Genomic DNA, 288,358 nt, shown 5'->3' with positions numbered 1-288,358 from the left:
CAATCAGGTGCTCCACTCCTCCCTCTCGGCACACAGTGGAGTTTTCGACCTTAGTTGGTCCCCTCTGGAGCTGCCACGGTGGCCATCCTATTCAGGGGGGCCTGGTCTACAAGTCACCCCATGTTAATGTGGATGCTGGGGGTCAGTTGCTGGTCAGAAGCTCCCTTTGTGCACCTGAGCTACTAAAGGAACCTTCCTCCCAGAGGACTGGAGACACTTACAGCCACAATTCCTAGCTTTACATCAACATCAACGGACCCTGTCAAAGTTAGTCCCATGAATCTTTTTCTCTTGGCACAGTTTCCAACTAGCTCCCTTGCTTCTGTTTATTTTCTACAAATCAACTAGCACCCTTTGCTTTTTCTTGTCTACTTTGGAAGTAGTTTAAAGAGAGACTCTAAAGTAATTTTAGAGACCACCTGTGACCTTGCCTGCATTTCACTGCTCATTGCTAGCTACTACCGAACCCTGGGAGAGTGGTTGGTAGGAAGAGTTTAAAAAGAACATACAGACGAAGGGGAGTGCTTCAGAAAGGAGACACTGGATGAGCGGAGTTTCAGAGGAATTGCCGCAGGGAGAGAGGAAGTAGGTGTGGGCTGAGCAGGGACCACCTAGGGATGTGAGCGGGTCATGGGTGAGATGGATCCAGAGAAGGCAAACATCCAGGGTAGCTGGAATGGGCCCCAGGATACCAAGGCCGGGCAGAGCCTCTGAGCAGGTTGCCGACTCAAGTTCAGACTTGTCCCCAGCTCTGGTAATGAAGAAGGTGTCACAAATTTTGAATAGGACTCTGACAAGTTCGGTTACAAGTGTTTGCTGCGGGGATGTGGCTCCCACTACACAGGAAGGCCACCGAGGAAGAACACGAACCACCATTATTAAGAGATTCCTTGAAGTCCAGGTGGGGCGTCCACAGGAGGTGGAGGGCAGGAGCGGACAGCGTGGAGGGAGAGGATGTCAGGGACAGCAAGAATGCCACAGCAGGTACACTGAGTACTTCAGCCACCGGCAGCCTGGGGGGGGGGGTGTTTTGCTTTTAATAAATCTTCTGGACCTTTGCAAAAGTTGCTAGAGGTGATTTTCACTTCCAACGGATTCTCTGTGTCAGCTTTCTCCCACGTGGGGCGGGAGAAGGCGTCATCCAGCCAGACTGATGTGACCACTGCATGACACCGAAGTGAAATTAGCCCTGAAATGGAACAGGAGAGGCGGCAGAGTCATTTCTCGTTTGCTCACCTAAGGAAGCATGATCACGTGGGAAGGCACAGCACTTCTTGGGGTGCACTGATCCGCAGGGGAGTTGGAGACATCAGGCCACGCTAGAAACTCCTTTCCTATGGGGATGCTATTGTTAGCGTTGTTGTTTTAAATCAGCAAATGTACAAAAGTAAAAAGTGTGTAACTAAAAGAAATGCATTGAATAGGGTGATATTTTCCTTTAATTATCTACACATTATAGAAGAGCCATTTTTTTTTTTTTAAATGGGAGCGTTGTTAAAACATGGAGGCAATCCTCTCTCTCCATGGGCTTAGATTCTGTGCACAGAATTCAGGTACAGCAGGAGGATGGCGGAACCCTCAGGCCTCAGAAATTTAGACTCGGCAGAGACACCAAGAAAGCCTGGGCTAAAGAGTCGGGGCTTCAGCAGACAGCCCCCCGTGCAGTCTGTCTGTCTTCTCTCCAGCTAGAGGTTCGTAGCGGGTGCCCGTAAGAACTTCGAAGGCCCCTTTGTACCCTGGGTCTGGGTTCTTTCAATTGCAGGGGTTCATCTACTCATCCAGCTGGATGGTCATTCTGACGGACATCTCCTGGGGCAGTCACAGAAGAGGCCAACGCCTGAGTGTGGGGGGGGTGACAGCCTGTGCTCACCGCCCCCTTTTCTTTCTCTACAGGCAGAAGTTCCACTTCAGGACCCCTGGGCGGGGAGACTGAGGAGAGCTGTATTTGGAACAATCCAGAGTGTTATAACCTTCGTTCTTGATCCCCCAGGGGAAATCTCGTAGGCTGGCCCCCTCTTGCTGCCCTTCCATTGGGGAGGACAAGGTGGTGTCTCAGAATAAAGGGCCACCCACACTGTTGGTCCCGAGTTCTGTGCCCAGGGACAGGTGAGGTGACAGGTGACTTTTGGCCTTTGATTTCCCACCTGTCAAAGCAGCCCTGAACGATCACCTGTCCCTCCCACAGCAGCATGAAATCACCATGTGCCGAGAAGCTCGAAGCACCCACAAACCCTCCATCACGGGGGCTGGCACAGGGGCCCATCTTGGCATCTTTCTTCTTTGAGTTAGGGAACCATGGTTTTGAAACTAAAGTAGTCTTTATTGCTTATGTAATTGTCTCGAAATATTTGCACGTTGAAATAAAATCTAGCAGGAGTTCCCTTATTTATACATTCATTCAGTTCCTCCCGTTATAACCCTGCCAGAAGGATGGCATGCTTTGGACGGCTGAGAGCAGGGGTCCGAACACTTCTTTTCTGTAGAGGGCCTGACAATCGATATTTTAAGGTGGTGGTCTCTGCAGTGTGCTTCTGAGCTGTGCTGTGGGAGCGTGAAAGCAGCTGTAGACAATACCGTCATCCCTCCGTGTTATGGTTTGGATCTGAAATGTTCCCCCCAAAAACCCACGTGTTAAAGACCTGGTCCCCAGCTGGTGGCGGACACCATAGGAGGTGATACCTGTTGGGAGGAAGCAGGTTCCTGGGGGCCTGACTTTGCATGGTGTATCCTGTCCCTGGTCCCTTCCTCCCCACCCCCACCCCTGCATCCTGGTGCGAAGAGGTGAGCAGCATTCCTTGGCCACTTACTGTGCCATTATGGGCCACCTCACTCACTGAGGCCCAAACGCTAACTGAGCCAGGAGACCACAGACTGAAGGAAGCTCTGAAATTGTGAGCCAAGATGGATCTTTCCTCCCTTTAGGTCCCTTTAGGTATCTGTTCTCAGCCGTGGAAAACTGACTAGTGCACTCAGTGTCCAGGAGGAACTGGTACCTGGACACCCCTGGTTACCAACATCTGTGAATGCTCAAGCCCACTGTATAAAACTCTGGAGCGTTTACATAGGACCTATGCACGTTCTGCCTCCCACCTCCCCTAAATCACCTCTAGGTTACTTACAATCCCTTAATACAATGTGAATGCCATGCAGGTAGAATCATACTGTGTTTTTAAGGAATTATGACAGGAAAATGAACTGTTCATGTTGAGCATAGACACAGCCATCGTGGGCCTGACTGCAGTTTTGATCCCAGGTTGGTGGAATCAGAGGATGCTGACCTCAGGGCACAGATTTGTACAAGAGCAGGTGTGACCATGTCACAACGAACTTCATTCCTCAACACAGAAATTTGAATATCATAGGATGTTCATGTGCCCCTAAGTGTTCTTTCTGTTGATTCCCCTGCAACTCTTTAGAAATGTCAATGCTCTCCTTGCAGGACGACATGCCGGATTTGGCCCACAGGACACAGTTTGCCACCTCTGGTTTAGAGTTTTGGTGCCGGGAGTTAAATATAACTTCTTCACGGCTTCAACGTCCCTGTGGCCTAAGACTTCCAAACTTGTATCAGGACCCAGTCTTAGAGACACCTTCATAGCACAGGGTTCATAGTGTATCCTGGTTGCATGGTGTATCCTGTCCCTGCAAGAAAAGACCACTGACTCCAATTAAAATCAAATTAAAGCAAGCTTATTATTTCGACCAGCCGGGCTGCCTCTCCCACCCAAAACCACGGGAACAAGACAGCACTGCAGCTTTCTTGCAGCCCAGCTTTATAGCCCAGAAAGTTATGAAAAACCAGCCTCTACCTCAGAGCCAAGCCTTTCCAAGGAAGAGGGTGTGACCCTTGTCCTTGGAAAGACCCACAGAGCACTCCTAGGCACATTCCCACCCTGCTAAGTTGTTTATCTACAAATAATAGGAGAGATCTGCTGCGCCAGGTGTCCCTGACTCAGTCAGGCTAGGTGGGGACCCATAGCAACCCCCTAGCAGCCACCAATCAGCATGAGACAGGGAAATACCTGGGATGCCAGATGACCCCCCAGTAGTTTATGGTGGTTGATAACATGTTGGGAAACCATGTAGTTCAGCACGTACACCCCTCTTGGCCTAAACCAATCAGTTCAAATGAATCCCCCTCTTGTAGTAACCAATCACCCCTACCCAAATTGTTCCCGCCAGTGAATGTGCTAATCATGTTTTAGAGTTGTTATTGATTTTCCCACGGTGTGTGATGATTTGCTAAAAGATACTATGATGTTTGTGAGGTCCCTGCCTTCCCCAAAGAGTGTATAAAACTGCTGCAAACCCTGGGCTCGGGGCCTCTGAGCATTACCAGTTGCTGTGTGAGTGCACGGAGGACTGAGCTAGCTCGCAATCAACACCTCTTTGCTGCTTACATCGATCTTGGGTCTCTAGTGGTCTTTTGGGGATCCCGAATTTGAACATAACAGTTACACAAGGGGGGGGGTGGGTTACAGAAAACAAAACTTTGACGAGCCTAACATTTTTGCTGGCCCTGGCATCAGAATTTATGAAGGTCACTAGAGCCCCAGAGAGGGTCATTGTCTGTCCAGGGAAGGCCAAGATCGATAAGGCATCACTAAAGTTTCAGAGAGGGCTGCTATGTGGTCAGAGAGCCAGGCATGGGTGAGTTCAAGGCACGGGCAGGCATTCCAAGCAGGTTCAGAATCTGCAGTCATTTATAGTAAAGCCGGAAGTCGCTTTTCATGGCTTTGTGGCGAGATGGCTCCCAATTTTAAGAGAAAGTCAGGTTGGGTCTATCAATAGCTCAGCTGTCTAAAGATTCATGCTCAATGACTAGCTCTGTGCCTTCCTCTGTCCTCTGAGGTCTGTGCTGGGGTCCCCGGGCTCACTGGGGTCACTGTGTCCTACAAGGACCCCAGAGCCTGGCAGGGTGACCACTCTGAGCGTGTTGAGTCACTAACTGCCCAGTTCTGTCCTTGTGGGATGGCATGTCTGCTTGACCTCTGTAGGCTCTCCAGGAGACACTGGGAAGTAATCTTCAGGTTCCTCTAGATTTAACCACCCTGGGGGTTTTAAAGACAAAGTTGCTTCTGTTACTAAAAATGGCTGCCTCATTGTCCCCTGGGTGTGACCACCCACACATCAAGGAATTGGCTGATATAACAGTGGGGATTGGCAATTCTGAAACCTGTAGGGTAGGTTGGCAGGCTGGAAATTCAGGCAGGATTTTTTTTTTCAGTCTAGAGTGGAATTCCTTCTTCTGCAGAAGACCTCAGTTTTTACTCTCAAGACCTTCAACTGGTTGGACAAGGCCACATTATATTGCTTCACTCAAAGTCCACTGACTGTAGACATTAGCCACGTTCCCCCCATGCATTCATAGCAACATTTATATGGGGGTTTGACCCAACAACTGGGCCATAGCTTGGTCAAGTGACACATAAAATTGATGATTGTGCCCAAACCCAAAGCACTGAGCAAAACAGGGACATAGTGGCAGTGTCCCTGGGATGAGAACCAAGTGCCTTTATTTCTGTCAGGAGTTTCTCCTCTCTTTTGACCTGAGGTGAAGGGAAGGAATTTATTTAATAAGTGTGTTTGGAATGAGCACATGCACCATTGCCGCAGTCTGGCTGGGCACAAAATCACGAGCCACTCAAGCAGGAACAAACTTTATTTCCAAAACTCACGCGAACGCCATGCACGCAGCCTTCTCCCGGGACACACTACACCAACAGGAAATCCCTCCTCCAAATTCCCTCCTACCGCACTTCCCCAACCAATGGGAACTCAGAGCTCCAAAGTAGCATGCCGTGGCCGAGGACAGCAGGGGTCTAATCTCCAATTGAATGCGCATCTTAACATAATCATTATCATCTCAATGGCTTGTTGGTGTCACCTTTCAACCAAAAATGCCATGCGTCATTCCTACTTGGCTATGGCTCTCAGCACACCATCAGTGGATTTTCCAGCTCATTTGTCCTGCCAACCCTGAGCAGCAAGTTGGCTTCCCAGAGGTCCAGTCATGCTCCTGAGGAACGCACCTATATTAGTCACTTTAATGATGCAAATGAGTTGTCACCCCCCCCCCACTCCCCTTAAGTAGCATCCACACACCAGTGAGGAACACGGGCTCGACAGGGTTTCGATGCAGGGTACGACGTTCTGGGTATAATAGATGGCCACCAAAGCCCTCACAGCCTCATCACTGACCACACAGGCAGCCATCAGAACCAGGGAGAGATGCCTCTTCCTCCTGCACAGTCCCTCCAGAATCCCTCCCCCCCCCCAAAGAAAGAGAGCACATCAGCATGCAGGCTGCAGGAAGTGCATAGCATTCTCTCCATTGCTGTAGAGCAGGAACTGAATTTGCATCTGAGAAGCCACCCAGGGATAACTGGCCCAGGGGGATGAAGGAGAGGTGAGGAGAGACGGGAAGCCAGCAGTTTCCACCATACCACTGCCACCTGGCGGCAGCATGCGCAAAGTGCAGATCCTTTTCTTTTCGTGCATTTTTAGTTAACCAGCCAAAACCTCCTGAGTTCCAGCAAATGCTGGTCTCAAAAAGTCCAGGGGAGAAAGCAGCAGCATCGAACTCGGAGGTCACAGAGCCACAGGTGCCCCCCACGACCCTTTCTTTGTTGCCTGTGCATGCCCTGGTATGCTCTCAAGGCTACTGCCACTGTGTCTGAAGGAGGCCAGTGGAACCGGTGATTTCTTCAGAGTTCCTTGGATTGTCCCTCCCTTCCAAGAAGGGACACTGTACCCCAAACTGAGAAGTCAGTAGCAGACGTTCATTGTCTCCTTTCTGGAGGCTGGAAATCAGATCCAGGTGATGGCAGGGTTGGTCCCTGGTTGGGGGGAATCTGATCCTGCCTCACTCTTACCTCCTGGCGGTCACTGGCAATCTTTAGCAGTCCTCTACTTGTAACACATCACCCTGGTTGGTCTCCACTTTCATGTTCATAGGATGGTGTGTGTGTGTGTGTGTGTGTGTACAAATGTCCTCCTTTTTTGGAGGTGGTATCCAGGAACCCAGGATTAAACCCAGGGGCACTCAACCACTGAGCCACATCCCCCCCCCCACATTTTGTATGTTTATCTGGAGACAGGGTCTCCCTGAGTTGCTTAGTGTCTCACTTTTGCTGAGACTGACTTTGATCTCGTGATCCTCCTGTCTCAGCCTCCCGAGCCACTGTGACTATAGGCATGCACCACTATGCTGGCCAAATGTCCTCCTTTTATAAGAATGCCAGTCATATTGGATTAGGGGACCACAACTTAACTAATCACACCTGCGACTACCTTATTTCCAAATAAGGTGGCATTCTGAGGTACTGGGGGTGGTGACAACACACACTCATTCCACCATCCTCTTGTCATTGCAGGCTGTTTATCAGCAGGTGTTCATCAAACGCTGAGCTCCTGTGACAGCAGGGGCACATCAAGCAGGGACCATGTGTCAGCACCATGCTGGAAGACGCACACAGCATGCCATGGTCTCCGTGCTCATAGTGCCTTGTGGGAAACACAAGCAAATATTCAGTTATTTTGTGTACACGTAGTACACAGATTATGTTGTGTACTATGAGGGCCTGAGCATAAGGTGGCATGTGAGGGGTACTAGGAGGGGTGTCTCACATGGGTTTGGAGATGATTAGGGGAAAAACATTCCAGAAAGAAGAGCAGGTGCAGAGCCTGAAGCTTTGGAGGGAAATAGTGTGTCCAAGGTGAGCCATGAGCTCGGAAAGTTGGGAGGGATAGTCAAGAGGCCTAGAGAAATTCAGGCAGAGTCTCCTGAGGCAAATTGAGGAGTTGGACTCCATTCTGCAGACAGAAGGACCCAGAGAGACTCAACGGAGAAGTGGATTCAGAAACAAGCTGGATACTCATGGGTTCAACGAAGAATGGATTAGAGTCACGACTGAAGTAGGACAGTGCAGGAAGCCAGACTGAGCTAAGAGTGACCAGATTATGAACAGGGTAGAGGGGATGGAGGGAAGCAGCTAAGTTTGAGAAGGAGAATATGAGAAAACAGGGTCGATTGGATGCCCCAGTCTAGGGAAGAGAGAGAGCATCACAGAACCTTCCAGAGACCCTGCTTGAACTGGAGGTGCCAGATGGAGGTTGTCAATGCAAACTACAGTTCCTGCTCCTAAAGAAATGAGACAAGTATAAGTGGTCCAGACCTACGAACATGGATTCAGGTGACCTTGAACAAAGTGCTCCAGCACTGAAGAGATTACATGATCTTTTTTAGTGACAGAAAAGGAAGTTGTAAATCAATGCAGTTACCAAGTACATTCGTGGGGGCATCAGGCAGGTGGTACGGCATCGTGGGGAAATCTCTAGATAGGTCTCAGGTGTTGTCTTATAAACTTCATAGCTGTAGGGTTGGTGGGATAGACATGTGCTGAGCTTAATGATACATTCTGAAGCTTTTATCTAATAGTCATGAGAATGGTAGTTCAGTGATACAGTTTGGATATAGCATTTCTCATGTCAATGCAGAAGTGTTTGGAGGGGGAATGATTAAATTATGAGAGAGAGAGAGAGAGAGAGAGAGAGAGAGAGAGAGAGAGAGAGAGATAGATTATGAGAACCCAGTCAGTCCATCCTTGTTGGAATGGACCAGCCGGGTGGTGACCGTAGGCAGGTGGGGCATAGCTGGAAGAGGCGATTCCCTGGGGGTATGCCCTGGAAGAATACGTCTTCCCTGTGGTGGCTTTCTGTTTATCTCTGCTTCCTGACCACCACAGACTGAGCAGCACTCCTCCACCACACCATTCCACCATGAGTTCTTCCTCACTCAGGGACAGAGCTATAGAGTTGGCCAACCATGGGCTGACCCTCTAAAACCGTGAGCCAAAATAAACTCTCCCTCTTCTAAGTTGTTCTTGCTGGGTGTTTTGGTCACAGCATCACAAAACTGACTAAAACAGACAAAGGTGGAAAGTAAATGGCTCTAAGGTTGCTAAGGTGGCCCAAAATGCTTTGGGTGCTTGACCTGTAGCATTTTGTCTCTCTACAAGGTCATGGTCAGCCAAGTTCAGTCTGCAGGACCTTCAATGTAGATGTGGCTTCTGTAGAGAACTTCCATTCACAAGGTAATGCTGTTTGTTGACATAAAATAGAGCAGGAGGGTCAGGCTGGGATGGGTAAAGAACACATCCTTCTAACTCCAACTTAGACAATAGACTGATAATTTATCGTATGTTTGGCTTCCTGTCTCTGGCACAAAAAGTTTACAGTGTTTTATTTTCTTGTGAGACTTCTTTAAGAATAAACACTTCCTTGGGCTGGGGATGTGGCTCAGCGGTAGCGCGCTCGCCTGGCATGCGTGCGGCCCGGGTTCGATCCTCAGCACCACATACCAACAAGCATGTTGTGTCCGCCGAGAACTAAAAAATAAATATTAAAAAGTCTCTCTCTCTCTCTCTCTCACTCTCTCTCCTCTCTCACTCTCTCTTTAAAAAAAAAAAAAAAGAATAAACACTTCCATAGCTTATGATTGTAATATGGCCTTAATTTAGCCTTAATAAATTATTAGAAAACATGTCATTTAAAAGCAATAATGTGAGTATATTAAGAGATCTTGAGGTCTGTATATATTATGGTAAGAAGCACACACTTGAAATAATGATATTAGTAAAGTAATTTAGTCCCTCTTGAGATAACCAATCATTTGGTTGTTAGATTTTAACTTTTTTATTAGCAAATAAAATTATATATGTTCATGGTGTTTGCATTGTGGAATGACTAATTAACATATCCCTTAAACAGCATATTTACCATTTTGTGTGTGTGGTGAAAACACTTAAAATATTCTCTCTTTATAATTTTCAAGTATACAGTGCTTTGTTATTAACTATAATCACCATGTTGCACAATAGATCTCTGGAACTGAAATTGGAATCATTCAGTGACCATCTCCCCATCCCAAGCCCCTATCTTCTGGTAACCACTTCCACTCTGCGCTTCTATTAGTTCAACTTTTTTGAACTCCGTATATAAGTGAGATCATGCAGTATTTGTCCCTCCGTGCCTAGATTATTTCACTTAGCATAATATCCTCCAGGTTCATCCATGTTGTCCCAAATGGCAGGAATTCCCTTGCATGTATATACCACATTTTCTTTATTAATTCATCCACTGATGGACGCTTGGGTTGATTTCACATCCTGGCTACTGTGAACAGTGCTGCGATAGGGATTGCAAAGTCTTTTCAACACGACTTCATTTTCTTTGCATGGGTACCCAGTATTGAAACGGCTGGATCATTTAGTAGTTCTATTCTAATTTTTGAAGCACCTCCAAAAGATATTCCCCAATGACAACATACATTCCCACCAACAGCATGAAAGGGTTCCCTTTTCTCCACATTATTCTCCTACAGCAATTATTTTTCCATTTTATTATAAATTCATTATCGCCAGTCCAGATAAGTGCGTTGATATTTCATGGTGGCTGATTTGCATTCCTCTAGAGGTTAGTGATGTTGTGTATATATTTTTTCCCACCCTCTACATTTGATTTATTTTTGCATCTCTCATGCAACCCTTGCCCAAGACTTGCTGGCAGTGAGGGCTCTATGGATCCAACAAGTGAATACAAAGAGAGGTGCTACATGGTGAGGGCAAAGGAATAAGTCAAACCTCTGTTCTCAAAAAGAATGGTGTTCTAAGGGGGCGGTGTGCGTCAAAAAATAAGACCATCAAACGGACAAAACAACTCACTAGGGCTGAAACCTGAGGATGTCAGTGTCAGTGTGTGTGGTAAAGACCACGGCACAGCAGGGAGCATTGTGGGCTCGAGTCCTCAGGACACTTCACACCAGAGGAGCAATTTAGGGGAGGGATTGGATTCGGGTGGGTGGGAAGGTATGGTGGACGCAGGAAGCGAGCCTAGGAAGGGAGGGCAGAAGAAGACGGCTTCTCTGTGTTACCACTGTTATAGTTAAAGCTTCGTCCCTGGGATTCATAAACTGACTTCCAGACCACTCACGTATCATCAGATCAAGCCTTTATTGAAGCACACTGGTGGCGGCTGACCAGAACATAAAGCTGTTCCCCTGATCAGCCCCCAACAATTGCAAGGGCACTCCTTATAAGCCTGAAAACCGCAAAAGGGATGTTCGGGGGTCCAGCCAATGCAAGCCAGCCAGGTTACAGAAGCGGGACAGTGCAGTCAAGCGGAGGGAAGCCTAACCATCACAGTGAGCCCAGTCACCCCAGTTACAGAAACAGAGCCCCGTGACCCTAGTTACAGAAACAATACCCCATTAGGTAGTCCCGTGTTCTTAAAGGTTTCTATAGCAAAAGGAAAAGAACATCTTGCCCCAGTCATGACTCTTCTGCTTGGCCTGGTTGTTTACAGGATGGAGTCACAAAACAAAATGGAGCCACATTTGCTCCTACTACCACACCACTGCTTCTTCCAGACACTCCTTCATTGCAACCTTTCCAGTGGGACCTCTCCACAGGGTATCACCCTATTTTCCTGGCATGGCACAGGAGGCCTAATGTGTGGTGGCAAGGTGCGTGGGGACAGAGAGCATTCTGTGGCCCCCTGATGAACTCTGAGCCTGTCACTCAGCCTCCGGGTTCACAAGTGCCTCTCAACTTTTCCCATTAGGTGAGACAGGAAGGTCACGGGGGGCCGGGGTTGGGTGGGTTCTGGGAAACAGCAGGCCTTGAATCACAACGGGTTTTTGCTCCCATCTTCAGTGTGAGAACCTAGTGGAGCTCGCTGAACCCAAACTCTCAAAAGTGCAGGGACCTTCTTGAAGACGGACTCCCCTGGGAGTTCTCGTCTCTCAAATGTGTCCACAGTGAGCCTCCAGAAGTTTCCACTCCAGAGAAACGTGAGTCCCTCTATCCACCTGACTTCTTCCAATTTGGGGAGCGGTATTAGCCTGCGACTGCAGTTCTCTGGTGCACTTAAGATGTGTTGATCCATGGTTGGTTTGGCTCTGCTGTTGGGGCTGCTAAGTAGAGAAGTGGCCATTCTCAAGCTCCCTGTCTGCTGGATTGGACCTCATAGTTTAAAATCAGCACCGTGTTCTGCAAAACATGAGTTCTGTAGATGTCACTAGCATTCAGCGACATAACCGTCCTGTGCTCAATTAGCTCTGAGAAATTCCAGGTTGATTAACAGCAGGTGATTTCTGTGCCTCTATGGTACTGACTCGCTTTTACTTTCTAGGACTACAGGTTGTCGTGTTGTCCTAGTTTATTTTGCCATGAAATTCTTTTAGGAAAAAAAAATATTCCATAAAACTATCTTCCTCAAAACAAAAGGGGGGGGGAATGCTGTCTCATCTTCTTTTTTATTCTGATACTTTTGATATTTTTTTATTAGAGCATTATATTTATATATAGATTTGGGTTAATTTTGACAAAATAATACACAAAAGAAATTTTATTTCAATCCCCAAGCCCTCTTTTCCTCCCCTCTCCCCTACCCCTATTGATCTTCCTTTCAGTCTTTATTTATTTTCAGTTTTCTACATACACATAAAGGGGACATTCTTTTTGGTACATTTCTGCATGGACATAACAAGGTTTTGTTTAATTCATTCCATATTCCCCCCTTTCCCTCCCTTTCTGCCCCCACTCTTGTTCTCCTCCTTCTACTCCGTTGATCCTCCCTCACTCCTTATGATATTTGATCCCTCCCTACTGCCTCCTTTCCCTTGGTTTGCTCTCGCATCCACCTATGAGAGAACACATCCAATCCTTGGTTTTTCTGAGTCTGGATTTCTCACTTAGCATGATTTTCTTCATTTCCATCCCTTCACTGGCAAATGCCATTGTTTAATTCTTCTTTATGACTGAGTGAAACTCCCGTGTGTGTGTGTGTGTGTGTGTGTGTGTGTGTGTGTCATTTCCTTGATCCATTCATCTATTGATGGGCATCTGGGTGGATTCCATAATTTGGTTATTGTGAATCGTGCTGATATAAACCTTGAAGTGGCCCAGGCACCGTGGCGTATGCCTGTAATCCCAGCAACTCAGAAGGCTAAAGCAGGAGGATCTCAAGTGCAAAGCCAGTCCCAGCGACTTATCAAGGGCCTAAGCAACTTAGAGAGATCATATCGCAAAATGAAAAAGGAACACAAAAAGCCTGGGGATGTGGCTTAGAGGTTAAGTGCCCCTGGGCTCAATCCCTGGTACAAAACAAACAAACAAAACATTGTAATGACTATCACTATAGGATGCTGATAAATACCGGTGAGTGGGACAGTTGGGTCATGTGGTGGTTTTTTCAAGTATCTCCGCACTCTTTTCCATGGTGGTTGTACACTCATACATTGTCCTACCAGCAATGTCTGAGTGCACATTTTTCCCCACATCCTCACCAGCATTTACTAGTGTTCATGCTCTTGATAATTGCCATTCTGATTAGTGTGAGATGATAATCTCAGACTAGTTTTGATTGGCATTTCCCTAATTGCTAATGAGGTCGAACACTTTTTTAAATATATTTGTTAGCCATTTGTATTTCTTCCTTTAAGAAATATCTATCTAGTTTATTTGCCCATTTATTGAGTTATTTGGGTTTTTTGGTGTTATGTTTTTCAAGTTCTTTATATATTTTGGATATAAATCCTCTGTCAGAAGTCATACAGCGTCCATATATGTTTGGATCTGTGTCTGGATTTTTTTCTTCTCTTCTAGTGTTCTATTTGTTGATCTTTACATCGTATCACATTGTCTTGATTAATTAATTATAGGTCTTCATATCCGGTAGTGTGTATCATTCAACTTTCTAAACATTTATTTCCTATTTATTTACATAAACTTTAAATTTTCACACACACACACACACACACACACACACACTGCTGAAATTGAGTGCATTGAATCTATAAATATGGGCAGAATTGATGTCTTTAGAAAATGAGATTCCTATCCATGAATATGGTATGTACTGCCATTTAACTAGGTCTTCTTTAACTTCTGTTATAGGTGTATATGTGAATGTGTGTATGTGTGTGTGTGTGTGTTTATTGGTATAGTTTTGGAAATATGTTTTTTATGCAGTTGTAAATATAGTTGTTTTGAAATATCTGTCTTCTAATTGTTTAGTGCTGGTACACATAAGTAAATTAATTCCTTTTATTGACCTTATATTGAGCAGTTCTCCCAAACTCACTTATAAATTTGCTAGTTTGTCTACAGAATTTTTAGAACTTATTCACAAACTGTATTCTCTGAATAAAATAGATTTTATATCTTTGCTTGCAGTGCTTATACTTTTTTCCCTTCAATCAGCAATGATTAGGAAATTCACAACAATTAAGAGTAATTTTCTTTTCTGGACTGGAGATTGAACCCAGGGACACTTTACCACTGAGCTACATTCTCAATCCTTTTTAATTTTTATTTTGAGAAAGGGCCATATTGAGTTGCTGAGGCTGGCTTCAAACTTGGAATTCTCTTGCTTCAGCCTCCCTAGTTGCTGGGATTACAGACTTGCACCACTGCACCCAGTTTGAATAGGATTTTTGATAGCAGGAAGCTTGTCATTTCTCAATATTAAATCAATAATATTTTACTCTTAAAAATAATGATTGTTCTTTAATTAATTGAATGCATGTTATACATTTTATTTGGGTTAAGGTAATTTAATTCCAAATTTTTTAAGAATTTTTAAAAGATAATAAATGGGCATCTATTTTATTAAAAACTTGTTAGGTTTTTTTTTTATTTGTTTCTAAACAAACCTACATTTTGAAAATAAAACCAAAGAAAACTCTGAGGTGAATACTTAAGTTATTCTTAGCCTTTCTTCTTTTCCAAAATATTCCTTTAAATCTGTGTTATTTCCCTCTAACTTAGGTATTAGCTAAATCTTGCAAGTGTTGATATATTTTCATTTCTTATTAACTTCAAAATACTTCGTTTTCACTGTGATTTTGCATTTACCTGTGGTTTATATAGAGTTGCATTGCTTAATTCCCAAACAGGGAGAATTTTCCAATTATTTTGATTTTGAGTTATACTGATTTTGGATAATGTATTTATTTGTGTGTGTGTGTGTATATATATATATATATATATATATATATATATATATACATACATATACACTTTTTATCAATAAGTACATACAATTGATTAGAATATATATACTAATAAGTATATATACATATATATGTTCAATTGATTAATCTTTAGGCAATTTACTAGTAAAAAATGTTTTAGTTTGGATTTTTATTCTGTCTTCCTTTGAAGGGAAATTCCCCTAGATAAAAGAGCTCTGTTCTGGAAGTTACTTTCTTTCAGCATTTTGAAGTCATTGTCTTCTGGCTTCCATTATTTCTGTTAAGAAGTCACCTCCCATCCTTGCTGCTCCTTTGAAGAAATTATGCAAATTTTCTCTTGGATACTTTGATTTTTCAACTTTTCTTATAGCATTTTTATATGATAGTCCATGCATGCCTTTTAAAAAAATATTTTTTATCTGCTTTAATTAGTTATCCTTAATAGTAGAATGCATTTGTGCACTTTGATATATCATACATAGATGGGATATAATTTCTCATTATTCTGAGTGTGTATGTTGCAGAATCATATTGGTCATGAAGTCACATATATACATACAGTAATAATGTCTGTTTCATTCTACTATCTTTTCTATCCCCACATTCCCTCCCCTTCACTCCCATCAATTCTCTCTACCTAATCTAAGGTAACGCTATTCTTCCCTAGTGCCCTCCCACCTTATTGTGAGTTAGCATCAGCATATTAGAGAAAACATTTGGCCTTTGGTTTTGTGTGATTGGCTTATTTCACTTGGCATGATATTCTCCAACTCCAACCATTTATTGGCAAATGCCCTAATTTTACTCTTCTTTAAAACTGAGTAATATTCCACTGAGTATATATACCACATTTTTTTTATCCATTCATCTATTGAGGGACACCTAGGTTGATTTCATAGTCTAGCTATTGTGAATTGAGCTGCTGTAAACATTGATGTTGTTGCGTCACTATAGTATGCTAATTTTAAGTCCTTTGGGTATAAACCAAGTAGTGGAATAGCTGGGTCAAATGGTGGTTCCATTCCCAATTTTCTGAGGAATCTCCATACTGCTTTCCATAGTGGTTGCACCAATTTGCAGTCCCACCAGCAATGTATGAGTGTGCCTTTTTCACCACATCCTCACCAACATTTGTTGTTGCCTGTACTCTTGATGATTGCCATTCTGACAGAAGTGAGATGAAATCTTAGCGTAGTTTTAATTTGCATTTCTCTAATTGCTAGAGATGTTGAACAGTTTTTCATATACTTGTTGATCAATTGTATTTCTTCTTTCATGAAGTGTCTCTGTTCAGTTCCTTAGCCCATTTATTGATTGGGTTATTTGTCTTTTTTGGTGTTAAATTTTTTAGTTCTTTATATATCCTAGAGATTAGTACTTTATCAGAAGTGCATGTGGTGAAGATTTTCTTCCAATCTGTAGGCTCCCTCCTCACTTTATTGTTTCCTTTGCTGAGAAAAAGCTTTTCAATTTGAATCCATCCCATTTATTAATTCTTGATTTTATTTCTTTGCTTTAGGAGTCTTGTTAAGGAAGTCAGACCCTGGGCTGACATGGTGAAGATTTGGGCCCATTTTTCCTTCTATTAGGCGCAGGGTCTCTGTTCTAGTGCCTAAGTCTTTGATCCACTTTGAGTTGATTTATGTGCAGGGTGAGAGATAGTGGTTTAATTTCATTTTGCTACATATGGATTTCCAGTTTTGCCAGCACCATTTGTTGAATAGGTTATCTTTTCTCCAGTGAATGTTTTTTTCACCTTTGTCTAGTATGACATAACCACATTTAACCATGTTTTTGTTACTATAGCTCTGTAGTAGAGTTTAAGGTCTGGTTATTGTGATGCCTCCTGCTTCACTTTTCTTGCTAAAGATTGCTTTGGCTTTTCTGGGTCTCTTATTTTTTCAAATAAATTTCATGATTGCTTCTTCTATTTTTATAAAGATTGTCATTGGGATTTTAATAGCAATTGCATTAAATCTGTATAACACTTTTGGTAGTATGGCTATTTTGACAATATTAATTCTGCCTATCCAGGAGCATGGGTGATCTTTCCATCTTCTGCGGTTTTCTTCAATTTCTTTCTTTAGTGTTCTGTAGTTTTCATTGTAGATGTCTTTCACCTCTTTTGTTAGATTGATTCCCAGGTATTTTTTTTTTTTGAGGCTATTGTGAACAGAGTAATTTTCCTAATTTCTCTTTCAGTGGATTCATTGCTGATATATAGGAATGCATTTGACTTATGGGTGTTGATTTTATATCCTGCCAGTTTGCAGAATTCATTTATTAGTTCTAGAAGTTTTCTGGTTGAGTTTTTTGATCTTATAGATATAGAATCATGTCATCAGCAAATAGTGACAGTTTGAGTTATTCTTTACCCATTTGTATCCCTTTAATTTCTTTCTTTTGTCTACTTTCTCTGGCTAGAGTTTTGAGGATGGTGTTGAATAGAAGTGATGAAAGAGAACATTCTTGTCTTGTTCCAGTTTTAGCAGGAATGCTTTCAATTTTCCTCCATTTAGAATGATGCTGGCCTTGAGTTTAGCATATATAGCTTTTACAACATTGAGTATGTTCCTACTATTCCTAGATTTCTAGTGTTTTGAACATGAAGGTGAGCTGTAATTTTTCAAGTGCTTTTTCTGCATCTATTGAGATGATCATATGATTCTTGCTTTTAAGAATACTAATATGATGTGTTACATTTATTGATTTTTGTTTGTTGAACCAACCCTGCATCCCTTGGATGAATCCCACTTGATCGTGGTGCACTATCTTTTTAATATGTTTTTGTATGTGATTTGCCAGAACTTTATGGAGAATTTTTGCATCCATGTTCATCAGGGATATTGGTCTGAAGTTTTCTTTCATCGATGTGTCTTTGTCTGGTTTTGGTATCAGGGTGATATTAGCCTCATAGAATGAGTTTGGGAGGGTTCCCTCCTTTTCTATTTCATGGAATACTTTGAGGAATATTGATGTTAATTATTCTTTGAAAGTCTTGTAGAATTTGGCTGAGAATCCATCTGGTCCTGGTTTTTCTTGGATCATAGGTTTTGATAGCATTTTCTATTTCATTACTTGAAATTGATCTGTTTCAATCATATATGACCTCCTCATTCAGTTTGGGTAGGTCATATGTCTCTAGAAATTTGACCATGTCTTCAACATTTTCTATTTTATTAGAGTAAAAATTTTCAAAATAGTTTCTAATTATCTTCTGAATTTCAGACGTGTCCGTTGTGATATTTCCTTCTTCATCTTGTATTATAGTAATTTGGGTTTCCTCTCTTTTTCTCTTCATTAGCATGGCCAGGGTTTAATCTATTTTTTTTTCAAAGAACAACTTTTTGTTTTGTCAATTTTTTCAAGTGTTTCTTTCATTTTAATTTTATTAATTTCAGCTCTGATTTTAATTATTTCCTGTCTTCTTCTGATTTTGGTGTTGATTTTTTCTAATTTTTCTAGGGCTTTGAGATGTAGTATTAGGTCACTTATTTGTTGACTTTTTATTCTTTTAATGAATGCATTCAATGCAATAAACTTTCCTTTTACTATTGCCTTCATAGTTTCTCAGAGATTTTGAAATGTTATATCAGTGTTCTCATTTACCCCTAAGAATTCTTTATTTTATCCCTGATTTCTTCTACTATCTATTCATCATTCAATTGTGTATTATTTAGTCTCTATTTGTTACAGTAACTTCTATTTTTTATTTTATCATTGATTTCTAATTTCATTCCATTGTGGTCTGATAGAATGCAGAGTATTACCTCTGTTTTTGTTTGTTTGTCTGTTTGTTTGTTTGTTTGTATTTACTAAGAGTTGCTTTGTGGCATAAGATATGGTCTATTTTAGACTAGGAGCCATGTACTTCTGAGAAGAAAGAATATTCGCTCATTAATGGATGAAATATTCTATATTTGTCTGTTAAGTCTAAATTATTGATTGTATTATTTAGTTCTACAGTTTTCTTGTTTAGTTTTTCTTTGGAGGATCTGTTCAGTAGATAGAGAGGTGTGTTAAAGTCACCCAGTATTATTGTGTTTTGGTCTATTTGACTCTTGAAATCGAGAAGGGTTTGTTTGATGTACATAGATGCTCCATTGTTTGAGGCATAAATATTTATAATTGTTATGTCCTGCTTATATATACTTCCCTTAAGAAGTATGAAATGTCCTTCTTTGTCTCTTCTGATTAACTTTGGTTTGAAGTCTACTTTGAAACAATAATGGAAACACAATCCATGTGAGTGATAAGTTATTTCCCATCCTTTCACCTCAGCCTGTGGATGTTTTTGCCCATGAGGTGAGTCTCTTGAAGACAGCATATTGTTGGGTCTTTCTTTTAATTCAATCTGCCAGTCTGTGTCTTTTGATTGATGAGTTTAGGCCATTAACATTCAAAGTTATTATTGAGATATGATTTGTATTTCCTGTCATATTGATTCATTTCTGGTTTTTGATCTGTCTTGGTTTCTCATTTGGTTGAATGTCCCTTTAGTGTAGATCCTCCCTTTGCTGGTTTTCACTTCATCCTCATGGAATATTTGTTGAGAATGCTCTGTAGTGTAGGCTTTCTAGTTGTGAATTCTTTTAATTTTAGTTTATCATGGAATGTTTTAATTTCATCTTCAAATCTGAAACTTAATTTTGGTGGGTATAAAATTCTTGGTTGACAATTTTTTTTTCTTTCAGAGCTTGAAATATATTATTCCAGGACCTCCTAGCTTTGAAGGTCTGGGCTGAGATATCATTTGAAATCTGAACTGTTTTCCCCCTATACATAATTTGATTTTTTTTCCTCTCACAGACTTTAAGATTTTATCTTTATTCTGTGTTAGTCATTCTCACTTTAATGTGTCTTGTTGTGGGTCTTCTGTAATTTTGTACTTTTGGGGTCCTATAAGCCTCTTGTATTTGATTTTCCATTCCATTCTTTAGGTTTGGGAAACTTTCTGCTATTATGTCATTGAAAAGATTTTCTATTCCTCTGGTTTGTATCTCTGCTCCTTTATGTATTCTGATAACGCTTAAGTTTGATGTTTTCATGTTATCCCATATTTCTTGGATGTTCTGTTCAGGGTTTCTTATCATCTTCTCCACACATTTAACTCTGCTTTTAAGGTTATATATTTTGTCTTCATTGTCTGAGGCTCTGTCTTCCAAGTGGTCTAATCTGTTGGTGTTGCATTCTATTGAATTTATAATTTGGTTTACTGCTTCCTTCATTTTGAGGATTTCTGCTTTTTTTTAATGATCTCTAACTCTTTATTGAAGTGGTCTTTCACTTCCTGTATTTTTTCTTTGATTCCACTCCTTACACTATCCTTTACTTCACATATCAGCTGAACTATATACCATCTGAACTCCTCCTTGGACATTTCTTCTACTGTGTTATCAGTGGCTTCTGTTGGTGAAGCAATTGGTTTGTTTTACCCCCTTGATTGGTATTTTGTCTTTTTTAAAAAAAGATCCCCATCAGCTCTCTCTAGATTGCTTCAGCTTCATTCTCCCTTCTTTTTGGGATTCCAATATGTCACATGTTTAGAGCTTTTCACCTTGTGCTATATACGTCTTAGACTACTTTCTATATATTCAGCTCATTTACCTTGAGAAAGAACTGAGGTGCTTCAATCTCACCATATTCAAATCATGTATACTTTACTTTCTTCTTCTAAGCACTTATATTCTGGTCTTACTTTCATTATTTTTATTTTCAGCTCTAAAATATCAATTTGACTCACTTTTAACTTCTGATAACTTTCTCCCACTCTTTGTTAAACTTATTGAACTTATTAATCACATTTTGTTTAAGTTTTCATTTGGAGCTGGGGTGTAGCTCTGTGGTGGACTGCCTGCCTAGCATGTATGAGGCCATAAGTTTCATCCCCAACTCTGCAAAAATATTTTTTAAGGTGAAGCTCATATGTAATGATTCCAATATCTGGATCTGAAGAGGATCTATTTCTATTGTCTTTATGTTTTCTTGATTATTTTGCTTATTGACTTCATTTTGCATGCCCGATTATTTTTGATTGAATACTAGACACTGTGTAAGAAAACCCACAGAGGTAATTTGTGGCTCTAGATGTTATTGTCTTCTACTAAAGAGAATTTGCGTTGCTTTTGGTAGAAAAAATATTACTTTATCTCTTAGAGATTAAGGTGATTCAAGTCCGGGCTTGTAAAAAGTGGTTTCTCAAGCTTTTGTTGCCTGATAGTTTGGTACTGTCTTAAAACTCCTCTTTTTGCTAAACCCAGCCCTTCTGGCTTCCTGGAACTACAAAGTTCTAGTGGTTGGGTTGACTGTAAGAGCAACCAAAGCTAGAACTTTTCCAAAAATTTGCATTTTAGAATACTATCTCTAAAATTTTATGGAAAGAAGCATCTATTTTCTTTTTCTAAAAATGTGTTTGAGCTGATGCATTTAAAAAAAAGAGTAGCATTTTTTACAAGAAAAGTGAAGGTTTTATAGAATCTGAAGAACTAGTAGTATTTACTTGTGAGTTGATACTATTTACCCAATATTAGGGTAAACATATTATTCACCATCCAGATGAAGATATCTTTGGACCGAAAGGGGCATTAAGTCCACAGGACACACCAGCACAACAGACATAAGCTGGTGTTTCCCTTGGAAAAATAGAATATGTCATTACTGTACCTGTGGCCACAAATAATTAGAGCAGAACTTCACTTTAACAAAAGCAGTAAATTTAGTCTACTTGAAGATCTAGTCCTATCAACGATTCACATGCAATTACTAAGGGAAAAACAGCTAATGATTTCCTTGTTACATGGAGGATATATTTTAATGGAAAAAAATATTTGAAAAAAAAAGGATTCTTCATTGTTATTTGAAGATTTCAGACAATTATAAAAAGAATTTTAAAGAAACTTCAAGGCTGTCAAATGAAATTCAATGTTGAGGCTGGGGTGAGGCCAGATGAACAAAAACATGTTAGTTTTATAGATCTAGAAAAAAAATTTTAAGTAGAAACTTCTAAAACCCTAAAACTGAATTCTTGGTTTAATGCCTGAATTGATTCCAGTCCTCTGGCTTCACAAACTTACCCCCAGGCTCTGAGTACTTAGTAATAATATTTCACATTATGTTGTTTTATTGGGGAAAAACTCCAAGGTTTACCTAATTTACTTTTTCCCCCCCCTCTGATGTATGGAATCTAATTTACTTTTAAAGAAACGTTTCAAGTAACTGTATTCTAAACATTGCTATTGGAACCTTCTGTATGAATCGGGTTCACAAGAAAAAAAGCAGCAGATAAAGAGATGCCTTAGTGGTGAACCCTTTATAATTTACATGCTATAGATCTGTCATTTGTTCAGCTCAGTCACTTAGTGAAACTTTGGACCATAGGTTTTTTTTTTTGGGGGGGATGGGGTATCCGGCATTGAACTCAGGGACACTCCACCACTGAGCCACATCCCCAGCCCTATTTTGGATTTATTTAGAGACAGGGTCTCCCTGAGTTGCTTAGCACCTCACTTTTGCTGAGGTTGGCTTTGAACCCGACCCTCCTGCCTCAGCCTCCCGTTGCGGGGATCACAGGTGTGCACCACAGCCCCCAACTGGGTCACAGGGTTCTAAGAACTGATTTCCCATAGAGGGACTTTGTACCACCAGAATCCAGGGCCTCTGTGGGTTTTAGTTTTTAAAGTTGCAGAGGCCCATCTTAGCCCTTTCAGTGACCTGCTCTCTTGCTGATGTTTGAGGACAGTTGTGACAGTGAGGAAGGAGGCGCCAAGATTTGGAGATGAGATCCACGACCCCTGCACGGCAGCACCCGGGGCTCTGCCACACTCCTGCCTGGCTTCCAACTTCCCTCCGTTTTTATTCTTCTGCTTGGGTCTTGCTTCTGCTCTGTGAGCTGCGGGCGTTCCTCATCCATTTGACCCCCTGCTTTCTGCTCCGCGTTTCTGGGTGGCGGCTGCACGTGGAAGTCACCCATTTCTGCCTCGTGGCTCCAGGTTCTGCAGCCGGGTGGGGTTCCTGGCTCCCTCCGCCCCCCGGTGCCTGTGCAGGTTCCTCAGCTGAGCAGCGACGTCCTGCAGAGCCGGGAGTCCAGCACCTTGGGTTGCCAGCCAGAACCTGAGGTCGAAGCTCTGCAGCAGACACAAACGTCCAAGGGGAAAGGAGCAGGGGACAATCGTGTCCAACCTCGAGGTTCCCTCACCTTTTACAGAGAAAGTGTGGTCGTTAGTGAGCATCCTGGGTCTGAGGAAAGATGTGATTAGGTTTGCCTAATTAAATGAGTAATCACTTTAGCAACATTCCCACCAAGAACTTCAAAAAAAAAATATGCAACAAGATTCAGTTACCTGAAAGGTGGAAGGGTCACATACCCCAAATTTCACCATGTCACGATGACTTGACCACCCTCCATAAATGAGGAATAAAGGATTAGGTGTTATTTTGGGTTTAAAGGGGAAGGAAGGAAGGAAGGAAGGAAGGAAGGAAGGAAGGAAGGAAGGAAGGAAGGAAATTGTAATACCCCATTCTCACACCAGGTGGCAGAATTGGCTTCCCTTCTGCTTTCTTTTTCTTTTTTAAAATTTTCCAAAGTTTCAGTCCATTTTATTTTACCTATCCAGCCTTTTACTAGTTGGTTTAAATCAGGCCAGTATAATTTAATAATAATGTTTCACACAAGGGCATAACACAATAAAAGACTTAGTTCACCCTCAGCTTTTCCCAGAGAAGAAGCATCTCAGGCAATCTAAAGAGTTGGCTAACACATCCTTATTCTGTCAAAGGAACAGTGTGTATATTTAATATTAATGATTTATTTCAAACAAATGAAAATGATCATTTTTTTTAAAAGAAATTGTATGTAATTATGCAACCTACTGGCCTATCACTACAAGAGTTTCTAAATTATTAACTAAACAGTGCCCCAACTATGCACAATTATTAACTATACAGTACATTTTTTGAAATAGTATATCAACTACTATTAAGAAGTACAAGAAGCTAGTATGTACTCTTCTCTTATGTACTACTTATCTTGTATTCATTTTATTTTTTCCTTATTAAACTTGAAGAGCAAAAGTAAAAACACTGAAAAATTATTTTTTCAACAACCAGTATAATAAATATTCAATATTCCTGCTATAATAAGATAGATCTTCTCTTGTTTCAGCAACCAGTGGATATTCAGCAGACACAAACATCCATGTAGTTTATACTATTACATAAATGTAGGATCTAGCCCAAGATTTCACAAGTAGAATTGTGACTAAATTTGGGGACTATGAAATGTTCACATGTCACATGTTGCACACATCACTTATTCTATTGGCAACCTGCCCCCCCTTAGCTTTACTTTCCAATATAAACTTCTTGGACAAAGATTAATTTCACCATCTGCATTCCCTGAAGTGCCAACCAGTTGGTGACAAAAGCTACTTGACACACCACGGCATGAATGAGCACCGAAACGGGTGGAGTAGGAGAACAGGGGCTTTGTGTTTGTCACATTGTGGATTCCTGAGCTACATGAATTTCATCACACATACCTGGCACTTCTTCATACTCATTCCATCTCCTAGAGGAGATTATCTAAACCCAGAGCACATGGTCAGAGCTCAGTCAATGTGCATGCCCTTCTGGTCTCTTCCTTCCCTTCATCTCTGACTGGAGTTCTTGAGAATGCTTAAACTCAGAGGATATAAAATAAATGATGTGGTCAGGTGTTTCCACATACCAGAAAAGCAATTGAAAATATGATCTCATCAAAACTGGAAACGGATTTGGTTAAAACAAGCTCTCAAAATATGGTCAAGGGACAGCACTGTCTGTCTGCCTCAGCATCATCCTGCTAATTGTTCCCATGCAAGATCTGGGTTGTCCGTCAAGAAATAAAGATTGTATTTAACTGAAGTTATGCCGCAGTCTGGCTGGGCACAATTCAGGAGCCACTTGTCAAAAGAAACAAACTGCTAATTGTTAGAAATAAAGATTGTATTTTGTATTTTATTGTCAAGAAATAAAGATTGTATTTAACTGAAGTTAGATGATGGCATCTGATTGGAGGACTCCACATCATTCAGTAATAGATGTCCTGGGGCTTAGCATGCTATTTTTCCCTCTGTTATCTAAACTCATTCATTTTTTGTGTTCAATAAACTTGAAACAACTCCTTTGGATCAAAGACTAAATTGAGCTCCTGATTTTATTTTTCCTGTGTTAATTTTACGTTTACTGAGAGCGTAGTGTACAAATTGGTTCTTACTGTGCACCAGACATTATTCTAAGCACTTGATCTATTTTTAGCCCCAAATGAGGGTACTACACAGCTTGTCCAGCCAGCCAGGCTGCAGGTAGTTGAATGAGCCTGCCTTTCAGGAGCAGAGTACGTGAAATCCCCTGGCTGAGAGAAGTCTGATAAATACTGATAGGGCTGAATCAGTCTGTCTTGTCCTGCCTTGCCTTTCCCTTTCTTTCTTTACTGAGATTGAATTGAGGTGTGCTCCACCACTACCACTGAGCCACATCCTCAACTCCTTTTTTATTTTTTTTATTTTTATTTTTATCTTGATATAGGACCTTGCTAAGTTGCTGAGGCTGGCCTCAAACTTGTGGTTCTCCTGCCTCAACCTCCCAAGCCGCTGGGATGACAAGAGTGCACTACATATGGATTACAAGCCACTGGGATGACAAGAGTGCACTACCTATACCTGGCCCCTTTTTGTTTTCATTTTGAGATGGGGGTCTCATTAAGTTGCCCAGGCTGGCCTTGAACTAGCAGTCTTCTTGCCTCCGCTTCTGCCAGTAAGCCTGGCTGAATTTTCTTTAAGAGCTCCTATTGTAAGCATGCAAACTGATCAATTAGAATGCCCTTCAGTGTGAGCTCCAGCAAGAATGAGCACAGTGCTATGGAGCTCTGGACCAGAGAGCAATTTCTTCTCTCTGGGAGTGAGGCAGAGCTTTCCCAGAGGTGGTTTGTGGAGTCCCAGTGGCACAAGGGATCAGACCCAAGAGAGGGCTGCCTGGGGCCTTGGTACTAGGGATTGAACTCAGAGGCACTCAACCACTGAGCCACATCCCCAGCCCTATTTTGTATTTTATTTAGAGACAGGGTCTCACTGAGTGGCTTAGTGCCTTGCTTTGGCTGAGGCTGGCTTTGAACTTGTTAAGGTCTGTAAACAAGTCAAAATAACACCTGGTATTTTGCCAGGGGAATGTTAGAGTTCGTAAACAAGTCTGGATGGTGCCTGGCAAAATGCCAGAGGGAGTGGTTTGAAAAGTAACAAAAGTGAGCCATTAAATGTGGAGATTCCTTATTGGTTGATCTATGTATCTAGTTTATACTAATTAAGATAAGCTGTGCAAAATGTATAAATAGCTCTGTTGTCCTACAATAAACGGCTCCCATTCCTGCTGTATCAACCTACACAAGTTATTCGTCACCCCCCTGGTTATTTTGCTGCAGCCGGCCTGCGGCATGAACTCAAGATCCTCCTCCCTCAGCCTCCCAGCTGCTGGATGACAGGCATGGGCCACTGTGCCTGGCTCAGCATTAATCTTACAGAGCAAATGGTGGTCCGACTTTGGATCGGCTTTGGATGTGGGTGGCAACACCCTGCAGTGTGGGAAATGAGCTGACACGAAGGGCAGAAGAGCCCTGGGCACTTGTGGAGAAGCCGACGAGGGAGGACAGATGTAGGCTTGGGCAATTTTATTTCCTTGGGTGTGACCGAGGAATGAACAAACTAACCTTCTAAGTTTGTGGAGGCTGGAGCGAGAAGAGCACATGTGCAGCACCAGGTATCAAGGACACAGCCATCAGTGTGAGGACCTGTCCTACCCACGGACCTGCTGCCCGCCACAGGCCATCTGACCCAGGGTCATGGCAGTACTGAGAGCAGCATCACCGAACCTGAGACGTGCCGAGCTCTGTGCTGAGGTTCTCTCCGTGCAGCACAGCACCCCGAGAGGTTGGTACAGTGGTTGTCACAGTTACCACGCACAGGGACTCTGGCTCACCTCACACAGGATCCACCCAGGAAGCTGACTCCAAACCCAGATCAGCTGTCAAGTCCACATTCAAACTTGTGATCTCCAGGCACACGCGGGTGATGCTTCTTGAGAGCCCACCCTCGGGGAAGGAATTCTGATTCTTTTTGCCCTTTGAGGCATCTGGACATGGCAGGTCAAGGAGACCCTGTCTAGAGCTAAAACTGCAGTCTCCAGTGCCATTCTGGTTTGGCTGGTGTGCCCGGCACGCTGGCCTGTGGAGAGGCCACTGCTGGGCCTGTCAACACCACTGGCAGCCACTAGCAGCAAGTCCCCTGGGACAGTCTCAGGCACACATGGCATTCTGTAGAGGGCAGGGGGTCAGTTATAGAAGGCAGCATGGCAAGAGCCCAGAGCCCGCTACAAGTCCCGGGCACCCATCCCACACGCTCCTGGTCATGGGGTCAGCAAGTCCCTTGGCGCCTGACCGTAGTAGAAACAGCAAGAACCCAGGGCCGTGCCACCAAAGGAGACATTAGGTCTGCAGAAAAGGAAAAAGAATATGTTAATGCAGAGCTGGATCTTCGACGAGCCCTGAAAATAGAAAACATCCCCATTAAAACTGCATTGCCACATGATTATCTGGAAATCAAGTTAATAAACCACGGGAACTTTCAGTCTGACAGAAGAAAACAGGAGTATGTGTGTTTTGCAGGGAGACAGAAACAAACCTGGGTCCTTTGCCAGGACAGGAAGCATCAAGCCAGGGTTGGTTAGACTGTCCCTTCCTTTCATAGATAGCCTGGGGGACCTCTGTTCATTTAAAAAAAAAATGGCTTGTTTGCAGAGGGCTTTCTCCCTAATTTCTCTCTGGGTATTTCTCCTGCAGGATAATTGAACCAGGTTCTCATTGGCCCCTGGATTCATCCAAAGCAGGCCCTTTGCAGCTCCTGGTGGGCACTGCCCCCAAGAGGGACCCTTGTTCCTATGTTGTCCCCTCCAAATGTATGCACCTGTGCCTGCTCTCCCCCAGCCTGTGTTCTGCTGACTCCATTAACACAGCAACTCATGCTAAGGTAGCCTTTCACTGGCTGAGGCCGAGTGAGTCCCCTCCAGACGTTTTAATCCTACGTTCTCCACCAGATTTTCATCATGGCAGCCTTCATGCCTACAGCGTGGGAGGTGGGCTGCAGGGCACCTTGGACTAGAAATTGGTTGCTAGAAATGCTTTCATGAGGAACGTATTTATCCATGTCAGCACCCTGATCTGGGTTCCCAGAGAGGTCGGGGCAGATGGCCACTTACTTCTCACCCCTCGGGGTGCTGCTGCTCTCTGATGCTTATTAATCCTGGTCTTGCTCCTTCATTTAAACCAAGTCAGCCCCTAACACTCCCCCAACACATGTACCCACACATACATGCCCATGAGGTTTTGCTCCAAATTCTGTGTCAAGCCGAGATGCTGTCTCCTAATAAGGAAACGATAGTTACTAGTAAACGATAGTTACTAGGCAAAAAAGTGAGGAATAAATGACCCCACATCTCAGTAGCTTGTAAATGCAACAAGCATTCATTCCTGCTGGGTCCATGGGTCAGCTGGGGTTTTGCTAAGCTCATCTGGTCTGGGTTCTAGGCTGTGGACTAGATTCAGCCAAGTTCCTCATGTCTCCAAACTCTGGGACCAGTACGTACCTGCGGTATGCTCAGGTGGAAGAAGCACAAGAGCAAGGAGCAGAAACCTCCAGTGCATCCCGAGGGCTTGGCTCAGGATGGGCACACTGTCCCTTCTGTCACCATTCCCTTGGCCAGAGTTAAGTCATATGGCCAGGTTGACATCAATACAGGAGGTCCACTTCACCCACAGTGACCATGGTCAGGGAGGGAAGGATCATGAACAAGAAATGAATAGTTCTGCAACAGAGAAACTCACTCCGTAGCAGAAGGTCTGAAGGAGCATGTCAGGTGCACAGAAGTGGGTTTAGAAGCAGGGAAATGAGGTAGATGGGTGGGTGGCAGGTGGTAGGTTGGGAGAAAGAGGCGGGGGACTAGCTCTTGGAGGGCATGGCCTCCTTATCCTCTATACGGTGACATGACACTCAGGAGTAAGGACTGGCTTGGCCCGTGGCTTCCCCTGCCACTGCTGCTGTTCAGCTCCAGGGCACGGAGGAACATGTGGTAGCTGAATGGAAACTGCTGCCTGCTGCCAGGGACAAGCAGAAGCCTTTGGGGACAGGTCCAGGCTCATTGCCAATGTCACCCTGAGTATGCATGTGTCAACACATACACTTAGCTTTGACTGACCAGGCTTGTGAGCACTCTGAAAACATCTGAGTAACTACGGGGAGACAGCTTGGAGGCTCCCGACTCTTGCTGCCAAAATAAGTGGTCAGCCAGAAAGAAACTGCAGAAAGAAACTAAAATACTGAGATTTAAATCCAGCACTGCTAATCCATAGTAGAGTGCTTAATTGAAGGCTCAGTTTCCATATCTATTAAAGGTTTTATTGAATTCCCATGCTTCACAGAGTTTGTAAGACTCAAATGAAGTAATGCAAGTCAACACTTCAAATCATTCAATAAACATCAGTGACATTTTATGTAAGCTGTTTGCTTATTATTCTGTGTTTATATAAACTGCTTATATTAAAATCCGATGTGGCTGAAGCAAAAAGAATAACTGCTCATCGGATAAACTGAGCACGGTGCAGGCTGTCCCCCAACTTGCAGTGGCTTGACTCATGATTTTTTTCGACTTAACGATGGTGCAGAAGCGATACACATTTACTCAAAACCAGGCTTTGAATGATCAATTTGGATCGTTTCCCCGGGCTGGCACCAATCAGTCCTCTCTTGATGCTGGGGAGCCGCCTCGAGTCATAGCTCCCAATCAGTCCCACGGATCAAGGGGAGCAAAGCTCTACCTTCGCTGCCTTGCTGAGCTGGGATGTAAGGGAGGGCAGGTGTAGCAGGTGTCCTCGATTCATTCTCCATTTACCATAGTTCATCTCACAATGGGTTTTTCAGGACCTGACCTCATGGTGAGTCCAGGATCATCTCTTTTGGGGTGGACCCTGGTACCCACAAGGGTGGGGGTGCAGCCACACAAAGCACATGGCTCTTAAATGACTACTGGAGATAAAGGGAGGAACTTGGATGCTTAACAGATCCTGTGCCCGGGCAAATGGCCCCAAGAGACAGCATCAGAGACCAGGCACCCAGGGGACCGAACAGCTTTTGCTCTGTGACATCATTCCCGCAGACAGGGAGTGTCCCGGGGACTCACCCTGAACGCTCCCTTTGGAGCCAGATGAAACTCAATATTTACTCTTCCATGCACTTGAGAAATGGGTGATGGGGGAAGGAGTGCATCTGCTTTGACAGTCAACCCAGACAAAGGAAAAGGCTTCAAGGGAGAAAAGAGTGACAAGAGATCAATTAGTGCCCGAGAAGTGCTAAAACTCAGGGAGGTGCTTATTTCAAGTAAAAATAACCTTGGGAAACAAGACACCGTGGAGTGGGGTGTGTCTGTGTGTTTGGTATCTGACAACAGACAGAGCCCGGGGCAGGCGCCAGGGGCCGACTGAGCGGGGAGGCGATTCTGGGCTTAGTGGGAGAGGTCCCCGGGCGCTTCTTTCTGAGGCCAGACATGGGCCGGAAGCCAACTTTGTAAAAACCCAATAAAAATCGGCTGGGTTTTGCTGGCAGACTTTGTGCGCTCTTGGTGAGGCCCGACGGGTCCACGGGGGTGGCAGATACAGAGGGCTGTCTCCGAGGGCTGTCTGGCAAGGTGGATCCATCATCTCGGGGAGGCAGCCTTGAAAAGATCCCATCAGCTACTGGCCAGCTGCACTTGTAAGGTGCCCGTGACTGGGATCATGTTCGCTGAAGTGGGAGAATGGGTTTCAGCGTCTGCATTTTGATGTCATCATGGACTTCACTAAGTGGACCAATACACCTGAGAGCCGTCCAAAGGCCAATTTCCAGCAAATGGTGAATTTTCAGCAAAAAGCCGAAAGAGTGCTGAGCATTAAGGGCCTTTCTATTTAGCAGAGTCTAGACTGCACAAAATTACCATGATAAATAGGCTGGCTTTTTATAGGCCCAAAGGAATAGATATTTATCTTTCTGACTAATTTCCACAAAGGGCTACTTGGCCTGAGAAGTCAAGGTATGCGTTCACATTGGAGAAAGTGAGATGTGGCTTAAAAGTCAGGGACCGGGTGAAGACTGCAAAGGTCTGGGTTGAGTTCTGGCTCCATCTCATCAGATCCACATTCTCTAACATTTAGGTCAAATCTGACATGTGGGCCGCACAGGCAGCCAGATGCCACACAATGAGGTTTTAGTCCAGGAGATGCGTTTGTGAGTTTTGAGCCTGTAAGGTTCCCTCACCTAATGATGCCACCTCCCTCCGACCTGGCGGAAGTGCACTCTGATGTCCCCGCGACCACAAGCTTGCCTGACAACACATTTCTCAGAACGTAGCCCATCATTAAGCGACATGTGACCTCCATCCAACAAGACCCAACGATTCAGTAAAGGATGACTGAGTCTGACCTGCCTTGGCTTTGGGGGGGATTCTGGAATATGTCAGGAGAATCACAGTCTTGATTTCCCCACAGGGGAATAAAATAAACCAAGTAATTATGTTCTTCTCATGCCTACACTAGGAGGCTGGAAAAACTTTCTCCCTGCCTCAGAAGTGTTTCTTTTTCCATAGGCGACTAAATGCCTACCTGCCAAGCCTTATAATACATAGAAACACCTCCCCAATTCAAAAAGGGGTGTGACTTTCCCCCTTTCTATTAACTTTCCAGATACGTTCACTTAATTGTTGGATGAGATGGTCTCACACAATGCCTTTCAGGGTCACTCTCGCCACTGTCATCCATCCCAAAGCCTTGGCTGTCGTCAGCGGCAAAGGAGCTCATGGATTCTACTTCCAGGGAGTTAGGCTGACTGAGGATTTGCACCATGGTGGCTTCTTTGGTCAAGGGGAAACATTTGGGCCCAGGATGACTTGAGAAAGAAAGTGAACAGAGGACTACGGGTCATGGATAATGACAGGAGGGAGTTCCATTTTACACCATTTCAAACTTTGTGAATTACAGATGATTCAGCAGAAAGAGAGTTGGAAAATAATAACGTTGTGAATGGAAACACGAGCCACGGATTCAAAGTAATGAAATCATGCAGAAACTATGCGATGAAGAAGTAGGAAACAGAGACCAGAGGACTTCAGAAGAAGACTGCAGGTGTTAACGGGCATGAGAGGCAGACTGTCTTCCTTTCATTCTGTTGTTAGCTTCCAGGTAACCTCAGAGGTGGGAGGGGTTATTGTTATTATTACTAGCAGAGGTGGTAGTGGTGGTGGTGGTGGTGCTGTGGCAACTTTGCATAGATATTTTCAGTCTGGAATTTCTGCTTCCAATAATGCCAAAAATGTTGGGCAAATCCTCCTCCTGAAGACAGCTAGAACAATTCCACAAAGTCTCAACCACCATCTGTTGGAAGGCATTTGGAGAGTAACACGCTAGCACGGGAATCGAGAGAGGGTAAGACCAGGGCAGGGAGTTGCTTTTTTTCTAATGCAATAAGCCCGTCCGTCAACGAGCAGCTGAGAGGTTGGTTGGGAACGTCATGTCGGCACACTCGGGTTAGGGGGACAGACCCGGGAGTCCAGGGCTTACCAGGGCAGGTGGGTAGGGTGCTGCTGCAGGAAAATCCCCCTCCCTTTAGGTTAAATGCTAAGAAAAAGTGAAACAAGAGCAGACGGGCCCTTATGGGTTCTCAAATAGCTTCAGATTATCTCAAACTCTGAAGTTAGATAAGGCTTTCAGACCTTTGTGGACCAAGGTAGCATCCTAATGTGCTTCAAGTTTATTTCTGCAAACAATTATACCAATAAAATGCTGGTGTACAAGCAAAAAAAATAACAAGATACACAAGAAACAAGACAATAGGGAAATAGACCTATTACCAGATGTGAACCTTGAAATCACGTTTACTATGCCTGTGAGTTAAAAACAAGACTGAGAATTTCAGCAGAAAATGGAAATTATAAAAAAGCAAATTCTAGAATACATTTATTAAAAGAGTTAAGCTTAGCAACCAAAACTTTGTGAAATAATAATGATGCTAGAATAACTAGAATTTAATAGCAAAATGGGCACAAATGAGGACAGAATGAAAATACAGAGGATATAAGAGCCATACAGAATCAAGTAGGAAAGTCTTATATACGTGGAATTGAGGGTCCGAAAAGAAGAGGAGAGAGAAAATAAGGCAGAAGGAAAACTTAAAGTGGTAACGACACAGACTTTTCAAAAGTGGCAAAAGCCACAAATTCAAGAAATCCTATGATGCACAAGCTATAAATAAACAGTAACTCATATCAAAGTCTAAAATAACTGCTGAAGATAAAGAGAAAATTTTAAAAGAAACCAGAGAAGAAAAGATGAGAACCCTCTTTAGACTACCTTTAAAAAAAAAAAAAAAGCAAAAACAGAACCCCCAAACAATGGAATAACATAGTTAACATGATTTTTAAAAATCAACACTTGAAGTTTATACCAAATGAAAATATCCTTGAAGAAGGAAGCTATATTCTTAGGCAAACTAAGCTGAAATTATTTGTGACCAGTGGTCCTGTATTAAATGACCATTAACTGTGTCCTACAAGTCCAAAGTAAGGACTCCCAGTGAAAGTTTAAAAATACAAGAAGGAATAAAGAGCAATAAAGTGTTGGTAATTGGATAAATATTGACTGCATAAAGCAATATTTTGGTGATAAAAGAATAGAAAGCCTTAGATGATAGCAATGTGTAATTTATATATAGAGAGAGGACCACCAAATCAATGTACTGTCTGGGCAGAGACAGTGTTAATATTAGGTTGATAAGAATGTAAGCTGTGATGTCTAAACTAACCACTAAATTAAAAGTAAAGCGGTTTGAACTGGGTACGGTGGTGTACACCTATAATCCAGGCAGGAGGATGGCAAGATCAAAGCCAGCCTCAGCAAGTAAGCAAAACCCTGACTCCAAATAAAAAGGGCTGTGGATGTGGCTCAGCAGTTAAACGCTCCTGGGTTCAAACCTTGGTACAAAAAGTTAAAATAAAGAATGTAAAGGAGTTTAAGAGAAACAGCCTAGAGACATAATTTAAAAATTGAGGGTCAAGTTAATAAAATTTTATCGTATTAGAGATTTTTGTTACATAAGTAGCTTTTAGCTCTTGTCACACATCGAAAAATAACTATATGAGACGATAGCTATGTCATATTGTAAACCTCAAATATACACAACTAAATTTATTTTTTATTTAATTTAATTTATTTTTTATTTCTTTGGCGCCAGAGGTGGAACCCAGGAGTGCTTAGCCACTGAGTCACATCTCATCCCTTTTTTAAATAATTTTTTTAGAGACAGAGTTGTTCAGTAAGTAGTTCAGGGCCTCCCTAAATTGCTGAGCCTGGCCTTGAACTTTCAATCCTCCTGCCTCAGCCTCCCCAGCTGCTGGAATTGCAAGCATGATCCATGGTACGTGGCTACATTTATTTTTCTAATGAGGAAAGAAGCATACTGTCTAAGTACATAGAGGGGAGAAAAGAATCATAAATAGTAGCCATTCCACAAGAAGACAAGAAATAAAGAGAAAGAGGACCGGTAAAGAGACCTGCAAATTGAGAGCTCTTCCAGAGATGGAGATTTAAACGGAGCCTATCCCAACACCCACTGCCCTTGGGAGAAGTCCTGTGGGCATTTTTTCCTCTCGTGGTGGCTTCGATGGTGCCCTGGAGCACTTGGACCCAAGGGCTTATTCAAAAGTGACCTTCACAAAGAATCTAAGGATGGTTTGATCAGGAATGGTCCTACTTGCCTAAGACCACCCCCTCATCATTTCTTTATTTTTAATCAACTTTAAGTAGATGTGTCTGCTTTCTAAACTTCAGTGTGTGAATGTTAACTGTAAAGGTCATCTCTGAATTGCAGCAGCACCTTTGCCACTGATCTTTTGTCTCTGGCCAATACCAGCACAGTGTCACGTGGCCAGGAGTCTCTGTGCCGTGGAGGGAGGGGAACACAGTTTGAGGACACTAGTATTTGTGGGTTGTAAGTAAGAGCCAGGGGCATGGGTGAGATGCCTTCAGTGCACCCTTGGGTCAGACTTTCAAGGGCAAACCCACAGACCTCTTTTACCCCTGATACCCCTTCTTTTCGGGAACAAATGGATTTCAGTTGGGGAAAGATCTGCCCTCCTGCTTTCCTGGGGCAATGGCCTCTGATGGAGCAGTGATGTATTGACAGGAGGAGCACGTGGTGGAGAAGATGAATCCCTGTGGCAGGTCTAACTTTACTCTCTCCTGTGGGAGGGTGTGAGGAATATGCTGAGAAGCCACTTGGGGTGATGACAGGAGTTAGAAGGTGGGAAGATGTTAAGGTCTGTAAACAAGTCAGGATGGCACCTGGCATTTTGCCAGAGAAATGTTAGAGTTCCTAAACAAGTCTAGATGGTGTCTGGCAAAATGCCAGAGGGAGTGGTTTGAGAAATAACAAAAGCAAGCCATTACGTGTGGAGATTCCTTATTGGTTGACTGCTGTATCTAGTTTATGCTAATTAAGATAAGCTGTGTGAAATGTATAAATATTGCTCTGGTCCTACAATAAACGGCTCCTACTCCTGCTGTATCAACATACACAAGTTATTCGTCACCCCACCCCCAGTTATTTTGCTGCAGCCGGACTGCGGCAGGCAGGAAGACACATCTCAGAGGGCGTGTCAAGAAGCATGGCTTTTGCCACTTTCTAAGGTGGTGGGCTTGGGCCAATTCAACTCAGGATTTCGTTTTGCTACAAAGAATTTGCTATTTTGGAACCAGAGCTGAATTATTCTGAGCAATAAAAGAGAGGCAAGGGTTCTTCTTCACCTTCTCTCTCTGATTCTATCTCAAATAAAACTCATTCTGCCTTCTAAATGCACATTCAATTCATCTTCAAAGAATATTGGTTTGAAGCAATTAGTGATCTTCCATGGTGGGATCAGGATTAGTATGTCTGTGCACCCTCTCTTAGTTTTCTGTTGCAATAGCAGAATACCAAAGGCTAGGTGATTTATAAAGAAAAGAGTTTTATCTGGCTCACAGTTCTGGAGGCTGAAATGTCTAAGAGCATAGCGACACTTAGTGAGGGCTTTCATACTGCATTATAACGTGGCCGAGGGCATCACGTGACCAGACAGAGCCAGCATGCCCCATCAGGTCTCTGAGTCTTTCTGTACCTTTCAAGAGCCCCACCTTTCACATCAGGGATGTGTGACTTGGGGAGTTAAGACTCCAACACGGGGATTTGGGGGGCATACATGCAAACCATAGCACATCTAAACACTGCATTCAGTTTTAGTTCAGTTAACTTAATAAAGATCATCTTATAAATAGGTATTTTCAAAAAAGCCATGGAGGTCATCATTTGTGATAAAATGGATTCGCTGGCTCAATTGACTTTTCTCCTATTTTCCAGCTGATTGTAAGTGTGTCTCAGAAGAGGGAACGAGGTGGTCTGTAAAGCATGCAAATCGAGTAAGAAGTTCAGGATGCCCAGGATCAGTGCCTGAGATGAGCGGGCTAGGAGGGATTTGTCGGGGGACAGCTCTCCAGTGAGTCCTGTAAGGGACCTTGAGAAGCAGGGGAGGTTAGGGGACCACCGTTGGTACAGGTGTGGGCTTAGCTGACCTCTACCCTCAGCCACCTCCTGTAGGAGGGAGGAGTGTGAATGGCAACCACCGAGTGGTCTTCCCTTGGGACGTGGAACCCAGAGTTCGTACCCGTATCTGTCAGTCTCTAGCTGAGGGCCACCTCTAACTGAAGGGCAAAATCTCCCAGGTGTTTCAGGACGAGGCAGGTCCCACTGCCCATGAGCAATTGTCAGGGGAAGACGCACCTGTGAGCCATTCCCAGCCAGTGCCCGTAGCAGCCGCAGGTGGGTGCACCTGGCAGTAGATCTGGCCCCGGCACCCGCAGGCTCTCCTTCAGATGGCAAGAACCTACCTCAAACAGCCCCAGCCTCTAGAAATGACTTAGAGTCCCTCTTGCACAGAGCGAGAAACAAAAACTTCTCTCTTATCTCCACCCTTCCTGACACCATGACTCAGTACCTCATTTGTGGGCCTCAGTTTCTTACTTGAAACAAATACAACACCAAAGACACCATAATACCATTGAGACTCATAACTAAGAGGAAGCCGGTGTCTGCAGGGGAAACCCTCTGGTGAGACTATATTTAAAATATCAAGTAAGTGAGGACGAATAGGAAATAAACGGGAAACCGTAAGAGTTGGTAAGCTAAAGGATGGCATGAAGTGACCTTGAAAGAATGTTGAAGCCTGGCATGGTGGCTCATGCCTGTAGTCCCAGTGGCTTGGGAGGCTGAGGCAGGAGGATCACTGAGTTCAAAGCCAGCCTCAGTGAGGCCCTAAGCAACTTAGTGGGACCCTCTTTCTAAATAAGATATAAAAAGGGATGCGATGCCAGGTGCAGTAGCACACGCCTATAATCCCAGAGACTTGGAAGGCTGAGACAGGAAGATCACAAGTTCAAAGCCAGCCTCAGCAACAGGGAGGAACTAAGCAACTCAGGAGACCCTGTCTATAATAAAAATACAAAATTGGGCTGGAGATGTGCCTCAGTGGTCGAGTGCTCCTGAATTCAATCCTAGGTACCAAAAAAAAAAGAAAAGAAAAAGGGTTGCAAATGGGTTCAATCCCTAATACAAAAAAAAAAAAAAAAAGAAAAGGAGAAGGTAAGTAGAAAGCTATGACCACCGAAGTAATTTATTAAAAATAACTACCACCTGGGCCAAGAAAAATTTTTCATGAGGGTGGCAGTAGTGCTTTACATAAATTATACCATTCAATCATCTAACAAATTCCAGGGTTAAATATAACTCTCCCCATTCGTCAATTAATAAAATTGGAGCTCACACAGGTGAGGCAATTTGTCCAAACGCTCACAGCGGGTGTGAAATGAGAAGTGAGTTCTATTTGATGATAAGCCCCTGTTTTCGCTCAGTGGAAACTCTATCAATTTATAGGCGGATAGGTGGTCTCCAATAAAAAGGAATTGGAGTCACAGGAAGATCAGAGTTATTTTATGTTAGGAAAAATTAAACTGATGCCTGAGAGTTCTGGTGTCTCCTTTCCGGCTGCTAATGCACTCGGGGACGAGGTAGGTTGTCTCGCACATTGTGGCCAGGCCTGGACACCGTCAGACCCGGAGCTTGTGGTCTCTGGCTGAGGTCAGTAGGGGCTAGGGGATCCCAGCTGTGGCACTGCCACTTCAGAGGTTCTGAATGGGCTGTGAAAAGATGAGCCACCAATCAGAAAGGGTCTCGTTCGTGGGACAATGTTACTGTGCAACATCAGTAAAGAACACACGAGGCCACCAACTCAACAGCACACGGTGTGTTGTGTGCGGTGTGCCTGTAGGAAGAGAAAAAATTCAAAGAGAGCAGGACTCTCTGGTTTTCACAGACTTCGCCATTCATGCCTCACTGACTGCTAATTCTTTTCTTGTCCTGGGCCCCCAGCTACAAACACAGGCTCTCTTCAGTGACTTCGTGTCACTCCACTGAGCATATAGACACTCCTCATCTGCTTCCCAGTGGTTTGACTCTGACGTGGAAGAAGAGCTCAGACCCTTCCTTTGACATCGTGCACTAGTTAGAGCTTTGGGCTCTCTGCTGAGCGGCAGGGGCAATTCCGTGGAAAGTCCTAAGGACTGAAGGGTCACGTCCCAGACTGAGCACTTCCCAGATGGTCTCATCTCAGTACCCCGAACTGTGTCATCCACCCACATGTCAGGGGAGGAAACCTGGAAGTGAATGGTGTGCTTAGGCCTCCCGGTCAGTGGGTGGCAGTGCTGGGCACCTGGCAGGCCCAGGTCTCTCCTTCCCACCAGTGTTCTTTGGACAATTCAGAAAGGACTTTTGCTGTCTTCCCAGATACTTGGTTTGCTCTTCTGTTTCCAGTTCTGAACTCTCAGAACTGGAAATTGAGAATTGACAAGAAAAGTGCCTCCCAGGACGGGAGCCAGCGGCTATTCTCAGTGCTCTTCTGTCGGCCAGGCTGACATTGGCAAGAGCATCCACAGGCTTCATCTGGCTGGGGCCACAGTGAAGGACACAGCTCCTCTGGGACCCTCACGAACCTGCCTAAATCAATTATAAATGAATCATTTTACATGTGTTTTCCATGTGATACTTCCTTTTATGCATGCAAAACAATTTTCTATGAAAAAAAAAATTCTCCTAAACATTCTTTTTTAAAATTTTTAAAATTTCTTTTTAATTATACATGACAGTAGGGTGTGTGTGTTGACATATCGTGTGTTCAGAGTAAAGTTATGTCCAATTCATTCTACCATCTTTCCTATTCCCATCTCCCTCCCCTTTCCCCCACTGCACTCTGTCCAATCCGGTGAACTTCCCCTTCTTCTCTTGCCCTGGTCTATTGTGAGTCAGCATCTGCCTAACAGAGAGGACATTTGGTCTTTGGTTTTGGGGGGATTGGTTTATTTCACTTAGCATGATAGTCTCCACTTCCATCCATTTACCAGGAAATGCCAGAATGTCATTCTTCTTTATGGCTAATATTCCATTGTGTATATGTACCACATTTTCTTCATCTGTTGACAGGCATCTAGGCTGGTTCCTTAGCTTAGCTATTGTGAATTGAGCTGCTATAAACATTGATGTGGTGGCATCACAATAGTACGCATAAACATTCTTAATATAAGAATTATTTTGTTTCACAATCTCATCACTGTGTGCCAATGCATCAGGCCTTTTCCTTGCAAAGGTGTCTAGACCTCTAAGTGGAGCCACAGGATCATTCGCTCTGTGATCTTGCTGTGAGTCATGAAAAGACACTGTTTGTATTTGAGGATGTTTATCTCTTGGCTGGGAAGGGGTGTGCAGGAGTGAACCATTATTATGAGGTGACTAAGCTTCAAAAAAATATTGATGTTTAATTGAGACATTCCTCAGGAAGAGGGTCTTGGGGTGGGGTTGATGTGTGCATGTGTGATATATAAAATGCGAGGTTGGAAGGAAACTCCAGAGACAGCGCAAGCAGTTGACAAAATGGTTACGCTGGGCCACCTGATAGTTCCAATAGTCTACCATGTTGCCCTCCAGATAAGGTGGTTCTGGGGTTCAACTGAATGACATCAAAAGGGAAATGGGTGGGAAGGAGGTGTAGAGGGACAAGGAAGAAGTGGAGTTGGAAGACTGGGCTCCCATGTTGCACGTTTGGATGGCCACTCCTGTCCAAAAGCCCCTCCTTCCAAAAGCTCTTGGCTGGGCAGGGGATTAGGTATCATAATGGCGGCAAGAGCAGTTCATGAATATTCTGGAGACTTCTTCCAGGATACACCAGAGGAATAAAGAGGCAAGTAATTTCCAGGAGATTCATTTACCTCTGAAATTGAAGTGCAGGTCTGAGACCCACTCGGAAACACTCGGAAAATGTTCCTGTGGATCCAGGGATTTCCGGGGATTCAAGGATGGAAGCATGAGAAAGACACTGTCCCCAAGCAGACATAAAGATAAGCAGGGCCTTGGAGAGCTGTGTGTGTGTGTGTGTGTGTGTGTGTGTGTGTGTGTGTGTGAGTGATGGAGCTGTGATGTTTTCTCAGCTCATCAACTGTGGGTCAAGATTTCCTCACTCCAGAGAAAGGTCTGACTGTGTGCTGGATAATTGAGACAAATGGACAAGTGAGAGGAGATGGAGACTAAGGGCTGTGGGCTCAGACAGAGCCTCCTTACCCCTTCTTCTCACATCCCTGTAGCCAAGATGGTAGCAGAAAAATCTCATGCCTGAGAAGAGACCCTGAAAACTTCCAGGTCCTGGGATCCAGCCCCATGCCCGACTCCCAAGAAGACGGTTGACAGATATTGATCAAAACTGCCAGTCGGATCCGAACTCACCATTTCTGACAATTAAACTGGAGAGTACTTGAAACTCTGAGCACAGAGAGTGCAGACAGACGGCCTCGGACTTGCTCAAAATATCTTCCCCAGGGTCCCTCACTAGGTAGCAGGCTGCCCTTTCCAAGAATGTGTTTATCAAAAAGGCGACTGGAAACTTTGCTTTCCCGAGAACTCTGTTAACGTGCAACTTGAGATAGCCACACAGGCTTCTATTTGGAGAAGGGAGCTAACTATTTATAATAACAATGGCTGGGACCGTCACCTCCCCTCTGGGGCCTGCCCTGCCCAAAGGGTTAGGACACGTTCCTTTGCCCTTCCACTCCGGATGAGGGTTCTTTCCAGCACTCTCTGAACATGAAGAGATGAAGATCTTACCCCAAATGCTTCCTTGCACGTGTGAGCCGAGCAGCTCAAACTCAGAGGCCTCCGTCTAATGAATCCCAGAGAGGCAACTAGTCTACCCCTCCCCTCCTGGGGAATCCAGCCCTGCAAATTCCTGATGCTTTCAAGATCTTTCTACCCCTAGAGGGGAGCAAAGAACTTGGCTGACTTCTCTTGGCAGAACACAAGAGAACCACAAAGACGATTCTGCACTGGAATCTTAAAACTTCCAAATGAGGATTCCCTGGGGTATTTATATTTCCTAGTACAAGAAATGGGGTCTCACGTGTATGAAAACAAAGGGAGCGAGGAGAGATACTGTTCTCCCCTCTTCTAGTGGACTGTCCACCATTTTTGATCTGGAAGCCTTAGTCTCCGCTGAGCGTCTAATTTTTCATTATCAAGCTTGAGTCTCTGAAACAGTACCAGAGAAAAATAAAATAACTTTTTAATCCAAAAACATAAAGCGATTTAAAAACCATGCCAGTTGCTTCTTGTGCTCCTGGGACTGCCAAATGTATAACCTCAAAGTGCCTAGGGGTTTTATTTGTGTCTTTCACTTCCTGGCATAGACGGTCGATCCTTGAAAAGTTAATGATCTCTGTACATATGGCCTGGTGCACAATGTCCTCCCTGGACCTGGATCTGAAGGGGCTTCACATACAGCTCATCACCTCTGAAGGACCGTCAGCAAAGCTGCCCGGTGAGATCTCCCAGGAGCCAGCTGCCTGTGGAGAGCTGAAGGAGTGAGGATTTGTGAAAGCCACACCTCAGATAGCAGTCGACAGAAAGCCACGGCCCATCTCGGGGGTGAGGTCAGCTCATGATAATCACCATTGCCTCTTAAAATAGGAAGGGTGTGGTGTTTCCACAGAGTCTAGGAAGAGCTGGTCTCGCCACGGGGGACCAGAAATCCCAATGTTTATGAGTGTGAAAACTCGCTTTTCTGAGTAAGGAATCACGTTTAAAACCTTAGCTCTGTTTCTTGTTTCTGAAGTCACCGGTTTAGAAGGTCATGTTCTCATCCTTGGATGATGTTTTAGCAGCCAGGCTGAAGACTAAGTGTTGCTGGGGAACATGGGTTTGACAGTCAGGTCAAACTAGGTTTGAATTCCAATCCCAGCACTTGATGGATTTCAACATTTTGCTTCACCTTCCTGAACATGGTTTTCTCACCTGCAAAACAAGGAAACCTACATCACAAAATTGAAAAGGTCCAACAAGACAATCCAATAGGAAAAATGCAAAGATATCACATGGTGCTCAACACACAGTGAGCACCACTGTATTACCCTGTCCTACCTGGGTAATAGGTAAGCCTTCCCAATCCAGGTCAGCATTTCTCTCTCTTCATGTCCAGAATTAATTTTTAATACTTCTCCCCACCCTACTGTCCACTCTATACTTCTTTTCCACAGTAGCAAACATGGTTTCTTTCAAGATGACCTCTGGAAATATTGATTAAAATGTTCTACAAGGGACTGGGGAAATAGCTCAGCGATAGGGTGCTTACTATCATCCTGGCCCTGGGTTTGGTCTCCAGCATTGGAAAATAAAAAATAGTAAAGAAATAAAAGGTTGCACAAAGTTTAACCAGGAATATTTATTTTTTTAGAGTATTGTCTTAGAAATGTGTGCTTCAAATATTATAAAGCAGAAGTTTTGACTCTTAAAATACTTTTCCAATGTAGAGTAAGACACTTGTTTAACTCAAATTTGAATTAAATAAATAAAAAATGGGAAATGATTTCCTTTTAAAACACAATTTGGGCTTATTTAAAATGAGTATCAGGTTGCCTGTTCTATAGGGAATAAAGGCGGTTTACCTAAGTCTTCTGAGTCTTTAAAGTTTATGAATGTACAGCTGAGCACCATAAGGATGGAAGAAAAATCTCTAATGTGAAAGGCAACAAGCTAAACCAAAGCAAAAGGAGAAGGCGCTCATAAGAAGCAGAAAATGTGGAAGTAGAAGTACACTAAAATATGTAAAGGAAGACATTGTATTTATGAAACAATTCAATTTTAAAAGAAAGCCTTCAAAGACCACCATAGAACTCTAAAAATATATAAAATTATGACAGTGGAAATGAAAATTCAGTTAGATAGGTGATCAGTTAGAAATTAAATCTAAAACACAGACTATAATACCAAAGGAGGATCCATTCGAGATAATAGAAGTTTCAGAAAGAGAGGTGGGGAAATAATCAATAAGATAATACAAGAAAAACTTCCAGAACTGAAGGAGGCACACTTGGAGACTAAAGGCTGGAAACCAAGATTCGGTACGGCGAACTTTCAGAACACTACAGAAGAGCAAAAAGAAAGAAAATAACAGTTGTAGAAAAAAAAATATGACTCGGTATATTTTTACAATCATAATGATAATCCCCATAAACCGAATTAACAAAAATATCCGTAAGTGTATGTGCACGCACTGGCCTCCCACAATGATTTAACAAAAAGTTTTGATAAAACTATCAAAAGAATGGAAGGCAAAGTAAGAGGGTGAATGTGAGGTCCATCCGTGGTGAGTTGACATTAACAGGAATGATGTTATAATATATATATAGGTGTGTGTTTCTGTGTATATCTATGATGATATAATCCACAGGAATAAGACAGACAAGACCTGAACCAAGTGTAAAAATCAGGAAATATTTGAAAATATTTAAAAGGAGTATTAAATTTTTAATAGCAGTATAAGTGAACCCTTTGATCAAGTACTGGAGAAACCAGGTAAAAGAGTGAAGAAATTTTTGTCTCTGGGAAGTGGATTGGTTGCAGGGGAGGGAAGCCTGAGATCCTAAGTTTTCATCATAAGCCATGAAAATTATGTGATTTCAAATGTGTACATGACCTGGTGAGAAAGAAAAAGTGATGCAATTTTACACACGAAGAACATAACTACAATTCCAGTGATGTATGTTTAAGCCGATAGATATTTTTTAAGCGACTTGAGGACAAACCTATATCTCTTCCCAACAGCTTTACTGAGTTCGATCAGGGCCGTGATACTTACTGGATGTGTCACTTCCAGGGAGACATGAGGCCCAGGGCACAGATGCAAAGTCCCCACCATGACACAGCAGCGTCCAGGTTCTAGGCCCTCTGGGATCTCTTAGCCCCTTCCGGGGGAAGTGCTGACGTCAGCAAGGTGGGCAGCAGGTGGCTTTCAAGCAGCACAGAACGCTGAGCAGAGTGGAGGGAAATGGGTCACTCTAGGCTGTTTGGTGTAAAAAGTGAGTAGAGTCCCAAAGGTGGCAGGTATAATCTAGAGGAGATTTGGGCAGGAAGAAGTTGGGTTTTGATCATCAAATGATGACCTATAAAATACAAGAAGGTACTCATTGGTCACATCATTGGAACACCCAGGTCACAGAGGACCAAGGTTTTCATGATGCTCTGTGCACCGTGCATGGGATGTGATAACTGCACAGTGACCCAGGTGGAGCGCCGGGCGAACACTGGGCTCCGTCTGGGGTGTAATATTTCCAAAGAAGCATTAGATGGGGAAACTCTGATGATTAAAAGAAAATCCGTGTGCTACTGTGAATGGAAGGAGTCAACGAGGATGGTAAACATAGAGCCAAGGAGGTGAAGGGGTGATGTGATCACTATATTAAAAAAATCACAGAGATCTATACAAGCACAGAATAACTTGAAATGAGTGCTTCCAAACATACACACACACACACACACACACACACACACACACACACAAATTCAAAACCCAGTTGAGGTACTGGTTGATTTAGGGCCAAGTTGGGGAGCTCCCCTGGCAAGGATCTGCACCATCTATTGCAATTATTCCACTGTGTTAACTGTCACTGAGAGTAGGTGACATCCTGTGGGTCTCACCTTCATGTCCCCAGCTGTCAGCGCCCTCCCTGACACACAGTGGGTGATTGCAGTCAGGGCACAGGTGGATTTGGGCTCAGTATAACTTTGGCTCAAAGAACATCAAATAACCAGACAGAGTCAATAATGATCAGGGCCATCTGGTGAGATGCCATGCAGTCACTAGAGGAAGAAGAGAAACTGGATTCCCGTTCGTTACTGGATGAAGGCTTGTCATAGATGACCTCTCCCGTCCCTCCAACTTTCAGTTGATGCTGATCTCAGCTCCAGGGTTGTGAGGGTCGTGAGGCCTGTCCCCCTTGACAGCGATGACCTCTGCAACCTTATCTGTCTCAGGTGGATGGACAGAAGGGGATGAACCCAGGAAGAGGGTGTGGCCGACAGTGGGAACTTACTTAACCAGCAGCCCTCGGTGAGTTCTAGAACTTTCTAGAACAAGATCGATTATCTCTGAGTTCGATGGATTTTTTAGAATTTTTTTAATTAAAAAGAAATAGTAGCTGGGCACAGTGGTGCAGGCATATAATCCCAGCAACTTGGAAGCTGAGGCAGGAGGATCTCAGGTTCAAAGCCAGCCTCAGCAACTTAGCAAGGCTGTGTCTAGAAATTAAAAAAAAAAAAATTACAAGGGTTTGGAATGTGGCTCAGTGGTAAAGTACTCCTATGTTCAATCCCTGGTACCAAAAAAAAAAAAAAAAAAAAAAAACTTAAGGAGTTAGCAGACAATGAGTGACAACACAATTTGAAATCAGGCAGAAGGAAGGGGCAAGGAAACTTCTTTTAATTCAAACACCCCATTTCTTGAAGTCTTCCCCATTCCTCCTACCAAACCACCACATCAGGATCTATAGGACAGAAGGAAGGAAGTTATGGTGGTAGGACTTCATGGGGATGGTACCCTCTGGCCTGGTGCAAGGCACCATCTGCCCAGCAGGATATGGTGACCCTGGTGAGCTAGAAACGCTAGCTGAATAAGGGTCCTCTTTCTACTTGCTCAGAGATGGATGAAGAGATTCCTATGAAATGTCCAGAAAAGCAAACAACTCTAGCCACATCCTGCTGCCTCCAATCTCCATCGACTTTAAGGTCTCCCTACTTCCTGGGCTGTTCTGAGTGACGCGTGCTCACTCTCTTAATTTGGGGGGTGAATGTACATGGAGATCCGTCCTAAATGTACATAGCATATTTCCAAGAGAACGAACTTGATGTGCCACGCTCTCCCAAAGGCACAAGTGCTAGGGACCCAATGGCCAAGTTTCTGTGTCCCTTGGCCTGGAATCCTTCGGTGGTTCTGCTGTGAGAAGGAGAGCAAGTGGGCCTTAAGGGGGAGACAGATAGTAGGGGCAGGAAGGACAGCGGAGGAGGAGGTGCTGACAGCCACGAGGGCGTAGTGAGCGTGCGTCAGGAGCACGGGTGACCGCTGACACCTGTCTATTTTTGTGAGCTCTCCTAGCTGCTTGTGTCACTGAGCTTTGAGGGCATCGGTGCTCAGAGTCCCTAAAGCCTATTTTGAGACACTCCTCTTCAAGGACCGATACTGACAACGTGCAAATCCTGCCAAGTGACTTACTGGAAAAGGGATCCGCCGCGGCTTTCGTAATCGGAAGAGCAGCAGAATCCCCTTCTCTTCAAGGGCACAGACCTCAAAGGGGTCTCGGGACAGCATCATGGGAGGGACAGAGAGACCCCGGGGAGCTGGCTGGCCTTGCGCTGTGAAATATTTGACATCTCTGCACCTTCCCCAGCGTGGGTTGAGCATCTGTTGTTTGGGTTTCCTTCTGGGGGAAAAAAAATATGATGTTTACAAGAAAAAATAGAGGTGGAAGCAAAAGCCTTGCCTGCCCTCCCCGTGCTCTCTCAGAGGGTGACAGAAAGTCACAGCGGATAAGACCCCAAGTGGCAGGAGGCTTGGGGCTCAGTCAGCTTCACTAAGTGGACAGTGGGGTCCCCCTCGGCAGGAGGCACACACCATGTGGTTCCTCGGCTCTTGACCAGGTTCTCCTGATTCAGAATTTCTGATGGCAAGACGGAGTTTGCTAGGAGCACCTGCTGGACTTGGAATCTGGATGCATTTCTTGTCGAACCCCAGATGGGAAACAGGGCACCCCCTCACCACCCTGCTGGCAGGAGTCGACTCAAGCATTCTGCCCACGCAATGTCTTTTAAATATTGATGACTTCGTTGTCCCAGGTGACATCGAGGGTGTCAGGAGGGGTTGGCAGTCAACACTGGAGAAGAACCAACTTCACTGAGTGACCAGTCAGGAGATGGAACAGACTGGGATTCTCTCTCCATTCCTTCGTGCCTTGTCATTCCTGGGGATAAGAAGAGGGACCAGGTGCCTCCAGCAGGTGACCTTGTCGTTGTGACGATTTGAGCACCGAGTGACCTCTTATCCCAGCTGTTGCCTGTCAGACCACAACCAAAGACATAACCCCTGACCCCCAAAAGGCTTTGCTGCACCCCCCAAACCTAAGTGACTCCAGCTGAACACTTGGAAAGCAAAGGGGAAAGAAAACAGGATTTGGAGAATGGTGGTTAGAAAAATAACTCGAGGATCATTTGGCTCAAGAAGACTTGGAGGGCCTGAAAAATGCAGTGGAGTCACAGGAAGAGGAAAACAAACACACATTCCTTCAGGAGGTCCAATCGTCGAGTTTTTGTTTGTTTTCCTGGAACCAGTAACGTCTGAAGAGGGGTCGCCCTGTGTGAGGCAGGACATTGGAGAAATACTCTGAGATCACAAGACAAACAAAGGATTGGAAGAACATCGAATGCCCATGGGACTGTCATTTCTAACAGAGCATAATTCTAAGTCAAAGCCAGCAAGAGGCAGCCATGAAGGATCCTCACGGGGACTTGACAGGGACCCAGCCTGAGTGGGTACTGGGTTGCACTTGCTAGGCATCTGACAGGTGGTGCTGGAGTTTGGATGAGTGTTGATTGAAGTCTGTGGCCATATTGGAAGGTGGCATCTTTAAGAGGTAGGGCCTAGTGGGAGAAGGTAGGGTTGCCCTAGAAGGGGATACTGGGTCCTTAGCCTCTTCCTCTCTCTCTTTATCTCCAAACGGCCACAAGTTCCCACTACAATGTGTTGGCTTGCCAGAGACCCCAAAGCAACAGCCAATCAACCACAGATTGGAATCTCCAGAACCACGAACCAAAACAGACCTTTCCTCTTTTGATGTGGATTATCTCAGGCATTTTGTCACAAGGATGGGAAGCTGATGAACACAGTGAGTCAATAAAGTCAACTAAGATAAAATAGAGAGTGGGGGGTAAGCAGGTAAGTGTCCCTGTCCAAAAGCACTGCGTCTCTCCTTGGCACCAGTGTCAGCAGGAATGCTGAAGAAAAACCCAGTGTGGTCAAATTTCCTGGTTTTTTTTTTCTTCAGAGAGATATAAATACACATCTTTAGCATATTGCCAACACATTTTTAAATAAATAGAATTATTCAGGCACACACACACACACAAATATATATATATATTGGCTGGATTCTGTCCATGGACTTTCCTCTGATTTTCAACTTCAGACCTATAAAAATGATCCAGAATCTACTTTATAAGACAAGAAAGGAATCCAGGAAATAAGGCAGGTGTTGTAGACTTGATGCAATGGGATCTGGCATTGGGGAATCTCTTTGAAACTGAGACCCAGAGAATTGGGGAAGCACCTTGGAAGCTAGCCAGCGGGGGAATGGAAACCGAAAGCCTGTCATGAAATCCGTTCCAGCACCCCTTCCTCTTGATAGCTACCTCGGGGGGCACGCCTACCCTGAAACCTCGGAGGCCTTCACTTCTTAAAACCGGCTGGTCTCTCATTTTCTCCTTCATGCTCTACGTCTTCATTAGAAGGGGCATGACGTGCTCACCGACTAGTGAGAGACCAGACACCTGGCTGAGGAAGGAGAAGGCTGTGTATTTGTGGACAGGAATGTGCACTCTCATTGTTAAACTTGCCTGTGTTTTAAACACAGAACTCAATATTCTTAATTTTCATTGCCTTTTCAGTGGCCCTTAAGTGTTTTATACTCCTTCCTACACGTATGTACTTTCTTCTGAATTCTTTTTTTTCCTGCCCCCCCCCACAAATTTTTTTTAGTGTATTTTAGAATGTTTGAAAATATTTAGTTGACATGTTTTTTGTTGTTGTTGTTGTTCGACACCATAAAGACGACATTCCATTGTTGTCCGTCCAGTTTACTGGCCAGAATCTTGTTTAAAAATCAGTCAGCAGCCTTTCTGTTGCTGCTTTGAAGATGATGAAAGTCTCTTTCCATTTTCCTTTCCTGTGAAGAAGCTGGGTGTGGCTATTTTCACATTCCTTTACAGGCATTCCCCAGGATTCTTGGATGTATGTTATGTTGACTTTTATTAATTTTGTAGACAATATTTTTTAAGCAATATTTTTACAAAGAATATGGTTTCCTTCCACTTTCTTTTCTTTCTTTCCTCCTCTTGGAATCCACTTGGAATCCAATTGGAATCCAACTGTCCATACATTAGCCCTTTTGTGATTTTCACCTTTGCTCCTTGGCTTGCATCTTGGATATTTTCTTTTACCTTTCTTTAGTTCACAAATCCTTTTTTAGGTTTGGGTCTAGTCTTATGTCAAGACCACTTAATTATAGCATATTTATCATAGCTGTATTAAAATCTCTGTCTGATACCTCAATCTATACATTGCTAGTGAAATTTTTTATTTCTATTTTTTTCTCTTAGTTTTTAGTCACTTGTACTTGATTTTAGTAGGGTTTGTGATTTATTTTGAATTCTGGAATCGCATATTAAAAACATCATAAAGACTGTGAAAGTTGTTTTCTTCCTGCAAGCTGGGTTAATTTTCCATCTCGCAGGCAGAGAGCATGCCCGCTGATTGCCATAACCCTGTCCTGGTGAATTTTATACTTCTGGCCTAGGTCGTTTTCAGTTTTGTCTTTTCTTACAGGTGTCGCATTTATTCCTAAGACAGGACCTTTCAGACACCACTGCACCAAACTCTGATCATGTGGCCTGGCATCTAGATTTGAAATCAAATATCAGACCTGAACTCACATAAGGATGGGCAGAGAGAATGTGACTGAAGAATGGGGACTCGGATGACAACACTTAGAACCAGCCCTTAATGGTGAGTCACCTGCATAAAACATAGTAGGTGTGCAAATAGAAAGAGAGAGAGAGAGAGATGGGGACACACACACACACACACACACACACACACACACAGAAGGAGAGAGAGAAAGAAAGGAAGTTCATTATCTCAAAAGCTTCCAAGAGTTGAAGAAGTTGAAAGGCAAATGACTTAATTTAAATCATGTAAAAACTTAATGAATGGCAACACAGGAATACCAGAGAAGACTGTCACAGCTAGTGGCTCCTGATCAGGCATGTGGTGTAAACTGGATGCAAATGACTTGGTTTTGGAGATCTATTTGAAATGAAACTAACAGCGTTCATCCTTTAACCCCCCGGGGGCATCCTATGCAGAGTTTGGGACAGTCACATAGGCTTGGTGGGACAAAGGCCCTGTGTCATCTCCTGACTTAGGGCCATTGCTCTCGTGTTCAGGGACAACACTGGAGCCCAGATCTTCCAGATGGAGGCCAGGGACAGAGTTGGTTTGGTTCCAAGATGGGTCAGGTACTCCCTCCAACTTCTTCCGTCATTCAAGGCCAACCATGTGGAACAAAAGTCCCCTCCATGATGTCGTCCTGGGAACGGTGGGAGATCCCCCAGTGGAAAATGCTCCTTATGTTGAGGAAGCTGGGAGGAACAAGGGCCAGTCGGGATGGCAGTCAGCTGTTGGTGCCCTGGCCCTGCAAACGCCTCTCCTTTCAGAATCCGTGTCCTGCGATCCCTCCCAGGGTAGGCAAGAACACGTTTGCCCTCAAATTGGCAGACGGAGTGTGATGCTGTTAACGGTTCTCCCTGGAAGAGTGCCCTGAAGAGGAGGAGAGTGGAATCGCTTTCCAAGGCCACTACTGAGAGAGAGAGAGAGAGAGAGAGAGAGAGAGAGAGAGAGAGAGAGAGAGAACTCAATCTTCTTGGGAAATAGAGACCCATAAACCAGACTCCACCACGGCGCGTTGGGTCTTGGGCTGACTTGGGAGGTTTCTCACAGGCCAAGTCCAACCAGGCAGAGAAGCTGCTAACTAAGCTACTACGCAGTCAGTGTTTTACATTTAATTCTTTTTGTCTTCGTGATTGTAGAGGAGTGGTAAGTGATGTTGGTGAAGAATCTCTCAGGCATTTCACGGGTGTGGTAGAGAGAGATCATCACAAACATAACTGACAGAAAAAAATGTATTGGTGGCGTGTACCTGTCATCCCAACAGCTCTGGAGGCTGAGGGAGGAGGAGGATTACAAGTTCAAAGCCAGCTTCAGCAACTTAGTGAGAATAAAAATAAAAAGGACCAGGGCTGTGGCTCAGTGGTTAAGTGCCCCTGTGTTCAATTCCTGGTTTAAAAAAAAAAAAATAAGAAGATTGTTTAGAAAATGAGTATTTCTCTAAAAATGTTCTTTAGATTAATCAAGTAAAGGAAACAAGACTGTATATATATATATATATATATTTTTTTTTTTTCTAGTTGGCTAAAAAGCGGTAACATGAACCCAGGCCAATGTTCTGATAGCTCTGTTTTCTTTCCATCTCTAAGAATCCCTTCCTGTTCTAGAGGAAACGAAGGAACATTTTTGCGTGCAGTTCTGTGTTTTCTGAGCCTGAGGAATGTGATTGATGATGGCTGGAACTTGAATTGCCAACAAGGTCTTAGAAAAGGTATGTTACTAGGCTGCACACCACAACCCAAATCTCTTTTCCTCAGACCTTACAATAGCCAAGTTTAAATAGAAGGAGGACATCGTATGTTTATCTTTGTGGTTCTTCCCATCCCTCCCCAGCTCATGATTCTAAGCTCACACTCTTCAAGGACGGAGACCATCAAGAATAGATCAACCTCAGCATGTTCGTCCCAAAAATTAAAATCTCAGGACCACCTCCATGAACTTGAAGTTCGACTGTCTATCCTGGAGCCCTGGAAAAAGTCTTTCCCGACCAAGTATTTTACATGGTTTGTGGTCCAAATTTTCCTGGCCCATCTTCAGAGCTATTTTCATCTCATTTTATCGATCCAAATGTGAGCTTCGGACGGTCAAAGGGAAGCAAGTGCAGAGTGCAGTGTGGGGCCCAGCGAAGTGGTGCACAGCTGTAATCCCAACGGCTTGGGAGGCTGAGGCAGGAGGATCGGGAGTTCTCAGCCAGCGTCTGCAAAAGCAAGACCCTGTCTCTAAACAAAATACAGAATAGGACTGGAGATGTGGCTCAGTGGTTGAGTGCCCCTGAGTTCAATCCCCGGTACTCTAAATTAATTAATTAATTAATTGTTAAAATAAAATAGAACGATTAGAACTGGGTGTATCTCCGTGGTAGAGCACTTGCCTATCATGTATGAGGCTCTGAGTTTATTCTCCAGCTCCACACACACACACACAAAATAAATAAATAAATAAAATAACAGAGCAACTCTAAGAATATACTGTAATGAAAGTTAAGTGAATATGATCTCTTTCTTGAAAAAGTCAAGACAAATATTAATACTTCAGGACTGTAGTCAATTGTGGGTAACCAACTATGGAAAGCAGGACCACAGATGTGGAGCACGACTCTGTTAGCCAATCACTGAAATTTTCTGAGCAGTTCCATGATTCATAAAATGGGAATAGGGATGCTACCCGGCTGATGGGATGTCAATGCAAACACAGCACAGTGGCTGGTGTAGTGTCAAGAGTATGAATATCCCGGGGTCTATGCAGCATCTGCTTGCACCCGACACCTTGAGTAGTGCTAAGAGGGGCATCCTAGTAAGGTGGGGCATCTTGGAATTTGCAGGCGAATTGAGGAAAGAAGACTGATTTTTTAAAAATCGAGTCCTGATGAATGACATCAGAGTTTAGAGAATCGCTGGGTCTTCAAAGGAGCTGTGGACTCTGCTCTCTACTTTCAACAGCACACTGACTCTGGGGCAGAGCTTCTGAGCCAGTGTGCTAAGGCATGCCGGTCCACCCCAGCCTGCTCACCTGACCTCGTGCTCACATCCCTCCCGTGGATCTGTCACAGCAGCTTTCACATGAGGACAAGTGGGGTCATCTTCAGGGTAAAGACCTCAGAAGAGGCGGTGAGGACTGCCTGGGCTGCAGAAAAATGTGTTCTTGGCTTCCTGTTGGTCCCCTGGGGCATGAACAGCAGAAGGGAGATAGTCTGGTGGCTGGTTATCGGTTTTTGAATTTGTTTCCCAAGAAATGGTGCGTGCTCGGGCAGCAGGGGGTGTGAATTCAGTGTGTGGTCAGCGTGCGCAATGCCTGGGTTCAATCCTCAGCACAAAGAAAAAACAAAGCAGTGAGCCTGGAAGCCTATTTCTTCTGTTCTTGTCTTTTGAATGCTCAGCATGTCTTCGAATTCAGGTCGAATACAGATCTTCACCCGAAGAAGGTGGCTTTCTTGTGATGCCTCTCTGTGCAATTCCAGTTTCACATTGGTTCAAATTGCTTTTCCCCCAGTGGAAAGACTAGAAGCTGAGACCAGGACAGTGTGACATCAGGGTCCAGGCACGTTGAATAAGAGGACCTTTTTTTTTTTTTTCTTCAGTGGGGATTGAACTCTGGGGCACTCAACCACGGAGCCACATCCCCAGCCCTTTTCCATATTTTATGTAGAGACAGGGCCTTGCTGAGTTGCTCAGGGCCTCACTAAGTTGCTGAGGCTGGCTTTGAACTCACGATCCTCCTGCCTCAGCCTCCAAAGCCGCTGGGATTATAGCCATGCGCCACCCTGCCGGGCTAAGAGGACCATTTTTCACAAGGGATATTCACTCTCCCTGCCTGACTCTTTGAGGCCAGCAAGAAGGGAGATCATGTATCACTCTAAGACTTGGAGATGTAAGAGAATAAATGACCCCCACAAGCTGGGGAGCAAGGTGACGGTGTAAGGAGCGCCACCTGGCAGCGCTGTGGCTTTCCATGAGGAGGGACAGAATGGGAGGGAGGGAAATGAAAAACACCCTAACTCTCCTCTCTCCTATCTCCTGCCAGGGTGCCCCAGAGGCCACACCCAGTGGCGGCCAGGTTAGGGCCCCATGGATGAAGCCCACACAGGCCTGTCAGTCCTCTGGACTTGGAGCAGGCTGGAGAACAGGACAGGGGGTGATGTAGGGGAAAGGTGAGATGCTCGGCACAGTGAGCTTTCATATTTCCTTTATCCCATGACCAAGGCACAGGGTCTCACTTTTTTATCCACACTAAAAATTTGCACCAGGCACTATTTATTATAAAGCAGAACTTAGTCTGTCACGGGCCCATCTTTTACTTCTGGTGAGTAAACATATACCAAGACCTTGCACTGTACCCCATAACTATAAAACGCTATTGTCTATATAAGATACAAATTTTAAACAAAGGGAAAACACACACCAAAAAAGAAACTCAAAAAAGAACAAATTAAGAGATGTTCTTTGGAAGGGAGACTAGAGTCAGTTACTAGGAAAAAAAAAAAGAAATTGTCCTCAATCTTATCATCCAAAGATGATATTCTTAGTATTTCAGGGTATATTCATTTGGTCTTTTTTCTGTGCACAGGTGTAGGTCTTTTTATTTGACTAAAGTGGGATGATGGCCTGGTGCCTTGGCACCTATAATTCCGGCAACTCAGGGGGTTGAGGCAGGAGGATCACAAGTTCAAGGCCAGCCTCAGCAACTTACGGAGGCCCTAAGCAACTTAGTGAGACCCTGTCTTAACATAAAAATTAAAAAATAAAAAGACTGGGGACATGGCTCAGTAGTAAATCACCCCTGGGCCATGTAGGCCATGAAGGAAGGCTGTCATGCAAGATTTACCTGAAAGCAGGAACTAGAATGAGAAAATTTTAGAACCACAGCATGTTCTATGTTCACTCTCAGTTCAAAAATGAAAAAAAAAATGAGATTGTGCTTCTCATCTATATTTATATCCATCTCTCAGCTCATGTGACAGGTGAGCATATTCTTGCGTGGCTAGCCACATGGTCTCTTATGGGTACATCATAAGTTATCAGATACCTCCTATTGTTGAACATTTAAACTGCTTCCAGTTATTTTTATTATAATGATTATTCCACAGTAAGAGTATGTGTAACTGAAAAAGATGTATCTGATTTCTTGTGCTTGCTGCCTAAACTCTCTGAAGTAGTGGGTTGATCTGTTTTGTTGTTGTTGTTGTTGTTGCTGCTGCTGCTGCTGCGGTAACAGAGTACCTGAGGCTGGGTAACTTACAACAAACAGAAGTCTATTTGGCTCACACCTTGCATTAGATCCTACCTCCCAACACTGTTGCATTTGGATTGCATTTCCAGCACATATTTTGCGGAGGGACACATTCAAGTGATAGCAGAGTAAAAGGAAGCAGAATTTTAAATGCATCTTTTAAGATATACACAGCATACAGAAGTTTGCCACGACTCATGGATTAGGCCCCAGTATTTTCACCTACTGGTAATGAGTGTCTTAACCAACTCTCCTAGCGTCATCTGTTCCCAGTGGTCTCCCAGCGTTCAACATGAAGAGAGGTCACACTGGAAGGCAGGAGACCCTGCAGCCCCTTTGGGCAGGATGTTACAGGGGTGTTCTTGGCTCCTGACTGCTTCATAGGAACAAACCATCAGACACCAACAGGGCCCTGGACACAGCCCACACACAGGGGTTGTTGGGCCTGGAAGGCTTTGGACCTATCACACACCAGGTTCCCATCTCCTGTTGGTGTCAGGTCTCACTTGATTTTGAAAGCAGAACTGCTCACACAGGACCAGCTTCCATGTGTGATTTCCACGTGCACCACTCCAAACCCAACGTGGCAGCCACCTTTGGAACGACGGACATCTTCCTCCACCCTGGGGATTTCTCCACCCAGCCGGTGCTTTCTGTCTCTGCTTCTGTTTAGTGAAGGTTGTCTTCCCGGCCAACATTTAGATGAAATTGCTTGCAGAAGTGGGAGGGAGCAAGAAGTTCCAAAACCAAAATAGAACAATTAGCACAGAAATGTTTTCCTGCTGACTGTTATCTGGCATAGGGTTATCTGGGAGCCATCTGCTCCCAATAGAATTATAGACATGTTAGGACATTGAAAAAAAAAAGAGTTCTGTTGGGAAACTCTTGCACTCTTGCAAGCCCAACCTGGAGGAGGAGAATCTGTCCACGGGTCCTTTATGGAGGGACTGTAGAGAGTAATAATAGCAATGGGGGAAAAAAAATACTGGTTCATCTGCAGAGCGCAGAAAGTCAGACACACCAGGCCTGCACGTCCATTCAGTGGCCCCTGCAAGTGAGTAGAGGCTGTCTACTCTGCGGGCCTCCTCCCCTGCCTCCTAGCAGGCCTGGGCTGGTCCTCCTTTCCCTGACACCTTGTCTTGAGTAACTGTGGGTACATATCTGACCCGAGTGGGGAAGGAGGGCCAGCGATGTCTGACTCCACAGGCAGCCCGTTCAGCAAGACAAGAGGAAGTGCGGGGAGTCTTCAGGGATGATGGTGGGGCTCCCAGTGCAAGCCAAGGAACTTAGACCTGCTCTTTGAACATGAACAATTTGAGGGTCATGAACAAAGGAGTGACAAACTCCGACGGCAGCCCTGTGGGACTGGCAGGGGTGACTTGCCCGCCCCGCTTTGCTGATCCAACCATGAAAGTTGTATTCAAGATGGGGTCGCTCGCACCCAACCTCTGGCCAAGAGGATCCTGGGCAGGCCATGAAGGAAGGCGGTCATGCAAGATTTACCTGAAAGCAGGAACGAGGATGAGGAATTTTTCTAAACCACAGCATGTTCTATGAGTCACACCTGGCAGCTAGCGGCACAGGGGCATCTGGCGGAGGAGAACTTTGGCCTTAGGTACTGCCTTGCAAGCCCCACTCTGACTTCCAGATAAGCTTTACCCAGCCACAGCCACCAGTCCCTGATCAGAGCTCACCAGCTCCTCAAGGGCACTTCAGGTACCAGTGGATGCTCTTCCAAAACATCTCACCTAACTCCTCTTTCCCAAGAGAACCCTGGCTTTTCCTTTGATCTCTGGACAGACCAGAGGCCACTTGGTCTGTGTGTGTCCCAGATGGCAACTCTGACCTTTATATCACTCCCAAATAAAATCCTTCTGCTTGGAGATTCCTCTCTATTTAATAAGGAAATAACCTGGATCCCTCCGACTGCTGCATCCCAGGCGGCTCCCAGGGGTCTCTGGCAGAGGGCACAGGGACCTGGGAAGGGGGCAAAACTCTAGGACCCCAGCACATTCTCCTCCTCATTCCCAGAGGATCACCTTGAGTCTTGTTTTATGGAGACGAGAAAAGCCATCAGGGAGACAAGCCCCTCCTCTCCCGACCCCCAAATCTCCCCGTCTCCCTGGTCCGGGAAAGGCCCTGCTGTATCCAAGGCCAGATCCTCCCTGGCCCCCTCCTGGCCGGGCCTTAGCCCCTTCCTCATCTCCCTCCTACTTGAAGACTTCCCCTGCGTCCCCTCCCTTCCTCCTCCCCCTCCTCTCTCCCCATCTTTCCTTCCTCCTGCTTCTTCTCATCCGCCTATATACTACACTCTCTTCAGTCTGAAGTATAAAGCAAACTCATGAAAAAGCCCCCCCCACCCCCCACCCCCCATTTTGCTTCTGCCTTTCTGCTCCTCTGTGCAGCAGAAGGCCTGACCCGGCCAGATTCTTTTCACTTCCGCACTCAGGAGCCCCAGCGCAGGACTCCTGGGCCAGGCTCACCAATGGCCCTGTTCTGCTGCACTGAGTTTTTCTGGCCTGATTCCATTCCACGGCAGCAAGGGACGTGGCCCCTGGAACTCTTCCTCTAGAAATACTTCCCCGGTTTGCTTTGGGGGCATCATGCTTCTCCCCTACCCCCAGACTCTGTCCCCACATGCATGCCACTCTTTCAGGCACAGTCCTGCCCCTCGGGATCTAAGGGAGTTTGGTTCCACCCCACCCCCCACCCCCACCCACAAGACCTCACGATTCCCAGGTGCATTTCCCTGGTACCTGGGCACATCCTTCTGGGAACTTTAAATCATCTCTTCGATGACTTATAAAATGGAATACCAGGTAAATGTGACCTATTGTTTAGGGAATCACTACAGCAAAAGAAGTCTGCACATGCTCAGTACAGATGCAATTTTTTTAAAAAAAAAAATATTTTCCATGGACAGTTATGGAGCCCTTGGACAGAAGGCCCAACTATCGAGGATTTGGTTCCTTGGGGTCTTGTTCTCCCTCATTAAGTTTGAGGCTCCATGCAGACAGAAGGCCTGGGCCTGACCATTTTCTTCTGTGTCCTCTGCCTAAACTTAGGCCTGGCACTCAAGAAACAAAGGTGCACTTAAAAGGGGGAGGTAGTGGCCGTGGGCTCCTAGGCACTCCTCCCGGCACAGCGGTACAGCAAGCTCCTAAGAGAGAGGCTACTCTCCAGGGGCTGCTTTAACAGACTTGACTAAGACCACAGACATTGATTCTCCCTCAGTCGTTTCCAGGGCCACACTCCCTCCCCAGGCATCCGGGGAGGCTCTGTCCCTATCTCTCCCAGCGTGGGGTAGCTCCTGGTGGGCCTCGACTCAGGAGAACAGCTCCGTCACCTGCCTCTTCACCTCCTCCTGTCCTCCTGGTCCACAGCTTCCTCTCCTTCCTCTTCTAAAGAGCACCCGTCACTGGATTTAGTACCCAATGGAAATCCAGGATCTCGAAATTCAGCACTAATTACCCGTGCAAAGACCCTATTTCCAAACCAGGAGAACATGAGTGAGGGGCCACACCAGTCTGCTCAGCTGGCCAGCCCGTGTTGAGCTGCTGTAACAAAACCCACTACTGGGTGAGTTATAAAGAACAGAGGTTTCTTTCTGACAGCTCTCAGGGTAGGAGGTGGGAAGTTCAAGATCAAGGTGAGGACCTTATCGTAGTGTCAAACCAGGACAGAGGTCTCTCAATCGCTCACCCACTCCCATGATAACCAACCTCGTCCTTTCCTCCCAGCGTGGTTACGTGGGGGATGAAGTTTCTAGTGCGTGAACTGGGGGGACACATGCAAACCCCGGTGCTGCCACCAAAAGTTTATATCTCCTCTTGATATTTGGATTTTCTATATACCCAAGAGCCACTAGAGACTCATTCTACTTTGGTCATTCATCTTCCTTCCCAAAGATCATTTCAGTTCTTCAAGTCATTTCTTGAACATTCAAAAAATATTCAGAAATCCATGTAGCAGATGATGGGTCTTCCTTATGTGGGGATGGGACCCTCACACGGAATCCTGCATCCACCACTGGGCTCCCCTCCCGGCACCAACTGGGGGACATTTTTTTTAATCTGTAAACTCAAATATGTAAATATGTCTCTTCTTCTGTTTGCCTGTAAGTGATTTTTAAATTTTCACCTTGCAATCCCCTTCTGCTTCACGGGGGAAAAAAAAACAAGCTGGTCATCTCCATGTCTTTTTGGACTTTTGCTCGGTCATTTTGGGGTGAAATACATTAATTCCTGTTCCAACCATCATCTCTCCCATTTCTATCCAGGGCCTGGGCTGGTGCTGTGCACAGGGTCTCTGGGGTCCCTTTGGTGCTCCGGGGGCATCCTTGGGATTGAACCCAGGACCGACTGACCTCCTGGCTGCCTTGACCCTACCGTGGACTCCAAGGAATCCACACGAGCCTCTAGCCTCCCGTGTCGTCCTACCTGTCCCCTCTTTCACTTTATCTGGTCTTGGGAGTGGAGTGGGGACAGGGCACATGAAGAGGAGATGAGTTGGTTCTGCGTAACTGTGTCATGTACAAATTTTGAAAAACTGGGGGGGGGGAAGTGTTTTTTACTTGTTTTTATTTTATAACTCAACCACCAAGGACTGTCCTTCTGTACTCTCAGTTTCCACCATGCCCGCTTCCCCTGAGACAGTGACTCACGTTTGGCAGCCTGGGTAGGGCAAAGGCCCTGAGGCATAGATGAGGAAGTTCAGTGAAGCAAGGGTAGGGACACAAACCTCGGCTCAGGAACCTACCTTGCAGCATGTACGCCACAGCACTGAAAAAGCAAAAAAGAAGAGACCCCAGGGTTGTGCACTCACAGAGAAAAGGCCATGCGAGGACACAGAGAAAAGAAGGTGTGCAGGTGGAAAACATCTTTCCTCTTCCCTCTTAGGTTCAGTTCCCGGGGCCTGCAAACTCAACTAACAAAATACAGATTAACAGGGGGAAAGTGCATGATTTTTTTACTAATATTTACACTCACAGGCAATTCACAGAAAAGAAACAGAACTCAGAGAAGGGGTTAGTCTCAGGATCCTGTAAACCATTTTAATGAGGAAGGGGGTGTGAGTTTCAAGGAACGATGAATCAAGTACAAGGGGCGGAGAAATTTTGGAGGAACTAATGGAAGATAAAGGTCAATTGAGTAAGAACAGTTCATGCAAACTCAGGTGGACTCTCCATCTCCGTGGATAGGAGTGCGCTTCTCTTCCTGACATAGAGGTAAGGGAGGTGCCTTCACCCAGGGAAATTTATTCCCTCCTTTGGGCAGAAACAGAGTGAAACCAGTGGGTTGTTACAAAGCTACTTTCCACGTAGGGTGAAAACAGAGGGAACTTCCTCCTAGTGTGGCTGGGGTACACTGGGCCCCTTCTCGTGGAATGTCTGGCTTTTTTAAAAAAACTGGCTCATTTTCAGTTTAATCGCATGGCTCCTGGCACGGATTGATACCACTGGTTCCCAGTTACCTTCCCGAGTCCCGCTTCCTCAGCTGTTGAAGATAACACCAGAAAAGCAGGCTGAGGCCAGCGCAGAGGGAAAGTGAGAAGATTTATTAAAGGACAGTAAAACAGACTTCTCCCCGTGGAAGAAGGGGACCCAAAGGCGGAACCGTGGGAGGAGGAAGTCCTGTCCCTTTTCTACCTCTGAGGTGTCCCTAGTTCTCCTGCATTCTTCTCCCTTATCTCGTTCACTTCCCCACGTCCTGCGGGATGGCCAGCCGGTGAGCAGGTGGGCTGGCAGCCCCGGGGCGTGGATGAGCAGCTCTTGGGCTGCTCAGGAGCTGCTTCAATTACAACCTTTTGGGGAGGAGTAGCATCCAAGGGCTCTGGAGACAAGAACGTTCCAATCTCCCAGAGGCAGGTTCCAACTTCCTGGACCCAGGTTGGCCTTGATTCTCTAGATCCCACCCAGATCACCTGCCTATATCAAGGGCTGGTCTTTAATTCTGGCTTCAGAATGACTTTGTTCTGGTTTGGTCTGGTGTGGTCCATAACAGCCTAGCCCAGGAGCTCGGTCTACAACTAGGATCTCCTAAGATTTTTATTTAAAACAAAGAAACCACACTGGTAACCATAGCTAGTTATGGATTGTGAGAACACTGGCAGTTTTCATTTCTGAAACTAGTGGATCAAACACTTATGATCAGAAATAAATATATATACACACACACCAGAGACCAGATATATATTATCAGGCTTCTCCTTAAGGGGAAAACTGAATTTTTAGTATATGAGATTTTAGGACATTCCTTTGTAACCCTGAAGGAGTGGGTGATGGCCACGGGCGTGGGTGTCTGTCAACACTCAGCAGAGGGAAAAGCCCCCTCCTTTCCATTAGCAGAGCCAGCTCTTGCTTGACCTCATCGAGGTGGCCAAAGCTGTGACTGCTCCTCTGTAAACTGCTCTCCTACCCGATTCTTAGGCATCCTGCTCTCCACCCTGGTCTGCAGATTGCTGCCAGAATCCCAAAGAGCCACAGGCTGAAGGGATGGCTTGGTGACAAGTCCCTGGTGCACACTGATGACACAACTGTCCTCGGCCTGTACACCATGGAACTCCCTGGTGGATGGGCAAAAGGGTTTGGTTCTGGCCTGAGTCACAGTGAAAGCTCTAGCTCCAGGCTGGACTGTGCTTTTGTCCAAGGACTCTGATAAGTGTCCCGCGGCTGATGCTAGAGCAGACTGAGGGCCCCATGGGTTGCAGTACCAGCATGGCTCCTTCAACCTGGAATTGCAACAGGCTACAGAGTCAAGGCCATGTGCATAAGACTTTCAGGTGGGTAAAAGTGGGAGGTCTTGGGGGAAGGTACTTCCCTGTCCCAATTTTAGTGTCCCTTGGGAACCTGCTTAGAGCGAACGCACTACTGAGTTACAAGTTTTAAGAGGGGTCTAAGGGTCGTCAACTCCAGGCAGGTGCACGCGTGCATGGTGCAGGCTGCTAATGCAGACAGGGGAAGGTCAGGAAGGACACTGAGCAGTTCAGAGTAAACCTTAGCAACAGCCGGACTCGGCCCCAGGTGCAGATGGGCAGTCCTGGAGGACAATCCAAAGCCAGCCTGGACAGTTCAGATTCTAACGCCAATGCAAGATCATTCCGGGGTCCGAGCCGCCCCCCACCCCCATGCCCAGCAGGTGCTGCCACGGTTTCCAGCCAAAACCTAAAGCTGAGCCTCAGCTGTTCCCAGTCTGGTTCCACTCATCAGCCTCTGCACGGCTGTTGCTTCCCCTTTTCCCCCCTCCCTCCTACATTTTTTCTTTTCAGTTTAAACAAAACAGACCTCGAGTTTCTTGCTTTTGGAATGTTACTGAAAACAGCTTACTCAGAGAATCGGACTTTCCATAAATATCCCGAAGTATGAAGGCGGGAAGGCGATAAGCGGGAAGCGGCAGACATTCCCGATTGGTTTTTGTTTGTTTAGCTTTTCCAGGGACCCGGGCGGGCGACTGGAGGCACGCATTCTTTTCAGATCTGCACATTTGTTCTAGAGTCTGGAGCAGAATTCCTTAAGTCAAGGGAGACCACAGTCAATGAACACTGACCAAAGTAAGAGGACAAGGTTATCATCACAAAGGACAAGGAGTTATGACCTTCAGGGTTACAGTTCCCACTTTGGGGCATACCTCGCTGAGTCAAAATAAAGAGATTAAAGCAGGACAAATTACATAATACCTTTTCCTACCCATTCATGATGGGCTACCAGAGTAGGAAAGTAGAGTGACCCTAGAAGTTTCTAGAACAGTGAACTAAGGTACCTAACACCTCCCTCTTCTAATCAGCTAACTGCATTTCATGCTGGGTTCCAGAGCCCTTGGACATGACCACTGGCCAACTCACCCTTTTCTGGAGAGGTGGACTTTTGAAAAAAACGAGGTGTTTGGATTTTACTTTATCATCTGACTTCCTTCTGACACTTCCTGCCTACTTTATGGTTTTTGAAATCAATAATATCTTCACAATAGAAAAAAAGATTTTACCTTCTTGCTCAAAGCCTCTCCATTTGATGCCTGTCGCAAATAGAATATTAATCTGAGACTTTTTCCCCTTATTATGTTTTAGTGGCAGAAACAGCTGATGATAAAAAGCAGGGCAAATATTTCACGTCATAAAAATAGTACATGTCAAGAGGAGATTGAAAGTGTTCACATTAAGAACTGGTAAATGTTGGAGGAGATAAATAGGTTTAACCTGATTTAAACATTTGGCAATGGACACCTGATACATCAGGCATGGTACCCCCATAATATGTGCAACTTCTTGCTTTTGCATATCAATTAAAAAGTAATAAATATTCCCATACCTGAAGACAAAAAGAAAGAATGTATATGGCACAGTAGCAATTATTCCCTATTAGATAGCTGACCTTTTTTTTTTTTTCATAAGATAACACAAAACCTGCGATATGGTCTCAATGTTTACATCCCACCAAAATCCAGACACTGAAATCCTAACCCCCAAGGCGCTGGTTAGAGTTGGAGGCTTTATGAACTGATTAGGTCATGAGGGTGGACCCCTCGTGAATGGGATTAGTGCCCTTACAAAAAAGGCCTCCCTTATCCCTTCTACTCTGTGAGGTCAAAGCCCAGTAGTATCCTCAATGAACCAGGAAGTGGGCTCTCACCAGACACCCAGTCTGCTGGTGCATTGATTGTGGACTTCCTGGCCCCCAGAACTGTGGGAAAGAAGTTCCTGTGTGTATAAGCCACCCAGCCAATGGTAGTTTGTTACAGTAGCTGAAATGGACTGAGACAACCTATATGTGAGGAAATAAGTATACAGATAGGAAAAGGAACACCTTCAATTAGTTCCCCATGGAGTGCTTAGGAAGGCTTGTCAGCTACTTCACCCTTCTGACTTTTTCTTTGAGAGCAGCTGCATCTCCATGCCAAGTTCATTGTCGGAGGGTTAGACCCAGTTTGCAAGGGACATTTTATTTTCTGGAAAGTTTCTGAGTCATAAGGTGAGATCCAGTTCCACTTGCTCCTGGTAGTGAATTTTCCATTCTTTTTTTTTCTTATTCTTTCCCATCTCTTCTCATTGCTTTCTCCCCCATCCTCCTCCGAAGCATTCCCACATTCTTCCTCAATTCCTCCCCTGACAGCCCTACTCACCCTCTTTTTAGAACTGAATCCCACAGCTTGTAGCCTGACAGTGGGAATCCAACCTGGAATGATGGGTTATGGCTCCCTCGTCTCTACCACCCTAACCCTCCGCTGGGTAAGTGCCAGTTGTGCTAAAATGCCTACATGGTAGTACCAATGAAACATCAAAGAGTTAACAAACGCCACAGTCACTACCCGTATGCATGGGGAGATTTACTGGTCAATCTGTGTTGCTTTAAAAACCTTCCATAAATTATAATGACCCGATAGCATGGAGTGAGTTGGAGAACAAGTCTTCTTGTGAGTAGCAGATAAGAGTTCATTTCAAGGGGAGGTTGACAAATCAGGTGACATCTTGACTTTGTCAAATGTCACCATTTATTATTCAATGATTTTAGTTCAGCAAAACCAAATCTCTCCCTTCCTGGACTTTTTCTAGTTTTCCTGTGGCTGTTGAACTTCATGAGTACTTGAGGTGACATATAATCCCTGTTTCTCCTACATTTGCACTTAATACAGCCAACTGTTGTTTTTTTCATGTCCAAGAATACTTTTAAGTGATTTGAGTAAGTCTCTTTTAAGAAGGCTCTCTTCCTCCCAGGCCGCCGACAGGAAATTGTATTTTACTAAGGGTAAACAAATTTTTATCATTTCTGAAGTTCAAGTATAGCTTCGTGCCAGACACTCAACGTGATTAAGGAGCCTCCTGGATTTGACAGAATGTGTTCTGTCCCCTGTAGTTCAGAAATGTGTACATGTGAAAATCCCAAACAAGTTCAGAACCACGAAATACGTAAATAGATGTGCAGAAGTCTATTACAATATAAGTATGTTACGTATCTCTCTATCTGTCTTCAACAAATGCTTTCACTCGAGTTCTAATGTTAAGGGCTGGGTGGCCATTCAATCTGTATATGGGTACAGTCAGTAAAGAGCTTTATATTTAACTCAGGCTATGCCTAGCTCGAAATAACAGAAGCCTCCCCGTACCTTGCCCATACCTGGCCTCCAGGCCTCCTTCTTTCTAACTCTGAGGCTCTCTTCTCTGCTGTCCTCCCTCTGAGAGCCATACTGGACTTTCACAGCTAATTAATTCGTTGTGCTATCTAAATTGGTTTGCAAGCTCTAAATGTGTTTGCAAAAGCTCATTTGCAATATACAGCCACCCACTTAACCCTGGTGAATACCACCATCACTTTCTTCCAGTGAGGCTGGTCTGGCAGTAAAGCCTAAGTGATGTATGTGGGTTGTTTGATGGAATCTTGAATCTCTGCCTAATGATTCAAGAGTCCACTAAACAAGCTGAAATGATGCAGGATGGCTGTACCTCAGAGATCAGCTTCACTCACAGGAAGTAGCTCCCTGGTGGAGTGTCTGTTAGCATGGTTTACTCCTCCAAGGTGGATGTCTGCACGAGGGCCGGAGAGGGGAGTCGTTGGTGAAGCCAGTTGGAAGATTCTGGCCAAGTGCGTGGAAAGTGATTCCGGCCCAAATGTTCCCTTTCTGTGTGATATGATAGGTAACTCACTTTGGAAAGGATTTACACTTTCTTTCCCAAGCATCCCTTGGCACCCTGCAGGAAGACACGTGCACACACACACACACACACACACACACACACAGGCATTCCGAGCCTTCTCTGTTCCTACACATCCCGGACCCAGCACATCTTCCCCTCTATCTCAAGAAAGACTCAGAGCTGACTTTCAAAATGCAGCTCTTTTTGTACGATTGTTCCCATGTTAAGAATGAGGAGTTTCACAGCGTGACCAGGTAGTTTGACTTAGTATCACACGGAGCATAGAGTTGAGTGGGTTTTTTTTTTTTTTCTCGAAAATTCAAGAAATGAGATTCACAGACAGCAGAAGGTGAAAGCAAAGTATAAGAATTTATTGAAGCACAGGAAAGGAAGGCTCCTACGACTGGGGGCTACGTGAGGGGGTTTCTAGTGAATGGCTGTTGTCTAGGTTTCATCTGGGTCTATAGGTTCCTGCCATCTTTAGTCCAATCAAAGTACTGATAAGGTGATTTCCTTCTTTGGAGAGGCCGTGGGCTCCAGGTCATATGTGTCCCCATTTCCTACAGATGACAGGTCCCATAGGCCCCTCCTACTTCAAAATAACCTTTTAATAAGTTTCTCAGCAAAACCTTGCAGCTGCTATTTATATCTGCTGCCCAGGAAGTTTCCTGGGGGCCCATTTCTCTACCTGTCTAGTCTTCTCTCTTCCTCCTGACTTCATTAGTAAACCTGGAAGGATTCTTGACCTCTATTTCGCTGGCCTGGATGGTGGATTGCCATCCTCGGAGGCAAGCATCAGAAAAAATGGGAGGGCAAAAGCTGGAAGGGGTGACGTGGGTTCACTGGTTCAAGGGCAAGTCACTCCCACGAGTGTTTCATTATTGGTATTTGTTTCTTAAGTCTTGATAGCTGGCTCTTCTGCCTCTGAGACCTCATGCCTGCTCTGAACACAAACACCCCCGCTGGAAATAAGAAATGAAAACAGAAAGAAGAGGTCCTATGATAGTTGGCCCCGATGACAGTCGCCTAAGAGATGGAGAATCAAAATGAAGTGCAGATTTACGATTTCAAGAGGAAGTGAGGGCTGAGGGCGGGGCTCGGTGGTTGATCCCGCGTCTAGAAAGTCTGAGGTCCTGAGTTCCATCTTCAGTACTGCCCACGCACAAAGGAGGAAACCAACATGCAGATTAGCCAAGTAAGGCAATTTTTAATAAAGATTTCTTTCATGCAACCCATAATGCTTGGGATTGTTGATCAGATGACACATAATTCAAGGCTGTGGATCATGGACTCGGTTTTTTAAAAAGACTTGTGTGCCAATTGCCTGAGATCTTTTAGTCCCAGCCTCGTATCATTCAACTCCCAGGCCGTAGGGTGTTGGCACTTGGAGCATCTGTGTTGTGTGTTTAGGTCAATGACTATAATTAGAGGAAGTGGTTCAAAGTCTGGGATTCATGATTCACATGGCTGGGTGCCATTTGACCCACACTCTCTGATATCCCCAAACCCTGGTCCTCTGATGGAAATTGGCATCTCCTCCAAGTGCTCTGCAAGAAATCAGTTCTCATCTTGGAAATGCAAAACAGAGGACCAGATGGTGATGAAAAGAAGACAGAAAACATTATCTAAGCTCCAAAGCAAGACTTTCTATCTGTTGTTAAAATATTAAAATACTTCCTTGTCCATGGGTAATAGTGGCTTCTCAAGCTCTCTGTGGCTCTGAGACACCCAGGGTCCCCCACGGTGTCCTGGACTGCCATGTCCTCCGGCCACCTGAGTTTTAACACCTGGCAGCTGGTGTAATAGGTGACCTGGGCACCTCCTTCCATTCTGCTGGGGCAAGCATTCTATATCAGTGCCACTTTTAAAACACCATCCCTACAAAAATCATGGTGCCTTTTCTCTTTGGAGAGTTCTGGTTGCCACAGTTTTTTAAAAAAGACTCAAAGGAACTGGAGACCGGCAACATGAAAGTAATGCTTAGGTTGTCACATGGGACCGAATACAGCTGAGAATTTGGGTCAAAAGAGTTAAAAGCCCTGTGAAGACCATGGATGAACAGCATGTTCCAGGTGAACCAGGACTTGAGATCCACCCTGAAGAGCTTCCTCCACCTAAAGTCTCAAATAGGTAAGGTTGGGACAAATACGAGAAACCACACAGGTGGACTCTTCCTTTTCTGAAGTGCTGGAGATCAGAAGTGCTTTCTGCATTCAGAATTTTTCTGATTTTGCTATATTTGCATATATGATGAGGAATTTGAGAATAGGATTCAAGTCTGAACTTGAAATTCATAGACACCTGACACCCACAGCCTGACGGGAATTTCACACCATATTTTTTTGTGTGCCTGCATTTTGACTGCGACCCAACACATGAAGTGAAGTGTAGGATTTTCCACTTATCATGTTGTCATTCAAAAATTTTGGAGCATTTTAGATTTTGGATTTTTGGATTAGGAATGCTCAACGTGTACCATTTTGTATAAACTGTTGTAAACTTAGGGAAGCAGCATAGCACTGAAGGATGCTGGAGGATGAGAATATAAATATCATTTATCAAAATAGATGATTAGTTTTTAAATTGTGAACATTTGCCAGGCACGGTGATGCCCGCCTATAATCCTAGTGGCTTGGGAGGCTGAGGCAGGAGGGTTGCAAGTTCAAAGCCAGCCTCAGCAAAAGCGAGGTGCTAAGCAACTCAGTGAGACCCTGCCTCTAAATAACATACAGAATAGGGCTAAGGACTTGGCTCAGTGGTTAAGTGCCCCCTGGGATTAATCCCCAGTACCAATAGATAGATAGACAGACAGATAGGTAAAGTTGTGAGCATTTGGCAGCTTGAATATGGACTATTGAGAGACATTGGAAATCTTTGTCAAATGATTGAAACTTGTGAGGCCATCAAGAAAAATGGCCATGCCTCCGATCATTATCCTGGTGCTTCTATTAAAACAGATGTCAACTGGGAATGATGTGTCCACTTGGACGGTCATCTCACTTTGGTCACTGTTGTCACTGGTCACACGGTGGTGTTCAGAAGAGGTCGTGGAGACAAGCGGATAGAGGGAGGCCCCCAAAACTTCCTATTTCTCACCCCTGCTCCCCACCACACCAACCCCCATAGCCATACCCTGAGGTCTTGTGTGGCTGGGGGGAGGTAAAGATGCAGCAAAGCAGGAAAAGATTGACCAGAGACTCGAGGAGGTCAAGTTCTAGTTCTCACCCAGCCATTAAACCTTGGTGGGGATTTATTTTGAAAAGAACTTTCACATTGTTTTGATTAAAAATATACATAAATATTATAAAACACAATAATTCAGAAAAGTATAAAGCATTAAATAAAAAGTACCAGTCTCCCAGCATGCCCAGATGACCCCTGAATTTATATACTGCTTTTTGTGTATGTGTGGTGGTAGGGATTGAACCCAGGGCCTCACACATACTAAGTGTAAGCTCTACCACTGAGCTACCTCCTCAGTTCTAACCCCCTGAACCCACTAAACATATTTCTGAACAACACTCTCCAATCATAGTGCATGTATAGGTACACAACAAATAACATGCCACTCACATCGGTGAAGTCCAGCTATACATGCTAATTCATTATATATGTGTGTGTATAACACATAACATAACATATTATATATATTTTAACTGAGTTAATAAATACCACCTGGTTTTATCTTAGTGAATGGTATTGCATTGTATTGATGAATCATAATTTATTTAAGCAAAACTCTAGGTGAACATTTAGTTTGTCCCCCTACCTCTTTTTTTTTTTTTTTGCAAGAAGTAAAAAAAAAACTTTGGCATTCTTTTTGTGATATTAGAGATTGAACGTAGGGCCTTGTTGAGCTACACCCCAGGCCCTTTTAATTTTATTTACAGACAGGTTCTTTTTTTTTTTTTTATTGTTGGTCGTTCAAAACATTACATAGTTCTTAATACATCATATTTCACAGTTTGATTCAAGTGGGTTATGAACTCCCATACAGGTTCTTATTAAGGTGTCGAGACTGGTCTTGAACTTGTGATCCTCCTACCTCAGCCTCTCAAGTAGCTGGAATTACAGGTATATACCACCATGTGCCCAGCCTGTATCTGTATATTCATATAATTATAAAATGTCTTCCTAGAACACAGTTCTAGGTTTGGAATTTCTGCTTCAACTTGTGTGCTAATTTTAAATTTTATCAAGTATTGTTAAAAGGTTGTATTAGTTAAGGATAGGCAGGGTCCTCCACAGACGTAGAATGGATAGGAAACAGAGGGAGAAAGAGAAGGAGAGACATTAATTTATTATGAGAATTGGCTCACTTGATTATTAGGGATGTCAAGTCTGATATCCGCAGAACTGATATCCAGTTCCAGTTTGAAGAACAGTCAAGAAGAACAAATATTCATGTCTGAAGATCAGCAGGCAAAAGAATTCTCTTGTGCTTGAGGTAGGTCTGTCTTTGTTCTATTCAAGCCTGAAACTGATTGGATGAGGCCCACGCAGATTATTGGAGGCCACCAGCTTAATGTAGTTTACCATTTCAGATGCTTATCTCATTTGAACACACCCTCATAGAAGCATCCAGAATAATGTTTGAACAAATATCTGGACACTCCATGGCCCAGTCAAGTTGACACATAAAATTAACCCTCACAATGTCCATCAGAAATGTGACCCCATTCACATTCACATCACAGTCGACAGGGCTGCTGTTTGCCTCTAGTGTGCTGGGGATTGAACCCAGGGTCTCATGCATGCTGGTACATGCTCACCACTGTGTTACTCCTCAGCCCAGACATATTTTAATAGGTTATTGATATTTTTGTTTTATTTTTGCTTAGTAAATTTCCAGCTTTATGTACCTGACCTCATTTTCTATTGGATTACTTACCTTTGTTATGCTAAAATAAAATACTCTATTAGTGAAATTAATACTTGATTGTATGTATTTTATGTATGTTCCCCAGGTTGTATTTGCCTTTGAACCCTTGTGTGGGCCCTGACTTCCGATGGTTCAGCTCCTGACATTGCACTTTGCGGATGCTAAGCAATATGTACACTGTGAAAACATGCATATTGAAATTGAAAAGCATGCACACTTGAAATTTTGGATTTGTCCAGGTGATCCATCCGAGGTACAGTACTCTCTTACGGTGTTGGAAAGTGGTAGCCAGCCACAGCTCCCAGTTGGCCAGACAATCATGAGGGTGCACAACTGTCTTGAGTTCATTTTCTGCTGTGCAACAGAATCTGACAGACTGGAGGTGATTTCTGAACAAAACAAGTTTATTAATCTCATGGTGCTAGAGGTTGGGATGTCCAAGATTGAAGGGCCCCATCTGAGGCAGCCCTTCTTTGTGCATCATAACATGGCAGAAGGGCAAGTGGACACTTGCAAGATAGAGTGGGCAAGAAGAGAGCTCCTGACCCAATCCCTCTTCAAGGCCCCACCTCCCAACCCTGCTGCTCTGGACATTAAGTTTCCAACACACTGACTTTGGAATCAATCACAGACCAACACTCCACAGCATACCATGTAACACTCAACAGCATACCATGTAACACTCCACAGTGTACCATGTAACACTCCCCAGCATACCATGTAACACTCCACAGCATACCATGTAACACTCCCCAGCATACCATGTAACACTCCACAGCATACCATGCAACACTCCACAGCATACCATGTAACACTCAACAGCATACCATGCAACACTCCACAGCATACCATGTAACACTCCACAGCATACCATGTGACTAAGGTTCAATACTCAGTAGCTGAGGTGTATTGAAGGCATTTTTTAAAAGAAAAAAAACTTTATGTGATATAAAATGCACTTATAAAATGTCTACAGAAGGCATGTTATTTTTCATCGCTACATAAATTTACTGGGAATATGTTATTCACCATCTAGTGTCACCTACAATGTACTGTAAACCATGAGTTATACTCTGAAACAAATGCATAACTGATTCTCAGCAATCATTGATTTAATAATAATTAAAGATTATATAATCATATCTGTATTCTGGAACTTCTATTTACTTTCATGTAGTGTAGCAGAATTTAGAGTATAATTGCAGATGGGTGGCAAAAAAATACTCACTACTAAATTATTTTATATCTTCATGATATAAAATAGACAGATAATATTCTTCCTGATTGAAAAATGACAGCATCAGCCATGGTCTGAAACATAGCTCCCAGATTCTTAATGCAATAATTTGTGTACCTATGGGTGCACCCATAGAACAACTTAAAAGTTTATCTTTAGTAAACAAGTGCAACATTACTAGTTGAGTTTTGAGCATGGTGAGAGATAGGGGTTTAATTTTATTTTGTTGCATATGGATTTCCAGTTTTCCCAGCACAATTTGTTGAAGAGGCTGTCTTTTCTCCAATGTATGTTTTGTCTAATATAAGATAACTGTAATTATATGGGTTTGTCTCTGTGTCCTCTGTTCTGTACCATTGGTCTACCAGTCTATTTTGGTGCCAATACCATGCCATTTTTGTTACTATTGCTCCATAGTATAGTTTGAGGTCTGGTAGAGTGATACCACCTGCTTCATTCTTCTTGCTAAGGATTGCTTTAGCTATTCTGGGCCTCTTATTTTTCCAGAGGCATTTCATGACTACTTTTTCTATTTCTACAAGGAATGTCAGTGGGATTTTGATTGGAATTGTATTAAATCTGCATAGTGCTTCTGGTAGTATGGTCATTTTGATAATATTAATTCTGCCTATGCAAGAACAAGGGAGATCGTTCCATCTTCTAAGGTCTTCTTTGATTTCTTTCTTTAGCATTCTGTAGTTTTCATAGTAGAGGTCTTTCAACTCTTTTGTTAGGTTGATTCCCAAGTATTTTTTTTTTTTTGAGGCTATTGGAAATGGGGTAGTTTTCCTCGTTTCCCTTTCAGAGGATTTGTCACTGGTATACAGAAATGTTGAAGGCATTTTTGACCTAACGGTATTTTCAATTTACAAGGGGTATACCGTGTATCAGGACATGGCTCCTTCGTAAGTGGAGGAACATGGGCATGTAATGTTGTTATGCCATTTAATGTTTGGGTGGTTCAACATTTCCCTATGTAATTTTGATTTTCCGTATCTTCCCTTCGTTTGAGATTATTAAAAAAATATTCCGCTGGGGAGTTTCAGCTTCTGACATAGGGGGAATATCCGGCTTCCAAATTCAGAAAATCTGTTTGACCTGTTCACTTACCACTCCCCTGCTCTCTGCCTGCAGAGCCAGTTTCCACCTCCATTGCTGAATTCTCTTCATAGTGCTAAAGGGGTAGAAATGAACCCGTCCCTCTCACTGTAATTATAGAAGCTCTCCCTCAGCACTTGGCAGGGCCAGTACTAGGCTTAGGTTACCACTTAGGTGCCAGGAGTAACTTTGACATGATCACAGAAAAGAAACATTAGTTATCACAGCGGCAGCTGGGTGGCTGCCTCCCAGGGCCCCTCTGCCACTTAGGTTCACAGATCTCCAGTTGTGCACGAGCACTGAACACAGGCTAACGTGAGTAACTGGAGTCTGACAAGCTAACCTGTCTGGGAACTGAAAGCTCCTAATGGTTTTTGGTTGTTTTGTAACAGTTTCATCTTCAGGAGACAAAAGTTTCTAAACCGGTACTGAACCCAAACTTTGAATTGTACTCAAAAAAAAAAAAAAAAAGCTAAAGAGTAGCTGAAGCTAAAACAGTGTTTGAAAGTCAAATAGGAGGTCAGGATGAATCACCAAACAGGGACTTCATCTGAAATTCTCTGCTCAACAGGGCAGAAGGTGGTGCTGAGTCACTATAGACCTAAGGGTTTGTACAATAACTCTTTCACTTAACAGCCATCTGAGCTGGGCGCGATGGTGCACACCTGTAATCCCACTGGCTCAGGAGACTGAGGCAGGAGGATCACAAGTTCAAAGCCAGCCTCAACAAAAGTGAGGTACTAAGCAACTCAGGGAGACCCTGTCTCTAAAGAAAATGCAAAATAGGACTGGGGATGTGGCTCAGTGGTTAAGTGCCCCTGAGCTCAATCCCCAGTAGGAAAAAAAAAAAAAAAAAAAGAGGCATCTGTAAGGGTTTATTGAATGAAGGAAGAAAGAAAACTCTTGAAGCGCGTTGTTGTTGGACAGAGGAAGGATTCAGCCATACACTTGTGGCAGGTCATGATGAAGGAACAGACTCGAGGGACTCTGATCTCCAGCTTCTTCATACACCATGAAGAGAAAACGGTGGTAGAGGCCTGGAGAGTAGTTCTCAGATGGAGAGGGGGGGAGTGGAGGCTGGAGGAACCTCTTGGAACCGCCTGAGCAGCTTTTCTAAATTAAATACACCCCTGCTTCCTGCTTCCCCATTCTCCTGCTCACTTGGAGCATCTGATCCTCAAAGGAGCAATTGCTGCTTTGATGACATCACTCCTGTTTAGAGCCTGGGGCAATCCCAGGAGTGCTCACCTTCTGTCCCTGAAAGTTCTGCAGAGAATTTCCTGATCCAGCTGCCCAGCTGCCTCAGCGCCCATCATCCTCCACCTTAGTTGCTGGTTGGTTTGCTCACAGTGATGCTGCAGACGGTGCGGCCACAGAAAATGCCCTGGTCACGTGCTGGGGTAGACCTAGGTTCTCAATACCTGTTATCTCTCCAGCCCCTGTGACTCACGATGCTGTAAATCAACAGGTGTTCTTGAGGACAGCTTGTCGCATAGACCTGTGGCCCTGGGAACTGGCCTGGGTGCTACCATCCAGGCCCCTCCCTGCTGAACTTACCTGGAAAGGGCTTAGTCACACCTTCAACTGCCCAGCCCTGCTCTCAGCTTCCCTGATAACTGACACAAAGTCTTCGATTCACCATGAACCATTTTATTACCCCTAATTAAATTCGATGCACTTTTTCTTTCAACACAATATATTTTTCTTCTAATTAGTCTACCCATCAAAGGGCTTAATTAAATGAACAGCTAGCATATGGATACTCCAATTTCTATGGCCTCTTCACCACTATCCCTTTGGGACACATTGAACTAATTCCCTCCACAACATTTTATTTACTGTTTGAGGCTAAGTACAGTTTTCCTTCCGAATCTGTGGGACCTCAATGTGGATATCAAAATCCAAGGACGCTCCAATCCACCAGGACTTCTCTGTTGATGTTGCCCAAGCCTTCTACCCTGTCATCTCTGATTTCTCTGTCCTTGTTCCAGGCCTCTGTAGCACTGGGTACCCCTAATCAACCCCTCTTTCTGGAAATACTTCCTTGGCTTTGGGGATGCTGTCCTGCTCTGGTTCCCCACCCCCTCCATCTCCCCAGGACTCTATTCTCACATGCGTGTCACTCTTTCAAGAAATCATCTTTGGCCAGGCACAGAGGCACACGCCCATAATCCCAGCAGTATGGGAGGCTGAGGGGGGAGGATAGCGAGTTCAAAGCCAGCCTCAGCAAAAGTGAGGCACTAAGCAACTCAGTGAGACCCTGTCTCTAAATAAAAGAAATACAAAACAGGGCTGGAGATGTGGCTCAGTGACCGAGTGCCCCCGAGTCCGATCCCCAGTACCCGCCTCCAACAAAGAAAAGAAATCATCTTTGATATCTGAGGGGAATGAGTTCTAGGACCCACCCAGGACACCGACATCCATGGGTTCTCAAGTTCCTTATATAAAAAGCCAGACATGGTGGCACATACCTGTAATCCCAGAGGCTCAGGAGGCTGAAGCAGAAGGATCTCAAGTTCAAGGCCGGCCTCAGCAATGTAGCAAGGCCCTAAGCAACTTAGAAAGACCCTGTGGCAAAATAAAAAATACAAAAGAGTTGGGGATGTGGCTCGGTCATAAAGCACCCTTGGGCTCAACTCCCAGTTCCAAAAATAAAGCAGGGGGGAATTCTGATATGCAGTGCAGCATGGATGGAACTTGAGGACATTCCACTAGGAGAAAAAAGCTACTCACAAAAGGACAAATACTCCATGATGTCACTTATAGGCAGTATCTAAGACAGTCAAATTCATAGACAGAAACTCCAGTGGTGGCTGCCGGGGCTAGTTGGAGGGTAGACAGAGTTTCAGTTCGGTGAGTTGGAAAAGTTCTGGAAATGGCTGGGGCCAAGGGCTGCACACCAACATGAATATAGTTACTGCCACCAAACTCTTCACATAAAGTAGATACCAGAGTCTGGTTTTTGCTCAAAAAATATTTTTACCTTGTGATTTTCCTCTGGAAGCCTGGGCATTGAAGACATGTAAAAGTTAACTTCTGCCCAAGCGTAGTGTGAGTCAGAAAGTCGTTCTTTGCACGACTCATAAACCATTCAGTGAGCTCTGGAACAAGGTGAGGCTGCTCCTGATTCCGAGGGAGGCCAGCTGGGGGTCAGGGGTGGTCTCCGCAGGGAGGTCTGGGGGAGGACTGGGGGAGGGCGAACGGCTGCTGGCCCTCAGGGCACTGAGCAGGATCCATCAGCACCTCAGCCGTCCAGAAAGGAAACGAGGATCCTCCTCATCTGATAAAGTGCAAAATGGAAAACACGCGACTCGCTTCCTCTTTCTTTAGCTTCTGTGTTCATGAGTAGAAGAGTGAGCAGAAGCCAACCACAGGCTTGTGGAGTGGATTTGCCATCAGACCCCCACTTGCAGGTCCCCCATCCTCCCCACCTCCGCCTCTGCAGGGAACAACATCCAAGGGGAAGAGGAGTGACTATATAATAACAGGCATTTTCTGATGCTTCCCAAAGCCAATTCTACCATCAAAATCGTCCCAAATCAACCTGGGGTACACAATCCAATCCTAGCAGGGTTCCAGGTATGAAAGAGAAGCCATACCCAAGAGAATGGCATCGAGAACATGATTGTGCATGGCTTTTGAGTCCTGACCTTCCACATCCTGGCTGCGCCCCCTTGGATAGCCTCACAGTCATAGGAAACTCAATAAATGGCAGGTATTGTTGTTATTAAGGCAGGCGTGACTCAGCGTAGAAACACGGGTCTGCAGGAAATATTGATTGCTTCATTTCCTTTAAAATCACTTAATGAGGACTCTGGGCAGCTACTCCATCAGCATGGTAGGGAATTCTCTCCCTGGGATTGCTGGGCTCCCCCCGACTCCTACCAGAACCTGCACTGTACCCGGATCTGGAAGCTTATGTGATACTCGCATTGGTGGCCAACAACTGCATGTGGAAGGCAGTCTCCCATCCACAGCAGCAGCAAGGGGCCCACCTGCAGAGATCTCACCCTTCCTTTCACTCAGCCTGCAGTAGAGAAGGGGTAGGAGCTTGGTTCTCTGGAGCTGCTTCTGAAGACACCTCAATTTCCCTTCTGCATCTATCAGGGTCTCTTTGTCCATTTTCTGCGGCTGTAACAGAATGCCACAGACCAGGTCATTTATAGACCACTGTAGTTCATTTGGCTCGTGGTTCTGGAGGCTGAATCGTCTATGATCACAGGCCACAGGTGGGGAAGACCTTCTTGCATCTTACCACGGTGGGAGACACGGCAGGTGAAGGGGCATGTGAGAGAGCCAAGGGGGGCTGGCCGTCCTTTTATAACAAACCCACTCTCCTCAGGAAGATGTTAGTCCACTCTGCCATGGGGGCAGAGCCCTCGTGACCGGATCGCCTCTTGAAGGTTCCACCCCTTAACACTGTCGTCTTGGGGATCCGGTTTCCAACCCATGAACTCGGGGAGCACAATCCACTCCTAGCAGGGCCCCAGGTGGGGAAAGAGAAGCCGTACCCAACCGAGGTACTTGGAGGAGTGTTCAAACCAAGAAACAAAGGTGTGGGTGGGCTGCATTGAGGAAAGTTCAAGGGACAGTACAAGACTCAGATAACCACTGTGGGAGTCATCACACCCCCCGGCTGAGGGACAAGAGGACGGCCCCTGGAGGGAGCAGCAGCCTTCCTGGAGGTAGAGTACAGCCATCCAGCAGGGAGGTCCTGGGCTCCCGAGGACCCGGGCCCACCCTCCTCCTGTGTTCTGGCCTCCCGCTCACCCCTCCATGGGCTAAACCAACCCTAAGACGGACAGCTGATCTTTGGCCATCGTCTCATCAGTCAGCGGGCCGATGGGACATGTAGGACACAATGACTGAGGGGCATATCTGGGAGTGGCTTCATGTATCAACTCAGAAGCTAGCAGAGCACTCAGTCCTCTCCAAACCCTCTCTCCTCTCCTTGGGGAAGCCTGACATATCTCATTTAAAATGTTGCCCACCACTGGAGTACAGATAACTTTGGCAAGCTATCACGGAGCCGTTCAGTCACGTGCACTGGTGTGGATGAGACTCTGGGAGTAGACGGGCTGGGGATTTAAGGGAGGGAAAATAAGAAGACACCCTATTGGCCGTGCAGTGGGTGATGCTGATCTGCCGGCATCTACTGCATGACACCGTTTGTGTATTTGTATTTGATAGGACTTGATACAAAATAAGGTACCGAGTCCACTGCAGGAAGCTCAGCCCTCCTGAAAGTATCACAGGGGTGAAAATAGGATGATCCCTGTTCCACCCAGCACCAAGGGTCCTGGTGGACAGCCGGTAATAAAAGGTAAGTTAACAGTGGTATGATCTGGATGTTAAATACCCCCCAAAAGGCTCATGTACTGGCCCCCGACTGATGGCACTGTTGGGAGACTTTTGGGAGGCAGGATGTAGGGAAAGCAAGTTAGGTCGTTGAGGGTGTTTTTCTCTCTCTCCTTTTCTCTCTCTTCGATTCCTGTTCATCCTGAGAGGAGCAGCGTTGCTCCACCACGCACTCCCTGCCATGATGTTCTGCCTTGCCACAGGCCCAGAATGATGGGGCCAACCTCGGAAACCATGAAACAAAATAAAGGTTTCTTCCTTCTAAAGTTGTTGATCTCAGGTATTTTGTCACAGTGACGGGGAAGCTTGTTAAGGTCTGTAAATAAGTCAAAAATAACACCTGGTATTTTGCCAGGCACCATCCAGACTTGTTTACGAACTCTTAACATTTCCCTGATTGTTAAGGTCTGTAAATAAGTCAAAAATAACACCTGGTATTTTGCCAGGGAAATGTTAAGAGTTCGTAAACAAGTCTGGATGGTGCCTGGCAAAATGTCAGAGGGAGTAGTTTGAAAAGTAACAAAAGCGAGCCATTAAGTGTGGAGATTCCTTATTGGTTGATTGATGTATCTAGTTTATGCTAATTAAGCTAAGCTGTGCAAAATGTATAAATAGCTCTGTTGCCCTACAATAAAGGGCTCCCATTCCTGCTGTATCAACGTGCACAAGTTATTCGTCACCCCCCGGTTATTTTGCTGCAGCTGGACTGCGGCAGAAGCCGACTAACAGAACAAGAACTAACACAACTATTCACAACTTTATTTGCCAATAGTTTCGTAACACGGGGGGCCTTCAGATTGCAGACCCAAAGGGAACTACCCATTTTTTATGCTTAGGTTTAATGAAGCATGGTCATTCCTGTAGAAATATGATTGGATAAAGGAAGTGGCCTAACAGACTGAGTGGGGGAAGCCTACTAGGCTGGTCTGTTCTGATTCTTCTTGGTTTCTCTGTGCAGATTTCCATTCTTCCATGTGAGAGGCAGGACACTTTCTGGAAAGGGGTTTTTAAGATCTGCATTGGTTTTGGCGTGAGGCATCCCCCAAAAGCTCATGTGTGAGACAACACAAGAAGGTTTAGAAGTGAAATGACTGGGTTATGAGAGTCTTAACTTAATCAGTGCATTAATTCCCTAGAGGTTAACTGGTTAGTAACTATAGGCAGGTAGGCTATGGCCAAATGAGGGGGTCCTCTGGGATCCTGCCTTTGGGATATATATATTTTATCCTTGCTGAGTGGAGCGCTCTCTCTCTCTCTCTCTCTCTCTCTCTCTCTCTCTCTCTCTCTGATTCCTGATCATGACCTGAGCTGCTTCTCTCCACCACACTCTTCTGCCGTGATGTCCTGCCTCACCCTGAGCCCCGAGGATGGAGCCGGCCTTCTATGGACTGAGACCTCTGAAACTGTGAGCCCCCAAATAATTTTTTCCTCCTCTATAATTGTTCTTATCAGGTCTTTTGGTCACAGTAGCAAAAAAGCTGACTAAAACAAGACCTATTTGCATGCAAGATAGCTCAGAGAATTTCTTCATGGCCACCTCTTACACAGAGAGGACAGGTTCCTATTTTTGACTTTGAGTTGAATTTGGAGAGAGGGGATGATCCTGGTCTTCATGACTCGCCTTGAAAGAGAAACCCTAGTTTCTATGGCTTTCCTGGGGTCAGAGTGAGGGGAGAGACAGGAGGAAGGTCAGGGAGAATTTCATCTCAGGGCCTTAACTTTGGGATATTGCTATCTTAACTCAAACAGCATGATTATTTAATAAGATACCAAAATTCCGGTCATTATTGAGTTAGTTCTCCAACCGGGTGACTTAGTTCATTTCCACACCCAGATGATTTCAACCTCAGCCACATTCAAAAGACAGAGGTGCCTGGATTCTGTCACACCAACAAATGGCGGTGCTGTTTTCTTCAGGGTGAAACTTTCCAGAGCTGCTCGTAGATGTATTTACCCTCTCGGACATTCACGCAGCCCTCCCTGCCTGTTTCTCGTTCTGGAAAGCGCGGAAGGAATGTTTATGCAGAGCTTTCCGTAAGAGCGAACCGAGTGGCTTGGCAGTAAAAGGCATTCCCTGGGAAACGAGGTGGGGTTTGTCCTCCAGTTTCTGCAGATAGACACTTGGTGGGTGACACATTTCATAAGCCCACTCACCCTCTGCACCCCACACACACTGGTCCTGCATCTGAGCACCTCTTGGTTCACAAAAGCACATCTGGGCTTTGCCCTCTTTTTTCTACTGACAAGTAGTGGTGTCTCTCCTTCCCCGAACCCAGCGTCCAGTCCCTGCACTCTGTTTCTCCTCCGCCTCTTCCCTTGTTCTCCTCTGGCTTCCTGGAAAGCTCATCTTCTTCTCTCGTGACATCGACGGATCCAGTCTGCCAAGGGAACATCTGCCCAGGCTGGAAGTGCAGGGACAGAGGGGTGACCTCTTTCTCCACCTCCACCGGGGTCACAGCCCACACTCCTCTAACAGAAGGCCACAGAGGGTGACCTCACCTGGTGGACAGGGGTGAATTGTGGGGGCTCATGGCCTACTGACTCTTATCTCTCTGTTCTTGTGCCTGCAGGATCTGGTTCCTGCAGGGGCTCAATACTATTAAATGAAAATTATAGGAGGCCACTGATTCGGACCAAGTTCCTACATAGACTATGAATCAAAATGGAATCACTCACGCTAAAGGTCCCTGTCACCCAGTTGAAAATCAGCTTTCTCACCTTCCAAAAAAGCAGCATTAGAGGGCTAATCACCACATTTCCCAAACAAGACACTTTCAATTGGCATGATGATGAAGTCCCCTTGGCATTCGTTTTTACACAAAAAAGGTAACCTGAATCAGCCCGATATTAACAAATCAATTATTTTTCTATTGTTCTCTTTACTCCTGTCTGAAATAACCCACCTGCTCCATGTTCCTGTGTTCTGCTTTCTTCAGTTCTGCTCTGCCTATAAAAACAACCTCTTCCGCCCCAGCCCCATCGAGAACACTTACTCTATTTTAGGACGTAAACTGTGAGTTTGATGCTAGAATTGCAAATAAATCCAACTGAAATCTTTAAAAAAAAAAAAACATTCATTATTGTAATTTTGTTCTTTAATGGTACACGTTTCCCAAGTCGAATCAAAATGCTTGTTCTAGACCCATCTGTCTTTTGGTTTTGGTCTCAGAGCTTTGGAAAAACACAACCCAGAAATAGCCGTCAGTCTTTCCTCTATGATACTGTGAAAGACAGAAAAGTGCCACATTTGTGACCAGTTCTCCCTGACTCTCCTGGTCCTGCCCTCAGTCCAGAACACTGGGCCTCACCCCGCTCTGATGCTGTTCCCTCCAGTCTGCTGCAGGGGGTGGGTGTGAACACCAACCAGGCGCCCTCCACAGTCACCTCCCACCCACTCCCATGCTGTGTGACAGAGTCAGTGTGGAATAGGGAGAGCGTCACACAGGGATGGCACCACTGGAGACCAGAATGCGCCATGCCCCAGGGTGAGGGAGAGTGATCCTTCTGTAAGAGAAGTGCTCATCTCTAAAGGAAATCCCTCTCTGGCCCCGGAGGAGAAGGATGAACTACATCACCAGGAGCGTTTCAGTGGGAAGGCACCGTGGAGACTCAGAAAAGGACACCCCAGACGATGGCACTTCAAGGCTCAGAAAGATCCTCAGAAAGCAGTCTCTCCCTGACCTTCCCTGCCCCGCCTCCAGCTCCCTCCTCCACGTGGTCACAGAAGCCAGAATTCCTGTTCTCTAAGGCAGGTCGTAGAAATCACCACCTTTCTCCAAAGCCAGCCACCATAAAGCAAAAATACACGACTCCAATCTCCCTTCTTTCTGTCCTGGACATGCCAGGAAGAAAGTGCCTGACTGTATAATTGTCTGATAGGAGACACTGAGACCCCATTCCAGAGGGGTCTGGCCCACACCCGGGAGGAAGGAATGCGCCCAGAGGGGCCAGGAAGGGCCTGGACACCAGCCTTGCCGGGTGCCCCCTTCAGATTCTCTGCAGGGGATCGGTTTCTACATGGCGGGCCTGTGCGGACAACAGTTTTCCCTGGATCTTCGGGTCTTCCTTTCTGAAGACTCCAGAGCAGGTAAAACCTTGGTGAAATAAATCTGTTGACCCTTTCTCTTGTTAATCTGCCTTTTATCACAGAGCGTCCGCCGTGATGAGGAGGGACAGGATCTGCCCTCCCTTTGCGTCGACTTCAGTGGGTGGAACCAGCTTCACCCTGTTTTGTACACTTTTCCTGGGCGGCACCCCACCAGGAGCTTTCCCCACACTCTGTTGTTATTTCAGAAAACATGGAGGTCAAGGTTCCACTTCAGGAAACCCTGCCTCACCCCGGGGCTGGCCTGGAGTAGAGTTCCCCTTGGGTCCCACACTTGTGGGACACAGGGGGATGCCATGGGGCGAGGGGAATCCCTTTCCTGCCCCTCATCAGGTCAGGGCAGACACCACTGTAACAAAAGACAAGTTATCCGACGGTGGTTTTACACTGAAGACGCCAAGACCCGGGGCGAACCACCCAGGTTTATGCCCAGGCTGGAGGGACCCCCCGGGGGGGCCTCGTGAAGATGGGGACTGGAGAGAATGGCGTGAGCTGATGGAAACAGATTGAGACGGCAAGGCCTGCCTGTCCAGGTTCCTCCTCAGGCCTCTGGGCAGCATTCTGTCCTTCTGGGGATGGGGCAGAACCACGTATGGAGCGGGGGGTCTTATGACCTGCTCTCAGACTCAGGGGGTGAGAGAAGTTCTTCATGGTCGCCTCTCACCCAGGAAGGCCGCGGAAGGTGAGGATACTGCTTTTAGCCTTCACGGGTTTGGGGAAAGGGGTTCTGGTTTCTAGACCCACTTGAGAAGAGGAACTCGAGTTCCTGTGGCTTCCCCTCTGGGGAAAGAACAGGAGGGCAGCAAAAGGTCAGAGAGGGACTGCTTCTGAGGCCTCTTCCTTGGGCACGACACTCTGAGCCCCAACAGTCCCATGCGCCCGCTGACGGAAAGCAGAGACCACACCAGGAGGCAGTCCGGGCAACCCAGGAAGGGCTTTGGCACCCCAAACTCAAAAGAATCCTCTAGAAGGTTGAGGCCTTGTTCTGCGGGCTCTGCCCCTGGGCTGAGTCTGTTAGAGAGCCTCCTCCAGAACAGCCACCCGACAGGAAAGCGTGGAAAACTGACCCGATTCTCTGCCTCAGTCCAGCTGCTGGTCATAGGGGAAGTGACCCCCATGTGGCGTCCGTATCCAGAAGGCAGGCCGTGGACGGACTCAGAGGCCTCTGTACCCACCACACCAGGACAAGCTCCGACAGGGAGACCCCTCTCCCCGTCAGAGGTAGCAACGACAAGGAGTTTTACGTAAAAGGAGAACGGCTCTGTGTCACCCAGGCAGCGACCCCACTTTAATCTGTGATAAGAATAACCGTGGCCAGGGGCAGTCATGGGCCCACACCTGGAATCCCAGGGGCTCAGGAGGCTGCGGCAAGAGGATCACAAGTTCTAACCAGCCTCAGCAACTTAGCAAGACCCTGTCTCAAAACATAAAAGAATTGGGGATGTTGTTATTATAGATATTATAAAAAGCCTCCTATGTTCTTCCTCCTCTTCCTCTCAGTGCTGCTTCTTCCTCTCCGGCTTCTTTTCTCTCTTCCTGTCTTTTCTTCTTCCTTTTCCTTTCCTCTCTTTCCCTCCCTCCCTTCCTTCCTTCTCTCCTTACCTTTGCCTTGACAGGGGTGCTTGGGGGCTTCTGTAGACACAGCTACATCCTATCACTGGTACTGACATTAAAAATATATATATATATACTTTCTGCCCTTTCTTGGGTTTTTCCAAAGACTAGGGAGACCTCAAGGAATTCTGGAATCAAAAAAAAAAAAAATGTTGAGTTCCTTAATGAACAAACACAGAAAGCTGCCTTCTGAGTCACAGAAACGTAGACATTTAATGAAATTGATTTTGCTTATAAAAATAACAAAAGGTTTTTATAAATGATTTGGAAACTGCACACCAGTCAAAAACATCAGGTCACGCAGATCCAAGCGATCACCACCTCTTCCCATTTGGAACATACCCCTCAGGGCGTGGGGGCCAGGTTCCTGTGTGTGCTGAGTTCCCTTCCTTTACAGTGATCTGCTTTTTCAATACCAGTAGGTCGTGCATATTCTTTACATATCATTTAATATCGTTCTGTGTTTCTAAAGCTTGCAGAATAGTTCATTTTATGAAACACTTATTCCTCTTTCTCGGTGCTCAGGACATACCAAATCAATTTGAGCAGATTGTTCTGAGAAAAGACAGGTACCAGAGTAGCTCTTAAAAACTGTCCTTTTGTTTAAAAAAAATTATATCTATAAAGGAAATCTGTAGTAAAGTGAAGTTAGTATCTCTGAGGATACCAGAATCTGCCTATGCTTGGATTCCTTACATAATTCCTTATATAATCTGGCATCAAATTTGCATAAAACCTGTGCACATCCTCCTGTGTACTTTAAATTATCTCTAGATTTCTTATGTTCCCTAACACAACGTACATGTTACATAAAGAGCTGTGATACCAAATTGCTTAAAGAATAATGACAAGAAAAAAGTCTAGCTAGGCCTGGTGGCGCACACCTGTAATCCCTGTAGTGAGGCTGAGGCAGGAAGATCGTGAGTTTAAAGCCAGACTCATCAGTTTAGCAAGGCCCTGAGTAACTCAGAGAGACCCTCCCTGAAAGGAAACTACAAAAACAGGCTGGAGATGTGGCTCGTGGTTAAGCCTCCCTGGGTTCAATCCCCAGGACCAAAAAATTAAAAAAAAAAAACAAAGTCTATATATGTTTACTGGAAATGCAATTATTTTGTAATATGTTCAGTCTGCAGTGTTGAATCTGCAGATGTGAACCCACAGATAGAGGGTTTCCCTTTGGGAGATTTGTTACCTGAGAGATTTATTGGCATGATAAAGCCTTTATTCCCCATACCTTTCCTTCCCTCACCCTTCTTAACTTGTCAGGCCTCCACCTTCCCAACCCCTATCCTTCTTTTCTTTCTGGGGCTGAGGATGCTCTATAGGCTCGAGCCACGTGATCCTCTTTCGTCTCTATTTTGTGGAACCCTAGTGCATACGCACATAATTAAGAGGACTTTCCTCCTGTTAATCTGTTTTATGTCACTTTAATCTGCAACCCAAGGGACCTAGAAAGAAGGAGGGAAGCCCTTTACCCCTCCCCTACCTCATTTTGCTGGTCTGCTCTTGCTGGGCCTTGAGGTTACCTCCTAATTAAAACAAGATTTGCAAGAATTGTCCTTGTAGCGAGGCGGCCGCCCACATCCACAGTTCTTTCCTTGGGATGATTTCCCAGACCTGGAGCCTCTGCAGTAACTCAGACATCTGCTGCCGACCCAGCTGGGGAGGGGCTGTGCCTGAGATGTCTTTTCAGCACACTCATAGGCAGGAAATTTAAGGAGGAATTGGGGGCTGCTGCTCCCTCCAGCTAGTCTTCTCTTTCCTCTTATAGCATGTGGCTTTTAAAAAAGGCTCCAGTAAGTTTTCTCTGTTTCAATTCCATAGAGAAAATGATCCGTGGCTCAAGAACCCTACAATCATGCAAGAATGGGGAGGATGAGGAGAACTTTCTGGAAGTGTGTTCCACTCTACAGCTGCCCATGTGCCTGGCAGGCATTGAGCAGATCTTTCAGTATCCTCTAGAATCCTTCTCACCCAAGCAAATGCCCTCCTAAGCCAGGAAGAGCAGGTGGGTAAGCTCTACCCAGAGGCAGCTCCTGAGACCCACACTTCCACAACCACAGAGGTGCTGTGTGACTCAGGGGAAGTGCCTTCCGGCTCCTGTGCTTCAATGACAGTGGACTCATTCAAGGGACATGCAGCCACGGAGCTGCCAGGCTCCAGTCTTGCAGGCTCTGCCAGTTGTTTGACATGGCGAGATCCATTTCTGGCGTGGATGGCCTTCCCCTTTCAGCTGCTCTTTAGATTGCTGGGATAGGTGTCAGGTCTGAGATGTCCTTGAAGCAGGTCGGCCACATGGGGACATGACAGCCCCTTCCCATCTGGGCCCTGAGTCTCCTTGCCTCTGAAGACCTTAAAAGGCTTTCGGGAGCCAGGGACTGGGTTCTTATCTCCTGGGCTGGGCCAGCGCTCTGGATCTGCCTTATTTATAGCATGCTGACAAGTGCCCACACGGTGGGGGCATCCAGCAGAGCAGGCTGCCTCTGTGGCTGCGTCTCTGCTGGCCGGGCAGCAGGGTGGAAGACAGGACTCTGACACTGCAGGTAAGAGCCACAGTTTCCTGTCCCCTTCTCTCCCATGCCATCTTCCCACCCGGTGTCTGCAGCCAGGACTGGACACGGGGCAACGTTGGCATCTCTGCAGAGGGAGTGCCCCATCCCTGGAAGGGAAGGCTTGGGCACTGTGCATGGGCAAATCCCAGCAGAGACCCAGGTAGCACGGGCCGCTGTCTCCCACCACCAGCAAAGCCCTCTCCCCCAGGCTGCAGGGACAGAACAGAATCCACCCTGCCCAGAGTTGCCCAGGTGTCCACCTGGAAATAGACAATGAGAGAGAACCCCGCGTGCATCTTGCCCTCTCTCCATGGGAATCAGTTTTGAACACTGGAAAACTGATTTTTTTTTTAACGGAAAGGAAAAGGAGAAGAAAAATCATAAAATAAACATCCAAAGCAGGGGGGGGGAAATCACAGTGCAATTGAGATTTTTCTCTTTGACAGTATTTCCGGATGGACTGGGGTGAAAAGGCAAATTACCAATGAGTCTGGTTACGCTGGGAAAGTATGTTTATACAAGATGACTTGTTACAGCTGATGGTTTGAAAGTCCAAAAAGCTGTTGCATGCTTTGAAAAGGAAAAGCATGGATAGTTCACTAATCGAGAGCTGAGCATACACTTAGATGCATAGTACTGAGCAATGCTCTGACCAGTTGCATAAGATCTCACTACTGATAGTGTCATTTGTGACAGGAGGTTCCTGTATGTAAACATACCCCAGACAGCTCGACTCAGCTCAAGGCTAAGGAAAGAAGGAGGGAGGCAGGCAGAGGTGTGTGGAGGGGGGGTGGATTGTCAGGTCAGTTTTTTTCTTTTTTAAATAATTTTGAAGTCTAAATATGATATTAATGTTCCTGGCTGATGATATTTTATCTCATATTTATAGAGATTTGCTGTTGCTGTTTTATGGTTGTTTTCAAGGAATGCTATTTTAAGTTTGTCTCATTGTTAGGCTTTTGACAAGATGTACTGTAATAAGGTCTCTGTAATAAATTTTGCATAGAAGTTTTTAAATAAGGTCTTATTAGAGTACATCTTTTGACAAGATGTACTGTAATAAGATTCTTCCTATTTTACAAAAGTTTTCTTTGTTTTTAAGTGAATGGCCAGATAAACAATTCAAATAATTTTATTTTGGAGGTTTCTTTAATGTTAAGAAAATAATTTTTTTTTTAGTACTGGGGATCAAACTCAGGACCTTGTACATGCTAAGCAAATGCTCTCCCACTGTGCTGTATCCCTGGCCGTGAAAGAATATCATAAAGTCGAATGTCCATGAAAAGTTGCCGATTTTCCCACCCAGGGTGCCCTGACTGCCCACTCACCACCTTGCCTGACTTGAAGCATCTTTTGCACTTGGAAATCTCATCATTACATTTAGTGTTTCCAGAGCATACTCTTTAGTGCTTCCAGAGCTCTCTGTTGATTCCAGATGCCTGAGTCTGGGCCACATCATATGGCCCTGTATTCCCACAGCATGAAATATAAGTCCCTTCGCCTTTCTACCCATCTCCCAAATATCCAACATTTACAACATATGGTCCAGAGACACTGATTTTAATTTGTCTTCTCCCCACTGGAAAAAGAGATGACATTATATTCATAGTACTTATATTTTTTTCTTACCATACAAATAATATATGTTCTCCTTAGAAATCACACAGAAGTGGAGAGCAGAACATGAAAAGCTATGTGTCGTGTAGTTCTATTAGCCCTGGATAACCTTAGCTTTTTATGGCTTATCTTAACTCTTCTTGATTCTAAGACATCCATGATGGGAAGATCAACCATTACTACAATAGGAGTTTTAAAAGAGAAGAAGTGATACAGAAAGACTTTAATAATTTGTAGGTCTCCCCACATACAAATTAATGTTTGGGGATTAATCTCAAAATCTATCAATCTGTACAACATAGTGAGATTTCTTTTTCTCTTTTAAAAATAATATATATATATATATATATATATATAATCAGGTTATTTAGTAACCTACTTTTTGTCCAATTTATGGTCAACCTACTTTTACAATCTATTCAAAGTCCAGTTCCTTGAAAATTGGTTATCTCCATATGACATGATGACTCCTTTCCCTTAGACAGAATATTAAAGGATTCATAATAGTTACATAAAAAGGAAGTAAAAAAGCATAAATGGAGATTTAGGTAAAACATTTTTATTCTACTATAACAACTTACTTCAATTTCTGATCAGTGTGATGATTTCTACACTATTATCACCCCCTTTGAGTCCCCAAAAAAACCCTCATCTACCTTGTGTCTTGAAAGTGTGACATGCTGATTGTTTTCTTCATTACTATTGCTTTGCCAGAAATTTGTCACTTACTGTGACAAATTATTTTAAAATATGGGTGAAAACCAGAAAGGAACAAACTTAAGTTTTGAGCAGTTTGATCCATAACAGGATATATTTCATAAATATTATAATTTTAAAGTGTCAACTAGGAAATTGAGATTGAACCCAGGGCTTTGCCCGTGCTAAACACATGCTTTCCCATTTAAGTTTTTTAAGTCAGATTTAACTTTGAGGAAGTTTTTACAACGTGAGGCCTCAAATGAATTTAAAAGATACATTTTTTAGATAGAAGGGGAATTAAATTCCATTTTAACATTGAAATTTTGCTATAGTTAAAAAGCAATATGGAACCAAGCACGGTAATATACTCCTGTAATTTCAACAAGTCAGGTGGCAAGAGGATCTCAAGTTCAAGGTCAGCCTGGGCAACATAGGGAGACCCTGTCTGAAAGTGAAAAATAAAAAGGACTGAGGATGTACCTCACGGTTAGAGTTTAAAAAAAATCCCATCCCCAGTATCACAAAATAATAATACTGAAAAGAAACCAAGTTGAAAGAAACCAGCACCAAGCTAGTAACATGTCATAAAATTTTGATGTTTATTAAGGAGAAGTCCTTAATTTGATATTAAGGGGAAAGTGCAAGAACCTTACTTTGATCTTCAAGATGTAAGTGTTCTTTCGGCACCTGGGACCCAGCTAAATGGTATAACTGGGAGTATTCGATAACTGAAGGGGCTGTGGGGACCGGTATTGCTATATGGAAAAACCACCATAGTATTTTCTGCCTGTGCTGAATACCGTCCACATCAATCTAGACTAATTCCAAAATGTCAGTTCATGGTTTAATAGAAAAAGAAGGAGTAGAAAAAGATGATGTCAATTATCTGGTTCCAAGTCATATTATTTGTAAGACAATAAGGTGGGTAAGGAACAGACACAAAGGGTTATATGAACGATCATATTTAAGAATTTGCAAACTAAAACTGTAAAGAATGCAATTTTCTAAATTCAGCCTGTTGTGCAACTTATAACCAGGATGGTGCTAGCTAGTCTGGTGTTATTTTATTATTTGGATACATTTGACAATAAGGAACATAATTATCTCTGATTGCAAAATAGCCACAGTATGGGATTAAAAATCAAATTTTGCATAGAAGTTTTTAAAGAGAAAAAAAAAATCTGGCTATGTTTCCCAGGCTGGTCCTGAACTCTCCAGCTCAAGAGATTCTCCTGCCTCAGCCTCCTGAGGATCTAGGACTATACACACATGCCTTCATGCCCAACTGCATAAAATTTTTAATTTTTAAAAATTAGCAACAAAGCATACAATGAAATATTCAAAATATGTTATCTTAGCTTAAAAACTAAAAAAAAAACTTAGCTTAAAAACACTGAAATATATAATATTAGTATACGTGAGAGATAAGATTAGAAGTCATTTTGTATTTATCTCTACATTTTAAATAGTTTTCTAAATTTTCTACTCTATAACTGTGAAAGTTTTGAATTGAGACATTCTCTGCAACTAAAAAGCATTCCAGTTATTACCACCAATTATAAAAAATAGTAAATAAGCAACCAGAATGATTAGCTTCTTAAAATAATAGCTCAACTTTATTGAATGATAACTGTACCCAGGATTCAGTATGAATCAATTACTCAGTATTGACTCATTTAATAAATCAGCCCAATAGGTAGGTATTATTGTTATTATTATTCGCTATTATTATTCCTACTTCCAGATCAGGAAAATGAGGTTTCTAATCCTGTGATGCATTCTAAGAGGCGCAACCAAGTTAAAGACATGATCTTTTTCTTCAAGGACTTTGTGATCCAGTTGGCATTAGATTTAAATAGCAAAAGAGCAATTCTAAGGCCTTGTGCCATGGACAGTGGGCTTCAGTGTCACTTAGGAGCACTACAGGAACTGAGTGTAAAGGAAGGAAGGACTTGGGATGAAGTTTGCCTAGATGGAGGTATGGCGCCTGCAGGAAGGCCGAGAACTTTACAGGTGGAGAAGAATGCGAACGACATGGAGATGGAATACAGCTCACCCTAAGGTTCTAGGATATAGGCTAAATGTGTTTTTGGAAGAAAGGCAATTACTGAGGGCCAGGGCCGCCTCACTTATTTTTGTTCTCTGTGAGACACTTCTAAAACCCAACATTTTATAGTTGGAAATCAAGATTTCTCTTGAATCCCCAAGGTAAAAGGGGGGGGGGGAATCTATGTAAAGTATCTGAATTGGGACTAATCTGAATTCCACAGTGAAAATAAAATGAACACCTGGGGCGGGGAGAGCATTGTACGCATGCGCACACTGGCCACACTCGCCATCCACCTGGCAATTCTGAGAGGCTCGCTGTGATTCCTGGTCTAGGGTCCAGAGGCAGTGTGTCGGGGCAAGCTGGGCCGGAGCCCAGAGGTGCAGTGACAGCACGTGTCCAATCAGAAACTGCTGGAAAAGCAGTGGAGAAAGGACCTCATCTTTAAAATGAGTGCTTGCCTTCCATTGATCTTTCATTTTCCTTTTAAGCTCTCCCTTTAGTTCCAGCACCCGGGAGGGGTGCTCATCTTCTGGGTTAGACGCCTGGTTGCTGGCTCAAGGGACAATAAATAATAATATTTGACGATGATATTTGCATAAGGAGTAGATCCTCTGTGTGTGCGTGTGTGTGTGTGTATGTGTGTGCACGTGCACATGGGTGTGTAGGGAGAGGAATAAGTAGATGAAGATGTAGGATAAATTCTAAACTCTGTAAACTTCCTTTCTGAACAGCTGCACATTTTACCCAGGATCTTTTAAGTAATTTATTAGGAAACAACATCTATTTATCTCTGGAAACATAATTTAGGAAACAAAAGGCAGGTGGGAGAGAATATAATAGTCTCCTTATTTCAAAAAGCCCAATTTTAATTCCATTGAAATGGGGCCCAATGGCCAAATGTTATGCTCTTCCAATCCCTAAATCAAATGACAGAGTTCAACCAGTTACAGTTGGTGAAAAATGACAAAACTTACATGCAACATACAAAACTAAAACATCCAGAATGGATATGAGACAGGCTTCTTTCTCTATTCCTGCAAATTGAAAATACAAAATTCACATAAGCAGGTGCAAATTTGTTGGCATTCAAATTAACCAGCCTAGGCAATCATTCAAGTGGGAAAGAAATATTCACAGCTATAACACCATTCTTACTGGTACTCTCAGATGGAAAAACGTCTGCAGGCAGCAGGGAAGGGTGGGGTAGGGACCTTGTAGTTAAAACAGGGTTCTCAACAAGTCAGAGGCTTGGAAATTCATAGCAGCAAGTTCAACATCATTTAAATAATTAAATTTGGATAGAAGAATTGATAAAACTTCAGCTCCATTATTAAGCAGCGGCAGCAGCAGATCCTCCAGTCTGGCTATTGATTAACCCGGGGCAGGATCCTGGCTCCCTGCCCTGAACTGTTGCTACTTTTGTGTGTAACGCCTCACTCTTTCCTGGGGAGTGCCAGCAAGCTGCCAACTCAGGCAGGAGCAGCCAGGCAGCTCCACAGAGTCCAATGCAAGCTCCATTTAACCACAAAGGCTCTTTTTTGAAATTTTTAGATTTGTAACTTAAAATGCAACTCTCCCCTGCTCAAAATTCTCCAGCAGCTTTTCAAATCAACAAAATCCAAACTCCTCAGCATAACCTACGAATGTAGGGTAAGTGTGTATGTGCATGAGTGTGTGAGTGTATGTGTGTGAGCAAGTGAGTGTATGTGCATGAGTGTGTGTAAGTGTATGTGTGAGTTTGTGTGTATGTGTGTGAACGTGAGTAAGTGTGCTTGTGTGAGTGTACAAGTGTGAGTGTTTGTATATGTGAGTTTGTGTTTGTGCATAAGTGTGAGTGTATATGTGAATATGTATATGTCTGTGAGTGTGTATATGTGTATGTGTGAGGATATGAGTGTGAGTTGCATATGTGTGAGTGTGTGTGAGTATGTGTGAGTGTATGTGTGAGTGAGAGCATGTGTTTATGAGTTTGTACATGAGTGTGTATGTGTGAATGTGTCTGTGTGTGAAGTATGTGTGTGTGTAACTGTGAGTGTATGCACAAGTGTGAGTGTGTGAGAGTTGTATATATGTGTGTGTGAGTGTGCATGAGTGCGTGTGTGTGTGCATGAGTGTGTGTATGTGTGTGTGTGAGTGTGTGTGAGCCCTACATAATCTAAACGCCAGGAATCTGACCTCATCTCTTCCCTCTCTCCCTCTCTACCTAGGGCTTCCAGTCACACTGCCCTTCACCAGGGCCTTTACACTTGCTGGTTCCTATATTGATCACACTCTTGCTGAAGATAAGCACACAACTTACTCCTTGTTTCAAGCACACAATGTCTCAAACCCATCTAAAATCATACTGCCACTTTCTACCTTCTCACCTGGACTTATCTATTTACTATCCCAATTTATTTTTATTTAAGGTGCTTATTATGTCATATACATACATACCTACAAAATACATACATTTACATACATGTATGAATATTCATATATGTGTCTGTGTATACATATATAGACACATACATATATAGACATAAATATATGCATACATATATGCACAGAGTCATCCCTCAATATCTGCAGAGAATTGGTTCCAGGACTCCCCATGGATACTAAAATTTCCAGATGCTCAAGTCCCTTTTATAAAATAGCACAGTATTTGCATATGCACATTCTCCCATATCCTTTCAATCATCTCTAGAGCTGTAATACCAAATACATTGTAAGATAAATGCTGCGTAGATAGTTATCCCACTTCACAACAACCGTATGGTGTGTGTGTTATGATGATTCCTAGTTTGAGGACACACACTGAAAGAGAGAAGTAACTTAACTAAAGAGACACAGCTGCTGTATTCGTTTCCCATTGCTGCTGCAACAAATTTCTGCAGTTATTCTCTTAAAGTAACATGAATGTATTATCTGGTAGTTGTGGAAGTTAGACATCTGTGGTGGGTCTTGCTCTGATAAAATCAAAGTCAGCAAGGCCCGAGAGGAGAATCTGTTTCCTTGACTTCTCCAGCTTCCATAGGCTGCCTGTGTCTGTGGCTCATGGTCCTTACCTCCACCTTCCAGGCAGCAGAATAGCATCTGCAAATCTCTCCCTGATTCTGACTTTCCTGCCTCCATCTATCACATGTAAGGACTCCTGTGATTACACAGTGGGCCACCCAGAGAATGCAGGATAATCTCCTTGTGTCAGGATCCTTAACCACATCTGTGAAGTCTGCTTTGCCATGTAAGGTGACACATCCACAGGTCCTGGGGATTGGGAAGTGCACATTTGGTGGTGATTGGGACATCCTTCTACAGTCCCTGGGAGGCAGAACTGTGATTTGGACCCAGATGGACTCTTATGCTGTTCAGAGCCTTTGGTGTTTAGTTTATCCTCTTCCCCATTGTTGTAATGAGAGGAGGATGGAGAGCTCTGGATTCCAGACTCGGGACTCATATGTGACATTTAACAGGACAGTTCATGCCCTTCTTCCCTCTACAGTTTAGAATGCCAAAGAGTCACAGCTAGCTTTAAAAGTCATTTCATCTCATCAAAGTAAATTTTAAAATGACCAATGTCACTGCATCCCCAAACCTACTGTTGACTTCCAGAAAACCACAGATATGCAATAAAAGCAGGTTTCAAGAGGGAAATGACAGCCTTGCCTGGAGACAGGCTGTGCCATGCCTCCCATCAGGAGGGCGGTGCCCACACGGAATGCAGAGTCGCAGCCAGCCTGGGGCCCACCCAGAACCTGGAACCCACAAGGTAAATGGAGCAGGCGAAGACGAGCCTGTTGGCACCTGAGGAGCCAGGACAGGACAGGGTGACCTGGCTCAGGATGTTCCAGGGCATACAGGGCCTGCAGAAGCAGAGAATGGAGGTGGGCCAGGTTAGCAGGGACAGGACTCTAAGAGCCAGCCCAGCAGGGTGGCAGAGGAAGCTGATGCAGGGGGACAAAGGAAAGGCAGGCACAGCCGTGCATCAGCAGTATGGCCCTGTCCGCAGCTAGTGTGATGGTCTGGGTGGGCCTTAAAATCAGGCTGGGGGGTCTATGATAACCCCAATCTCCCAGGGCTGGAACGAGCCCAAAGGCTGTTTCAAGTCTCAATAAACAAGATACATAAAACAGAGATCTTATCCAGGAGGAAGAGATGAACATGGAAAAAAAAAAAAAAAGACAGAAGCCTTATTTGGTCACAAAAGAAATTAGTTTCAGGGGGAGAGAGGAAGTCAGAGACAAGCTGTAGTCTGGGGAACATGAGATATGGAGAAATTCAAACTTTCCCTCCATTGGTTCAATATTAAATAAATACCTGAAATAAACACCCTCTCTGTTAACGAGGGAAACACATTAACATTTGATAGTAGTTTTACTGACTCAGGAGGCTTCAGATTGAAGACTGGTGACCCCAGCATAATCCAAACCATGTTTATGCTTAGGTTCAAGGAAACATAGGCAGCCATGTAGAACTGTGATTGGCCAAAAAGGTGTGAGCTGATACTAATTGAGTGGGGAGCCCAGCAAGGCCTGCCTGTTTGGGTTCTTCCTGGCTCCTCTGTGAGCATTCCTCGCTCCCTGGTATGGGTCAGGACTTTTTCTAGAGCGGGGTGTGATGACCTACTCTCAGCCAGAGTAGGCCAGAGAATGTCTTCATGTCCCCCTCTTCCACACAAAGGTGGGGATGAGCTAGAAGATGATGTATATAGCTTTTCTGGCTTTGGGGCAAACCGGTTCTGGTGTCTTTTGTGAGCCTTGGAGAAGAGGATTCTAGTTTCTATGCCTTGCCTCAGTGGAGACAATGAAGGGTGAGAGCTAGGAGGGCCAGGAAGGGCAGGGAGAGATTTCACCTTCAGTTTGGGGTATCATTTTCTGAACCCCCAAATTAGCTCAGCAAGGCCCCCTGGCTCCCAAATCTCCATCAGTTGAGCTCTGTCCAGAACTTACCTTCCAGCAACACGGGGCTGCCCCTACATATAAGTAGACTCCTTTCTCCCATTTGGAGACACGAAGGAGCCTCCAGCGCTTCAAGTATCTGAAGAGGCCTCTATTCTTCCAAGCAGGGAGGACAGGGGGACACCCTCAGCAAGCTCCAGGACAGCAGGGAGGTGTGATGAGCATGAATTCCAGGGAGGAGAATACTTACCTGGCGTGGCATTGCATTATTTCAAACGTTTCCTTAACGTGTGCATCAGTGTTAGAAATTAGAGGTAAATATAACATACAGGCTGTTTGTGTTTCTAGCAGAGCAATAATTACAGACTGAGCTATAGGTACACTTTGCTCAGTTGTCCTCCCACATGGTGACTGTAGGATTTGAAAAGTTTATGGTCCAAACAGGCAATTGTGAGAGCACTTTGATCAATACAATTGGGTGTCACATGCCATTTTATATGATGGTGGTTCTATGAGATTATAACACAGCTAAAATATTCCTCGTCGCCCAGTTGTTTTTCTTTGGTTTTTGTTCTCTGTAATGCCGTGCATTTGCTAGGTAGGAACTCTCCCACGGAACCACACCTCCAGCCCCTGTTTATTGCACTTTTCCAATGTTTTGATGTCTTAGATAACAAGTGGCCTTCACCTACAGAATTCACTACAGTAAGATTTGGGTCAGCTTGTTTTCTGTTGTGACTAAGGACCCGACCAAAACAACTGTAGAGGAGGAAAAGTTTATTTGAGGGATCGTGGTTTCAGAGGTCTCGATCCATAGGCATCTGACTCCTTTCCTGGGGCTTGAAGTGAGACTGAACATCATGGAGGAAGAGTGCGGCAGAGGGAAGCAGCTCACATGGGAAGCAGGAAGCAGAGAGAGATGCCACTCTCCAGAAATAGCCAAGCCCCCAGTGAACCACTTCCTCCAGCCACATCCCACCTGCCTTTAGTCACCACTCAATTAATCTCATCAGGGGATTGATTCACTGATTGGGTTAAGGCTCTTGTAACCCAGCCAAGGAGCAACAGACTGTACCATGCAGCATGAGTGTGTAGCAGGCCAGTCCATCTAGATCTGGTTAAATACATGCTACGTTGTTTACACAAAGATAAAGCTGCCTAATGACATAGTTCATAGAACATGTCCCCAATATTAAGTTATGTGTGACTGTCAGTTCCATAGATGTAACCAAGAAAGTCCTTGGTGCCTCTGCTGGAGGTAGATCCCATCTCTGCATGCAAGGTCTCATAACTTAGGCAACAAGACACCCAGTAGAGCTGTCTTAGCTGCAAGCCTAAGAGTTCAGAGAGAGAATTCAACCTCCATAAGCTTGGCTGCAACCTCAGAAAAGCTTCCATTTCTATCAAGTGGAAGATCAGTGGAAGTCCATTCTTACAAGGTGACTCTGTGATGTGTCCCACCTTCCACAGTCCTCTGTTGGGAAGCCAGAGCTGTGCCTCCCCAATAGACTATTGATATTGGAGAACTGCAGTCCCCACTGCTAGCCTGCTCTGCATTTGTGACATTCTGAACTCGGACTGCTTTTCTTCTCTGCTATCCACCACTCAAGTTATAAGGAACCCTTCCACATCTGAGTTTCAACCTACGTGTGACGACTTTCCCCAGGCAGTGGCGCGTGCCTGTAATCCCAACCGCTCGAGAGGTTGAGCCAGGAGGATCGCGAGTTCAAAGCCAGCCTCAGCAACTTAGCGAGACCCTAAGCAACTCAGTGAGACCCTGTCTCTAAATAAAATATTAAAAAGGGCTGGGCATGTGGCTCAGTGGTTAAGCACGCCTGGGTTCAATCTCCAGTACCAAAAAAAAAAAAAAAAAAAAGATTTGACAACTTTCACGGTCTCATGGTGTGTAGTAAGCTATGAAATCAGTTTGGCATATGGAGGCCAGAATATTCCTAGTAACAAAATTAGACCACCTAAAATAGGGGGGAAAAATACCATAGCAGTGCTTCTCACATAGCCAGGATATTTCATTGCAGTGCGTTATTCTAGCGCTGCCTGGGAGGGGTGCATTGAAGTGGCTGTGATGTAAAATTGTACTTTCTAGTACAGGTTGCCTGTCAGAGAGTTGGCGACACCCTCTGTCAACTGCGTTTGCAGGTTTCCTCTTTCCTTTGTCCTGGATCTGTATAATGCGCCTCTCAGGCATCCTCCCTCTGCAGATGGCAGAAATGGGTCCCTTAAGCAAGAGCTGATAAAACGCCTCCCTGTTTGACCCATTCTATCAACCCGACTCTTTATCAAAAAGGAAAAATACAGAACACCCAAACCATACACCTGTCACCAGAAATTGCAGGGCCATGGCAGTAGAGATGTCTGAGAAGCTTAAATGCAGCAATATTAATTATTAGCAACACCAGCTTCTTCTGCAGCTTCTGTGGCCTGGCACAATTTGTGCCTAAATGTGGGAGTGCCAGGTGGTGGTAGTGGTGGTCGTGTGTGTGTGTGTGTGTGTTCTGATGCACCACCTCCCTTTGTGCCACAAAATAAGTGGGAAATAACCCAGTCCGAGGTTTGGCCTCTCTTCTTCATTGTTTCAGGGTCTTTGCGGGGGGGGGGGGGGGGTGTCAGGGCTTCCAGTTTTTTTCCTGTGATTGGGCAGGAGGGAGATGCGGGAAGGGCAGATCCCACATCAAAGGTGGGCTTTCCCGACTGCTGTTGAGTGGGGAGGAGAGAAGGAGACCCTAATGCAGAGCAGAAAGGAGGACTTTCAGGAGGATGTCTGGAAGCAGAGAGAGAGCACACTGCAAAGGGACTTGGGTAGACATGTGGTTTCCAGTCCTTACCATGTGTTTTTCATTCTCTTTTTGGTTACTTTTGGCCTGAATTATGGAGCTTGGTTGAGGTAACTTGGATGCAATTTCTTGGAGACATCTAAAATGAATACTGACTTGTTTGGGGTGAGACAAGGCATGACAGTAAGTGACGAAGACAGAACACACATTGCCTTTCCAGAAAGCTGGAAAATTCTTCTCTTCCCTGTTCCTTATGGGAGTGGAGAGCCTATTTTTCTAAAAGCCCAGAGCACTTTGACTAATGCAATTGGTAAAACATTGCCTCCAGCAGGAAAGATATTCCCAGCTGATGAAACAGCTTGGAAGCAAATACCTTTTAACCGGGAGGCAAGATAGAAAGATAAAGAAGAATAAGCCTTCTTCCTATAGAAACATGGTGTCTTGATTAATGGCTGTGGCCTTAAATTTAAAATAATAATAATAATAATAATAATAATAATAATAAAATAATAATAAAAAGGGCCAGTGTTGTCCATTGATTAGCTAAAAATACTGCAATACTGCTACTAGTAAAAATCTCTTCCTGGTATTGTCACCAGTTTCATTGAGGTCTCAAGCAAGTATTTCCTCTCTTTGTACTTTGGTCTCTACCATTCGACAATGCAGATATTTATACTTATAAAGGGCCTTTGATAGAGTTTATGAAGTATGTTTTGAAATCTTTAAGTGGCTTTCCAATAACAGAAAGTTGGGCTGTGACTCCCGATCATTCAGAATATTGAGTCTTGCATTTGTGGGAGATGCCATTGTTTTGTTGGGTTCTTCTAACATCTGACTATCACTGGTGGCCTCCCTCCTGTGGAAAAATCCATAATCCCCCCCCCCACATTCCTATGGGAGCAAAGATCAGGGAGTAAAAGGGAAGAGTTTCCCCAGCGTCCGGGCCCCTGATAGCTGCCCAGGTCAGGCCCCGTGCAAACACCTTCCACTTGCTCCCATGTTTCCAGAGGACTTTGCTTAATTCCCAGGTGATCAGAGGTACAAGGAAGGGATAGAAGGGAGAGAGAAAATCCGAGTTCTGACATTGTTGACTGCAGCCTTACTCTGGATTCCGGTTAGCTGTGTGACACCGTGTCTGATGAGTGAAAATATCAGCATGAAAAACAGTCATCCTGCCATGATTCTGGTATCTTGGCCAAAGCAATCCAGACCATAACTGATCTAGACCATCATTTTCTCATTCATCCAGTCAATCAGAGAGAACTCAAAAAGTTGACCTAAAGACACACAGTTAAACTTCAGACATTATTTAATTGAGATTATTTTCATCTGGAGTGATCTGTGGTTAAAGCTAGGTCACATCTGTCAGGACAAAAACGTTATCACAAAATTAATTTTAATTGTCCCTTGTCTCTTTGTGGCCCACAGTTGGGTTTATAGATCCCATGTCATCTAGGGCTATAATTCTGTAATTAAAATGTAAATCAAAGCAGGAGGAAACTATAAATCAAGAAGAAAATCTTCGTCTTCTGTGTGACCCCTTGTTCCCACCAGGAGCCGACTTCCTCGGTGGCTTGGCTTTATCTGGGAAGGACCAACAAATCCTATCTCATGGGGCCCTGTGTCCACAGGCACTAGATGCTCATCTCCACACCCAGCTGGCTGCCGATCTGGGAAAGACAGCAGCACATAGGTCCTGGGGGACTGCTCCTGTCCTCACCCATGACGTCGGCATACTGAAAACCCAGAACAGAAATGCACACGCGTTACAGACCTGAGCTGACCAACACATCTTTAAACCAAGCAGCTGTTTCACTCTGACTTTTCCACCCCGATGCCAGGTCACTGCCAAGCCAGCATCCGGTGGGTAGACCCACAGGAGGGCCAGGGAGACCCACCCTCACTGTCATTCTACCCTGGGGCAACGCCTCTGGGCTCTGTTTCCAGTGCACACACTCCGGGACCCCAAAGGGGACAAAAAACTGAGGGAACAAAAGGACTTCATGCTGAATGCTCATGTAAATGTAAAAATAGCACAGTGAGGAAATAGAGGCATGTTTTCTATTAAATCAAAGAAACAAATGTAGAAGACTCAATTCTAGGATGTTGAGCCCCTGGTGGCAAGGATTGTGCTTTGTGAGCCTAGCACAGAACCATGCCTTCCCCCAGAAATATGCTTTGATGTAACAGTTATGACATCAAGGGATGAGGTAGGATAATTTTGTTTTGTTGATCAGAAGAACTGAGTTCATTTTCTTTACCTGAGGTATCGGGCTTTCTGTGGAGTATAATTGTCTCTTGGTATACACAGGAAATGGGTTCCAGGACCCCATATACCAAAATACCAAAATCCATGGATGCTCAAGTTCCTTATATAAAACTGGCATAGTATTTGCCTATAACTTATGTATATCGTCTCACAAACGTAGATCATCTCTAGATGACTTATAATGCCTAATGCAATGCCTAAAAAGTCCTTCATTCTCATGTAGTACTCAGCACATGGCCCATTCAGCATGGCTTTTTGGAAGTTTTTTGAAATCATTTTTTATATATTTTTTTATCTGCAGAAGGTTGGATCATTGGATGTGGAACCCACAGACACAGAGGGCCAATCATAGTTAGGAAGACTGTACCAACACCCACCATCCAATGATGAGGCCTTTAAACTACGGCTTTGGAACCCGATCCATAACCTCTAGCGGAGCAGAATGCCACCACAAAGCTCCAGGTCACTAGCACCAAAACAAATTTGACAGACCCTCCCAAGTACTCCACGTGAATCTGCCCATCCCTCCAAACTAGTGAAAAGTTGTGGATGATGGACTGCAACTCTCTGCACTCTATTCCCCCTGGATGACCTTGTTTTTCAAGGGACGTCTGGACCACATGGGACCTGACTGTGACCTACCTCTCTTCCATGAATCTGGCCTGTGTAGTACTGGAACACAGGGACACTGGGTTGCCACTCGCTCCGTAAAACTCCAGGGATCCCATGCTCAGGGTAGAGATGGAGCCCCTGGAGCTGGAGGGCTCAGTGGCTGTGGGAGAGACATACTTTCCCTCTTCTCCAAACCCTGGCCTCTCCGGTCCCTTCCTGAGTCCTCTCTCTGACCCATTTCTATTAGATCCTTCCTCATGCTACCATTAGTTACGAATAATCTGCTCCTATTATTAGTTAAGATGCCATAGATTGAATATTTTTCCTCTTAGGTTCGTATGCTCAAGGCCTGACCTTATCAATAACTCAGAGTGAAACCCGACTTGGGACTAGGATTGTTACAGGTGTACTTAGTAAAGATGAAGTCATTAAAGTATACCCCAACCCAATATTACTAGTGTCCTTATAAAAAAAAAAATGGATATTTGAACAGACACGCAAGGGGCGTACACAGGTCAACATAAAGATGGAGATCAATGAGTCTCTGAACCAAGGAATGCTAAGAGATGCACAGGTCTTTGAATTGGGCCAGTTCTAACCTATTATAGATCTGTATTTCCTTCATATATATGTTTGGTTTCATTTTTGGAGGGGCTGGGGGTCAGACCCAGGGCCTGGCACTTGCCCGGCGAGGGCTCTACCTCTGCGCTCTGACCACAGATTCAAGCCGCGCCACATACCTGGACAGGCTGAATGCAGAAGCAGGCAGGCGGGTCTGGCTCTCCAGGTGTCTTCTATGGAGCTAAATATTAAGGAGAACTGCAGAGGTGTAAAGCCAAGCCACCCTTTTCACTAGTTGTTTGGTTTTAGAAAACATAGTTATTTTTCTTGAAAATAATTTATGATAACATATAATGGCCCTCATATTGGTATATTTAAATGATTTTGTTTTTTAGCTTCTCAGGTTTTTTTTTTTTTTTATACTGGGGATTGAACTTGGGGTACTGGATCACTGAGCCACATCCCCAGCCCTATTTTGTATTTTATCTGGAGGCAGAGTCTTACTGAGTTGCTTGGTGCCTTGCCGTTGCTGAGACTGGCTATGAACTTGAGATCCTCCTGCCTCAGCCTCCCGAGCCGCAGGGATTACAAGCATGAGCCATTGTGCCCAGCTTCTCAGTTTTTATTTTCACTACAGTAAATATCAATTAGGTGTAACCCACATTAACAAAAGCCCTTCATGATCTTTAATAACATTAAAGCATTCAAAGGGATGTGGAGGGGAAGAAAAGGTTGGGAAATGCTCGTTTAGTTGACTTGAAATTGATTGCATTATGATTCTAAACATAGTTCTGATTCTACTTAATAATCCCCATCCATCCACACTGTAAAAACTAAGTCTAAGACAGATAGATAGATAGACTGATTGATTTTTGCAGTGCTGGTGATGAAGCTCAGGGCCTCAGGCTTACTGGGCAAGTGCTCTATACCACTGAGTTATACTCCCAGCAAAGATACATTTTTTTGGCTTAAATAATCTAGATAATTATACCATATGTGTGGGGCTCGTACCATGAAGAATGGCTCTATTCAAAGGAGATCCCATTGCCTAACTTCTCTGTGGTTAGAGCAGAAGAGAGTGAATTAGGGGTGCATGAAATCTCTGTGCTTTGAAGGTATTTGCTTTGATTTTTTCCTTCCCCCACCCTGCCCTTTTGGTTCTATTTTAAGAACAGCTGTTCACAAGGCTCCTTTTCCCAGCACATTTTAATGTGATTTTTCACACTCATTGTTTTCTGTTCTTGCAAATTCTGTCATGGATGAAGATTCCACTGCCTATTGTGAAGCTACCTACAGTCCCTGCTTACAAGCATTATCAAATTTTATTACAAGAAGACATTATTTAAACTGCCTTTGCTGTGACGAAACATGCCAGATGTTTATTTTATTTATTAGCTGGATAATCAACACACATGGTATACAATTCAAAATGGAAAAAAGGAGACATGAAAATGAGTCTTCTCCCAGCTTCAGTGCTCCATCCAGTCCTCCCAGAACAGTTCTGCAGGCAAGGGCCTGCCTGGCCTTCCCAAGAGGTTCTAGACTTCCAGCCCCATGAGGAAGGGTTCTGAGAAGCGCATTGCAAGGTGATTCCATCCCTGTGCACTTGCACAAATCTAGAGGGCTCCGCTGGCCACACACTTGGGCTTTGTGGGAAAGCGTCATATATGGTATAGCCTGGTGCTCTCAAGCCCTGTGACCAACACAGCAAGAGATTAAACCCAGCACCAGAGATAATGGCACAAGCAAGCAGGAAATGGCGGAGGCTGCTCCGGTGTATTGTGGTGTATTTATTGTTCTACGGGAAACTTTCATGTAAGGAGGACACTCCACAATAATGATAAAAAGCCTATTATAGAAAAGGCATAAACCAGTTACAGTCATGTATTATCATTATCGAGAATTAGGCACTGTATACAAGTGCATATGCTGGGCTTTTATACGACGTTAGAATGGTTACCCTATCACCAAGAGACAGGAGTTTTTGAGCTTCATTTTAATCTTATGGGACCACCATTTTGTATATGTGATCCATCATTAAACACTGTTGGGTGGTATGTGACTCTATAATGGACATGAGCTCTTTTATCAGAAACGGTGATAACAATTTTCATGTTATTCCTTTCACTTCACACTTGTCCTGGAGACTGGTCCCTATAAAGAGATGCTGCCCTACTGTTTACAAGCTGCATAGAATTCCCATGTATGGATGAATGATTCATTCGACTCTTTCCCATCTAAAGACATTGAGTTATCTCTCATCTTTTACTTCTGAAAACAATGCTTTAATATCTGTGTACCTTTGTGTATGACAAATACATATAACCATAACTTTCTGAATCAAAGGGTATGGAAGACAACGTCTCTTAGACTACAATTGTATCAGATAAATTCCTAAGTCACAGGTTACCAAGGAATCATGAGGAAGCTGGTGATACTGTGAAATAAATATTGGGTCTTCGTTGAGTTTCTTGGTAGACAGCTCCTAAAATCCTTGGAATCTCCAAGAATTGCTGGATGTTTTTTTATATGTGAATGGGTTAACCGCTGGCTTTGGGGGGTCCCTGGATGGCTTCAGGTTGAAGGCTGGTTACAGGAAAGACTAGACTAAGGCAAAATTAGAAGCAAAGAACCAGGATACATGAGCAGATTCTTAAGTAAATGTATTGTGATTTAGGGCTGGTGATATGGCTCAGTTGGTAGAGTGCTTGCTTTGCATGCACAAGGCCCTGGGTTCAAACCCCAGCACCACAATCCTATCTACAGCCATTATTCTGGTCTTGGGCACATTGTTCAACCTCTCTGGGCCTTGGTTTCCTTATCTATGCAACTTGGTTATATTCTTCCCTTTTTCCCCATGAGGGTTCTTGTAGTACCATCTTCGTGTCCTCAATTGACATTAACCTCCAACCCACTGAAACTTGGCTTCTGGCCCCTCACTCCTCTGTGACATATTTCAGAAGTGACCGCAACCATAAGGTACAGAATGGACTCTCAGCAGCCACTGGCCACTCCCCTAGAAATACACTAGCCATGGTCTCCCCCCCCCCTCTCTCCTGGCTCTTTTTACCTTTCACTGAGAGCCCCCTTCTCAGCCAGCCGAATGGACACTCCCTCCCCTCCTGCCCCATGAACCTCCTGGAACTGACCTTTGACCCACGGCTGGCAGTCCTCACTCTCTGGCAAGCCCTCGCTTACTCTACAGGTTCCTTTCATCATTTAACTCAAATGACCCCTACAGCCACAGCACCACCCTCCCTACCCCTCCCCTAAGGAAACTTGTCTATTTGGATGGCTGGTCCCCAGGCACTTCCCTTTCAAACAGGATTCATCCCCATCACACACACTTGCTTTCTATTTTATTTTTTTATTTTTAATCTCTCTCTCCTCCTGGTAATAACACCTTCAGATGACCCGACCAGAAGGCTAGGTCATCAGTACCCAATCATGGATCAAAATTTCTATTGATTGCACAACTTTTAAAAATCTCACCTGTAGTCCTGGCTATGCAAAAGGCTAAGGCAGGGGGTGGGAGGGGTGTCACTTGAGAGCAGGAGCTGAAGGCCAGCCTGGGAACTTAGTGAGACCCCTGCTCAAAACGGAAAAAGAAGAAAAAAGAAAGGAAGGAAGAAAAAACAACAACAAACGAACAACTCCTGTTAGTGGCTGGCAGCTGAATTTCGAGCAATTTGAGCGTCGTCTCCAATAGGAAGGTGGGCGCTCATCAAGGGCACCTCTTAGGACTCCAGTCATGCCCCAGCCTGGTGGTCCCGAAGGCATCCCAGGAGAAGGAGGCGTGCAGCCCCAGGGGCCGAGGACCCTCCACAGGCACTCAAGGGGCTCTGGACACACACCCACAGCAGCCCCGGCTCCCACCTGAGCCCCAGGTGTGTTTCTATACTCCATCTAGATTCGTCCATCAGAAACAAAGGACAGGCCGTGTCCATCCCACATCCTTTAAATGACTTCCAAACTCTGGACACTGGCTTCCTTCCTTGGCCTAACTGGTGTTCATTAGCCAGAGGGGAGATTTCTGTGAAAATACTCTACCCCTCCTGAAACTCACGGTGCACGCTGGATCCTTAAAGGCTCTGAGAAGTCCTTCGGTAAAGAGAACTGTTGACTTTGTTTCACCTGCGAAGTACCAGCCCACCTGCCCTTGACCATGAGGGTCTGCTCCTGCGTATCTTGGGCAGCACCTTGTACACACTGCAGTCTGCTGCCCTGATTGGAAATGCTGGCCTGTGGGACAAAGTGCCCTGGAGTGGTACATACGGTTCCCCGTGTCCTGACCATCCTGCTCCTCCTTGCCTCATCCCGGGCCCTTGCAGTACTGAACACATGCCAGGTCCCGAATAGACCCAGAGGTGTCACAGGGCCTCTGTGTTCCTTTTGTGCCACCCAGCTGGCGACCTCTTGCCCATCTGCCAAGGCTCAGGTCAGATAGCATTCCTTTCAGGGTTCTGTTGGGGGTGGGGTGTTGATGACCCTCGTATCTTTGGGTTCCTCCAACCGTGGGTTTGACCAACCATGATTGAAAATATTTTTTAAAATTGCTTCCATACTGAATACATATAAACTTCTATTTCCTTGTTATTTAGTCCCTAAACACTGAAGTTTAACAATTACACAATTAAACTGTACTTCATACAATAGCATTTCTTATGTATTAGGTATTGTAAGTAATCAAGAGATGAAGCCTGCGGGTGAGGGGGTGTAGATAATACACAATTACTATACCGCTGTACATAAGAGACTTGCATATCAGCAAATGTTGGAATTTATGGGGTCCTGGAACCAGTCCCCTACAGAGACTGGGGGACACTGTATACACACACACACACACACACACACACACACACACACATTTATGAAAAATGACAAGTCCTAAGATCTGCAGAGTAAGTAAGCAAGCTGGAGACCCGTGAGAACTGATGTTTAGTTCAAGTGCAAGTTCAAAAGCCTGAAACCAGCAGAACTGATGAGGTAGCTCCCATCTAAAGACTGGCAGGCTCAGGACTCAGGATGAGCTGATGCTTCACTTTGAGTCTGAAGGCAGGAAAAGTCCAATGTCCCAGCTTGAAGGCAGTCAGGCAGAAGAATTCTTGTTCACTCAGGGCAGGTCAGCCTTAGCTCCTTTTGGCCTTCAACTGAGTGAGGCCCATCCACACTATGAAGAGCCACTTGCTTTATGCAATCTACCAATTCCAAAGTGAATCTCATCCCAACACACCCTCACAGAAGCACCAGAATCATATTTAACCACATATCTGGGCAGCCTGTGGCCCAGTCAAGTTAACACATAAAACTAACCATCTCAGACCCTCAAGTTGGGTTAAGAGCTTTCCTGGGTCTTCAGACTTCCTACACATACACTTACCACATCTTCCCCGACCCCATCATCTTAATCATCTTTATGTGTCTAATCAGTAGCATTTCTGTGCAATAAACTAATGAGTAATCAATCTCCAGAACTTATTCATCTCACAAGAATGGAACTCTCTACCCATTAAAAAACTATTTCCCATTTCCTCCTCCTTCTAGCTCCAGTAAACTACCATTCTACTTTCTGTCAATAAGAGTTTGACTACTTTCTGACTTTTGTGACTGGCTTATAGAGCTTGGCATAGTGTCCTCAAGTTTCATCTGTGCTATAGCATGTGTCAGAATTTCCTTCTTTTACAGGCTGTATACTATTTCGTGGTATGTATATACAACACTTGGTTTATCCAATCATCTATCTGTGGGTACTTGAATTGCATTCACCTTTTGGCTATTGTGAACCAAGCTGCTGTGAACATGGGGGAATGTTTTTTTTTTTTTTTTTGAGAACTTGTTTTCAGTTCTTTCAGATACATGTTTACAAATGAGATATACTTTCTTATCTTAACCCTGATCAGCACTGTTTGGGATTCCATCTTCTCCCACTTGGCTCCCTCCCTCTGGCCATGCTAGACCTTAAGTTCTGTAAGGATCACACCGAGACTTACTCATCTTGGTGGCACTGTGAGGATGAATCACTTAGCAAATAACAAGGTCCTTCTTAATAGCTTCCTCTTGGCTGCCCTATACCATCTAATCACTAGGAACAGGACTCTATACAGAGAGTGTTTGATCTCAAAATAGCCCTAAATTCCAGAATTGGGCACATATTCTTCATTTCAAAGTTCAGAATTCTGGGTACACCAGGGGGGAAACCAGATTCTAACTAAAACCAGGAATAAGGCAGATGGTTTATTAAACTGTGCTGGGAAAGAATTAATGAGAAACATTATACATTCATTTTTACTCTCTTTAAAAATTAGCTCTAAATGTGATGGCATTGAGCATTGACAATACTCTTTCTAGAGTTATAATTTGAGGGAGGAGTTGGTCAGGCTGGGAATCAAACCCAGGCCTCACATATATAATTTGTTTTTATTTTTAAAAGTTGGATTTTAAAACTAACTCAAAGACTGTACTAGAAAATCATGCTAATAGTCTTTTAATTTTGTGTACACTTTGGGATACAGCGGGTGTCAGTCCGCCTTAATTTTAGGATCCGTTTTAGAACTGAAATTAGAACGAATGGACCTAAACATCTAAAGCAAAGGGGCATTGTGAGACTGAATTGAAATTCTTTTACAGTGGTGCATATGATTTTTCACCTCCCCCTCTAGATCTCATGAGGATTAAATAACCAAGCTATAGGTTCAGGGTCCAAATGGCAGAGGTGTTGGAAATGATGAGATGTACCTTGGTAGTCCATTCAGCCACCAATGAACTAATCCACCAAGTGGATTAATCCAGTGCATTGTGGATTAATCCACTGATGAGGTCAGAGTTCCCCCTCTGCACCCTGCTGCATTGGGGAACATGCTTACAATCTGCAGGTGGGACACATTCCAGATCCACACCATACCAAGAATCTTAAATGCCTTGTCTGTAATCTGTCCCGTGGAGTCTCACTGAGGTTGGTTGGACATACAGTATTTGGCTTCCAGGAAGAACTAAAGCCTATTTCTTTCTCAAGGGTTTTCTGAACACTGGTGGCTGGAACAGCCGCTGCCCGTGCTTGGCTTTGTGGCACTGTGAACGGGCTTTAATCGGATTACTCATTTTGCCACTCCTTGCCTTAAATCATGTAGCATTTTTGCCCACCTATGTGGGCCCCTCTGGTTGCCAGCACAATAGGAAAGCAAGCTGGTACAAGAAGCCGGGCATCCCACATACTTTCCTCTGGTTGCCTGCGCCAGGAATCCTTGCCTGAGCAACACAAGCTAAAGCGTTGGTTTTGGACACTGCCACCAATTCGCAGCCTATGTGACATGTTTCCCAGAGATTAGAAGTCAAAGTAGACTTCAAAAGGCATTGCCCTAATAAATCTAGCAGGTAGAGTTCCAACATTCCCAGTAAGACCTACTGAGGGACAGGTGCTAGAGGAGACGTTTGATTAAAATAAGACACTTGATTCAACTGGACTCAATTTCAGTTTAACCCTCTCCTCCCCGCCTGCCTGGGCATCACTCACGGAGGCACAGAAGAGAGAACAATTCATTCTGTGGCTCTCCGGGGCTGTCTGCGGTGCCAGACAACATGTCCTGGTTATTGTCAAGACTGTGAAAGGGAACGTCTGTTTCCAGTAGAAAGTCACCCAGTTCTCTGACTTTCTAGGGTTTCTGCTAGGTGGCAGACCTTCCTCTCTGGCCTCACCCGAATTCCATTTGGGAGAAAAGCCTCTCTCGCTCCCGCCTCCTGCTCTGAATCTGATTCTGATCTGAGCTGAGGTCAGCAAACTGCTTTCCTGTGCCCCGACCTTGGTGTGACCCCGAAGTCTGGGTCCTGCGTCCTTCTGGATGGCCAGCTTTGCTTCCAACTCTGGCTGAGTGCACCCAGGAACCAAACTGGGGCCCCCGGTGTTCCTGATCCTCTGCCAGGTCCCTTCGTTCCCGTGCACTTGGCACAAGCCCCTGGTGGAGGAACGGGGCATGAGTCGGCTGGCTCTCCTGGCACAGACCCTGGGGCGCGCTCCCAGGCACCCACCGTGGGGGTAACAAAGCGTGGAGAAGTGCAGCCCCGTGCTTTTCCAGTCTGATTCACACAGGGAGTCAGCCTCGGCCCTGAGAGGCCCCAGGATGGGTTTCCTATCGCCGTCTCTCACACCTCTTTGTGGAGCAAAGAGACTCGTGTCAGGCCCTTGGAACAGCCATGTCGCATTATTCACTCTTCATCAGAAATAGGACTCTCTACAGCCATACATAGATTCCAACAGGCGCCAAATCACCTTCACGATCCTATTGAACAGAAGTTTTAAATTAACCACCAAAGTGTGTGTGGGGGGGGGCTTGGCTGGAAGCCAGCACACCCCCGCCCTTTCCCTATCTGGCTATCTTTCTGGGCTCGGGGTGCCAGCCTCGGCCTCACCTGGAATGGCTGGAGCCAAGCAGCGGTAAGCGCTTAGGGGTGTCGGCATCTTCCTCCTGAAGCCATTCCTGACGTCCGGGAACTGGCAGGTGAATCATCCACTGCTTTGTCTGAGCACAGACCTTAACTCAGCAAATGCAGACTCCTGGCAGGACTCCCAAACGCGAGCTTCCTGGGACACGCTCTCACCAGGGTCCTTCTTTCTCTGGCTTTGCTTTTCCCCTGAACAGTCTTCCTTTGTACCTGTAGGAGCTGTTCCCACCCAGCAGGCCACGGAGGCACCTTCTCAATGTCTGAAAACCTATGGCACACCTCAGCCCTTCCTACCACCCACCCCCCTACCTTTCTTGCCCCACAGAGAGAGCCCTGGGCTCCTGGTAGCTGCCTTCATTCTGTCTTGCCTCCTCCACCTGATGGCACCATGTTGGATGTGAAACCGTCTGACACTGCTTCTGCTCCCGGAGTTATCAGATGGAAAGGGAAGGAAATTAATCTTCCAGGACCCTGAGTCTAAATCCATTCTGGTCTCACTTTCTCATACCCCAAATGCTACCCTATCAGCAGTCAAAAAATAAAAAAGAAATAGAAGAAAAAATTGTGGAATGGTAATAATGAAAGATTGGTCCTCTAAACTCTACATGCCAGAATGAGGAACAGATGTGTGTTAGTCAGCTTTCCATGACTGTAACAAAATACGTGAGCAAATAAACTTATAAAGAGAGAGGGTTTATTTTGGCTCAGAGTTTTGGAGGTTTCAGTCCATGACTGATGTGCCCTTTGGCTTTGGGCCTGTGGCAAGCCAGCTGATCATGGCAGGAAGCATGTAGTGGAGCAGAGTTGCTCACCCTGTGGCCTAGATAAAAGAAAGAGGAAGAGGAGGGGGTTGAGTTCCCCAAATGCCCTTTTATGCTTATTTACAATGACATAAGGGCCTCCCACTCTTAAAGTTCCCAATAGTGCCAAGCTACAGGCCAAGCCTTAAACACAAGGGTTTTGGGGAGACATTCCAGATCCAAATCATTGCAGGTGAGTTTCCATTCACTGACTAACAGCCTGATTAGTTCCACCCCAGCCAGGACCTGCTGCTGCCTTCTCCCCTGTACATGTCATATGCAAATGACCAAAATAAAGCGACTGCCCTCTGCAAACTCGCCTGGTGGGTAAATGTACCTCTCATAAAACAAAGGCCGTGTTTCTGCAAATGCCAAAGTGCTGGTTCCAGTCTGGATTGGAAATGCTATAAGACAGCCTGCAGATGATTAAGTCACGGGATCAAGAGACTTGGAAATCCCCACGGTTGTCTCCTTGGGCGTGGATGGTGACAGCTAAGCAAAGTGTAAATCTGTTAGCCTGGTCTACTTTGGGGAATGATTGTACCTCGACAAGATGAGTGAATGAAGGAGCTACACTCATTTCCCAAACCAAGTAAGCCCACCTTACTTAGCACAGGTGTGGTGAAGGGAGACAGGAATGGGCTCCATCGGATGCTCCCTCCTTGGAGTTTCCTCTGCAAAAGCAGAGCTGTAGAATTGAAAGACACAAATTCATGTCCCCAAAATAAAGACTAGGGTCCATTTGCAGGTGGGGGTCATCAAAGAAGACCCTCAATGTGTCTGAGGTGGGATAAGGCACAGGTTGGGGTTGCCAGGAGTGAGTCAGGAGAAGCAGCCCTGCCCTAACAAGGCGAGTCTAGACTCTTGGAGGCAGATGCTTGATCCCATTCTCTGCTCCTCACAGCACCTGCAGGTGCTACAACCTGGGGGTCCCTTCTCTTATTGCAGGGACAGCAATTCCTAAGTCCACATCTGCTGCCTTCTCGAAGCTCAAGCCCTCCACCTTTCCTTTTATTTATTTATTATTGTGGTTCCGGAGATCCAACTCAGGGATGCTAGGCAAGAGTTCTATCACTGAGACAACACCCCCAGTCTTTAACTTTGCTTTCATCCAAATTGTTTGCAAAGTAATTGACAGTACAGAGCCCAGAGAGCTGAACTGCCCGAGTGGGAAATGGATCTGATTGATTTGATGCAAGTAAGGTCACATGCCTTTGTATGGCAGCCTTAGGTTGGTTTGGCCATTTTCAGGAAATCTAAATTAAATCTGGTAAATAGTCACCAAATTGCAAAGTGCTGCCAATACAGAAACAAACCTCTCAATCCTTGCCCATAAAGAGCCCACATTCATCCCTCGGTTGTTGTAAATCAGGGAGAGAGAGAGCACAAAATAGCCAAAAACAAGGATGGATGGCTACCCCACATGGCCTCTGTGGTGGAGGTAGTTTATCTGGTCTAAAGGAAAAGAGTTTTCCAGACAGGACAGAGAAAGGAAAGACTCCAAATGTTCCAGGATAAAGGGCTGAGGCTGTGGCTCAGTGGCAGAATGCATGCTTAGCATGCTCCAAGCCCCGGGTTCAATCCCCAGCAAAAAAAAAAAAAACTCAACAATGAAAGGCATCTTCCTTCATTGTCATTGGCCACAGGCAGAACAGGTGGGAGCAAAGAGAATGAGCAGAAAGGAGCGGGACTCTGTCCTTGCTCAGGATTTCAAGCTGTGCTCCTCTGACTTGGTCACTTTCCAAACATATTCTTATAAAAAAAAAGAAAAAAGAAAATATCTCAAGTACTTTCTTCATCTGCCTTTAGCAAGACCTAGAAATGCAAGGAACCAAGAGCAATACAGCATCAAAGGAGACAGAAATTCGGATCCAATAGGGTGGGAGAAGGATCTGAGTCCCTGTTCACAAGGCCAGGGAATTAGGCTACCTTAAGGCCAAGTGCAAAATGGAAACAAATTTCACACTGTGAAGAAGAAGGCAAAAGAGAAAAGAAAAGGAAAAAAATTAGAAGGTCCTTTTGAGTTTAAAGATAACTAAACAAATGTTTCAGATATCTGACAGTTCTTTGCTCTGGGGCCCCCTCTATCCCTCTAGGGAAGTGGGTGACTAATTTGAGACAATTCTAGAGTAACCGCTCAGTATTCTCAAATGATGCAGAAAATTCCAGAAATATTTGTGCAGTTAGGATGGCCTAGAATTTTTAAATTAAAAAAAAAAACAATTGGCAAATAATACTTGCAGGAGTTGCTGAAGGTTAGACATTTTAGAAAATCTTACCCTGGTATTTCAATAGTCATCTACTATTGCGGTGATGTAGAAAGAAGCTTGATGGTTCCAGAAATCTCTCTCATGACTCTTAGTTCTAATTTTAAAGCACATTCTGAAATAGGCAAAAAAAAAAAAAAAAAAAAAAAAAAAAGTCTTAAATGTGCTCTCTGGAAGAACTTAAAGCATAGCTTTACATCACACACAAATCTGCATCACAGTGCAGAGGAACACATTCTAGAAGATGAGCAATTGCCAATAGGCCATGAAAATGGCTTGGGAGGGCCGGGATTATAACTCAGTGGTAGAGTGCTTGCCTAGCCTGTGTGGGTCACTGAGTTCGATTGTCAGCACTGCACATAAATAAATAAAATAAAGGTCCATGGACAACTAAAACGTATTTTAAAAAAAAAATGGCTTGGGAAAAACCAGCTAATTTGAAATAAATCTTGAAAGAAGGAAGAGAGGTAGTAAGACCTTTATATCACAGGTGAGGGTAGGAAGATATAAAAAGGTGAAGAGATTTACCTGTGGCTACACACACATTAAAATTTCATTTTAAATGTCCTTTAAAGCCCATGTGTTCAAATTTGGGCCCCAGCTTGGTGCTGTGGGGAGATTGTGGAACTTTTAGGAGGTGAGCTCTAGTGGGAGGTCTTTGGGGTCACAGGGAGAAGGCATTTGAGGGTGATAGTGGGTCCTCAGACCCCTACTCTAATTCTGTGTGTCTTTTGTTCCCTGACCATAAGATGCTGCTTCACCATAGACTCCAAACAATAGGGCCACCAGTCATGGACTGGGACCTCCAAAAGTGTGAGCCAAAGTCAGCTTTTCTCTTTAAAAGTGGATCATCTCGGGCATTTTTTAGAGTGATAGAAAGCTGACACCACTCTGGAGGAGTTCCTGGTCTTGAATTCGGCCCCCTGTCCCCTCCAGCCAGCCTGGCCCAAGCCTTTACCTAGCTAGACATTCGGTTTTCTGTTAATGACCTTGATCAAAGCAGACATAGTACCAAAAGCCTCGGCAGTAGAGAAAGAGTCGGAGATTTTAACACTTAAGACTCCTATAGTTAATCCGCAAAGAGTAACAGAATTCAGGGCGGTTCAGACAAACATTCTGAGGAACCAGTGAGGCATAAAACTCTATTTCAGGGACGCCAGAAGAAGCATCAGAAGGAACAGGTAAAAAGGGTTTTCAGATATCTCAGAGAAGCAAAAGCAGGATTTAGCCAGGTGGGCAGTGACCTAAGACAGTCGCACTTCTTTTAAGTGGATTTTGAAATTGTTGACAAAGGGTAAAAGGGTGTAGAACTGACAAGTCAGGCAAGCAGAGAAATGAATGGATCATCATCCAAAAGGACTGAAATCAGCATAGGGATCTCAATATGTACAATCATTTGGGTCAATTAAAAAAAAAAAGTCTCAAACAAGATACAAGAAGCAGATTCAGGGTCTACGTTAGAAAAAGTTTTCATCTGAAAGAGCCGGGGCACATTTAGTGACTGAAATGAACTGTGGGTGTCAACTGGCTCCATTTCATTGGTCCTTCAGCCACTCAACAGAGGCTTTCTAAATGAGGTATCAAAGCCACAGTGGAAACTCGCGTCCAATGCTCCAAGTCGGCTCTAACCACCCAGGGGAAACTCAGAATCATAGAGTTGTTTGTGGATTTGGCTCCAAGTCAGACATGTTTTGAAGCTTTCAACACTGACTATTTGCATCCATTAAATCAACTCGTGAAAAAGAGAGAGCAAACAAATGGGATATGGAAACTTTGCGTCTCAGCAGAGAGCCAAGTCTCCCCCCCCCCACCCCTAACCAGAGACCAGCAGAAGGGAAAGGGAAAGAGTTTGCTTTTCCCGGAGACCTGAATTTTTCCTGAAAGTCGGGCAGGCCAAGGGGAAAAGCTTGGATTCTATAGGATCTCAGCTACAAGGAGGTGAGCTTCCTCCCATTTGCGGGAGGAGGACCTAGGGTCTCCTGGTTTGCACAAGCTCTGGGGCAGGCAGTGGGCACCCTGCCTAGAGAGTCCTGTGGCATTTTTCCTGCTTGATTCAAGCAAAAACTGTTCTTTTAGAAAGAGTGGGTCCAGCCTACTGCACACCACCCTCCGGTGCCATGTTGCGCCAGGGCACGCAGAGACCTGCCTCCTGACCCACCTGTGCCTTGACGACTTACTGTCCCTTCCTCCCAGCTTTTATGATCTGAAGACCTTACCTTCCAACCGTGTGAGGTAATTAAAAACGATTAGCTCTGAATCAGGGGCGAATCATCCACCAGTGTCCTGCCTGGGGGTTGAGTGGGAGGAAACGCTGGGCTGAAACCTCTGAGACCAACATCTTCATGGCAGTGGTCAGTGAGGGTAGGCCCGGGAAGGGAGATCCGGTCCTGTTTCATTTCTTCCCAGTGATGACGGGGTCGTCCCAGTTGCCTGGGGTGACCAACACCCTGTGCAAGGACACCCTGGCCCTAATCTCTGGAGAAGGCGGGCCAGGCCGCCAGCCTCCCTCAGGCAGCGACCCCGCCACAAGGTGGCAGCCGCGAGCAGCGCGGACGGTAGCTCCGCCTTCGCTCTGGGTTCTAGGAACCCATTGAACTGCCGCGTTTGGATCTCTTAGACCGTGCGCGGAAACGGTTCCATGCTATGAAGTAATGGACAGAATAAGTAATCCATGAATTGGAGTTCAGAGCCCCTGAGTTCCAGGAACTTTTCATCTTGACTCCTTCCCTTGCTTCTGCAACTGACACCTTCCAGGTTTAGGGTAACTTACCGGGTCCCGAGTTGGAATCCCCAAAGGGTGTTTGACCTCAGAGCCCTCCCCATCATCAGAATCACCTGGCGGGCAGGTGAAGGCAGGTGCGCCTGGGAATGCGCACTTCTGACAAGCTTCCAGGGTATCCTGGGGCTGCGGGTGGAAGCGGGCTTTCGGAGCCGCAGGCTACATGTCGTTCCCTCCCTCTTTCCCAGCTACGTGACAACCTCCACAAGCCACAGGCTAGCGAGAAGTTCCAAGGCGTGTTTGTTGGTGAAAGAATTAGAGGAGAATTGAAATAAATGTTGGGGGAGTGATACTGCCTAAATAACATTGTTGGATTGTGTGCATGTGTGAATATGTAACAATAAATCCCATCAATATGTACAACTCTAACGCACCAATTTTTAAATGGGGGGGGGGGGGTTGAATAACCTATTGCAATCACGGCTGGGGCCAGGAAACTAGTTTGTTTTGTTTTGTTTTATTCCCCTTCCATGAACTAACCTTTAACCTAGAACAGATTCCCCCCGCCCCCCCACCACCACCAAACAAGTCAAAGTTTTATCTTTAGAAGGGGACCTAAGCTGTAATCCTTCCTTCCTATGAGAATGAAGTCCATTTCCTTCTTTTCTGGAATCATTTTCCCTTTATCCTGAACTAGAGTAAATATTTACTGAGACCTACTGTGTGCCAAATATCAAGCTGTTGGTGCTAAGAGGTTTATATACATGAATTCAAAAGATCATCACGACCATTTTACAAAGTATATGTCAGGAAGCTAATTTACAAATGAGCAACCCCTAGGGTTAGGGAAGTTTGGGGGGTACCCAAGGTCACAGAGCTGGTCAGAAGTAATTACTTCAAGACCTGACTTCAAGGGATCAACATTTAAAGAGTATCACACTTTCTGGAATACTCCTTCTGCTACGATACGAAATAATCACAAAAATGGAAGACCTGTCACAAGCAATTCTTCTAATGATCTGTCCATTCATACACACATTTTATTAAGCACATACGATGCGCTGTGCATTATAATTAAGTCCTGGGAATAGTGTGGTGCACATATAAAACTTTTCAAAACACATTTTCTCGGGTTGTCTCATGAAAATATCTTCTTAATGGTTTGTCCTTTGAATTGTTCACATGAGCACATGTTACTAAACCAAGACACTGTATACCCTCTTCCTGTTTCTGGAACACTTCCATTGATATTTTTTAACCTAAGTCTAACAAATCTGTTTTCTATTTTAATTAAAGAAGAATGTGTTGCTTTTTATTTTATTTTATTTTTGGAACAGATAATGCATTTTCATAACTCAAAAGTCACAAGAAACAAAAGTGTAAGAGAATCAGTATTAGTCTCCTTCCCCCATCCCAGCCCCCAAGCCCCAGGGGAAACTACTCCCTATGTTGTTTTTCCTTTCTTCTCTTTGTTCAAACACAAATGGTAGTTACAATCTATGAATTGTTCTCTACTTTTTCTTAGTTGGTACATCTTGGAGATGATGCCAAATCACTAAATGCAGTTACCTCCTCGTTTTTAACATCTACATGCTTAAATAATCCTAAAATGTGCCATACTGTGTTTAAACGAGTCCCTTGTTGATGAACATATCATATGGCCCAATATTTTGCTATTACAAACAATTCTACAGTGACTACTCTTGTATGTATATCATTTTACACATGAGCAAGTATACCCACAAAATAATTTCCTGTAAGGGGAAATGCTGGGAATTGAAAATAGTATGTGCATTTGTAACAGAAAAACTTTTTTCATTATGGAATTTTTCAAGCATTACAAAGGAAAGAATAGTACAATGAACCCTCCCATCCCTCATCAAGCTTCAATGATTGCCAGTAATCCATGGCTGATACTATTTCACATGCATATATTGGCCCCATCCATTTCCCCCATCTCAATTTATTTTGAATCAATCCCAGACATAATGTTATTCCACTGGTAAATATTTTGGCACTGTTCCTGAAAAATAAGGCCTTAAAAAAAAAGAAAAAAAAAGTGTGTATATAATTTCTTTGTGACACTTAAAGTAAACTAATAATTTAGTAGTACCTTCAAATATCCTGTTAATGTCACATTTTCCCAGATTGTCTCATAAAAGTTTCCTTTTTTAGTGGTTCGTTCTTTTGATCAGAATCCAAATGAGTTCCATATATTGTAGATGGTTAGTCCTTTTTTTTTTTTCAAATCTATTGGCTTCTCCCTCTATTGCTTTTTCTTTTTCTTTTTGCAGCATGTTGTAGAAACTCGATAAGTTTGTTTCCAGAGACTAGATTTTGCAGACTATATCCCTATAGAGTCATTTAAAATATTTCTAGGAGCAACAGAGAAACACAAAATTAAATTGTAGAATTTCTTAATAGTAAAGAGAATATAACACAGCAAAAATCTGTCTGGTAGTCAAAGCAGTTACTAGAAGAAAAATTGTAGAAGTAATTAACTATGCAATAAAAATAAGATCAAAATAAATAAACACAACTCAGAAAGATGTAAAAAGTAAGACAAAAGAAAGCAGAAGAAAAATGCAGAAATCATGTTTCATCACTTTGTAAACCTGTTTTTACAAACTGGACCTTAAGACTCATCATTTGATAACTAGAGGATCCTTTTGTCTTTGCAGCTATAGAAACAGACAATAAATAAATCTAAATAGTTGTCAACAACACACTTCATTCTGAATTCCAAGATATTGATCTGCTTTGACTATCAGTGAGAATTCAGGTGGAGTGCTGGTTACTTGGATTTCTGGTTAGATACCTCCTAGTTCAGGGAATAGGAGGTGGGGTTGCAGAGAGGGCTAGACTCTTCCACATTCAAGGCTGGTTGGCTCCTGTCTGTGTGGCAAGCCTCAGCCCTCTGGGAGTCACCTGAGTGACTGAAGGGAGGTGGGGGATTTCTCATCCTGTCAAGTGCCTGCAAGGTTTTGCCATGTGACAGACTCCAAATCTCAGCAGGTATAAAAACTGAATAGTGCCCATCCGCCTTGCCTTGAACAAATCTTTGTAAGCTGAAACTTCCTCACCATAAAACTGGAGTAATAATCCTTACCTAAAAGGTCTCTGGCAGAGACGAGGAAGAGCTCAGTAAGTGGCAGCTATACCAGGACGCCCTTGACTCTCATAGGTAGCACAGGATGGAGTATCAACCCAAAGAAAGCCAACAAAGAGCTCTTCCTGGCTTTTCTGAAAAATGTCTGACCCTGAGCTTCCCTCAAGGGTAAAATACTATTCTCGCCCACCAAACTACCACGCTTTTGCTGCTTCTTGTTTATCTTCACGTGTCTGCTTGGGGAAGGACCCCTGCCCAAGAGCAAACATTCTGATCGCGATGTCCCCTTTCCCAGGCATGGGACTCTGTCCCTGCAGTCTCTGGGGCATTATTGAACAGTGCCACCTCTCCCCCACCGAGGATGGGCTTCTTGCAGAGGACTAGGATTTTTAGTGTGGAAGGACCTTCCCTCTTCAATTTTGTTTCCCGGTCTTGGAGGGGGAGGCAAATAGCTAAAAAGCCTTCGACTTGGAGTGTTGGGGTAGGAGCTTCCCTTAATACTTTCCCTAATGGAACAAAGAACCATCATCCATTCTTCTTCGTCATCTCGAGTCCCTTTTGTGACGGACGGAGGCAGGCGTCATCAGAAGAGGGCAGAGAAAAGCCCACCCTGCAGATGCGTGCCAGGCGCGCGCGCTCACTGCTTTTCTAAAAACTAAGAAGTGGCCCATCCGTTCCCTAAGGCCGCAGCCAGCCTCGGGTTCCCGAGAAGCTGGGACAGTCGTGGGTGACCTGCCTCGGGACCCTCACCCTAAACTCTCCCCTGGAGCCCAGGAATGGGGCGAAGCTCGGTAAACACCGTGCGCCAAAGAACCGGGGAGAGCGAAGGTGGGATCAAGCAAAACAAAGGATCGGGGCGTTGAGCGCTGAATCCCGGCGCCGCGACCAGGAGGCCGAGGGGCGCCCGCCCCCCGCGCCCCGCGCCGGGTGCCAGCGCGCCGAGCCCGCGCCGCCCGCGCTCCGAGGCGCGCGTCTCCTTATATGGTCAAATGACACAGCGGGGGTTCTCGAGGGCGGAGCGGCTCCGCTCCACTCTGCAGGCTGAAAGCTGCCGCCACCGACCGCCGCTCGGTCGCCTGCCCGCCCGCCGCGTCCGGGAGCCCCTCGCCGGTGCCGCGCCGTGAGTACCTCCGCCCGGAGCCGCCCGCGACCCAGACCCGAGCGCCTGGCCCGCGGAGGCTCCGGCAGAGTCCCGCTGAACCCGGGGGAGGTGGGGAGCGACCACGGGGCAGGGCAGAGGAAACGTGGAGGGGACACCCCGGGACCAGGATCCGAACCTTAAGGGAGGGACCCTGGGGAGAGGGGCGACGATCTGCGGGGGAGAGACCCCAGAGAGAAGGGAGGCGAACTGTGGAGGGGAGACCAGGATTGGGGACCCGAAACGTGGGGGAGGGACCCTGGTGAAAGCAGACCCCGGGGAGAGGGGAGACGAATAGTGGGGGCGAAGGGTGAGAATTACTGGGCGAGGGGACCCGAGCGGTAGGGCAGAGACCCCGGATACAAGGGAGCTGAACCTTGGGGAGGAGAGCCGCGGGACGGGGGGCGGGAGAGACCCCTGGGGAAGGGGAGCAGAACCGTGGAGGGGACCCCGAGTCCTGGGACCCGGCCTGGGGCGGGGGTGACCTCAGGGACCTGGATACCTGAAACACTCACCCATCCCCAGAGGGAGGGCAAAAGCTCGCGTCCTCAAGAGGTGGGTCACCACCAGGTGGCACGGAAGGGCTGAATCACCCAAGGGTGAGCCCGGGGCAGACTCTGGCGGCGGGTCCAGCCGCTGACCCCCGGAGGGAAAGCAGCAACTGTCCAAGCTCTCTGCACTCAGGCCGGACGCCGGAGGGGATTGCCTGGGCAGGCAGGTCTGCGAGCCAGTGACCAGGCATTTCCCTTCTATAGACAGAGGTGGAGTTTGTGGTGTGACTTATCTCCTTGACTAGGGCAGAAATTTAAAAACGGAACCATCAGGTTAAAGAACATGGGTTTCTTTTAAATGAAAAAGATTCTCATGTTTAAGTTGTGATATCTTCACATACCTGAAATTGTGGGAAGAAAAATGTTAAATGTTATTTTCGGATTGTAAAGGAGGAATCAGTCATATTTTCTTTCAAATCTCAGTTGGGTTGGTTGGAACCTAGTCTAACCCAATTTGATGAAATGTTACGGCTGCCTTCCTTTGGCCCAATTTATGGCATGCTAGCTCTTGCACATATTTTGGGAAGTAATAAATCACAATAGGGGCTTATAATCAGGAAGAACTGTCTTCAGAGCGCTACTTTAAATACATTTCACATTTTTGGTGCTAACTCTGCTTATGTGTGTTCTATAATAATACATGAAGGAGTAGGCTTTGTGGTATCCTAAAGATAATTTAGATTTTTAAAAAAATTTGCAGCAAGTATTAGAAGTGCAGGAATTCCTGGTCCAGGAATTAAACATCAATAAAACCCAACAAAGGAAAAGTTTTTTATGTATTAATAAAAAATTTCACAAGCTTTTCAAATTTAGCTGACTCCAATATGTAAGACTTTCCTATGTAGAAGTGCATTCCCGCAGTGTTTATCATTCTGTGGTGCTTTCAGATGTGTTTATACAGCAGCACATAAATAAGAGATCAAGTGTCTTTTTACTTTCCACCTAGGTTTTTATATTCAGCCTCATTTCAGTTCAGCCACACTATATACCACCAGCAAGTGTGGTAGACTCCAGGATGCACCTGGACTGGACCTATGCTTTCTCAGTGCACATCTGGATCCCTCCCTCAGTCTGCATGGCTTGGTCAGGTCACCTAATCTCTTGGTGCCTCACTTTCCCCAGCTGGGAAATAGGGTCACACTGTCATTTTTATGGCAGGGTTATTATGAAAATTTTGAATATTTATTTTACAGAGAAACTAGTTCAGGGCTGGGAATATAACTCAGTTGGTAGAGTGCTTGCCTCGCATGCACAAGGCCCTGGGTTCAATCCCCAGTACCATCAAAAAAAAAAAAAAAAGACTGAAACTAGTTCACAGCAAGATCAAAGTTTTCCCAGCCTGTAAAGGGTAACTCTGAGAACTATCCCACCTTAAACAAACTTCATGTGCTTTCTTTAGTGACAGAATGCTGGTCTTTCAGGACACTAGGCTTGCATTTTGACTTTGGTGTGAGCAAGTGAATTTCCTCTGTCATCCTGAATTGTGGATTTCAACTTTAGTGTCAACTTGGCTGGGCTATGAGGTGCCCAGACATTTCAAACATTATTCGGATCATGTCTTTAAGGGAGTTTCTGGATGAGATTAACATCTGTCTGAGCAAAACCAACTGCTTTTCCTACTGAATGTGGCCCTTATCCAATGGCAGAAGACCTCAGTAGAATAGAAAGGCTGAGTAAGAAGGACTTTCTCCCACGGGACTTTGGTCCTTTCTAGCTTATGGACTGGAACTGACGCATCTGCTCTTTTTGCATGTGCTGAATTTCACACTGAAACTTGCTGGCGTTCCTGGGTCTCCACCCTGTCAACTGCAGATCTTGAGACTTTTCAGCTTCCCATAATTGTGTGAGCCAAATCCCTGGATAGATCCCTTGACTTACAATGGGATGAATCTTAATAAACCCCTAGCAAGTTTAAAATACTGCAAGTTGAAAAAGGCAGTGACTCTGTTGTGTACCCTGCAAACGTCCCAGCTCAGCAACAGAGCACATGTAGATTATTTTCCCCTCATGATTCCAGGGCTCATGGGGAGCTCTGTTTGCTGCCAGTGCCCAGCTATTAAAAGTGTCTACCATTGTGGGGGTCCAAAGATCACAAGTCTAACCTCGGTGTATATCCTTGTATCTCTTCTTGGTTCGTCTTCTTTGTAGAATCCTAATACGGCCCCTTGTAAAATTTATTTGCTTAAAAACTCTCCCATCAGCTCTCATTCTTCCTGCTGTGTTAAACAGTGGTCTAGATTTTCCTTTTGCTGCAAAATATGGCTCTCTACGTGGCAATGTACCAAGAGGCCTGGGCCCCATCTGGCCCTCATCCCCAGCCCAGTTCTCATGAATGGTTCTCGTGCTTCATCTAAGCCTCCACACACATACGTGTCGTCACACTCATCCTTGGCTGTACCTTTACTGTTCTGATTTTGTCTGGGCCTTCAAGAAGCCCTCTAGGCTTATGGTCACAAGCAGCAAGGCATGTGACATCTGTGGCAATAAAAGAAGTGGCTTTCTTGTTTTGATGGGTAAATAGAATAATATCAGAAAGTGTCCTTGGAGCCCACAAATATTGAGGTCGTCAGTCAAAAAGAAAATAGACCTCTGTTTGTTGATGCACCTTTTAGACCCAGTAGAAATAGGCAGTGAGTGAAGTGGAAGGAAGTGTTCAAGGTCATCTCGACAGTCCAGTTCAGTTCAAGGAGCAGAACTGAAAGGATTGAAGAGGCCAGATGTTCATGGAAGTTGGGGGACACCAAAATAAAAGGGCAGTCCGGAGGGGTCATAGGAAATGGAAGGCCAGGCAGCAAGAGAGTAAGCAGCGAACTGACCCTTGGAGATAGAACGAGACGGATGAATGACAGCGGGTGATGTTTGTTCCAAAGGTGCAGAAACACACCAATAACTTGCTTATGCTTTCTTAGCAAGGCAGTGCTGGAGCTGTAGGCTGGGACTCCTCCAGTCCCCACGCTGGTGTGATTTATGAATTGAGGCAGCCTGTCATTCTAGCCTGTATAACTGGGGTTGTCATGCATCAACTGACCTGGCAGGTTTGGAGATCAAGTGACAAGATAGGACCTTAGGAGTGGTTTACATTTGTTGGAGCTAGAGCTAGACTGGAACTCCTTCGGAGACTGTGTTTGATCTCAGGTTCCCAGTGCCTGATACTATACGTGGGAAATAGTGGTTACTCAATACCTTCTCCTTGGCTGGATTAAGAAGCGGGAGCACAAGTGTAGCTATTCTTGTATTCAATAGACTTCAGATCATTTGACATTGACATTTACTGTTTTCCCATGCCTTTCCTTATTCAGCATTCAAAGGAAAATTCTGAGGACTGCAATCTATCTGTACTAGCACCATCTTACATAAAGCATGTCTTAAAAATATCACAGACAAGATAATTTTGTAATTCTTGAAAGTTACCAGGGTGGGTAGCACATTATAATACATCCCTCAACCCTGACCATAGATACCCTCAATAAAGGTTCACTAAAAGAATCCATTATGCAGAGCGGTAAACATAGTCAGTGTTAAGTCTCACAATCCAAAATGGTTTGCAGTCCTAAAATCTAAAAGTTGATTTCGAGTAGATTCAAGATACATGATTCTCTTTTTAGACACAGCAACATCCTTTTCACCAGAATTTCTATTAAAGGAAGCAGTTTGGCTTGGCAAATGAGAACAGTGTTGGGGTGAGCCGAGTTTGTGTGTCAATACTTCCATCCAGAGGACACAAACTGGGGTAGCTATTCTCCGAGCTTGTTTCTGGGTGTGGGAGTCCCTCCCTGCCCTTGAGTGAGGGTAGAGAATGTTTGATGACAGACGGCAGTGGTCTGTATGGAACACCTGGTGCCTACCCCTGGAGTCCAATGTGTGTGTGTGTGTGTGTGTGTGTGTGTGTGTGTGTGTAGGAGGGAATCTGTACATTTTTCCCAGAGCTTGGGAGTGTCTCCTGGCTGGCTTTTTGCTTCTTTATCTGGCCGGGCCACGTCCTGGCCAGTGTAATGGTGTGTTCATGTGGGTTCAGAGTCCAAACACAATAAGAAAAATTCTCGCTGTGGGAGCAGCAGTTTATCTGGAAGGAGGGATGAAGGTATGGTGTTGGAAGAGTGAGGGGGAAGCTCCGGAATGTGACAGTAGAAATTTTAACACCAGATGCCAAAGCACATTGCTTTTTGGGGTTTGCCATACAGAGGGGATTGTACACATGAAACATTCCCCATTTTCAGTCTTGACTTTTGCCCATGTGTCTGTGCTCTCTGGGAGGCTTGTGTTTACCCCCCCCCCATCCATTGGTTCACTCATTCTGCCAGTACTTACAAAGACCTGGGCTGCTGGGAGGTGTCTCAGCAGCATGTACTGCCCACCTGATCGGTGCCTAGGGCCAGTAGGGAACACAGGCATCACAGTGTGGAGTGGTATCACGAAAGCATCGCGTTTTTACGGTATATTCTTAAGAAGGGCCCACAGACAATAGACCTAATTTTCTCTAATGAATTCTGGTTGATGGTCAATTAGCAATGGAATTTCTCCCGTGGGTCCCTGGTGGCATTTAAAGATGGACACAGCTTGGTCCAAGGATAGACTCCCTGGAGATGCTGTTGCAGGTCTTGTGGGAAGTGCCTGGAGACATTCGTAGATAGCTCTTTAGGAAATGGCTGTATTAGAAGAGTCTCATAAAGCAGTGCCTTTGGAGTTTGAAAGGGGAGGAGAAAATGGGCCCTTGGGGATCGGATTAAAGTAAGTAGTTGAATAAAAGGAGCATTGAAAAGGAGACTCTGGCAAAGCTGGCCTGTGTGGGGGCCACCAGGTTTGCTGTTTGGGAAGGAGGGACCTAAAACTCAAAGACCTCAGCCAGCAAGCCAAGGAGAGGCTGTGCACCACGCCAGTCCCTCTCCTGATGCTCCACACACCTTATAAAACAAAAGCAAAATCAAACAGATGAACAACCACCACCAAAGAAACGAGCTTCATGCCCTGAATGTCTTGGCAGTTCTTCTCCGCATTGGCCCTCCTCCTCCCTCTCTACCACCTCCCTCTACTTACCTTTACTCACTTTTTATTTTCCTTCTCCCTTTGATCTCATGCTTTTTTTTCTCTCTCTTTGTACCTCCAACACTTCCCTTACTCAAACTTTGTTTGACAGCTTTTAAATTGCAAGTTTAAAAATAGAGCACATGCCTAAGCCAGTGGTGTTCCATGGGTTTTACGGTGTTGAGTAGTTGTTAAGCCCGGGCATCCCTGCTCCGTGGCTCTCTGAATCTTATTCTTGTAACTGGCTTGAAGTTTGGCTGACAAGGGATGTGGAGATCAAAGCCCTCCCTTGCCAGGTCAGCCCCAGACCTGCGAGCTGCACCTGGTACCTGCCCCGCCCAGTGCAGGTAACTTGGCCTGAACTCAAGTCAGTATCCTAAGATACAGCTTTTTCAAATAGCCTGGTGGTTCAGAGCCCAAGGGGGAATGACATCAGAGAATGGGAAGGGATAGGAACTCGGGGACACTGTAATTTGGATCTGATTCAGGAGAATAACAAGTCAGCAGTCACACCACAAGTTCAGGTGTCTGCCTGCATGCCCCTGCTTAACCCCATCAGCATTCCTGTGTACCAGGTAATGGGCAGGAATTCTTTCTAACCTGTCAGGAGGTGTAAGTGGATTGCGCAGTTAGGCTTAATAATCCCTGTGAAATCAAGACGTCTTACCTGGACTTGAAGATTCGGACCTCGACTCTGACAACATGAAATCGTTTTTTAAGAGTCACTCCCTTGGGTTTGTCTCCCCCACCTGACATAGCAAGGCCGGGCTTCCAGGCAATGGACGCTTAATGAGGCCTGCCTGGCCCCTCGCTGTGTGCAGGATGGAGGCGGTCACATGCACACCTATGGCCCACAGGGAACATCTTAGCCAAGCCCACCAACAAGGCACTCAGGCCCTGCCTTGGCTTTGATGGTCTTCATGCTGAGCCTTTTTCCACCCCTGCCAGCTGGATCTCCTGTCTTCCCGGTGTGCTCACCCTACACCACTTCTCATTTCCACCGCTTGGCCTACTCCACCCCTGGACCTGAAGCATCACCTGGCCCACCCTTTGCCCCTCCTCCAGGCCCAGTTGGGCCTCCCAGGGAACACTCCTCTGTGTTCCCGCGATACCTGTTCATCTCCATGGAGCTCCTGCTGTTGAACCTTGCAATTTGTAAAATGGTACTTTTCCCGTCTAAACCACCAGTTCCTGAGGGAGAGGCCAGTACATTGCTCATCTTTGTCCTCCAACACTTTGTGTGACATCTGACACGTGATCCCAGGTCAGCCAGTGTTTCTTGAGTGAGTGAATGAACAGCTGGGTGTTTCATAGGACTGAAAAATGCAAAGTTAAAGCAGACTTCTAATGTAAGACACTTTTCCCATGAAAAGAGGGTTCAGGATTGATGGTGTCACTTTTAAAACACATTTTATTTCATTTTTTAGAAAACATGATGGGGCTGGGGATGTTGCTCCGTGGTAGAGCATGTGTGAGGTTCCGGGTTCAATCCCCAGCACCAAAAACAAAACTAAAAGGAATATTCTATTTGGTCTCATGTAATTAAAAGAGGAATGGGTTCAACCCTCCATGACAGAAGGGAAGCTCTGAGCTGTTTCGCATCCATCTATGGACTATTTATCCTGACTCTCGGGGTTTGTACTTCTTGTGATGATTTGGAAATTCTTCAGAGGACCTTGGGAAGTCAAGTGCATCTTACTATGGAAGGCGGTGTCAGAGGCGATAGCAGTTGTCACAGGATAGCCTCAGTCATAATTGGAGCAGACGAGGAGCCTGAGTTATTCTCAGAGGTTGCGCCCTTAGATGCTCTTCTGTACTGGACCTACACAATCACAGGAGGTGTAAAACACACCTGCCACACCTGGCCTCAGATGCGGGGCACGATCTTGACCTTGGAGGGAAGCAGGTGCTTCCCACTGGGTGCAGACAAAGACCGTGCCTCATGGAGACAGTTGTATAGTCTGCAGATGGTGTCCTGGTGCTCCTCCAAACCTGCCGCAAACTGCCCGGCCCCGGGCCGGCTGAGTCCCGCTCCTGCTGCCGAGCACTGCCTGCGGCACCCCTGCTGAGCGATCCCCTGCTGAGCTGTCAGTGCACACGGGCTTGCAATCTTGCAACCCGGTTGGGCACAAAAACACAAGCCAGTCAAACTGAGACAAAGTTTTATTTAGAGAGAGGCCGTGTGCGTCCCCTAACAGGTGGGTCCGCCACGTGTGTGTTCTACCTGAGCCGGGGGGGTTTCCCCTTCCCCCGGAACACCCTCCTACCATCCTTTCCCAACCAATGGGAACTCTCCCATTACAAGAGTGACATGAGTAACCTGAGTCTTGAAATGGGCCCAGCTGAACAGCATGAGTCCAATTACCATATGAATGTGAATTGCTGGCTGGCAGTCAATAAAATCCAAAGGTGCCTGTATCAATATTTTTGCTGTGGCTCCTAACACAAACCCACGTGGACTCACTTTCCATTCACATCAGCCATTTGTTTTCTCAAAGTTAGATGGCTACTGGGGAGAACCCTGGAGGCTTCCCTTTTTTTTTCACCAAAACTCCTGGGCTCCAGTTTTCCCAGCCCTAAAATGAGGGAGTTGTCCAAAGATAATGTCAGGAGTTGTTTTCAGGTTTTAAAATTCCATGATTTATAAGTAGTTCTCTCTTTCTTCATTGTTCTTCTTACAAATTCCCAAATCATTATTCTTCTACTTGTGTGAACAGAATAGACAAAAAAATCCTCTCGTTCCACAACTAAATGGCAGCCTTTATTGGAAAAATGTATATGTTGGAACATTGGCTCCGGATTGGGATGGAATAAGGGACAGTTCTCTCGGGGCCAATAACCGGAGAATTACAGGAAAGCATCACACCATCTTCCAGCATAGTTGTTGCAACCTCAGAATGCCTCAGCACAGAGGCTATTCAGATGCTGGGTTTCAGAACAATAATCCAAATGCTCCAGAGCCTCATCTTGTGATGTTATCACAAGAGTGTCCAGACGATGTTTTCTTTAACCCCAGGAAGAGTGATTTAGAGGGGTGGATCTTGCCACATGTATCCAGCTGTGTGTTTAATACTCTTGGAAGGAAAGTATACTATGAACACAGAAATAACCAAGTAAGGATGCTTGAAAGATGTTCACATCTCTGCTTACCGCTGTCAGGACCTTGTATACACAAGAGGATAAAATTAATAAACACTATCAAATTTGCTGTAATCGCAAACCCACAAGCAGCAATATTTCATTTGCGTCAGAGAATCTAATTCTGGGATTTCACCCTCAAAGGGCTGGAAATGACTGGAAATTGAATTGAGTTGGCTCAGAGTTGCATGGCCAAGGGGCGTGCCTCTTTAACAACCGGGGAAAGAAATGTTCACTTCTTAGCGAAAGAATTACTGCTTAAAAAAAAAAAATCTTATAGAAAATCAACTGTATTTTAATGTCCACACCAAGTGTTCCTATAGGAGACCTTTTCTATCTGGTGTAATTTTAACACCATTTTATAGCAATGGCCAAACAAGGAGGGGAGGGGAGGAGGAACACCTGCCCCCCTCCCGCCCCGACTGCCCTCACCTTTCTCTCTTTCTATTCGTGCACACTGTGTACTGATCCTGGAAAAATAAAACCACGTGTCTTCCATGAAGACGCACTCTTGTTCCTCTTTGCAAGGCTCCGGGAGAGCCGCTGACCGCAGTCACTGCATTTCCCACTCCGTGATATCCTCTGGGCCAGTCTTGTTCTCCTGCCCTCTGGGTACCTGGACAGCTGCAGGAGGACCGGCTTTGCATCTGGGAGAAACAGCTCCCCCTGAGGGACACTGGCAGTTTCTTGTGTCCTTGGGCCGTTTGTGCCTCCCAATGCAACATCCAGGTCAAGGGCAGCACTCTCCTGGAGTCCAGTCACAGATTCCCCCAGATATCCCTCCCTGATTCTGCTGAGATTTCTTCCTGTTCACGTGGGTGAATCGTAAAGGGGAGCTCATGGAAAGTCTTTTCATAGAAATAGGCATATTGTTTCTATGCCTGCCTTTCTATTTGGGGGGCAGAGAGAAAGGAAGAGGTATGGTGGGGTCACATGTTGCAAGCATGCCTGCAGCCGAACCAGATGGGGACTCTGGTGCCAACTGCATCAGAATGTCTGATCCGACATTCTGATGCAGTCAACCATAATGGGTACTGTCAAAGAAGTGGGATACGCTCAAACACAAAACTGGCCCCAACTAATTAAAAAAAACTTATAATTGAAAATTCTGAGCACTGAAAGGTGACATTTGGTGATGAACCCAGAGAAAAGAGCCACCGGTTGGCTAAAGAGGAAGACAGGGGGCCAGGTGACGGCTTTGTGTGCATGGTCCGTGGAGAGTGCCTCCTGATGCCTGGGTTCTCTCTGTGTTTTGTAGGCTTTTGAGAAGCCGGGTGTCAACATGACAGAGCGCTTTGATTGCCACCACTGCCATGAGTCTCTCTTTGGGAAGAAGTACATCCTTCGGGAGGAGAACCCCCACTGTGTGGCCTGCTTTGAGGCGCTCTACGCCAACACGTGTGAAGAGTGCGGGAAGCCCATCGGCTGCGACTGCAAGGTACCCACCTGCTGGTAGCTCTCTTGGGCTCTCTGTGCACCCCCAAATCCAGGAGCTTTCTGCACAGTTTGTTCCTAAATCCTGAGCCTTATCACCCTTTCTGACCCCTCTGATGGCCATGGACACTCCCACCCCCCAAGTCGCTTTTCTGTACCTCTTGTTCCATGATTCGGTCTCTGCCCACCTGCTTTTGGTTAGTGCCTTCGCAGGACCTGTGCTTGATGTCCCAAGTACACTTTTCCTGTTCTAGTTATTAGTGTCCTTATCTAACCACCACCTGCCCGCCGGTACCCTAACTTCCTTCAGGGCTGCTCTTGCTTCTGTCTGTCTCCTGATGACTAACAGGGAGCAGTTGCTGCTCGGTAAATATTTGATGAATGAGTATGTACGTGAGTGAGCCGGAGTCGTTCCTAGGTAAATGCACACATAAAAAGCTCCAAAGTCCCTGGGATAGTATGCGTTCCTCTTCTTCTAGTGGGAGAACAGGATTTGTTTATTTGTTTTAAATGGGAAAAGGCTTTCACATCAGGAATTATCAGCTTCCCATGAATGGCATGGTTCAATAGAGATCTCTGGACATCCGTGCTGGCCTGTACTTCTCGACAGATTCCCCTTAGTGCAGACTAGGACGCGGAAGGAGACCCTGCGAGTCCGTGACTCACCTTTCTGTTACTGTGATGAAATAGCTGAGATAAACAACTTAGGAGAAGGTTTATTTGGGCTCCTGGTTTCAGAAGTTTCAGTCCCTGATCTGCTGACTCTGTTGCTCTTGCGTCCTTGCTGAGGCCCAAGAGCACCAGCTGGGGACCAAGCCTTGGAACAAATGGGCCTTTGGGGAATATTTCAGATCCAAACTGTCGCAGGGACTGTCCAGGTCTCTAAGATCCCTGACATCTTTGAGCTGAAAATTCACGGCTAAAAAGCCTTGACAAGCTATTCAGGGGGCTGCCATCTGGAGAGCCACAGAACTGGTTACAAAATGGGACCCTTTGGGGATCTCTCAGGGGATTCCCAGTTTGCTTGACTCCAGGGAGGTTGGTGGTATGTTGTCTTGTCTTTTCTGCTCTCATTGCTCTGCGTTCCTTGGGGGTTTTCACCCCTCTGCTCCGTGGTTGTAAACCTCAGAACCTGGCTGCTGCCGATGGGCTTGGGCTCTTTGCTGTTGGATCATCCTGGCACATCTAGTGCATACTTCTTGTATTTTTTTTTCACATCATTCCTAGGACAGATAGTAGTCAGGGCTGCACCACTGATTCTCTTGTGAGGTACTTAGTGACAGCTGAGGGATGATTTCCATCTGGTATAGAAAAAGACTTGTGCCCTGAGCAGAAATGAAAGATGTGTGACATCAGCTGCGCCAAGTCGAGCTGTGGCCACATGGCTGTTGGCTTCAGAACGGGACTGGCATGCCGAGTGTCCCACAGCACAAACTTGACGGCATTCAGAGGTGTGACCACTGGGAGCCAAGACAGCCGACCTGGCTGGTCAAAAATCGGGCATCTCCCTCTCCCGACTTCTGCCTGGTGAGTGTCTCGCTGTACCTGATGAGTGTTCTTGGTCCCTGAACTAATCAGCTGTCCATCAGGAGGACCCAATATCATGTAAGATGAGGTTTATTTTGGTTTGTGATTGGGAGGATCCATGGCTTTTAGGCTTGTGGCAAAGCAGGACAACGTGGTGAGGATGGCTGGCAAAGCAAAACCACTCACATCATAAGCCAGGAAGCCCAGCAGGGCAGGGGAAGGGGGCAGGGTCCCTCAGCCCCTTCAAGAGTACAGCCCCATGACCCTCAGGACTGCTTTCCTTCAGTTCATTTTTTAAAATTTATCTATGACAGTGGAGTGCATCACAGTTCTTATTACACACAGAGAGCACAGTTTTCATATCTCTGGCTGTACACAAAGTGTATTCACACCTCCCCAAAGTACCAGCCTAGGGGCCCAGCCTTTAATGCATAGGTCTTTGGGGGACATCTAACCACCCTCTAGCAGTGTCTTTTGATTGATTTAGTAGGCCAAGGGTAAGAGTGCCGATGTCAGACTGCCTGGCTCCATTCCACGGTCAGGTCTCACCAGATGTGTGAACTTGATCCATTGACTTGACTCCACATCCATAAAATGGAATCAGATGCCTGCTTCATCGGGTCACTGATGTAGACACAGAGCCCCAGCATTCCCAACAGCACCTGTGATGTCATAAACCTCAAACTTCCACTTTTCCCTCTTTTCCTATTCTTTGAGTGGTCTGTCCCTTCCCACACACTCTCAGAAGCCTCTCGCCCTCTCTCTCATCAGTTTGCGTGATGGAAACATTAGTAATGTTTGGAGAATAAATTACCAGGCAGAGAAAAACAAAACCATTTCATGAAAGTCTTACCTCGAAAAGACATACTGAAGTCGACAAGAGCTCCAGATGTCGTTCTGACAAAGGGACGCTCCAGTTTAAAGGAAAGAGTCTGAATATTTGGGACTGATCGTCTTTGACCAGTGGCTGAGGTACAAACAGAACAGACATCGCTTAGCATGTCTCTGGTGTCATTCACTGCAAAGACTCTAAAACCAGCCATTCTTCCAGAGACCTCTCTCCTAAGAGCAAATAAACAAGAGGCCTTTGAATGGGGCCAAAGTCAGCAGGGCTCAAGTCAGGAGTTAATCATGCTGAACTTTTCAACCCAGATGGATGTTTTTAGATATGTGGGGTCACACGGTGTGATCTTTCTACGTTTTGGAACAAGAAGAGATGTTGAGTTGAAGTCAGACCTTGCCATTTGGGGAGTTTTTGCATATTTGTGGTGGTTTGCTTGCCTTTCAAAAATAATTATGTAGTTGACTTTATGGAGGAAGCAATGATAGAAAAAAGAATGTTGTCATTTCAGGAAGTCAGGCCACGTGTCCCTGCAGAAGGGGTACTTACTTGATGGAGCAACCGAGTGAGTGGGTGGGTCTGGTAGCCACCCTCTTTTCCTAAAATAGCATGGCCCCTCAGGCCTCACTCAACTCTCTCTGAAGACAACTTTGAAATATTGGCAAGTGTCCGGGAGGGAATTTGGATCATTTTGAGGGTGTCGACTGACTTTTCAATGAGAGAGACAGGACTCAAGGACCACTCCCGTAGTTAGCTTACTTGAATATTTTTTCTATGCAGTCACTCAGCTACATTCCTTAATTCTGTTACATTACTCTGAGGAAATGCTGTGACCTCAAAGGGTAAAATCATTGATTTGGAACAGTTCCACTGGCCAGGGGCATAGTTGAGAGGAAGCAAAACGAATAAAAATTTCATGATCCTCTGACATTACACCCTTCCTGAAATTTTTCTCGGAGACTGGTACTGGCAAAATATTTTTGTAGATGGATGACAGATTGGTTTGGGGTCTACGTAAGTTCTGGCTTCAGAAATTCTAGAACCTAAGAAAAGGTAGGCTTGCCAATAACTCTGGAGTACCATGCGTTTAACAAATTGGTGACTTTCAACAAGACCTGGGCCACACTCCCGTCTCAGATTGAACTTTCAACATGTCTGCAAGCTGTGAAATGGGACAGGCCACCATTACCCCATGTGCCTTAGAGGGTGCTGGGAAGAGAAAAAAATAATGAACAAAAAGACATCTGCAGATCTAAGACTAGCGTTTGGGGTTTCGCTTCCCACATGTTGCATGATTCAGGTATCTGGAGATGCTCTCATTGCAAGATCAAATTCCTCCTAATGCCTCTGTGGGGTAGGGGCTTTTCTCACTCCATTTAATGGAGAAGTCGCTGAGATTTAGAGTTGAGGATCTCACCCAGGATTATGGGATTTGGAAGTAGATGAGACAGAACTTGAATACAGATGCTCGCTAGCTGCCTATCCCCTGCAGCCTCGGGCCATGGCTCTCAGGTCACGTGTGGTTAGTCCTGTGAAGAGGAGGTGCCTGCCTGGCCTCTGCCAAGTGACAGTCAATGAAAGGCCTTTACCTTTCCCCTGAGTTCCTCCAGGTGGCGATGTTTGTGTTGCAGGAAAGGGGATGTTTGTTTCTACAACTCTGATGTCCTGCTTCCTAGGGTTACAGAACCAGGGCCATTTTGCCTGCCACGCAGTCTGCCAGTCACTAAAAGGAACAGTTTTGCAAAAGAGAAGTTTTACTTGCAAAGCAGCTAAGCATGTAGAGAAGGTAGAGCAAGTTTTAAATAACTATGCCCCAGGAGACGGTTTGGGGATGTATTTTTATATGGCTGAGGCAAAGGGAAGACTGATTGGATCAAACGTAGTCCAGTCTTAGGCATGTTCCCATCATTCCCAGGCTCAGAAGTGTTAGCTATCGTCAACTAAAAGCAAGTGATGGAGAGCAGGGGAAATCTAGAGCATTTATCAGGCGTTAAGAACAGGTAGTAAGTCAGGTTTCACTAAGTCAATTAAATGGGAAACATCAAATTGATATTCAGATTGGCACAAGTCCCCAGAAACTGCCAAGTATACTGGTGGGCAGTGTCCACAGCAACTGCATTGTTTTGGGGCAGGACCTGGGCCACTCCTGCCTGGGTTTAGATCTGGCTCCACCTTAAAACAAGCTGTGATGCTCAAGGTTGTGTTTGCATGTCTGTGAAAGGAGTCACCCATCTCACAGGACTGTCAGGGGAACTGGATGAGTTAATGTCTGTGGAGCACTTGGGACAGAAACTGTCAGTCTCGGTGCTGTCCTTTCTGCTCTTGTCCAGACTTTTTTTTTTATCTTATTTTTTTTGGGGGGGTGGGTTTTTTTGTTGTTGTTTGTTTGTTTGTGATTTTTATGGAACTGGGGGGTCGAACCCAGGGCTTAGCAAATGCAAGGTAGATGCTTTGCCACTGAGCTACATCCCAGCCCACACTTCCAGACTTTGTAAGGAATCGAAAGAATATACGGTTGGAAATGTAATCACCTGACAATCTAAAGCCTAGGTCATCCTTTCAAAATGCTGGGCCTCAGGGCTGGGGATGTGGCTCAGCGGTAGCGCGCTCACCTGGCATGCGTGCGGCCCGGGTTCGATCCTCAGCACCACATACCAACAAAGATGTTGTGTCCGCCGAAAACTAGAAAATAAATATTGAAAATTCTCTCTCTCTCTCTCTCTCTCTCTCTCTCTCTCTCTCTCTCTCTCTCCTCTCTCTCGCCTCTCTCTCCTCTCTTTAAAAATGCGGGGCCTCATGGAGACAAGAATCCATTCACAAACCAAAATTGTGTGGATTCAAGAAATGGTTGCTTTGGGGAATCAGTGACCAGGTTTCTCCCAGCCTAGGGGGAGGAGTGGACAAGGGGCCGGGGCATCTGTCTGCAGTCAAGGGTGACCCTGCTGCCCAGAACCCCATCCCCACCCCTGGCTGGAGGTCAAGGATCCCTCCAGGCCACTCATTCAACCCTTGGGCTCAGCCACCAGGACAACTTTGCAGCCACCAACAAGCACATCCCATGTCAAGAATGTTTCTGACATGGAAAAATATAAAATCTGAAAGGAATTTTACTGCAATTTATGACATTTCTGTGAGTACAAGATTATCTTTGATATTTTTTCTGGGAAGTATAAAAGATCTTTCTTTTTCTTCCTTCCTTCCCTTCCCTTCCCCTTCGCATGGTGCTGAGGACTGAACCCAGATCCTTGCACTCTACAGCGGAGCTCCACCCCAAAACCCAAGTCTTTGTTTCTTAACCTCGTGTCTCAGCATCTCAGTTCTACCTCTTGCATTCATTTTTGCACTCCACATACAGGACAGTGTCCCTTGGAATCCACCGGGGTTTGCCGCCAGGACCCTCCCTTGGATATTTGCAGGTGCTTAGGTCTCTTGGATAAAATGGTGTGGTATTCTCCTTTTACCTGTGCACATCCTCCCATGAGCTTTGAATCACCTCCAGGTTACTTAGACTACTTTGTACAATGTAAATGCTATGCAAAGAGTTTTGTACTCTGTTGTTTAGGGAATAGCCAAGAAAAAGGTCGGGTGCAATTATTAAAAAAAAAAAAAAAAACCTTTTCAATTTGTGGTTGGTTGAATCCAAGGATTGAGAATCCAGAAATACCAAGGGCTGATTATTCTGTGGGGGAAAAAAAAAAAAAAAGCAAAATTAATTAGACAAAATAACTAGACCAGACTAGCATGGTGCTAATAACTACACTAAAAATGTATTTGGAGCTGTGAGAGAGATAAAGAGGGTCACCTGGCCCCGGGTCCTTTCAGGTGATGAGTGGACCATGGTGATGACACCAGCTGAGGCAGGAGCCTGGCCCACTATAGTCCAGCTTCTCCACCACTGGTGGCATTTTCCAATTGGTCTCTAAGGTCCAGGGAGTCCTGGGGCTGCAGCCCTGAGTCCCCACTGAGTCTCAGAGAATACCACACTGGCTGAAAGCCTCCTCGTGCTTTGAGAAATCAAAACTGGCAGTATTCAGTGACCTTCCTGTTGCCTTAACGTCTTTGCTCACTTCCTGCTTCCTGCTCACCTAAGAGTCCAGGAAGAAGCTGTGATATGGATTTATTAACTGAGCCCAGGCTGAGGAGCACAGACTGAGAGCCCCCCGGAGGGGCCCGGCAGGAACTGTTGCTAGCACCAGGAGCGAGGTGTGGCCTTGAATGTGATTTGGAAAGAGATGTACAGGTGCTCTCGGTGCTCTGTGGGCCAGGGCGGTTCATGGCTGCCCTGCAGCCCTATCGACCTGGCCGGAAGCTTCACAGTCAGGTGCGAGATGGGCTGAGTTAGACAGCTGAGCCCAAGGAGAAGGGCAGGGCATGGCAGTGAGATAGAGGAGGCGGGAACAAGGTGAGACCCACTTGGAAAGGGGCTGACGTGCCAGGTGAAAAATAGGAACACAGTTTAGTTCTGTTGGGTCAACCAAGGCAGAAGGGCACTGGGAATGTTGCAGAAAACATAGCTTTTTTCGTATCATCATGTTAAATTTTCTTATGTAAAAGAATGAAGCCTTTATTTCATAGGGTTATTGTATGGCTCCAGATAGGTAAGGCAAACTCAGAAACGTCATTTTACATCCAAAGGAGCCAAGGAAAATCAAAAAGCACGATACAAAAGTTGAGTGGTAGAGTGAAGAGCATGGGGGTGTTAAGATGGCAGATATTCTGATTTTTAATACTCTATAAGGAAATGTAATTGCAGAAAGTGACATTGTGAGGCGACTGTTTTCATTGTTAGCTATGATCTGAATGATGGCTTAGTCTAACATCATTGAGCAATTGCTATATAAATGCTTTACATGTATTGACTCATTCCACTGTTGCAGCCAATCGTTGCTACGTGATTTCTGTTTTCCAGGTGAGAAACTGAGATTGAGAGGCGTTCAGTTACTTTCCCAGTCAGGCGGGTGCATGATGGAAGATCTGAAGTTAGGCAGTGGGGTTCTAGAACCACTGAGTTAACGACCAAGGAGAGAGCTGAGGGCTTCTTGCCCATACAGGCACTGGACACGTGGAATGGAATCATCTAAACAGACGAAACACACACAGCATAGAGTTTGCCATCTGAACCGTGTTTGAGTGTGCGGCTCAGGAGAGTGGTACTTACCCTGAACCACCATCGCCACCCATCTCCAGGACTTTCTGTCTCCAGAACTGGAAGTCTGTACCCACTTCACACCAATCCTCAGTCCCCCTTTGTCTCTGATGACCAACATTCTACTGTCTGGGTCTATTCCCTCGACTCCTTATCTCCGTAAGGGAAGTCGTACGTATTTGTGTTATGCCACTTACCACCATGTCCTCAAAGTTCATGTTGCAGCAGGGGGCAGGATTCCTTCCTTTCTAAAACTGAATGAAACTCCACTGCATGGGAATATCCTACATTTAGCTCAGCCCTTCATCCTTCAGTGGATGTTTGGTTGCATCTACATTTGGCTATTGTGAATTATGCTGTCCTGATCTGGATACATGAATATCTCTATGAGACTCCACTTTCACTTCTTTTGATTATAAAACCAAAAGCAAAATTGCTGGGTCAATGGTAATTCTGTTTGTAATTTTTTAGGGAGCCATTATGCCCTTTTCCATATGAAATTGAAGTTTTTAATGCATGCATTCCACAATCAGCATTGTAATAGTGACAGCATTATTTAAAAACAAAACAAAACTCAACCCGAATTAGGCTGATTAGTGTTCTCGGTGGACAGGACTCTAAATGGTTTGTTCAACTTCTTTATTCAAAATCCAAGTAGAAGCAATGCTGAATTGGTTCATTTGGACACAGTCTTAAATGACATGAGGTTTGGTGGGCTCTGAATTTTTTCCACTGTATCCACACAGTACATTTTTTTTTTGTACCAGGGATTGAATGCAGGGTGGTTAAACACTGAGCCACATTCCCAGCCCTTTTTATATTTTATTTAGAGACAGGGTCTCTTTGAGTTGCTTAGGGCCTCACTAAGTAGCTGAGGCTGGCTTTGAATTTTCGATCCTCCTACCTCAACCTCCCAAACTGCTGGGATTATAAGCCTGTGCCACTGTGCCTGGTGTATACAGTACATTTTTTTAAAGCAAAGAGCCGCATAAGTCTGAACAGGATTCCAGCTGGTATGGTTAGCTAAAAAAAAAAAAGAAAAAACATCTTTTGCATTAGCCTAGCTCAGCTATATATTCTACACACTAGCTGTGTGACTTTAGAAAACGTAATGAACTTCTCTAAGCTTTAGCAATAATACTCACCTTGCAGGGCTGATTGGTGCCTGAAATGTGCAACATGATCAAATTACCATCAATAGTATCTCAAATTTCTGAGGTTTTGTTTCGGAGTTTTTTTCTTTCCTCTATCAACGTGCTTCACCCCAGCCCCTCAAATTCCTCTTTGAAGATGGGACACATGCCTGGAGAGAGCGGAGGCTGTTCCTAATCCTGAGTGATTAGGATGTGTATTTACCGATTGTGAGCTTTGCTATTCATGATGACTTCACATGTGAACACATCAACACAAATTAAAGCAGTTTGTGCTTTATTTTATTTATCGAAAAACCAATAAAGCCCACATGATTTTTTCTGCAGACTTTCTGACAATATTTTTGGCTAAAAATGCAAAAGCTGTGCTGCCCTCACCCCACCCGGTACACATGTCCTGCAGGTGAGGTTCCCACAGACTGGAAAGGGCCGCGGCGTTTCAGTAAGATCTCCCTCTGGTCCTCCGGGAGGCAGTACCCATCTCAGAGAACCCACTAAGACCCCAAATTGATTCTCTCCTGAGAACAAAGCCTCCAGTTCTGCTTTGAGAAAATCTGACCTTGTCTCACCTTCATTCCTCTTCCTGCATCAGCAGTGATTCTACCTGTAGCTGTCCCAGGGACCGCTCAGGAGGGACCAACACCAAGCTCGCCCCTCACCGTGAGGTCTTAGACATGACTGTCTTCAAAGTGTATCGACACACACACACTTTTCTACATTCCTTGAACTAAGAAAAAAGATGTGCAAAGAGATCACCAAATCAAATAGCTTTAGTTTGATCTGAAATCCTGGGAAAACACACACAAGTGCACACACTGGTATTTTAGCAAAAGAGAACTGTTTGTTCCAGTTTGGGTTCTGAGTGCAGTTGGTGGCTTAGGACTTGCTAATCAAATCCGAGAGATGTTTTCACATCCCACACTTGGCGTCACTCCAGGCTTGACTGCGTCGGTGACAGAGCCGTCTGGGGAAGACGATTCTTGATGGCCATCTGTGTGAGCAGCCCTCCTGCGGGCCGGGAGAGATACTTGAGACCTGGAAGCTGGCCGGGGAACCAGGCGGTGGCCTGAAATTTGGCTTCTGCCTTGTTAATAAATGGATGGTGATGTGGGGCAGGGCTGGACAGACCCATGAAGACAGCAGGGGACAGGTACAGCTGAGTGTCAAAATTGTTGCCGTGTGCCATTGTAAAAGGGCGAATGTCAAAGGACATCTTAGGATTCCTCAGACAAGGCCAAGGGCAGTGCAGGGTCAACACAGTTTTCTCTCCTGGGCTCCTTTCTCCTCATCTTGACTACAGTGCTTGGCCCTGTCTCCTCCGTGCCTTTCCCATCTCTACCCTGCTTGAGTCTCCTGCAGAGGCAGCCCGAGGCAGCCCCTGCTTCTCCTGTCCCCTCCTTCCCCCTCCCTTAGCAGCCTGTCACAGCCAGTCTTAACAGTTCCCTCTCCACAGCCTTCAGGACAGATGGACACTCCACTGACAAAAGAGAGGGAGCCATGTGTCCAGTGACCCTGTAGATGGACCTGTCACCTCGCCCTGGCTGGTCTCTCCAGCCCGACACACTGCACTGCCCAGCGTGTCGTTCACGGCTTGTCATTGTCATGCATGCTCTTTCTCTGCCGGGAATCCCTTCTCCATCCCGCTCCACCCAGCTTGCTGCATCCAGGACCTTTCACACACAACTGGGGGCACCTACAGGGAAGCCTCTCCTGACATCCTCCCACCAGCTAACCCAGGGGCCTGCCCTTGGAGGGTTCCATCTCTGTGTGTCCCAACACGGGTTCCCTGCCTTGCCTGTGACCACCATGATCCATTTTCTGATGATCTTTGTTACAGGAAATACGTAAGGAAAATCTATTTTTTGAAAGCATCTCTCTCTCTTCTCTCTCTCTCTCTCTGTCTCTCTCTCTCTCTCTCTCTCTCTCTCTCTCTCTCACACACACACACACACACATTTAACCTGCTGCTCTATGCTCTAGCAAGGACAAAGTGGCCTGGCATTACCTGTGCCCCCTGTGAGGTGGTGGGTGGTGCAGGAAGGCGTACTGGCCGGCCCACCTCATTCCTGGCTGTCCCTGCAGGTTGCACCCGGCCCTGTGCTCCACGCCTCTCCTCTCCTGTCCCTGACCGTCCTGTTTGTCTGACTCTGCAGGACTTGTCCTACAAGGACCGCCACTGGCACGAGGCCTGTTTCCACTGCTTCCAGTGCAAGAGCTCACTGGTGGACAAGCCCTTCGCGGCCAAGGAGGACCAGCTGCTCTGCACAGACTGCTACTCCAACGAGTACTCGTCCAAGTGCCAGGAATGCAAGAAGACCATCATGCCAGGTCAGCACGCGCTCCTCTCTCTCAAAGGAAGTGAGGGTCCCAGGCCCTGGTGTGGACCCCGCAGTGCTGTCCCTTGACTTAGGGAGGTGATTAGAGATTTGGGAAGCAGGGATGGAGGCCGGTCATTGGGAGGAGACGAATCTTCTGTCGGTACGTGTGGGATCGTTTATGTGGCCCATCTGTAGAGTCATTCCTCAGTATTCATAGGGGATGCGTTTCAGAACCCTCCGGAGACGGCGACATCCCTGATGCTCCAGTCCCCTATATGCAATGGTGTAATACTGCACAGCCCCTGCTCACGTCCCCTGTATACTTTCAATCATCTCTAGATGACTCATAACACCTAGCGGTGCTACACAAAGAGTTTTATACTGCATCATTTAGGGGATGACCACGAGAGGGAAGTTCATATGTGTCCAGCACTGATGCCATTTTTTTTCCTGAGTATTTCTGATCCATGGGAAGGCATGGACACAGGGCTGACTGCAGCAAGAGAACGCTGGGCTTCCCCCCAAGCCTCCTCCTTCAGCCTCACCTTCCACTAGCAGATATGCTTTCTCCTTGCTGAATTTGTATTCACTCAGTTATTGCAGCAAGTAGTCATTGAGTTCTGGTGTGTTCAGGGCCCTGGGCCGGGGCGGGGCGTACATGAGTTGTGGGTGGGAGCCCCACCGTCCTCTGCCCTCCTGGAGCTGGTGTGTGGAGCCAGTGTGCTGACGGACATCAGAAAGGGCAGAGCCACAGCCAGGTCAAGAGCGAGGGATGTGATCAAGTGTATTGTTTGTGGGTGGGGGAGGATAAGTATATGTCCCTTGGTTTTCTGAGGGGAGAAATTGTTAGTTTTGTTTTGTTTTGATAGTGAGAAGAGGAATTTTTTGTTTAAAAAAATGAACAAAATATAGGATTTTTAAAATAAAGTATTACAAAGATAAATCCTTTCAGATACATATGAAAAATGAGGGTGAGGGAGAGTAGCTCATTGAAGAACCTAAGATCTTGACCTTGGAGACTGACAGAAAGGTAGTCTGTGGCTGTTAACTAAGGCTATGTGCCATCAGGACATCCTTTGCATGACCAACGAAAGGGTGACCTATGGGTAGAATTACCTCGTTTTCATCAATACAAACGCAGAACACCAGTTAAATCTGAATGCCAGGGAGCTTGTTCATGTGGATCCCACTTGAGACCTATTTAATTTGAGATCCCTACGGGAGAGCCACACAGAGCCAGCAGAGAACCTCTCTTCAATGGGATGTCCTTAGGAAGTGTGGCCCTTCACTAAGTTTCTGAGGCTGGCTTTGAACTCATGATCCTCCTGCCTCAGCCTCAAGCTGGTGGGATTACAGTGTGTGCCCCTGTGCCCGGTGGTGAAAACATAGTTTTAAAGAAGTTCAGTTCACTCTGTCAGTAAATGGAACCAAACAAAAAGTTCCCTTAAGAGGATTTTCGTTTTGTTTGTCTGTTTGGTGAAACAGGGTCTTGCTCTGCTGTCCAGGCTGGTGTTGAATTCTTGGGCTCAAGCAATCTGCCTGCCTCCACCTGCCCAGTAGCTGGGACTAGAGGCTCTATGCCTGACTTAAAGGGGTTTTAAATATTCATTACATCAACGAATGCAATAATAAGATGTGTAAGAAGAACTGGAGTTGAGGACCTTGAGTTGGTAGCTTCAGTACAGCCGATGGTGATCTGGAATACCAGCGTAGCCATTCGAATGGTCCTGACATCCAGGAGCTGAGTTCCATGGACCTGCGAAGAAAATTGAGCTCAAGGGAATTAAGGGCAGACATGTTAGGAGACTCTAACCCACAGCAAGAATGTTGAGTTAGGTGAGTTGACAGAGTTTATGCAAAATTTAATGAAACTTTGGTCTAAAGAGTAAATTAACCTTGTGATTCTGAGGGAATTTGGAGTTGAACCCCCATCCTTTAGTGGAGACCCTGACTGCCAAGCTACACAGTTTCTGTTTTATTTTGAGTTGGCTTTGTTTTTTGGCAGTGAAGAGGTACTGGAGAGTTGTGAGAGACTGACAGATGGGAAGTATTTTAGGAAGATACATTGGATAAGAAGTTATAATTTTTTAAATGGAAATAATTAGGCCTTCAGGCGAGGGTCTACTCCATTTCTCTGGCTAATGCAACTTGAAAATAATGATGACGTGCTATGACAAGGATCAGAAACGCCCAGCCTGCTGTGGGAGAGGATGGAGCCGCGAGGAGGCCTCGGAAGATGGAGATGACAGGCAGGAAGGCCCCTTAGAGTGGCCCCGCTCTGCAGATGTTAGACACTCGGGGCCCAAGGGCAGGGCCAAGTGGAAGGACAAGGGCAGCCTGTAGGAGCCTGGCCAGCTGTGGCCTAGCCCACGGGGAGCCCTGAGCAGGACACAGCCGTCCTGCAGTAAGAAAACCCATGGCACTCACTGGAAGACAAACGAAATCTTTACTGGTTTTCTTGACAAGAGCCCAAGGAGGCGTCCACTGAGGACTCATAGCAAACTTCTTGAACTCCTCGTCCCTCTCCATTCCACGGCTCCCAGATTCTCCTCCCCTAGTGCGCTCCCCAGGGTCCAAGTGCCCCCGCTGGCTGGTGAAGGCTTTCTGGCTTTGTCCTCTCTGTTCTACTTTTTTTTTTTCCTTCAGTATCCTTTTTTGTAGTAAATCCTGCCTGCCCTCCACCCCCATCTTCTCCCCATCCCCAGGTCCTTCCTTCCCCTTCCTGGGGACCAGGTCATGCTAGGGCTCTTCCTGGGTTGGAGAGGTGAGGGAGGCCCTGAGCCAGGCGGCTGGAGACTGGTTCTAGGGAGCAGGTGAAGGTGCAGGGACCAGCTGGTGTCACCAGATGTTTGTCTGGGCTTGCTCGACACACTCCTTCAGAAGTGTTGTGTGTGTGTGTGTGTGTGTGTGTGTGTGTGTGTGTGTTGGAACCCAGGGCCTTGCACACGCTAGGTAAGCTCTGTACCCCTGAGTCACACCCCTAGCCCTCAGGGAAGGCGTTCACTGCCCACTGAGCCGTGGTGACCACACGGTGCATGTGTTAAGAAGGGGCCTCCGTGAGGCTCCTTTCATGAGAACATAAAAGCATTTGCCATCTTCAGCTTAAATGAAATTAAAGGCCCCTCAAGGTCCACCTACCTGTCTCATCCTACCAGCGAAGGATCCAGGAGTGTAAACCCTGTCCATCTCTCAGCAAGCTTTGCTGCAGGCATAGAGGTCTGAACCTCACCAGAACAGAAGAAGGAGAAAGTGCGTCCCTCCCGATGAGCCAAGGTGCTTCCCTGTACAGGTAGACGGCGGAGGGGGAGTCCCGCACGGTGTGTCGGTGGAAGGCTCACGCATAGGTCTGGAGTGCCTCTCAGTGGGGTCCAAGTGCACTGGCCCTTGTTGGACTCCCCAGGAGCTAAGTAGCTTCAGCCAGTGGCAGCTGCTCAGGCCCTGGTCTCCCCACCTGAAGGAGGACACATGCTCCCAAGACATTCCTCGGTTCTCTTCCTCATTACCGGACGCCCCCGCCTGCCAGTCTGAATTACTGTGAATTCAAAATCCGCCCAACAGATGTGACTTCGGGGCATTATGGTATTGCACACCACCTGTGGCCTCTCAGGACGCCCCTCTGGCGTTTGTGTCCTTGGTGATGAACGCGCAGGCCGCAGGGGACTGGAGCCAGTTTGGCCTTGTGTTCCCACCGGATCCTTGTCCTGGCCTTCACACCAGCTCCTCTTCCCTGGACTCCGCTCTCTGGGACAGAGTGGAAATGGCGGTTGTTACTTTTCAGCTCTCTGGTTTTGGAGCTGGGACTTCCCTGGTTGCTGACTTGGATGAGATTCCATTTTCCTCCTCACAAGGTAGAAGGGACACATCTCCTGGATCTTGGCATTTTCCCCCGACTTGGCCTTCTCTGTTAGGTTCTGTGGAGAAACAACCAATAAGAGATATATTCACACTCACACACGTGTGTGTGCAGAGAGGTCGATTTCTTTCAAAAGACTGGCTCACACAATAAGGGGGTGGGGTCTGGAAGGGCAGGCTGGATGGCTGGCAGCCTAGGGAAGAATTGATGCTGCTGCTCCAAATATAGGTCTTCAAGGCAACAGGCTGGAAACTCGGGCCAGGGAGATTCTGGAGAACAATTTCTTCCCTTGGGGAAACCGTCATTGCTAGTGAGACTTCAACTGATTAGATGAGGCCCCCCCCACCATGGGCCTCACTCTGTCTATTGATTGTAAATGCTAATCACATGGAAAAAACACCTTCACAGCAACACTGCTAGTGTGACTTTTGCTTTTCATTTTGCTTTATAATAGATAGGTTTCACCATGTTACTCAGACTAAGCTCAAGTGATCCTTCTGCCTCAACCTCCCAAGTAGCTGGGACTAGAAGCACACACATACCACTGGACCCAGCTAAGACTTTTTTTTTTTTTTTTTTTTTTTTTTGGTACAGGGGATTGAACTCAGGGGCACTGACCATTGAGGCACATCCCCAGCCCTTTTGTATTCTATTTAGAGACAGGGTCTCACTGAGTTGCTTAGTGCCTCACTTTTGCTGAGGCTGGCTTTGAATTTGCAATCTTCCTGCTTCAGCCTCCCAAGCCACTGGGATTATAGGTGTGCACCACTGTGCCCAGCTAGACTGCTTTTTGAGCAAACAACCAGGTCTCATACTTTAGCCAAGCTGACATATAAAAATCAATCATTGCACCTTCCATTTCTCATGGGGTTTACTGGGAAGAGGGAAAAGCAAAAACCATGATCTGATCACAGATTAAAAAACGAACACTTCGGCAACTCTGAGGTGAACTAAACAGATATCTTAGGAAGTAACTGCCCTGCAGTCTGTTCTGTTAAGGAAAAAGAGGAGCTGGGCTACGAAATTCTCAACTTCAGGATCAGTGGTAGAAAATGCCAGATGGCAATAATAACAGCGTAACCAGAGTCCCACCCTTGGCCAGGCACATCCCTTCTGGAGTCCCATGTCATCTTCACAGAGTCTCCTGAGCTGGACGGCTTGATCCCTGTGTTGCAGGTACCTCTACCAGGAGAAGTGGGCTGAGCTCCAAAGGCAGGGTGTCTAGAAAGTCTGGGGTGTGCAAAAAAACAAACACCAGATTAAAGCACTTGCTTACCTTGGTTTGTTGTTTGTTTTTTGCTACCAGGGATTGAATCCAGGTCACTTAGCTACTGAGCCCCAGCTTCAGCCCTTTTTTATTTAGAGATGGGTCTCACTGAGTGCATATGGCCTTGTTAAGTTGCTGAGGCTAGCTTTGAACTTGCAATCCTCCTGCCTTTGCTTCCTGAGTTCCTAGAATTATAGGCATGCACCATCATTCCCAGTGACTTGATTTTTAAAAGACCATTGGAGGGAAAGTAATCCTAATTCCATTGCACAACAGGAAAACTATAGAACTGATATTTGGGGAGACAGAAATGCCAACTACCCTGATTTGATTGTTCTTCACTTTTTTCATGTATCAAGTTATAATACTGTACCCTCTAAATAAGTACAAATAATTATATGCCAATTAAAAAGTATAAATTTAAGCAGGGCATGTGGTACACACCTGTAATCTCAGCAACGCAGGAGGCTGAAGCAGGAGGGTTACAAGTTAAAGGCCAACCTCAGTAAATTAATGAGTTCTTGTCTCAAAATAAAAAAGACTGGGGATGCAGCTCAGTGGTAAAGCACCCCTGGGTTCCATCCCCAGAACTCAAAATGATAATTTTATAATAATAATAATAATATGGAGAGCAGACAGATCATCAGCATAGCTTTTGCAGTGAATTTAGATTTAGAGGACAAGAGGCATGTCCCAAGTGAAAAATCTTCCCTGAGGGCCCCACACAAGCCAATCTCTTGATGACTAGGGAGGAAAAACCCAGTTCTGGGGTTCACCAGCTCTCATTATTCAAATACTGAGCCTCCCTTGGAGGACTTTTCTTGCAGATGTAATGCAGGCTCTGAGCAGGCTCAAGGGGGACCAGTGACTCTAATTTTGCACCCAAGTATCTGATTTTTCATTTGTTTGCTTGAATCAGAATGATACCCTTCCTCTAGCCTGCACTTTCCTGCCCATAGGCTGTTCTGAGCCCCATTCCCTTCTCAGGAAGAGCTCTGCTGCCACCTTCTGGCCATGTTGCATAACTGTACAGCACTGTGCCCACTGCAGTCAATGTGCAGTCACCATCTCCCTGGGCTCCAGGTGCCCAGTGAACCCCCTGCGTGGTCAGTTCCCAGGGCACTGGTGTTCACTTAAGATTTATTTTGGAAAATGCCAATAATTCACTTCAGTCAACTGTCCCCATGTTCACTGACAAAATCTTTTGGCTTCGGGTATACTTGATGAGAGTGAAGGTCCCACATTAAAAGAGCAAGTGACAAAAGTATGTATGGGTGAAGAAACCCCAGAGGCCAAGGAAAACCATTCTAAGGTGTGTGTTAAATTCCTCCCACCACCTTTACTGAATTTCAGTTGCTTAATGTGGTTTTTGTCTCAGGATCCATCCCGTGTTTGAATTCTATAGATTGTATACCTTAGCTTTGAAGATCATTACGGGTCATCTCCTGAGTTCCCTTCCACACACATCTCTGCATATTTTATATAATCTATGCAAGGAAGAACCCGGATGTCTGGTTTGGGGGGAATGGGAAGCTGAGAAAGTGGCCTGGGAATGACATGCAATGAAATGATCATGTAATAATTCTCAGCACATTCCTAATTACCTGAGATGGGGCTGCCTCCTGACCAGACTTCCACCTGGCAGAAAGACAGGCCTGAGCTTACTGTTGGGACCATATCTATTATGTTTGGAGTTGGAGTCAGGGTCTCTTTCACAGACTCCTGTCCACTGCCTGCATTAGCTCAGTGCTTCCCCTGGTCTGGGACAGGCAGCTCCCTTCCAGGCTCGTCCTCCTCACTTCTGATGTCTGGATGGATGCACCCATCTTGCCTGGGTCCCCATCCTTCACCTGACCTGGGGTTGGCAAAATTCCTCCATCCAGGGCCAGATAAATGTCTTGGGTTTTGTAGACTATGCAGTCTCTACTCAATTACTGCTACTCTACACAACTGCACCACAGTACACAACTACACAACTGCTGTGCCAGTGGAGTCGGGGAAAGCCACAGAGTGGGTGCAGCTGCCTTCCATTCACCACCTCAGTGTATGGACCGGCTGTAGCTCAATGGTAGAGTGCTCGCCTAGCATGCTTGAGGCCCTGGGTTTGATTCCCAGCACTGCAAAATTAGTATCAATAATAATAAAGAATGATAAGAGCTCATTTAGAAAACAGCAGCGGTCTGGATTGGGCCCTGAGCTGCCCTGCCTCGCACATGGGAAGTACTTTTCTATCTCTTTATCCTTTACATTTCTTTTCCCGTCTTTTTTTAACTTCTGAAATTATATGAACAGCGATTACATGTATCTTCTATCTTGAATTGTATCTTTCCATAAGTATGCACTGTTTGGGGGAATGTATAAAAACGTGAGTCAACAAATGTTGTGAATGGTGGAGTGAGCCAAAAAACGTCTCTGCTCACTTGATTGACTTGGAGGAATGGTAGAACCCTATCAAATGATAATAGTTATTCCAAAGAGAACGGGATGGCACAAGATCAGATTAGAGGACTGCTAAGTGGGATGTAGATTTAAATCATAGCACATAGCACAGTGCATGAAACTACAAAGGTAGGTCACATCCCGATTCACACAACCAGAGGCATAAAGTGAGTGCTGGAGAAGGTCCTTGCTGAGCCAGGCTTGAGACTCCAGGTTCAGCCACCACACAGTCACTTCCACCTCTTTGAAAACCAGAGGGGCTTTTAATTCGTAGTCTGAAACAGGAGAATGCACAGTAGTCCCCCTCATTCTCACGGTGTTATGTTTCAAAACCCCCAATGGATGCCTGAAATCATGGATAGCAGCCAACCCCAAATATACTATCTATTTTTACTATAGATACAAAGCTATCATCAAAAGTCTAGGGGGCTGGGGTTGTGGCTCAGCGGTAGAGCACTTGCCTTGCATGTGCAAGGTCCTAGGTTTGATCCTCAGCACCACATAAAAATAAATAAATAGAAATAAAGGTATTGTGTCCAACGACCCCTAAAAAATAAACACACACACAAAAAGAAGTGGTCTTGCTTTAATATTAAAGTCTAATTTGTAAATTAGGCAAAGTAAGTGTGTCACAACAGTAGCTAATAATTAAATAATTATTAGCTACTGACTAATGGGTGGATGGCATATACAGCATGGATACTCTGTCAAAGGGGTGATTCACATCCTTGGCAGGACATGTGACATTTCAGTATACTACTCAGAGGGCTGTACAATTTAAAACAACTGAATTGTTTGTTTCTGGAATTTTTCATGTAGTATTTTCAGACTGAGATTGACCATAGGTAACTGACACCAAAGGAAGTGACTTTCCAAGTAAAGTGAAGTATTCTAAGTCATACTCCATAAGAACTGGAGGGTGTGCTGTGTCAGACTTCTCTGTTTACAATGCCAAGAGAGACTTTTTTTTCATTTAATATTCCCAACCACCATATTTAACAAATAAATGTCAAGTACATACTAAGTACACATATTGTTCTAGGATCTGGGTGTATGGCAAACAAACAAAAGAAAGGCAGAGTCCTTATTCTCCACAAAATAGGAATTATCCACAGTTAGAGGGGAGCCAAAGAGCTGAAGTGACTTGCTCCCATCTCAAACCAGGTGGCAGCAGCCTGTGAAGGCAGAGGATCAGAACTCCAGGCCAGGCTATAACCATGCTGTTTTCTTTTGACTCTGACAATAGGTACCCGAAAGATGGAGTACAAGGGCAGCAGCTGGCATGAGACCTGCTTCATCTGCCATCGCTGCCAACAGCCCATAGGAACCAAGAGTTTCATCCCTAAAGACAATCAGAATTTCTGCGTGCCCTGTTACGAGAAGCAATATGCCCTGCAGTGTGTTCAGTGCAAAAAGGTATCTTGAGTTCCCCCTTGGGCCTTGCATGTCCTAGCTGGTTTGCCTCGGTGGCCTTCTGTCAGGTCTCCCCTTACGCAGTACCTAAGTGGCTTCGGATTGGTGTTGGTCCTGCCTTACAGCTGAATTCTCATGTGCTCCCGTGCCTTTTATCTACTGGATCTGTGTTCAGATCCTTCTTTAAAGGCGTGAGCACTGATGCTTTCTGTGATTAAAAATCCTTTAGCTCTGCTTTGCAGAATGATTCCAAAAATGTACTTGATGTTAGAGGGAAGGAGAGCTGTCTTTTTAAAGCTGATCTGGAATAAACAAGAAACCAGCTGCTCTATTTGAGAGAGAACAAGATGGGGGGGGGGATGGGAGATGAGGAGGGAAGAGGGAACAGAAGGAAAGAAAGGAGAGAGAAGATGTAGAAGTAAAGGAGAGAAGAAGGTGTACCCATGGTCAGGGGACAGATCGGTTATTGAACTGAATGTGTTCACTGACTGGAGAATCTACATTGAAACCCTTAAGTTCAGCACTCCTTTCTACATTTGAAACATGTGAAAAAAAATTGTGGGGGGAGCACTGGCCCCATGTCTAGCCCCTCTCTTTGGCCTGGGCATACCTGCTAGCTCTGCCATTGTGCTGCTGGGAGGGCACCCACTGATTCTGCACAGTGTCATCTTTCAGGTACATGAAGAATTGAACCTCTTGATTTGTGTGGTTGTGGGGGTTTTTCTGGATCAAGCAAATAGTGAACCATTTCCACAGGTGACCAGCTGTGGACAGGAAGCACTGTTCTTCTCTTCATCCTTAGATTGAACTCTCATGGCTGGTTTTATGCTGATTCCTCATCTCTGTTCACCCCTTTTATTCTTCTCCTCAAGATCCAAGGGCGGTTTTGATTTGCTGGCTCTTGCTGTCATCCTGCCCAACATGGGATCTGCTCAGTTGCAGTCATGACAACACGCCTTTGTGTGCATGTTTGTTAAACCCACAGAGAGCACCCACCCAGAGCTGTCATTCCTCAGGCTATGAACAAGGCCCCGGGGCACCAGGAATCACTTGATATCCAGCAGTGATCACACTGTACTGTCCAACCCAGGGGGTGTTTTCTGACACATGCTGGTGGAGGGGAATGGAGTATTAACAGAGTGGGTGACAAGAGGACCCTGGCTCACGTGAGGAGAGTGCACCAGGTGGTGCTTGGGGAATGACTCTCTGAGAAAGCAACACTGAGGCTGAGATGCATCTGAATTAGCTGATGGACATGGAAAGCAATGGAGGGCCCAGAATCCAGAGCTGGGGAGGGAGCACCTAGGGAGGAGAGCTGTCATGCATCCCTCTGTCTTCCCCTAGAAATATCCAGACCAACCATGTTTCCATAAATCCTTTCTGGGGATGGGAGTCACTTATAGGCAGATTATTTATGATTCATGAATGAATGAAAAGAATAGAGGATAGAAGGGAGTCCTGAATTCTAATTCCTGCCTTGTCATTAACCAACTATGAATGAATTCTTGAGCAAGTCACTTATAAATTTCTCTGAGTCTCAGTTTATTCATCTGTAAAAGGAAGAAGTATCTCTTCCTTCAAAAGCCTTACATAAGGACCAAAGGAGTCTCCCAATTCTGTCACACTGTTCAAAAAATAAAAAGGGCAGAAAGGCAAATCTGGGGTATTGTAGTTTTTCTGCGCTGTCTTCTGCTGCCGTGGATCTGTGGCACTGAGACTTCACCGGGACACCTCTGATATCTCACTCCATTATTCATCCATTGTTTACGTGAATATAAAAAGCAACATTTGGAGGAAAATACTAGATAAAATTGAGGCATTGATGACCAGTTCACTAGTTTGCAGCTTCTTCTCACAAATGGTCTGAGGCTGGGAGACAGGCTGGGGACAAAGTCTTTGGGCCTATTTTTCCCAAAGCTTCCAGGATGCTGGTCCCTTTATGTGGCAGCTGCAGGTGGTGTCTGGAGACTTTTATCTCTTCTTGTTCCACAGCCCTTCTTGCTGAATGGGCTGAACTGTAGAGCACTGTGGGAAGAGGAACAAGGCCAGGTTTTGAGGCCACTCCAGAGATCCTCTCCTTTGTCCTCGGCACCCCTCTTCATTGATGAGAAAACTGAGGTGCTGAGCTCTTGAGCCATGACTTGCCCCCAGCCACAGGGCTGGTGAGGAGTAGGACTGGGATTCAGACCCCAGTGTCTTTGATGTGGTCTCTGATCACGACCTCTCCAGCACACTGACTCCCTAGTTAGGGTGGTGGCAGTGCCCCTATGACATCTGTGCCTTAGGTCCTCACTCCCTGAAGAGCTGAGGACAGACACAGCAGGACCCATGTCACTAGCAGGAATGCCTGGGGCTACAGTGAAAGGACGTGGAGGGGTAACAACGGGGTGGAGTTTTACAGCTTTTTCATGGCTCTTAACAAACCTGATATTTTCTGGGTGTGATCTGCATCGTCCAGTGGCCACAGCAGAGGTGGATGTTTGGTGGGAACAGAGGCCACTAACTTTCCCCCTTGCTCCCCCAGCCCATCACCACAGGAGGGGTCACCTACCGAGACCAGCCCTGGCACAAGGAGTGCTTCGTGTGCACTGCCTGCAAGAAGCAACTGTCGGGACAGCGCTTCACAGCCCGGGACGAGTTTGCCTATTGCCTCACCTGTTTCTGCGACTTGTATGCCAAGAAGTGCGCAGGGTGTACCAACCCCATCAGTGGTGAGTGTCCCAGGAAAACCCACTGCCAGGGCATGGGCCATCAGCCTCACGGAGCCACCTGGAGGTTGAACTAAGCCAAGCACTTCAGCATGTGATGGTGTTGAAATCCTGAGACCCTCTGGGCCTCGCTGAGGTTCCGCACCTGCAGACCTGTCTTCCAAGCTTTCCTCTCCTTGGTCCAATGCTAATGCTCCAGCAGGTTCTAATGACTTCCTCCCTACAGACTTGGTCCCTGGAAACCATGTGGCCTGCTCTCAGGTTGATGGCTTTACTTTGGGTTGGATCTGCCACAACAGGCCATAAGTAGAGGACAGCAGAGGGCATGATCTTACTTTTTTTTTTTTTTTTATCATAGTTCTCAAAGAGTTTGGTAAAAACGAGTCTAAAATCTTGTTGGCTGGTAGACCAGGCAGTGGACTAAGCAATTAAACATACCAAAGAAATACAGGATGGAGAGCAGACGGCTTCAGACTGAAGTCCTTTAAATGTTTATCGTGTATCGTTACACCAATGACCAGTGGGGAGAAAAAGTGAGTTTTCTTTCATGGTGTAAGAAATGTTCCAGGGGCTGGGATTGTGGCTCAGTGGTAAAGCACTTGCCTAGCATGTGTGAGGTACTGGGTTCGATTTTCAGCACCACATAAAAATAAAAATAAAAAGGTCCATCAACAACTAATAAAATATTTAAAAAAAAAAAGAAATGTTCCATATTGTGATTTTCCAACCCTACTCATTCAGTCAATGGTTACATCCCTACCACAGGAAGATGGTAGACATCTCTGGTACACAGAGGCCTGGCCACATGACTTTCCTGTGTGCCTTTGCAATGTAATTACACAAATTCATGCACCCCTGTTCCTATGCATTTTTCCTTGACTTTTCTTTTCCTCGAACCTACCACCAAGTTCACCTTTCTAGGTCACTAAAACAGTCCTTTGGTATATAATCCAGAGCTCATCATACTCCCAATTGAAATTAAAATATAAAGAAAAAATCACAGCACTTAAATTTTCCTATGTTAAGACATCCAGTTCTGGTCATTTATTTATGATATTTCTCTTGGAATCATTTAGAGGGGAAAATTCAGTTTTCTACCCTAACATCCTCATTAGGGAATGCTGTTTTCATAGTGGCTTCTGTCATTGTAAATGTTTATAAAACAAAACTTTCATCCACAGAAAAGCACTTTTGAATCCGATAACTAGATATGGATATTAACTGCAGTTATCATTACAGCATTGAAAGAAACAACACTAGGGAAAACAAAACAGAAAAATTAATTCTCTGAAAAGTAATGACTTATTTTCAAGGATATATAGATGAACTTTGCAGCTAAAATATACTTTTAGCCAGATTTTCATAGAACTGCAAAAGCTCAGAGCTTAGACTGTTTCATATAGATCCTTATTTTTTACTTTTCCTCTTTAAAAAAATTTAAATTATTTTTGTAAATAAATTGGAATTTGGTATTTTCCAACTTTTTTATGTGCAGTGATGCTTAATTCTCATATAAATATAGTTGATCATCATTATCAGAATCCAAACTTACAAACTTGCCTACTTGCTAAAAATTGATTTGTAACCCCAGATCGATACCTAGATGCTTTCATCCACAGACAGCACAGGGGAGTGACAAATTTGAGTTGCCAGACACACACATTCCCAGCTGAGGAATGATGCCTATCAGAGCTTAGATGATGCCCTGCTCTCTGGTTTCAGTGCTGATACTGCAAATAAGTGTCCTTTTCTCAGTCTTTTTTTTTTTTTTTTTTTTTTTTTTTTGTGTGTGTGTGTGTGATTTTTGTTGGCATCTCCACTGTCTAAAACGGGTTTCAAAGTTCTGTTTAGTGTCCCTAAGTATGAAAAGTCTGATGTGTCTTACACAAAGAAAATATATGTTAGATAAGCTTCATTCAAGTGCAAGTTATAGTACTGGACATAAATTCAGTTTTGATGAATTTGTACTATATAAATAAGAAACACACATAAAATAACATCATTTATTAATCAGTTGGTAAAAATACTGTGACCAGAGAAGCTAGCAGGAACGTAATCCTGAGAGTTTTCTTTGGAATAATGGTTCAGTATTTGATAATTCAGTGTTCAGAGACATTATGGGATATGACTCCTGTGAATAACCATGATCAATTGTACATACATCTTTCATTTAGGAGGTCTCTTTCCCATGGGGCTGATGTTGGCTCTCATGTCTATTTGCCAGCATTTCAAAACAACAGTGGAGTTTCTAGGATGACACTTTCTACCCTGCATGGCACCTGTCACATATTTTTTCGTCTCCCCTCCCACTGCTAATCTTCCTCCTAGCCCCCAGCTCCATGATGTTGGGCTTATCAGGAGTGAGAGAAAGGAGAAACGTGGGATGTCAGTGTTGCTGGGGCATCTGAGAAGTTGTTTCTTGGCTTTGTAGCTCACTCAGAGTGGTTTATATGCCTAAAAGAAAAAGAACCACCTTCCAGCCCTTCAGCCGCCTTGCCCATCAATCAATCAAAGTGTGGCCTACACCACTGGTTTTCAAGCTCAGCTGCATACTGCAAACTGCTGAGGAGGGTCAAAACAACTGATGATTGAATTGATATGAGCTGTGACCTTGGCACTGGAATTTTTAAAAACTTCCCAGATGGTTCTGATATGCAGAAAAGTTAGAACTGCTGGCCTAAAGTATCAGTTGAGTTCTGCCCTGGGCCAGTGCATGGGCTCTATGGTCTGTAGGTCTTTTATAGTTCTTATGAGTCTAGAATAAGGAAAGCCAAGGAATATTGTGGAAACAAACATTGGTTATTTGACATAACTGTTGTTTTGGGGGTGGGCAGGGTGTTTGGGTTCTCATGACCAATTCCAGGGCTTCAGTGCATGCTAGGCAAGTGGTCTACTATTGAGCTACATGCCCCAGCACCAGTAACTTTTATTTTTAAGCTCTATGATGTTTAAGAAAAGAGAGCAGGCTTTTCTGGTTTGCATTGCATCAGTAGCAGATGTACTGTAGTATTAGGGTACAAGAATTTGCAATGACAGGCCTGGATTCAAGTCCCAACCCTGTCACTCACTTGCTGGAAAGAGTAGCTCTAAGGCTGGTCTCCCCCATGTGAACTGGATGTCCAAGGTCAGCCTAAAGGCTTAAGTTGTAATAGAAACTACCTGACACAGTGTAGACTCTTCATGCACATCGAGGACTCAGACCATTAGAAATGAGTCATCGGAGCTGTTACTTTGTTTTTAATATGGCTGATCATACCATTATTTCTGAAAAGAACTCTAATTGGAATTCCCTATCTACATTTCAACAGACTGTAACTGTAACATAAGTTCTGTTTTATTTCAGGGTGGGCAACAGTGTACAAACCTCCTGCCCCTGATACCATAATCAGGGACCATTGTACCTTAAATATTTGATGGGGATTAGTCATCAAACACAAGTCAGGCAGTCAAACTGAAAACAAGTTACTACTTTTCTTGGTTAAAAATGTTGGGGCTGTGGCCCGGCACAGTGATGCACTCCTGTAATCCCAGCAAATGGGGAGGCTGAGGCAGGAGAACTGCAAGTTTGAGGCCAGCCTCAACAATTTAGCCCGACCCTTTCTCAAAATAAAAAATAAAAAGGACTGGGGATATAGCTCAGAGATAAAGTGCCCCTGTGTTAAATTCTCAGTACCGTATATATGTATATATGTATATATATATATATATATATATATTCTCAGTAACACACACTCACACACACATTTTTTATATATTATATAGTATGTATATATAAACATGCATGCATACACATACACACACACACACACACACACACACACACGCATACATGGGGATGTAGCTCAGTGATAGAGCTCTCACCTAACATGCACAAGGGTCCTGGGTTCAATCCCCAGCACCACGAAAAATATAATAAAAATAGAATGTCTGCTCCCTGACACTTTTCATAATCTGCTCCAGCTGCGTTGGCCCCCTCTCCTACCATGGCACTTCACCTCACTAAGCCCCCTCTTTCCTCTGCCTGTTCTGCTAGCCTGTGCTTTCAGGGCTCATCTCAGCATCTTTGAGAACAACCATCCCCTCCCTCACTCCCATCTCTTCTCTGGGAGGCCTTTCTTGGCCATTCCAGGAAGAATCAACCCTTTCCTCTCCTAATTCCTGTTAAAACCTCATCTATTAAACATAAAGTGAGCACCAGACTTGAGGCACCCAGTGAAGGCAGGAGAGAAACTCTGCTCTCACAGTTCTGATTCCTGGGAAAACACACAATAAACAAGTAAACACAGACAATAGGCACTTTTTTTCACAATGTTGCTCACACCTTTCAGATCCAGTTGCTGTGCCTGATTCTTCTGATACTTGTGAACTCTATGGGGCTGTGTGTAGCAGCTGATTAGATATGAATTCCCAGTTCACAGTGTCACTGGGCAAGAAAATCACTGTCACACGATGCCCATGTTGAAATGCATCAGCCTGGAATCCTTTTCCAGTGTCGGGTGCCGGTTCTCACCAGCTCACACTCCCTTCCCTCCTTCACCCTGTGTGCTGTCTCCTCTGTTCACAGGCCTGGGAGGCACGAAGTACATCTCCTTTGAAGAACGGCAGTGGCATAACGACTGCTTCAACTGTAAGAAGTGCTCCCTGTCCCTGGTGGGGCGAGGCTTCCTCACCGAGAGGGACGACATTCTGTGCCCTGACTGTGGGAAAGACATCTGAAGGACCCATGGAGGCTACAGCTTGTGATTTCACACAAATTTATGTATTCTCTTTCTCCACCAAGCAATAGTTCTGGTTCCCACAGCCACCTCAAGATTTTCCTCTTTCACTTTCAGTGATCTTCATGTTTGTTTAAATCCTTTAATCCTTACGCTAGTTCAATGGAGGGAAGGAGAAAACCCTTCTGTAAACTCTAGGTGGGAAGATGGTTTGGAATTTTTGTAATCAAGTGAGACAAATCCAAGCATAAAATTCCTTTTGAACGCTATCTTTATAAATGCATCTTTCTTTCACTGCTATTTAATTTTTAAGTGCAATTGACATGTCACAAACTTGAAAGTTTTCCAAACTATAAATAAGGTAAAGAAGAGTTTGTATTTGCAACTCTGTAACTTCCTGTCATCTAAAGCCTAAAAGCAAGATTATGTGACTTACAATAAAGTTAATCAGAATAAAATCTTTTGCCAGAGACAGTGTGTGAAATGATTAAATGCTGAGTTTCTGGGTCTAAGTTACACTTTATCCCATGGTCCAGTGATCACTGTATGAAGCTCAGCTTCTAATGGGCTGGGCCAGTACTATCTGAAATGACATCATACCATCTATTTAGAAGAAGCCTTCAATCGGCACCATATTTTCCCTTACAGTCTCAAGCACTCTTTTTCTTGGAATATAATGCTTGCCCTTTGATGCAGTAACATATGCTCTGGACGAGTGGAATAGGAGGCTAATGACAGTCAAGTCAATTTTAGGGTTACTTCTACTGGGAGAGCTCTGCTTTGTTTCATTGTCCTGAACCTGCCTTCTCCACCACAAAGTGCAGGAACACAAAAGGACACAAGCAACTTGAGGCCGGAGACAATATCTTATTCATCTTCACATTCTCAATGTCCTGGGCACTCTGGGAACCTTCAGCATTTCTGAAAAGATACAAAAGACAGAAGACAGAGACAAAGACGGAGCCAGTGTTGTAAAAATAACCCTCCGAGCTCTTTGTTCGTCGGTAATGTGTAAAATAAACTTTGATAGCACAGTACACATTTGGGAAGCATTGAGTCACTTTATGGCATACAGCATTGCACATTTAGCTTTGGAATGGTAGCATTAGTGACCTTTCATCCTTTAGTTTTCTAAGATAATGCAATGTGATAAAATTATAAGCTGTGCAACAGAAAAATCCAGGGGGTGGCAGTATTGTTAGACATACTTGCTAAGCTGTGAAATGGGTCTTCTGGATTTACAGTTGACTTGAAGTTTTTGCTTTAAAAGAATAACTCTAGGGGCTGGGGATGTGGCTCAAGCGGTAGCGTGCTTGCCTGGCATGCGTGCGGCCCGGGTTCGATCCTCAGCACCACATACCAACAAAGATGTTGTGTCTGCCGAGAACTAAAAAATAAATATTAAAAATTTAAAAAATAAAAAAGAAAAAAAAATAAAAGAATAACTCTAATCTGGGCATGGTGGTATACCATGCTGGGATTACAGAATCCTAACAAATTGGGAGACTGAGACTAGAGAATTGCAAATTTGAGGCCAGCCTTAGCAACTTAGCCAGGCCCTATCATAGCTTAGTGGTAGAATATTCCTGGGTTCAATCTCCCCCGCCCTCCCCCCCACACATAGATAACTCCATCCCTCATCAATTGTAATGTCATTTTCTACCTCATAATATAAAAGTAAAAGCACTCCAGATTTCATTACAGAGCATCTTACCCACTCCTCACCATCTTACCTGATCCAAAATTAAGGGAGTTCCATTTTGAGTAAAAAGTTTCAACCGGACTAATCATCAAATAATCATTTTGAACAAAAATATTTTGGAACACTGGAGTTTGATCCAAAGCAGGCAGACATTGAAGGGAAGCGAAATCTTAGAATAAGAGAATGGTCCTGTTTTTATGGCTATAGCAGGTCCCAGTGAAACAGCTAAAACTCTTGTTAGCAAATCTTTAGCCTCACAGGCTTGAGGAATCAGAGGCCAGAGTTTGGGATAAAGAGCTCCTGGAGTATGAAAGAAAAGTCCTGGAAAAAAAAGAGCCCCAAGTTCTCTGAACCATCTACAAATTTCTGGTTATAGGCCAGACACCAAACAGCCCTGCCAAGCGAACATACTTATTGGGTGGGACTTTAGGATTGGTGATGTGCAGAGCTCAGGTGACTCTCTTCCTGCTGTGAAATGATAGACATAAAAACCCATCACTTCTCTGAAAGTTTCCCTAAAGGCATACAACTGATAGAGAAACATGAATTCAGGGAAATCTTCTACTCTTAGCAAGCAGTGACAGTCCACAGCATTGGGGCCACACCTGGCCCTAACCCATTCCCACTCCCCAGCCTCATGTGACCAGCTCTGTGTGAGTGCAGCCAAGAAGGTAATGGCTCCCTCTGCCCCAGGAGAGACAGGCTGAGAATCCTGGGGTTCGAAACGCCCTGGTCCATTCTGCTCATAATAGAGGTTCCATATTGGAAGGAGCAATCTGAAAGACCAAAGCTATCAATCCACTCACTGAGAAGGGACATAACTGCAAAGCCCAGGGTGGAAGGGAACAGGGTGGGGGTTGGGTTGTGATAAAGAGGTAGGCTCTGCTGAGGCTGGTTTCAAACTTGCAATCCTTGGTCTCAGCCTCCTGAGCCTAGGATTATAGGTGTGTACCACCACACCTAGCTTAGCTCAGCAGCTCTGCCTGAGGAGACTGATATTTGGTACCAAGCTCTGAGAAATCTGCCTAAGGGGATTGTCAAAAGCAATACAGATTTGCTGGCCCAATTAAGTAGGGGTTGATAACTCTTTGATAGTTGTGGGAAATGTGGCAAAATGAAAGACCATCCTAAACTTTTAATTATGGGTTGCCAACCTATAACAGAACATTTCTAACATTTCAGAAGGTTCCTTTGTGTTCCTTCCAAAAAGGTAACTACTAGTCTCACTTCTGTCACCATAGTTCAGTTTTGCCCATTTTGTGCACTTTTTTTTGGCATATGTTCTATAATTAAAAAAAAAAAAAAAAACTTTACAAACTGTATTGCTTTACAGCCTATCAGAATTTGCTCTTTATTTCAGCATTTTAAAAGTAATTGTGACCCAGTGTCTCTACACTTAATGCTCCTTTAAGTTTAATATTTTTCATCAAATTTGAGAATGTTTTCAGCCATGAAATTCTTAAAAATATTTTTTCTCGTCCATTTTTCTCTCCTGGCAGTTCCATTTTGCCTATGTTGGTATGTTTAATGTTGTATCACATTTCTCTGAGGTTCTGTTCACTAGTCTTTGTTCTTTCTTCTCTGTTAGATTTCATCATCTGTTGTCTTCACATTTTTTTTTTTCCTTCTCCCAATTCATATCTACTCTTGAGCACAACTAGTGCATTTTTCATTTCAATTGGTGTACTTTCAATTCCAGAATCCTATTTGATTCTTTTTTGTACTTTGTTATTTTGTTTGGTAATTATCACACCTCCGATTCTTCAAACATAGAACTAAAGGATTAGTTCTTTTAATACATACGTTAATGTTTGGCCAGTGTTTGGTGAGAGGTTCTACTTATTAAGCACTTTGAGTCAGTAAGACTTCTGCCTTTGCTGATGGATCCATGTGAGAATCAAAGGTGCTTTCAAGTCCACTCTGCATCCCACTCTGGTTGCTTCTTAGGTGCAGCACAGTTTATGCACAATCTTTTGGACCCTTTCAGGGGTCTCTATGAGCTAAATCCTGCCCACTACCTGTTTTCTTAAAAAAAAAAAAAAAAAAAATTGTATTGCCATACAGCCATGCCTTTTCATCTATGTACTGGGGGTGTGTGAATACATCAAACATATGTATTTTCACCAAGCTGTATAAGTTAATTTTTATTGGGGTATAAGTTAATTTTTTAACTTATACCCCAATAAAATAAATCAAAATATGTATGTTGTGCTTTTTTAGTTTCCTGTACTGGGCAGTCATTTTAAAGCTTACCTTTTTTTCTCTATACACAGCGAGTAAACGTGTTTGATCTTCCTTGATCTTCTCTTGATTACTCTCCCATATATGAAAACTTCATGAATATGTCTCTACTGCATGTTTCTGCAGCAGGTCACACTGGATACACTGCCTCCTTGCATGCTTAATTTTGAATTGTGTTAATCATTGCCTTCCCCCTCACCTCACCTCCCCCATCCCATGGGACTAAGAATGGAACCCAGGGCCTTATTTATATAAGCGCTCCACCACTAAACGACATCACCACCCCTGTTAAATTTTATTTTGAGACAGTCTTGCTAAGTTGCCCAGGCTGGCTTCAAATTTGCAATCCTCCTGCCTCGGCCTCCTGTGTAGCTGATTACAGGTGTATGCCACCATAGCCAGCTAATCTCTGCCTTCTTAAGATTCTCCATGGGTGTCTACTGAGACTTAGAATGAGGATGTCTTCCTGCAGTGGTGATTTTTTTATTGCCTGTGCTAGCGTCTTAGACTGATGAGGGGACTGGAACTACTCCCAAGACACATCCTGAGACACTTTTACCATTCTTAGTGATGGAAATTTTTGGCTCAGATTCTATGATAGCCTGCTTTCAAACCACCTCATCTTTCTGCTTTCCTTTTTTATTCTCTTGCTACTTTCCTGTTTTTTCTTCTTCCACTTTCTTTTCATCCCTCCCTCATAGGTTTTGTTCTAATTCACTCATCCTATGTGGTACTGTCCTTTGAAGTCATACCTAGCAGGTTCTGTCTTGGAGGGCTGAACTTTCATTTCTGTCTCCCTTATAGTTTGGACAAAGAATCAAAGAAAATGGCCTACTTTGTGTTCTGGCTTTCTCTTAGGTTTTGCCTATAAGATCTTTGGTACTTTTATGATTTAAATATATACATATTTTTTTTTCTAGTATAATTGTTCCTTACATTTAAGAAGTCAGAGCAAGGCTTTTACTCTGTTTAACATATGAAAAACTTAACTATAAACATTGTACTAGTTACTTCCTGTTACACATTCTACAATTTTAAGATTTACATTGATTTTTCTCAATCTCAGCTTCTTAAACTATAATTTAAATCTAAATGATATTGTACAATAAGTTATATACTTAAAGTTAGATACTGTAAAGTTCTTAAGAGCTAGTCTAACTTCAACCAAAACTATGAGAATCCAGTCATTGAAAAGCTGAAGAAACACTTTAATCATCACTCCACATGGACTGTGACCATGGAAAGAAGCTCAGTACATGTGTCTGCTGTGTTGTCATGTGCCCTGGAACTACACTAGTTACTAATCTCTCAACACTGTCCCATAGTGAAAGCTTCACCTCTGCAAAAGAACTCAATGTTATTAGTAGAGCATAATCTTAAAGATAGCACTGAAATCCCTGTCATCACACAGACAGAGCCCAGGCTATATGCTGAACACATCATTGACTTGCCATAGCTAGACCCAATTCAAAATGTCAGCACAGGGCTGCCCTTGAGAAACAGGCCCAGAAAAATTCCCTAACTCCCTTGGAAAAAAAATTTTTTTTTTGGGGGGGGCTGAGGATGTGGCTCAAGTGGTAGCGCGCTCGCCTGGCATGCGTGTGCCCCGGGTTCGATCTTCAGCACCACATACAAAGATGTTGTGTCCACCGAAAACTAAAAAATAAATAATAAAAAATTTTCTCTTTAAAAAAAAAAAAATTTTTTTTTTAAATTAACTATACCAAAGCAGAATAAAAATGGCATTAACTGGGTTGGGGTTGTGGCTCAGCAGTGGAGTGCTCGCCTAGCACGTGCAAGGCGCTGGGTTCAATCCTGAGCACCACATAAAAATCACTCAATAAATAAAGATATTGTGTCCAATTACAACTAAAAAATATTTTAAAATGGTATTAACTGATATATCAATTAATCACATTGCTTTACAAATTTAAAATATGCAAAATGTGTAATCCTCCATTATCTCTAGTGACGCTCATTCAGACTTGAGGACACTTTTCATTGTTTGCTTGGCTATTAAATGACAAACTTAAGGGTCTTAGGGATAAGCATAAGGTAAATCCTATAAGAAAGAAATAAGAAACAGAGTGAAGCCCAACTGCTTGACAAAGGAGGAAATGAAGTCCCAAAAGAATAAAGCTTACTCAACTGCAGAGAGGCCAACATGTTAGAAACCAGGTTTGATTCCTAGTCACTGTGCTCTAAAACATGAATTATTTTCTACAAAGATCATTATGATGCAAATTCTATCTCCGAATACACATGCAATCTTCTTAAACACTGAGAAGGAAATGTCCAGATAATGTACATTCCTAAATGTGCATAAACTATGAAAAGCAAACTTTTAGTTTAAAAAATACTAGATAATAATGGAATTTACAAAATAAAAAAAAAAAAGTGACTTCATTCCTGACATCTATAGGCCATAGTCTATAAAAGCATTTAAACAACTAGACACATATGAATAAAATTTATCTCCCAGGTTACAGGAATCTTCTACAAGAAAAATCCATTAGTTTTGTTTTTGGTTGGTTTCTCCAGGCTTTAAGGAATTAAAGAACACATACAAAATATATTTAAAAATATAACTAAAACACTATTTCATATTGCAGAGACTGCTGATATTTTAATTATTAAATGTTCTTTGGATTTCTTCTCAAATGATTGTTTGGACTGAAATCAATTGGAACTGATAAAAACATGATCCTTGAGAACAGGGACCCTGTCTTATTTACTGAAACACTTTATCTGGAGCCTGAACAGAGAAGACATTATTGTTGAATGGATGTTTGTCCAGGAATTTTTTTTAAGAAACTGGAGAAAAGTTAATTTAGATTTGTCTTTTTAATTAAAATGTTAAAACTGCAAACTCTCTTTTAAATAATATAACTTTTTAACCCTGGAAATGAGAGATATATCTGAGACTGGAAGCAAAAGGAATTATATATAATTATGATCTAACTGATAAAATTTTCTCAACTATTTTAGGCTAGCAACTCTTTAGCTGCTAAAATGTATACTGGAATTGAACAGTTAAGTCAATGGATGGTGGTTGGTGAGAGTCATCTTCCTCACTGTTGGAGTGGGAGACCTAGACATCAATATGAACTTATATTTGACTTACTATAGCCAGACAGGGCTAGAGTTTGGATCTGGACTGTTCCCAAAAAGCCTATGTATTAAAGGTTTTGACCCCCAGCAAGGTGCTATTAAGAGATGGTGGAACCTTAAAGAGATGCCTAGTAGGAGATTCTAGGTCATTGGAGGCATGCCTTCAAAGGGGACTATGGAACACTAGTCTCTTTGCTTCCTCCATGAGGTAAGCAGTTTCACCACATACTCTTGCCAAGATGTGCTGCTCTGCCACAAGCCCCAAAGTAACAGGGCCAACTATTGCTGTCAGTTGAGAAAGCCTAGAAGCAATGGTACCCCAATAGCAATGAGAACATCTAGTGCCCAGAACTTGGTTTTTAACCAAAGATGAACCAAGTCTCCTTAGAGAAGTGGCTGATCCTAAGACTTGGGCAAAAAGTAAACAAAATGAACCTACTACACTCTACAGTGCCAAAAAGTAAGGATGTGCTCAAAAGAAAACATTGAGGCAAAGGGAGCAGGAGCTAACTTGAAAGAGCTTTTAATGGCCAATGCTAGAACAATTTGAGGGGGCAAAAAGCATTAAATAAACAAATGTATAAAGTTAGTTTCCATGAGTCCATACATAATCAAATATACTTGATACTTGAACAAAACACAGCTTAACTCCCTACTCCTTAAGTGATGTCCTCTCAAAGAGCTCAATAAGAAAAAGGAGAACAGGAAAGTCTTAGTGGAGAAACCTGATGAACACTACTTAAACTTGAAAACATTATGTTTCTGGTATGTAGCCTCAAAATAATGTGATGAAAACAGCACTTCACCTCCGTGTTTTCACCCCAAACCCACAGTCCCAATTTAATCATTAGAAGAACATAGACAAATCCCAGTTGAGGGACATGAGAAACTACCTGACCAGTATTCCTCAAAACTGTCAAGGTCAACAAAAGCAACAAAAGTCTGAGGAATTGTCACAGCCAAGAGGAGTCTAAGGGTACTTGATGACTAAGTGGTATTATGGGGAGAATCCTGAACAGAAATTGGATACTAGGTAAAAACTAAGGAAATAGTTTAGAGTATAGAGTTTAGTTGATTTTAATTCCTTTTGACAAATAATCCATACTATGTTAATATAAAAACTGGGTTTGAGATATAGAAAAACTCCTAGGAATTTTATTATTAAAAAAGTTAAAGAATTATAAAGCAAGGCAGCATGGACATAATAGAAGTTATAGGTGTAGTGTTTTTATATTTTTAAAAAATATTGTCTTCTATGACTGGTAGAGTATTTTACAGTTTCTTAAAGGTTTAACTATGAGTCAAACAAATATCAATGTTTTAGTTCAAACTACCACAAAGATAAAAAAAAAAAAAACTTCACAGGAGGAAAAAAGATTTTTATTTGCTTATTAGGCTCATTAGACTTACTTTTTAAAAATGAAACTGAATAGTTTAGTTAAATCTGAGCTGTTAACAGCTGCCAATTGCTCTTAGACTTAAATTCAAAGTACTCACCATGGATGGTCATGGATGGTCATCTAAGTGTCTACATAATGTGGCTTCCACCTGACTTCTCCAACTTCAGTTAATACCATCCTTCCCTGTTTTCACTGACTTGGGCCACACCAGTCTTTCTGTTTCGAAAAATCTATTCAGGGCTTCCACATCTTGTCTGGTCTGGTGTCTGTCACCTACTCACTGAGCAGCAAATTACCCTCAACACTTAACTGGCTTAATCTTCGTTTTAGTTACCCCTGATTCCGTGAATCATCAGAGACTGATCTCACCTGGACAGTGATGCAGCCAGTCAACTTGCAGCTAGACTGGAGACTGGTGACTAGTGGTCACATGTCTGGTGGTTAGTGCTGGCTGTTGGCTGGGCCACATATTTCCAGTTGGGCAAGCCTGGGCTTTTTCACCTAGTTGCAGCAGGGGTCCAAATGTGAAAGTATGAGTACTCATTTGACCAAAGAGAGTTATGGCCTGTCCATACACAAGTGGTAGGAAATAGACTCCACCTTTGAAAGGAGGAATGGAACAAAGCAGGATATGCAACCATCTAAAACTGACCACGTGAATGATGCTTTTCCTGGAAGTTTCCATAGCTGTCCCTCAGCCATTCTCCCCTTAATGTGTCTTCTCCTCCAAGAAACCTTTTCTAACCACAATATTCACAGCAGCTCCTCACCCTACCTTCCTTAACCCTCACCATTTCATGGCCCTGTTTTATTATTTTCTTTCCATCATTACAATTATCCATTATTTCACTGTTCACTTGTTTGCTTTCTCCATGAGAATAGAAACTTAATCTGCCTTGTTCACTGCTAATATCTTGAACAGTAGGCCCTTAAAATACGTAGGCAATTCACATTTTTATTTTTTATTCTAAAAGATAATCAAATTATTAAAAATTATAAGAGTATAGCACTTTAGTTAGTAAACTGCACTTAATAATCTAAATGGATTTTGTTTCTTCAGTCCATACAAAAGAATGAAAGATCTACTTTTTAAGACCCAAAACAGAAAATTACCTGAGATTTTTCCAAGTTTCTTTAGAGCTTTAGTCTTCATATATAACAACACTGATACCAGTTTAAAAGTCAGTGGTTTTCATTTTTTAGGTCACCACAACACAATCTCTTACTTGAATCTCTGGTTTGCCCCATTTTGATAGGAAAACTTATTACATGGGAAGGTTTGGGAACTTCTTTCTCTTTCAGGGCATAGTGGCAATCAACACATCAGTCTCTATAGCACCATGATATCCCCCAAAACCTGACTACTCTAAGCTTCCACTTAGAGAAGGTTATACAATAAAAAAACAACACTTTCCATTTAGTTTACTCAAATGAAGATGAGTCACTATTTTTTCATTTTATTTTTTATGAATGACAGATCTACTCAAGATAGTTTTACTCAGTTTATTTAAATAATAAGGCTACTTAAAAGACTTTTTACATACAAAAATGTACATAACAAGGTCAAACTTTTCTGTACTGAATTACAAAACTTGCACAAGCATTTAATAAAAGAGCACACTTAAAAACATTTTGACCATTTGGTAGCCTCTAAAAATTACTGAAGTTCCACAGTAGTAAATAGAGGAAGCTCTTACATACATATATGATTTACTCTACTGGCAGTTTTACTTAATGTAAGTTTTTTAAAAGTCATTGCTATTGAATGAGTCTCTAGATCAGTTTTAGAATTCTCTCTCAAAACTTAAGTCAATCAAAATATTATTTCAAATAAAAATTTCAATTCTGAAGAATTTTAACACTAGCAAATATAGCCTCATAGTAGTAGTAGCAAACCAACTTTCCAAGGCGCCTGGTAGCTGTCTAGATTAATAAGGCTAGTTTGGAAAACTGTAGTGCCTTTACAACCACTAGGAAGCAAGTTAGTGCCCTGGAGCTGCAGGGTCTCGAGACTGCAGAATTCACATGCAGTCTATGATCCCTTAAGTGCAAAAGGACTGGGGTCAGCCTATCTTTGCCCCTTAGTGAACAGGTAGGGCTAAGCAATATGACTTGCAAAATAAGCCTAAAGCTTAGGATCTCAGAAAGGACATGAATGGAAGAAAGAAACCATTTGGGACAGAAGAGCAGAAGAAAACAGGGAACAAAATGAGAGAGGGGGAAAAAAACAGCAAGGCCCACCTGCTGATGGCAGAAGTGGTGCCTCTTACCATACCTCTCAAGGCACCCATTGACTCCAATGCCATTAGTTTGCCTAACCCAACAATAAAATCTGGCTTTGTTGGAATACAGAATCAAAAGCAACACTATCAACCCACCATAGCAAGTAAAAATTATTCTAAAGTTGTACACCATTCAAATCAAGTCCTCCTAAACTGTTAAGCAAACCAAAATATCACTTCAAAATTAGACTCCCAGTGCTGCTGGCTCCTGATTCCCAGCATTCGGCAAGCTTCGTTATGTGGAGAAAGTCATTTTGAGACAAGCTCTATCCATATACCTTCAGATGGCACAGCGCTCTAAGATGGTGGGAGTATGTAATACATAGGGCATGGTTTAGCACTTCACCTTTCAAACTCAAAATAGCTCAATAATATGCTGCTATATGAGCACTGATTCTGAATGTTCATAATATAAACTTCAATTTGAAGCAACAATGTTACACAGTTCAGCTGTTATTACCAACCTACTCTGTAAGTTAAATATACAAATTAAAAATTAATTTCACTGAGTAACTAAAAAAAAGTTCCCACTGACTTAAAATCGTCAAATGGCTAACTCTCTTAACTAAGAGAGAAATACAGGTGGAGGCAGAGGGGACAACTGAATAGAAAATATAATTTGTCATTCTACCCTAAAATCTGTACTTTAAATCTCCCTTAATATATATTTACGCATAGGATCACAGTTCCCAATAATATATATATATGTATGTATATGTATATATCAGCCCTGCAGATAATAATATATTCAAAAATTTACTGTAACATCAACAATTTATGCCACACTTAGTACATATCAATTTTGTCTTACACGTACAGATTTGCAGTCTGGAGTAAAGGCAGAATGGTTAAAACTATAGAATTAAAGTCTTAGTACAGTACTTACCTGCAAGGCTGAATTAGTTTTTTTGTAAGGCTATTTAATAGCTGAACTAAAATGCTTGGTTTAACAAATCAAGAGTAATGAGGCTCCTCTAAAAGCATATTGAAAAAGGTAAACCCCAATTTGAAGATCAATCATACAAGGAAAAAAAGCGCAAAGTAACCTTTGCTCTTGGTTAGAAATATATAGCAAAAAAGTAGACACCTGAATCCATGAACATGACATAAACCTATTTTCTCACTGTCTTTCATTACACAATTGGAGTGATACTACTCAAACAAAAATTAAAACAAAAAACAACAACAAAAGAAACTTGTAGATTCTGCATGGGACAGCCATATTATACTACATGCAGCCCATCCAGCTAGGAGCCCATTTTTCCTGTGCTGCACTCTACAGTGAATTCTGCCGTCAATAGCCCCTACACTGCCTACTCCAGAGCACACTGATCCCCCCCCACCCTTATTGCCTTACTTTCTGGACTCTCCTAAGTTCTAGAATTTTATGCCCCTCCCTATTCTCTAAACATTTTCCCATCAAGTACCACCTCTAACATGATTATTCAGCCTACAGATTTTTAAATGAACTTAATTTTAAAAAGATTAAGCTCCCAGGAGGAAGTAATGGCTGAACTCACAGAGTGAGATCATTGACTGATTATGAAAAGAGTAGGCAGGACTGTTGCATGATAAGAACATTCTAAGGGATGGACCGACCAGTCAGCTTATAATCAATCAATTCTATTATGCTTCAAGGGAAGAAGCAATAGCAAGTACTGACTTCCCTTTTGATTTTTATGGGAAGAAGCAATGTAACAACTGAAGAACAGCTATTTTATTTGTATATATGAAATAGTTTCCAACAGTACCACCAAGATTCTTTTCTTAGTGAATCCTTGAGGACAAGTGTGGTAATATTTACTAAAATACTGTAATGAATTGTTATATGCTTCAGCTTGGGAAAAGAAATTAATAAAAATGATAAATCAATATATGAATTAAAAAAAATCCTCAAATGTCCCCAAAGACTCTTAAAGAGACTAATGAGAACAATTTTTAAAAGTCATTAGATGCTTTGTGCCAGATTTGCAGCTAATAATCTGACCAGGGTCAACATAAATGACACATATTAAGCCATTATTTTAAAAAAGAAATTCTTTCATAATCAGGATATGAAAGACAAATTTTAAAAAGGAAGGAAGGGATAAAAGGTGAGAAAGAATGACTATTTTTTTTAACCTGTTTTGAACCTCTTAGGAAAATTCCACAATAATCAGGATTTTTGTAAATAGTGTCAATATATGTGAACTTGTTTGAAAAACTACAATTACAGTTATATTTACATTTTTGGAAACTTCCCTTCACGGCCATGTAACATGTTGTATCTTCCTCTTCGTTTCTGGGGGCTTCAGGTTATTCTAAAAAGACATGAACAGAAACCAATTGATACCTACAGAAATGTCTCAGAACAGCTAAAGAAACACTAAAGCACCAAGGGTTATTAAGGTACTAATGGAAGGTCGCTGCTGCCATCTGGTGGGAATGTAGCTCAAGACATTAGGAAAAAATAGGTCTCCAAGACTATGGTTTTCCAATGTTTGCACATCAGAATAACCAAGAGCACTTAAAAATATGCCTAAGCATGATCCTTATCTCAAAACCAATGAATCCATCAAGGTAGAGATGAGGCTCTCACTTCTTTCATTTTTTTGGTAGCTCCTTAGGTGATCCCAACAAGGCAGAGCTGAGAACCACTGACAGCTAGTCCAGACCCACTTCCTCCTTGCCTAGTCAATGTCCTCCCCAACTTCAGAGTTCAAAAGCAGTGGGAAACATGAATAATTCAAGAAAACATTTATCATTTAAAGCTACCTCATACCTCTGAAAGAGGAAAATTCCTTTGGATAAGAGCCTGGGGAAAAAAAATCCTCAAGGCTCACTCCTTACTGCACGATTTACTCTTCCAATTCTCACCCCACACCCTCCTCCTCTCCCACAAATGTGGGTAAATAAGTAAGGAAGCAGCTTGGTGTCCTAAGCATGGGCCTTGGGATCAAGCAGACCTGGGGTCAAATTGCAGTTTGCCCACTTTCTAACTCTGGAACCCTGGACAAGTTTATTTAAATTCTCTAAACTTCTGTATCCTTGACTGTGAAAAGGGGATAACAACAGTGCTTACTTCACGGGATTGCTGACAAGATTCAATGAATAAGTAAATGCTGGTTAAGTAACTTTCTTTTTCCAGGGTCTATATTTCAGAATATCTAAACTATTCTTGAGTTTCAATCCCTCTGACATTAGAAGATGATAATAAAGCCAAAGTATACTACAGGAATAATAGCTATAAAACTGCTAGGTGTTTAAAAGATAAAATCACTTTTCTGAGGAGTCTAAGGAAAGACAATGAGAGCACACATGACAGATTCTCCCAAACTTCCTAACTGTCCAAAGTTAGATACACTTGAGGGGTAGGGAAAACCATTAGGAATTATAAAGAGATTCTTATGTGATTTCAAGGTAAGTACAAACAGACCTGAGGTCAGGGTCCAAATGCTATTTAACAAATATATTACCCTGGATAAATTACTTAGCATTCTGAGCTTTACTAATAAAGGAGTACTCTCTCCTTTTAGTTCCAAGATAGTGAAAAAACTGATGAGAAAAATCTAGAAAAAGTGCCTAATGCTCTCCATATATACCTTTTAAACAAATAAATTGAAGGAACCTTTAAAAATACTAGATTTAAAAATAAGGCATATAATAATAACTTTAAAAAATAACAATGGATTTTAAAACTCCCGGGTTCCAACATATAAGTGATGAGATAGGAAAATAGGACAGGAGATAAAGGGTTCAAGAGGATCAAGCAGCATCAGTGGGCTAGTAAGGCTATAAAGGAACTGCTCAGGCTTTGGTCACACCCCTTACTGACACAGAAACCACCCCATACTTACTGCAGCCTCTGTTTCTTCTTTAGGAGCAGCTCGCTTTAACTTCACAGGAGTAGTTCCAACAGGGGACAAAGGTGGTGACTTCATAGTGCCTGAAGGACTTTTTCTATGCATTAAGTCATGGTTCTGCTTAGTGTCATTATTATTGTGTTCCGATTTATCGTTCGTAGGCAAATTGGAAGACAAAATTAGGGGTGAAACACTTGAAGAGGAATTTGATAATTTTCGAAAGGCATTACGATCATTGTCTCCATTCTCTGTCTTTCTTACTTTTATGCTTGTACTTGTTGAGCTTCCATCAAATACAATGAGAGGCCTTTTCCTTAACCCATCTACAGTGCTACTCCTGAAATCAAAGAGAAGCGCTTTTGAAAAATACTATGTGGGATGGCAAACCAGTTCACTGGAATTCAAAGTTAAAAATAAATAAATAAATAACCAACAAGACTACTGATAAGACAAATGTATGTGGGACTACTGGAAATGAAATTTTGTATTCACTCTAAAAAATAATTTTATAGTGCTCTGTTTTAAAGCATTAAGTATTTCAAGAAATTCAGTTAGATTTAACAAATACAAAAGATGCAGCTATTTTTAAAACAACAATTAAACATCTAACACTAGCCCTTAAAACAGAATTTCCAAACAAATTACTGACAAAGTTATATTGACCACATAACTGCAATGCTATTATTTCAAAAGCTATATGAAGACTACCACAATGGCACCCCACAAACAATGAAGAACATTCTTATTCCTATTACTAAGCCTGTAGGGCCACAGTAATATTTGTACAATTTTAATCATAAGCTTTGGCAAGAGTCTTCATGTTTTGCTTTTCAAAATCTAATTTATATTTTATTTTATTAAACATTTTTTTAGTTGTCAGTAGACCTTTATTTTATTTTATGTGGTGCTGAGAATCAAACCCAGGGCCTCACACATGCTAGGCAAGTGCTCTACTGCTGAGCCACAACCCCAGCCCTCTAATTTACATTTTAATAGTAAAGGTAAATGCACTTATTTAACTCACATTATATAGCAGATTTATTTAATAAAAAAAAAACCTTAAATATGTTAAAAGAAATTGAGCAGTGAGTTACCAGCAAAACTCTTTAACTTCCCCAAAGTGCTATTCAAGGATCCACAACATGAGTGCCATCTTGGGAGCTTATAAGAAACACAGAATCCAGGGACTCACACTGAACTACTGAATAAGTCTTAAAATCAGTATTTTAATGAGATTCCTAGGTAAATGGCCACTCACCAATCCTTAGGTCACCATTCAGTTTCATTTTGTAGATGATGGAAAAATAAGTTCAGTGTTTGCTCAATGCCATTATAGAAAAGAAAGAGAGGGAGAGCAGGATTCATCAGCATTGGGACATTCAACCTAAGATTCAAGGGGCACACTGAAGCTGGAGAAGCTTGGCACCAGGGAGCTAGTTCTAGCTGTGCGTGACCTTAGGATGCCATAGTACTTCTCTGTATCTCTGTCAAGGGCCACGTGTATGCTGCTTGACATTGCAAGATCTCTCTTAGAGCTTTCCAATTTCAATGCTTACTGAGTCAAGAATGACTATAAATTTTTAAGATAGAGCCAAAGATCATTTCCAAAATGACACTGCAGGATTATCATGTGTTGCTTTGAAGGGAAGTGTAACCAATGTTTACTAGGACAATGTGCCTGTAAGAGCTGATGAAGCAGAAAATACTGTCTGAATATCAAGTAAAAAAAGAAAAAAGCAAATTAAAAGGTATATGCCATGTAACCCATAGCTGGCAGAAGCTAACACTAGTGCAACTTGTACTTAATGTAATCATCAAGCTAACACGATGCTTAATCTGAACTAGTTCCTGATCAAAGTTGAGACTGTATGTACATTTATTTATGTATTTATTTACAATTAGGTAGAGGAGATTGAACTCAAGGCCTTGCACATTGAGTTGCACATTGAGTCAGGCCACTGAGCTACACCCCAAGTCCTTACATGCAGTTATTTTTCAAAATGACTATGAGCATATGTGTCCTTAAAGTATTCTCATGCTTGGGGAATAATCTCAATCATGAGTTTTTCTTGGCAATCAGATTAAAACCACTAATCAACTCAGAACTACATATTCCTTCTCACCCCAGCCCTCCTACTCTGTCATCTCCCACTGCATCACCCATGACAATAATATAACAATAACACCCACTGGTGATAACACAGTCACAGGGGAAGATCATTTGGGGATCTTAGAACACTTTGTTCACACTAAGTAGCCACTGATGTTGGTCACTCAAATGTAATTTTCTTTAAAAGGGGGAAAGTCATTGGCTTGTGAATTTCATAATTTTTTTTTCCTGAAATTTAAAAATCTTAAACAATGTACCAGAAATGAGATGGCATTCTTTGCTTCTACACTGTTCAAAGACCTTAGGATATTACTTGACTGGTCTTTTTTGCTCAAAATTTAGAAATCCTGTTGGTTCTACCTTCTAAATACATTCAGATCCTAGCCTACCCAATCACTACCTTAGTTAAAGCTACTGCCATTGTTAAAATTACAGTGCAGATTCCTATTTGGCAACTTCTACCCCTATAACTGCTCCATCTTAAATCACTTTATAGTACAGGAGCCAGAGTGGTCTGGTTAAAATGTCACTTGATAGGGTTATCCCTGTCACTGGCTCAAAATCCTATAGTGGTTTCTCATCTCTGAGTAAAGTCAAGTCTTATAAGTTTTCCATAATTTGACAATCTTCCCCGTCGTCCCTAATACACCTCTTGCCTCCTACTCTCTCTGCTCCAGGCTTATGGACACTTTGCTGCTCCTGGACACATTTCCAATGCAGGGTCTTATATTCTGCTGGAATGCTAGCTTGCTCCGTACTTCCTACTGAAATGTCATTTTGCCAAAATTACAATTCCTCTTCCTGTTTTACCTTTCTCTTAGGATGTGTCACTATGTAACATACCACACACTAAACTTTTATTATTATGTTTCTCCCAATTGATACGTGGGTAGGGAATTTTATGTTTTACTCACTGCCACAAAGCACAGTGCCTGGTGTTCAATGAATTGTTGTTATTCAATATTTATTTATTTATTGAAATAGATTTTTTTTAAAAAACTTCAAGTTTACCTGAGGTAAAACCAAAATTGTTTAGGTATATAAGATAAAACGAAAACCAGAACCACTAAAAAAGTACCTTTTTGGCTCATTTTTTATCTCATGTTGTTCTCTTTTCTTTTCCATCATTTTCCCCCATCTATTCTTTGGCAATTCCCTCTGAGGCAACGGTATGGCATGCTGAACATAAAGATCAGTAAGATTGTCTTTGTTTACTCTTATGTCATTTTCAACAGTTATGTTCTTCTGTGGAAAAGGAAACAAAAGTAATTTCAAAACATCTTTCATTTTAATAAGTAACTTACTAATATAGCAAAACATTATTTCTTAAATAACAAATTACAAAACCATTTTCAGAATGACATACTAACTGCAAAGTCCCATAAGTTTCTTCTAGAGGTGATACTATTGATAGGTTAAGCCCTGGAAATATTAGGTTCAGCCTTATCTGAAAAACAATGGTCACATGTCCACAGTGTGACATGGACTGCTGCCCACAACTCCAGCCAAAACTCCAGGCATCAAGATCATTTCCAGAACATCATCTTAATCTATAAAAGGGACTGAAAATGAGGGACTTCCTGGGAGAAACAGACAAAAGAAAGCTAATGATTTCTACATTTCTGTCAATAAACTAACCTGAATGTTATTATTATGATCTTCAGATGGGTGAGATGGAGGCCCCTCACCCTGTTATTTTTCACATTTCTCTGTTGTAGTGTTTTTGTTGTTGTTCTGAAGATTGAACTCAGGGCCTAGCACATGTTACTCAGTCCCTGTAGTACTTCTTTAATTGAGGTTAACTACGAAGACTTAATATAGCAGTGCAGAAGGAAACTACATTCCCCTCACTGATGACAGTAGCCGTATATCAAGTAGCTTACAGTCAATGCTCAACCATCCCTATCTAAATAACCTCATTCTCCCTCACTTTTCAATTTGTCCTTGACATCAAGGAAAACATACAGCATAAGCAAAGGAATAGTTATGAAGGCAATTTCGATTTAAGAAGGAAAAATGAGAATGAAAATAAGATAATTAGTTCTTCAACTGCAATTCAGAAAGGCTGGAAAACATCTGTTTTGTAAAACCTGACAAAACAAGTCAATATGGTATAATGAACTTAATTTTTTTAAAAAATTAAAAGCATAATTTTACTTCTTTCCCTTGTATAGTGACCTACTGCAATTTTAACTCTGCATTCGCTTAGAAGTGGGGGAAAGTCTGGTGATTCTCTTGGACAACATGTCCAGGGGCTTTATAGGCTTTGGGAAACACTGGATATGGACAATGATTCTCAAAGTGCAGTCCTTGGACGGGAAGGAAGAAAGAATGCAAAATTTCAGGCCACATCTCAAACCTAATGAAAGTGAAACTGAATGGAGCTCAGCAATGTGTGTATTAAACCTTTGGATGATTCTGATGTACTTAGAAGTTTGAAAACCACAGGTAAAAGGTCATTTCACCCCAAAATGTGTTTACCAGGAGAACTTGAGGCAACTAGACAAAATTAGGAGACTAAGGAAAATCCATGTGGAAAACAACAAAAAACCACATAAATCTCTAAGGAAACTTTCAGTAATCCTCACTTCAAATAAATCGAGTCACTTTTTAAAATTTTTTCTTTCCGCCTATCAGAAGCCACAGCAGCCCAAAACGAGTCAAGTACTGCAGGGAGACCCGGGAGTCTTGAATTCTCCTGCCAACTGTACTGCTTACAGAGAGTGGGACCTTAAATAACCACTTCATCTCTTGGGGACTATTTCAGCCTTCTGAAACGAGATGAGACGGTGTGCAAAAGGACGATTTCTCGGATGCTTTCCAGTTCCGAGATTTCACCCTCCGCGTCTCTTCGCTTTCGCTCAGGCCGCGGGGTACCTGCGACTCCTCCCTCCGAGCCTTTGTGGCTCCTGACAGATAAGTTCTATTTCTTAGGAACTCCTGATACTCTAGAGCCGTCTTTTTTTCCGGATGGGGGCGAGGGAAGACCTGTCTGGTCTGTGTGCACTGAGAGTGGCCCAAACCCCACCGGAGGAGCGACCGCTGCGGGAAGGCCCGCCGTCACCGGGGTTGCTTGGGGCCAGCTCAGCCGCGAGCCTCTCCCGGGCAGGCCCACCCACCCGCCCGTCCTCCGCCCCGCGCGGCCGACCTGCTCCAAGGTAAGGAGGAGGAACTCCTGGGATAATAGCTCCGGGTGCAGCAGCAGCTCCGAGTCCGTGCAGCTGCGACCGCCCACATCCCCCGCCATCGTCGTCGCCAGGAGACCCCTGGCCGGCTACCCACAAGGCTCCGCGAGAGAAGCGTCCCGGAAGTGACGTGTAGGGGCGGAGACTTGCGCGTGTCGTCACTCTGACTGCGTCGGGAGCCCGCCACTACCTACGCTGACAGGTAGGGTGTGGGGCCTGGCGCCTCCCGGCAGAAGCTCCCGGGAAACCGGGCAAAGAAAGGGATGCCAGACCCAGAAACAAATGGCACGTCGAGTCTTGCAGGAAGCTGGGGGGAAGCGAAGTTCACCGAGCCGGACACGATTGGTTGCGCCTCCCGTGACGTCCGGTGGCAGAGGCTAAAGGGATTCTCAAGGAATCAGGCCGAGAGGGCAAATACACCGTGCCCCAAGTACGACACGTCCGAAGTTGTGTTTTTTTCCTTTTTTTTTTTTTAATTCAACTTGTCATTTGTCTCTTAATCGTCCTCTAAACAATGTTAGTCCAATAATGCCGGATACTATTTCATTGATTCCCTGTAACCCCAGCGCCTCGGATTTAATAAGCCCTCAAGTGTTTGATGATCTGAATTAACCAGCGCTGAGAATAATGACCCGCTGAGAAGCGCCGGTAGAGGCAACCAAACGTTTGTTAGTACTATATGCCTGCTGTTGCATTTTACATGGATTATCCGAATCCTCTCTACAGTCTTGTGAGGCATGTATTTCTAAATGGCCTTTTTTTAAAAAAATTTCAGGCGAGGAAACTGAGGCACAGAAAGGATAATTTGTGGGCTGGGGTTGTGGCTCAGTGGTAGAGCGTTGCCTAGCACGTGTGAGGTACTGGGTTCGATCCTCCAGCACCACATTAAAAAAAAAAAAAAATGAAGTTGTGTCCACGCACAACTAAAATATATATTTTTTTTTCTTAAAGGATAATTTGCTCAAGATCACAGACTGAGCATGCAGCAAGACTAAGATTAAAGTAAATTTCCTCTACACTTAACTATAATGAATTAACAGTTTTTAGTTTAAACGGATTATATATGTCAAATATGGTCTAATTAATTGACTAAAAACTCTCCCAATATATGCACATTTATGACTTAACATTTGCAAACATGTTCTGAGTGCTTACTTGCATCCTCTTTGATGTATCATTTTATTGGAAATTTTTCTTGCACAAAAATGTGAACAACTCTGAGGATGCCAAAAAGATAAACCTGTAAAGAGTACTAAAAAATAAATGGGCCATAAAGCAAAACAACAAAATAAAACTGAAAGATGATTCTAAGGTTTTCTGAGTCATTTATGTCTGCGTACTTTATGTATAAAAACTGAATTTTCGGAGCTGAGATTAAATTTAAAAATTACTCAGTCTTAAAAAAAAAAAAAAGCCTAGTTCTTCCATTTTAGTGCAGAGGAAACTAATCTGGAAAAAAAAAAAAAAGATTTTCAGTGACTTGCACCAAATTGACCAGAGTCTTAAAACTGTGCTGAATGTCCTTAAGTGTGTTAGCTTCATGGTATTGACATCAAGACATTCCATATCCAAAATCTGGTTTGATAGTTTTATAACAATAGTGAGCTGGATGTGGTGGCAAACATCATAATCCCAGGGGCTCAAAAGGCTGAGGGAGGAGAATCACAAGTTCAAAGCCAGTCTCAGCAATTTATCGAGGCCCTAAACAACTTAGTGAGACCCTGTCTCAAAATTAAGAACGAAATAAATAAAAAGGTCTGGAGCTGTGACTCAGTAGTTAAGTGCCCTGGTAACAACAACAATAATGAAATTGGCATGAGTGGTATTTTTATTCCCATTTCCATTTCCTTCACTGGAAAAAGTGAAAAGCCTTGGAGACAACCTGGACTTGAAAGCAGATCTCAGTTCAAATTTTGTTCTTCTGCATAGAGACCTTAGGTGAGCTTGTCTCAGCCTTGATCTTTTCAATAGAAAAATGCTGTGCTGCTTCTGTGAAGAATGGTCAAAGGAGTAGAAATTGTATGACATTCGTTTATAGAACAAATGATTAAGAACCAGTAAGTGGTTTTTTGAAAGTTTTTGGTCATAGGGAGCAGTCTAGAGAAGGGGAGAAAGGGCAGCTTTCCAGATTTGCATTACTCTCATTAAGACAAATACTTCATCTCTCTTAGTCATAGCTTCCTTATCTCTGAGATGAAATTGTAATACCACCTCACAGTGTTGTAACAATTGGAGCTGAAGTATGTCAAATGCCTCTCCTTTGCCTCTACCTAGTCATTTTCACGAAGGGAGAGAAGGACAGGATGATGGTACAAGAGGGAAACAAACAAGTCTGGAAAGTGGTTATAAGTTTTTGCTGTATTCTTTTTCCCTGTGGTTTTCTGGACTAATCACATAACCTAACACCTCAACTTCTTCATCTGCAAAAATGTTTTATGGTAGGTCAAATCTTGTCTGTTTTTTTTTTTTCCCATCCCAGTACTTCCCAGTTTAAAAGTACTTCCTTGCGTAGAACAAATCCACTAGTATTATTCTAGATGACTCTGAAGCAAAAATCTCGGTACAGAGGAAATCATTAATTGAGGCAAATAATGATAATAATATTAAGAGAGCAGGAACTATGAGTTTCCCTCCTCCAAAGGAAAAAAGATTGTTTGTAATGTCTGCTCACTCTTTCCTGGGCAGAATCTCTGAGAGTGGAATCTTGGAGAATTTTGTAGTCAGATGGCTATGTTTTAGACAGAGTTTTCTGTTTCAGGAGATTGGTGGGGAGGCCCTAGAATTTGCATTTCTAAAAAGTTCAGGGATGAATCCTCAAATATGTCCAGGTTAAAAGGCTGCCTCACAGAGATTGTAGCCATACCACATAGCAAGAAAGCCTCAGACATCCTAACCCTCAAGCCTGAAACCAAAAGATGGAAATCATGGTGGGCAGAACAATTCAGATTCCTGTGGGACCAGTGATTTGAGGACTTAATGTCTCTCACTTCTCTTCTGGATCCTTAAGATCATTCCAACCTAGGCACAGCCTCAAGGTAAAGGGGAGGGTCTCATATTGAGAAGATTGATATCTCTGCAGCAGAAAATAGGCTTCAAAGAGAAGGAAGGTTCTGTTATAGGAAAAAAAAGTTTCTTACACATCTGAGTTTGTAGACTGAAGTTTATTCATATTACCTGCCAGTTTTAGATAGTAACCAGAAGTCACTCTACACTTGAAGCTAAGCATTGTGAGAAATTTCACTTCATTCAAAGATGGTCAGGTTTTATTTACATTTTTATTGGGTAGCTATAGATGACAAGAACAAAACTAAGGGGAACCAACCCTTAGCTCCCTGGAATCATCGCCTCACTAGCTGGTAAGTTCCTCTAGGGCAAGTTCCCTGCATTTCCTCTGAATCCTTCACCTGGCTCACTAGCATCATCCTGCTTGTACTTAGTAAGTACTCAGTAAATAACTGTGGAGTTGTTACAGTGCTGAGGCCTTCCAGGAAGCTGAGGCAGCATGAAGGCTCCCCTTCAAACACCGACTGATTCTTATAATCAAGTCAAAGATTTCAGACAATTTGCTCAGTTATAGGCCTGAGTTTATTAGAAGGGATGGGAAAGGGGAAAGGGGACACACTCAAAGGTGAGAGTGGGTCTTCTCAGAAAGGAGGGGACAGTGTATCCCCCGTCCTACAGTTTATTAGGAATCCTAGGGAAGTTTCCAGAGAATTCAGATCAGCTCCACCTCTTGACTTTCGACCGACAGCAGGATGACATCAGACATTCAAGTCCCCACTGCCACTACAACTCTAGGTCACTTTGGCCCAACTTGACTGGTTCTAACTGGAACCTCTTCTTACAGATTTTATTATTCTAGGGGGCATCATCCTTATCGTATCCTTATCAGATTTGGTCTATGAAAGGGTTGTAAAGGTCTCCCTCTTCTGGGTAACTTGTGTTCCTCTTATCAACATTATTTTGGCTTACATTTCTCCTGTAGATAACAAGTAGTTTTCTGTGGAATGTGACATGTCCTGTCCACTTGAGCCAGGCAAGGCTGCAGGTAAATTGCCTTTTAAAAGTGAAAGCAGTAGACCCATTTTATAGAATTATTCTCTTAACTTCATGTTCCCACCACTCATGTGTCTGTTCACTATAAGAATGAATAAGTCATGAACAAAATGTATACCAAGAACTTAGGGGGCTGATGCCTGTTGCTCGTGTAATATGGAAGATATTATGTCACACATATCATTATTCAGAAATATATCTGAACTTAAATTAAGGGGCTTTAAAGTGAAGGGAACAATTTAAGGGATTCTTCACATTTTGGACTTGTGTTTTTTGCTATTTAAAACAACAATCATATTTTTTGATTATTGTCATTGCTCATTCCTTTTACAATCAGGGTACAATAAAGATGTGCTTACTCAGCTCCTCGCTTTCTTACAAACCCAGTACAGGCTGCTATGATAAAATACTATAGATTGGGTGGCTTATAAGCAACAGAAATGTATTGTTCAGACTTCTGAAGGTGGGAAGTCCAAGGTGCTGGCAGATTCAGTATCTGGTGAAGGCCCGTTCCTCATAAATGCATTCTTGTAACTGCATCCTCATGTGGTGGAAGGGGCCAACAGACTCTCTTAGACTTCTTCTATAGGACATAAATCCCATTCATGAGGGCTCTACCCTTAATACTGTCACATTGGGGAGTTGGTTTCCACATGCATTTGGGGGACACACAAGCATTCATATTATGGCACTCATGTCACAGGTCACCTCTTTATCTTGGGGTTCTCCAGCACAGTGCCTGCCACACGATGCAAGAACAGTAAGTGCTGCATGAACAGAATGAATGAACCTTTCCTGATCCTCAGGCACTTCCCAACTGAGCAATGGGGCAACAGGGCCTCTAGTGCACTTTTTTTTCCCCTTTTTGATCTGGCTGGTGGGTGGGCAGAGGGAAGGGAGGTGGTTCTCCCACATGTCCTCTTAATTTAGTGGTTCTCAAAATCAATCATTAGAATCCCCTGGAGTTCTTGTATAAACAGTATTATGGGCTCTAACTCCAGAGTTTTTTATTTCATAAGTTTGGAGTACAGGCACAGGAATTTGCATTTCTAACAGTTCAAAGGTGGTGATGTTACTGTTGGCTAGCAGCTATACTTTATAAGCTGCCTCACTAAGTTCATCCACCTAAGGACAGAGACTTTCTTCCTCAATTCAGTATGTTCTCCAGCCTCTGGCATAGTATGGGACATGTAGGAGCTGCTCAGAAAATAGCTGATTTGAGTAACAGTTCAAAAAGTTTATTTTACTGAAGCTAGATTTCAAGTACGTGTGTCTGTATGATTAAGTCAGTACTGTACACGTAAAAGTTCTTAAAACCTGACAGCTAGGGTCTGGGAAGTGGTAGAGCATTTAATTAGCATGCATGAGGCCTTGACTTCTATCCTAGCATGCATGAGGCCTTGTCTTCTATCCTAGCATGCATGAGGCCTTGACTTCTATCCTAACACACTCCACCCCCTAAAAAAGAAAACATGGCATGTAATAACCTTTGTTGTTTTTTTTTTAAATCATAAGTGTAACTTCTAAAATGATATCCATCCAAACTTGACATGTGCTTTTTGGAGTACTTTACATGAGAATAACACAATCTGCATTAAAGGCTTCTTTGAGGCTAGTTGTATAACTCAGTGTAGAGGGTGTGCTTAGCATGTGCCAGGCCTTATGTTCAATTCCCAGTATCAAAACAAACAAAAAAGTCCTTTTAAAGATAATTTAGTTCATCATTATTGACCATCAATAATTTTAAAAACTTGGTTGAGAGCTATATTCAGAAAGATACAGCAGAGAATCTGGTAGACACATTCTTTGCCTTCCTGAGCTTATGCCCAGTGAGAAAGTAAGGCCTGCAAAGTGCATTTATTGAGGATGTTACATTTTGAAAGTAGACAGCAAGTATTATAGCGTCTAGTTATATCTACGAAACTCTTAATCTTCATCTTCTATTAGAACATATCTTTTTCACCTTCTATAAAATACTGAATGTATTTGGTATGGGCCCTGGGTCATTCATAAATATTAAAAACTGAAGTTAATACTCCTTTGAAAATGATATGATTAATATTTGTTTTTAAATATAACCAACAGAAATAACAGGATTAATTTAGAATTAGCTGATGCAGATAATTTGCACATTTATGGTCCAGGCATTTATATATAACTGCCAGTCATTTGAGACATGGACTTCTCAGCAAGTTCCAGTAAGAACAGATGTTTCTAGACAGAATAACGTGCCCACATAGAGCTTGCCATTTTCAGAATCCTGTGGTAAATCCTTTCATAGTGGAGATAATTTTTTCTGAATTATCTTGTTAGCATACATTTTCACTCCTAAATCATCCAAACTGGGACACAAAGTTCGCTTCATAATCTATTCAATCACTAAAACTTAATTTTACATTAAAAAAATTACTGTCAGTTGAATTCTAGGTTCTTGTTTTTGCTGTTCCTTACCTAGCATGGGGTTTGAGACAAGTCATTTACCTCTCTTTGTGAAAGTGGGGAAATCGAAGTTCCTGCTCATAAGGGTATAGTAAAAGGTATAAGAAATAAATTGCTCTAAAGTACTTAATTCAGTGTCTGGCAATCTGTAGGAGTCACCTCTGCAACTAGTCTTGTGCAGGGGTGTCTTGTGGCATGAGAAAACACGAAAATACAAAAGGACAAATGTAGATTCTAGGCCACGCAGAGCCAGTGATAAGTGGATGACAAGTCACTTGAGTGAGCCTGGGTAAAAAGCAGAGCTTCAGCTGGGTTCAGTCTGGTGCCGTCCAGCTCCCAGGCGCCATTCATTGCTGGCATCTTTTCACCACCATTCACCCTTGAAACCCAAATGCTGGTCAAAACTGCAGATTCTTCCAGTTGGAGGCTGAGCCAGGGACACTGGTTCCACTGAGTCAGAACTGCAGCACTGTCAGTGGATGGGACTTGTGTGTGCCCATGAAGTCACACTAGGGAAAGGGGTGGAGAATAGGTCCCAGGAGGAAGATTAATTCTTGATTCTTTAATTTGGGTTTTTATTCTTTTTTCATCCTTTGAAACAGAAGACCACAGAGTGGAATACAGTATCTGCCTCCCGCTTGTTTTGTGGATGACATCTTTGTGTCACAGTCCAAGGGACTGGAAGAAAGTCTAAGCCGCGGGTTACCCACTGATTCTAAAAAGTCTGGGAAAAAATCACAGGGGAAATTTGCCTTTCTACGAGTTAGCACTGACAATTCTGGAGGGAGCTTTCGAATTCTTTCATCGTGAAATTAGATTTCTAAGAGGAGTTCCTGGATTCCTGGGAACCTAAGATTTTTCGTTGTATCTTAACCCCCCAAAATAGCAATTAATAGACTCAAAGCAGCAGCAAAACTGCCCCAGAACTCCCTCTTTAAATCCCCATAAGTAAGAATATCACTCCAGCATCCTCCTCCCAGAGAATTCCCTGGGTCCCGGGCCAGGGCCAGGGGAGGGCCTGGGGACCGGTGGCTGAGCCCAACAGCGCCCTTCAGCCCAGTGGGCGGCCGCCTGCGAGTCGGCTCCGGGCCTGCTCTCGGCGGCGGCGGGTGAAGCGCTCCCCGGGAGCCCGCCACCCAGCCGTCCACCCGCGCGCAGGTACATCCCGGGCGCGTCCGCCCAGCCCGGCGCCGCTCCGGTGTGGACGGTGGCGAGCGCCGGGGCCGGGGTGTGGGCCCGAGCTGCCCGCGCCGGTGGGGGAGGAGAAGCGGCGACTCCGGCCGCGCAGCCGGGGCCGGTGCGGACTGCGCGTCGCCGGCGCATGAGCGCCGCCGGGCCCGGGTCGCCCCGCCGGGCGGGAGCCGTGGTGGCTGGGGCCGGGGGCCGCGGGGGCCGCAGCTCGCGGGCCGCGGCCTGGGCCGGGAGCGCCAGGCGGGCCCGCAGGCGGCCGGGCGCGGGCACCGCGAGCTCCCGCCCTCCGCGGCGCCGGGCGGCCGGGCCACGTGACGGGAAGCGGCGGCGGCGGCGGCGGCGGGGCCGAGCAGCCCTGGAGCCGCGGGCCGGAGCGGGCGGCGGGCCCCAGGCCGGGGGCGGCGCGGACGGCGGGCGCGGGCCTCGGTGAGCGCGGAGGGCGGCGGCGGGCGCCGGGCTGCGCGGGCAGCAGGGGCCGTGGGGCGCGCTGGAGGGTGAGCGCTGCGTGCGCGCTCCGCTCGGGCAGGTGTAGTGGGACGGGAACGCTGGGGACGCGGAGCGAGGGTCTGCAGGGTAGAGCAGGTGTGCAGCTGTGGGTTGGAGCCCGGTGTCCAGTTTGGGGGTCCGGCGTGCTTGCTGGGGGAGCCACTGGATGTTCCCGTGTTTGTGGGATGGGACGGGTGTGCAAGAGTGCGGGGTCAGCTAGTGTGTGTGTGTGTGTGTGTGTGTGTGTGTGTGTGTAGAAGGTGGAGGTAGATCTGGTGCACCTCGTCCTTGACTTGTGTTTCTGGGCACAGGGATCTGGAAGGACTGTCCCCCTGTGCCTCTGGAGCCTCCACCTCTGATCTGAATGGTTTGAACGCTGTAATTGAGGTTTCCCTGACCCCCTTACATCTGAGAGCTAAAGTTTGGGGTCACAGGGCCTGAATTGTTGTCCTGAACTGGGAGATTAGGCGGGGGCATGTTGAGCAGAGAAAGAGGCCTCTCGTGGGGTTCCTGATCCCTGTCTTTGACATCAGATTGAGGGCTGGAAGGTGCACCCTATGGGATTTTCTCTTTCCAGTGCCTTCCAGAGGGACAGGGGGGAGTTGGTGGCTTGCCTCTGTATGTTACATGGGTTGACTTTAAAGACTGATCCTGTCCAGTTTTCTGCTCCCACTGTAGTTTCTGCTTCAAGAAGCCTATCTCCCAGGCCGCTCTGGGACCCTTCCTAGACCTGCTGGAAATGGGCTTCCCACAGGCAAAGAGACCACATTGGGCGCTGTGGTCTTAGTGGGGTTCAATCACTGATGCCCTGGGTAGCCACCTGGTTCGACAGGAAGGAAGGCAGAATTGGGTGTGATTGTGGTTGATGATAAGTTAAGGCACTGAGAAGGTGTGCAGGGAGGATCCTGATGCAGCATGAGCTGGTTGGCTGCATGGTGCCCGCTACTCGGTAGAAGTGGTGGACATACTTCTCTTTTTTAGTCAGCAGAGCTGGTAGATAACTGCATACTCCAGCTCCATGGGCACATAGGAAGGAGCATTTGGCCAGCTGCTTCCTTTTCTTTTTCCTTCTATTTCTGCCAGGCAAGCAACCTCCACAGTTGTAGCAGCAGCCTCTTTGGTGTGTAACAAAAGACAGCCTAGGATACTAATGGAACCCCCTGGAACCTATTCACAACCAGCTTTTCCCAGGCCCCATTTCATCTATGGCATGGGTCTGAAGGCCATAGCCATGATGAGTGTAGGCTGTGGGTTCAATTCCCAGCTGTGGCCCTTGGGCAATTTGCTGCACATTTTGATTTCCTTAACTAAATAGGGTTACTATTACAAAAGGTGCATGGAGTCTAATAGGAAAGTGTGCATGAAAAGCATCTGACACAGGGCCTGGCACTTAATAAATGCACAATAAATCACTGTTAATAAATATAAATGAGAGTGTAGGGCCATATCTCTGTCAGTTCTGAAAATGTATGGTTTTATGCTATGAGTAGTTATTAACCCAATGACTGCTTTATTCTGGAGTTAGACCCATTGTGAATTCTGAATTCCAATTTGCTGTACACATCAAGACATGCATTTCAAATTCACTTGGATAAGAAGCATGGTAACAGTCCTGACTTCCTTCACTCACACCTGTCGTAGAGTTGGGGACAGAGCTGTTCACCACTGCAGGCTCCCAAAGCAGAACCAACCTTGTCCTAAACCTTTCAGAGAAAGGTATTTGAATGGGGTCTGTTCCTCCTGTAGACAGCTCCAAGTGAGGAGTTTTAAAAAGCATAGACTCACTGTCTTGAAAGTGCTGTATTTTCTAGGGTTGATATACAACTAGCATTTCTGTTCACTAAAAGAGAGAGAGAGAGAGAGAGAGAAAGAGAGAGAGAGAGAGAGAGAGAAGGAAGTTATTGTGCCTTATTCTTTCATGCTAATCTTAAAAATTTGTGATCCTTTAAGAAAACTCGAGGAAATTTTGCTTAATGGGTTGAGTGTCTTCATCTTGGTCAGAATCCAGTCCTCATTAGAAATACATTAAAGTAATCATTTGTGGTAGCCAGGTGTTTGGATTCTGCTGAATAATTTGGCTCATACTTTAGAACTTGTCTCCTCAGTGGCAAATCTGACCCGGTTATTTATGCTTATATTTATATATATATATATATATTTATATAAATATATATTTATATAATATAAATTTTATATATATATATATATATATGAAAGTTATATATATATATACTAAATGTAGAAGTAACACCTTAATTCGAGGCTACCCTAAATAAAAAGATTGAATGCTTCCTGCAAAATGTATTCAGAAATCATACTGATGATTTGAGATCAAAATATTTTTCTCATAGTCAAGTAGCTGTTGTTGAATCTTTAAAGATTCAAGAAAAGTAATGTTTGTCAACGAGGACAACTGCCTACATCCCATAGGCAAGTGATAATTTTTCATTACCGTTGAAAAGTTTTCTGTTGAAGAAGTTGTTATCAAGTAAATGCCTTAGAAACCCCTATTCCCATTCTACTCCTTTCTCATTTCCTTCCTCCCCTCCCCAGTTCCCTTTTTCAGTTGTGTTATGGTTTGGATCTTATCTACCCAAGGGCCATATGCTAAAGGTTTGATCACCAGCCAGTGGCACTGTTGAGGGTGGTAAAACCCAGTGGAAAGAAATGATGTCATTTCCCAATGATCTCACTGGGGATGTGGCTTTGAAGGAGGCATTGGGACCCCAGCCCCTACCTCTCTCTTGCTCGGTGGCTGCCATGAGAACACTCCCTGCCTTGCCACAGGCCCCAAAACAAGGGAGTCAAGCAACCACACACCTCTGACACCATGAGCCAAAACAAATCTTTCCCTCCCTTTAAGTTGATTTTCTCAGGTACATTGTCACAATAACAGACAGTTGACTAGCACAAGTTGTAACTGTTAATGATACTCTTATTCTATATGATGTACATTTATATCTATATACACATATAATATGCATACATGTACACACACCATACACATATGGTGTGTACATACCACATATGGTATGTGTATATGGTGTGCATATATATGTATAGATACCAAAATCCTCAGAGGCTAAGTCTCTTATACAAAATGATGTAGTGTTTGCATATAACCTATGCACACCCTCCTTTATACTTTAAATCATCTATGGATTATTTATAATACCTAATGCAATATAAATGCTGTCAATTAGTTGTTATATGTATTATTTAGGTAATAATAACCAAAAAAAGTCTATACAAAATTTTTTTTCCAAATATTTTCAATCTGCAGTTGGTTGAATGCACAGATGTGGACCCACAGATAAGAGGGCTTGATTATTATTGCCCAGGCAAAAGGACATCAACTGTGAATAGTTACATATAGGTATACAGCAGGACAACATTATCAAGATGACAAATCAGAGCTTAGCTGTGTCTCTTTCTTTCTTTTGAGCTCCTTTAGGTCATTGAAACAGGCCCATTTTGTTGTGACTAATCCTTTGCTTTCTTCTTAATTTTCAAAAAGGGGGAAATTTGCCCTTGGTACAAATCAGTGAATTTGTTGCTGACTCCTAGCAAATTTCATGATTGAGTCATAAACAGACGGCTGTGGGTACTTAGAGAGCACATGGCCAGCCTGGGGTACCGTTCAGTAAAAACAATTTATGTGGGCTGGGGATGTGGCTCAAGTGGTAGCGCACTCGCCTGGCATGCGTGCGGCCTGGGTTCAATCCTCAGCACCACATACCAACAAAGATGTTGTGTCCGCCAAGAACTAAAAAAAAAATAAAATATTAAAAAAAATTCTCTCTCTCTCTCTCTCTCTCTCTCTCTCTCTCTCTCTCTCTCTCCCTCCCTCTCCTCTCTCACTCTCTCTTTAAAAACAAAAAAAAAACAATTTATGTGACATAGACGAGTCTCCTGTTTTGGTAGGAAACGTGTAAACGTTGTTCTGTGTCTGAGCAGATAGAATCATGGGAATCGTCTTCTAGACCCGCAACGGGAAGCGAGTCCTCTGCTGATTACCAGGATCCCCTCAGGATGAGCTGCAGCAGGACAGTCAGTTACCTTTAAGTACCCTGGTGGCCTTTTGCATAGAGATGTTGCAGGAGGGACTGAGTGCTAAGAGAAGGTCTGAGATCATACTGCCTACCCTCCATCAATACAGCAGGAAGGACATGGCCTTGGAGTCAGAAACGAGTGGGCAAAGTCCCTGTGTCACCACCTTTCAGCTTTGCACCTTGAGAAGGCTACCTAACATCACCATCTCTCCTAGTAGTGTCTATTTCACAGAGTCATTGTAAGGAAGAAAAGAAGGCTCAGTAGCCTACCAAACCCAGACCCCAGGGGCTGTCACAAAGAACAGTCTCAATGTCAGGGCTATAGGCAGCTGGTGCCATCCAGCCTTGGAGCTGACTTTGTCCGGGGAGGCAGTGTGGCAGCTGGTTAAGGGCACATGCCTGGAGTCAAGTTGCTTAGATTGGCATCCCAGCTCTCCACCTACCAGCCATGGTTAGTCAACCCTTCTGCACTGCCATTTCTTCCCTCCTGGCCCAGAGCAGCTAAATAATAGCATGGGGAAGCCTACAGTTAAGTCTAAGTTCCTGTTCACAGAGGAGGCAGTGACTGGCCCAAGATCATAAGAAAATGGACAAGCCACAACCAGAAGTCAGCATTCCCAGTTAATACTGGGAATGTCACCATGCCCTATGCCTTTTATTTACTATGGCTTATCACTGGGGTGGCCCCATTGAACTGTGAGACCTTGACCCTAACAGAGGGCCTCACTCTTCCCAGCCTCAGGGCTCCCTGTCAGAACTTCTGCTCCCAAAGCTCATGGTCTCCCCACTTCTGTCCCCAGCAAGAGTCAGCTGCCATTTACCCCAATCCATTTGGAGCCCCTCCACAGAGGATATTTCAAATCAGCCAAAGTCCCAGACTCTCCTATCTGTCTGTCTATCTATCCAATCTATCTATCTATCTATCTATCTATCTATCTATCTATCTATCTATCTATCTATCTTTTTGAGACAAGGTGTCACTACATTGCCAAGGCTGGTCTTGAACTCCTGAGCTCAAGTACCTGGGACTACAGGAGTGCTCCACCATGCCTGGCTTCCAAATTCTCCTCTTTGAAATGCAAGCTTGCCATTCATATGTAGAATATTAAGCTAGGACACTACACTGGAGACAAGTCTCCTCCCGAAATGATTCAATAAAACAAATCATACAATCACTGCAGTAGCTCCCCAGGGACATTAGGGAGTCTTCCAGTGGACACTGTTTCATCTCATTCTTCATGGTGACTGAGACCCAGATCTCCTGATCAGCCCCTTTCCTGCTGGAGAAGAGATTCCCAGGCGGCCCCACCCTGCTTTGATCCCAAAGAATATATTCGTATGGGAACAACACTATTAACCAAACTGCACGCTGTAGTCAGATTTCAGGTGGCTTTTTCCCATCCCAGCATTCCAGGATCCTTTTCCTGACCCAGTTTAGCCCAGCACATTTGGCGTCATGTGTCCTTGGTCTGCTTTCCGTGACACGGTTCCGCGGGCTTTCCTGTCTTTTCCATGACCTCAGCACTCTTGAAGGGTGTCAGGGACTCTGCAGAATGGCCCTGGGTTGGGGCGTGTCTGGTGTTTTCTCATGATTAGGTTGAGGCCGGGTATTTTTGGAAAGAACACACAGAGGTGACGTGCTGCGATTACATTTTAATTTCATGCTGGGGTGCATTGTGTGTCTCCCCCTCAAGCAGTGGGAGCTTCTCAGATAAAGTTCTGGGGTTCCTGGTGGCTCTGCTGTCCTCAAGGTCACTGGTGTCTGCGCCCAGTGAGCAGTTCTCCTTCCCTCTGCCCTGGTAAGCCATGGGAATCCTGTCCTCTTGCTTCCCCCACCTCTCTCTATAGTTGCCACGTGCTCCAGTCCCCTCATTACCCTGTGAGAGCATCTGGAGGACTTAGCAAAGACCCTCCCTTCCCCAACCTGAAGCCAACTGTGGCTTAAAAAAACACAATTTCATGCCATCCTATCATGAAAAAATAATCTCGTGTGGCCATTGAGCCTTGAAGTCATACCAAACTGCATCTGACTTAAGAGCAGTCACTGAGATGATTCACATTTTTCATAATCTTGAGATGATGTCCATTACAGTGATCATTGATAAGTCAGTTTATCTCCTAAGAGGAGGGACAAACCCATAAAGCCACTGAAATGTATCTTTTAGGTGCAACTCAAAAGTTTTGAGATGCTTATGTGGTTGTATTAAATGTTATTTATAAGTGTATTAAATGTGTTATTGGGGCTGGGGGCTGTAGGTCAGAGGTAGTGGGCCTGTTCGATTCAATCAGCCGCACTGTAAACAAACATAAAGACAGGAGTAAGTGAGTTATTTCTACATACTGTGAAGAATTCCCCAAGGGAACTGGAGGTAGGTATTGGTTTGTTAGTAGAGGATTTCTATTAACATTTTCTTTTCCTGGGTTAGCACAGAGATGCATCTGAATATAGCTGGCAGTGGAGGTTTTTGTTAGCAAGGTTTCCCTCTTCCCCACCAAAACAGAATTTCAAGGCTGTGATTCAGCTCTTTATTCAGTCAGCAGCATAGTGTGAGAGGGTTAAAACTTTCCCTCTGCTCTTTGAAGGTTCCATAATGAGCATCTCTGGAATTAACTGACAGTAGACAGATTAACAGGAGAAAAGGCACACAAATTTGTTACTTTGCATATGTGCAAAAGCCACAAAAATATATGAAATTTTAAAGAAGGATCTGATGATTGAAGCTTCTATGGTATCATGAGCCACAGAAAAGATTAAGGGCAAGAGATTCCTTAGTAGTGAGGGCCACACAAGTTTCAGGAGGGTGAGGAGGGAAATACATGATGAATAAAGTTTTTCATGTAAATAAACCTCTAAAGTAAAAGCCCTCAGAAAATTAGTGGTACCATTTTGAACATCTCGTATCTAAAATCCAGAACTTTTAAAATATTGATGTGGTCCCACAAATGGGAAATTCCATACAAGACCTTATGTTATTAATTACAGTCAGAACTCTAGCACTAAAATTGTAGTATAAAATTACCTTAAGGCTGTGTGTATGAAATGTATATGAAACATTAATGAAGTTCATGTTTAGACCTGGGTCCTGTCCAAGACATCTCATTATGTATATATAAATCTTCCAAAATCTGATACCTTCTGAGATCTGAAATACTTCTAGTTTCAAGCATTTCAGATAAGAGGAACTTAACCTGTAGGTTCTGTGTTGATCTTTAGTCTCTTTTTCTAGATCCTTCTTTAGACAGATAAGGAGAAAACCTTTGCCTGCATCTGTCCGCTCTTCCTCATTGTCCCCCTGTCAGAACACGAAAGCACCACACTTTGGGGTATTGCTTTTTTTCAAGTCCCACTAATAGCATAAGAAATAGAAGTTTCCAGGAGAGGGAATGGGGGTAAAAAATATGGTGGAATGAGATGGACATCATTACGCAAAGTACATGTATGAAGACACGAATGGTGTGAATATACTTTGTCTATAACCAGAGATATGAAAAGACATGCTCTATATGTGTAATATGAATTGTAATACATTCTGCTGTCTCATATATACAGATTAGAATTAAAGAAGAAGTAGAAGTTTCCAGGCCAAAAGCAAAGAGAAAACTATCTGCAGTCACACCCACACCAGTGTCCCCATCCGTGCTATGGCCAGGACAGGAGGGAGGATGCCCAGGGAGGACAGTTGGAGGGTCAGGCTCTGCTGAGTCCCATGGGGTGGCAGATGCAGAGTCTGACTTCGAGACTGTTCGGCCTTCATAACTGCCCACAGCATTTCTGCTTTTGCCAGGTGACCTGAGCCAGGCTGTCCCTTGGCATTTCTGGGCTCTCCCAAGCCAGGCATCACTCTGAGATCTGAGGAGCTTGGCTCCTGCATATGCTTCTGGTTCCCTTCATCATCTTGGGATTGGTCTAAAACAACCCAGGATGCTGGGCAAAGGCCTCTCTGCAGATTGCCCCCTTTGGGGACTTTTCTCTTCGGGATGTTTTGCTTTTAGCTGCTGCTTCTGCTCTGCAGTTTCTCTCCTGATCAAGTGGCCCTAATGTTATAACCTCCCGACTTGGGCTGTGAAACGCTGATGGAGCTGGCCACGCTCTGACTTCTCCTTCAGCCCTTTTACAAGCTGTTAGGACTCCAGCAGTCGCCACTGATTCCCTCCTGAGTCTTAGAACCAAGGTATGACATATTGTTTTCTCCAGGACACTCTCTTGTAACAGGTATTGGTTTCTACGGTTTCTAACCTGCTTTACTCAAGCTAATTGAGAGATTGCTTAAGGACATGTTTTTGTTGTAAGAAGAAATCCCCTAATTGAGATGACATAAATAGAAGCTTTTAAGAAGTCACTGTATTTATATAGGAAAACCTCAGACTGACAGAAGATGAAGGGTATTCATGCCTGATGCCCGAATCCCCAAGCAGGCAGGCAGTGGAAGGTGTCCCCTGTCCTCCACACGCCACTTCTGAGTTCTGCCTTGACCTCACACATGTCACAACTTTCCGTATACACCTGTGACCCCGTGAGCAGATGAGACCTGGACCAGGCCATGTTTCATTTAGGGACCTTAGCATTGGAGTAGATGGTAACCATTTTCTGGCTAGTTTTAATTTCTTGGAAAGGTGTCCAGAGACTAGTCTTAACTCAGGATCCCTTTTGCAGTGTGAATTGGGGATCCTGGGAGGTTTCTTTGAACAGAAGGTAATGGCTACAGTTCAAAATCACAAGTAGTTCCTCAAGTTATGGAATAATAAGAATTATTATAGAATAACATAGAATATTATAACAATAAGAATATAATAAGAATTATAGCTGTCTATAACTTTTCTAAGTAAAGAAAGGTTAACCAGGGTTAGGGTTTTAAGGGTTTCACATATTATGCCAAATCTGAAGTTTATATTTTAGTCAGTGGATTCCCTTCCCAAAGGATTATTTTGGTTGTTTTTCCCAAAAAAACATTTTAAAGAGGGCAGTGATGTGATGTTCACTTATGGTAGACTCTCATAAACTAAAAACAAGTCAGGAAAACTTGCTGTAAAATGAGAAAATAGCAAATCTAACTTTAGGTAGAGTGTCCTTTTTAAAATGCAGAAGAATTAATTTTTAGCTTGTTATAGAAAGTGCCTGTGGCTACAGAGTGTTGGGCCCTCCTCCCTCCCCAACAGGATGAAGTTCTGGTGTACATGTGGCTGCCTAGGGCTCTGAAGAGTTGGTTTCATTTAGGAATGAGGCTTTTTTGTAGATCCATAGAATGCCAGGCCATCGTACAGGTGATTCTTCTATTATGTGCCCCTTCTGTAATAACAGCAGATAATAGAGTGCCATTCTCTGACTCAAGGGTAATTACTGGTAAAGATTCCTTAATAAATGCCACTTTGCCATCGCACTCTTAGAGCAAAATATTTATGCCTGTCCCAGGTCAGAAGTCTGTGTGTGTGTGTGTGTGTGTGTGTGTGTGTGTAGGTACATATGTGCACATGAATTAGAATCTTGTACTTTTGGATCTGTAAGCCTCTGCATTTAGGTAACCTATACGATTTTTTAAAAGCTCTGATTCCATGTCTGATGTTTGCTGTGACTTTTTTTTTTTTTTTACAAGGCCTGACCTTGGTGAGATTTAGTACAAAAAGGGGATTGAGGCAGTTTGTTAAACTTTCAACTAGTGGAAAAAGGAAGTGTGTAGATTCTTGGATGGCCCTGAGAGCCGGAGGGAAGTGGGGAGAAGTGTAGGAGGCAGGAAGCTGGCCTTGGACAAGCTACCGCCCCGGGAAGGCACAGGCACACCCAAGGCAGGGCATTTGCTGCCCTGAGTGATCTCCAGTCTTGTCCTATATCTTCTAATAATCTACTCGTATTTGGAGGCGGGGGGTACCAGAAATTGGACTCGGGCACTGGGTCCCTGAGCTGCATCCCCAGCCCTATTTTGCATTTTATTTAGAGACACGGTCTCACCGAGTTGCTTAGCGCCTCCGCGTTACTGAGGCTGGCTTTGAACTCAAGATCCTCTTGCCTCAGTCTCCTGAGCTGCTGAGATTACAGGAGCTAATAATCTATTCTTCTATCAATGCTTATGATCAGTGAGATTCTCCAATTTGGACTTTGGTAATCTGAGAAATGACCATTAAATATAGATGCAGTATAAATTATTCAATTTAGATGAACTAAGAAATTACAAGTAAATCACCTATGCATATAATAAGTGTGCTTCCCTGAAATGAATTTTCAACAAGGAACAGGCAGTTTGTGATCCATTTTTCTATTTTCAGAGAAGGCTAGTTTGGGAAAATGAATATTTCATATATAAATATGTATATTTAAGCACTAATATTTAATACACATAAAAAGGATGTTTGTATTCTGGATAAGACATAGAGAATAATAATAAAAGCAGCCATCAGTTTAAGAAACAAAATATTACTGATAACTTTTTTAAAAAAAATCTATCCCCTGCCCATTCCCAGGGCCCTCCTCCCTGGATTTGTGTTCCTGGTTTCTGTGAGATGCCAGTAGGATCCGTCCTTGTAAGGAGCCCTTGTTCATTCTCCTGCTGCTGTGCGCCATTCCAACCTGTGGAGGGAGCCTGGGGTGTTCCAGTGTGCCCTTATCTCAGATCAGATTGTTGGAAGCTTTCTTGCTCATGTCTTGGTGAACAGAAGTCCCACAGACCTACACCTAGAAGTAGAACCCAGCGCTCACTCAGCCATGTCAAGGGCTTCTTAGATGGGCCAAAATGGTTTCTACCAGCATGCAGGGTTTTCATCATTCCTTGTTCTTGTAAATACCTTCAACTGTTGTCAATTTAATGGGTACAAAATGAACTCTCATGTAGTTTTAATTTGAAATTCCAGGTGACTGATCAGGTTGAATTATTTTATCGTGTTGATGAGTTAGATATTCATCTGACTTCTTCAGTGAAAATCCTGCTTATCGTGGATGAATTTATCCTTTTTTCCCTCCTTAGGTTTGTACTTTTTAAAAAAACTTCATTTAAAAAATTCTCTCCTACCCTAAGATCATGAACATATTTTTTTTTCTCAAAGTTTTAAAAATTATGCCTTAATACTTAGGAATCTTAATCATCTGGAATCATTTTGATGTATGCTATAAGGTATAAATTCAGTTTCTAAAAATTTTTTCTTGAATCTTTTGTTTATTGAATATGCATACAATAACCATATTCAACAAACAATTCAAGTTTCCATATATGTACAGTTTCCATATGTGAACCCAGAAATGTTCTCTTGGTTAAACCTTGTAACTGTATTATTTTAGTTACTGAAGCTTTATATTATATTCTACCTATTGAATCAGGTCCCCTGACCTTATCTTTTTCAGAGATATCTTTTGTTTTTAGGCCTTTTCTGTCATATGAATTTTATTTTATTGATTCTGCAGTGCTGGGGAACGAACGTAGGACCTTACTCATGTTAGACAAGTGCTCTGTGTACACCCCAAGCCTCTGCCCTTTGAATTTTAGGATATGCTTGTTGAGTTACATGTACACATGTCTGTCCTATTAGAATTTGCATTGGAATGGCATAGTTTTCCTCTGGATCAGTTAGGGGAAATTTTTTTAAAATTATACAATATAATTTGCATATGGTAAAATACACAGAAGTGCACAGGTAACGAATTTTGACAAATCCATACACTTGTATAACCAATACCTCAAACAATATAGAGACTATTTGTATCACCCCAGCAGGTTCCCGTGGTCCCTCTCCATTTAGTTGCCCGGTACTTTCCAAAGTAAGCACTTCTGATTTCTGTCAGCATATATTAGTGTTGCCTACTTCATAGAAGTGAAAATATACAGTATGTTTGTGGTTTCTTTCACTTTTTTTTGAGATTCATCCATTTGTTGTCTTTGTCAGTAGTTTATTCCGTTTTATTTTTAAGTAATATTCCACTGTATGACTATGCCACAATTAAATGGGTACAGATGGATAAAACTGAGTTATTTCCTGTTTGGGGCTATCATGAATAAGCCCACAGTGCATAGATCTGTACAAGTCATTTTATGGACACAGATCTATACTTGAAAGAAGTGGAAAAATCACGAGTGGGGTAATGCATTTAACTTTGTAAAAAACTGACAATCAGTTCTCCAAAGCGATAATGCTATTTTATACTCCTTCCAACCAAGTGTGAGATTCCAGGTGTTGTTCGTCCCCACACACAGTCGCTGCCGTCAGTCTTTTGAAGGGTAGCCATATTCTAAGAGCTGTGGAGTGTTTCCTTAAGTTTCTGTGCCTCTGATGATGATGTGCATTCTTTCAATGTTCCTTTGGTCATTTCTACACCTTCTTTTGTGAAGTGTCTGTTTGAGTCTTTGGCCCACTTGGAAAAATAAGTTTGTCTTTTTATATTTTGGCCTGCAGGAGTTTTACATATCCTGGATATGAATATGAATCCTGGATATGAATCATTTTCCAGGTTCGTGCATTGCAAGTCTTTCTCTCAGGCTGGAGCTTGACCTGTTGTCTAGCCTTATGTCTTAATTGCTTACTATAATTTTATAGCAATTTCTGAAATCCATTAGTGTGTATCCTTCAGTTTTGTTCTTCATTTCCAAGATTCTTTTGGCTATTCTAGGCCCTTCAAATTCATTTTAAATTTTTCAAACCAGTTTATCAGTTTCTGCAGAAGTTATTCTTGCTGAGATTACAATTTAAATCTTCCTTAATGTCTGATAACAAGATTTTATATTTCTCCATAAATAGCTTGTACATCGTTGTTAAATCATTTTCTAATATTTATTTATTTATTTTTTTAGTTCTCAGCAGACACAACATCTTTGTTGGTATGTGGTACTGAGGATCGAACCCGGGTCGCACGCATGCAAGGCGAGTGCGTTACCGCTTGAGCCACATCCCCAGCCCCTAAATCATTTTCTTATACCTTGTTTTTACTTTTTTATTAAGATTAAAGTTTCTAATTGTTGTTTGTGTCTAGAAATGCAGATTGCTTTGGTATGTTGATTATTTTTAAAAGAAAATTCTTACTTTTTAAAAAAATTTTGTTTTTTTGTTATAGTTGGACACAATACTTTTATTTTATTTATTTACATGTGGTGCTGAGGATTGAACCCAGGGCCTCGCATGTGCTAGGCAAGCGCTCTACTGCTGAGCCACAACCCCAGCCCAAAGAAAATTATTTCTAAAGTCAGTAATTCTAATAGTTCTTTTGTGTTTCCATATGAACAATAATGTCATTCATGAATAATTATAGTCCTATGTCTATTCAATTCTTTGTAACTGTTCTTTTTCATGCTTTATTGTTTTGGCAGAGGCTCTTAGGATGTTGAGTAAAAATGGTGTATTAGTTTGCACGATACTGTAAGGAGGTACCACAAACTGGATGCCTTAAGTAGCAGAAATTTACTCTCAAATTCCAGAGAGTAGAAATCTGAGCTTGGGTGTCAGTTGTGTTGTTCCTTCTGAGGGCTGTGAAGGAGAATCTTGGGCATCTCATCTTGTTCCTTGTTTTAAAGGGAATAATGCTGAGATTTTGCTGTTAGGTTTTTTGGTTTGTTTGCTTTAGACAGTAGGATAATATGCTACAAATTTTTGTTGTAAATTGTAAATGAATGTTGAATTTTTTAATACTTTTCTGTGTCTATTGAAATAATGATGTCTTTCTTTTAAAATTTGTAAATACAAATAAATTAAAGCCAATGGCTTTTATTTCCTTAAATCAATGTTGCATCCAACTTGGACATGTTATATGTTTTTAATATGTACTGGTTGATTCAGTGTGCTAATATTTAGGCATGCTTAATCATGAGTCAGAATGATCTGTATTTTCCCCATTATCGTTCCTGGGTTTGAATATCAAACTTTTACTTTTTTTCTGACTTCATAAAACACTTTTTAAAATTATTTTTTTATTAAAAAAATTTTAGGGGCCAGGGTTGTGGCTCAGTGGTACAGTGCTTGCCTCCATGTGTGAGGCACTGAGTTCGATCCCTGGTACCACGTAAAAATAAAATAACGGTATTGTATCCATCTACAACTAAAAAAATTGCATTTTTTTTAATGTTCAGGAAAATTGTGTAGAATTCGAATTATGTGATTCCAGGTGTTTGGAAGAAATAGCCTGGAGAACCGTCTAGACCTAGTGCTTGCTTCGTAGGACAATCCGTGACCATGACATCTGAAAATAGCCAGTGTTCTGCGTTGCTCATAAACTCCTCCGTATCAGCTCTCTTGGCTTTGGCTGTGTGCTATGAAACAAGGCAGGGCCTCCAGCAGCATACATAGCTATTTTAATAGTCCTCCAAGTGAAAAGCATGCACTTTTTTTTTTTTAATTGAAGCTTATATAAATAGAGAAGGAAGGAAGGAAGGGAGGGAGGGAGGGAGGAAGGAAGGAAATTTGTTCTGGCTAACCTATGGATAGCCAGAAAGAATGGACTTGTCATTTGGAGTATAGTTGTAGATGATCTAAGGGGCCTAAGGGAACATGCCAAGAGCAACAGGTTCTTACAAAAACAACTCTAGGTGCTAAGATAAATATTTCTGTGTACATTTGCAGAAAAAGCATTTTCAGAGATACTTATTTAAATTCAGATTATCACTAGTGGCGGTTTCTTTAAAAGGACAATATACATACTCTCAACTTGATAGAAAATGTTTGCTAATACTATTAATGTGGCTTTTAATGCATATTCTTCTATCATTTGATTATTTTTCTAGACTTATTTCTTTAATAAGTTTGGGAGATGAGACATTATTTTATAACTTTTTATTTTATCTTATACAGTTAAAGGTACTTATTGCATATGTAATATTTCCCTTGCATAAATTATGCACCGTGAATGTACTAAACCATTTCAGGGTCTTTCTTTTACCGGATCTAAATTTTGAAAATTTTGGAGAAAACATGAAAATGTTATTCTTTAAATTGCAATCTTGCTTTTAATGTGCAGTTCTAACAAAAAGTTAGATCAGTTTGAAACCCACAGTAAAGGATGATTTATGTAGCTCAGGGAAACTTTAAAACGTGGAAACTTCTGATTGGGTTGGATTTAATAGAGAAGTGTAGTCTCAACCTGATCTATTTATGATTCATATTTTAGTTACATAAATTGATCATGTAAATAGATCATGGAGAGAATTTTCCTGCTGCTTAAAATAATAAACCATTATTAAGTGATGTGATCAGCTTTCATTTACCTCCACCTAATTTTGATTTTTATAAATTACTATTTAATTACTGTAGTAGTCCTTAATTTTTTATTTTTGGTACTAGGGATTGAACCCAGAGGGTTTAACCATGGAGCCACATCTGAGGCCTTTTAATTAATTAGTTAATTTTATTTTGAGACAGGGTCTCACTAGGTATGGTCCTTTATTTAAAGAGCCCTGCTAGGAGACTTACCTTTGGCAAGACTGGAATAAATGTAGTTAGCAGATAATGAGACAACATTGCACTTTTTTTTAATATCATAGAATTATGACTTTTTGATAAGCCGCATGTTTTTCTTACAAGTCCCTCTTCCTCTCTGTCCTTATGGCCTGCCTCAGTACTTAGATAAAATGCAAGGTGTTTGGCTCTTTTCATAATATTCTTCATTTCAAAATGTTCAGGTGATCCCTCATGCTAAGTCAAGATAGAGGCTAGAATTATAGACAATCTGCTTTTAAGAAGTTAAATAAGAGGAATTTGATAATAGGTGCCCAGAGCATGTTTTCCTGTTCTTTTTGCAAAGGGAGAGATACAATTCATATTTTAAGTGACAGAATCCTGCCATTTTAAAAGACAGCCCTGATTGATCAACCAATGATGGAAGAAGTATTCTGTATTAATTTGGCTTTCACTGACTGAGATGTCTCCAAGCCTATATTTCAATATGTGGGTCTTGCTCATTAGCATTTAAATGGAAAAAATATTGTCTAGGTGGGTTTTAGTGACTGTATTTGGTTGTAACAAATAGACGGTGATGTTTAAGAGTTGTTTGTGCCAGAATTACTTGTAGCAGCTTATAGGCATTCTTCACCCAGCTGTCCCTGGGTGGCTGTGGGAATCCTGCAGCCCCGGGACAGATGGACAGGGTGACTTCTCTGTGGGTGGTGTCTTGACAGCCTCTGTGCACAGTTCCTGCCTCTTTCCCATCATCTCTCTGAAGATGAGCACTCATCCATGAGTGTGAAGATGCTGGAGGCGGGGGCTTGCGTGTCCGTGTGTTCTTGTTTATGACTTAGTCTTTTGTTCATTGGAGGAGAGAGGTTACCCATACCTGAGGACAGAATGTGGCACTGTTTCTTCTCTTGTTACCTAACTAGGGAAATTAACATCCGAAGCAGACTTGGGGGTTGAGAAAAGGGTAGAAGCTGGTCAAGACCAGGAGGGAATTGTGGTGAGATCAAGAATATTTTAGGGTGCAGTGGGCCAGAAATTAAGCATTTTACTCAAACTGATTTACTCAATCCTCAAATAATCCTACAAAGTGGGTGCTGTTATTTTTATACTCATTTCACAAATGAGGAAATTGAGGATGGAAAAGTCAAGTGTCTTGGTGCTGCTATAAACTGGGTTATTTGCAAACAGTAAAAACCTATTGTTCATAGTTGTGAAGACTGGCAAGTCCAAGATCAAGGTCCCGGCAGATTCAGTGCTTAGTTAGGGCCTGTTCTTCATAGATGGTGACTTCTAGCTGGTGGAAGGGACAAATAAGCTCTCTCAGGCTTCTTTGATGAGGACACTGATCGTGTTTCTGAGGCCTCCAGGACCTAAATTCCCAGTTGCCCACCCCCCACCACCACAGTAGAGAATAAGTCCAAACTCATGAGTTGGGGGCAGGTGCAAACATTCAGACCACAGCACCAAGTAATTTGCTCAAGTGATAGGAGGGGACAAGAGGTTTGTCCACAAACAAACCTCATTCCCAGGCCCTTCTGGAGATTCTGTGGTCTCGGGGAAAGGAACCAGAGTCTCATTCATGGGTAGCTGTTGTTGCCTTGGTGAAAGTGAGGTATAAGAAATTGTGGAGCTGAAAAGCACTTTAGAGGTTATTTGATTCCTCCCCGTGCCTGATGTGTGCATCTTCCAGAATATTTCTCAGGCCTCCCGACCTTTGCTGGGATGCCTCAGAGGATTAAGGAATTTAATCTCTCATGAGCTTAAATTGAAGATTAAATTGAGTAACTTGAAGTAGTGGGAAGTCGTTCTGACGTGAGCCAGACATCTGAGGTGAGCCATCCCTGAAACTCCCCTAGTCTTCACAGTCCTCTCCAGAGCAGCTGGCACTGCCCCGTGGGTGTCAGGGACTGTGCCCTTGAGGCTGTCTCCCACCCCCCGGAAGTCAAGGGAGGCCACCTGAGTTCTGCTGCTCGCACTTTCCAGGAAGGAATAGGAAGCCCAGTGTAGCACGTGGGAGGTCTCTCTTCTCAGCTCCACGGGGGATTGGAGGCACATCTTCGCTACCCGACACCAACATGTCTGGAGCCGTATGCAGCATTAGGGCCTGGGGAGCACCAAGGAATTGGAGGCATGGGTCATTGTTTCTGGCAGGTTCCTGGAGTAGTATCCCCCCATTCTCTTAATGCAGATTAAAATCACCCTAGAAGCTCAGGGAAGGTCCACAAGGATCATTTCTGTCATGTTGTCTGTGGGTGAGCCCATGTTCTTGTTCCTATGGGTGACTGTGTCTCCCAGGAATGAGGGGAGGAAGCCCCACGGAACTCTCAGCTCTGCCGGAATGAGGGGGACAGCACTGTGATCACAGGCACCGTGCGGATACCCCTTGCTGGGTCTCCCCGTTGCCTGAAGGGACAGGTCATGCAAAAAATCTTTTCTTTCCATTTTTTAACAGCATCAACCTATTTTCTTGGGTTGAAATGATGTGGGGAATCAGTGTGTCTTTATGGCGACCCAAAATGTTTCTGCCGACTTCTTGTTCCTCTGAGATCACCCTTTCCTCTTTCTCCTCCGACAGCCCAATCAGGAGACATGATGAACATCAAGGCCTTCACCTTGGTCTCTGCGGTGGAGCGGGAGCTGCTGATGGGTGACAAAGAGCGCATCAACATAGAATGCGTGGAGTGCTGTGGCCGGAACCTCTACGTGGGCACCAACGACTGCCTCATCTATCACTTCCTGCTGGAGGAGAAGGCTTTGCCCGCAGGGACAGCCGCCTTCACTGCCACCAAGCAGCTGCACAGACACCTGGGCTTCAAGAAGCCCGTGAGCGAGCTGCGGGCGGCCTCGGCCCTCAACAGGCTGCTGGTGCTGTGTGACAACTCCATCACCCTGGTCAACATGCTGAACCTGGAGCCCGTGCCCTCGGGGGCCCGCATCAAAGGGGCCACCGCGTTCGCTTTGAACGAGAACCCCGTGAGCGGGGACCCGTTCTGCGTGGAGGTGTGCATCATCTCCGTCAAGCGCAGGACCATCCAGGTGTTCCTGGTGTACGAGGACCGCGTGCAGATCGTCAAGGAGGTGTCCACCCCCGAGCAGCCGCTGGCCGTGGCTGTGGACGGCCACTTCTTGTGCCTGGCGCTGACCACGCAGTACATCATCCTGAACTACAGCACTGGCCTCTCCCAGGACCTGTTTCCCTACTGCAGCGAGGAGAAGCGGCCCATCGTGAAGAGGATAGGCAGGCAGGAGTTCCTGCTGGCTGGCCCCGGTGGCCTGGGTGAGGAGGGCCTTGGGCGCCCACCAACGCACCTCCATGCTGCCGCGTGGTCTCATGTGTGCTGTAGTGGGAGAGAGGTTTTACTTCCTTATATTTTTGGTCCCAGGAATTAAATCCGAGGGCGTTCAACCTCTGAGCCACCTCTCCAGCCCTTTTTATATTTTATTTAGAGACAGGCTCTCCCTAAGTTGCTGAGGCTGACTTTGAACTTGCGATCCTCCTGCCTCAGCCTCCTGAGCTGCTGGGATTACAGGCATGCAACACCACACCCAGCAGGGGAGAGGTGTTAACTGTGAAAAATTAATACAGTCATGCATGTTCTGCTGATAGGGGTATGTTCTAAGAAGTGCACATTTCGCTGATTTCTTCATGGTGCAATTACCACAGGGTGTGCTTACGTCAATGAGGATGGCTATGGTGCCGCTGGGTGATATCATGCTCTATGGGACAGTCATGTACGCAGTCCCTTGTGGACCCAGTGGTCTGTAAGCGCAGCACGACTGTACTCGTAAAGAGTGTTTGCCAGTGTTCCTCAACACTCTGGCCAGATCAGGGCAAAACTACATGACACGTGTCCTGTATTCCATCAGTCGGTGCAGGTGGGGTTAAGTAGGCAAAAGTGGTTTTGTTTTGTATTGAAGTGGAGTTTGCAGACGACTCTGCTGGGAAAATTATTTTAAGTAAATAACTACAAAAATAAAACCCTGCACAACTTCTAGCTTTTCCCAAGTGGGTAGGTCTGTAATGTGGTTGTTTTTACTCCTCGTTCTGAAAACAAGTTGAGGCAGCTCACGAGGGTGTTTGGAAGGGTCACTTCGGCTCACAGTTTTAGAAGTTGTGGCCCATGGTCAATCAGGTGGACCTGCTGCTTTGGGCCCCTGGTGGGGTTTCCAGATGGCAATGGTGAGGAGCAGGTGGCAGAGCAAACTGTCGCCTCCTGGGCGGCCGGGAAGTGAAGGAGAGGAGGAAGGGCCAGGTCCCGCTGTCCTCCTCAAGGGCATGCATGGAATGACCTGAAGACCGCCCACTGCATCTCCCAGAGGTTCTGCCAGTTGCCCCACCCTTGGGACCGAGCCTTGGCATATGGGCCTTTGGGGACACCTGAGACCCAGACCAGCGTATGGGGGCTTTAATGTTTTGTCCATAATTTTCTCTAGTATTCCGATATTCTCTGTTTTTCCTATAATTTATCCCACCAAAAAGTTTTTAGTCACTTTTTGAAAGGGACTTTAGCTGTTCTCAGGTGGCCCTTTCCAGCTCCCTCAGTGCATTTAAGGTCCAGTACAGAGCTATTAGCATAAGTGGTATCTTCTGGTTTGCTCTGTTAGTCCTGGGTGGCTCCTGTGAGAGTTAGTGTATGTTTGTGTCGCAGGGTGCTGGTGAGAATCCATTCTACACTCAAATGTTTTAACCTTCGAGAGTTTTTGTGTGGATGTCTCATTTCAAAGTGATTGAAATATTTTCTAATATTAACTAAAATCTGGGTCATGAACTAGTTAAATCTCTTCTTGAGTTTTACTTTTAAGAAAATAGACCTTAAGTCGGGCGTGGTGGTGCACACCTGTAATCCCAGCAACACAGGAAGCTTAGGCAGGAGGGTTGCGAGTTCAAAGTCAGCCCCAGTGAGGGTGAGGCACTAAGCAACTCAGTGAGACCCTGTCTCTCAATAAAATACAAAACAGGGCTGGGAATGTGGCTCAGTGCCTGAGTGCCCCTGAGTTCAATCCCCAGTATTCCCCCTCAAAAAAGAAAAGAAAATAGACTTTATTTTTAAAAGCTGTTTGAGTTTCCCAGCAAAATTGAGAGGAAAATATAGAGATTTTATCTTGCTTCTGTCCCCACAGGCACACCTCACCCATCTTGTATTTATGGGTGTGTTTTCAGTTTGTTTGAACTGGTTCCAACCAAGGCCCATACATTGCAGTTGGTTGGTAGCTCAAGTTTCTTTCTTTCTTTCTTTCTTTCTTTCTTTCTTTCTTTCTTTCTTTCTTTCTTTCTTTCTTTCTTTCTTTCTTTCTTTCTTTCTTTTCTTTCTTCTCTTTCTTCTCCTTCCTTCCTTCCTTCCTTCCTTCCTTCCTTCCTTCCTTCCTTCCTTCCTTCTTCCCCCCTACTTTGTATTTTTACTTATTTTTTGGTTGAAGAAGTTGGATGGTTTCAACCAGAGCTTCTCAGTGCCTGGATTTGGGTGATTTTATCCCTGTGATGTTTATATGCCTCTCTGACCTCTGTTCTGCAAGTGGGTCCTGAGGAGATATTCATCCGTTCCTCCTTCACGTGTTTCAGGAATGCTTCTGTGAAGCAAAGTCTGTCCTCCTCTACTGTTTGGTTATCCCTAAGCGCTTGCATGAAAAGGTAGGATGAGACCATGTGGTGGTCCCTCTGACTTCTAGAAATGCCTTTTTAACAAGCATCGTTATGAACTCACGGGCCTCAGCATTTGTGATACACTTGGTTCCATTGGTGCTTGGTGTGCGTTTGTTCAGGTGGACTCCTGAGCACCTTTGATGCTTTCTTATCTTCTGGAATGTTCTGGGCTCACCTCCTGACTTGCTGCCCCCGGTCTGGTTTTAGCCATTCCTCCAAGGAGCCCTGCTGTTACACACCACGGTCTGGAAGTGCTGGTTGGCCTTTTCTGGTTGGTCATTTCCAGACCTTTTCTGGACAGCACTGGGACCTCCATCACGAGCTCATGTTGATGGGACGGTCCATCTGTCTGTTGGCATCTACTTGAAAGGAGAGGCTGAAACCACCCCCACATCATTTCTTTGGTCTATCCCACACGACGCAGAGTAGAGCAGCAGTACCAACACTGCTGTTTCCACAGCATAATTACTGGAAAAAGTCTGATTGTTGGTGGTTCTTCTTGTCCTTAGGATATTAAGAATCAAAAATTACTGGGTTTAAAGTCCTTGGAGTGGTTCCCTGTGTGTGGCTATGCCACCAACTGGCATACAGTTAGGTTGATTTGATTTATTTTACTTTCAGATCTTAAGAAATTGCTTTAGTTTTGTTTATTTTTTACTATATAAATATTTACAATCCAAGTGATGCAGCAGGGTATAATCAAAGAGGTAACCTTCATTTTCAGGGCTTATTCTTTCATTTTTAAATAAAACATATGAAAAAAATACGTAAATATTTGTATCTCATCTCCTTCTTTTTTTCCTAAATGGTGATCTACATTTTTCTACCTTGTTTTTTAAATTTAGTGTGTTATGGCTGTTGCTTTGTAGCATAATCTGAAGTATTCCTCTTTCATTTTTAATTTTTTTTAGTGGGATCTCACTGTGTTGGCCTTGAATTTCTGGGCCCAGCCGGTGTGCACGACCAACCCCAGCCCTTCTTCATTCTTACAGCTGCGTATTACTCTGCTGAGGGACAGTACCATAGTTCATCCACCAGTTCTGTGGGTGGACGGCTGGGGTTTTCCCAGTCTTATGCTGTTTAACCTTTTTGTGTTGTGGCTGTTCTCCTCCTCCTCCTCCTCTGTCATCTAGGGGAAAGCTCTTTAGAGGTGGGATTGCTGAGTCAAAGGGCAACCATATGTGAATTTTGCTTGGTATTATCCCCAGAAATGTATGACAGTAAACTGTTTACCTGCCAGCTTTGCCCACAGTCTATTGTCCACACTTTTGTGTTTTTGCTAGAGTGGTACCTGAGAAATGGCACATCACTCTTGTTTCAACTTGCATATCCTATATGTGTAAGGTAAAGCATTTTTCATGTTTAAAATTTCAATGAATTTCATTTCATTGGGTGGGATTTATCTATTCTTTTTTGTTTAATGTCTTTTTTTTTTTCTTAGTGCTGGGGATTGAACCTGGGACCTCACACATGCTAAGCACAGGCTGTACCACTGAGTCACACATTCCCAGCCCCAAATTCTCTATTATCCACTAGCCTCTTTTTTTTTTTTTTTTAGGAAAAAATATATTTTTAGTGTATTTAAAATAACTAATCTGCTATATAAGTTTCAAATATCTGTTTCAAATATTTTGATATGCAAAGATTTTTTATATATAATCTAATCCATCAACCTTTTCAGTTACTGCTTCTTGATTTTGAGTCATAGTTAGCAATGCTGCCCCATCTTCAAGGTTCTAGACAAATTCACTTGTGTTTTCTGCTAGTACTTGTATAGTCTCATGTCTTCCTATATAAAGAACAGATTCAGTTTTGTGTTTTTCTTTTGGCTATCCACTTAGCTCAACCAGCTGAAGGGTCCGTCTTCTCACTAGCTTAGGTGACTTTTGACATTTCCATCTGCCCTTCAGTCTGGGTCTGGATTTTCTGTTTTGTTCATCTGTCCTCTTAACTGTTGCTGGACCAGCACCTAACTGCTTTAGTTATAAAGGCTTTACAGTGAAAATATTCCACTCCAGCACCCTTTGATTGTGGTAGTGTTAAAATTAAGGAAAATGAGGTTGCATTTACCCCCAACTTTACTCTGTCTTGACTACCTTTAGCATCATGCTAAATGAACCATCCTTCTTGCAATTGCTGCTAATATTAGCAAATTGAAAGGTCAGTTGTAAGGTCTCTTACACACACCCTGTATATTTGTAGGTTGTATACACAGCACAGCCATCACCAGCATCGTTACATGTCTTCAGAGACTAATAATGCTGAATGTAAATGCACCTTTCAGCATAAAAGCATCTGTATTCATTTTATCTGCTGCCTTTCTCCCTGACTATAACTTGTAAGCACTCCTATGTTGTGAGAAATTGCTCTTAACTTTTTGCAAAGCAATACTTTGCTGAATCTTCATAATACAATTGATTATGGTAATTTTCACTGTATCACTTGGTGATGCTTCTTAAAAAAGGCAAATATTGCAGCCACTGCTCACCCCATGTGGGCTGCTCTCCTTTCAGCTTAGACAAGGGGGTGAACTGAAACTTAGAGGAGTGCATAACAGAAAAGAATGTTTTTAAAAGGTGTAATGCCCAGTGGCTCAGGAGGCTGAGGCAGGAGGATGGCGAGTTCAAAGCTGGACTCAGCGAAAGCGAGGCGCTAAGCAACTCAGTGAGACCCTGTCTGTAAATAAAATACAAAATAAGGCTGAGGATGTGACTCAGTGGTTGAGTGCCCCTGAGTTCAATCCCCGCTACTCCCCCAAAAAAGGTGTGCTGTTTGCAAATTAGCTGTGTTTGCCTGTTGATTGTGCCGCTGCTCCTTCACTGCTATAGAAACATATACTTCATCGCCCACTTTGCAAGAATAGAACGGGCTGGTGGGTGTTAGTAACAGTGGCCTCTCTTCCCAAATAGCTCAGAAGACACTTCTCTCTCTTGGTTTGGCTCCCCACTTGCCTGGTACGGCTCTGTTCTTTTGTTCTGGTGGAATCTTTGCTTTGTGTTTTGTGTGGCAGCTTGTGTTCTTGACCTCTGGTTTCTACCTTTTTTGTGTCAAGAACATTAGTCTGGGCCTCTGTACCTCTGCACCGCATAATCCTGTTCAGACTTTGTTCAGCCTTAGCAAAGTGTCTGTAGTGACCCTGTTTTAATTTCAGGCTGAGGCTGGACAACAGTATTGTTGTCCATGTGACCATGGGCATTATGCTGAGCAGAGCTTGGTTATGTGACCCCTCAAGTTAGCAGAAACCTCACAATTGCTCCATGCTCATCCCTTCAGCATTTTGCATTTTGCCAAAGGCTTGGGTGAGGATGGCATCACAGTGCCAGTGCCCGTGAGTTTCTTCTTTCCTGTTTTGCTTCTCTTCAGCTGACTATTTCCAAATAGGCAGAGAATTGGAGATAGTGCTCACCTCTCTTTTCCTCCCATGCCCAGTCTTTATTTCAGACTCTTCAGACGTTCTGTAGCTTTGTGCATCATGTTTATTCCTTCAGGAATCGTGGGTGCTGCTTTGAATATTTTGGCGTTACTGTTTGCTTTGGTCTGAATGCATGGCTTCAAGCGGGCCCGTGAGTTAGAGGCTCAGTGGACTGTTGGGAGGTGGTGGAACCTTTAGGAATGGAGCCTCCTCAGGTCACTGGGGGCGGGCTCTTAAAGGGGATCATGGGACCTGGTTCCTGCTCTTCCTGGACCTCTTGCTTTGCTTCCTGGCTCACGAGGTGAGTGGTTTGCTCTCTTCGTAGTGTGCTGCCTCCCCAGAGGCCCAGGACAATGGGGCCGCTTCATCTTGGACTAGATTCCCAAAATCTAGCCAAATAAATCTTTTCTCTTTAGAAGTTAATTGCCTCATTGTAGTTGGAAAGCTGGCTAATATACTATTGTTGGACAATTCAAACTTTAATTACGCCTCTCAGTTACCATAAGACTTTGGAAATGCCAAGCTCCATGACTTCAGTTCTACGTATTGTCCCACCACTGGGACAAAACCAGATGACCTTATTTATCAGGCTTTACCTTTTGGACGTTGGTCATCTTGATGTGATTTTTCTGTGTTTCCCTTGAGCTTGTGTGGACTTCTTACCTGCTCAGTATAGCTTTTAACTCCGGCACATAACAAGCAGTGCTCTTAGCAGCCTGAGGCCAGGCCTGATTCTGCTGTACGGAAACGTTACCTCTTATGTCATTTGTGTTCTACTCTGGCTTTCATGTGCTTCATGGAAAAAGTAGTTCCCATTTGGAGAAACACTAGAACTCTGGTCTCCCCAGAAGTCTCTGGCAGGGAGTTCCACGAAGCCGAAACGCTGCCTTCTGGTCAGCTCTGTTCACATTCCCACGTTTCCCTTCAGACCAGCCCAGTGCTGCTCATTCACGAGGCTCACGGCCCCTCAGAGGCCTTGTCTGCCCTCCCACTTCTCTCTTGCCTCCCAGAGAATGAGTTGCCACATTGCCTGGATTTACCTCTGAAGGTTTTCCTGTCCCTTCTTCTTTGAACCCCATCTCCGCTGCCTCACTCTCTCATATACTAGAAGCCCTTGGTCTGCTGCAGCAGTGTATAGCAACAGCATGCTCTCTTCAAAGACATTTTATGGCAACGACCTTGAAGAGCGCACTTGAAATGGATTGACTCTACTTAGCGGAGGTGTTCATGTTGGTCAACCCCAATATTAATGCTTTATGTGCAAACTAGATTGACTTCATTTAATATGGAAGTTATTGTTGACAAACACTTAACAGCAGTCTGGCTTGAATTGCAAGATTGGTTCTGCCTCTGTATACATTATCATAGAGTAGTCTACACACTGAAATAAAGGAACAGAACCAATTATCAAAATTAGGCCTCCACTCTGAGCATGGCCATTTCCTGCTGGAATACCTAGTAGAGTGCCTGGCGCATAGTAGGTGTTGAATGAACATACCAGGAAGAGCTCAAACAGACACACAAGCCAGCTGGAGGACCGGATGTTCGAGAAAGCTTAGAAAGCATCCTATATTGTTTGAAAAGTAACTTTTTCCTGCCTGGGGACATGTGCCTTATAAATATGCCTATAGGTACATTGGAAACTTTAAATCTCATTTTTAATTGAAAGTAGATAAGGTGATTCTTGTGAAAAAAATTAAGTCCTGCAAGGTTCTTTGCAGATAGTGTATTATTATTATGTCTTTCTTGAAATAGAAGAGCATGCAGGAAAACTGAGGGGGTGGATATTCTGCGTTCAGACATGGCTATGGGGAGAAAAGATACCATAGTTAACCTGAAAATTCAGCCACCCCTTTCTCCTTGTTTTTACAGGCATGTTTGCCACCGTCGCAGGGATATCCCAGCGTGCTCCTGTGCACTGGGCGGAGAATGTCATTGGGGCAGCTGTTTGCTTCCCATATGTCATAGCGCTCGATGACGAGTTCATCACAGTCCACAGCATGTTGGATCAACAGCAGAAACAGACCCTGCCCTTTAAGGAAGGCCACATCCTACAGGACTTTGAAGGTACCTGTTGAAGTCTTAAACAGAGTTATTTATCAAATCTTTTTTTTTTTTTTTTTGGTGGGAAGAGGTTGTCACTCTATGTAGAGTCTATATGACAGTCTATCTTCTTTATAAAACTGAATAACTATATGATATTAAAATATTATTTTAGTATACTTAAAAATTTCTGGTGATTTTTGCTTCGTTCCTGGTTATATAAATAAAAATGACTTTGCAAAAACAAACAAAAAACACCTTTTTGATGTTTTTTTTTTGGTAAATGTGTCAAGGGCCCTGGGGAAATGGGCCTCAATCTGAGCATAGAAGAAACACAAATGACTGTGATACAGTGTTCTCCCTTCAGGTAGTGCAAGGTTGAGATTTCAGTCAACAGCCAGAGTCGTTTAAGAGTTTGACAGACTTGGAATCAGGCTCATTGGGTGAGCAAAAGAGGAGGCCCTGCCTGGAGATCTCAGGGAGAGCTTCATGAAGGGAAGGGATGAGCCAGACCTTTAAGGATGGGAAGGAGCTGGCCAAGCAGATGTGGTGTGAAGACCCTTCCAGGAGACAAAAGACCTGTGCAAATCTGTGCAAGAGGGAATGGGGAGGGACCAGGGACCCAGGCCCGTCAAGCTCTGCACTGTAGCAGCACTGCATCGTGTAGGTGGAGGGGTGAGCGAGCTGAGGCCGCAGCAGACGGGGGCGATCAGGGAGCCACCTCATCTTGTGCACCAGTTAAGAGATTTGTTTCACCTCTTCTCAATTTTTATTTTAAACACTTCCAAACATACAGGAAAGTTGAAAGAGAAACAAGGTGAACTCCCATAAACCCTTCACCTAGATTCAGTACTTGTTAATGTTTGGTTAATTGTTTGAAAGAGGAGGACGTTATGACAGTTAACGCTGAAGTAGGTCAGCAGGCATCTCCTAAGAGCAAGGGCATCTTCCTCCAGTGCCACACTGCCATGTTCATAGCCAAGAACATGAGCATTGGCTGTGTGGTACCATCGAACATCCCCCCTATATTCAGATTTCCCTACTCGTCCTAAGAACTTTCTTTATTATATCTTCTTCAAACACAGGAACTATTCTAGATTTTGCATTGTGTTTGCCAGTTAAGAATCTTAGTTCACCAAACGATGCCCTCCCTGTATCTTAGCTGCAGGGGACATAAACAATATGAAAGAGTCCCCAGTGCAAAGCTGCTCACATTCTAGGTGGAGGACTGAAATGTGACCTGGAGTAGAATATAAGGCATCCCTTGGTATCCTTGGGGACTGGTTCCAGGACTCCTCTTGAATCCAGAATCCAGAAATGCTCAGGTCCCTTATATAAAATGGTCTAGTGTTTGCATAGAACCTATACTCATCCTCCGACATGATTTAAATAATCTCTAGATTACTTACAACTTCTGATACACTGTAAATGCCATGTAAATAGTTGTTCTTTTTATATTTGAGGGATGAAGACAAAAGAGTCTGTACATATTTAGTAAAGGTGCATCCGTCCCCCATTATTTCCCTCCCTGGCTGGTTTATCCATGGATGCGTGACCTGTGGATACAGGTACCATTTGTGTAGCAGTGTCGTGAGGCTGGGTACAGGGAACTATGGACATACAAGAGACTGCTGTAACCCACCTGGTGTGGGGTCAAAGGAAGGCTTCCTGGAAAAAAATGACACCAAGCAGGGAAGGGACAGAATCTGCTAAGAGCTTGAAAGAAACTACTTTAGTCAGAATACAGAAGGCAGTGAGACTGGGGTTGTAGCTCAGTGGTAGATCACTTGCCTTGCATGCTTGAGGTTTAGGGTTCGAATCTCAGCACCACATAAAAATAAAGAAAGAAAGAAAACAGAAGACAAAACACAGGTACACAGGTAATGCTTGGATGAGAGTTTCTTGGGCAGGGAATCAAATTTAATTTGGAAGCACAATAGTAGGAGCTGGTCTTGGTCTGCAGTCCTGACTCTTCTGTGGTCCACCTGTGAAGGGCCTCACAGTCCAGAAAGGACAACAGTGTTGGCCTTGGGTCAAGTGAACTGGCAGGAAGGTGGGGAAGTGATGATGTTAATGGCAAAAACTGGAGGTATTTGGATGGAAGGTGAGCATAAAATATGAGCTCATGGTTCACAATGTTGTATTAACATCTTAGTTCTATATTAACTGACTTGGAAGGAAATTTTTAATAAATCTTACATGAAATATATCATAATTATTATTGATAATGTTTCATGAAAGAGCTCTATAGCTTAATTTGACCCCATATGATGTTTTTCCTACACTGATTTTAAATTCACCAGCATTTTTTGATAGAAAAAGGCTAAACAGCAGATGTTATTCTTTGGAAATAGAGTATTAAGAGTTGACCCCTTTTGCACAATCGTTAATGTGGGCAGGAGAAAAGGGAATCATTATAATTTATAATTTCTGTAAGAATTCTATTGGAAAAACCGGTGAAATTGATTAACAAATCAGATAATGATCCATCTGAGGGAAAGCAATACATTTTCTTGCAGGTGGTGTTTTTTCCCTTCCCAACAATGTTCAATTTCTTCCCAGGAAGAGTGATTGTTGCCACAAGTAAAGGAGTTTACATCTTGGTTCCATTACCTCTGGAAAAACAAATACAGGATCTACTAGCGAACCGAAGAGTGGAGGAGGCTTTGGTTTTAGCAAAAGGAGCCCGGAGGAACATTCCGAAAGAAAAATTTCAGGTTTGTAATTAACTGGTCACAAGAAAGCATGCCTGTCAGCCACGAGTGAGGGAGCATTTGGATTCAACTCCTCGCCATCGGCCTTACTGTACACCAGACCGTACACTTTGCTTTCATATCTGCTATTTAATTTTCTCCACATTTTGCACCTGTTCAGCGTACAGATCAGTGGAACAGCTCCACTAGGGCTGTGCAGCACTCAGATAATCAGGTTTTGAACTTCTGACTTAATTCCTCCTTCTTGATGCACTACGTTGTATTCTTAACCAATCTAGTCTTCAGTGGAGCTTCTCAGAAGAATTAAGACCATAGTTCCTGTCAGCCAGAAGAGTGAGGTCAGTCTAACTGGGCTCTGATTTTAGACTTTGTGGAGCAGGTTGAATTAAAGTTGAGATTTCTGTCATCTATAGCAGTGCTTTGTTAGCCCTATTGTTAAAGTACTTATTTGAAGGAACCAACCTAGTTGATTTCCTTTGGAAATAACTTTTAATGCATTTAAGAAACATTAAATATAATGAGTTTGATAAATGTAATTGATAGATGTCAAGTTTCCTGGGAATTATTACTCGATCAGATGTAGGGTGTTCAGGCCTACGTATTTGAGAGTGATAAAATAATGGTGTGCATGCACTTCATACAGTTATCCAAGTTGATTATTAAAAGTCCACGAATTAGTCGTGTTGGTCAGATTTCCTACATGATCATGTTACGGCTGTGGAACAACGTGGTATGCTGGGGACGCAGCTGCTCCTTGCAGGCAGAGGAAGCTTTTCAAAGTGAACACAGAACAGATGTGTCCTTTCCAGCTATGGGATTTGAAAATGGGGATACCTTTTCTCTGTGTAAGCACCAATGAGTTTTTCCGTCTTTGTTCCCAACTTTTGTTTGAGACTCATCTGTTAGCATTCAGCAGGGGGCAGCAAAAGCAAGAAGAAGAAGCTGCTGTGTGTTCACGGGCTGTTACTGTGCTGGACACTTAGGTGATTTCTCCTCCACTTTGTACTGTGCCAGTACTGGTGCCAGGAGGGCAGGATGCAGGGAGGCAGAGGCAGATCCCCAGGCTGCTGCTGCCTGTTGGCTCCTTCTGTCATCCCATGGAGAGAGGCCATGCGTGCTGCTGTCTGGGCAGTGTTGGGGACCGGTGCACCAAGGTTTTCAGTGGCTTGGGGGGAGGTATCTACGGACGTACTTTTAAATGGGTAACGTTTTCTTACCGAACTTTTCAGTGTTCAGTGTTATATATCTGATTTTTGCTTTTTTGGTTTTCTCTACTCTTTTTACCATGAGTAGAGAGATACACAGACAATGCCTCGTAAAATAATCAGTGTCTTGCACTCGAGTCTGGTATCTCAGGGTGGCTTTTCCTTTCTCCCGTTCCCTGTCTTCTCCCTGGATGTCTCTGAAGTCGTACATGCAGCCCTAGAGATACATCTTCAGCATTCTAGTGAATACAGCCTTTATTCTCAGTTCCTGTTGTTACTGTGGGTGTCCAGAACTTTCTCATATTTCCCCTGAATCATGTCAACAGCCTCTTGCTTGTGTGTCTGTGGTCCACCCTGCCACCACCATAGGAGTGATCTTGCTCCATGTGACCGAATCCTTTGCTTAATGTAATCAATGGGCAAGTCATTGGTAAAGTCCAAACCCTTGAAGTGCTCTATGACTTCATCTTCTGTGGTTCCCCTCCTCCCTACGAAACACATGTCGAACCCCTATTTGGCCACCTCAAAAGGAGGAAGACAAAGAGAACAACTAGACAGCATTTTAAAATGTTGTTTATTTTATCCTCAGAAGTATTCAGCAATAACCAGTGTTTGTTTGATAGAGAAGCCCCACGTGCCCGGCAGCCAGATCAGCCTGGCCTGTGGACACTCGGCTGTGAAGTCTAGGCCAGCCTCTCTGCAGCCCTTTTGCCTGGCTGGCCTGTACCTCCCCAGTTCCAGAATGTGCCATGCACTTCTTCACTTCCCCGTCTCCTGCTTCTTATTTCTCAGTGTCTGTGCCGTTTTCCATGACCAGTGTGTATTTTTCTACTTGATAAAATCCTGTTTCAATACCTTGCACTAATCTGGCTTTGTCACTAAGCCTGCCCTTCCCTCCAGGCAGAGCTGAGAGCTCTTCCCTCCTCACTTCCACACGACAGATATGGTCTAAGCATCCCTAACTCCCAAATCCAAAATCCAAACTATTTTTAATGCCAGTGTAACACCACAAGTGGAAAATTCTGTACTCAACCTCATGTGTTGGCCCCATTTAAAATGTTGGTATACTAAAAATATTGTAGAAAATCGCCTTCAGGCTGTGTGTATAAGACATATGTGAAACATGAATGAATTTTATGTTTAGGCTTGGAATTGCCATCCCCAGAATAGCTCATTATGCATATGCAAATATTCTGAAATCTGGAACTGTTCAAAATCTGAAACACTTCTGGTCCTGGGCATTTTGGGTAAGGGACACTTACCTGCATTGGTGTGTATCACACTGCCTGTCATTATTTATCAGTGTGCTCCTCAGCCACGCACCTTTCCTTCCCCATGAACCTAGGTAGAGTCTTCCCTGGGAGGAGTCAGTGAGTTCACAACTCAGAGCTTTGAGCTGATCTCCCAACAGAGCTGTGATGTAATGGAGCAAGTTTTTGCATGAAATACAAACCAGAAAAGACAGTAAGACAATATTAACCCCAAAAAGATCTAGATAAAGTTTTTCTTGAATGTGTGCATTTTCATGATTAGGTGCAACTCATAGCTAGGTGCATTGTTTTTGTGATTTTGGAATGCTGGTGAGCTAGAGCTGGCTCCTAGGCTTGGAGAAGCCAGGGAAAGGCCTGGCAGAGAGGCGGAACTCTGACCTAGTGAGAGGGTCATCAGAAAGTTTAACTGTGGGACTCAGATTATAGGAATGTTTCTTCTCGAGAGTCAAAAGGGTCAGAGAGCTACTTAGAGCTGTAGGAAAGCAGGGCTTCGATTGTATTAAGCATGAGGATGCAATCTCCAAAGAGACGGTAAAGAGACATTGGTCTTTATGTAAGACACAAAATTTCCCGATTTGTGCCACTTGATAGGGATGGTGCTTACAGTCAAGCTTGAGCTCTGTAGAGTTTTCTTTTCATCTCCTCTAAAAGGATTTCATATGTGTCTCCAAAAGCCAGGGTGTCCTGTTTAACTGCCACCCCTGTACCATCCTCCAGGCTACCCCGGGTCAGCACTGTGCACTTCTAGTGGTGGGACCTGTTCAGAGCCACATCACCCTACCCTAGTTGTCCTGTGAATATTTTCAACTTGCATTTCTTTTTATCCTTAGGGAAAATCCACTAGACTGTATAGAACAAATACCCAATGGGAACTCTGTCAAAAAAGAGAAAATCAAAGGAGTTTGGTAAAATTGATACCATTAAGGTGACCATTAGAATAAAGAACACAGACACATCAAAAGAAGACAGAAAATGAAGGAAGAAGAAAGAGAAGGAAAGAGTAAGAGCTGGGGAGGGGAGAAGAAGTGCAAATAAAACAGAATCTGTAAAAAAGCAGGGCAGGTAGTGAATAGGGGAAAGTAGAAAAAGAGAGACTTCTTTGAATATGCTTTATTTTGTCGTTTTGATACTGAGCTACATTAATAGTTCATAGAATTACAAAACAAATTAAAATTTAAAAAGCAATTCCTACAAAAGAAAAGGTAGGTGAAGGAAATGAACCTAGCTGTGCACATCAAAGTTGATGGCAGAACTGCCCGGGGACTACCCCAAGTCACTGGAAAGCAGCCTGAGCTTGCCTGGCGAGACCTTGGGTTTCCCTTTCATAGTAGCTTTTAATGTGTGTGCTCCCTCCTTTCCTGTGCCCACCAGGTGCTCAACCTCCTCACCTTGGGAACCGGCCACTTGTCTTGCTTTTGGGTCTGTGAGTTCCTGGCTTCCTTCCAGGTCAGGACTTCTCAGATTGTGTTTCACCAGATACTTAAGCAGGGATGGTAGCAGGTGCAGACTGCGAAGAGGCTCTGTTTTGGCAGGCTAATTAGCTGGACTTGATAAGTCAAGGTTTGCTCAGAGCCTTTTAGTATACTCATCCTGTGACCCTATTTTATGACATTTTTATCTTTCTGAAAATCTTAAAATATATAGGGGTTTAGGTAGGTCTGTGTGTATGTGTGTGTGTGTATGTGTGTGTGCGTGCGCGTGCGCGTGCGCACATGTGTGTCTACCAGTTTTGATATGAATCTCAGTGGTCGGTTCCACCCCAGGTGTGGGCTGTCCTCTCGGAGCCGTTAGCCGGTTTGTAATGACTATGTTTGGTGGTTTGCCTTCTTGGGGCTACAGTCAGCGTTGGTGGGGAAGGCCATGTCCATCAGCCCTGCAGACTGAATAATAATTATCTCTTGATAATCCCTCAGTGTCCACCAGGGATTGGTGCCAGGGCCCCAGTTCAGATACCAAATCCACGAATATTCAAGTTTTTTGATAAAATGGCTGTTGTTTGCACAGAATCTATACACATCCTCCTGTATACTTCAAATCATTTGTAGGGTTCCTTGTAATACCTAATACAGTATAAAGGCAATGTAAATTATAATTAACAAGAAAAAACGTACATGTTCAGTACAGATGCATTTTTTTTTCTGAAACGTGTTTGATCCACAGTTGGTTAAATCCATAGATACAGAATCCTCAGATATGGAAGGCTGGCTGTGCTCCCTTGAGTGGGAGTGGGATCCAAATCTGATCCTATAAGTAGGCTTTTCTGCCCTCAAAAGAATCCATTTTTCAGTTGAAAACTCCTGGAATGGGTCTGGGGTTGTCTTTGTCGTGAAATCCCTCAGGTCCAGTTCAGGTGACTTACAACCTCCCATCCCCAACCCATCCCAGGGTTAAGGAACCAGCGGTAGCTGGAAGGAGACAGGGCTTGCTAGAGCCATCGTGGTCCCTGTGTGTCTGCTCGTCCCCCAGCTCCTGGGTTTTCAGGAGCTGCTGCCACGGTGCTCGCAGGGTCATTGGGTTGTGGTTGTCCTTCTCGGAAAGCCCCTGTTGTAGCTCGAGAAACAGTCCAGTCTGAGTCCTCCCTTGGTCTGCTGGCTTCCTGCCTGCAGTAAGTGACCCCTGTGGGCCCTGTCCTCGCCTCGCCACTCATTTCTGTTACATTTGGCCCCACGAGCAGGCGCAGCCGCCCGAGATGCCATGTCTTGGGAACTAGCACTTGTCACAGTGAAGAGGTCTGTGCTGCCAGGGTGGGATCATTTCTGCTGCTTGTAGAAAGATTCCTATTAAAACATTCTGATTTTCTTCACCTCTTTCTCTTTCATGGGAAAAGGGTTTGTGCACCCCACTTCCCTCCAATACTCATAGATACAGTAGAATCAAGCAAGTGGTCTTGAAAGGATGATGGGAAAATTTAGATCCTGGCATTAGTTAGGAAAGCAAACTGCAGGCCCAGTCTCAAGAGAGAGAGAACATTTATTGAGTGCTGACTGCATGCCAGGCCTTGTTGTGCACGCTGGACACAGTGGGAGTCTTCCTCACCACAATTGTGAGGTGGACCCTGGTAAGATGCAGGTGCGGTGTGAGGGATGGAGGGGCTTGCCCAGAGCACAGAGCCAACAGAGGGCAGAGCCAGGACTCACACAAGGACTCACACCCCAGGGGGCTCCAGTCTGACCAGCAGGTCACCACAGAAATCAGAAACCTTTGGCTGCTATCAAGTTCACTAAAGAAAAAAAAAAAAAAAAAAAAACCTCTGCTAGGAGAAGCTCTTTCTTTTTTTTCTGGGGATGGGTGGAGGTAAAATATACATAACATAAAATAGACCATGGCAACTGTTTTGAAGTGTGCATTTCAGTGGCATTAAGTGCATTCAGTGTTGTGCGGCCATCACCACTGTCCATCTGCAGGACATTTCATCTTCCCATGCTGCAACTCTATCCTCATTAGGCACCGACTCCCCACTTCATCCCAGCACACACATGCCCAGCCCCAGCAGCCACCCTCTCCCGTCTCTCTCTATGTGTTTGCCTACTCTACATGCCTCATACGAGAGGAATCATATGGTATCTGTCTCTTTGAGTAGCCTGCATCCGAATGCCCTTCCTTTTTAAGACTAAATAACATTCCATTAGTTCGAGAAGTTTCTTTTTTCTTTTTTTCTTTGTGGTGCTAGGGATTGATCCAGAGCCTCAGGCTTGCTAAGCATGTGCTCTACCACTAAGCTACACCCCAGGCAATGCATATTCATCAAGAGCCAAAGAACAAACTACACTTTGAATTTAGTGCTCCAAGAAGTGTTCGCTTCAGAAGCTTTTGTGTGATATCCACCTTAGCCAGTGCAGTCTTGAACAGGCTTACATTAGACTCTTCTGGCTTCACAAAATTTCCAATTCCCCGAATCACAAAAGTTAGAAATCTCCATTCATATGTGTGCACGTGCGTGCATGTGTGCACGCGTGCGTGCATGCATATATAGAGACAGACACAGAGTCATTGTATGTATGTATGTATGTGGGTGTATATATGTGTGTGTGTGTGTGTGTGTGTGTATACATACACACACATACACATATCACTCAGAACTAACATGGATTTTAACTTCAATTTATACTCCCAGAATACACATGACCACTTTATCCTGACTTGAGTGTTGGGCCCCAACCTTGGGGCAGAGTAGATACTAAGTGACTCCCCAGATGTCTGTTTGTCTGAATTATGCTCTACCTGGGGATTTTGGTAACTTCCTAACTAAAGGATGAACTAATAACAAAAGAAGAAGAAGAGAGTCTTTGAGTTAACTGTGGTGTTAGGAGATAAACAGATGTGCAAGGGATGCCTTCACCCTAGATATAAGCACCAGGGACACTGAAACAAAGGATGATACAAAGAGCAACATCCCATTCTACCTAGAATTCCCCGTCATTCCCAGGTACTCACCCTTCTTGTCCTTTCCCCATGGTCATATATTTCACAACAGGTTTTGTAGTTGGTATCACCCGAGCAGAAAGCAAGAAGAGGTGTCAGACACCTGGAAATGACGCACTTTCAGAGAACCAAGAATTGGTTGTACTTGGTAGAGTTTCTAATCAGGCATTTGTAGGTAAAATTTGATATTGTTCTTTATATTGTCCTTCATTTCAGTGTCCATGGGACCTAAATCCAAGGTGAAAGAATATTTTTGCATGCTCCTTCCAAGTCTACATGTATCATTCTCAGACTAGGATATAGAAAATAGCACTCTGGCTTAGTTGGTTTTCTTGCTCTAACAAAATACCTGAGACATGGTAATTTATAAGACTAGAATTTTATTTGTCTTATGGTTCTAGAGGCTTGGAAGAGCATGGCACTGGCATTTGCTTGGCATGTGGTAGGCCTTCCTTGCTACATCATAACATGGCAGAGGGCATCACATGGTGGGCAGAGCAAGTGCTACCTCAGGTCTCTTCCTCTTCTAATGCCAAATGAGGGCCTCACCCTCATGACCTCGCCTAATTCTAATTAATATCGAAAGACCTCAACTCCAAGTGCCATCCACATGTGTACTTGGAAGTTAAGTTTTTCAATACAGGACCTTTCAGGGCACATTTAAATCGTAGCACTCCTTATTTGTGGAGATTAGGAGTATTAGTAAAAGTAATCTCTATTTCCCTTCAGGGAGTGGGAGAGTCGAGGACATCGGAGTCCTACAGCCATAGGGAATGGATTGCCACTCAGCCGATGTCTCATTGACAAGCTCAGGTGTGACTGAGAATCCTTCCTCCCTCATTTCTACTTTCAGAAATGGACCTGGCGTTCCCAGGCAACAGAACCTTGGCCTGCTATCTTGGCTGAGTGTTGGGTGGTATAATTAGGTCTGTCTTTAGGTCAGAAATAGCTGGTTAGGGGAAGGAAAATAAAAGCTGATGGAGAGAAGAGAATGTCTACTGAGGGCCCCGGAGGAACTGTCGTAATACTTTTGAGAGCTCTGTGATACTAGTGAGCTGGGATGTAGCTCAGTGTGAGGCTCTGGGTTCCATCCCCAGCACTAAAGGAAAATAAAATAAAATAAAACTATAGTGAAAGTCCTTTTAAAGCTAATTTGAGAGAACAGCATTGTTCTAAAAAAGCAATAACAGAAAGCATTGGCCTATAGAACCTGAAAGATCTGGCCTTGAATCATAGCTCAACCATTTATTACTTGAGTTACTTTGGCCTAAAATCTTAACATCTCTGAGCAGAATTTTCTTGTCTTCAAATTGGGGATGGTGAATGACAGGGAGTAGAGTTTTGTGGAAATGGACCACATAGTCCTTCAGGTCCACAAGCTCTAAATGGCAGATTCAGCCAGTAGTATGGGGATGCTGAAGTGTGTGCCTTGGGTTGGGGAATTGATGGCTTGTGGAAGAGAGAGGTGGATTAGAAGGAGGAAGGATTAAGGTCAGAGAGAACAGTTAAGACACAGCCAGGTCTTTAGCTGGGAGGACAAGGGCTGGACTATGGATGACTGATGGGAGAAGAGAGTGTCCAGAAGTCATTTCAAACTGCGAGCACACAAAAATGAGAAGTTGGGCAGTGACAGAGAGTGGGTGGGATTGATGCCCCAGGAAGGTTCTAGAAGCGTGTATTGCTGTTGCTGCATGTTACAGGAGCAAAGGATCCTGTGGTAAAGGAAAGCAGTGTCACAGTGAATCGAATGGGTAACTGCACCTTGGCTGCAGGAACTCAGACTGCCGTGTGCTGTGGGCCGGGTGTCCCCAGGAGAGAATGCCCAGCATGTCCCTAGCTCTGGCTGAGAGGGCCCAGGCATCTGTGTGGTCATTAAACCTTGTGAGTATCCCAGGGATACTCTGGAAAGTGTGGATTTTGGAAGAGCGGGAGGGTGGGCAGCTAGCTCCTAGAGTGCCAGAAACCCAGAGTTGTCCTGTCCACCTGAGCAGCCAGAGGCAGAAGCAGTTACTGAGGTCCTGCTGGTTAATAACAAGGAGAAGATAAAGGCGTACAGTGAGGAAGGATTGGGGATTGACACAGATCCATGAAAACACCTGTTAATCAAAACTATTCAGAGAAATAAATCAGGGGGCTGAGGGTGCAGCCTGGTGGTAGAATGCTTGCTAGCATGCATGAGGCCCTGGGTACTAAAAAAGAAAAAAAAGTTGCATGTGCACTGACCAAATGCAGACCTTTTTTTTGTACATTATTTCATAAGCAGTATGGCATAATAGCTATTTACATAGCATTTGCATTACATTGGGTATTATAAGTAATTTAGAGATAATTTAGTATACAGGAGGGTGTATAGGTTCTGTGGAAATACTGTGCCATTTTATATAAGGCATCCTTGGATGTTGGTGTATGTAGGGGTCCCTCTGACTAATCCCTCTTGGGTACTGAAGGGTGACCGTGTATAAGATTTCATATATACCTTTTTCCTCTAACTTATAACTTCCTATTTCTCTATAATGATAATCATTTAACTTGAGTTGTGGATTTGAAATTTAGGTTCCCCTTTCTTTCTTTCTTTCTTTTTTTTCTTTGTACAGTGCAGGGCTAGGCAAGTGCTCTACCGTGAAGTGATACCTCCCGCTCCCTGGGACGGCCATCAGGTGTCTCTAAGAAATGAAATCTGTGTTTCCTTCCAGGTCATGTACCGAAGGATTCTGCAGCAGGCGGGCTTCATCCAGTTTGCACAACTTCAGTTCCTGGAAGCTAAAGAGCTGTTCAGGTAATCTGAGGTGTCAGTAGCTGCCTTGACAGTGCCCCCTGTGCTCAGACCTCGAGCTCCTGTGACATCCTGGTGGGAAATGCTACAGTGCTTAGCTGGAGCTGCAGATGGGCTGGGCTGGGTCCCAGCCTTAGGCGGAAGGGCCTAGTTCTAGGGAGGGTGGGGCTGAGGAGCAGCCTCAGGCAGTCTGTGAGGAGAGTTCTGTGGAGGAGGCCTGGGGGCTGGGGGCTGCCCGAGGAGGGGTCTGAGGGTTCTGAGGAACCAGCTGTTTGTGCTTCCTTCTCTCCGTAGATTTTATTAGATTCTGAATTTAGAAAAAGCAAGGGCTTTCTGGAAAAATCTATGAGAACTTTTCATCGTCTTCTGAAAGCTTTTGAAGTGTGGTATTCCTGGTCAGTTCTGTTAGGAAGTTGGAAGCCGAGTTTTGTCGTCAGGAGTCCCTGGGCATTGTGATTAATGCATATCTGCAGGGCGCTCCCCTGAGCCACTTTTGCCCTTCGTCACTTGTGCCCATCTACAGGCACACCCCTTGCCCTGGCACCTGCTCTTCCAGCTGCCCTTGCTCTGGCGGGGCGGGGTGCTTGGAGAGGCAGCCTCTCAGGAAGGTTGTTCAGCACCGCCCGAGAGGTGAAGTTACACACCCTAGAACACCCGAAGCCCCGCCCCCTGAGGCCCCGCCCCCTGAGGCCCCGCCTTCCCAGTGACTTTTCCCAGCACCTCACTCAAGCAGAGCCTGCAGTTTATAGCCACCTAGCAAACAAGATGTGGGTCATTTGCAGCTCGGTGACGACTTGAGGGGAACCCTGTCTGTGTCATACCATCTGTTGCCCATTCTTGGAGATGATCGCGTATAACCCGCACATGTACTGACATCTTGCTGTCACAGAATTGGGTGTAGAGAATGGATTTCTGTGTCAGGACTCATTCTGTGAGTAATGATGACTGATACCACTTTCACTCCTACAAATCCTATGTGCTGCTGCCATCTGTTCCTAGAGAGATCAGTGGCTTTGGGATTTAAATAGATTCTTTGTGACTCTGGACCTCAACTCTTCTGCCATTCCTTGTTCTTTCCTGCAGTGTCAAATACCTCCTCATTGGTAAAATGGTGTGTTTATCTCCAAACATCTTCTTTTCCTTGTGGGTCAATCTGAGACAGTGGGCGAATGGCCATGGATGCATGGTCTCCTGTTTTGATAAGAGTGTTAGGTCGATGAAGTGACTTAGGAACAAACCCCCACGCATGAAAGAAACACCGATCGGGCACTGATGGAACTGCCTGTCAATCAGTGGGGTCTCCTGGCCAATCCTGGATCTTAGCCAGCTCCCCGTCCAAATCCAGTGGGACAAGAGACTCTGAAAACCCCTTTACCTGTCCCACGCCCTCCCTTCCTGCCCTAAGCCCCATAAGATTCTAGTCTGGTCGAGCCCTCATGCAGTTTCTCCTCAGACCCTGCTCTTGCTCTGTTGGTCCGAGGGTTCTCCCCAGGAGTGGGATCTCAATAAAGCCTCGTTCAGCAGCCTTTTAAAATCTGCCTGCTTTTGGTTGCCCCCGCTGCCTGACCTTACAAAGAGAATAGAAGTTGGGCCTGTCTGTCATTAGGACAAGGTTCTTCCATACATTAGCCTCTCAGTAGCTCCACTTCAGGTTGACTGCTGCTCAGTTTTTGTCAAAAGTGTGACTGAGAGCCAGGCACAGTGGTGCAAGTCTATAATCCCAGCGACCTGGGAGGCTGAGGCCGGAGAATCACCAGTTCAAGCCGAGCCTCAGCAAATTAACGATAAGCAACTCAGCGAAACCCTGTCTCTAATAAAATGTAAAAAAGGGTTGAGAGTGTGGCGTAGTAGTTAAGCATTCCTGGTACTAAAAAAAGAAAAAAAAAGTCTGAGAGAACTGATAGGTGTTTAAGGTGCTCCTATAACAAGGGTGATTCCGCTGTCCCTTCCTGTGCCATGACTGTCAGCTAATCATGGTCTGTTCCTGTAAGAGAACCCACACCTCATTCCTGCCGTGGGGACAGGTACTGTGCATTTGTTCTCCATGTATTCTGCAGCCTGTCTCTGTGTATCCAGTGGCTCTTTTTTCACTTAGCAAACTCGACCTAAGCAGAGAGAGAGTTGTAGAGACACGACAGTGCCTCTGCTTCTCGGGGTGCCCATGCTAGTTTGGAGAAGGGACTTTGCACCCATTGCCTGTTGGGTGCTGTTCTGTCTTGAGAGCAGGGCATGGGCTGAGGTTGGACAGTAGAAGAATCTTCCTTCACTGGATTCGTCCTGGATCTCAAACAGTGAGCAGAAGTTTCCCAAATCAAGAATCATACTTTAGGCCAGGGTCTCTCAACTGTGGCACTGTTGACATTGTGGGACAGATAGTTCTTGGGCGGGGGGTGCTGTCTGGTGCATCACAGGATGTTCAGCAGCAGCTGGCTCCTACCTACTAGGTGTTAGTAGCACACTCCAAGTCATGACAAAACTGTCTCCAGACATGCCTCGAGTCCCCCAGGGAGCAACATGGCTTCCTATTGAGAACCGAGGCTTCAGGCAAAGGGTACAGCAAGGGCCAAGGCTGAGAGGCCTGTGTTGCCCTGGGCCAGGTGTTGCCACTGGGCGTTAGGGCCGAAGTGATAAGGCGGTTTGGGATCTGGTGGGAAGGGCCGTGCCTAACCAAGGCTGTAGGCTGTACAGGCCATTACAGGTTGAGGGGGGTGAGGGTTCGGGGAGGGGGCGTGGAAGGAAGGGAGACGGAGGCAGAAGCCAGTGGAGTGGGGGATGGGAGCTCAGAGAGTGCTGAGGGGATGTAGTGAACATTGCAGGCAGGGACAGTCCCAGGGTTGGGACAGTCCCCACTTCTTTTTCCTCCAGAACTATCCCACAGGTGGCTCTGACATGGGGCCCAGGTGGAGACCTATAGCTCTGTGATGCCTCCATTGATGTTGTTATTGCCAAGGGGACCAGCAGGCTGGAGGGAAAAGGGCCCAGCAATGAGTTAGACAGGGACATCAACAAATGTGGTCTCAGGATATTCTGCTGGCCATTTGAAAGCTGCCTCCTAATGTTCTGCTCTGAAATCTATCAAGAGTCACAGCAGAAATGGCCGCATGAATAATTCTGTCTCTTACATAGTCAGACCTTTGCCAGTGTTAGGGTCTTTTATTTGGTTCTGGGAATTGAACCCAGGGCACTTAACCACATCCCCAGTCCTTTTTGTTTTTTATTATGAGACGGGGTCTTGCTAAGTTGCTGGATCTGGCCTCAAACTTGTCTCCTCCTGCCTTACCCTCCCGAGCCACTGGGATTACAGGTGTGCACCAACATGCCTGGCTTGTGTCAAGTTCTTATAAATTCTCCTTCAAGAACTGTCCCCAATCTATTTATAGTTGAATGTCAGGAAAACAGTGGTTTTCGGAAGAACTGTGACGTTGTCTGCCTGGATGCTGATGTGTGACATCCTTGGTTGGGCTTGGTCTGCCGTGGTTCTGAGGTGCCAGGGCTACCCTGGGTTTTCCTGGCAGCGTAAGCATCTCGATGTTCCACTTGCACACTGTGGGCCTACGCGTCTGTGACTGTCATTCCCGGTTCTCTTGTGGAACCAGGTGGTGTCACAGGATAGGTAGTGCTGCCTTGTACTTGCAGATTCGGAGGATCGCTCCGATGTGCCACCCCGTGTCCACCCCTGTTCACGTGTGCCCACAGGCACTGCCCTCCAGTGTCGTTTGTGTGCCTATGTGTACTCTCTCTCTCTTTTTGCTTCATTTAGTTTGACACTGTAATTGCAGAAGCGGCCAGCTTGACGTCCGGGAGCTGATCTCTCTCTACCCCTTCCTGTTGCCCACCTCCTCTTCATTCACTCGGTCCCACCCTCCTCTTCACGAGTACGCAGACCTGAACCAGCTGACCCAGGGGGACCAGGAGAAGATGGCCAAGTGCAAACGCTTCCTCATGAGCTACCTGAACGAAGTCCGCAGCACAGAGGTCGCTAATGGCTACAAAGAGGACATTGACACAGCTTTGCTCAAGCTGTATGCAGAGGCTGACCACGACAGCCTGCTGGACCTCCTGGTCACTGAGAACTTCTGTCTTCTGACGGACAGTGCTGCCTGGCTAGAGAAGCACAAAAAGTGAGTGTTCTCCTCCAGCGGGACGGGCTTCCTGCTCGGGCTCTGCCACGAAGCTGGTGTAGCCAGGGTGACATTTGGTTCCTGGCAGGTCCACTCAGTGGCTACCTTGAAATTGTAGTGACCTCAGGAGCTGAGTGCTCTCCAGATGCTGTTGCTCTTATCACTATCCAAGGGGCGTTGGGGGCCATTCACTCTCTCCTCATTCTTTAATAGTAAGACTACAATTTAGAACTAGTCATGGGCTTTGTTAATAAATGGAGCCATTTTTAAGTTTCTTCTGTTGTCAACCGAGGATTCACTTGTGCAAATGCCATGTGATTTTAAATTAAAGACTGCATTGGCCAGGTGTGGTGGTATGCACCTGTAATCCCAGCAGCTCAAGGCTGAGGCAGGAGGATCACAAGTTCAAAGCCATCTTGAGCAACTTATCGAGGCGCTGAGCAGCTCAGTGAGACCCTGTCTCTGAATAAAATACAAAAAAGGGCTGGGGATGTGGCTCAGTGGTTAAATGCCCCTGAGTTCAATCCCTAGTACAAAAAAAAATAAAAATAAAAATAAAAAGGTGCATTGAGTCTTTGATAACTAAACTGCTTCAATAGACACCTGGATAAATGATGGAGTGGTATGGTTTTTGACCTTGGTCCCACAAAGTCATGGTTGAAAACTGCCTTCATTACGTCCATGAGTTAGTAGCAGCCTCCTGTCCAGGGCCACTTGGTGCCTAGTGACTGGCTTGATTAGGGCTGGCAGCTTCTTCATCCAGGGTAGGAAGTCACAGAACTGACCATTCTAGGCCCCGGTTTTCTTATCTTTACAAATGAAGGGCATTGGGTGATCTCTCAGTTTCGTATAAGCAGTAAGTTTTTTAAAAATATTTTTTTTGCCTCTGATTTTTGTTAAGAATTTGAAGGGGCAGAAGGACTGATGAAATCCCACAGAGATCCTGGGGGTCACCATGCTGGACCCTGTTCAGTGCCTGAGATGACCTGGGCTTCCACGAGGGTTTTGGCTCTGTCCTCAGTTTCCCAGGTTACCAGAACATGCTGTGGAGTGGTGTTATAGGCTGAGTATTCCTGAACTAAGGTGCTTGCAACAGAAGCATTGCAGGTTTCAGAGTTTCAGAGTTTGGGATGTTTGCATAGATTTCTGCAGTGAAACATCCCTAATTGAAAAATCCAAAATCTGAAGTGCTCCAAATTCTGAAACAGTTTGTGAGCCTCGTGCCAGTCCTTCCCATTTGTAAATGAGGACGTCGGAGACTGGGTCAGTTAGTCTTCTTGCTCAGTGCAATTCAGTTCATCAGTCACGAAGCCTTAGTAGAAACTGAGGTCTCTGACCTCTGGGACCCTCTTCCTGAATGCCCTTGACTTTCTGTTGTCTGTGGTTCCCGGACACCATCAGTGTTCTCTGCTGTTGTTCAGGTTGAGCTTCTTGCCCCTTTTCTCAAGAAATGCTCAGACAGTGGACCTTCACATGCTCTTACCACTGCGTCAGGGGCTACTGTGGTAACTGAAGATATATGAAATTGTATTAGTATTTGAAGCAAAATAGAAAGCAATTCCAAATGCTATTTTCACATAGTATCATGGTATTTTCTTTTCTCTGCTCTCCCGAGATCATCCTTTTTTGGAGATTGATAGAGCACCTGTTGCCATAAGCAAAATAGATAGAAGTGAGGATCCTTTTGTTTGAAGTTAGCTGTCTTCTGAGTTGAATAGGATCCAGGGGAGCAAGCCAGAGGAGGTAACTGTGTTGGTTTTGCCTGCAGCGAGTCATGGGGACCCATTGTCCTGACTGTTTTGTTCTCTTCCAGGTATTTTGCACTTGGACTGCTCTATCATTACAATAACCAAGATGCCGCTGCACTGCAGGTAGGTCCAAAGGCATTTTAGCATTATGGTGTCCTTTAACTCAGTGTTACTTAGCAAAAAAAGCTAAATCCACAAATTGATAGAAACCACTTTTGCCTGATCTATAACTCCTTTTATCCAGAACAAAAATAATATTGTTTTAGAAAGTGAATTCCTTGAGAAATGATGGCCAAGACTTTTCATTTCTTTGTCTTTGTATTTCTTCGAAGAGCACTATCCAGATTGAGATTTTGAAACTTGAAAAATTTTCAAATGAAAAAGTACTGATGATTTATTTTTAATTTTTTAAGTAGACGTGAAATAATTGTACACACTTATAGGGTACAGTGTGATAACTCGATGATACATGTACAGGACACAAATGGTCAAATCAGGGTAATTAGCATTGCCGACTCCTTAAACATATTTATCACTTCTTTATGTTGGGAATCTTTGAACTCCTCTGTTTTAAAATCTGTAATAAATTGTTGTAAACTGCAGTTCTGAGCTGTAGAACAGTAGGACTTACTTCTTCTAACTGTATTTTGTTTCCTATTATCCAACCTCCATCTATCCTTCTTCTCCCTACTTCCTAACCTTTAGTCCACTATTTTTTCTACTTATTTGAATAAGACTTCTTATTGAACCACAGGGTATGTGACATCACTGTCTTATAAGAAAATTAGGGTAGAAAATAGCTATTGAATTTATCATTTCCACTGTTCCTGACAATAGCCATTACCAATGAGCTGGGTAAATTACTATCCCTATGTCACTGTGACAAAACTGAAGCTCATCAAGGCCATGCCTGGGATCCAGGTGGAGCTGGGATTTGAACCAGCGCTCCAGGTGGCCGGGCAGGGTACTGCACCTGGAGAGAAGTAGCATGGATTTGTCAGCCTGTCTCTCACCTTGCATTGTTGCATCTTCCAGCTTGCTTTTGAGCCTGACAGCTTCATCTCACACTCTCAGAGCACTTTCTCCCCTCTGTTCTTTGTTATCCACTCTTTTGCATGTTGGACTGGTTTTCTGATATGTATATATACATATGTAAATATATATGTAAATATATGTATATTTACATATGACAGCAGAATGCATTACAATTCTTATTACACATATAGAGCACAATTTTTCATATCTCTGGTGTATACACAGTACATTCACACCAATTCATGTCTTCATATCTATACTTTGGATAATAATGATCATCACATTCCACCATCATTAATTACCCCATGCCCCCTCCCTCCCCCAGAGTTTGTCTATTTCTCCCATGCTCCCCCTCCCTATCCCACTATGAATCAGCCTCCTTATATCAAAGAAAACATTTGGCATTTGGTTTTTTGGGATTGGCTAACTTCACTTAAGCATTATCTTCTCTAACTCCATCCATTTACCTCCAAATGCCATGATTTTATTCTCTTTTATTGCTTAGTAATACTCCATTGTGTATATATGCCACATTTCTTTTTTGTTTCATTGTGTGAAGCAAAGAACATCAACCATATTCACCAAACTAACATCAACTCCATGACTTTGGCAAAGCCAAGTGTCTATTTAGTCTTTAGTGTTGCTTTGGGAAACTATCACAAGGTTGTGGGGAGAAAGGAACACTGGTACATTATTGGTGGGACTGCAGACTAAATCTCTGGAAAGCAGTTTGGAGATTCCTCAGAAAACTAGGGGTGACCCAGCTATCGCATTTCTGAGTATTTTCCCCAAAGATTTGAAATCAGCCTACTATAGCAACACAGCCACAGCAATGTTTAGAGCAGCACAATTCACAATAGTTAAGTTCTGAAATCAACCCAGATGCCCATCAAAAGATGAGTGCATTAAGAAATTGTGGTATATATACACAACAGAGTTCTCCTCGGCCATTAAAAAGAATGGGATGATGGCATTTGCCAGTAAATGGATAGAAATGCAGAACATCATGCTAAGTGAAATCAGCCAAACCCAGAAACTCAAAGGTTGAATGTATTCTCCCATCTTCAGAAGCTAGAATAAAACAGAGGAAAGCAAGGAGGATAAGCTTGCATAGAGAACCAACCAAATACAAATTAATAGACGAGTGAAAGGAAGTCCAGTAGAGTAGAGGAAGGAGAGGGGAGAGGAAAGAAGGAAGGTTTTTTTAAAATTTTTTTTTAAAGGAGGCCAGATGCATGCCTGTAATCCCAGTGGCTCAGGAGGCTGAGGCAGGAGGGTCACAAATTCAAAGCCAAACTCAGCAGCTTAGTGAGGCCATAGCAACGCGGCAAGACCCTGACCCTAAATAAAATATAAAATGGGGCTCAGATGTGACTTAGTGATTAAGTGCTTCTTTCCCAAAGCCAAAACATATTTGGGTATCACAGATAAAATTTCAATATATATGTGATTATGTTATTTGGTTTGGGGAAGTCAGTGTTGAAGAAATGATTATAGGTTAAGCATTCCTAATCAGAAAAATCTGGCTTCAAAGCCCAAAACTATTTGAGTGCTGATGTGAGGTCAAAAGTGGAAAATTCAGCAACATAAAACCTTGTTTCAACCAGGTGTGGTGGCACATGCCTGTAATTCAAGAGGCTCAGAAGGCTGAGGCAGGAGGATCAAAGCCAGCCTCAGCAAAAGTAAGGCCCTAAGCAACTCAGTGAGACCCTGTCTCTAAATAAAATACAAAATAGGGCTGGGGATGTGGCTCAGTGGTTGAGTGCCCCTAAGTTCAATCCCTGGTACGCCCTCCCAAAACAAAACCTTGTTTCATGCACAAAATTATTAAAAATATTGCATAAATTTACCTCTGGGCAAAGTGTATAAAGTGTACTTGATACAAATAAATTTCTTGTTTAGACTTGAGTCCCACCTCCAAGATACATCACTATCTATATGCAAAAATCCCAAAATCTGAAACAATCTAAAATCCAAAATACCTATAGCCCCTGCATTTGGGATAAGATATACTCAACCTATAACATAAAAGATGTTGGGATTCTGATGTCAGAATCACAGATTGGCATCACCAGCCCTGTTTCCTAGATGTACTGCTTTTGCCGGGGCTCAGAAGCCCAGCCAGGTGGACAGCTGGATGAGGCCCATGGTGGGGGAGGTGCGGCCTCTATCCCTTCCTGCTCCACATCATGCTCCCTCTTTCTGGGGTCCAGACAGTAAGCTTCAGTTAGTAGGGTAGGGAAGTTTCTGATGGAAATAGCGAGAGATTTTTATCAATGGGGTTTGTCTTGAGCTGCTGGGCAAAAGGCAACAGGAGCATTTGGGATCAGAATCACCAAGACACTTTGAAAAAATACATCTTCCCATCACTGTCCAAGGAGAGTCTGAGAATCAAGAGCTCAGGTGATGGAGAAGATAGAAATAGGCGCTCTCTGATGCTTGTAGGTGAATTCTTTTGTGTCTATAGATGTCACCATTTTATTTATTTTATGAAGAAAGATTTGAAAAGCACTCATCTATCCCCATAAACTTTGTTGGCTGTTTACATTGGGAAGGAAGGAAGGAAATTAAAAATTGATTTAGACATTTATGACTTGTCCTACTATAGGTTGAATACTCCTTATTCAAATTGCTTGGGATCAGAAGTATTTCAAATTTTGGAGTTTTTCAGATTTTGGAAGATTTGCATAGATTTTAGGGGTGAACCAACCCCAGTTTGAAATTTGAAATCTAAAACACATTATCAAGCCAGGCTTGGTGGCACATGCTAGTAATCCCAGTGGCTCAGGAGGCTGAGGGAGGAGGATTGTGAGTTCAAAGCCAGTTTCAGCAAAAGCCAGGCACTAAGCAACTCAGTGTGACCCTGTCTCTAAATAAAAAAATGCAAAATAGAGCTGGGGATGTGGCTCAATGGTTGAATGCCCCTGAGTTCAATCCCCAGTACCAAAACTAAAAATTAAATTAAATGCATTATCAACATGCTTAAAAAATTTTGGCCCAGCAACATGGGAATCTGAGGCAGGTGGATTACAAGTTTGAGGTCAGCCTCAACAACTTAGCGAGGCACTCAGCAACTTTGTGTGACCCTGTCTCGAAATAAAAAATGAAAAGGTCTAGAGATGTGCTCAGTGGTAAAGCTCTCCTGGGTTCAAAGTTTTGGATGGGGGGTTTTCTGATCAGGGAGGGATTCTCAACCTACACTTCCAAAAGTCTTAAAAGGTCAAGTAAGTCAACACACAGGCTTTCTAAGCTAATTCTGCAAGATACGTAATATTCTGGGTTTTGTTTATGTTTGTGTTTGATTCCTTTCCAGTTGTGGGTGAACATCGTGAACGGGGACATCGAGGACTCCACGCGCGCAGACCTGTATGAGTACATTGTTGATTTTCTCACCTACTGCTTAGACCAGGAGCTGGTGTGGACCTACGCCGACTGGGTCTTGCAGAGAAGTGAGGAGGTTTGTGCTTGAGAATTGCCTTCTTCTTCAGGGTGGCTGGTAAAAACCAACCAGAGGAGCTCTTGATTTTAAGTGGGGGAAAAAAGCTACATTTCAAACCCCTCTGTTTTCTTTGTTCCCCTTTTAATACCTTCATTTGAGTCATCTGAACTCCAGCTCTGCAAGAAATTCTGCATTTTTTCTTTTTTTGGGGGGGCCAGGTGGGTACCGGAGATTGAACTCAGGGGCACTCGACCATGGAGACACATCCCCAGCTCTGTTTTGTATTTTATTTAGAGACAAGGTCTCACTGAGTTGTTTAGCACCTCTCTCTTGCTGAGGCTGGCTTTGAACTAGTGATCCTCCGGCCGCAGCCTCCTGAGCCCCTGGGATTACAGGTGTGTGCCACTGTGCCCGGCAGAAGTTATGAATTTTGGTGCTTCTTAGACACATGGTTAGAATCCTCTCCTTGGGAAGCCCTCTTTTCTAGAAAAGCAAAAAGCCTAGCCCTGGTCTAGGTGTCTCCCTGTCTCCCTAGTGACATCTGGCATTGTTGTCACGGAGCAGTAGCAGGCTGCTGCCCTGAAGGCTTTGGGCCTTGTCAGGAGACAGCCCCAGGCCTGGGCCACACCAGAGAGACCATCGTTCCCTTGCCTGCTCCCACCACCCTACAAGGAAATTGTGGGTGTGGAGGCCCGTGTGGGGAGCAGGATTTAGCCCATCTTTTTTTTTTCTTTTGAACACATTTATTTTTTTTTATTTGTTCTTTTTAGTTACACATGACAGTAGAATATATTTTGACATATCGTACATACGTGGAGTCTACCTTCCTGTTCTTGTGGTTGTACGTGACGTAGAGTCACACTGGTCATGTATTCATATGTGAACATAGGAAAGTGATGTCAGAATCCTTCTACTGTCTTTCCCATTCCAGTGTCCCCTCCCTCCCTCGCATGCCCCCTCGTCCAATCTGGTGCCCTCCCCCACCCCCTATGTGAGTCAGTGTCCGCATATCAGAGAGAACATTCAGCTTTGGTTTTCTGGGGTTGGTTTATTTCACTTAGCAATGATCGTGTCTTGTTCCATCCATTTACTGGCAAATGCCATAATTTCATTCTCCTTTATGTCAACCCGTCTTTGACATCGAGAAATGACAAGAGTGGTAAAGCACCTGTTGGCTGTGGGCTGTCTAGAGGATAGCATGCTCAGGACAGAGGGACAGAGTCCTTAGTGACTCCCACAGATGACTGGAACAAAGATAGTAAGCCTCTTGGTTCTCACCACTAAAGGCAGACTATTTCCTTGGCTCCCCTGGGAGAGACCCACGTGCTGCCCTGACTGGAAGGTCAGCACCCCTGTGCACTCATCTTTTACTCCATCCCTCCTGTGCCACTGAGGCATGCCCACAGTGTCCACTCCTGACATGCTCACACTTATAACATGGATCTAGTGCCATTGAGAGGGGTAGACCATTCTCAGTGCTCCCAAATAACAGCAGAACATACTGGAATCCTGTGTGCCACCTGATAGGCCTGTCACTTGACCTGTCTCTCCTTTGAATGGCACTGCAACTCCACGAAGTGTACATCACTATTATTCTGATATTGTTGTAGTTGTTGTTTATGTAGTATTGAGGATGGAACCCAGGACCTTGTGCACACTAGGCAAGTATCTTACCACTGAGCCTTCCCTAGCCTGAAGTGGGCCTGTTTTTCAGACTATGGCAAACCGAGACTCGAGATTCAGAATCTTTGCCAATTGGTGAGAAAGCCAACACACAAATCCACACTTACAACCCAAATTCACACTCTTAACAGTTCCACTTCATTTCTCATGTTTTGGGATCATGGAGACGCAGGCAACAGACCATGCACACATAAAGGCCCAGGGGAACCTGGCATGGATATACTTTTCTCATTAGCATTTCCTTGAAGATGGAATTAGACCAGAGTATTTCAATGTGAAAGGAGGCAGTTCTGTTCAAGAACCAGTGTCAGATCCCAGATTAACCATCTATCATAAATAGTCTACCAAATAGCTAATCTTGGTTCAGAGATCTGAGTTTAGTATATTGAGTTTTCAGTGCTTTTGGCTATTTTCATTTATTCTCAGGCAAAGAAACATCCCTGTTTGAGGATGATCTTAATAGTCCAAGATAGGTACTGCATGAGTTGTCAGAATTCATTACTGATAAATGCTTCGTTTTTTAGTTTCTGATCATTGTTAAAGAGATTCCAGCTGGATGTCTGAGGGGAGGTCTCTGAGTGGAGGGCGCTTTTCTATCTTTGCTTCATGTTCTCTGCTTCCTGCTGGACCACGTTTCTCCATGACCATATTTGTTAGCCACTCTATTGGGATATGATTGACACCCAAAAAGTCGTACCTACTTCATGTATTTCATCATCATATTTTTATGATGGTTTTATCCAAATCATGAATGCATAGTGACCAAAATAAAGAGGAAGAAAAAGTGACTGCAAAAAGTCTAATGACTATTCTGCTCTTCCTTTAGGTTGGCGTTCAAGTGTTCACCAAGAGACCTTGGGACGAACAGCAGGAGAATAGTTTTAATCCAGATGATATTATCAGTTGCCTTAAGAAATACCCTAAAGCTCTTGTTAAATATCTGGAACATCTCGTTATTGACAGGAGGCTGCAGGTGAGCACAACAGGAGGCGGAGCCTGACTGTCAGGTTTTTTAGCAGATGCCCATTCCCTGGCTGCTCAGTCTGTGCTTGTGGATGTCTGAGGGAACTTGAGGCCCAGTGAAAGAGACCCACTGGAATAGGTAGCCCTTTCACTGCCACCTCCTGTCCTCTATATTTATATTGTTCTTCTGTTTTCCCTCTGTTATTATCTCCAAAAGAAATGAGAGAATTTGGGCCTTTTTGTAGAATACCTAAATCCTGTGGCCCTGACTTCACAAAATGACAAGTGACCCTTTTGTTCTCCATAGTCACGCATTAGCTTTCCACCACTCTGACAAAATACCTGAGGCGATTAACTTATGAAGAGAAAGGTGGATCTTGATTTCTGGTTTTCGGGGTTCCAGTCTGTGGTCAGTGGGGCCTGTTGCTTTGGGACCTGTGATGAGGCAGACTATCGTGGCTGGGAGCAGATGTATGTGAAAGAGAGAAAGAGGAAGAGATTGTAGTCCCATGATCCCTTTCTAGGACATAGCCACATTGTCCCAACTTCCTCTCATTGGGCCCCACCTCCCAGTTTCACCTCCCTGGGGACCAGGCCTGTAGCACGTGGGCCTTTGGGGAACATGCAACATTCAGACTGTAGCACCACGAGCTGTGAGCTCCTCCTCTGTGCATCGAGGTTTCTGGGAGATTTCCCACCAGCCAAGAGCGCCACATCCACTGTCTGTGAGACTCTCCCCCAGGTCCCCTCAGAGCAGGCCGGGTCGGGGCCCAGTGGCTGATGGTGGGGATCTATCTGCAGGCTTCCCACTCAGCAAACTCTGTCTGTCGGACCCCCTCTCCTGCAGAAAGAAGAGTACCACACCCACTTGGCGCTGCTCTACCTGGAGGAGGTGCTGCAGCAGAGGGCGGCTGCCGGCAGCCAGGGCTCGGAGCCCAGCGAGACACAGACCAAGCTTCGGCGCCTGCTCCAGAAATCTGACCTGTATCGAGTCCACTTTCTGATAGGTGAGAATGAGCGCAGTGTCCCCCCAGTTAGACGCTTCTGTCACGGGGGTGGGGGACGGAGAGACCAGCGTGGGCAGAGCTCCCTTTTGGTCCTGTGGGATGATTCGTTGGGCCCATTTGGATAGTCAGCCTGCCTGGAGGAGGGGGCCTCTTGTGCTCCCCGTAAAGTCTCTCAAGTTGGACCGAGGCCTAAGCTGGGGACGTCAGAGTTGCCCTGACAGGTCCTGGCCGAGTGCATGGCTGTTGATCAGTCCTTCATGTAAACCTCTGGATTCAGCTTGGAACACCCAGTCCTGGTTTCTTTGGATGACTCCACTGCAGTAGTGCCTAGGTATCTTTGGGGGATTGGTTCCAGACCCCCCAGGATATAAGTCTGCAGACGCTCAAGTCCCTTGGAGAAAATGGTGGGTGTCTGTATGGGACCTTCACACTTTCTCCCATTTAGATTGCTTATAATACTCACACAATGGAAAACTGGGTAAATAATTGTCATACTTCATCATTGAAGTCTGTCACAGGTGCGATTTTTTTTTTTTACTTCATTTTTTTGCTGTACTGGGGAAGGAAGCCAGTGAACTCTACCACTGAGCCTACACCCCAGCACTTTTTATTTTATTTGGGAAAAGGATCTCATTAAATTGCCCAGACTGGCCTCAAACTTGTGATTCTCCTGCCTTAGCCTGCCGAAGAGCTGGGATCACGGGCATGTGCCGCTCTGCACCTGACCAGTTTTTGGTTTTCTTTTTTAATTGTTTTACTGTTTGATTTTTTGTTTTTTGTTAAATTTTTTTTTTTTTTTTGATCTGTGATTGGTTCAATTCTCAGATGTGAAACCTGTGAGTACTGAGGACCAGCTGCATTTGGTCAACACTTTGCCAACTGGCCCTGTTCCAGTGGCCCTTTCTTGGTCTTCAAACCTTGGTCACGGCTTGAAGTCCCTCGAGCCCTAAGCCATGGAAGCACTGCAGGTGTCTTAGAGGGAACTTGAGTTTCCAGTTTCTCAAGAGGGCAAAGACCACAGTGTCCATATTTGGAGAGTGCCACATAGCAGTGTGGTCCTGCACTGGTAGCATTGACCACTTTCTTACTGTACTGGACACCAGTACAGTAAGACTGCTGGGATTACAGTCAAGTGCCACTGCACCTGGACTTGTAATTCCTTAGATTAGTAACGTATTTTTCTTTAACAGCATTAGTGCCATTTTCCAACCATTACATCCCTTCTCATTGTTCCTGGTAGCTGTGTTCTTGGAAGTCTCCACAAACATGGAATTAGGAAGCATTGAACTGTGGTCAGTAGGGGAGATACAGGGTGAGATTTCTGCAAACCTGCCCAACATTTCATAACCCTGTCAGTACATGGACAGTCAGCCTGCCCAGAGGAGGGGGAGGCCTCTTGTGCTCCCCCTGTAAAGTCTCTCAACAATGCATGTTTCTGTTTAACGACACCTTCCTATATTGTTCATTCATTACCATTAAATTCATAGTCAACAACACTATAACTCATGCCCAAATAAAGCCTATGTGATGCACAAATTTTTTCCATAAGGCTCAGCACAGCCTTCAGTAAAATTACTAACAAAGAGCAAAATGCAAAAAAAAAAAAAAAAAAAAAAGTATCACTAAATAGACCATGTAAAGGACATTCGTATGTAGCTTGAGAATTGAAGCAAGAAGGCAGAGAGAGGGTCACCTTGTTCAACCTCAGCTGTGTATGTTGGGCAGCTAACATATTTTTTGCTTTGTATGTGGCCAGGAATGACTTTGAAATTGCTGTGAGTGTTCGTTTTGAGGTAACAAATAGATTTTAGCAAGTAGATGAATTTACCACTTGAAATGCATGCATAGTAAGGATTAGCTGTATCCACCAGGCATAAGTCAAGATGCCAAAAACGTGTTACGATGCTTAATTTCTGCAGTTTATATGAAGTAAGTCCTAGCACTCTTCCCGTTGTTACAGGAGAGCACATAAATTGAAGCTGAAAGATTTGCCCAACTTGCCCCATGTCACACAGCTCATGAGCAGCAGAGCCAGAGCATGGATGTGTACTGATGTTTGGCATGAACAGCAAATGCTGGTTCTAGCTCGCACTTACCCAGGGCTCCCTTCGCCTGTGGTGCATGCAGCCATGCAGATTGCCTATAGCCACTGTGTGTTTTTATTGGTTGGTGCTCATACTATAAAGGCTGTTAAATATCTTTATTAACGCTTTTTTTTGTGGTAGGGATAGGTACTGGGGATTGTACTCAGGGGCACTTGACCACTGAACCACATCCCTAGCCCTATTTTGTATTGTTTTATTTAAAGACAGGGTTTCTTAGTGCCTTATTTTGCTGAGGCTGGCTTTGAACTTGCAATCCTTCTGCCTCAGCCTCCTGAGTTGCTGGGATTACAGTCAAGTGCCACTGCACCTGGCTTTTACTAACATCTTTTTTTTTCTATTGCTTATAAATTACCCACTCTATGGTATTTTTTTTTTATTGGTTGTTCACAACATTACTTACTAACACCTTTGACATACTTTTTTGCCTTACATAAATTTGCTGACCATGGCTTTCATTCATCCAGCTTTTGAGCACATACAGTGTATCCTTGTGCAAGAACTGGGGGTCTTGCAGGCAGTGAGGGTCCCCCAACGCACTATGGAAATAACATTAGAAAATCAGAGATTAACCTTGTGTCTGGATTAGTCTACTTTCTGATGCTATAACAAAATACTTGAGATTAGGTAATTTATATAAAAAAGTTTTATTTAGCATACAGTTTTGTAGGTCAAAAGTCCAAGAGGGGCTTGCCCCTATTGATTCGGCTTCTGATAAGGGCTGTTTGGTGAGCACTTGAGAGAGAGAGAAAGATCACAGGGAAAGACAGGAAGCCAGAGAGAGATGAAGGAGGGGCCAGTCTTGATCTCTTATGACAACCTTCTCATGAGAACTAGCCAGGATCCCAGGAGAACTACTTCTTTCTCTTCTGAAGGTGATCCCTCAGGGACCTAATTATCTTCCACTGGGCTCCACCTCCTCTCACATCGCCACTCTGAGGACTAAGCTTCTAGCACATGAGCTGCGGGCGACACACTCAAACTGTCACCACAGCATGACAGTGACCCCTGGTTGGTAGTTGGGTGACTTGAAGATACACCAGGCTAGGGAAGCTGTAGTAACCATCCCTGCCAAACCAGTCCCCTCGAGGTACCGGGAATCCCGTATCAGTGCGGTGAGGGGTGTAAACAGTGTGCATCACCACAGTGCCCTCCGCACCTTTGCACGTCTCCCTGTGACTCAAGTGTGGAAGCCTCTGAGCAATTGTGTGTTGACCCTTCACCAGGAGGAGGGTGGTGTGTGGTGCTGCGGTGGACACAGGCTGCACACCCAGCCCTTGGCTGCACCCTGGTCATTAGCCTGAGGGGACCCCTGTGTGACCAGGCTTCAGAGGCCAAGTGCCCGTCACTTGAGTATTAAGCATGACCTCAGACCAAGTGTTATCCTCAAAATAACCCTGAGCAGTAGGAAGATAATAGGTATAGGTCTTGCATCTTCCTATTCCACAGAGGAGGTGGGGGAGGGACGCGACTTTGCCAGTGAGACTCCATCCACACGAGGTAGGGCCTTCAGAGTAACACTGCCTTTGGGTCTGTCATTTCCTTGTTACCTGGACCCTTAATTGCAGGGAAAATTTGGGGGAAAAAAAAAGCCTTATGTTTTGCTTTCAACCTTTTGTTGGGTGGTGTAGTTGTGGTTTTTAGCACTATAAGCTCATCATATTCCTTTCAGTGAAGTGTACTTTAAATTGGGAGGGAGGTGCTGGGGATTGAACCCAGGGGTGCTTTACCACTGAGCCACATCACCAGCCCTCTTTATTTTTTATTTAGAGAGAGGGTCTCACTGAGTTGCTTAAGGCCTTTCACTAAGTTGCTGAAGCTGGCTTTGAACTTTCGATCCTCCTGCCTCAGCCTCCTGAGGTGCTGCTATTACAGGCATGCGCCACTGTGATCCCAGTGGAATTAGAATAAGTTGGTATAAACACACCTTTTGGGGGAGGGGGGTGTTTGGATTTAAGGGGATACACAGTCAGCCCTCCTTATCTGTGGGCTCTGCCTCTCTAGATTCAACCAACTGGGATTGAAAATGTTCCCCCCAAACTGCGTCTGTACTAACCGTGTACAAGCCTTTGTCTTGTCATTGCTCCCTAAACAATACAGTATGACAAACATGGGCGCAGCCTTCGTGCTGCACTGTGTTGTGAGTAATCCAGAGACGGTGTCAGAATACATGGGGATGGATGTAGGATATGTGCAAGTGCTGTTCTGTTTTTTATAAGGAACTTGAGCATCGGGTATCTTGGTACCATAGAGGCTGGGTCCTGGAACAATCCCCCAAGGACACAGAGTCACAGCTCTTGTGCCCTTCTGCCTTAGTCAAAGAAAATATTCCACACTGGGAAGCTGAAGACCTGGAGACCCAGAGTGTGGAGTGATTCGCTGGGGCCTTCTGGGATCCTGGATCATTTGTTTTGTTCATTCTCTAAACATGTTAAGTAGAGTCCAGCCATGTGGTGGTGCATGCCTGTAATCCCAGCAGCTCAGGAGGCTGGGGCAGGAGGATCACCAGTTCAAAGCCAGCCTGAGCAAAAGCGAGGCGCTAAGCACCTCAGTGAGACCCTGTCTCTAAATCAAATACAAAATCGGGCTGGGGATGTAGCTCAGTGGTCCAGTGCCCCTGAATTCAGTCCCCAGTACCCAAAAAAAGTAGAATCCATCTTCTGTTTTACTAAGATCCAAATTGGCACGGTGCCAATACAAGAAAAGCTTCCCTCCCTGGTCGCCTGGGTGGCAGTATTTAGCGCTGTCTAGGTAGCCGGGGGGCTGCCCTTTCTGAGACTTGGAGCAGCAGGCTGCAGTGGTTCCCCTGGCAGAGGCCTGCCTGTTTCAGAGTGGCAGTTTTGTCCCACAGAGAGGATCCAGGGCGCCGACCTGCCCATGGAGAGCGCCATCCTCCACGGGAAGCTGGGCGAGCACGGGAAAGCCCTGCACATCCTCGTGCATGAGCTGGGGGACTTCTCGGCGGCCGAGGACTACTGCCTGTGGAGCTCCGAGGGCCAGGACGCACCCTGCCGCCGGCACCTCTTTCACACGCTGCTCGCCATGTACCTGCACGCCGGCCCGGCTGCCCACGAGCTGACCGTGGCTGCCGTGGACCTGCTGAATCGCCACGCCACGGAGTTTGATGCCACGCAGGTGTTGCAGCTGCTGCCTGGCTCCTGGTCGGTGCAGCTGCTCTGCCCATTCCTGACTGGGGCCATGAGGGACAGCATCCATGCCAGGAGGACCACACAGGTGGCTGTCGGCTTGGCCAGGTCGGAAAACTTGATCTACACCTACAATAAGGTGAGTGCCTGGCCTACTGGACGGGTGGACTTCTGCGCCTGCCTGTGAGTTGTGCAAGGCAGGTTTACCTGTGCAGATGGTCTTGGTCAGCTGATATGTGACTTCAACATATCGAGTACCAGATTGTTTCCGTCTAGAAACAGGTTGGTGTGGGGAGAGGCAGGGCTGGTGGGGGGCAGGACCTCAGGGTAGCTCTTCTCCCCTTTTGAACACTGATGACCAGTGAGCAGGTGGGGTGGGGGAAGGGAGGAAGGAGAAGAGTCAGAAAGGTGCTGCTCGCTGACCAGGTAGCAACGGCCGGGCACCATTCTGGCACTTTCCATCATACCATTTCATCACCACAACAGCTTTATGTCGTGTCTATGAGTGTCCTCTCCACTGCACAGCAGGTCACAGTCAGCCAGAGGAAGGGCCCAGAAGTGCCCCCTGGGCCAGTTCTTGTCACCAAGCTGTCCTCCCTGTCTGGATACTCCATGTGGTGGCAGAGTGGGAATCCACATTCTTCTCTCACATAAAGCCTGTGTGGACACCCCGTGGCCTGGGAGATGCCGTCCTGCATCCTCTTGCTGCTTCCTGGCATGGATCCTGGTCTCAGCCAGGCGCCACCCAGGGGTGACGTGCTGCTCCCCACTTCCTGGCCTTTGCATGTTCTGTTCCCACCATCTGAAATACTCCTGCCTCTTCCTTTCTGTCTGGTGAACACCAGGTCAGAACTCAGCCTACCACGTGTCCATATTGAAACCATCTCATACCCACAGCAGACGAACCGCCTTCCCCCATGCTCATCTGCACGCTTTGTCATAGATTCATGATCCTCTCTCGTTACTATTAGACTGGATTCTTTGAGGGCAGGAAACTTCATTTATTTATCTCCGTTTCCCCAGGGCCAAGCCTGGCATGCTGAAGGTGGTAAATACGTTGTTTTGTTGAATGATGAATGCAACTAATGAGTACAAGATCAATTTACCAACTTGCTACTCGATCCTGTCTATAGACTCACCTGCCTGGGTTGACCGAACTGAATTGTGCAGGACTTTTTGGGTTTTTTGACAACTTTATTTTATCAATTAAAGATCGCCCATTTGAAGTATATAGGCCATTATTGTTTTAAGCCACCAAGTTCTGGGTTGCTTATTGCGCAGCCAAAGCTAACTGATCTGACTTGTTTGTTACCGGGGAGTAAGAAAGAAGCATTGACTAATGCAGGTAGACAATAGTAGATCTGGACAGCCAAGACAGTTGAGCCAACAAGTGCCACGACTTTCATCATTATTATTTGTAAGTCAGATATTTATCATTCTCCCTCTCATTCAGATTGCTCAGTCACTCCCCCTAGAAGGAGGTTTTGTTGGCTCAGTTTCTGTCCTCACAGATTTGAAGTAATTACCATGCATCACAGTGGTATGATGGAGAGCCCAAAAGAATTCCATAACACATCCCTACCCTCAAAGAGCTGTCAAGGTATACCAATGGGAAACGTCTAAAGAATCCACCCATTCATTCTTTTATTTATTTATTTTATGAATGCTTTGTAAAGCATCCACATTGCACCAGGCTCTGAGCTGGGCTCTAGGGAGAGACAGACCAAAAATGGACTCCTCCTGCCTGCTCCCAGCTTCAGGGTCTGGTGGGGGTCTTGAAATCTGTCTTTGCCTATTCACAAGTGTCGGATCACACATGACAACACGGATTCCATGAAAATGAAGATGAGTGAGGTGGGGTGGTGTAGGCATTTCACATGGGAGGTAGAGGTAGCATGGCTGGGCCGTGGGAGGAGGGGCAGCATTTTAGGGAGCATGGAGAAGCAAAGGCAGTGAGCATGGGTGCTGGTGAGAGGAGCGAGGGATTGATGTTAGTGGAGGGGACCCACCTGCCAGGGGGTTCAGGACCTAAATATTTCAGTGGAATAGTCCCTGGACCTGCTGCTACTTTGTTCTGAGTGGCATTAATCAACCAACTCTTGGCAAATCTGGCACATGCTCCAAGCAGCAGCCACAAAGCAATCGAATTTGCCTTCACGATGAGCTAACTCTGTTAACTCTGTTTGTCATGACTGGAATAGTCGTTCTCTCTCCTGAATTCAACAGACAAAAATATTCAGCTGGCTCCAGGTTAGATGAATCACAGAGTGAAAAAGAGAACCAGTTTCAGAACCAGGCTTCCTAAAGGAGGATCCTGGCTCCTCCACCTGCCAGCCATAGAACCCTGTGCAAAATAGTTGATCTCTCTTCCTCAGTTTCCATATTTTGAAGGACTTTTGAAAACCAAAGCCAGGAAGATCATTTTTTCCCCTCTTCACTTTCTGTGCTTTTACATGTCTTCTTTATGACCATACCCAGGAGTCCAAGTGGGTTTCAGAGGTTCAGTTCATGGCTGGCAGACTCCATAGCTCTGGGCCCAAGGTGAGGCAGGACAGCACTGCTGAAGGGCGTGGTGAAGGAAAGCAGCTCAGGGCTCATGGCAACAGCAAGTGGAGAGTGAATTTTTAGAACTTTTCCATTTGCAAAATTGAAGTCTGTTTTCCAGACCTGGGCTGATGGTTTTACAGCTCCATTTTATTGTTTACCTCTAAAGAAAAGAGATTGTATTGCCCAGCCCATCAGGAATGTGCCTCTCATCTGCCACAGAACCTCGGCCATGTCCCTTTTTTGTACTTTTCTTTTTGGCAAGTTCGAGGGCCAGGGAGTGAGATGGTGCATGGTCCTGTGTGGCTCTCACGTTCACGTCAGGCCTAGGGTGAAACAGAGCCCTGAGAATGTTGGAGGGAGAATCTGGAATAGAAATGCCAACAAGCAGCAATTTCTTTTATAAACAAAGAACAGCTTTTTTTTTTTTTAACTTCTCTGGGTACCAAGGATGGTTTGATTATTTCCACTGCTTGCATACTGTTTAAAGAAGTCGGTATGAAAACAGTCTGCATCAGGGAGAACCATCCTTGCAGGGTTGGGGTGGAGGAAGTGCATCAACTCTTAAAAAACAGAAGGTGGTCACTTGGGGTTGAAATGCAGCATGACTACTCTTGGTTTCTATTTGCAGATGAAGTTGAAAGGAAGCGCAATCTGGCTCTCAGACCAAAAGCTTTGCCAGCTGTGCCAGAATCCCTTTGGCGAGCCTGTGTTTGTCAGATACCCAAATGGAGGGCTTGTGCACACCCACTGTGCCACCAACAGACACACGACGCCCAGCTCGCCCAGTCCTGGCACCCGGACTTGAAAAGCTTGGCCCAAGCACACAAGGGGGACTCTGAGGTCTTTTCTAAGCCTGCTGGACACCAAGAGCAGACAGCTGCCACACTTCATGCCAGCAGGACAAAGGGAAGACACCTGGGTGCCGGGGACACAGCAGTCCCTGTGAAACAAGGACACCTCACTGCTGATCCTTCTTGGTATGAATGTAAATGGAGATCCCTGAGAATCCCGGAAGTAGGCCCGAGTTCCCTGGTCCAGAAACACAGTCATCCAGAACGGAGGTCTTCTCTGAAGGAAAAGGGAGTCTTCCCCGTGTGGTCGGGACAAGTGAGAGAGCCCTCCTGAGACACACACGGGCTCTGGAAAGGTGTGGCACGGTCTTCAGGCGAAGCCCTTCCCACCCCAGGCATGTCCGGGGCACATTCTCCAACTATGTTGGCTCTGCCTTTGCCCTACAAGTGGCCAACCTTAGGGACATACTTTTTTTGTTTCTTCTTCCCATCAGCTCTCATTCCCCAAAGGGTTCTGTTTTGTTTACTCCAACAGTCACTTTTGGGTAAATTCCTGTGCTTCGGACTGCCTAGCAAATGGAGATCTTTTTGGAAACTGATAAAGGTCCAAGAGAGAAGCTAGTTTGCCCGTTCTGAAGTGGGCCCAGGAAGCCCAAGATGTTGGGGACCCGAAGGCAGGTTCCTCTGCAGTGACATCATCTGCTGGTTGGAAGCTCCCTGATGAACAGGTTCCACTAAACCGTTTCATTTGAATTCATAGCATCTTTGTAGTTTCTCTCTCATTGAAAAATTCATCTGTCATGTTCATCAGGGCTATTTTTTCTTGTGAAAACGTACCTCCTTCTGAAGACTTGAGAAATGAAAAGGGAAAACGAGAGAAGCTAAACCAAGTGCGCTTTTCAGGAGTCAGACCCTGGGAAAAACTGCCTTTGCCCTGAATGGAGGCACCCTCGATCCTGATAGGTGCTTCTAAAGATCTTCCAAGGAGTCCAGTCAGGCTGACTCACCTGCCAGCACTTTCTACGCCTGCTCTGAGACTTCTGGAATCTGCAGAAGAAAGGTCTCTCCTCCATAACCACCTGGGGACTTGCTTTGTGCTTCTGCATCATGTCAGACCAGCTGCAACGCTTACCATTTCACTGCCTCTTTGGAATTTCATCCTTGGGATGACCTGTGCTGGGAAGAATTTCCATAAAGACAATATACCCCCCCGTCCCCAACCACGATGTTTGGGAAACAGGGATCTGCTGGTACCTGTAACAGGAGGGCAGCAAAACACACCCTTTCTTCATCATCCTGGGCCTTCCTGAGGGGAATAAAGAACTCACTGTCCGTTCTTTAAAAAATGTTTGTTATACTAATAATGATCACTGTATTTTTTTTTTCTTTTGGGATTCTGAGTGAGCCAAGAAGCAAAAGCATCCTTGTGTTGTTGGGGGAATTGGCACCATTTTTTTCCTAACCATGTTTCAATTATCTAAAGAATAAACAATGAAGAAATTCTCTTTGTGGCTCAGGTGTATGCTGTGCTGTATAAACTGGTCTGAATTCCAAGCCGGGTCGTGAGCATCAGCTCCTGGATGACTGTTCAGGAACTCATCTTGTTGCGTGTGTTATCATTGCAACCTGTGAGTTGAGGTTTGTATTCCCCAAAGAGCACGTTACCTGCATACGCAGCCTTATACTTTTAAAAACACTGCTTTCTCTGTCTACAAGATGGGTGCCGTCTTGGAAACGGCTTGGGGTGGCTCACTCCTGACCCGGGGACACTAGTCTCTTTTTTCCTCCCCCCTCTGAAGCCGGATGGATATTTTGAAACACCTGCCATTGTCTCCAAGAATGAAAGCTGGAGTTGGGCAGTTTCCCATCTCTACTAAATCATTTAACACGAGCGGAATAATTTGGCAACGTGCAGGATTGTCTCATATGTTTAAAACTGTCTTCTCTAACCCCTCTCGCTCTCTCACGAGGTCCTTTTCTTAAATCCTATTTTTAAGACAAATACATGATTCTTTCTACCAGGCCTGCTGTTTTGTGACTGCCGTTGAATAGAGCAATTAGAACTGTCATTCAGACCTTTTCCCTCTCATTAGGTTCAGCGTAGCCATTCTAGTTAAAACAGCATGAACAGAACTCAATTTACATTAATATTCTACGGGCAGTACTGTTTAATTTTATGGACTGTTCATCTGCCGTGGCCTATCAAGGATTAACGTAGGAGCGTCACGGCGGCTGAGGGGCCTGGGCCTGAGCTCAGAGCTGGGAAGTTTGGTAAACTGCGCTTGCTCACTCTAGGGTGCAGGGAGGTGGCTATGGGGTCCATTGTCACCCAGAGGTCTGTTACGCAGCTGGGGTTGTCTTTTTTGCCTGTTGTTCCATAGAACCGTTTGTCCTTGCAACTTTATCCTTCTCCCCTGACTGGGTCCCAGATACACAAGATGTACAAATGTAAACTTGTTGATTTTATTAAAATTCTTTTAATTCGTTGTTCTCTCTGTAATTTTTTTTTAAATGAAAATTCTCTTGATGAAGTGATGGTTTCCACGCACACTGTCCCTAGTCTAAGTAGTTCTAGAACCTCGCCATCTGCCCCTCACAGAAGGACTTGTAGCGGCTGCCCCTGGAGTTCTGTGCCTCCTGGACCACCTTTGAATCTATCTCCTGCATGTTCTCAGGGCGCTGCTGGACACCTCTAGCCTTCTCTGAGGAATCACGCACTCACTGGGGAGATTTCCAGTAACTTCTACTCACTTCCTCTTTTAGCTGAATGCTCTTCAATAAGCAGGGCCCCTTTGCATTTCTATCCCTGAACAAATTCAAGGAATATAATCAAATCTCACCTTTTAAGTTCTCCTTCTCTAGTATTTTGCTCATGGCAGGTCTTTGAGCAGCCCTCTTTAAGCTCAGCCCTTTCTTTTATTCTTCTTTCATTCCAGGTACCCTTCTGCAGAAAGGATATGTAACATAGTTTCCATCTCGATTATTCTAACCCCATTCTGCCTGCACGTGGCCAGGCCATCCCAAACAGGAGTGGGTACAGGCGAGGTGCCATGACTCATTGTATTTCACATGGAAGAAGCGGGCATTGTTTTGTGGTGATTTTCTTGGAGTTTGGGAACCATGCCAGAAAATCAGCTCCTGCCTGCATGTTCCCCCGCCTGGTGCTTTTCTGAAAACCAAGATTGCAACCAGAAACCAGCCCAGGATTCACTATATTCAAACCTGAGTGTGGCTGCTTTTGGAAAACCCTGAAGCAGCATCTTTTGACAGTCTTTTGTTCCTGGGATCCCGACGTCCACTAGCATATCAGGGAATAAGAGAGTGGCATGGGGGGACTTTAGGTGTCTAAGCATGACTGGCAAGAAAACAGCTGTGGAGTCACACTGGATGGTGAGACTGTTACACAGGCAAGAGACAGGCAAGTGGCTGAGAGACAGAGTGTAAATTGATGTCCTAAATGTGTCCGTCGGTGGAAGCAGGGACTGGCGTCTGCCTCAGTTAAATGAGCTGTGACTTGTGTTAGGAGTAATTAGATATTAACTAACACCCCATTTGCTCTTAACAGCTCTGTCAACCTTAGCGTTTGAAATGAAAATGTACAAGAATCTAGACCATATGGACCAGAAGCCCTTTCACCTCCTCAAAAAAGCTCAGTGGCTGGAGCGGCATTTAAAAGCTTGTTAACACACTGGTCCAAGATAAGCACTTGAATTAATGAAGCCTGCTTTCCTTCAGTTTGCAACCAGGGAAAGGAAACAAATCGCTGTGATTCAGTCTGCAGTCTGGAGTCGTAAATTAGTTAAATGAGATCACGTGGCAAGAAGGGATTGGAAAGCAACGCACACAACAGGACGAGCTGTGGGACTTGAGCAGAAAGGTGCTGGGGAACCTGAGTCCTTTGGGCTCCGATGTGCTTGACTGTGGCCATGGCAACAGGAGACCTGGGGAGTCGCAGATGGGAGGGGAGCTAGGTGGTCTCCCAGTGCCCTTCAGGGTCCAAGTTGTCCCGGGCCAAGGAAGTCAGGGCGAGCTATTGGGTCTGGTGTCAGCCTGTGGGATCAAATGCTGTCCTAGAGCATCTGGGGATCTTAGGGGAGGACCCAGTGACACCCAGCACAGGAGGTCCTGCTCAGCATTGCCAGGGATGTGCCCCACGTGTCTGCAAATCCAGAATCTCATTCCATGACCTCCTTGTCACCCATGTGCTTCGAGGAGACCCCTAGAAAGGGAAAGGGGACCTCAACTCAGTCCACCACAGGAATGGGAAGTTGTACTCCGTGGACGTGTAACATGTCAGAACACACTCTATTGTCATGCATAACTAAGAAGAACAAAAAATTAAAAAAAAAAAAAGATTACCTAGTTATGGAGGGAGGGCTGGCTGTCCTGGCACCCTGCATGCGAGAGTTTCCTGTGAACCAGTCATTATCTCTGCCCTGTCACTGTAATTTCACACAACTGAACTCTGAAAGCAGACTGGGGTGATGCCAATGTCTGTTTGTGATTCATTTGCACCTATTGCTATAACTTTCAGATATTTCTGTGTTTATACAAAGACTAGAAAATGAGCTGCTTCTGAAGCAATGGACAGAGCTGGTCAGCTGTTCCCAGCCCAGAGTGGCCATGCCAGGGTTCTCCAGAGAAAGAGAACTAATAGGGTAATAGGGAGGAGAGAGAGAGAGAGAGAGAGAGAGAGAGAGAGAGAGAGAGAGAGAGAGAGAGAGAGAGAGAGAGAGAGAGAGAGAGAATGTGTAAGAGAGAAAGAGATTATGAGGAATTGGCTTACATAATTTCGGAGGACAAGATGCCCCATGATTTGCTATATGCAAGATGGATATCCCAGCCAAGCCCAATGGTGCATGCCTGTAATCCCAGCAGCTCAGGAGGTTGAAGCAGGAGGCTCGTGAGTTCAAAGCCAGCCACAGCAACAATAAGGCCCTAAGCAATTCAGTGAAACCCTGTCTCTAAATAAAATACAAAATAGGGCTGGGGATGTGGCTCAGTGGTTGCATACCCCTGAATTCAATCCCTGGTACAAAAAAAAAAAAGGATATTCAGGAAAGCCAGTGCTTAAATCCAGTCTGAGTCCAAAGACTGGAGAAGCAGGGGAGCTGATGGTAAATCCCAGCTTGAAGACAGATGTTTGCCTTTTATTCACTTCAGGCCCTCAATGATTGGATGATGCCCACTCACCTAGGGGATGGTCATCTACTCCACTGAGGCCACCAGTTCAAATGTTAACCTCATTTGGAAATGATATCAGGGACTTATCCAGAAAGAAGGTTTAATCTGGGCACTCCGTGACCCAGTCATGTTGACACATAAAATCAGCCACCACATACGTGGGCGAGAAGCACCTCTGTGCACTCACGAGCGGCTGTGGGCCCTTCTGGAGCAGAGTCGAAGCCGGGATGACTTACTCCAAGCTCATGATCACACCCTGCAGCTGCAGGGTGAGGAATGGCCTTGCTGCAGAGGGGGCACTTGAGGGCTCACCGAGAATTGCACTTCACGTGAAGGAAACAGTCTTTCCGTGCTCCTGTACTCATACATTCAGGCATGCATTCATTTCAAAAGTATGTGCCAGGCCTGGTGCTAAGCTCTGCAGATAAAATGGTAAAGAAGAAATATTAGGTCTTGGCCTGGCAGGAGCTCAACATGGAGACGATTCCAACAGAACAGGACAAAGGCTGAGGGTGCACAGAGAGTGGGGGTAGATGGGGCCGCAGGGTCAAGCCTTCTCCTGGTTCCAAGCAGAAGAACAGACGAGTATTTGTGCTGTGGAAAGATCAACAAGCCCACGGAGGGAACCACTGCCAACAGTTCCATCTGGTTTTTTTTCCTGTTCATCTTGGTCTTTACAGAGTCAAAGTTTTCAGTGGCACAGGATAGGGACAAAAAGACAAAGTGCAAAATGGTTTAGTCAATCAGCTGGTTTGGAGAATGCTTTTTAAAAAATAAAGCGTTTAATAGAAATGTTGAGGTACGGTGATGTCAACTGGTACAGCTCCCAAAAGGATGTCATGCAGGGCCACATGGGAACATGCCAGGGCCAGTCAGGAGACGGTGTGGGGGGTGGAGGGACACGATGACACAGACAGGGGGGTTTGTTGTGGTGTCTACAGGGAGGAACAAGTGAGGCAGCGCAGGTAGATTTAGGATTGGCTAATCTGAATAATTTTGACGTGCTCTGGGGCAAAGAGACTGCCTCTGGCTGTCTGGTACCTGCCCCTGTAGTGATTAAGGAAGGTCATTGTGGCCCAGAATGTAGGAACATAAAAGAGGAGGTAGGTGGCCCCTAGACTTCCAACTGGTTGGTTTGAGAAGTGTGCTCATGGGCACCCTGTTGGCTATCTCTAGGAATTGAGTTATTGATCAAAGTGTAAGAAATAGAGAAAAAAAAAAGACACATTAATACATCATTTTTATTAGGCTCCTGGGATGGTCACAGCTGTATGCCTCTCTGTTCTCAGGACAGAGAATAGGAAAAGATTTTAATATACTTCTCTCTCACTTCAAGGTAGGAAAGGTAGCATAAGGGGAATTGCCTTGGTCAGCTCAGACCAGGTGGCTTACACCCCAGTGTCTATTTCTCATAGTTATGAAAGCTGGAAGCCCAACATCAAGATATGGGTAAGGACTCTTCTTTTGGCTTGCAGCTGGCCATTTTCTTGCTGTGTCCTTATATGGCGGAAAGATCTAACCCATCATGGGATGCTGCACCTCATGACCTCATTACCTCCCAACCCCCTGCCCCAATGCCATCACACGGGGGTTAGGAATTCAACATATAAATCTGGAAGAATGCAACTCATTCCAAAGAAATAGTACAGGGCGAGACACGGGAGTTAAGATAGTCTAGAGACTTCCTAGGTCCAGTCGGCCAAGCAGCCAGCTTGCTGTATTCAAGGGATTTCTTCAGTCTGAATGACTCAAATTGTCCTGAGTTTGCCACAGGTAGTCTTTTTAGTCCAAACTGGTTTCCAGAGAAGTACAAAATCCCTGTGGTCATTTTCTCGTTTATATTTCTATGGATGGTTAGTGAATGTGTATTAATTGGCCCAAATGCCAAGCTCTTTGAACATGCCTCCTCAGTCAGCATGGCTGCGTGCTTACCCTCCCCACTACCTGATGACCTGCTTCCTAACTCCTGGTTCTGAGCCTGTTGGTGGAGGGTGTCCGGGGCTCCTGGGAAGCACTACGTGACCCTCCCACAGGATTTTCCAAGATTCTGGTTATTCTCAAGCTCAGCAGGTGGGAGGAAAGTTTGAGATGAATGATCTGAAAAAGCAATTTTATGGTCCTGTCCACCAATTCTGCTTTTAGAAGCTAATTTTAGTAAAACAATCAGTAGGGAGGCAGGGAGATTTATGTCAAGGATGTTCGTTATAGTGTTTTTTAAAAGTAGAGTGAAAAGCAGGAAAACCCCCTCTGAATATGCAAAGTAAGTAGCACTTATTTTGGATCTCATGACATCCACACAACAGAAAACGACAGCCACCAGGAGCCACTTCAAAATGTGAACACAAAACAAAACAGAAATAGAAGCCAGGCCCCAGAAGGATCAGTGGCACAGTAGGGTCTGAATTTTGCAGAAGAACATATGCATTTTTATATACAATTTTAAAGTATTTGAAAAAAATCACATATTCTTTATGCTTTTGGGTTTCAAAAAATTCTAAGAAGTGAATTGGTTGTTTTTATTTCTTGACTCCCTGCCTGGGGAGCTTCTTTCTAGTAACTTAGACTGGCTGCGCCCTTAGAGACCCATTAAATCCCAGTGATAATACAGAGGCTTTGGGTAGAAGGAGCCTCAATTTCCAGGTAGTTTCTCCCTTGTTTCTGTTCACTCTTGAGGGCAAATTAAGATTTGCACTTTTCCTTATGCATTTTTATAGGTTCAGTCTTGACCGTGTTTCACAATGAGCTTCTGCTCCTCTCTTCATGGTATATTTAATACAGCATTCAAAGGCTTCCCGACTCTGCCACAAAATCCTGAAATCAGAGACTATGGCCGCAGCATTTCAATGAGGGAGGAAATGGGAAATTTATTCCCCTGAAGGACCATGCATAAGGAGCAGCAAGTTCCTTTTTAAAAATTCTAAATGAGTTTGGTTGGTTTTCCCGAGACCGGAGTGATTGGCAAAAGGCCAGCAGATGTCAGAGGCCACAGCACAGAACATGGAGATCCAGAGCAAATAATTTGTTCTTATGAACTGGACCATGGGGCTCTTCAGACGTTTACCTAAGCACCTCTAGGGGCTGAACTTGCACATCTGGACCCTCAGATTTGTGAATGCAGAAGGTCAAGATCTAGTAGCAGCTAAGCCCTTCTTACACACAGATAAGGCTTTCTTCCCATTCCTTCCAAAACAACGAAGAAGCATACATATTGCATCTCCCCACTTGATCCTTCTTGGACCAAGGCGATCTCTGTCACCTCTCCTATTCCCAGACACCTTGTTCTTGACTCCTGCAGGATGAAGGGCAGAGAGCAGGAGGCAATCTGAACTCTCTGCAAAAGTAACCTGGGATACCTGCCCAGAGTGTGGCTCATGCCTGATGCTCTTGCTTTCAAACATCTTTTTATTCATATAGAATCCAGTTGCTAACCTTCCAACAAGGGCCCCCAAGCCCTCCCTTTTCTTAAATATTTAAATCACCATGGTCTGACCTGTGCCCCATTCCATGCTGCCATGGGCCACCAGTCTCCACTGTTCAGTAGCTGAGACTTTGAAATTACTCTTTCCTTTAACATAAGCAAATTCTTGGGCAAAGTTGACCTGCGTTGTTTGCTTACTGTTTTCTTGGAAGGGGAGGTGGGTACCGGGTATTGAACTTAGGGGCACTCAACCACTGAGCCACATCCCCAGCCCTATTTTTTTGTATTTCATTTGGAAACAGGGTCTCATTGAGTTGCTTAGCACCTTGCCATTGCTGAGGCTGGCTTTGAATTCACGATTCTCCTGCCTCAGCCTCCCGAATCACTAGGATTCTTGTTCTTTTAATAGTAATTTTTCTTCTGATTTTGTAAAGTTCATCCCCTGGTGTCTGCAAATTTTCGAACAGCTTGGTTTTTATGTCTTCCATCTTTTGTGTCTGAAAAAGTTCATGGGGCAAAAGTTTCTCCTCACCACAGACGTAGGCCAGGGATAAAAGGGAGGCAGCCATCTGTTTGAGGAGATAGAGATATACTTATTGAAGTATAAATAAAGGATCAGTTGTGAATTAGTACTTAGGACTTCAGGATTTGTGTATGTTCTAGGTCCTCTTATTTACTTATTTGGGGTTACTGGGATTGAACTCAGGGGCTCTTAACCACTGAGCCACATCCCCAGCCCTATTTTGTATTTTATTTAGAGACAGGGTCTCACTGAGTTGCTTAGCGCCTTGCTTTTGCTGAGGCTGGCTTTGAACTCCCAATCCTCCTGCCTCAGCCTCCTGAGCACTGGGATTACAGGTGTGTGCCACTGTGCCAGGCCTCTCTGGTTTTTTAAATTACATGCTGTGTTGACAGACTTTGCTGGGAGCCCACCCAATCCTTCTCTTCTTCCAGGATAAGAAACTGTAACTGGGTACATGACGGCCCAACCAGGGTCTCCAGCTCCCAGTCTCTTTTGCAGCTAGGTCATGTGACCAAAAATGACCAGGAGCATGTGGTGATTTTTTTTTATACCATCAGTTTTCTTCTGGCAAGCACACACTTTGTATATATTTTTCATAATTTCTAACCTAGATGTGCTTTTGTTTTAAGTTTGCTTTAAGATTTTTTTCTGCACAAGCTTCTTTATGCCTGTGCCCTCCTGCTCTGGAATGCAGAGGTGGCTATAATCTAAACTGACTGTGAAGACGATGCCCCAGGGGATAGTGGGAAACGAGATGAAAGGAGCCTGAGTCTTGGACAAACAAAGAGCAGAGAACCTGGCCAGCTGCCCTGGACCTTCACTGTTTCTGTGTGTTCAAAGTCACTTCGTTGTTGACTCACTTTGTTATGCATTTACCCTCTCAGCGACCACCCCTGAAATCTCCCTCCTGCCTCCCTGTATTCTCAAATATGCTGTGGACCTTGGAACAGCCTGAAGAAGAGCAGGTAGGGGAAGGCGTGGGATTGGGGTTGCAGTCTTCCCTCCACCCATTCATCTCATCAGCCCCGTGGGGCCTGCTCATAGTTCAAGAGCATTTTGCATGGAGTGACCTGGGGCAGTTAAAGATGTTGAGCAAAATCTTGCCCTTTGTGTTAGTCACCTTTTCACTGCTGTGATCAAAAGAACAATTAGAGAAGGAAAAGTAAGTTTGGGTGCTTATGGTTTTGGAAGTCAGAAGTCTCAATTCATAGACGGCCAACTCCATTGCTCTGGGCTGGAGGTGAGGCAGAACATCATGGCAGAAGAGTGTGGCAGAGGAAAGCATCTCAGGACATAGTACCAGGAAGCAGAGAGAAACCTGCTCACCAGGGCAAAATATGGATACCCCAAAGGTATGCCCCAGGGACCCACCTCCTCCAGTGACACCCTACCTGCCTACATTTGCCACTTAGTTTCATCTCTATGAGGGGATTAATGTCCTGATTCAGTTAAAGCTCTCATAACCCAACCATTTCATCTCTGAACTTCCTCGCATTGTCTCACACATGAGCTTTGGGGGGGCACCTCATATCTAGACCATTAAAAGTCCAGCCTACAATTCTGGCTTCAGTAGATGTTGTGTTCTTGTCAACTGGACGCTGTGAAATCCTCAGGCCACCTGAGGTTGAGGAAAGGGACCGTGATATTGTGACATAACAAATGTAAACTTGGTCTCTATCCTTGGTTCCAGACGCAGAGTTCCTAAAACCCTGGGAACTGCCAGAGCAACAAGAGGGCTTTTTTAGTTGGCTCTTTTTAGTTAGGCATGACAATAGGATTCATTTTGACAGAATTATAAAAGCAAAAGCACGGAGGGGGATATCTGTACCTAATGAGATGACTTGCATCTGGGCCCTCCGGGCAGCTTCAGGAGCAGGCCTGGTCACCAGAAAGATCATGGCATGATTTCAGGGGTAAGACTTTCAGCCAGACCCTTTCACCTCTGGAGAGGGGAGACTGGTCACCAGTGACCAGTGTTGTCATCCATCATGCATCCAACGAAGCCTCCATAAACACCCAAAGGGCGGGTGCATATGGCCTGCCTCCTCCCAGGGAGCCCACCCCGTCCTGCAGGCTGGCACCTCCGGAGGGGGCACAGAAGCTCCTCCCCACGTGTCCTGCCCTCCGCATCTCTCCCATTTGGCTGCTCATCTGTATTCTTTGTCATATTCTTTAAAATAAATGGGGGAAAGAAAGTGAAGTGTTCCGCTGAGTTCTGTGAGATCTAGCAAATTAATCAAACCCAAGCAGGGAGACATGGGAATCTCCAATTTATAGCTCTTCAGGTGACAACCTATTACTTGCCACTGACATCTGAAGTCAGGCCCGTCCTGTGGACGAAGCACTCAACCTGCGGGATCTGACATCATGTCGACAGTGTCAGAACTGAATGGAGTCAGAGGACACCCTAACCACAGAATAATTTGCTTTTTCTCCCCCGCCCCCCACTTCAGAAGAACTCAACAGCCTGTTTCTGATACAAATTCTTTCACCTTTACCCCCTCAAAAAGAAAAAAAAAACCTCAACTATGAAGCAGGTGGGTGGTACACCTGGAGAAATTACCGCCTGTGAATTTCAGCATCTCCCATGGACCGCACATTATTTCACTTCCTTTCCCTTTTCCTTTCCCCTGCAGTACTGAGGATCAAACCCAGTGCCTTGCACGTGCTAAGCAGGCACCGCGCCGTGGAGCTACACCTCCAGCCTGTGTTGATTCTCCACTCTGGCCCCTGTCTGGGAGGATTCCTACCATTTCAAAGACCAGGAAGGTGGGGTGCAGACTTGCCCCGAGTCACACAGAGAGAAGCAGCCCTAGGGTTCGGTTGTCCCTTCAGAGCACTTGTTTCCACCACATCCGTTTCCCGGGGACCTAAGACCTGAGTGCTGGGCTCCCCCACCACGGCAGGACTACTAGGGACCAGGGAGGCTAGCCAGGGACTGCCTGAGAAAGGGGAGCAGATGGCATTGAGTCTGCTCTACCTAGAGAAGCAAGCTGTGTAGGGGGAGGCACAGCCTGGGCTCAGAATAGCAAAGCAGGGCTGGATCTAGACTTCTTCGTCCATCTTGGCTGTCTAGGGAAACTTTGCTTTTATTTCACCCTGCCTAAAGAGACCATGATTCAAGATGAAAAGGTAGCAGATTTGCAGGGGTAGTCACAATTAGGATAACACTTCTGAGATTCCCAGTTGGTTCCTCTCACTCTCAGGTTCTGTGTCCACGGGTTCAACCAACCACAAAGGGAAATATTCAGAAAAAGAAATTCCTGTGTACTGAACAGATACAGAGCTTCCCCTCTTGTCTTCATTCTCTGAACAACACAGTATAGTGATGATTTACAGAGCATTTACCTTGTCTTGGTATTATAAGCCACCTAGAGATGATTTAAAGTTCGTAGGGGGGTGTGCACATCATTTTACATAAGGGACTGAGCATCTCCAAATTTTGATATCTGTGGAGACAGTTCCAGGACCTCTACAGGGAACTACTGTATTTGTCTCATTTCTAAGGTTCTTCCGAGAGGCCTTGGAACCTACTGAGGGTGGGGAATTACTTATTATTGTAGTCGGCAGGTTTCTGTCTCCCTCAAAGCCTCTCAGAGACAATTTAGGCGTGAAGCTTCTCTGACCTGACACAGATCCCAGGGTTGGTGTGAACCACAGGATAAAACAAAGAAGAAAAATAAGTGAATCGTTGAAACAGTGAAGCCTCCTTCAAGGGGACCAGTTATCTTAGGAAATCGAAGTTCAGGAAAGATTCAGGAAGTCCAGAGAGCACTGTGGAGTGGCCAACCGCAAGCGAGTGTTGAAGACTGACTGATTGAAGTCTGGTTCAGCAGGGTCTTGATAAAGATAAAAGGGGTGTGAGCACCTCTTTGTGCCTCCTGTGGCTCCAATGGTCTCGGGTTGTCATCTTATGTGACATCCTTCTTTACTGTTCCCAGAAGGCTCTAGACTTCTTGGAATCCTTTTTTTTTTTTTTTTTTCTTAAGAGTTGCAAGAGCCAGAATGCTCATATGTCGCCATCTAGTCACCATCGAGATAGTACTAAGAGATGGGGCCCTGGGAAGGCGATTAGGTGTGAGGGCTCCACCCTCGTGAACTGGACTAGTGTCCTCGTAACAGGGACTTGAGGGAGATATTCTTCCCCTTCTGCCATCTATGAACCAGAGGGTGAGCCCTCACCAGACACCAAATCTGCTGCTGCCTTAATTGTAGACTTTCCAGCTTCCAAAATTATAAAAAATAAATTTCTTTAGTTGATAAATTACCCAGTTTTGTTAGAGCAGCCTGAACAGACTGATAAATGGGTATTGGGCATTGGATCCTGGGCTTACTACTCATGGTCTTGGTGCAAATTTTGGTAAGAACATGGTCTTATACACTGAAAGAGCAATAATACTTTATTTAAAATATATACAAAATTATTACTTTGAAACATAAATATTACTTTCAACATACATCATATAGTGTGGATTGATATAAATTTTGGTACCTTCGTTCATTCAGTTTTGTCATTTCTCTTTTGCTCAAGGCTCCTGAAGAAAATTCTCTTGAAAAATCCACCAGACAGGAAGTATCTACCTATCGGCTTGGTCCCCTTGGTGGACTGGCTGTGCTCTTAGCCACTAAAATCCTACCCCTTGGGAGCTGAAGGCAAACCCTGCCCTTGTGGGGGGCACTGGGAACACAGGATTGATGCAACCATGCTTACTTATCCACAAGCCCATTGCCTGTGTATCTCTCCCGCCATCTTGGGTGGTTGGAATAGGTGTCAGTTATTTTCTTGACAAACCTTCCCCTGGGCTGAGTTTAATGTCAGTTTTATTTTCCTCTTCATTCCCCTTCTTTCCCTGCCCTCTGTCACCACTAACATAGGAAGAATGCGGGAATAGGAAGCTGGACTCTGAATACAACTTGGAAAGAAATAAATGAAGTGAAAATGGAGTGTCTGTTCTTAGGCCGCTACTCTCCTGAGATCAATCAGACCACTGCTTTTGGATATGGCCCATGCCTCATTCATTACTAGCTCCCCCATAGTGCCTCACATCCAGTAGGCACTTAATAAATGCTCATTGCATGGATGAATAAGTGAATATAGAAGACCTGGGGTTGTGGGTTTAAAAACACCCATTTTAGAATCCAAGAGTCTGAGGTCATCTAGACCCACATCTTCACTTGGAAAATGGGGAAACTGAGGCTTACAGAAGGAGGTGAGATGAACAAGGTCACCTGACTAGTCCCTGATAGTAAGATCTGGAATCAGACTTTCTGAACCTCTCCTTAAATTCCTCACTGTCTTCAGATCTGATGCACTCAAGAGGGCTCAAAGAACCCCATGCTGTCCCTGAACCCAGGGAATCCCCCTCTCTCCACACTGGAAGCTCCTGGTGGGGATGGGGGCCTGTGGGCATAGTGGCCAAGTATACAGTGCAAGAAAGATCCCCTCGAGACTCCCAGATCCAGCCCTGGCAGGTGGGTCTGACAGCAGCAGTGGATGTGAATGAGGTAGGAGGAACAGAGGTCAAGGGGGATGCCAGTGTGTTGGGTTTGTTTATTCTGCAACAGTTCTAGCATTAGAATGCATCTGGAGCCTCCCAGAGGCTCTGGAGCCCCGGAGTGTCCAGGGGAAACATGTAAACAAAGCCCCCGATTCTGAAAGCAAGTCAGTACAAATACTTGCTCCATGGATGGATTATAGGCATTTTTTTTTCCAGCACTGGGAAGGATGAAAATAAAGGGAGAGTGGGAGGGACCATGAGGGAGAGGGGAGGAGGTGAGCGATGACCAGGCAGACCAGGTGTGGTGGGGAGGTGGGCATGAGTGCCCAGGTGGGCGTCTCCTTTCAACTGAACTGCCCAAGAGCATCCTCTGAACTGAGAACCTCCATGTCATACCAGGAAACTCAAAGAGTGCCTGGTTTCCTTTGAATCCCAGTGCTTTTCGATTTCTTTCTGGAAAGGATGATGTGGCATGGTCACGATTTCTTTCTGGAAAGGATGATGTGGCATGGTCAAAAATGCACACCTGAACAACGCAAAGAGCCTCCTGTGGTTCCCTACACCCACAAAGGTAACTAACCCTGAAGAACACTGGCCTCAGTGGAGTGAATGGTAATGCATGGAATGACCCCTACGTGGGCTTCTCAACCACCCACAATCTGGCCTGATGGTGTTGCTCTTAGGCAGGGGTCCAGGGGGCTCAAACGGCAGAATTGAGCTCCCAGACAGATCCTCCTCCTGCCTGGCTCCCTCTGCTGTCCCCCTTCTCTTCTCACTTCCTGCCCAACTCCCACACTCCCACCACCCACTCCCCATTTGCCTTGACTACCTCACCCTTCCCACCAGAACCACATAGGATTCTTCAACCGTGGGAAACAAAAAGAACTCGCCTGGCTGAAATTTGAAATTTGGGAGCTGCAGCTCATCTGGCAACAAATGAGTGCCTTTGTGCTTAAATGGTCACCAGCGAAGGAGGAGGACTGAAATGCCAGGAATGCGGAACTGGGTCTTGGACCGAACCTGTGCGGGTCCTGGCTCGGCAAGGCTGTGCTACACTGCAGACTGGTTTTCATTAAACACGTAGACTCTGCTAGGCTGGATTCTCCTTTGGATCCGCTCAGGCACTTTGGGAAGGATTTGGAAAGTTTGGGGTAGCAACTCTAAGCAGGCCTCCCGGAATTTTTTGATTCTCCAGCAGTACACGATGGGGTTAAAGACGGACTTGAGGTAACTGAGCCACAGGATGCAGGTGCTGGTGGTGTAGAAGGACGGGCTGTAGTAAAAACGCCGGCTGAACACCGAGAGGAGGCTGTAGACCGAGTGCGGCAGCCAGCAGAGGGAGAAGCCCACGAAGAGGATCAGGATGGTGGTGAAGGCCTTGGTTTTGAAGCTCAAGTCCACGCTGACCTGTTGTTGCCGCTGGAGCCGCCTCAGTCCAGCCCTGGTCAGCTGTCGCAGGTCCAGGCTGTCGGACTGGTTGTGGACACGGACAGCATTCTTCCGCACCGTGTTGAGGATGCACAGGTAGGAGCACAGCATGACGCCGAAGGGCGCGAAGAACACGGCCACCACCAGCGTCACCACGTAGGCGCGGTCAGCGGGGAACTCGGTGTAGCCCAGCACACACTGCGGAGCGCGCGCGGGCACCTCCACGAATGTCCAGCCCGTGAACGAGGGGACCGAGATGCAGAAAGACAGCACCCAGGAGACCGCGATGATCACCTTGGCCCTGCGTGGGTTCAGCTTGTCCTGACGCTGGACGATGATGAGAAAGCGGTCCACGCTAATGATGAGCAGGATGGCCACGCCCTCCAGGACAAAAAACCAGTAGAGCGTCGCAGAGAGCCGGCAGAAATGGTCCCCAAAGTGCCAGTGGACGGTGATGAGGGTGACAGCGGTAAAGGGCATGCAGCATAAAGACAGCATGATGTCCGAGAAGGCCAGTGTGGCCAGCAACAGGTTGATGGCGGAGCGCATGGCGGGCCTCTGATACACGATGATGCAGACCACGGTGTTCCCCAGGCATCCGACCACGATCATCAGCATCATCACGATGGCCAGCGATATCCTGAGCGGGGCGGACAGCGGGGTGGCCTCGGCATCCGTCGCGTTGCTCGCGTTCAGCCGCAGGTGCTGGTAAGTCTCCATGGACGTGCTGTTACAGGCCATGGCGGAGAGAACCTTGGAGCCTGCCCAGAAATGGCTGCAAGGGTGCCCCTCAGCGCTCAGGTGGCTGGCGTTTTCTGTCTACTGGCTGCATCTTCTTCCTCAAGACCTGTGAATCTCCAGGTTGCTCAAAGGGTCCCGAGGAAAGGGTTTTCTTTGGGTGTTCTGGTTATGATTTGCCATTCATCAATTACATGGCGATCATCTCTGTGGCATCTGATTGCATCCACATGCTTCCTCCTTGGACACTACCTGTAGCCTGGAGCAAGCAAGAGTGCAAAAAGAGAAGTGAGTTAGATTTTTCCAGCATGTGCTAAATAGAGAACTCGCTTAAATTTGGCAGGTACAAATGGACATATTTGGTGGGTTTCACATCTGTGATTCAGCCAACCAAGATAGGAAATGGTCAGGAAAAAAACAGTGCATCTGAACTGAACCTGTAAAGACTTTTCAAATTGTCATTTTTTTCTCTAAACATATACTATAATAACTATTTATATAGTATTTACATCACATTAGATATTAGAAGCAATCTTAAGATGAGTTAAATATTTGGAAGGATGTACATGGGTTATATGCAATTACTATGTCATTTTATAAAAGGGAATCGGGCATCTGTAGATTCTGCTCTCCAAAGGGAATTTGGAAGCAATCCCTGATGGAGACCAAGGGACACTAGAAGGGAGAGAAAGAATGACTCATTTGTATGTCATTTAGGACAAAACTTGGTATTCACAAACATTGAGTCTTGTCAAGTAGCCCAGGAAAATCTAACCAGCTGTATTTGGGGGAGTGAGGAAGTAGGTACTTTGTCATTATCATTTCTATAATAAACATTTATGTAATAATTTGAGTTTTGAGCAACCTGACTGAATGAAGCCTTGTACAAGCCAACGTCCATTAGACTGCCGACTCCCTGCAGGCAGGGTTTTATGTGTTTTAGTCTCTGCTGTACCCCTATGACAGTACCTGGCAAGCAGGCCGTGTCCAGTAGATATTTGCTAAGTAGATGAATGAGCGGTAGTTGATGCTGCTGCTATTCTATTTGCTTAACTTAAAAAAAAAAAAACCACTTTATTGTGGTATAATTGACATGTAAAGAGCCATAAGAATTTGTATCACAATGAGCACTGAGATAAATAGGCACTGTGAAGCCATCACCACCACCAAGACCACCAACATACGCATCACCTCCCAACCCCCCCCCCACACACGGCCTGTCTGTTTATCATTATTATCTTGTGTAGGTATGATAAGAATATGTAAAGTCTACCTTCTTGACAAGCTTTTTGTTTTGGTACCAGGGGTTAAACCCAGGGGTGCTTAACCACTGAGCCACATCCCCAGCCCTTTTTATTTTTTTTATTTTTAGACAGGATCCCGCTAAGTTGCTTAGAGCCTCACTAAACTACTGAGACTGGCTTTGAACTTGCCATCCTCTTGCCTCAGCCTCCTGAGCTGCTGGACCTCTTAACAAATTTTAAGCATATGTTTTTATTTAAATATTTTAAGTATATTTATTTAACTTTATTTTGAGATAAGTGTAAATTCACATGAAGTTATAAGAAAATGGTGAGATCCAGATAACCTTAACTCAGTTTCCCTTAATGATAATATTTTGGATAACTATAATGTTGCTGTAATATTACTCTTGGAAACACTGATATGGAGAAGAGATTTCTCCCCAAAAATAAGCCCTTAAAAAAGATGATGTTGGGCTGGGGTTGTGGCTCAGCGGTAGAGTGATCGCCCAGCAAGTAGGAGGTCCTGGGTTCGATCCTCAGCACCACATATTTTCTTCCTCTGAGTTGAGGCAGGGATGTCATTCAGACAGATTGATGGCCTGGGTGAAATCCAGCTTCCCTCTTCTATTCCTCTGGCTCATCCTCTGGCTCACAGATTGATCTCTGCTGCAGGACTCTCTCATCAGGAACTTATGGACACAGACCAGCCTGTGTACAGGGTAGCTATGTGTATCAGAGTGACATCACCATACCTGGATGGTTGAAGGTACTCAGCAAATGGCCCTGTTATCATTTGAGCCCTGAGACAAACCAATCACAATATGGCAACCACAACTGCTTAATTTATGTGTTATTTGCATGTGTACTGGACCAGCCAGCAAGTGAAGCAGGGTGTTTTGAAATTCGTTTCCATGCCCCTCCTCCCCCACCAGGTCCTACATAGTTGATGACACCAGGCAGCCGACCCAAGGAGGCTAACGTCTTGCCTGATCAATCACTCGGCTGGAAATCTGAACTAGGAACCACAAGAGACTAAAACCACTGCCGAGAGGGAGATCACAGAGCGATGCTTAGGGAGAAGCCAAGGTTCTGGGATGGGCTGGATACTCTCATGTCCCTTCGGATCTCCTGGGCCCTCTCCACTTGACTGGGAGGCTGGCCCATGGCTCTTGCACAGGAGAGGTAAGAGGGGAAGTCTGTCTAGCCTGGCTCCTTCCTGCATGGTTGTGGGTGGTTCATTCCTCTCCAAAGGCCGCAGCCCCTGGGGACAGCCCCCTACAGCCTGGGCCTCACGGAGGTTCTCTAGCCATTCCCTGCCTCCCTCTGGGCCTCCTTGCTCTTTCCTTCCTGCAGGCTCACCTCTGACAGGAAGCTCTTCATGAACTCTCAGTATGCACGGCTGTCTCACCTCTTCCCTACCTGCTGGGTGCACCATGGAAGGGGCCTGGCAAGCTGAAGTCAGGAGGAAGTGGAAACTGAGAGTGAGCAGATATTAGGAGGTGGAGAAAAGCAGGTGTGTGTGTGCAAGTGTGTGAGTGTGCAAGTGTTTATGTGTGTAAAAAGGGACACAGAAATCTTCCTCAATTGCTGGCAAGTTTTCAATTACAGTTTATAATTTAATCCTTTCTGGTTTTTACATTTTTAAAAAAAATTTTTAATTTTTTAAAAAACATTTATTTTTTAGGTGTAGATGGACACAACACAATGCCTTTATTTTTATGTGGTGCTGAGGATCAAACCCAGCCCCACCCGTGCTAGGTGAGCTCTCTTTACCGCTGAGCCACAATCCCAGCCCCCTTTCTGTTTTTTAAAAATTTATTTTATTGTTTATTTTGTTCTAATTAGTTATACATGACAATAGAATGTTTTCTGACACATCGTACATAAATGGAGTATGACTCCTCGTTCTTCTGGTTGTATATGATGAACGATTATACCGGTTTTGTAGTCATATTTTGTAGTCATATATGATCATAGGCTTATGTATGATTCATTCTATTGTCCTTCCTACCCCCATCCTTTCTCTATTTTTAATGCATATTTTTTCTTTTTGTTTTTATCTCGTCTCTTACCCTCACCTCCATCATGTTAGAGACAACTGCATTCTCCACTGCTGGGCTTTGCTGATGGTATTCCCATAATGCTGGATGATTACTTACATCTCATTTCTTCACTTTGGACACTGGCTGTTGGCCCCACCGTAGGAAGGACTCTCTGCTACCTCACTGTTTTCCTCGGAATGACTGGTCACTGATTATTTTTCAAATCATTTGAGTGCCATTGTAACTATCAAAGATATACTTGAACGTCTGTATCACAGTCCATCAAATATGGACAGTATCCCTTCATCTCGATTCTATACGATACACAATCAGTACCCCTTCTCCTTATCACCTGTGTTCAGTGGCAGAGGTTTCAGATTATGGCCTGTGGTGAGACAGAAGATCCCAGCAGGAAGGTTGGGTTGGGGGCAAAGTTGTTCACCTTATTGTGGTGGAGAAGCAGAGAAAGGGGGGAAGGGGTTAAGCATGCCCCCAGTAACCCACTTCCTCCGGCTAGTTTTCCACCACCTTCCGATAGTTCATTCAATTGTGAACCTATCAATGGATCAATCCACTGATGAGATACGAACCCTGGAGATTCAATCACTTCCTTCAAGCCCCACCTCTGAGCATTCCTGCACTGGGACACCAAGCCTCCAATACATGAGCCTTGGGGAGACAATCCAGATCCACATCCTCTCTCCCCTTCCCATCTAGTCTGCCATCAGCATGCTCTTACCTAGTTAAGGGCATTAAAATTTACATTCTGTCCATCCACAACCAGATCTTCTATGATTTTTTTTTAGAAATTAACAAGTATTTGACACCCATTAAAGATGCGTACACTTTTATAACAACGTGATAATTGTTCGGTTTTTGGACAGATTATCTGTTGGCATTTTATCTTGCAGACCCTTTTGACACGCTGATTCTAAAGGAGCCATTTGTACAAGGAGCACATGCCCAGCTCCGAGGTCAACTGAGGTCCATTTTCTTACAACTCATCCTAGCTTTGATGCTGACAGCTGACACATTCCACTTCATTTCACACGTGATCCACGACTGTCTGGCGTAGCTCTCAGTGTTTTCCTTAGGTTGCCCCTCTCCCCTGCATAATGTGCCTTTATGTAGAGTTTCCAATTGTGCCTTCCCTCTGCAGATGGTCCTTTCTCCCCAAGGCTGTCTCTCCCGCAGTCCCTGCCTCTGCTCCTGGGCTGGTCTGCCCACTGGGTAGCAGCACAGCCTCCATGTAGCACGGCTCTTCATGGATCCCCTGGACTCACTTGTTCCTAAACCCTGTGTTACCTTCCTGCTGGATTTCCTTTTGTTTTGCTTAAACCCAATGCCATTATGATTATGATTATGATTATTTTCTAGTACCAGGGATTGAAACCAGGGGCACTCAACCACTGAGCCACATCCCCAGACCTTTTTTATATTTTATTTAGAGACAGGGTCTCATTGAGTTGCTTAGCGCCTTGCTGTTGCTGAGGCTTTGAACTCACAATCCTCCTGTTTCAGCCTCCTGAGCCGCTGGGATTACAGGCGTTAGGCGATGCCTTTAAATTGTTTGCTAAGAAAGGGTTCAGAGGAGGTAAGCTGTAGGTTTTTGGATCACTGAAAAAAGTCTTTTTCCTGCCCATGGACTAGTGCTTTGGCTGTGGCACTGAAGCTGACTGAATGCACTCTCCCTTGGAAATTGGAAGGCATTGTCCCTTCCTGCATTCAGCGTTGCTCGTATTAGGATTGAAGAGCATTTGATTCATTTACTTTGCACGTGATGAATTTTTGTCTCTGAATGATTCAATAATACCTTCTTTCAGAAAATGTTGGTATGAGATGTACTTTGGTTTGGGTTCTTTCTCATTAATTGTGCTGGATGCTCCATGGGTCTTTTAAACCCAAAGCCACGTGAAGCTCGGCTCTGGAAAAGTCTCTTTTTTCATATCTTGGGTGGTTTCCTCCCCACTGATACTTGTCAGGGCAGGGCTCAGAGACTGGACAGATACTACTAAATCTCACTCATTGGGCCTCAATGTTTCTTTCCTTCTCCTTTAATTAAAAATAAAATTAGTCCTGTTTAATGTCTTAATTTGGGCAATTATTTTTTTCTGGCAATCATTTTTTTAAAATCTAAGATCATTCTTATTTTCTGTGCCTTTTGTACAGCACTTACTTTTTTGCACACAGATGTTCTACACCGTCAGACTCTCTGAAGTTATTATTTTAGGTCCTCATCTGTTTTATGAACCACACTTGGTTCCTCTAGAGTCAGTTGATTTACCTTTGTCTTTCTCTTTAAGACTGCTGGCTCCCCTCACCTGGCTGGTGGTGGATCTTGATCATGCTTCACATCTAAGAGCTGGATAGCTGCCGTGGTCACTTTTCCCACAAGTTCTCTGGCAGTGTGGCATGGCTGTGGGTCGCCTCATATAGGGCAGGATTTGCTTGGGATGGATGAGAAGCCAGTTCTCAAGCTAGGGTCTTCTCTGTGCCAGGAAAAGTATATTTTTCCTCGAGGGTCTCACTATCCACATTGTAAACCTCTACTACCATCCACAGTATGGTTAATACACTTACTAAAGGGTCCTTTATTATTTATTTATTTATTGATTGATTGTCCAGCAGAGGGGAGGTAAATAGCAACAGCCTGAACTTCACACAGGATGAATCCCCTTTCAAAAATACAGTTTGAGGGGCAGGAGAGTAGCTGAGAGGTAGAACCTTAGCCTAGTAAGCTCAGAGCCCTGGGTTCAATCTCCAGCACCACAAAACAACAAAACAAAACAATATCTTGTGGGTCTCTGTTTTCTAATGAAGGTGTGAATAAGCATTTCACCTAGTATATAAGGATTATGCCCACCTTTAAGAAGTGCTACATGTATAATTGGGATATAAGCCCAGTCCTGGATTGAAGTAGTTCCTATAAGCTGATAATTTTGTTATTTATCTTCCATAAGCCATTGTTTCTTCATCTATAACATAGGAATAGCAATAGAACTTGTGGAGAGGGTAACTATGAAATGCCTTTGAGGGAAAGGGTCCAAAGTGTGAGACACACAGTAAAACAATTCATATGCACTAGTTGCTCATTTATCTTCAAGTCAAGGATGGAAGCTTCATTTAGCTTTACAAAAAGATCATTAAGGTGCTTTTGATTTGTTAACAATAATAATAAATAATAATAAAAATAAATTAGTAATAATAAAAAAGATGCTTTTATTTGTTAAGAATAGGTTCTAATTAGAATGAGATTTATTCCGTGCTTGTATAATTTTATCAAAATGGATTGTATCATGTAGAACTAAGAAGAACTAATAAACACATGTTATTTTCCATTTAAAAATTATTTTTTAAAAATAATCTGTTTAAAAGTGTGTTATTTGACGTGTTCTTTGTTTAAGAGTTACCTAGAAGTAAATTAAAATTTTAAAACATAGGTATCTAACATGTCAACAATTTGACTAAATTTTCTTTTGACGGCCATATTTTTTTCTCCTCAGAAAGAAATATATAGTAATTTCAGTAAAAAGAACATTGTTGTTGAAAGTGCAAGGTGAACAGAGTGGCCATGAAGCCAGGAAACGGGTGAGTGGCAGCTTTTGGCCCTACAACGTCTCCTGGGAAATCTCCATGGGCCATGGTGGGAATGACAGAGGCATGTCAGCTGGAGATGGCTCAGGCCAGGACTCAAGATGCGCCAAAGGAGCTGGGCGTGGTGGCACAAGCCTGTAATCCCAGTGGTTTGGGAGGTTGAGGCAGGAGGATTGGGAGTTCAAAGCCAGCCTCAGCAAAAGCGAGGTGCTAAGCAACTCAGTGAGACCCTGTCTCTAAATAAAATACAAAATAGGGCTGGGGATGTGGCTCAGTAGACAAGTGCCCCTGAGTTCAATCCCCAGTACCAAACAAACAAACAAAAAAAAGATGAGCCAAAGGACACCTGACCAACTGGAGACTCCTGCCCTAGGCCATGGTTCAAGGGGGATGGCAGGGAAAGGAAACTGGAATGGTTTCCTTACTCCCCTGCCTTCTACCCCAAAACCAAAATACAGTCACAAGTCTCTTAAGGGCAAGGAGAGGTTCTGAGCAATGTGTTGGTCATTTTTGCTGTTGTGTGAGTATTATAGGATAGACTTGCACAAACGGAGATGGCTACGATGTACTAAGTGAGAGCCTCTTATGGGACCACTGTTGTACATGTGACCAGTCGCTGATCAACATGTCACTAAGTGGCTCATGAATGTATATGAATCATGGGAAAATCCGTCCTCTGACAGTCTCCCAGGTAGACAAAAAGGACATATTTAGCTCCTGCTTTTCCTTGTTAGAAGCCCTTAGCTAGCTGCTTTCTACTTTTTAATACTCTACTTTTGTGCCTACAAGGAATTTCTTTTTCTGAGATCATTATGGTCAATGTTATAGGTATTTCAAATTGAAGGGAAAGTAAGCAATGTAGAAAGTCAGAAGGCCTCAGACCAGACCAGCTAGCCTGTAGACTCTTGGTGATGCTACCAAGATATTTAGGTCCAGCCAATTCTTAATCTTCCAGGTCTAGGACCTTGTTTGGTCAAATATGCTCAGAATGGCTTCAACTTTCCATGGTGAGTACAGAACCCCAAATCATCAGACTGAGCTGTAAAATCAGCAATCTGGTATATTAATTTACAAGTGGGAAACATCTCTCTTGCTAAACCAAAATAAGATACCACACTCTGCACCTCAGATTTCAGATCTGTGAAATACAGATAATTATGTATCTACCCTCAGGGATGTAAAATATCACAGACAAGGCCTGGAACCAAGAAGGGCATTAGTAAATTAATTCCACGTCTCTCATTGTTTTGAGTTCATGGGTTTCTGTCTCTTGCATTGAATTGTAAACTCCTTGAGGGAGGAATCCATGACACTTGTAGGGAGCCCTTATGGATTAATCTACTCTTGGAGCACAGAATCAGGAACCCTGAATGAAAACACCTTGTATACCTATGTGCCCGTCAACCCTGCTGCCTGTGAATCATGCTTCTACAGTACTATCGATGCTGTAGGGTTGGATTTTTGGATAATTACAGAGAATGATTTCATGCTTAACCAAAGGAACAAATAGTGCAAGAATTTTTAAAAAATGTCTTCCAATTGAATCTGATTAAAATTGTTTTGGCTTCTGGGCACCGACCTGTCTTAGATATTTTAATTTAGTGTTTTGGTCATGGTCCTGTTGTTAATATTTGAATCAACTGTGCTTTCATTATCAGGGACTTGGGCACATTAAAGATCAAAGGAAAAGGTCATTTGTGAAGGGGCGATATTCCACTGTTGTTCTCTAACAGGGCTCACCACCTCCGATGGTTTCACTTTGAGAAGCCATGGTGGGAATTATAAGCCAAGGAAGAAGCCAGCTGGGAACCGAACCATCTTGAGACTACGGCTGGAGTTCTTTCCCAAATGTTCTCACCCTGGAATTGGGAGGTAGTGCAGATGTCAGAGACAGATCATCTTATTAAAGGAAAATTCAGCTCCTCAACCAGGAGTGATCCCCTGTGTGCTGGCTCTGCCACGGTGTGAGTAGATGGCCTTTGACAAAGTCCTCAATGAGTCACGTCCACCCCAAAGAAAGAGGTGCTTTCAGCCATGAGTAGAGAGGAAACAGGGGCCACCAGGGCTTTGAACTTCCTGCATGGTTTCCTTTTTTCTTCCTCTCCTTATTTTTTGGTACCAGGAATTGAACTCAGGGACATTAGTCCACTGAGCCACATCCCCAGACCTATTTTTGAATTTTATTTAGATACAGGGTCTCACTGAGTTACTTAGAGTCTCACTAAATTGCTGAGGCTGGCTTTGAACTTGGATCCTCCTGCCTCGGCCTCCCAAGCCACCGGGTCCTGCATGGTTTTCTAAAGCTGTCCACACTGCTGTCTCCGTCTGCACCGAGAGCCGTTCCTTTCTGAGCCAATCACTATTTCATCCTCATGGCTGGAGAAGGAGACAGGGAAATGAAGACAGGGAAGCTCGGGCACAGCCCTGAAAGCTCAACTTTGGTCCAGGTAGTTCATCCATCTGAGACTGGAAACCACGCGTCTGGTCCTGCACTCTGGGAGGGAGGGGTCTGCGGTTAGGGTCAGGGCTTTGTGGAGGATGATCTTGTCTCTGCGACACTGATGAACTTGGAGGAGAGAAAGAATACCTTCACTCCCAGACCCCACAGGCGATGGACAATTTTATTTATTTACTTGTTTATTTTATGGCACCAGGGATTGAACTTCGGGGCACTTACCCATTGAGCCACATCCCAAGCCCTACATGTCACCTTCTTTTTTGAGATAAGGTCTCACTGAGTTACCTAGGACCTCACTAAATTGCTGAGGCTGTCTTTGACCTCACAATCCTCGTGCCACCCAACCTGGCCCCAGGGACAATCTTGAAATGAGAACGCGCCCTACTCTCCTTTTCAGGTAGGGGAAGGTTGGACTTTTAAAACTTGAGCTGCAGGGCTGGGTGCGGTTCAGTGGTAGAGCATCTGCTTAGCTTCCTGAGGCTCTGAGTCTCATCCCCAAAACCATACAAATTAAATTAAATTAAAAGTTGAGCTTCAGTGGTTGATCATCTGCAAGAATGGACTCCCTAAATATACAACTTCACGTGGGACCACCAGGTGACACCCGGAGGTGTTATCCTGGGTCAGGGCAGCCTTCAGACTGAGCCTCCAGAGACGCAGTGCCCCAAACTGACTTTCTCTCCTTCCTTTATTCCGTCTCCCTCTATTTCTTTCTTTGCTCTCTTTCCTTTTCACCTCCCTTTCTCCCTTCTCAGCCTTTCTTTCTTCCATCCTTTCTTTCTTTTCTTTCAGTGTTAGTTTCCTTCCTTCCTCCCTTTCCTTTTTGTTATGATAAATTTTAAACATGTCCTAAGGTAGAGAGATGAGTAGAACAAAGTCGCACTTGGCACAGCCTCTGAGAAGTGTCTCATTCCCATTCCACTGAAGTGGGAGCTTCCTGATCCTCCAGTGCCTCCTGTCCAGACTGCTGTCTCCAAGACAGTGGGGGAATTCTGCCCTGCTTTCTTGGAGAGGAGGCCAGGCTGTGAGGCAGAGGAGGGACTTGCTAGACGTGGAGAGGACAGAAGTGGAATGGCCACCCAGGGGAGGCTCCTGGGACAGGGGGCACAGGGCAAACAGAGGCTCTAGAAGGCAGCTCTGTATGGACTGACTCATCCTCATAATGAACCCAGAGCCAGGGAGGAGTCCAGGCCAGGGTGCAGCCATCTGCTTTGCAAACTTTTAGTTGCAGGAAGCCAGTCTCATCTGCAGCTACTGGTAGAATGTTTGGCTTTCAGTTCACCAGAAAAGGACATTTTGGAATGTCATTCTCCCTTTCTCATCCTGTGAAAAGACCCATCACCCTGGAAACTGAAACCGGGGGAAGAGGGACCTCCGTGTGCGGAAGAGCAGTGCGGGTGTCGGTGTGCAGAAACGAGACTTCCCCAAGGCTGGGCTGGAGGCCCTGAAGTGAAGTTTTCTTGGAGACTTCCTGTCCCCTGCCCCATGCTTCCAAAGCAGAAAGGCCGAATGGCGGGTCCAGTGCAGGCAGTGGACTGGATTACTGTGTCCGGTCTCATCCAATCCAGAGAGGCTGCAGCTTCTGAACGAATCTTCCTCCAGGATGCAAAAGCCAACTTCAAGCCCCACGTCCTGTCCTCTTAGGCTATTTCCTCCCCTCTCAGTGACACCTTCTCTGCACCTTGAGCAAAGGCTACTCTGGGCTCCTTCCTGTTCCCAGATGGCTTTGTACCTGTGGCCATGGGGATATCCATTCTCTTTCTCAGCTGTGAGCTCCAGAGCCTGTCTCCTGCCCCTGAACTGTGCTTGGTCCAGGCTCCACCCAGGTGTGTTCTTGGAGGGAAGCCACCACACACAGGTGAATGAACAAGACACTCAAATATGTTGCACCGTGGTATATGTGGATCTTTTGGAACTGACTTCACAAACATTGGAAGAAATTTAGGCCCATAGGACACAGAGATACAGCCTCATTTTAATCTTTAGATTAAAGATTTAGAAATATATATATATATATATTTTAATACATAATATATTTTTATATGGGGCTGGGGTTGTAGCTCTAGTGGTAGCGCGCTCACTTGGCATGCGTGCGGCCCGGGTTCGATCCTCAGCACCACATACAAACAAAGATGTTGTGTCCGCCGATAAGTACAAAATAAATATTAAAAAAATTCTCTCTCTCTCTCTCTTTAAAAAAAATAATATATTTTTATATATTTTATATTATATATTTATAATTTTATTCATAATTATATATTATTTATTATATATTACATTATTTACATATTATTATATTATTTATATCTATATTTTATATATTTTATTATGTCATGTGGTGGTGCTTGGAAACAGGTGTGCCATGTGTCTCAACTTCCCAGAAAGGTGAGTTGAAAGGAATTGGATTTTTTTATTCTTCAAGTCAAGTGAGATTCTTGGGGGAAATTTTTCAAATAAAAGAGAATTGGGAAAGCTTTTCAGAAAGAAAACCTTAATGGTACATTCTTCTTTGGAATGTCTAAAATTTCTTGTGAGCTTCTTCTGTGCCAAGCTAAGCCCTTTACATAGTTTTCTAGTTCTGAAGTTCAGTCACTGGGCCTGCAGCAAGAGCACCGCTTTGGACTTGGTAAGTTTTTAGGACCACCTCATGGATCAGAAACTGTAGGGTGGGGAGGTCGACAGCAACCATGTCTTAACAAGTCCTCCAAGGGGACTTATTTTTTAAAAAACCATATTGGTGCATTATGATTATACATAACACTGGAATTAATTGTGATGTATTCATTACATGCACACAAGGTTGGATGTTCTTAGTGGTGAGAAATATAAAGACAAAGCTTCTCTTATTTAACCCTCACATTGACCACTTTTTCAGATCAGGAAACTGGTGAGCAGTTATTTTACCTAGAGAATTCAGGGGTCCCTCTCTGAACACAGGTTCTGCATCTGTGGATTCAACCAACTGGAGATTCAAAATATTTGACAAAAAAAAATTGCATCTGTACAGAGCATGGGCAGACTTTCTTCTTGTAATTCTTATCTGAATGATGTAGTATGTGTATCTGTACTTACATAGCATTTAAGCCTCATTAAATATTACAAATAATATACACAGGATTCAAAGTATTCAGGAAGATGTAAATAGGTTCTGCACAAATACTATACTATTTCACATAAGAGACTTGAATAGCTACAGATTTTGGTATCCAAGAGGGTCTTGAAACCAATCTCCTATGGATACTGAGGGACACTATGGTAGGATCCTGCAGTAGAACCAAGTAGTCTGACTCCAAAACCCATAGCTTTAACACCTGGGCCATGCAAAAAGAGGTCACTTGGATAATGGATAATGACATAATGGGGATCCCCACCTGACTTTTATGTCAGAGATGAATAAGGAACCCCAGCAGTGACATCTTTCTACAAAAAGATATGAATGAGGGAAGTGAGAGCAGGGATTGTGGGAGTGTCTCGGGGCCACTGGTGTCGTGGGCAGGCTCCAGGTGACTGGGCTGCCCTGGGGCCAGTATCTTCCTCTGTGCAGCAGAGGGAGGAGTTTTCGCAGATTCTTCTCGATTAAATGTGGATGAGCCTGTGTTGATCCATTTTCCATCACTGTGACAAAATACCTCATAAGACCAACTTCAAAAGAGGGAAGGTTTATGCAGGCCCATGGTTTGGGGGGTTTCAGCCTATGGATCATTGACCATGATGTTTTTGAACCTCTGGAAAAGCCATGTTATGGTAAGGTGCTCAAGGGGGTGGAAGGTGCTCATCAACTCATGTCATCTGAGAAGCAGAGAGAGAAAGGGGCTGGGGTCCCCTAATTCCACTCAAGGACACACCCCCAAAGACCTGACATCCCTCCACTAGGCCCCACCTCTTAGTGGTTCCATCGCCTCCCAGTAAAGCCTTCAGTATGTGGGCCTTTGGGCAGCAGTGACGTATTTTTCCCCTTGAATATACCATTTTCTGGCTTGGACACCCCAAGTAACTCTTCTGAGGCTCCAGGTCCATTGTGGATGGGGGAGACTCATTCCAGGCTGAAATATTTCATTCAGAACTCTACTTACACAAAATTTAATTATCAGTGAACTTCTGCTCTGACCAAAGAAACAGTGAGAACATCTACTACTTGAATAAAACCTCAAAACAACCCTTCGTTGTTTTCACATCCATCTGATGTTCACTGACGTCCTGGATATCCCTAAGGATGGGTTCAAGAACCCTCATGGGCTGAACTTCGTGGTGCACATGCCTAATCCCAGGAACTCAGAGGGCTGAGGCAGGAGGATCACAGGTTCAAAGCCAGTCTCAGCAACTTAGTGAGACTCTCAGCAACTTAGTGAGACCCTGTCTCAAAATAAAACATAAAAGGGGCTGGAAATGTGGCTCAGTATCTAAGCGCCCCTGGTTTCAATCCCTGGTGAAGGAAGGAAGGAAGGAAGGAAGATCACAGATGCCAAAGTCTGCAGAGGCTCAAGTCTCTGATATAAATTGTAAAGTCTTTGTACAGAGCCTTCATATGTCATCCAATATGCTTTAAATCACCTCTAGATTGCTTGTAATACCAAATATAATGCAAATGCTAGGTAAACAGGTATTATACTGTAGTGTTTAGGGCATAGTCACACACACACACACACAAAATTTGCCCATGCTCTGGACAGACTTTTTTTTTTTCCAAATATTTCAAATCCATGGAAAGTTGAATCTGAGGATGTGGAACCTACAGATACGGAGGCCCCTGCATTACTATTTCTATGAAATAAAGAAACTATCAACACAACTAAATAATTTGCTGGAGATAATACAAACTTAGGAATAAGGAGTCAAGTCATATGGTTTTTACCCTGTTACTCCTCTGTCCTTCCTTCTGTCCTGGGGAAGTCTCAACCAAGACACCCATTCAGAGCTCACGTGGGTTTCATTGTATGAACAAATTTGTTCCTACAGTTTAAGTTATGACTCCAATGACTGGCTATACCTGCTCCAGTTACAGAAAGAACAATTAGTTACCTAAGTAACTGTGGAAAGTCCAGAGTAACCCATAGGACATTGTTTTCTATATTTAAAAAAATGATGTAATTGTACATAATAGTGGGCCACAGAACATTCTTAAAACACCTGTTTTTATGTGTCTGTTACCATTTTTCATCAGGAGAGGCCAAACTCTCTGACTCACTTAGGTTCACCAGTTTCCAAGTAGATCCTAGAGAATTCTATTTGCATTGTTGTGCACTATTAAAAGCCAACTTTTTCATCCCTTTGCTCAAATAATTCAGAAGTATTGTCTCTAAGAAAATCTCAGAACCACATATAAAGAATTTGCTCCAAGGCACAAAGCATATGGTACTCGTTTAAAATGGATACGCCTTGATATTTTAACAAAATCTGAGACAAATAGCACATTTTCAAGATGCTACAAAAAGTAAGATCTGCCAATGTGCATTTCTCCAGGTACAGCATGTGACCCAAGTAGTCTGGCCAAGGGGCTCCCGAGATAGCTGCAGCTCACAATGGAGGAAAACCCAGCACGGACACCTTGGACTTCTACAAGTTCACGTCTGCAGCAGTCTCCTTCCATTTTACCTGGCTTCCTTAAATACTATCTTCAAACTTAAAAAAATACTTTTTGCAGTTTGTCCTAACATTTTATGACCTAATTCTGGAGGAAAGAAAAACAACCAACCAAACAAAAAATTTACCTAAGTCAGGTGAAAAATACACCTTTTCATTTGTAACATAAAGAAGACAGATACAGTTTATATATGCTGTTAAAATTGTTTCTGATGATATTTTAAGGTTTTTAATAGTTTCATTGAATCATAATTTGCATATCATAATATAGTCCCTTTGTAAATTACAATTCAATGATTTTTAGTCCGTATAAAATGTTATGCAGGTGTTATTACAATCCACTAGGAGAACATTTCTGTCACCCCCAGAAGATCCCTAATGTCTGTTTGCAGTCAACTAGTTGAATTGTTTAGTAGTGTTTAAAATTTATTTTCCACGTAGTATTTCTAAAAGAACTCGACAATTCTAATGGAGGGCCCTGAAATTCTAGCAGCTCCTTCCACTCCCCATCCCTATCTGTGACACTCATGAGCTTTTTGCTCTTTAGTCAAGTCCATTTGAAAGGCGTGGTACCTGCTGTATGATCTCATTACTGGTGCCACAAAGGGGTCACTAAGCCTTTCATACTGAAGCCAGAAATCCTCCCCTGAGCCACTGTCGATAAGATCCTCCAAGATGGACTTTTATGATTCTGCTCTAACGGAGGGTTCAGAACCCCCCAGCTGACAAAAGCACATATCCAGAATTTCAAGGAGTGGCAGACCCTTTTTTGAGGCAATGATTTCACTGTACCATTTTCATTTTTGTCATGTCGGAAAACAAAAAGAACTTGGATTTCTAATCCCAAGTTTCTAAGACCCTTCATAAGAAATTTATTTATTCATTTGCTTGACTCATGTTTACTGAGCAATTACTACAGGGCAGGCATAAGGGACCCAGTGATGAGCTCTTCCTTTTAGGAATTCATGATCTTGCCTGGGTCTCTCCCTTTCCAGAATGTCACATGGATGTGGACGAGCTGCATGAAGATGACTTGGAACCCATGGCACTGGGCCAACACCCCCCGTTGGGCTGCCCGGAATCTGCTCCCTGAGGATTCTTAGTGCCCCAGCTCTCGAGACTGGCAATGGATGGAAAGAGAAAATGAAAGAAGTGGAAGGCAAGGCTCTGGAGGCACAGTCTGCCTCCAGATGCAAAGACAGACTCCCGAAACAATGAGAAGCGATCAAGGGTTGAAAACGGGGGAATCTCATGATCTTGCCTGCACCTGGACTGGCCTACCCGGTTCTACTGTGCACCCATCACAATATTTCCTAAGACTTGACTTTTTAGACCACTTTGAGGTTCACAGTGAAATTGAGAGGTGAGTACAAAGATCTCCCAACTGCCTGCTACCCCTCTTCGGCAGCCTCCTCCATTAATAATACCTCTGACCCGTGTGATTCATTTGTCGCAATCCATGAAACTACTTGGAAACATCACCATCACTTTTGGCTCATGGTGGTTGACAAATGTGCAATTTCCAGCATTTCAATGTTACGGCAAATTCTTCATTCCTGTGAAATTCCTCTACACTGCCTCTTGGATTCTCCCCTTCCCGACCCCAGCCCCTGGTACTCACTGATCTTTTGATTGTCTCCATAGATTTACCCTTTTCAGAATGTCACATGGTGGGAATCATACAGCATGTAGCCTTTTCGGAACGTCTTCTTTCATTTAGTGAAATGAACTTAAGACTTTTCTTAAGTGTGTATATTTTTCTTATCTTTTCGTGGCTTGATAGTACCAAATAATATTCCGTTGTTTGGATGAATCATGGTGTATTTATCAATTCACCTACGGAGGACACCGATATGATCTAAAAGTTTGCATCCTCCCAAAACCTTATGTCAAAATCCTCACCCAAGATGACAGTAGGAGGAGGAGAGGCCTTTTGGGGGTGAGGAGGTCATGGGGAAGGAACTCTCATAAATGGGATTAGTGGTCTTTCAAAAGAGACCTCAGAGAGGGGTGTACGGACATGAGTCAGAAGGTGTGGTCAATGAGCCAGCCAGAAAGTTGGCCTTCCCCAGATGCCAAACCCTTGATCTTGATCTTTCTAGCCTCCAGAACTACAAGAAATAAACTTCTGTTGTCTATGACCTACCCTGTTTGTGGCATTTTGTTATAGCGTCCTGGATGGAGTCAGAAAGACATCTTGATTGCTTCCAAGTTTTAGCAATTACGAATAAAGCTGTGTTATGGTTTGGATGTGAGGTGTCCCCCCAAAGTTCATGTGTGAGACAATGCAAGAAGGTTTAGAAGAGAAATGATTGGGATGTGAGAGTCTTAAATCAATCAGTGGATCACTGCTCTGATAGGGATTAAGAGAGTGGTAACTGAAAGCAGGTGGGGTGTGGCTGGAGGAGGTGGTCACTGTGGGCATAGCTTGGGGGTATATATTTGTATCTGGTGAGTGGGTCTCTCTGTGCTGCCTGATCATCCTGTGAGCTGCTTCCCTCCATCACACTCTTCTTGCATGATGTCCAGCCTCACCTGGAGCCCTGAGGAATGGAGCCAGCTGTCTATGGAGGGAGACCTCTGAAATCATGAGCCCTCAAATAAAGTTTCCTCCTCTATGATGGTTCTGATCCAGTCTTTCAGTCACAGCGGTGAAAAAAACTGACTGAGACAATTTGCCATAAACATTCCCACACAAGTTTTTGGGTGGACATACATCTTCACTATTTGGGGTAAATACAAAGGAACACAATTGCTGGAGAGCTGGTCAAAGTCGGATGGGTTTTGTTAGAAGCCACTGCACTGCCTTCCCGAGGGGCTGTACCATTTTGCTTCCCTCCCGGCAGTTTCTGTTTGGTGTTGTCAGTGGATCTGGGACATCCTAACAGACATGTCGTGGTAGCCCTAATCACATAAGCTGGTGAACTGGATTTTCACGTGCTTGATTGGCATCTACGTATCTTCTCTCAGGTCTTTTGGCCAAGTTTTGCTCAGGTTGTTCACTTTCTTACCGGTGGTGTGTCTCGGGTACAAGTCCTGACGCAGATGTGTCTTTCACAGGTTTTCTCCCATTCTGTGGCTTATCTTTTCATTCTCTTGACAGTGACTTTCAAACACCAGGTCTTTTTTAATTTTAATGAAGTTCTTCTAATCAATTCTTCCTTTCACGGGACATGCCTTTGGCATTATATCTAAAACGTTATCATCAAACCTAAAACTACTTGAAATGTCTTTCCAATCTTCTAGGAGTTTTATTGCTCTGCATTTGACATGTAGGCCTGGGATTCATTCTGAGTTAATTTTTGTGAAGGACGTAAGGCCTGTGCCTAGATTATTTTTCATTTTTTTGCACTTGGATGTCCACTTGCCTCAGCACAATCTGTTAAAAAGACTCTTAGGTCTCTATCGTGTTTCTTTTCCTCTTTTGTCCAAGATCAGTTGAGTCCATCCTCACTGTTTGAACAGCCATCATTTAATTATTTTTTTTTTTATTAGAGCGTCGTAGTTATACGTAGTAGTTGGGTTCATCTTAACAAATTTGTATTGCATAGAATTCAATTTCACTTCATGTTTCCGACTTTTCTCTCTCCTGCCTCCCCACCTCCTTTCTCCACTGATTTTTCTTTTGTTCATCTTTTTATATATTTCTGATTCTTTCTACTTATACATAAGGGTAAAATTCCCTGTGATACATTGATATTATGCACATAGCATGATTTTTAAGAATTCATTCTGCACTTCTTCTCCGTTCCCACCCCTCCTCTTAACCACCTTCTTCTACTCTGATTGTCCCTACATTTTTGTGCTACCCTAACCCCCCTGCTCTTTTCTTTTATTTGGCTCTAGCTTCCACGTGTGAGAGAAAACATCCCACCCTTGATTTTTCTGAGACTGGTTTATTTCACTTCGCATGATATTCTCTATTTCCATCCATTTACCGGCAAATGCCATGATTTCATTCTTCTTTATTTTATTAATTTTTTAGAGAGAATTTTTAAAATATTTATTTTTTAGTATTTGGCGCACACAACATCTTTGTTGGTATGTGGTGCTGAGGATCGAACCCGGGCCGCACGCATGCCAGGCGAGCGCGCTACCGCTTGAGCCACATCCCCAGCCCTCATTCTTCTTTATGACTGAGGAAAAGTCTATCGTGTCCATGAACCACAATTTCTTTACCCATTCCTGGACTGAGGGGCTCCTGCGTGGGTTCCATACTTTGGCTGTGGTGAATTGTGCTGCTGAAAGCATCGAGGTGCTGCCTTGCCATAGTGTGCTGACACTAGTTCTTCTGGATAAGTTCCCAGGAGTGGGATATCCGGGCCATAGGGCGGTTCCATTCCTTCTCTGAGGACTCTCCACACTGCTTTCCAGAGTGGATGTCCTAATCTGCAGTCCCATCCGCAGTGTACGAGTGTACCTTTTTTTGTCGCGTCCTCACCAAAATTTATGATTGTGTTCCTGATGATTGACATTCTAGTTGGACAGAGATGAACTCTTTAGTGTAGTTTTGGCTTGCATTTCCCTGGTGGCTAGAGATGTTGAAAGTGTTTTCATATATCTGTTGGCCATTTGTGTTTCTTCTTCTGTGAAATGTAAGTTTAGTTCTTTTATCCACTCATTGATCTGGTTATTTTGTTTTTTTTTTTTCTCAGTCCTTTGTATATTCTAGATATTAATCCCATGTCAGAGAAGCCGTCGGACAGGTTTTCTCCCAGTCTGCAGGCTCTCTCTTCAGGCTCTTCGCTGTTTCCTCAGATGTGCTGAAGCCCTTCAGTGTGAGGGCAGTCCACTTACTGATTCTTCATTGTCTTTCCTGCCCTTTGGGGATCTTGTTCAGGAAGTGAGGGCCAGCACCCAGAGATGGAGTTTTCTTCTAGCAGTTGCAAGATTTCTGGTCTAATTCCTAAATCTTTGATCTGTTTTGACTCGATTTTTGTGCAGAGTGAGGGAGAGGGATCTCCACTATCCAGCTTTCCAAGTACCAATGGTTAAAAAGACTATCTCTTCGCCAACATATATTTTTGGCAATTTCATCAAGCATCAGATGACTAAAATACCATCATTTTAAATAGAAAGTGCTCCTGTTGGGACAATGGGGAAGGTGAAACATGGGTGTTTGCTAATGAAAGGAAGGAGAAGAATAAAAGTCACACGGTCCTCTGTTCTTCTTGACTAACCAGTGCATCTCAGCTAGAGATGTCCTGGGTCCTTCCTAGAGGTCCCCTGTGACGGCCAGTGACCCTCGTCATTAAATGGTCATCTAAATCCAGTTAATGCTGATTGGGGGGCTCAGAATTGATTCTTACAAGCTATGTGACCAGGAGAAAGCCTGTGGCCAGTTCCATCCCATTTTCCCAGTGTCTAAAATAAAGACAGTAATGTTCACTACCCAGTGGTCGTGAGGAGTAGATTAAATAATGTACTCTGTAAGGTTCATAATAGAGTGCCATCCTTATTGATATCATTATTACTACACTATTATTATTTCCCTTTCCTCCTCCTCCTGGACTCCGTCATTCCCTGAGCTCTTTGTCTTGCAAGGACTCTTGATCTGACCTGAGGACCAGCTGGCGCTGGACTTTTTGGCCTTTGGGAATCTGTTCCTTTCCTAGGGCTGCCACTGGCTTGAAAAGCAGTTCATTCTCTCAGGGTCTGGAGGTGATAAATCTAGCCTCAGGGCGACAGAGGGGGTGCACCTGTGCCTAGAGCCCTGGGACACAATCCTTCCTTGTGGTTGGATCCTTCCTCAGGCTGCCTGTGGCTGCTGGCAATCCTTAGGATCCCCTTGGCCGAGGGACAAGTCTCTCCAGCCCCCGCCTCCGCCTACATCTTGTTTTTCACTGTCTCTGTCTTCCTCTCCTTTCCTTATACGGACGCTGGCCCCTGGATTCAGGGTCCACCCTCGTCGAGGCTGGCTTCATCTTAACCTGAGGACATTTGTAAAGACCCTATTTCTAAGTAAGTCCCCTTTTAAGGTTCCCAGTGGATGTGACTTTTGTGGGGGTGGACACTCTCCAACTTTCACAGAGTCCCTTGGGCTGAGCACAGCAGGTTCTCAGCACCAATGAGACCAAGTTGGTCTGTCCATTCCCAGATCCTTCCCTAGACCAGGCCAGCAGGGAGGAACCGCTGGAGACCTGCTTGGCATCCGTACAGCCCACCAGAGCTCCAAGGTCATTTCCAAGGTCTCCCGACCCCTGACTGTGCAGAATCATCTGAACAAAATCCTCCCGGTCTTATTAGATATTGTTTTTCTTTTCTAAGAACAGCTACTGAGAATGATCTCGAAATAAATAACACAAAACAGTCCTCGTGAGTTCTGTGAACTGGAAAGAGCCCAAATGAATTTTTAAAACCCTAATTTTGGCAACAGATAATTCATAATAATATAGAAGAATGAACTAATAGCTTCCTGATTTAGAGTATTAACATTTGAAGAAAATTACTATTAATTAACAGCACAATGATACCTTGGTTTTCATTTCCTAAAAGAAGTTTTCTCTTCCTTTCATCCTCCACCTCTCTCTCTCTCTCTCTCTCTCTCTCTCTCTCTCTCTCTCTCTCTTGTTCTCTTTCCTGCTCTTCTCTCTCAATTAATGACAAGGATTTCATTGCCTGAGAGATAAAATATGATATTAAAAAAGAGAGCACATATTAGCTTTTTCCTAGAATGTCTCCCAGATAGAAAATAGAAGCTTTTAGATCTAAGTATGATTTGAAGTGGATCCAGTTTCCAAACTTTTGAAAGCTATTTTAATTCTGATTGATGTAACCGTGGATGAAAAAAAATACATTGAAAAGCATTTCATAAAAGAAGGAACAGAAGAGCAAATAAACATTTAGAAATAGAACTACCTTGGGGCCAAAAGACAGATCAGTGGTAGAACATTTGCCCAGAACGACCCTAAGTTCAAGCCTCAGCATCACACACACACACACAAAATTATATAGTTAAATAAAATAAAACGAAATAGACCATCTTAAGGATATGTCTTGAAATGTAGAGTTGCTTGTTTGAGAACTAATTTCCATGTTCTCCACAGTTGCTGAGAAGCATTTATTATTTTTATTTCATAAAGTTTTTAAGCAAAACATTTCATCACTTGCAGAAGTCTGATTCAATAAGGAAGAAAGCATGCCACGGGATAGGGGTGGCATGACATAAATTGGGTGCTTTTTAAGAGCAGATTCTTACCAGATCAGCACCAGGGGGGTAGGTCCTGGAGGGCTGTGCTTCCACCCACAACCCAAGTGATTCTTGCTATAGTTTGGATCTTAAATGTTCCCCCAAATCCCATGAACTAAAGGCTTGAGCCCCAGGGTGCCACTATTAGAAGGTTGTGACATTTTATGGGATGGGACTTACTGGGAGGTCTTCAAATCATTGGAGGTATGCCCCCCCTCCAAAGGCAGCAGGGCTAACCAATCATGAGATGAAACCTCTTATACAATAAGCCAAAATAAACCTTTTTTCTTTATAACATGATCATCTCAAGTATTTGTCATAGTAATGGAAAACTGACTGACACAATTCCAAAGTGTGCTGATGACAGAGACCTCCCACCTTGCACTATTTCTAGAGTCCCCTTCACTTCACAAATCTTTATCCTGTGCTAGTGGGCACTTCCCGCTTCTAAGAAGGAGAAGCCCAAGTGATGGGGAAGGAGGCAAAACTGGGAGGAGAAAAATTCGTGCAGAGGAAAGATTCTTGGAATGAAGACAGGGTGAAGTTCAGCACTGGCTGCACTTTGATCATCAGATGGTAAAGCCGCCTGGTTCTTGGGCCTCTCTTCCAAGTGACATAATTGGTCAGCAGTAAGGTCTGGGCATCTGGACCTTTGCATCCTGTCTTGCAATTTCACTGGGAAACTAGGGATGAGATCCCTGTGATAGAGGTTATCAAATAGGGTGAAGCTTGGAAGAAAACTGAGGGACTGCAGGTTAAGAAGCAATGTTGGCCTGCATCAGAGGAGACTCAGGGCAGTGGGGAGGGTGGGAGGATTATTAATTGTATTTCTCTTTTCCTGTCTTCTTGGTGCTGTGGAATCTGGACCCTTACTGACCATGAGGAGACCTCCCCTCCCAGGGACAGCCAGTCCACCTGCCCTAATCACTCCAAGGAACCAGACAACCCAGGACAGCCCTTATACCCTAGAGTCTGCTGGAATTACTCAACTTCGCCAAGCCTAAGTGTGCCTTGCTTTTCCCAGAAACCATAACACAGGTTCTGGCTGTGTAGCCCTGCAGGCACGGTGTGCTCCTCCTCTTGGGAACAAGAAGTAACAAGCTGTCTCTTCAACGGCAGTCACCTCTTCGTCTCTTGGCCTCGCCACACCTGAATAGTAATGAAACTCACATTGAAAAACAGGAAGATGCAAGTCACGGTGCTAGAAGTGGGGAAGGAGAAGTCAGAGAGAGAGGGATGGAGAGAGGGCCTAGGAGAGATGGGACAGGCTGGTTGGAGGCAGAGGGATAAAGTGAAGTTTTGTGTTTTCCTCATGGTAAGAATGTCTGTTTGACGGGATGTAGAAGACTTGGAATCACACTTACATTTTTGTAAATATACAAGATTTTATTAAAAGAAATATTTCACTGTGCCAGGAATGTGCTCATCCATGTACCTGGCTGTGGCTTCCATGACGTCAGTGGGGCCTGAGT

At 44.5% G+C, this 288,358-nt stretch overlaps 4 protein-coding genes and 1 non-coding gene across 9 annotated transcripts; 3 read left to right on the top strand and 2 right to left on the bottom strand.

Moving 5' to 3' along the window:
• Positions 1–86,864: 86,864 nt before the first annotated feature.
• Fhl2 (four and a half LIM domains 2) lies at positions 86,865–158,480 on the top strand. Of its 2 annotated transcripts, none has more exons than XM_026411334.2 (6): positions 86,865–86,994; positions 130,922–131,101; positions 141,916–142,090; positions 150,886–151,055; positions 153,577–153,763; positions 158,325–158,480. In XM_026411334.2, exons 2-6 carry the CDS (start codon positions 130,946–130,948, stop codon positions 158,474–158,476), a joined length of 840 nt encoding a protein of 279 aa, XP_026267119.1. In that variant the 5' UTR covers positions 86,865–86,994; positions 130,922–130,945; the 3' UTR covers positions 158,477–158,480. The 2 variants fall into 2 exon arrangements, with proteins under 2 accessions (XP_026267119.1, XP_026267120.1); XM_026411335.2 differs by lacking the exon at positions 86,865–86,994 and adding an exon at positions 120,878–120,934.
• Trnaa-cgc (transfer RNA alanine (anticodon CGC)) lies at positions 122,715–122,787 on the top strand. The gene has a single exon. It is a non-coding gene; the product is annotated as a tRNA-Ala (tRNA).
• Positions 158,481–158,527: 47 nt separating the features above from the next.
• Positions 158,528–178,457, bottom strand: C12H2orf49 (chromosome 12 C2orf49 homolog). Of its 4 annotated transcripts, none has more exons than XM_026411338.2 (5): positions 178,312–178,457; positions 176,242–176,408; positions 173,048–173,390; positions 171,437–171,511; positions 158,528–159,396 (listed from the first exon to the last, which is right to left on the bottom strand). In XM_026411338.2, the coding sequence occupies exons 1-4, from the start codon at positions 178,408–178,410 to the stop codon at positions 171,455–171,457; spliced, it is 666 nt and encodes a 221-aa protein (XP_026267123.2). In that variant the 5' UTR covers positions 178,411–178,457; the 3' UTR covers positions 158,528–159,396; positions 171,437–171,454. The 4 variants fall into 4 exon arrangements, with proteins under 4 accessions (XP_026267123.2, XP_026267124.2, XP_026267121.2 ...); XM_026411339.2 differs by lacking the exon at positions 158,528–159,396 and adding an exon at positions 159,748–159,862; XM_026411337.2 differs by lacking the exon at positions 158,528–159,396 and adding an exon at positions 168,423–169,508.
• Positions 178,458–185,871: 7,414 nt separating this feature from the next.
• Positions 185,872–248,262, top strand: Tgfbrap1 (transforming growth factor beta receptor associated protein 1). Its single transcript, XM_026411340.2, has 12 exons — positions 185,872–186,001; positions 204,503–205,204; positions 212,853–213,047; positions 215,586–215,740; positions 225,329–225,411; positions 229,188–229,529; positions 231,343–231,400; positions 235,626–235,769; positions 238,261–238,407; positions 239,245–239,404; positions 244,358–244,791; positions 247,828–248,262. The coding sequence occupies exons 2-12, from the start codon at positions 204,517–204,519 to the stop codon at positions 248,002–248,004; spliced, it is 2,583 nt and encodes an 860-aa protein (XP_026267125.2). The 5' UTR covers positions 185,872–186,001; positions 204,503–204,516; the 3' UTR covers positions 248,005–248,262.
• A 15,401-nt stretch (positions 248,263–263,663) lies between these two features.
• Gpr45 (G protein-coupled receptor 45) lies at positions 263,664–264,782 on the bottom strand. The gene has a single exon (XM_026411348.2). The coding sequence runs from the start codon at positions 264,780–264,782 to the stop codon at positions 263,664–263,666; it is 1,119 nt and encodes a 372-aa protein (XP_026267133.2).
• Positions 264,783–288,358: the final 23,576 nt, after the last annotated feature.

Source organism: Urocitellus parryii, chromosome 12 (assembly GCF_045843805.1).
Source record: "Urocitellus parryii isolate mUroPar1 chromosome 12, mUroPar1.hap1, whole genome shotgun sequence".
Classification (NCBI taxonomy): domain Eukaryota; kingdom Metazoa; phylum Chordata; class Mammalia; order Rodentia; family Sciuridae; genus Urocitellus; species Urocitellus parryii.
This window is presented reverse-complemented; position numbering and strand designations above follow the sequence as displayed.

Bases quoted from the DNA above. Each gene is read 5' to 3' on its own strand.
- Fhl2 (XM_026411334.2), top strand. From the start codon at position 130,946: ATGACAGAGCGCTTTGATTGCCACCACTGCCATGAGTCTCTCTTTGGG. The intron at 131,102-141,915 runs GTACCCACCTGC...CTGACTCTGCAG, and splicing joins CCATCGGCTGCGACTGCAAG to GACTTGTCCTACAAGGACCG. The intron at 151,056-153,576 runs GTATCTTGAGTT...TTGCTCCCCCAG, and splicing joins AGTGTGTTCAGTGCAAAAAG to CCCATCACCACAGGAGGGGT.
- C12H2orf49 (XM_026411338.2), bottom strand. From the start codon at position 178,410: ATGGCGGGGGATGTGGGCGGTCGCAGCTGCACGGACTCGGAGCTGCTG. The intron at 173,391-176,241 runs GTACTTTTTTAG...CTTTGATTTCAG, and splicing joins ATAAAAAATGAGCCAAAAAG to GAGTAGCACTGTAGATGGGT. The intron at 171,512-173,047 runs GTAAGTATGGGG...ATGTCTTTTTAG, and splicing joins AAGAAGAAACAGAGGCTGCA to AATAACCTGAAGCCCCCAGA.
- Tgfbrap1 (XM_026411340.2), top strand. From the start codon at position 204,517: ATGATGAACATCAAGGCCTTCACCTTGGTCTCTGCGGTGGAGCGGGAG. The intron at 225,412-229,187 runs GTAATCTGAGGT...CTGTAATTGCAG, and splicing joins GAAGCTAAAGAGCTGTTCAG to AAGCGGCCAGCTTGACGTCC. The intron at 239,405-244,357 runs GTGAGAATGAGC...TTTGTCCCACAG, and splicing joins TCGAGTCCACTTTCTGATAG to AGAGGATCCAGGGCGCCGAC.
- Gpr45 (XM_026411348.2), bottom strand. From the start codon at position 264,782: ATGGCCTGTAACAGCACGTCCATGGAGACTTACCAGCACCTGCGGCTG.